This window comes from Cricetulus griseus, chromosome 4, assembly GCF_003668045.3.
Source record: "Cricetulus griseus strain 17A/GY chromosome 4, alternate assembly CriGri-PICRH-1.0, whole genome shotgun sequence".
In the NCBI taxonomy this organism is placed as follows: domain Eukaryota; kingdom Metazoa; phylum Chordata; class Mammalia; order Rodentia; family Cricetidae; genus Cricetulus; species Cricetulus griseus.
In genome coordinates this window covers 41813842-42041427 of record NC_048597.1, presented here as the reverse complement: position 1 = coordinate 42041427, position 227586 = coordinate 41813842, and the positions used below count along the sequence as shown (strand labels likewise).

At 39.3% G+C, this 227586-nt stretch overlaps 1 protein-coding gene across 1 annotated transcript; it reads left to right on the top strand.

Moving 5' to 3' along the window:
• The first annotated feature begins 32019 nt into the window (after positions 1-32019).
• On the top strand, positions 32020-152973 carry Myh15 (myosin heavy chain 15). Its single transcript, XM_027413358.2, has 41 exons — positions 32020-32104; positions 35937-36043; positions 37658-37801; positions 39963-40119; positions 40748-40775; positions 41711-41804; positions 45201-45293; positions 47508-47571; positions 47664-47759; positions 54225-54328; positions 55779-55917; positions 60156-60274; positions 63444-63593; positions 64414-64584; positions 74473-74649; positions 75352-75484; positions 77872-77939; positions 78831-78918; positions 81001-81118; positions 81908-82031; positions 84864-85000; positions 90317-90572; positions 94462-94704; positions 95603-95779; positions 97473-97618; positions 98589-98679; positions 100513-100902; positions 106381-106507; positions 112885-113003; positions 115326-115522; positions 118300-118649; positions 121811-121935; positions 124916-125031; positions 130387-130579; positions 131420-131623; positions 134935-135060; positions 138286-138456; positions 142328-142432; positions 148902-148997; positions 151134-151268; positions 152959-152973. Exons 1-41 carry the CDS (start codon positions 32020-32022, stop codon positions 152971-152973), a joined length of 5778 nt encoding a protein of 1925 aa, XP_027269159.1.
• Positions 152974-227586: the final 74613 nt, after the last annotated feature.

The window sequence follows — 227586 nt, the reverse complement described above, 5'->3', positions numbered from 1 at the left end:
CTGTATCATTCCTTCCTCATTCACTCTCACAAACTTCTCTCATGCTTTTTCATCTTCATCTCCCACACTTCTCTCACACCGCAGCCTTCTCCCAACCCCACTGCTCCTGCTCTGCTGCCTCTACACTTTATTATTGCTGCCCTCTGTTCGTCTGTCTCACATAGCCAAACTCTGAACAATAAGTTACATTTTTAGGGCCCGACCCATATTCAAAACACATAAGCCATGTAGTTTCTCTTAGGCTAGAAATGTCACAATGACCGGCCAGTGAGTGACCATGAGAGACCCACTTGTTTAATACTCGGGTATCTCACAAAAACACTAAACTTGAAGCTACAATATGTAGGCAAAAGCATGTAAAGAAAAAGAAGTAAACTGTAAATAAAATAAAAATAAATTTTGAGGAACAAAAAGTCCTGATGTGGCATTATGAGACAAGGACCATATGAAAATGCCATTGAGTTTGTTTTCTGTTGACCTACTGCTGGGCCTATAGTCTATCCTGAAGAGTAGTTTGTTTTCCCAAGAAGACTTCCTTGGAGAAAACTAAATTTTCATTTGCAAGTAGTTATTAATTTAAAATGACTTGGGTTAGGCATGGGGGCATGTACCCACTTTTCATTTCATCTCTAGGATTCCATCTGTTGGTATCCTACATCCCCTCTGGCTCTTACACTATTTCTGCCTCCTCTACCACAAGGTATGCAGGTGGGACTTTCAGACAGCTGCCCCAGCTTGCACTCTTCGTCACACCCTCATGAATTTTGGGCTTTTCTTAGTGCCCTTCTCCTTGGGCTTCCACACTCTGCTCATGGCCATGAGCTAGCTCTTTGATTTAGACATGCTATGCCTCAGTTCACTGACATTGTTGGCAGATTTGGCCACACAATTGGGAATTCTTTTTTTTTTTAAAGATTTATTTATTTATTATGAATACAACATTCTGCCTCCTTGTATGCCTGCACTGCAACTCAGAAGAGGGCACCAGATCCCATTATAGATAGGTGTGAGCCACCATGTGATTGCTGGGAATTGAACTCAGGTCCTCTGGAAAAGCAGCCAGGGCTCTTAACCTCTGAGCCATCTCTCCAGTCTGACAATTGGGAATTCTTAAAGGAAGGAATTAGTTACAAAAAAAAAAAAAGGAGGTTTTTTTTTTTTTTCCCCCACATTTAAAAATGGGAAACCCTATTACAATGGAGAGAGTTAGGTTTCTGTGTGGTTATATAATGGATAATTTAAACATAGAACAATTAAATGAAGGGATGATTAACCAGGATTGACACACTGTTAATTATCATTTTGATAATCTTTGTTGTGGGTATGATAATTCTTGGTTTATCTCCTAAAAAGTTGGTTGATATGAATGCCATGGTGCAGGCTTGGAAAGACTCATTAAAGCAGATTATAGAGATTTTCAGATCCATACAGAGAAATTTAATGGGGAACCAAATTCATCATTGCATTTTTAAAGTTAAAAGGGAATTTAAGGTCTTAAGAGAACCAACCTTAATATATTCAGTAACCTTACAGAAAGTGCCAAATGACAGAGGTTCTATAAGAGCTACTAGGAAGCCTGTGACAATGTTAGATTTAGGGAAATCCAAGGAAGCAGTAGTCTCATATGGCATGCACTCACCATTTGTGAAGCAAATGATAAAAACGTGGTCAGTTTGTAATAGAGTTATCCCTATAGACTGGATAGGCTTGATTAAAATTGTTTTAGAGCCTGGACCAACTGGACTTCCTGGTTCATAGAAGAGTGTAAGAATATTGAACATCGGGCTAAAGCCAAAGGTATGGATATCTTCCAAGATCAAATGGAGAAGGGGATTATGCTACTTTAGAAAGGCAATGTCTATATGATGACTACCTCTTGGCTTTATGCCATTCAGCAGCTTTGAATGCTTAGGACAGAATTGGAGAAGTATCTCTGGGTTTTTACTATTTGTGTTACAATCATTTCAGACCCAGAAAGACAAATATAGTATATGTTTGCTTATATGTGGATATTAACTTTTAAGTCAATGATAACCAAACTATAATCTGTAGAATCAAAGAGATTAGATAAAAAGGGATTATGGCAGCCAGATATCCATAAGAAGGGGAAGTAGAACAGAGAGTTTGGATGGGTTGGGGAACAATGTGCTGGAACAGGAGGATCAAGTAGAAAGGCAGAAAATGGGTACAGGGCAAAGAAATACAGGCAAAGACAGCTAAAATTAGGGAGTATTTGAGGGGTAGCATGGAAACAATACAATAGAATCTTACTAAAGTAAATACATATATGATGGCAACCTACATGAAATTGCCAAATAATGGGGAAGACTGCTCCAACTGGACATCCCATGTCACCAACTGAAGCTTCTAATGTTATAATTCGGTTACATCTAATTGAGTTATTAGTCAAGAGAGTACTGTGGAAATCAGACAACAACCCAGGCTGTTGCCAAGACTACAAACTGATGGCAAAGTCCCATTGCTGAAGACAGTGCCTACATAACTCATTGAACAAACAAGAAGAAGTCAATCTGGTGCCTATTTAGAGCCTATAACACTGTGCTATCATCTTTGCTATAGGAAGGTACTCTGCATGATACCAAAAGAGAAACAATAACCAACCAAGTCACAAGCCCTTTGACCTATAAAGGTGTCTTGCCTGAAATGTATGCTAGGACAAGTGGCACAACTTGTGGGAGTAACCAACCAATATCTGATTTGACCGAAGGCTCAGTCCATGAGATAGAACCCATACTCAACATGATGTAGGTATCCAAGAATCTGAGACTAGCTAGCCTGGGTACCTAGGGTAAACCCAAATACTTGAGAAATCATAAATACATATTGCTAATGAAAAAGTATGTGAAGAATATGCAATGTAGGACTCAAATCTATAGAAAATTGATGGGGTGTGAGCAGGTGGAAAGTGGATAGTCAACTGTCCTGGGCAGTAATATTGTATATACCTGACATTCTCTTGGCAATGTATACCTTTACGTGCAATTAGTTGTTAGTTAACAGCTGAAAATTATAAGAAATGCTTTAAGTCATTGTAGAGGGTATATAAACACTGATATAGGTCAGTTACTTAGCATGATCTTGATGTGATCAGGAAACAAAACAAGATTTGTAAGACTATTTCTAGCGTAACAAAGGAAAAGTGAAGTACTCACCAAAATAACCACAGTATAGTTTTGTCTGACTTTCAGTGCAGTAGGTTAATTTGCATGAACATCGCCACAAAGAATATATTGTACAAAGCTATGCGGTTGCTGATCTCACTAAGCAATAGAAGTTTTCACCTATTGTGGGGCCCCAAGATAAATGGACCCTGTTACTAACTGGATTGTGATATGACATATCTACACTGTGGAACATGGTTAGTGGTAATATATCAATATAGGTTCACTAATTATAACAGGCCACACTCATGCAGAGTAGAGAATTAGCTATATAGAGCTCTAGCTACTCAGTTTTATAAAATTGTTTTCTATTGTAAACATACGGTATTTGTGTAGGCATACCAGTTAACAGATCCACCACTATGTCAGGGTTGTTGATAATGGAAGAGTCTAGGTAAGTGTTGCAAGGAGGAACCTGAAGAATCTTTATACCTTCTTCTCAACTTTTATACAGTCCTAAAACTGTTCTAAACTTTAAAGTCTTTCAAACTCTTACTAGGTATTCAAAGAACCAGAAAAATACACCATAAAATCAACTAACCCAATGGTTCTCAACCTTCCTAATGCTGTGACCCTTTAAAACACACCTCATGTTGAGGGTTGTAGTCAACTCCAACCATAAAATTACTTCTTTGCTACTTCACAACTATAATTTTACCATTGTTATTAATTACAATGTAAATATCTGATATTTGACCTCCAAAGGGGTCAAGATGTACAGGTTGAAAATAGATAAACTAATCAAAACAGATTTAGAAGTGTCAAAGATAACAGAGGAAACAGCACAGTGGTTACAACTGTACTCTATGTATTAAAATGAAATAATGTTATAGATTCAATACTCTATGTATTAAAAAGATATAATGGAGCCACAGTGCCTGAGGTCACTGTTCTAATTCAAGAAATGTTGACTAAGGAACAAAAATCACAGAGTTCCGTGGGAGTTCAGCTGAGTTGTTACTGCTGTAGGTTACTGGAAACAGTTGAAGGCTTTCAGCAAGATGTAATGTGAAAATTCCAATATTTTTAGAAAGGTTGAAAGATAATAAGTACAAGATAAAATTGAGGTAGTGACCAAGAGCAGCTGCAGGGACAAGTTAATCAATGCAACAAGGAAATGAGTCTTTAAAAAAAAACAAAAAACAACAAAACAAAGCAAACCCCCTCTAAGGTAGATTGTGAAAATACAGAGATGTTTTTAATTGGTGCTTTATTATTAACAGCACCTGTTAGTAACAATTTCATATTAAGAACTAATCCTTGGCACCGAGGGAGTTAAATATCCCAAGAGTACAATAGCATAGTAGAAAACTAGAATAATGAGAAACTGTCACAATTGATAGGGGAGCTTCATTTTCACAAGAAACTCAAAAACACTCAAAGGAATAAAGTATATGGAAAGAGTCCTTGAACTTTTCTCATGAAAAGTAAAATGCCTGAGGAAACAGAACATTTGACTAGCATGTGCAGAGCCTAAGGGTTTTATCACTACCACAGGGGATGAGGGGTAGAGCAGCTAGAGATTATTTGCTCCATTTGTTCTAATCAAGAAGGTATAGTGTTACGTTTAGTATTTTTAATTGACTGGGTTCCTGTGTGCCTAGATATTAGGGCAAAGATTCTGAATGTGCTTGTGAGGTCTTATAAAGTATATTTACCAACCACAAGGGAACAGAAATGTGATGATTAATAATGGTTGTCAATTTAACCTAGGAAATTAGCCTCTGAGTATGATTGAGGAATTTTCTCAATTGGGTTAATTGAGATGAGAAGGTGCACCCTAAATTTGAGAAGTACTATTCCAAGTGCTGGAGTCTCAGACTGAATAAATAGGAGAAAGCCAGATGAGTACCAGCATTTATCTCTCTGCTTCCTGAGTGAAGATATGATGTCACTCTTGTCACCATGCTTTCTTTGCCTTGACTGGAGGCAGAGTTTTCCAATCCTGGGAGCTGCTTCCAAACTACCACTCACAGGCTTATATTAATTGTAAATGCTTGGCCAATAGCTCAGGCTTATTACTAACTAGCTTTTACATTTTAAGTTAACCCATATTCCTTATTTACTGTCTGCCACATGGTGGTACATTTATTAGCATTGCATGTTCATCTCCTGTTCCCAGTGCAACTGGCCCCTGACTCCACCCTTATTCTTCCCAGCATTCTCAATTTGGCTTTCCTGGCTAACTTTATCCTATTTAGCTATTGACCAGTCAACTTTTTTATTAACCCAATCACACCAACAAATCTTCACAGTGTACAAAAGGATTGTTCCACAGCATGTGGTAGAACATGTGATCTCAAATTGTAAGCTAAAGTAAAGCACTTCCTTCCTTAAATTACTTGTCAGGTGTTTGATCACAAAAAAAGTAAATAATATAAAAGTTTCATGTTATTGTTTTTGCCTGTTTGTAGAATCTTACAACATAGCAGAGGCTAGCATGGAACTTGTATTCCTTTCTGTTTCAGCCTTATGAATGGTGGGATTATAGGTGTGTGCCATTGCACTTGACTCAGATATGTGAAGTTTTAAATAAGATTTTTATCATGCTATTTTGATTTAAGCAAAAATTGAGCACATTTTTAGGCAACACAAAACATTTTAATCCATGTATACATTTTGCAATGTTTAAATCCAGGTATATATGTCTCCTCAAAATTACTTCTTATGATGAAAGCATTCAAAATTCTTTCTTCTGGGTTTTTACAAATATACAATACTTTATCATTATCTATAATAACCCTGCTATTAAGTAGTTACCCCAGTTTCATTCCCATTGCTTTGAAAAAGTCTGCCCAAAAGTAACTTGGGAGAGGAAAGTGTTTATTTCAGGTTTCACTTCCAAGTCACAATCCATCATTGACAAAAGTCAGGACAGGAACTCAAAACAGAATCTTGAAACAGAAGCCATAGAAGAATGCTATTTACTGCCTTGTCATGTGGCTGGGCTCTCCCACATTAGTCAGCAATCAAGATACATGGCCACAGGCAAATATGATCTGGGCAACTCTTTTCTGAGCTGCCTTCAAGTTGTGCAGGGAGTCCCAGGTTTTCAGATTCTGAGTCATCATCACCCATATTGGGGTGGATGTTTGGAGGTGCAGCTGCCTTTGAGTCATCTGTGCTCCTGTAAGTAACTCTTTTACCATACTCCTGTGAATAACCCCAATAAAGTAATTGGTTAACCAAGCTGGAATTTGGTGACACAATTGTTACTTTAGTCTTTCCTATACTGGTATCTGAAGTAAGAGACTTTTGTTCATTTTCCCAGAACACATCAGGATTGCATTTACTATAATGTGGTAATCCATACAATTTAGAATGTAATTGAAAATAAAAACATATAGTAGAATCTATATGTACAATTAGGAATGAATCATTGGTGAATTACACAAAGAGAAAACACTACCATATTTAACCCCAGAGTGTTGGGAGCCATACAGCTTGGCATGAACCTTTAGGTCAAACTTGGCAAGTCACATAGTTATAGAATTCTCTTTTGATTATAAATGGCTTCTAGAAGCATGAGCACCCAGAAGGAACAACATGACCCAGACGTCAATCCTTTGTTCCAACCACAAGCTCACTTACCTAAGCACCCTCCCTTGTCCCACCACTTACCTAGGTAACCCTCCCTCTCCCCATCACCCATGAACTTTGTACCCTGCCAATATCCTCCTTCTATAGTTGTCTGACATCCTGCTTAAACTAACACCTGGCTCTTGGCCTCTTCACCCCTCTCCTTTACCCCATACTACTAACTATATAAGCTAGCCTAAAAAAATAAAATTTGCCACTTGATCAGAATCCTGTCTTGTGGTCATTCTCTCGAGTCTCTTGTTCCCATTCCCCTCCCTGGACTTCTTGCTCTAGGTTGCTGTCCTGTGGGTCGGGACAACTACAACTTGTCCCGCGCTATCGCCTCGCCAGCAAGAACCACACAGGACATTCGGATCCTTCTGCAGGAAAGCTTTAATGCGTCTTGAGAGGAGAGCATAAGCTTACCAGAGCGGAGACCCCGAGCCAAGAATCCCGTCCCCTAATAAAGGCTGGCAGCTGCCGCCTGGGACGTGTCACCCTATGATTGGCTTCAGCTCATCAGGCCATATGACGCCACGGAATAGGCAGAGATCAAGGAAATGGAAAATTACCCAGCGCCTGTGCAATAATTTACATTCAGTGCCTGCAGGCGCCATCATTGTAATGGAGAATGCAGGGACGGCTCCCTACAACAACTGGCTCCCAAAAGGCTGCTCAAAAACCTTTAAGTAAAATTTCAAAAATTGTTTGGGACATATGCTAAATTCTAAAGAATTTAAGGCTTAAAGATAAAAAAAATATGTTACTTATGTCAAGCAACAAGTTGATTGGTTAATACTAAATAATGATTCATTGGACAATTGTTTTTGCTAAATTTTCAGGAAACACTGATAATCAATTACAGCTCATAGGCTGTTACAATTTATACTAATACATTTTTCCCAAAAATAATAAGAAACATTATCATAAAATATTATGTCAATTTTTACTGATGGTTCTTCTAAGAACAGCTTATATTATAAATGGTAAAAAATATACAAAACAGACTGCTCCAACCACAGCTCAGGTCATCAAGTTACAAGCTGTTACAATAGTCTTTCAGCACCTAATAAAATGATTCATTAAATTTGTATACTAATAATTATGGTCTTAAGGCTCTTTAAGTACTAGAGACAATTCTATACATAAAACTATAATTATCAGGCTAAAAATGTTATTTAAACAAATTCAAAAATACTATTCACCTACAAAAATTGCCATGTTTCATGGGTCACATTAGGGAGCCCATTCAGGCCTTACCCTACCTATTGGCTAAAGAAAACTTATCAACAGATCAATTAATAAAATTGGTCATTTTGCCTTAGATAAAAAAAAAAACTCTACAGTTTCATAACTTTCATCATTAAATAACAAAAGCTCTAAGTGAAAGAACCCCGTGGAGGTACTTTCGTAGAAGGAGACCCATACCCAGGAATCAGCGAGACCACGAACTTGGATGCAAACTGCAAGAGGCTTTATTGGAGACACCGGTACCCGGGGCGACTTAGCTTCTGTGAGGCCAAGCGCGCCGAGCCAAGGGAGAGGGGTCCTTATATAGCAAAAAGCGCAAGCCAGAAGCAGGGATTCTATTGGATAATTCAAATGAGGCGCAGTACAGAGCTATTCCCATTGGTCAATGTAAATGAGGCGCTACACAGGGTTATTCAAATGAGGCGAAGTACAGAGTCATTTCTATTGGACGGTTCAAGTGAGGCACAGAGCCATTCCAGACCAGCATACTCTCAAGGTCTGGTGTCTGGTACAACAGACTCAATTCCCCCCCTCCGAGTCCAGATGGATGACCTTGGGGGCGAGGGCCTTGGGACGCAGTGTTCCCCATCGGGCGGGGGCGCGGGGGTGGGGCCCTGGGCCGGCCCACTTGATGCTCGCCCTCGGGCCAGCCCACCTGGTGCTTGCCCTCGGGGCTCCTCGCTTGGCCCCAGCCCCGGGGCGCGGTGCCAGGTGGATGGGCCGGGGTGGACCAGCTTTGGAGGGAACAGGCGGCCGGACGTGCGGCGGCGGGGAAAGTGGAGGCTGGCGGGGGTGGAGATCGGGGAGGCGCAGGAGCGAGGCATCCGCCGCGCGCCCCATCAGCTGCCGACCGGAGGAGGAGGCAAACTTAAGAGCTAAGGGGCAGGGGTCTTTCATAAGAAAACAATTTGGTTTAACTAAAGAGACTACTCGTCAAAATTGCCAAACAATAAGGTGTACCCACAATGTTTATCTGTAACTAATTTAGGAATAAACCCTAGATAGAGGTCCAATTCCTAATCATTCATGGAAAATACATGTTACTCATATTACAAAATTTAACAAATTGCAAAATACACACATAACAATTGATAGATATTTAAATTTCTAAACATATAACAACTAACTATTCAATGATGTTTTCTTTACATGGGAATTACAAAAGTAATAAAAAACAACCTATACACTAAACAGTAAAAAAGACCCAATTTGGGGTAGAGGAAATATTTATGCTTTCTTATAAGAAAACAAGATGGCTACTGGACCGTTTAGAGATATACATGGAGAAGAAAAGAACTGGCATGCTGAGATAAAATAGCCACCCTTCTCCTCCTTCTGAAAACCCCACCTCCAAACTCACCCTTATCCAGCTCATGGGTTCTACACTCTGTGTGGGAAACCCCACTTTCAATTCCCTTAACCCATTCTTATCTCTACAACCTTACCCTGTCTCCTGCTGATTCCTCCTAAAAATGCCTGGTGGGCCTGCCTCGATGGCCTCACTCCCTGCCTTTCCACCTATACCTTTGAGGAGGTGGCATTCTGCATTCTTGTGCAGGTTGTTCTTGTCTCGATTATCACCAGCCTGGCAAATTCTTTCACTTCTGGGAACAATCCCAAGGGACTTCCGCCCTTTCCCATCCTCCCAGACACAAGGAACCTATATCAACAGTTACAATTACAATCCTCCAAGACTTGGGAGCTGTAGGAACTGGTACTGGGATCTCTTCCCTCATCATTGGCCGATCCAACTATACAAAGCTCAGTGCCATTATAGACAGAGATGTTAAGGAACTTCAAAACCAGATAGCCTACTTGAAAGAATCCCTACAATCTCTAGCTGAGGTAGTCCTACAAAACAAAAGAGGCCTAGATCTACTCCTCCAACAAGGGGACCTCTGTGCCGCCCTCAGAGAGGAATGTTGTTTTTATGTTAACTGTTCAGGAGTCATTAATGATAGCATGGCCAGAGTCAAAGAGGGTGTAAAAAAGAAAGCCAAAAGACAAAAAAAAAAAAAAAAAAAAAAGAAAAAAAAAAAAGAAAAAAAACCAACAAAAAGCCTGGTACTAAAACTGGTTCTCCACTTCCCCATGGCTTAGCACCCTCCTAGTTTTTTCCCTCCTGGGACCCCTCGTGGGACTTCTGCTATTGGTATCCTTTGGCCCTTGGGCCTTCAATCTAATGGCCTTTATCAAACAGCAGATACAGTCTGCCACTAGGCCTATTCAAGTTCATTATCATAAACTCTCCTCCAAGGAGGATGACCTTGGCTGCCCAAACCCCACCACTCGCCTTGGGCTTTCCCCCCCCAAAAAAAGGAACTAGTCTCATGACCCCCATGGCCAGCTTCAGAGGTACAGACCCTATGGTACTACAGAAAGATTAAGATCACATCTTTCGAGGAAAATGCCTGCTTACAACGGAGTCGATGTTCTATCTCCCCGCCCCCACAAAAGAACATCAGGCTATCAATCCCCCCCCCAGATGGATCCAAGTATCTGTCCTGAGGGACACAAGAGTCTACTCTTCCCATCTGGTAAGGGGCCAGGCCTCTATCCCCCTCTGCTGCAAAACTTGGCCTTTTCCTTTAATACAAGGAAGGGGGAGTATGTTGGGAGCCATACAGCTTGGAATGAACCTTTAGGCCAAACTTGGCAAGCCACATAGTTATAGAACTGTCTTTTGATTATAAATGGCTTCTAGAAGCATGAGCACCCAGAAGGAACAACATGGCCCAGACGTCAATCCTTTGTTCCAACCACAAGCCCACTTACCTAAGCAAACCTCCCACATCCCACTACTCACCTAGGTAACCCTCCCTCTCCCCATAACCCATTGTAAGACCCCCCCACCCCAAGCTAAGGCCTCCAGGATTTTTTCCCAGGACCTCGGCCACCCCAATCACCATGCGGAGGCAGAAGCTTAATGCAAACAGCAAGAGGATTTAATGAAAGGTGGACATTTGTACAAATAGGCTCTCTCAGCATGCAGGCTAGAGAGCAGCCCCATCCCCCAGGCACAGGCATTTTTAAAGGCAAAAACCATAAGCTTAGGGAGGGGCCTCGACTCTCTGTCCATTGAATCCTGGACCAGAGTCATGGGTTCCTAGGAGGCCCTTTGTCTTGAGGGGAGGCCTGGGAATCAGATGGCCTCCTGACCCTACCAGTTGTAAAACCTGCAGACCTCAGGATGTGCTAACTAATGGTAGCTATCTCTTTGTTTCATAGGGACCCTTAATTGTTAATTATTGACACATTGGCTGGTGGGGCTATCCGTTTCCTCCATGAGCCCCTCGGGGAGGGTGGCCATCTGGGAATTCTTGGTACCCAGTTATCTTATCGCCTTGTAAGGGAGTAATTGCTGGCGGCTGGTAAATTCCAGGCACTAAGTCATAGTAGTAGCCTTGGTCAGTTTCTGGGCTATATTTCTGTCGAGTCTATCTCGACCAGCAAGAGAAACACGACCATGACTCTTCTTCAAGCAGTTTATTCAGGAATCTTGTACATTAGCTTCTCCCCCTCTCCCAGCCCCCGAAAGCCCTTAAGTAGATGCTCAGTGCCCAATCAGCTCATGCCATCTGGCAATCCTGGATAGGCCACAGAAGGAGGAAGCACACCAGATGACTCAAGCACTTCCAAATAAGGGATTGTTTACAGCTAAACTCGGATTACCTGGCATCCAGCCATGCGCCATCTTAGGGCTGTGGCTCCCCACATATTTCTTTGCTAATTTTAAAGTCTTTCATTATGAACTTTTTACCCTGCCAATATCCTCCTATAGTTTTCTGACATCCTGCTTAAACTAACACCTGGCTCTTGGCCTCTTCACCCCTCTCCTTTACCCCATACTACAAACTATATAAGCTAGCCTAAAAAAAATAAAATTTGCCACTTGATCAGAATCCTGTCACATTCTGTCACATCTCTTGTTCCCATTCCCCTCCCTGGACTTCTTGCTCTAGGTTGCTGTCCTGCGGGTCGGGACAACTACACCAGAGGACATTAAATGCCTCCTGCTCCAAGTCAGGGTTGCCTTGAAATCTTGAAAGAGATGAGAAAAAAAGCAATCCATCCCCTGTTTTGGAAGTAAAGAGAAATTTCAGAATAAGAAGTAAGTAGTTCTTTAATACAAGAATTTTTCTATAAAAGATAAGCATGTAAATTTGAAGAACTTTTTATTTATATCATGAGCATTTAGGGAGTCCATTGAAATACATTGTTTTCCAGCTGCTGCACAAAGCATCATATGACTCACTAAAAGATTACTAGTGAGAAAACTAGATTACAAAAAAAATGAATGATAATCACCAAAGTTCATGTCAGAGAATTCCAAACGTAGATGACATTCATTCACTTTAACATTCATTTACTTTGAAAATAGAGAGACTCCACTATTATACATTCATGCATCATTTAACAAGGATTCATCAAGAGTATGTTCTGTAACACAGAGATGCATTGTTAGGTGAATTTTTACTAATATGCACATTAGTTACTTTAAAGTTGCTGTGATAAGACACTATGGCCAAATCAACTTATAGATGAGATCATTTGTTAGGTGCTGACAGTTTTAGTCTATGACCATCATAGTGGGGGGGGGCATGACAACAGTCAGGCTGGCATTGCACTGGGACAGTAACTGATAGATTAAATCTTGATCCACAAGCACAAGGCAAACAGTTAACTGGAAATCGTGAGGACTTTGTAAACTTCAAAACCTGCCACTTCCTCCAGCAAGCCATACTTCTGAATCTTTCCCCAAAAATTCCACCAACAGGGGACCAAGTATTCCAACATATAAGCCTTATGGGAGTTATTGTTACCCAAACCAACAAATTCCACTCCTGGCCCCGTAGGCTTGTAGCCCTATTACAATGAAGTCCATTGTAATTTCAATGGTCCCCTTAGTCTTTCATAGTTTCAACATGGTTTAAAAGTCTGAAGTCTCTTTTGAGATTTGAGGTAATCTCTTAATTGTAACCCTGCTGTAAAATCAAAATCAAATTACATTATTCGAACATACAATGGGACAGAATACATTACCATTCCAAAAAGGAGAAAAGGGGACAGAGTGAGAAAATATTAAAGCAGCGAGAGTGAAACCCAGCTGGGCAAATTCCAAATACTGTAGTTCTACATCTGGTGTCAACACATAGGTACCTCTGCCCATCCAGCTCTGCCAACTGCAGCATAGTTCTCTCTGTGGGATGGTTCTACACTCTGTCTGCAGCTCTCCTTCATAGGCATCCATATCCCTGGTACCCCTAACACTTTGAGTTCTTCAAGACAGTCCAGGACTCACTTTCACAGCTTCACACAATGGCCTCTCAAGACTTCTATACAAGAACTCCCTGCCACATGCCTGGCTTTAGCAGCTTTCATTAACTAAAAAGAAAGATTCTACAACCTCTTTACTACTGTATCCTTCATGACTCTAAAGCCAGAACCATATGGATGCCGCTGCTAAGTTTGGCTGCTCACTTTTGATGGAGCCCAGCCCACTCCTTGCGTTACATTTACATAAGCTTTCCTTCATTGCTTTCTTTTGTTGTAGGAGCAGAAAATTTCCTTAAGGCATTTCCTTTTTACAAGTTGGAAGCTTAGTTGGGTGGGTTTTGCCCTGTGAGCAGCATTTAGCCTCTCTTTATCTCTTAACAAAAGCCTTGGCTCCAACATTAAATTTCCTGTGTTCTTTTTCTCTTGAAATTGTACATGGTTTTGTTTGTTTGTTTGTTTGTTTGTTTTGCTCCCTTGCTCTTTTCAATGTAGATCCATGTAAGAGTGATTACTAATAGCCATTTGAAAGTGAAGGGACCAGCTCCCCTTTCGGCAGCCATAACAGCCGAACACGTGCTTGCCATAAACTTGCCTTGGTCACTTAGAGCTCAGATGCCTGCCTTGTGACAAGGAACCAATTAGAAGTTAGCTGGTGGTGCTATGCTTTACGACCCTGGGTGTGCTTTAAGGACAAGTGCACAGCAATGACATAGAGAGCATAGCAACCACCCTGGGAGGGCCTATGGGTCATAACAACCAGTTGACCAATCGACACAGGGCAAGCCCTCCAAGCCTGGAGGCACACCAATCGTGAGCCTGTGCGTACCCCTAGACACTCCACTTACGCTGTCCTATAAGATCTCTTGGGAGGCCCTAGGAGCCGTCTTTTGCTAGCCATCCGCCATTACGGGTGGGTGAAAGACCCGAGCTAACATGGAGTTAGCTTGTTAAATTACAATAAAGCCTCGAGCAGTTTGCAGCAAGCTCTCGAATCCACCTGGTGATTGGGGTGACCGAGGTCGTGGCCTGGGATCCCGGATACCTGAGTTTTCTGGGGTCTAACAAAAGAATCAACATTAGTTTGTCTTGACATCTCCTCAGCCAAGAAAATAAATCCATTATTTATCTTTTTTTTTTGCCTCAGGCAAAATTTTGGGACAAGGGCAGAAAACAGCCACATTCTTTGTCAAAATACCACAAGAATAGTTTCTAGCCCAGTTGCTTATTTTATTCTATTTTGAAACTTCTTGAGTTGGGCCTCCATAGTCCATATTGCTGTCAGTACCATTGTTTCTGAAGCTCTTCCTAGGATTAAGCCCCTCATACAGCCTTCCACCACTTCCTTAGTTCAAAGTACCAAAATTTTCTTCATTCCTTCAAAAAAAAAAAAAATAGTATGGTCAGTGTAAGAACAATACACCTGGATGACCCTGCCCTCCCTAACAACAGGCGGGGCACACACAGGAAAACTTGCTAAGTCATCGCCATGTCACCTGCCATGCATTGCAGCCTGTGTGAGGACTCCGCACATGTGCGAACCCCCAGTGCGCATGTGCAGCCTTCCCTTTAAAAGGTCCAGCCTTCCATCTTTCTCTCTCTCTTTGGCTTCTCTTGGGTTGGCTGAAAACCCAGTTCCATCTCCTCCCCCCTCTTCAGGTAAATAAACTCCACGTGGGTTCATCTGTTGTTCCTTTCTTTATATTAGCAGCTGCAGCTTAAACAAAAGAGTAACAGTCAGGCCTATCACAGCAATATCCCACTTCCTGCTACCAGCTTTTACCTTAGTTACTTTCAAATTGCTTTTAGAAGGTACCATGACCATGGCAACTTAAAGAAGAAAGACTTTATTGGGACTTACATTTTCAGAGGCTGAGTCCATAATCATTATGGTCAAGAGCATGCCAGCAGGCTGTCAGGCATGGCATTGAAGCAGAAGCTAAGACCTTACATCTTGATGTACAACCACTAGGCGGAGAGAACTAACTGGAAATAGCATGGGCTTCTAATACCACAAAGTCTGTCCCCAGTGACACACCTTCTCCAAAAGCCACAGGTTGTAATCCTTTCCCAAGCAGCTCCACCAACTGAGTACCAATTATTTGAACATATGAGCCTATTTGACCTTTCTCATTCAAACCACCGCAGTGTGAATATCTACACAAATATAAACAGTGTAGTTCCTATACACCTAGACTGTATGGTAGCTTGCTGCTCCTAGGCTTTACATCTGAACAACATGGTACTATATTGAATTCTTTAGGCTACTATAATGCAATGAGAAGTACTTTGTAGAGAAGATCTAAATATAGACAAGATTCAGTAAAAACAAGATATAACATAAAAATGACACACTGTACAGGACACTTTTCATGGATGAAACTAAGAGGATGAGAATTTGCCCTGGCTGAGTCTGAGTGAATATAAAGGCCTAGAACTTTAGTATCTATAGTAAATTTTAATACACAGAACATGCCAAAATTATTTTTAAATTTTCTTCAACAGTTACATCATCTTGCATTTCTTTATAAACTTGAAAAAACCTCTTATCTCTTGTAATAATGCTTACCATAAAACACCTAATACTTTGTATTCTTATAGTTATTCTGTAAGCTTTATCCTATTTTAAGATTTTTTCTTTTTAAATATCTGTGTTTAAAAACTAAGTCAGAGCCAGGAGTGGTGGTGTAAACCTTTAATTCCAGTAATCAGGGAGTAGAGGCAGGTGGATATCTGTGAGTTTGATGCCAGCCTTGGTTACACGGTGAGTGCTAGGACACCCTCTCTATATAGAGAGGCCCTATCTTAAAAATGAGAGAAACAATAAAAATGGAAGACAAGGACATACACAGAAGTATAATTCTATATTGGATGAAGAACCTGTCTTCCACCCTCACATTTGCCTCTCTGGGAAGTCTTCAAGGGTAATAACATATACTAGCCCTTGTCTATGTAAGGCTTTCTAGAACACCTCGCAAAAATTCCTCCTCAGGCTCTTGAGGAAGTGTGAGTCTTCAGAAGTGTGTCTGTGTTGTTCGTTCAGTTTGTGATTTCTGGTTTTTATTGCAGATAAGATTTGCACCAAGATCATTCCATTAATGAAAATCTTTCAGTGCCTTTCTTTCTTTTCTTTTTTTTTTTTTTTTTTTTTTTTTTTTTTTTTTTTTTTGCGAGGGGTGTCCCTGTCTTCTATGGAAGTTTTGTTTTCTGGTGCCTATTCAACTGTGCTTTCCAGTTTCAGCTCTTGAGGATGTGCCTCTAGGAACTCCCGTGTGTCAGTCTCATTCTCATCCAGGTGAACATTGTTTTCTTTCTCAGCCTCAGCGCTGTTGATTTTTGTAGTTTTCGTGCAATTTGAAGTTAGAATGAAAACTGTTCAGTTCTTTCTTCCAGCTACCCCCATTACCCCATGCCCGATCATGGCTCTCCATGGACTCATAGATGTGACAATACTCCCAGAATTGCAGCAGTATCTTTTCAGAGTCTCCTCAGCTGCAGCAATTGCCTGAAAAACATGTTCTTATCCAATCATAGGTCTTGAACTCTGCTCAAACTCCTTGATCTATTTACTAAATCAAAGAGGATCTTTGGAGGAGGTGCTACACTGGTGTTGTGATGAAGACTGGCTTGTAAAAGGAAGATGTATCTCATTTCCCACATCACCTAAATCCTGCTATCCCCCTCCTATGCTATCCCCTCCCCATGGTCCCTTTACATTTTCCTGTTCTCTGCAGATCCTCACATCTGAGGATTTGGAACTAGGAACTGCAAATGAGAGAGAACATGTGGCATTTTTTTTTCTGGGTCTTGGTTTATATAATCGACATAATAAATATATTCTTTTCTAGGTCCATCCATTCACCTTCAGATTACATTACTTTTTTATGGATGAGTAGTATTTATTGTGTAAATGTATTATATCTTCATTATCTTTTGAATATGTTAAAGGATAATTAGGTTGTTTCCATTCCTTGGCTATTGGGAATTTCTAAACAAATAACTCCAGGCAACTAATGACAGCTGAGAGGAGAATTAGCCTCTGCCAGGGCTGAGTCCTCTTATTGGTTTCAAAGTCCTCTTATGGCCATTTCAAAGTGGCCATAATTCCTTTATGTTAGTTTATTCTTGTTCCTCAATATTATAACTGGTGGTAGTTGGAACCTGATTGAAAACACATTAATTATCACTGATTGTGGAATTTTATCCAGGGAATGAAAGCCATGATTATAGATCATCAAGATAGAAGATACTTGATCTCTCATACCCTTATGAGCCCTGGATTAGCTCCTTCCAGATTGCATAAAATAAGCTTCTGTCCCATTTCAGTCATTGTTATTTTCGTAATTTCAGTTCTTGTGCACTGCCATTCCACTTGGTGACTAATACTGCGGCTATCCACAACCACTGACTAAATATAACCATATATAATCCTCCAAAGCTAAAGAAGAGAAGATACATGTGCTTAACTTTATTAAGGCATAAAACAAAACATAGATAAATTCAGGTAGTAAATGATAGAGTTGGTAAGTTAAATAATAAATAATGACAGACATAGGATTAGAATACAAAATGGTGACTGGAGAGATGGTTCAGCAGTTAAGAGCACTTACTGCTCTTGCAGAGGACCTGAATTGATTCCACTTGCCTATAACTTCATCTTCAGGAGGTCTGTTGCCTGTTCTGGCATCTGTAGGCACTGCATCCATGTGCCAGTACACACACACACACACACACACACACACACACACACACACACACACACTTAAATGAATAAAATAATAACATTTTTATAAAAAATACCAAATTATCAAGGAACAATTGCATTTAAAAAAAAAGAATATCCTAATAGAAAAATGGATAAAATAAACAGGTGACTCAAACAACAGAGATCAAAGGCAATCCTCATGACTGATAAGTATTTTAAAAAGGATTAACATTAGTAAGAAGATCAAATTAATTAGTAGGAAAATGAAATTAAAGTAGTAATGAGATATTCCTATGTGAAATGCAAAAAACCTTTAAACAATATCACCTCAGAGCCTTTGGCTCAGATACAGATCCTAGATCTATTCATCTCAGCCTCCCAGAAATGGAACAAATAACTTTCTGATCTTTATAAACTACTCCTATGGGCTATTTTGTTACAGAAGTATGAAGGAGACTAGCCCAGAGATATGATATGGATGAGAAAACTACATCACAGAGACAACAAAGAACACTGTCAAGTATTTATACTTAAGCCATCTAATTTCAGAGGCTATATTCTTTTTCCTAAGTTATGATAAGATTTATCTACAGTGATGTACATATGACCCCCCCAAATAGTATATTGTACAGATTGAGAAATTCTGAGATAGGCTCAACCCAAAAGTATAATAGTATATTATACTATTATACTTATATATACTATATATAAGTTATATATATAGTATACTATATATAAGTTATGAAATAATCCCATACATTGCATAGTTACGGGACAGGGAACAAATGAATGCTATTTTGAACAATACAAAATCATAATATTTCTCAATAAAACTGACTCAACAGCTGAATTGTTTTTGCAAGGTGAGGCTTTAGATGTGTTCTCATGGAGACCTAGCCTGAGGAAAGATGTGTACAAGGGGCAAGCTTAGCATCTTCTGGGATGTGATGAAGTACCGGGAAGTATCAGTGCCTAGGTCACCAGTAAAAGACTAGGCAGGGCTGCTTTGTGGGGCTACCTTGGTAGACAGATCTAGTGAGAACTTAGTAGTAGCCACTGTTGACTTAGTGGGATTTCTTTGCTTCCTCATTGTAGGAAACACTTCTACTCTGGCCTAGTTCAGAATGCATTCACTGAGCAGAAATGTAAACTAATTTTGATTCATGGCATTTAATCTCTTTTCTAAATCTTGTTGATGAAATCAGGAAACCAGAACCGCAGCCCTCACCTTTTCTTCAGTTGCATAATTATGTTCATTGACATCAAAGCAAAGCACTTTGGGATAGATCAGATGGGCTCAAGTTTTGGACTAGGTGTCAACAAATTCCTTCCACTAGAGAAAACATTTAAATAAGGAGGTTAAGTGCTATGCTGATGCATGAGTAATTCAAACTCTGTTCTAATATTTTTTCTAATTAGCTGGAAAATGTGAGCCCTGAAATTATTGGCCTGTTTCAAGTCATTTGTAGAGAGGTTGCCATATTAGTCGAGGTGTTTCTGATCTAGTGGGTGATTTTCCTAAGGATAAGTCCTGTGTTAGAATTCTGTTTCTGAGACAAAATACTCAAGAAACTCAAGAACTTGATGCCTAGTAACAGAAAAGTCAGTCTATGGTTAGGTATCTCAGTGCCTTTTAGGTCTATGATAAGGTAGCCCATCATGGCAGAAGTGTGTAATAGAAAAAAACTCACCTCATAGCAGCCAGAAAGCAAAAAGAAAAGAAGGGGCTGGGGACAAAATGTACCTTTCTGAGGAACACCACAATGAGCGGCTTCTTCCAACAAGGGCCTACCTCCCAAATTTTCTATCATTACCCAGTACCAGTGAGTTATGAGTTCATAAATGGATTAACCCTTTCACTGATGTCAGAGCCTACATGATCTAGTCACCTTCCTAAGGCCCACCTCTGAACACTGCTGCTGACCTAGGTCCAGGTCTCCAACACATAGCTTCTGGAGTATTAAAGATCTAAAGCACAACAGATACTTGCCTTATTCTCTGCTGTTCATCCTGTGACAAGAGCCAGCTACGAAATAAGTGGATCATGAGTTAAGCTCAGAGATCAAAACATATTAACTCTACAAGAGAATAGAAATAGGAAAAGGAAACAAAAGAAAACTGTGGAAGAGGAAATTTAATTCCAGACTTGAAAAGGTTACCTTGTTGCTTAGTATGTAGTATGCATTAAATACAAATGCAAATACTGCATAGGGCTATATGCTTCACAGCATATATTGGGTACCTGATTTGCATCTGTTAAAATGTAAATGTGCTTGTTAGTGGCACACATTGATTAGTAAAGTGCTTCGTAGAGAGTTGATTCATCAAAGGGATGTCTGCATGAGTCTAGCTTTAATGGCCTAGTTCATCCACTAATGTACAGCTTCGTCATGAGAGAAGTCATCTTGCTGAATGACATTTTTGAGAGATGCTCACATTGTAAATGAGAAGTTTATAACTGATATTTGCTTCTGTTTTTAAAAGTCACTATTAGACATGATAAAAGGCTAATATGAAAAGAGACATGTTTAGCGGTCATTTGCCTTTAATTCTAAATAGAGCATTTTAATAACTTAAAATTTGTGGTATGACTTGCTTTAAAAAAATCTGTATACCTTTTTTTATTATGCAGCAGACATTGGTGAAATCTATTTTGAAAATCATCTTTTACATCCACAGATAGACAGATAATAGCCCTCACTATAACCTACAGCATGTGTTTCCTGTATCTTCAACAGTTAAAGATAAAATTAACTGTATTGATTTTTTAATTTATAAATGTATAGTATGTAAATGAAAACATTTAACAGAAATTCTTCTTTTACACTATACCACTCATTAAAAAAACATCGAGCAATATCAACCCTTTTAGCTGGAAAGTGGATTTGTTTGCTGTTGTTTTGTTTTCTCCCAGCAAACCCTTTCTTTGGTAATTCTGCCAGATTCAAATAGAAGTTTCTCAGTTGCTGAGAGCACTTAGTGTGAAGTGTGGACAATTGGTATCTGCTGTCTACAAAGAAGTAGGTAGCGATAGGGCTTCTTCTGTTTATAATGATTCTGGTTTACTTCTGGTTGATACTTTTTTAAGTAAGCAAGCATCATCTGTGAAAACATTGGTTCCTATCTGACTACATAAAACTGTGATAATTGGGAATTCTTGTGTTGTCAAAAAAAGAGGCTAGAGAAATAAATAAAGGAGAATATTGTAAGTGAATCCAAAGATTCATCATTTATATATATATATATATATAACCACAAAGTTTTCATAAAGTTATGTTTTACAACAAATCACTAGTCTGAAAATACCTTAGCTAATTATCACTTTGAAATTATTTTGCTATGACCCAATTAACTTTTCCTCATGTTCTAAACTATTTCCTCAGATTAATGTAGGTTCAAGGTTACTTGGGATTAGGCCCACCTCCAGTGGCCAAAGGCATATAAGTATCCTTTTTGCTTATATGATGTAAATGCAAATGATAGACAGTTGCTGGGAATAGCCTTGGAAGGCCTGGTTCTTTTTAATCTCTTGTTTTTCTAAGTGTAAGTAGAGAAAATGGCTGGATCTCCAACAGAATTTGAAATGTAACTTTATCCAGGGAATGGAAGCCATGATTATAGATCATCAAGATAGAAGATACTTGATCTCTCATACACTTAAGAGCCCTGGATTAGCTCCTTCCAGATTGCATAAAATAAATAAACTTACTTCAGTCCCATTTAAGTCATTGTTATTTTGGTGATTTCAGTTCTTGTGCACTGGCAAAGAGCAATTCTGTTGTTGTTGCCATTCCCCTGGGTGACTAATACTGGGGCTATCCACAACCACTGACTAAATATAACCATATATAATCCTCCAAAGTTAAAGAAGAAAAAAAATATGTTATGAAAAGATACATGTACTTAACTTTATTAAAGTATAAAACAAAACAAAGATAAATTCAGATGATAGATAATAGAGTTGGTAACTTAAAATCATAATAACAACAGACATAGGATTAGGATACAAAATGGGGACTGGAGAGATGGTTCAGCAGTTAAGAGCACTGTTGCTCTTGCAGAAGACCAGAGCTGATTCCAAGTGCCCACATCAGGCAGTTACACCTGCCAATAATTCCAGAAGCTCTGATGCCTGTTCGGGCCTCTGTCGGCACTGAAGGCATGTATACATACACATGGGTACACATACACTTAAATAAATAATAATATTTTAGAAAAAATACAAAACAAAGGACAACTACATTTGACAAAAAGAATACCCTAATAAAAAATGAATAAAATAAACAGGCAAGTCAAGTAACAGAGATAAAAGACAATCCACATGATTGATAAGCACTTGACAAAATGCTCAAAAATTTTAATAGGAAATTGAAATTAAAGTAACAATGAGAAATTACTATTGAAGGGCCCCAAACAAGTAAACAATGTCATCTCTTAGCCTTTTGGAGTGCAATCTTTGTTATTGTTTATAACAGTACTTGGCTAGGGTGGAGGCTTAGTGGGTAAAGGCACCTGCTACTAAGCTGCCTGATAATGACTTGAGTCCCTGGAGCCAGCATGACTGAAGGTGTAAGTGAACTGACTCCTTCGAATTTTCCTTTCATTTCCACACAAGGGCAATGGTACATGAGTACCCCAACACACACACACACACACACACACACACACACACACACACACACACACACACTCAACCACTAATATATGCATACTCCCACATAAAATATAGAATTCCAAAATTAATGAGAATGCCTACCACTGTCAAAAAATAGAAGAGTAATTTAATGTGGTATGCTACCAACACATAGAAGTGTGGATAAAAATATTGAGGAATTCACTCTAAATTAGTAACTAGAGGCTAGGAATGTAGATCAGTAGTGGAATACTTGCCTGGTAGACACAAGACCCTAGGTTCTGTTCTCATCAACACAAACTAAAGTGTTTCACTGGGTTCCTGTATGGGAGGGAATAATGTAGGACAACCTTCATGGAAGGCTAGGAGAATGCAAGGTCTGATTTGGGATGTACCAAGGGAACAAAGACAAATCAAGAAACCCGGAGCTTTAGAGTGTGTCTAACTTATTTCCATGTAAAATTGTAAAATTTCCATGTAAATTTTAAGTGGAATGATTTGTGCTCATCAATATATAAAACACTCTAAAGGGGGCTTCTATATTAGAAACAGATATTAAAATTTTACTGTCAAATTGTATCTGGGGATTTGACCATTTGAATATGGCAACTCTCCAGAGAATTGAGTTCTCAGAAGATTTTTAAAAAAGACATTATACTTGATAGGCAAGCCCTTGTTTTAACTCTTATTCTCTACTCTACCCATCCTTACACACTCCTGGGGTTGCCATAATAACCTCATGAGCCAAATATGAATCTCCAGTTTGTTACATGACAACCTATCCCATACATTTAGCAATTACCAAATACCAACTATACACAGCACCATCTCTCACAGATTTCGTCTTGCTGGATATATATATATATATATATATATATATATATATATATATATATATTTTTTTTTTTTTACTAGTCAAAGCCACCATCTTTATGTACTCTTCCCCTTGTGGCCTCAGACTTCTGGCTGATAGCTCTCCTGACTGGTTAAAATGGAAACAGGCGTATAACCTTTAACAGCTGTCTCTCATCCATTCATGTTAAGCCCTTCTGAAAACCAGTCTGGTTAGTTTCCTCTGCATTTGGAATCCTCAGCTCATGGAGGATTGCTGTTAAGTCAAGTTGTTTTGTCTGTTTTTATCTGGATTAGTTCTTTTTTTAAAACATCCAAAGGCACCACACCCATTTTTATTTCCAGCCTTAAAGCATAGGGCACAATGGCTTATGATCTCCCAAAGGTCAAATGGAGAGCTTTAATGTCCCTATCTTCCAAAGCAGCAGCCAGCCAGGATGGGTTTTCTCTTGCTTCATCCTGTCTAACCTGGGTTTCTGTGAGGTTACTGCTGCCAGCTTACCCAGTCTAATTAAATCACATTCCAGTTAGAAGCAACAAAGATCATCACAACTAGAATACCGTGTTGGCACATTTTCAGTCTAACTGATCATTTACAGTCATCCAGTACTTCATTCAGCATTTATTACTAGCTTGTTTTTGCCCTCAAAGCTGTCATATTAAGGAGGCTTTGGTCAAGTGTCTCTATATTACTTCCCTTTCCCCCTCAATGGGAAATGGTTAATTCATTGCTTTGGAGAACTGAATACTTTTGTAGAACTTGCCCACCATTAGTAAGAACTGATTACATGAGCTATTGTCTATTACTTGGCATTTCCCTTTTCAATGTCATTTCTACAAAGTTATTTTAAATATAATTCAGAAAATCTTTGGCTCCAGAGATCATTTCAGATTGCACAAAATGCTTTCAAATCTAGTAAGAATAACTCAAAGTCAAGGCTCTTGACTGCTTAATTTATTATTATTATTATTATTATTATTATTATTATTATTAATCATAATCACTAGCTAGAAGCTTTGCCTAGAGACTGAGAAAGTGTTCTACGTGTTGAAAGAGATAAATAGCAATAAATATCCTTGACTAGATGAAGGCTTTTTAAAAACTGCAATTTTGGGTGGGGAAGAAGAAATAAGAAAATGTTATTTGATCTCTGAGTTGATAATTATATGTCATACTGGTTACAAAAGAGAAAGTTTGACTTCTAACATTTTAGGTTCAAATCTTGCCTCACTGGCTCAGCTGAACATGCTGGCACCTACCAGCAATCTGAACTACTTCAGATTCAGGTAGGAGGATCACAGGTTACAGGACAGGCTGTGCACCTTATTGGCAATTTGTCTCAAAATTTACAAGTAAAAAAAGATTGTGTGTGTATCTCGGGGTGGAGCACTTGCCGAGTGTGTATGAGGCCCTAGTTTCAGTCAGTTGTCCCACTGAAGAATTGAGGCAAGAGTTACTAGTTTATTACTTTTACCTGTTTCTTTATTTGTAAACTAGGAATAACAAAACCTTCTTTATACTGTTGCTATGGGGTTTAACTGAGGTCACACATGTAGTATAGAGTAAGGATTGGAACGTGATGTACTCTTAATAAACTTTATTTCCTAATATCCCAAATATGACCTAAATAAGTAGTAGAAATTGCTAGTGAGTATTTTCTTGCAAGGATTAAAAATTGTTAAGGCCACTAACTGTTGGACTTACTAGGAGAGAAGGATCTAGAGCCAGGGACTCTGCTGTTGCTTCTCTTATTAATATTGCCTAATCTCATTATGCAGCAAACATTTGGAGAATGGGTCAAATTAGCCTGTGGATTTCAGTTCTCGAAATGGAACTGTTTTCTGGCATCTCACAGACTTATCTTAGAGACATTTTGGGTGCCAAATTCATATCCATGGGTTCAACTTCTCAAAAACCAGCAGACAAATTTAGAAACAATGTCAGAATTGACTGAGGTTGTCACGGTTGACCTTGACAGGAAGGTATAAAGTCTGGCTTAGCTTGGGTCTATGTACTTCTTTTGCTTTCTGAAAGGTAGGTTTTTGTCTCTCTATACCAACAGACTAAGTACCAGGTATGAAAGTTTGCTATTACTATTTTTACTAGTCTTTTACCCATGGTGTTAGTCATTATATGCAACGTAACATATTAATACAATTTGTTTACAAAGTGGTACGATAACTCTAAGGTAAGACTTTCAACAACACAATTTATTTTCAATTATTCCAATGTGAAGAAGGCACATCCACTATTGTATGTCTACTAAAGACCATCTGTTGACAAGTTTTATATTTTACTAGACTTAAACATGGAAGACAGAAGTCAAATCTTGATAGTTCTGGTACCCTAAGTGTTTTTTCAACTATTACATTTACTAGATATTTTAAAAGGTGGTTGTTAAATTTAATTGAGGTTGATTATGTAATATCCTGCTTTACTTGAAGTAAGTGTATTATTGAATATCTGTGAATATATGGATTGCAGTCATGCTCAACAAAATTTCCATAATCTTCTTGAGGTGGAGCCATAGCATTCAGAAAACGTAAAAGCAAAGAAAATGATACAAACAATAGCATAGGTTTACACAGGCCTTTAAATTCACTAAATATATTTAATGTGTATCTTGTTGAGCTAAATAGTAACATCAGCAGTTGTACTGTGCAGATTATGGGTTCTTGACATTTATGAATATCCTCATATTCTATTATAGCTAATATTTACCATCTGCTAATTTTATTTTGTGGGAGAGTATATTTGGCTGTTTTAAAGAATGGGCATTTTAAAAAACCCTGTCTACTATTCCTTAGTTTTTCTTTTTAGTATATATGTTTTAAAAATTCTGAAAACTATGGATACTTTCAGCCTGGCTCTACTTCTGTTGGATGGTGAATTTGATGCAATGATTTATTTTATTTTATTTTATTTGTGGTTTTTTGAGACAGGGTTTCTCTGTGTAGCATTGAAGCCTATCCTGGCACTCACTCTGGAGACCAGGCTGGCCTTGAACTCACCGAGATCCGCCTGCCTCCGCCTCCTGAGTGCTGGGATTAAAGGCGTGCGCCACCAATGCCCGGCCGATGCAATGATTTATTTGCTAGTTTTTGTTTCCTACCTAGTAAATTGTAGAGCACCCAGCTAGCTGTTATTAAAATCAAACCATGAAAAATCCTGAAATAAAACCAACTTTGGGCTAGATTCCTGATATATTTGTACTTGTGAGGCTGGAACAAGAAGATGTTGGGCTCTAGAATTGCTTGAATATGTAGTGAAACTGTCTGGAAAGGAAAAAAAAGCATCTGGGGATAATTCAATACACATTTCTTGTATAATTTTAAAATGAAGTTACATGCTTAAATATGTCTTTCCAATACAGTTTTCTTGATGCAGTCAGTTGATTTCAGCCTTATACTTTGAATAACTGAATCATAGATCTAAAATACATTTTTTCATATAATCTATAAAAATAGTGATGTTTCAAAATGTATTTATTTGTGTGTGTGTGTTGGGGGCATGGTTGAGAAGGCACATATGTGAGAGTCAGACACCCCTGGGCGTTGGTCCTTGCTGTCTACCATGTTTGAGTCAGGGTCTGTTTTTATTGTTTTCTACTGTGTGAGCTAGCTGGGCTTGAAGAGTCTAAGCATTCTCTTGCTTCTGCTTCCCAGGTCCCTGTAGGGGTGTTAGTATTGCAGAAGTTCATGCTATGATTCTGGCTTTTCTGAGAGCTTTCGTTTTATACAGATTCTGGGGACTCAAACTCAGGTTCTCACACTTGTTAAAAGAAAGCTTTTAACCAATGAGTCATCTCCCTGCCCCTCCCCACTTTAAACTAAGCCCATTTTGTCTATACATACAGGTTAGATCTTGTTTAAAATCTTTGGAACCAATAGCATTACTACTCCTTGCCATGGCCAGTGCATCTGTGGTCATCACAGGGACCTGAAAATGAGGGTAATTGTAGACAGAGAAATAAGGACACTGGGTTCATTGCAGGCATGGACAATTTTCAGTTTTTCCTCTGCTGTTTGTGCATCATACAGCTAGCTACTAAATACATACCTGCAAGCAGAGCTTGAGCAGATAGTCTTTTTGACCCTTTAAGTTCCTTCTTCAGTACTTCCCTGTTTGGGTGGTCTTGCCCTCCATCCCCCAGGACATTCCTCCTTAGACAATATCTCATGCTCACAGTTTTCTGCAGTGATATAGCCAAATTCAATCAAGGTTTATACCTAAAAATGGAACAGCAGATCATTGGACCCCAAAACCTTCTGAACTGTACCTCAGCTAGGAGGCACACTGGTGTTATTCTGTAGTCTTGGGAGATGGATTAGTCTTTATTAGTTAGCTAATTGTCTATATCTTTATTAAGGTCCTATCCTGTGTCAAAGACTGCAGTTCTCTCTAAAAGTGTCTCACTATTGAGTTCACAAGCTTCAGGCCAGGCTAGGCAATTTCAATTTAACATATGACAGAATTTAATCAGGATTGTTTTCTTTACATAAATAGTAAGCTAGCACAATGCAGAGACAGCATCATCTGACGGAAGATGGAGAAACGAGGGAGTGTTCGGAGAGGGGGCGCTGCACTGCATGGTAGACCCAGCAGAAGCTGCAAGAGGGAACCAGAAGGAAGGTGCTGATCAGAATTGACCACATGGTAGTCCGGGTGGGTCCTGAATGTACTAGACAGCTTTGTGTTACTGTGACAGAATACCTGAGAAAAATAATATAAGAAAGGAAGAACTTTTGATTCATGGTTCTAAGGCTTCAGTCCATGCTAACTGGCTCCATTGCCTACTAGACTGTAGTGAGGGAGTACAGCATAGTAGAACAGCGTGAGACAGCCAAGCTGCTCCCTTCATGGGAGCCTGGAAGCAAGGAGAGAGGGGAACAAGGCATGTCCTGCAAGACATCCTTGAATCCATTCAGTTAATTGATATTGAATTTATCAATGGACTCGTCAATGGGTAGTTATATCCTTCATATGTAATCACTGCTCAATGACACTGCCAACTGGAACCAAGCCTTCAGCGCATAAGCCTTTAAGGATATTTTAAAACGCAAAACCATTATACTTAATTAGTAGCCCAATTATTTTTTCAGTGTGTCTGATTTATAATTCAATTAAACACTTTCACATTTCTCCTTAAGGAGGTAACCTGGCAGAGGTATCTGCTTTTATTGAGATTCAAATAGCATATGAGTAAATACAATGCAGGTACTATATCTGCGTGGAGCGTGGTAGATTTCTTCATAAAGACTGGGTACTTATGGGTTTTCTACAAAGTAAATCTTTCCAAGAGAAGGCAAAAATGGGATTATCCAACAGCATGCACATTAGCAGGCATCAGCATTATTGTTTTACACTCTAGTGCCCCTAATTACGAGCACTCCCCAGGTTTGTAGCATTCACTGGGGCTTGTGTTTCAAACGGGTTTTATTTACTGCCTTGGGACATATGTCCCAGCTTGTCTAGATCATTTACATGTCTGGTAATTCCATTCTTCCTTTGTCAACTTCTGGAGAAATCCATTCTCATTCTTTTTGACATGTTGTCTTCACCTTGAACAATCAAAGCAACTTTGCTAAAGAATACTTAGTGTTTATTTACTGGATAAATATTTGTATTTTCTGCATAATTTACAGCATGGCTTCTTGGCAATGGAAAGCTTTAAGAGGAAACCCACACAGAAGAACTCAAGGGAATCTAATAAATTATGATAAAACTAACATGGAGAACTATCAAGGCTGCTGATCTGAAAATCATTCAGCTATTTTATCAATCTCTTAAGAGGTATCAATTAAGTTTCTGCTTATAGTTAGGCACTGAAAACCACCACCGAATACAGTTTGGCATAGCTTTCTCAAGAAACTTACTGCCCAGCTCCAATCCAGGTAGATAAGAGCAATAAGGGGGGGTGGGGGGTAAAAGGAACGTAATCTTCCAGGGAAGGTTACAATCCAAGCAGATTTTTGCTTTGTTGTGTTTACATCTACTCAACTGAAGCTGTCATCTTGAAGATTTTCCTCTTTACCTCCTGGTATTTGAAAATTGATTTTCAAATTTATGATGATAGCCCTCATGAATAGACTAACCCTTTCATGGATTGTGGAGAGAGGCTTATTTATTTATTTTTAATCATAAAAGCAGGCACTCTCTGGCATTCTTGGTCTATCACGTGATGAGATTTGCTGTTTCATCACCCAGCAAGAAGACCCTTGCCAGATGCTAATGATGCTGACATTATGCATTTGAATTTCCAGATCTCCAGAGCTGCTGTCTAAATAAATATGTATTTATTCTTTATGGGTTTGTGGTATGCAGTTACAATAACAGAAAAGAAACTGAAACACCAGTCTTTGCTGCTCTTCTCTGATAATGGTTTTGTGAATCTGAGATTCACAAAATAATTTAGAAAGTAAAGATACTGTCCTACATATTTACCAGGGCAATCAAAAATATACAAATGTCTATTAAGCAAGATTAATTAAAACTTTAATCATTTATTACATTTACTTGTTAGTATATGTGTGTCTGTGTAGACATGAGGGTAGACATTCATGCCATGGTGTATGTGGAGGTCAGAGAACAACTTTCAAAAGTAGAGTCTCTCCTTCCACCATGTGTGTCCCAGGGATCAAACTCAAGTTGTTAATTGTCAGGGTTGGCAACAGGTACCTTTATCAAACACTGAGCCATCTTGATGTCTGCAAAAGAATTGTTAGTAAAAATGATTGAGATTTTATATGTATCAATCCGTGTGTTGATTCTTATAAACACCCTACATTATCCAGGATAAATAAGTATGAGGGACTCAAGGTCACTTAAATAGGGGCTTAGTTAGGAGGAGTTGGTTCAGAGTTTGTTGAATTTACAGGAACCAAAACCAAGAACTGGATCGAAGTCTCACTGTGTACCATTGCTAGGAAAGCTACCTCTTGATTTCCTTCCTTGCTTTCCTATGTTGCTTCTTTTCACTCTTTCGACTTCCTCTTTACTGATACCTTTGCTGATTAGGACACATGTGACACCAGTAGTCACACTGGTGTGCCAGTCTCACCCTTCCAGTTTCGATCACTCAATTCAGGCAGTATTCATAATGAGAGTGGTCACTAAGTTCCAAATCCACACCCTAGGACACAATCTGATTGTCTGTTTGGAACACGTATTCAAGGATGATCTAATCATTTGGGTCTAGACACACAGGCCTCAATACAGACATAGCTATCTATGTCTGGTTTGTGATTAGGAATGAGGCCAGACACTTGTCAGAGAAAGGGCAGGCTTCATGGCAATCTAAGCTGTGCCAAATCAAAGTAGCACATGGCAGGGAAGGAAGAATTAGAGATGATGTGATGCCAATGGTGATATCTTTGGGAAATCAGAAAATCAAGGTCAAGGAAGGGACTCTTCAGTTCAAGCACTAGGAAACGATGGCGAGAAGGAGTCTGTGTTAGAAAGTAGAGAGCAAAAGTATTTCCCAGGATAAAGCCACCACATCAAAAGCAGATGCTCAGGACATGAGTTGGGGGTTTTGGCTCTATGATTACACCTCTCCCTTACTTCTTAGTCTCCTTCCAGCCTCCCTCCTTCTGACCTAACTGTAATAGTACTTCATTCAAAAGTGGGTGGAGATTTCTTTATAAAAATTGCCTAGCAATGTAGTCTCTCCAAGCATTTCTTGATCCAGTCAACATTTTCACTCAGGCCTGCTTCACCCCCTCACCTCAACCTGCTTTCCACTCCCAGTGTTTGCTTTCTCTCTACTGCTTTTGGCATTCCCTTGGAGTTCACCTGCCTCTGTAAACCATCTGATCTAGACAGTCATCACGGAAAGGACAGTCACAGTTTTATCATTTAATACTCACATTGAAAAACGTATCTGAATACCTTCTCTCCTTTGTCACCTAAATCTAGGTATGATATTTGGAATGCCTAGAGGGAGCTGGAATCCATTCTCCATTCATAGCAAAGGTCCTAGTAGTGCCTGCAACTTGACATTTGTCAATTTTGCCCATTATGCCACGTGCCAAGGTCATAACTTTGTGGCTCAAGGTTGTGGTTTGACTTCTCTCAGCCTTAGGGACTTTGTTGTTTGAGAGGCATTTCCTCCACAAAATTATTAAAATTTAGCTTTGAAATTTTGTTGGTATAAAGACAAATTAAAAGCTGGGCTAAGATCATTATTATATATCCTCAAAATTTTATTTATTTTTTTCTTCCGATATTTAAAGGAATTGATACATTGCACAGGTTCCTGAAAGCATCATTGACCCTAGGCACTGAGCCTTCAATGTTTAATGGGTGTCCTGGATTTGTTGAAGTTATGTGGTCTTGAGTGCAGTTGTACCATGACACAGACATAGAAGAAACATTCTTTGGTCTATCTATTATGAACAATTTATCAATTTTAGAACAAGAGCCTCAATTCCCCCTTTTCTCCCCACTCCTATCTTTTTGTAGAAGGAATCCTTTCACATTACCTATAGTCCTACAACCCAACCCTCCCCCCCCCACGACTCCCGTGGATATTTTAAGAATAATGGATCTGTCTGAGTTTGGAGATGCTGCAGCCTTCCTCAGAAGAAATACGGATGACTCTCTATTACAGTCCCCAGCCTTTGATGGTAAGACTTTGTGGAAACTGCTGGCTTGAGTTCATATTATTACTTCAAGGTGGTATAACAGCTTACTTGATTGCAATGAACCGTCAGTTCTGGAGACTAACTTATTTGAATGGTGTGCAAGCAAATGCTATGAATCTTTGAACAATTGAAGACAAACAAAGTATCCAGGCCAGGAATAGAAATTCCCAAGAAAAAAGAGGGTGGCTGTGATGAATCACAATCCTATACCCCATTTATGAAGCTCTCAGACTAGTATTCTCTTCCAGGAGTTGCCATAGGTCAAGCCTTTCTTAGAAACCTCTTAATTGTCAGTGAATACATAATTTTAGCAGGGAGAGGACTGTGACTTGCCTGAAGGTTGGCCAAGGAAGGAATGATGCTGGAAGGTTGGGAGGTTGGGAGGCTGAAGCTAAGAGTTGGTCTTTGAGGGTCTTCAGACATTCCTTTTGCTGGAATCTGGCCGCCTGGCATAGGTCAGCAGGGTTTCTCTTGCAAACTAAAAGAAAGATCATTAGGTGACTGATACTGGGATTCACAACTTCGTTGTGCTCCAGGCAAGGCCAAAGGTTAATGAGGATTTAGCTTCAAGAAAAAAAAAAAAAGCCAAGTTCTACATTAAAATTTCCAAGTAAATGTAATCTTCACCATGACTCTTTTTATAGATCTGGGCTGCATGACCATTCTCTACATTTTAGCTAATTGGAGATTGAAAGTCAGATTCACGGTGTGGTTTGGCATCAAGTCACCTACATGTCGTAATTTCAAAATTATTTAACAGTAAAAACTGAACATTGTTCTGGTACCCAGAAGTAGTCAATGTTAAATTTTAATGTGACCAATTATAATTCAAGCCAATTATGGAGGAAATTGTATTCCCGTTACAGACCCACCAGTCCTGGATCAGCTCCCAGTTTCCCATCCTTGTATTTCATTAGTGTGATTGTATTTCAAAGTAGCTAATTATAATCCTTCAAATCAAATACAATAACAGAACAATCTCAGAAGTAAGACGTGGTCATGCAGAGGCCTATCATAGGCAGTTAGGTAACTAAGACAAGGTGGTGATAGTGATACATGGGAGAAATGTCAAAATTGGACCAACACAGTAGAGATAATTGAATCATTCATTTCATAGAGTCAACACTATAAATGATTGCTTAAAATAGAGCAATTAGTATAATCTTAATTAATTTTCTTAATGTATAATCCTTCTTTATGGATATTCACTGGCAGCAAAAAGATGGAAAAATCACCAAAAGTTGTCTGTCTCCCTGGGCTAGGTGACAGCCAAGTTTGTGTTTAGAATTCAGGCCAAATGGAAACATTTTGACAATAAGTGTATGGCCAACAGTTTTGGCTTCCAAGTCCCTGTTCTTGATCATCTGTTGCTTTATAATTAGATTAAAACATCTCACCTTACTGAACCTTATTTTACTCACCTGCCAAAGTTAGATGAACAAAAAACATTTGCCCTGCCTACCTCCCTTCATTGCTACTAGGACCAAATAAAGCTATCAGTTTGAAAATAAGTTTAGTGTGGTATAGTGATACCCAGAAAAGAAACCTAGACCTGCTGGTTGTCAGGGAGGAAGACCAGTAGTGTTAGAGGTAAATATAAGAAGAAAAACACTCAAAAACCAATTGAATAATTTTATACAAAAAGAGATTGTCTATTTAATAAGACTACAAGTTCGAAATAGTTTAACCCCGATTTTATCTCATACCATGGAACAGAGCCTCATAAAAAAGATACGGAGAAACAACACTGGTCACTTTTAAGCTGATGTGTGATTGGTTTTAATGTTTTAAAATTTTTTTCTAGTACTCAGATTTTCTCTAATAAATGAGAACCATCTTCATATTATATAGGATATTTAATTTGAGTTGGTCAGCCCACAGGAAATAATATAGGAAAATACCCTTCACTTAGATGTTTGAGAACCAAGACCCAATAAGATGAAATGATTGCTTGACAACTCCCTACTAGTCAGGCCAGTACTAAATTCAAGATGACCTGATTCCAATGCAGTGCTAGCTGCATCTGCAGCCCTATGTTATTGATGACCAAAAGGAATGAAAGGTTGACGTATTTCATCTACTTTTTCTTTTCAAGAAAAGTTGCTGGCATGGACTAGGTCTCAGGTAAAGACTTCTGAAAAAATTTCATTCCCTCTGTTTCCAGGGATGCTGAAACAAAGAGCTCATCACAGGGCAGGAGGTGAGCCCTCCCTGAGACAAACACCAGAAAAAGAAAAGTAGCTAAGCACTTGTTAAAGGAAGCATGAGATAATGGAGGAAAACTAATTTAGGAGGAGGGTGATTTGATTTCTAGAATCATTATTCTAATTAGTACTAATAATTAGCTATGGGACTGTTGGCACTGTGGGCAAGTCTTAATCCTCTTGAGAGAGAGAGAGAGAGAAAAACAGAGAGAGAGAGAGAGAGAGAGAGAGAGAGAGAGAGGGAGAATCATCAAATTTCTTTCAAGTGATAATATATCTTGAAATGCATAGCCTTTAATATGCTAAACAGGTACTTTCAAAATCAAATGTATTTTCATACCCTAACATAAAACATCATTGTTTGCTTAAAAGGGACCAAAATAATAAGTACAACACAAAACCAGCATTAAAAAGCATAAACAAGTAGAAAGGCAATGAAAACGGAGCTACAAAGGATTATTACATCTGCTTACAAAGCAATTTTCAGGGGAAATTGTTTGTAATTAGGAAAAGGAAGAAAGCAGTGCATTGTAGATTGTCAGAGCAAGGAAATAGTGAGCAGCACAGTTCTATGCAGATAAGAAAGGTGGGATTAGAGAATGGCAGCCCATTCATTGCCTCTTTCTGTACACATTCATCTCTCTGACCCACAGTGCACCTTTAGGGAAAGCATCTGGTGAGGGCCACGTGTCTGAAGAAATGAAATATCTGAAAGTTTCATAACTAATCTATTAGAGATGGTGGTGGTAACCTATTGTCATTCCCATTAGTGTCATAGTTGACTGGTGTTTTCATCAAGGTCCTCACCCTTTTTCTTATTTGCTGAGGAACTCTTGTACCATGCTAAGACTCAGTTTCTTTGAAGAGCATGCTTCCTATTCATCTTAAATGGTTACTTGCCTTGGCTGGAAGAGAATTTGATATGTATTTAAATGAACTAGAGAAGCTTTCTCATGTATTCACAGGACTTCTAACTTATTTTACCTTAAGGTATTTTATGGGTTAGTTACTTTTGTGGAAGACTTCTTTACTTAGGCATAAAGCAATGAGTGACGAAACATAAGAAGGGAAAATAACATATGATGGTAAATGTGAGTCAATTTTATTATATAACAAAATAACTGATAGTCTCTTTCTTCAATCCCTTCCCAATTTAGTATGCCCTTCTCTTACTAGACTTTCATTCTCGGATTAAAATATGATATAAGAAACCCTGAAAGAGAAGTCCATTAACATACAGATTTACATATATAACCAGATCATTTTTGAGTGAGTGTTTTGAGGGGAATTGGGAAGGAGTGGAATGACAAGAATATCCAAGGGTTCTTGTGTTGTGGAGTATAGGATGGTGTAGGTGAATTACGTGGACAGTTTTCTTATAACATAATGATGCTGGCAGACTCTGCATGCTGAGAATTTTCTTGTTCCTTTACAATTGTGCATGGACAAACAGTCATGATTAGCATTCATTTTTTATGTAACTTTCTGACTTCTTATATTAATTATATTAATGGCTCCAAGACTTAGTAGAAACAAGATTGCATCAGTATGAAAATGCACAGTGGAGATTCCTTTAAGTACTGTAGTTATAACTTATATTTTCTCTCTAGGGAGGAAGAAATGCTGGGTTCATGATGGAAAGAATGCTTATATTGAGGCTGAGGTTAAAGAAAGTGTTGGCGATGGAAAAGTAATTGTAGAGACACGAGATGGAGAGGTAAAGAATGCCTTATTCCTTGTGGGGTCGTCTGTGGTTTCTACCTAGTCAAGTCACTAAGTACATACTTTCTCTAACACTGAGAACCTGGGGTAGGGTGCCACTGATAAACTTTGGAGACCTTATTCATGTTGCTCTTATCCTTCTACCCTGGCACATCAAAGATCTAATGAAGTAGTTCCAAATAGGATGGTTACAGTAAAAAATAAAAACTCTGGACTTAAAACTGTTTCCCCTTCTTTTGTCAATGTTTCAAGTTCTTCCTTTTCCCTCCCTATCTTTGTTGTCTTTCCTTCTCCTCCTTCCTTCCAGCAACTTCTGCTGCTTAGTTTTTCTTGGTACACAGTCTCAATCTATGTCTTCTAGGAGGAACTCAAGCTCATGATACTTCTGCCTTGGTATCCCAAGTGCTGAATCTAGCTGTGTGTAGGATCAAGAAAAAGACAGAGTGGGGATAGAGCTCTTGCCTACCATGCCCACAAACCTAAGCTCAATCTCCAGCACCTTCAAAAATGTTTTTTTTTTTCATTAGAAAAAAAAGATATGCAATTTGAATAAAATCATTTTGTATCACAATAACCAAGTACTGGGGCCCCGTAATAGGTTCAATACCCACAACCTCACAATGACATGCCCTCAGTCATTCAAGGACCTCTCTGTAGGACACAATTTTCAAAGGTTCTACAACCTCTCAGTAGTATCAGGCCTTTGACACCCAAGTCTTTGGGGGAAACACTAAAGATTAAAGCTATAACAGCCTTGGATTCCCCTATGGTGTATGGAAGTTTGTTTAGTTTGATTAGTCTTCCCAATTGCATATGAAAATGATATGCATAGAGGAAATAGAAAAACAGATATTTGTATGTGTGTGTGTGAGATTGGGGGCGGGGGTCTCTATGTGGTACTGACTGTCATCCTGGAACTTGCTATGTAGAAGAGGCTGGCCTTGAACTCTCAGAGAATCCTTTTGCTTTTGCCCGTCATGTATCTGTCCCATGCTACCGAGACTATCTATTCTGTATTCCGGACTGAAGTTTCTGGGGCTGAGATCAAAGCCAGTCAAATGGCCCTCGGGTCCATCTTTGAGTTGAGGGGGTGGTGCTGGACTGGGAAACTCCTAGCTACCCAACAGCGATAAAGACCAGACACAGACATCTTGTCATTTCAGGAGGGCTCTCAGTCCATGCTGGAAACTGGTGTTTCTTGTTTATTCTAGCATCCTCCTAAATAGCTTTCCAACAGTGTGGGTGACCTCAGAAGGCATAGACTATCATGTATATCACTGATACTAAATAATTCTTTTAATTCAAGAGGCACCTAAATAGTCTCTAGGCATGTAAGCAAGTTCTCTGAATACGAGCGGGCACTCCTAGGGCCCAGGTCTGTAGTTTTGCAAACTAGGAGATATTCTCCACTGAGGCCAAGCCATCTGGTGGCAATTTAGTCAGCATCTGAAAGACAAAGGGAGATTTAGGCTCCTGGAAAATGGAGTGGAGGTTTGGACCCCAAGAAACTTTATAATTGAAAATTTTTGGTCCCTGACATCTACAGTGCTGGGATTAAAACATGTGCCACCAAACTCGGCTAGGAATTTTCTTTTCCTGTTCTTTGCAGAGTCTGAGAATTAAGGAGGACAAAATCCAACAGATGAACCCTGCAGAGTTTGAGATGGTTGAAGATCTGTCAATGCTGCTTCATCTCAATGAACCATCTGTGCTTCACACCCTGAGGACACGTTATGACCATTGGATGATCTACGTGTGTAGATAGGCCTTACTAGGAAAATCTTAGTCTGGAACTCAGATTGGCAATGCCCCCACCTTTTCTGGTGATGTTTTACGTTTAGTTCAGATATCCTCATATGAACATCTACCGGGAAGTAAACTATCTCAACATTTCTTTCACTTTATCTTGTCACCATGCATGTCGTTTCCCACAGAATGTCATACTACATTAAAAGCATGAAGCTTAGAATCTGATAGGGAAGAGTCCAAATGCCAGCTCACTTATTAGTTAAGGTTATCTATTCCATTTAAAATGTTTCTGGAGAAAAATGTATTTGAGATGTTGCACTTCCAACGCAGTTTTTTATAAAGATAAAACCAGGACATGCTTGTATTCATATATAACACACTTATGTGCATATACACAAATGGGCTGGCATTAGAAATGGATAAACATATATTCACATGCTTACCTTCCTGTCTGTGTAGAGAGAAATAAGCAGTCATTGGGCATCTTCCATGGCATTCTGTGTCAGCATTTTCAGGAAAGAACAGCTAAGGTTCTCATGTCTGTGTGTTTACAGTCACAATTGTCAGATAATTTATGTATTATTTTAGCACTAGACTTGTGTTCTTTGAAGAAATGCTTGATTTTCCTATCAAGTGCTCAATGAATACTTAGTCAGTGTATCAGTTAATGAAAAAGGTAAAAACTGGGTAAAGTAGGTGGATGTCTACATAGTGGATTCCTAGACAGGCAGGGCTGTGTAGAAATACCTTTTCTCAACAAATGAACAAAAGATAAAAATACTCCATGTATGGGTCAGGAACAACGCAAAGCCCAGATGTTGACAGAAATTTGCTAAACATGGACTTGAATCTGTGTTCCTGTGTGTATATACCTAATGCCTTATGCATAGAGGTCTAAGAGTAGCATTAAGGCTTGTCCTGACACTGTGAAAAACACTTTAGTTTGGAGGCCAGCATAGCAAGCCCTTAGGAGAAGATGGGGACTATCTGCTTTTATGACACATAGTCCAAGTTGCTGAGAAGCAGACCATGCAGTCCTAGGTGAAGATGGCTTTCTCCTTTCACTGCATTTCCCCTGTTTTGTTGAACTCCCTGATGTTACCTTTCTATAAAATGGGATAGTAATGTCTGACTCTACTTATAGGCTAGAGGATTAGACTAAAACCAAAAATTATGTAGAACAGGTAATTCAGTGCCTGTCACCAAACTACTGTTCAAGAAACCAATTGATTTCTCCACAGTCGTCAGGTGCCTGATGATTGGTTCCTTTGCTCTTTATTCTAAACTTATGTATTAGAAGCAGAACTGAGATTAGGCTAAAATAGTGGCAGTATGGATCCATTATCATCAAGAATGTGACATGCAACCAACCTAGTCTTCACCTATTTGGCTTGCTAGGTAATTGCTTTAGTTTCTCTAAAGATTTGCTTCTCCAGAAAATTGCTGCTGAATGGGTAGTTTAAAAGGATACTATTCAAGTACAGTGCTGAAGGACATTAGTCTCAAAGTAAAACCAGTGGGGTTTTACTTCTTGTAGAGGCTCTGGAGGAAAAGGCTTCCTCTACTCTGTTCTGGCTTCTCAGGGCTACTGCTATTCCATATTTTTACCTTAATCTCTTTTCAAGAGTTACGTGTGGGGCCTACAGAAGTGACTCGGTGCTTTAGAACAGTTGCAGATTTTGAAGAGAAGCCAGGTTCAGTTCCCAGTAACAATATGAAGGTTTGCCACCATCTGTAACTCCAGCTTCCGGGAATCCAATGTCCTCTTCTGGCCTCTGCTGACACCAGGCACATATGTGTGTACATGCATGCATGTACAAAGGCAAATGCTGATACACATAAAAAATAAATTTTAAACATAAAAATAAAAATATAAACATAAAAATAAATCTTATTTTTAAAACAGAGACTTACATGTGTCAGATATTTTAGCAGTTAGTATATTTCTCAGAGATGGAGAGGTAGTCAGGTCTTAATGCTGGCCTAACCCAGATCTGTCTGCTTCTCTTAGAAGTCCTTTCTTCACAGGAATTCATATCTCTCCCCTTCCATGCTTCCTTACAAGTAAATATTCAAGCTACCATTGTGTGACAGGGAAAGAAGCCCTGACAATCCTGGGAGTGCAGCTAGTCTATTTTCTGAAATCCACTCTGATCTCTCCTCAGACATATTCAGGTCTCTTCTGTGTGGCTATAAACCCTTACAAGTGGCTTCCAGTGTATGAGAAAGAGGTCATGGCTGCCTATCAAAGGAAGAAGCGATCCAAGGTCCCCCCTCACATCTTTGCTGTTGCTAATAGTGCCCTTCAAGATATGCTTCGCAGTAAGTAGCTGCCCTACAAAATGAAAAATGAAAATCTCTGGTCAACGTTTTCTCTGTCACCAAAGGACACTCAGTCATTGTAAGGAGAGCATGGCTTCACAGCTATCTCATTGCTTGAAGCCTGATTCCTTCCAGATAAAATGCAGACAGTGTAGTAGGGGCCTCCTATGGTTAAGGGGACAATTAACTTGCCCTTCAGAGTGAGATAATCCATTTGTAGTGCTGGGGCTGGAGGTTGGCCCAGATAATGCCCCCTGCAGATATCTGCTCTTATTACTCAAGCATATGCTGTACTGTCTGACACATCGAAGCTATTCTACAGCTGTTTCAATGCAATGATTCTTAAAAGATTGAAACTGTCAACCATTAGTTGGTTACTCTTTATCTTTAAAGTCAGGAGATAGGCCGAGAGTTTATATGTTCATGTGACTGGTAAAATAAGGACATCTCTTTTATACTGTATCTTTGAATGAGGGGTTTGCAAGTGTAGATAAAACAAATCCTTCTCCCTGTTTCTAAGTTGAAACTGTAGATAATAAAATTGTGAATAAATTCATTCAGTACATAAGCTTCAAGCACGAGAATATCCTAACATTTTGGTTTTTTTTCTTTCTTTTTTATTTTGTAGGTGGAAAGAATCAATCCATACTCTTCACGTAAGTGTGTTTGTCTCATTTTTTTTTTTACCCTATGTGAAGTTTCAGTGGAAAATAGACACCTATATTTCACTGAGAGTAAAAATTAAATTTTCCAACTTTGACTTTTTAATCTTTTGATACAAAAAACATTCCATGTGTAGGCAAAGATACTCTGCAAGTAGTCATAGTACTTTAGTAAGCTCTGCAAATATAGCTTAAGGAAGTCTACCTTCATCATTTAAAGAGACTCCTTAAATCTATATTGTACAAGCAAGTTTAATTCCTTCACAGGGAAGTGGCCTCCAGTCTTGCAAGTGATCAACTTCAAAGGTCTCCATGCTGGCTAATTAAGCAGAGAGGCTCTATTAACATCCATAGAATGTGCCCATGAAACAGACAACTTGATGCTTTGAGTAGCCATGGCACAGTACATAACATATAGCAATACACAGTGTGCCTTTGGAGGATACCAAAAGAGGGCAAAGAGGACCTCAGCATGCCTTATTATAGGTTCATTTTGATGGAAAGAGCACCCGGTGAGCATACTAGTATGAACAGGTGGCTGAGACCCAAGGGGTTATGACATGCTCAAGTCTGTGGTCTTCTTTTGCAATGATGATGACATGTCATGTAATTGACCCTCTTTTAGTTTTTGGTACCTTAAGTGGGACTTAGGTTTTAGAATTGTAGAGCTAAGTGGCTAGTTCAAATTCATATCTATGCTGTTTGCAAATAACATGGACTGGCTTCTAAATTTCATGTACCTAAAGGCAGGCTGGAGCAAATGTATTTGGTTATCAGAGAGGAAAGGAGAAAACCAAAGCGCACCTTCCTGGTGCAAAGATTAGCAGGTCATTTTCTAAGATAAGAGTTGGATGTGATCAGAATGAGCTATCTTTTATTACATTGATCATCAGAGCCAGTTAACTGCTTTTCTCAATTTCAAATCACAGAGGAGAATCTGGTGCTGGGAAGACCATCAACACCAAACTGACTATTCAGTATTTTGCCACCATGGCAGCCATAACTGAGCCCAAGAAAAAGCTGGTGAGTGTCCATAACATGAATGGTGAGACATGGAGGCTCTTCCCTTTATAGGGAATAAGGAAGAGGAAGAACCATAGAATGGTTAGAAAAACTGAAGCAGTTACTTCCTTCTGATAAACATCTGATACAAAATTTAAGAAAGGAAGGGTTTATTCTGGCATACCATTTGAGGAGCTATACAGTTCAGCATGATACAGAAGCAATAGAGGCAGGAACAGGAGACTGGCTAGTCATATTATGTCATTGTATCCACACTCAGAAACCAGGAAGCCAACAGAAGTGGAGCCAAGCTCAGGCTATCAAACATTAAGGTCACCAGTGGTTCAGGTTGATCAGGAAAGAGCTACCCGCTGAAGGATCCACAACCATCCTAAAGGGCACTACTACCAGTTTGAGATCAAGTTTTAAAAAACGTGAGCCTATGGAGACATTTTACAGTTTTTTAAAAAGTACATTTTTCTTAATTTAAATCAGAAACAAGCTTGTTTTACATGTCAATCCCAGGTCCCTCTCCCTCTTCGCCTCCCCTGATCCCACCAACTCCCATCCCATCCACTTTCTACTCCCCAGGGAGGGTGAGGCCTTCCATGGGGGAATCTTCAAAGTCTGTCATATCATCTGGAGCAGGGCCTAGACCCTCCCCTATGTGTCTAGGCTGAGAGAGCATCCCTCTATGTGGAGTGTGCTCCCAAAGTCCATTCATGCACTAGGGATAAATACTAATCCTCTACCAGAGACCCCATAGACCAGACCTCCAAACTGACATCCTCTTTCAGGGGGTCTGAAACAGTCCTATGCTGGTTTTCCAGCTATCAGTCTGGAGTCCATGAGCTCTCCCTTGTTCAGGTCAGCTGTTTCTGTGGGTTTCTCCAGCCTAATCTTGACTTCTTTGCTCATAACTCTTCCCTCTCTACAACTGGATTCCAGAGTTCAGCTCAGTGTTTAGCTGTGGGTGTCTGCTTCTGCTTCCATCGCTACTGGATGAAGGCTCTAGGATGGCATATAAGGTAGTCATCAATCTCATTATCAGAGAAGGGGATTAAAGGTAGGTTCTTGACTATTGCTTAGATTGTTAGTGGGGGTTAACCTTGTAGATCTCTGGACATTTCCCTACTGCCAGATTTCTCTTTTGGGTATATACCTAAGAGTGGAATTGCTGGATCTTTTGATAGACTGATTCCCGTTTTCCTGAGGAACTGCCATACTGATTTCCAAAGTGGCTGTATGAGTTGGCACTCCCACCAGCAGTGGAGAAGTGTTCCCCTTTCTCCACATCTTCTCTGGCATAAGCTATCATTGGTGTTTTTGATTTTAGTCATTCTGACAGGAGTAAGATGGTATCTCAGAGTTGTTTTGATTTGCATTTCCCTGATGGCTAAGGATGTTGAGCACTTTCTTATGTGTCTTTCAGCCATTTTAGATTCCTTTATTGAGAATTGTCTATTTAGTTCTGTACCCCACTTTTTAATTGGATTAGTTTATGTTTTGGTGACTAGCTTCTTGAGTTCTTTGCATATTTTGGAAATCAGCCCTCTGTCAGATGTGGGGTTGGTGATCTTTTCCCATTCTTTCAGCTGCCATCTGTCTTGTTGACAATACATTTGCACCATCACAAAAATATTGAAATGTCTTGTTTTTCTTCTTTTCTTTACTGAGAGGATCATCTGAGCATTCTGTATAAAGCTGAAAGCATGCATTTCATACTTTTAGATTTCCTTCCAAGAACATTTACTGGCCAAGTTTCATTTGGTTTGTCCCTCTGGTCAATATACCTTCAGGATCCAAATCTTCTTGGACCAAGTCATCACAACCTTCAGTGTCCTCTTCTGATATTTCTAAATCTCTTTAGCTATAACTTTAACCATTCAACATTTTCTGTAAATGCTACCTTCTCTATTTTTTTTTAACCTTGGTCTCTTAAGTTTCATTTCTTGTTTTTGTGATAAAATTCTTCATTAAAGTCACTTAAGGGAGAAAGGATTTATTTGGATCCTAATTATAGTTTATAGTTATTTCAAAGATGTCAAGGTGTCAGGCACTTGAAATGGCTAGTCACATGACCTTTATAGTTAAGAAAACAATGAATTATTCTATGTATGCTAGTGTTCTGCTCATGCCACCTTTTCATGTAGTCCATGCTTCTGCTTCTGCTGGGTCTTCCCACTTCAATAACTCAGCTTGGTAAAATCTAACTAATCTAGACAATCACCCATCAAGACTCTCTTTCCAGGTAATTCTAGGTTGTATTAGGTGAACAATTAAAATTGGCCATCACACTTGGTAACTTTTAGTTCAGCTTTAGCTGAAAAGTGAGAATTTATAATAATTTGGAAGTAATTCTTCCAAGTAAAGTAAGATTAGGTAGTGTTAAGTGGTACTCAGAATCATTTATAACCATGAAAAGCTGTTACACTTCTCATCAGTCTGCATCTGACATTGTCACTTTGTATTTTTAATTCAATGCTGGCTATCACCAGCTGCTTCTGCTGTAACAAGTAAGAAGTATACCAAAACATAGACTAACTTTGAAGACATATCCTCATCTGTTTTATAGTTTAAACTGTAAAATGGTTTCTTTCCTATTACTTCATTCCTGAATTTACTTGATATCTGTAAACATCCTTGAACTCTTTTTTCCTACATAAAACTTTGTTTAGTGTGCATTTTAGTTTTGTTGTTGTTTGGTGTGGATTAGTTGGTTTTATGAACATGTGCAACAGGTCTTTGGAAATCCTTGCTTATATGGCCTTTTATAATTCTTTGTAAGACAATAAATATATATTATTCAGGGTGAAATAGTATATATACATTATAGATTGTTAAACACCATATACTATATAATTTATCCTGTGAAACAGGTCTTTGAGAATGAATTTATAAAAACAATACAGGTCTGAATTGATGTGGAAGTAGCTTATTTTTCAGGATCATTCTGTGTAGACAGCCCATATTCTTGAATATGCAAAATTCAAGTTCGAGACGATTGCCATGACTAGTCACTGCTTGGTATAACCTTCTAGATTACCTAGAAATAGTATAAGGAAAATATAAATTAATAATGGCAAGAAACTCATGTATTATCCCAAGACAGATTTCTAGTTCCTTTTTTGTTTGCTAGTAAACATTTTCCTTATTCACTTAGACTCAAACAAAAACATTACAAACTAATGACTACCTAAACATTTTCTTAGGAGAAAATATACAAAACTACTAACTTTCATCCTTCCATTTTTTTCCTGAATCTCAATTCCCAAAGTAATGTTTTATCACATTTGGGAAGCATAAGCCACTAGTTTTTGTGGCAGCCATGAGGCTAGATCTGCACTTGGGGAGCTTGCTTCAGTGTAAAATCCTGGTAAAATTTAATCAGCTTTGCTCCTCTTCCATGCTTTTTAGGGAATTTCAGAAGATCAAATTGTACAAATGAATCCTGTGTTAGAAGCATTTGGAAATGCCAAAACTCTAAGAAACGATAACTCTTCTCGTTTTGTAAGTAGCATGAAAGCATCTCAGAACCTATAATTTTTAGGCTATCATAAAATTCATGTCTGAGGACATTGGTACAATTCTAGAACAAGATTTTAACTAAATTTTATTATATTGTTACATTTTTCATAAAGGTTTTATCAGACATGGCTGAGACAATTAAACCTTCTCATGTCTTTGTGTCACTATTTGGAAGAATCTATTCAGGAGGGATGTAGTTCTCTTAACATACATTTGTTTACCTGCATTGTAGGGAAGCACATCTAGCAAGGTATGAATAATGCTTCATATATCTTTATATTTTGGAAATTTGAAATTGTTTCTCAATTTCCTCTATACTGAAGTCAGTTTAGTAGTCATTTCCTAATTCTCTTAATTATTCTTTCTATTCTTGCTTATGAACTCTCTTTTCTGCATATCTAACAGGGATTTAAAAATATTGAACAGGGTGCTTCAGTGTGGTTTTTTGATAATTTCAAATTCCATGATGGAGAAAACCACTTGGATTTAAATGTCAAGTTTTATAAATCCAGGGAGCCACTGAACAAGTTGAGGAAACCTGAAGATAGCTTCGTGTTTGAATATCTGAGCATAACTAAATAATAGACTCAGGCCTAGTTTCTGACTAAAGACTAGTGATGCAATATTCTTGTTTATATAGATTTGCATATACTTGTACATTAAACAATTGCCATTTTGCTAAAATACTGTTGCATGTTTTATGAAATATGAAAGACAGGAATATATAATAGAGAAGAAAAGAGAAAAATTAAAAAAGAGTAAGATCTATGGACATAGCTACATGGTGGGCACTTGTCTGGCATGTGTGAGATCCTAGGATGAATCTCTAAGGGAGAGAGACAGAGATATACAGAGAGACAGTGAGACAGGGAGATTGAGAGGGAGAATAAGAAATAATATCAAACAAAATGAAAGAAAGAGAAGGGGGAGGGAAGGAAATTAAAGAAAGAACAAGGAACAGTTGGAGAAGGAAAACAAAGATAAAGTTGGAAGGATAGACAGGAAGAGGCAGAGAAAAACAAAAGATTTTGAAAAATGGAAGGAAAAAGACAAAAAGTCATCCAATAAAAATGAAAAAATCCAGACAGGTTTTCAAAATTAGTAGTAGGTATGCATGTATCCATATTGGTTTTCCACATGTATGTGTGCATATAGGAATGATGTTTTGCTGCGGTGCTTCCTGGCCTGGAAGGATCTGAGCCAAACCCATTTTTTACTTCCACATTCTCATTTCATAAACTGTGGCTGCCACTGTATCTGGCATTCTGACGTAGATACTGTCAGCACCGGGCAGCCTTTATGCCTTGCTGAATTCTCCTTTTAGGTTTTAATTAAGAAAGGAGAAAGTGGAAAATCAAGGTGTATTTTTGAGACATAAGCCAGACATAAACCCCTTGGTCTACTGAGCACACATGAAACAAACCCCTAGCCTTTTGTCTATCTCTCAGTCTTGGTTTATGTTCCCTTTTGTCTTACTTCCTAAACTACAGCAAAAGTGGTGTTTCTTTTGATTTCAAAATACTTCAAATGTGCCTTTGTTAGAGCTTTTGAGTAGCCATGTACCTTCTAGAACATTTCATAATTACCAGGACTTCTTATAACTTGTCTAATTCCTCGGGAGTTTCTTAGATCACGGCAGATAGTCACTGAATACTGAATAAGTGAGTGAGCATGCTGAGAAGATTCTACATTCTTCCTTTTCAATTAAGAACACTGAGGTTCATATAGTTTCTCCAGTGCACATGAAAACACACAGTCAGGAACTGGCAGATGTGGGACTGGATACAGTCAGGACTGCTGTATTCTTACTAATCAGTGTAGCTCTCTGAAGACCAGTGCTTCTCAACCTTCCTAATACTGTGACCCTTTAATACAGTTCCCAACCATAAAATTATTATTTTCACTGCTATATCATAACTGTCATGTTTCTACTGTAATGAATCAGAATGTAAATATCTGATATACAGGATATCTGATATGTGAACTCTGTAAAAGGGTTGTTCAACCCCCAAAGGGTTGTGACCCACAGACTGAGAACACCTGCTCTAGACATTATCTTATCCTCATCTCAACACCATCTTGAAGTTTATTTTTCAATCTTTGGAGTACATAGTCACTTTGAGGATGTTGTACACAATAAGCCGTTACACATGTTCAGCAAGTTTGGATGGGACACTGTGTTCTGTTTCTACGCAGGGAAAACTTATTAGGATGCATTTTGATGCAAGAGGCACACTGTCATCTGCAGATATCCAGATCTGTAAGTAGCCATTGCACTATCTGGTTGTTTTTCTTCTAAATTTTTTTAAAAATGTCGATGTATGAATCTTTATTTGTTTTCAACCCTCCTAGATTTTCTAGAAAAATCTCGGGTGGTTTATCAGCAGCCTGGAGAGAGGAACTACCATATCTTTTATCAGATTCTGTCTGGAAAACAAGAACTTCAGGGTAAGTGTTAGACTGGTGCCCACACTTATTCTAGAAAAAGACAAACAGATTCCAAGAGATGGAGAGTACTGTTTTAGTAAGTCTCTTAGTAGTTGTTGACCACAGTTGATTCATCCTACAGTAGTAAATTTGGGCACTTATATAACTAATGGGGTAGAATAAATGGCAACATTGTTTTTTGATTAGGTAGTGAATAAAATGCCTTGACAAGATTAAGTGTGTGTGTGTGTGTGTGTGTGTGTGTGTGTGTGTGTGTGTGTGTGTGTGTGCATGCATTGTGAGACAAAGGGAGGGAGAGGGAAGAGGGAGGAGGAAAGGGCCAGAGAGATAATTTTAGGTAAGAGGACAGAAAAGAACTGTTGTGACCAATGGGAATTTTATTAAGAAAATTACGAAGGTACATGACTTTGAATATGAAGAACAGATAGGAAAACCACATAGAGTCAAGAATCAAGGGTGTCTTCTAAAGCAAGAACCATATATACAAGGTCAAGAGAGGACAGATGAAGGGCAGGAGTAGAGTACAAGCTGACTGGATTAGATCTGCTTAGAGGAACATGGCAAAGTTATTGTGGTAGTTTCTACACATAAGGAGGTGAGTAAATGCAGGGTTGGTTTTGTTCTGTAGAGGGAAGATGGGATAATAGGGCATTAGTTTTGTTGAGGTCAGTGTATAGAATGATTTAGCCTAGTATGTTGCTATGGTATGTTTGTAGAAAGATTTAGCCTAGTATGGTGTTATGGAGGCACTAATATTAGAGAGGGGAGATTGCAACAGTACTGTACTGAAATAAGACAATTACCCAAGATAGTGTCTATGGGAAGTGGAGAATGAAGCCCTGTAAGAACAGATAGGTCTTAACTATAATAGACTGACTGTAGGAGTGAAGGAGGATGATTGAATGTCTTCAGTTCATATGATTGGATTTGGAGAATTGAGCAGAAATAGAAAAACAAATTATGGCTGGGAGGTGGTGGTGCACTCTGTTAATCCCAGCACTCAGGAGGTAGAGGCAGGTGGATGTCTGTGAGTTTGAGGCCAGCCTGGTCTACGGAGCGAGTACCAGGACAGCCAAGACTATTACACTAAGAAACCCTGTATCAAAAAAAGGAAAGAAAAACAAATTATGGACTAATGAATCAAGCTTCATATATTCAGTTCATTGATATTTATTGTATGATTGCTAGGCAACAGACAGTGCTATTTAAGTACAAGGGCTAAAGTGAGTATACAACTCTTTGACTTCTTTATCTTACATTCTAGATGATTAGATAGGCACAAATAAACATACAAAGAAATATACAGTTTAAGATTAGTGGCAAGTCTAAAAGCAAAATAAAGACTAGTGGAGGGTGAGAGAATAAGATTTGGTGGTCTGTAGGTGGTAGACTAGGATTTAGATGAAATAACTCTGCAATTCAGGTCTGGGAAAACACTTTCTTCAGCTATGTAAACTAGTGAGAGACTGAGTATCCAGAGCTTTCCAGGAACTACTGTCTCAGAGGAGAGAATAGTGAGTGCAAAGGCCCTGAAGGCTGGGAATATTTGATTATTACAATAGGAAATGGTAGGGTTGTTAGAAGAGTGGAAAGGCTGATGTAAGGGGAAGCTGGCAGTGCCCAGATCATGTGGCATTTATAGTTCACTTCTCAAAGAGTTTGAATGCCATTTTAAAGGCTATGGGAAGTCATTGTAAGGGAAGGATGATCAGCTGGTTTTGTTGCATTTGAGGAAACCACTGAGGACAGCCATGCACCCATAGGAATGGATATGGGTTGAGGTGACTGATCCAGGTCAGCAAATTTATGGGAACGGTTCCTCCATATATCATTTTAGGTCAAGAATGGCATAAATCTGGCAGTGGTTCAGCTACTTAGTCTTCAGCTTCTATATGCCTTCACAATGTGGGAAAAGTTGTGCAAACTAGACAATTACATTCGTTATGTGTTTACTGGTGATAGGCAAGCAGCACCTGTTTGCCACACCTAAACCTAAAACAAAATCGTGTGTGTGTGTGTGTGTGTGTGTGTGTGTGTGTGTGTGTGTGTGTGTGTGTGTGTGTGTATTTGTGTGTTGATGAGGATCAGATGTGGATCCCATACATGCTAGGCAAGAGCTCTACCACTGACTTCCATCTCTAGCTGTAAGGGACATGAAATTCTGTCCTGTGGCAGGCACCTGACACATAATGTAGGAAGCAGCTATGGCCTCAGATGTGTTAGGGCCAGCCATGATTATTATATGCAGAACCACTGGACGTCTTTGGACAGCTCTGGAAAACTCATGCTGATCCTTAATTCAATTATCTTAATTATCAATTAGCTGAGTTTTGGGGGCCACTCAGATAGACTACTGTACAATGGTTGATTGACCTCTAGTAATCCAAGTTGGGTATGGTTGATCTTAGTTTTGCTCCCACTATCATTAGGGAACAGTTTTGAAAATATTTGAGTATTGTTTCATACCATGCTTACAAAAGCAGAAGTTTAGGGCATCCTGAGTATTGACATAAGAAGGAACATCCCAATAACTCTCCTAAATTCTGAATATTTGCTTGCATTGCCAAAAATTAAGCACGAAAACTCACAACAGAAGCTGAAGGAGCCTGGAAGTGAGGTGTATATTAGTCCTGGGTGAGCCTCATCTAACTCTTACATAATCATTGAGGCCCTTCCCCCCGATTCCAGTTCAAGTGTATTGTATCTTCAGCAGTAGGGTCTTATTATCAAGTTCCAGTGAGTCACCAAGAGGAATGACAAGAGCCTGTATCACTTTGGGGGACCCCGAGGCTTCCTCACCAACTCCTAAGGAGGTATCCCACCCCTTGCCTTCAGTTTCTGCTTCTAAGGTAATGCGGATATCTATCTCTCCTTAAACACATTTTAAAAATTATGAACTGTGCTTTTTAAATTTGGTTATGAGATAGTAGGTTTCCATGTTTTTCTCATAGCTCCCTCATTTAAGTTAACCATTTCCTACTCTCTTCTCTCCCCCAGACATTTCATGGCCTTTCTGTGTTCCACCACCTGTATAGTCCCTTTCTATTTTTATCTTACCTATACTCTATCACCACCTCTCTTAAGCTACCCACCTCTTTCTATTTTCCTGACTTCTTTCTATACTACAATTTGAACAAAGTTAGCCATCTAAAGCTAGGATCCCCATATGTGAGAGAACATGCAGCATTTGTTTTTCTGTGCATGGATTACCTCACTCTATATACCTTTCCAGTTCTACCCATTTGCTTGCAGGTTTCATTTGTAATGGAGCTGAACAAAAAAACCCGTTGTGTAAGTATATCACATTTTCATTACCCATCCATCAGTTAATAGACATCTAGGCTGATTCTATTTCTTAGCTACTCCTAATAGAGAAACAGTGAACACAGATGAGCAAGTATCTCTGCAGTAGGCTATACATTCCTTTGGTATGTGCCCAGGTGTGATCGATCTGTGAATCTGTCTTCATCTTTCTAAAAATTTGCATGCTGATTTCCATAGTGTGTACCAGTTTACATTCCCACCAGCAGTGCATGAGGGTTCCCTTATCCCCACATCCTCACCAGTGTATGCTGCCATTTCTCTCCTTTGTTATGTAGTCAGCCACCCTGACTATGGTAAGATCAGTTCTCAAAGGGGTTTTAATTTGCACTTCATAGATGCCTGAGGATGTTGAGCACCCTTTAAAATGCTCTTAGGTTTCTGAATTTCTTTGGTATCTTTTGTGATGGATCCTTACCAATCTCTAATTCTATTTATTTGTGTCTTCTCTTTCCATTTCTTAGTTAATGCAGCTAAGAATTTGTCAATCTTGTTTATCTTTTAAAAAAATCAACTCTTCATTTCATTGACTTTTTTAATATTGTTTTTTATTTGTTTGTTTCAATTTTATTAATTTCTGCCCTGGTTTTGATTATTTCTCCCCATGTACTATTTTTGAGTTTTGATGTTTATTGCTTTACCAAACTCTTGATGTACAGCTTTAAGTTATTTATTTGTGATTTTATAGTTTTTATTATTTGTTTGTATGCACTTAAAGCTATACATTTCCTGGATAAGCCTGGCTTTTTGTAGTAGAGGGATTTTGATATATATTGTGCTTTCATTTTCATTTAATTCCAAGATTTTTAAAGTTTCCTTCTTGACCTTTTGAATGACCCATTTAACATTCAGTAGTATTTTCTTTAATCTCCATGAGTTTGTGCATTTCCTAGAATTTCTTTTGGTATTGATTGCAGTAAGTAAGAATATATAGATTTTATTTAAATTTTCCTAAATTTGTTAAAATGTTATTTGTGTTCCATTTTGTTTCCATTTTAGAGAAACTCTGATGGACTGCTGAGAAAAAAAAAAAACGTATATTTTGTAGTGATAGGGAAGGATATTCTGTAAATATCTGTTACTTTTATTTGCTCCATGTCATTTCACTTTCCATTGGTGAAAGTTTGGCACTAAACTTACTATTACTGTGTTAGGGTTAATTTGTCACTTAATGCCTACTAGTATGGGTTCTATTTCTTTATTTCCTTTTTATTAAATTGATCTCACTTAAGTTTGTTGTGCATAGGCTTAGAATTATGATGTCTTCCTTTGATCAGAAGTAAGTGACATTCATTATCTTTTTTTATTTGATTTGGTTGAAGTCTATTTTATAAGATATTAGAATAGTGACATCTGTTGGTTTCTTGATCTTATTTGCTTAGAATTTCCATCCTTTCATTCTGAAGCAGTCTTTACCTTTGAAGATGAGGTTTGTTTCCTGGAGATAACAAAGAGATCCATCCTGTTTTGTTTTTTTCTTCTCCAATCTGATTGTTATCTTTTGTCTTTTTATTGTGTAATTGAGACCACTAATAGTCAGAGTTAATATTGAAATGTGTGCTTTAATTGCTATCATTTTGTTGATTTTGTAGTGTTTGTTACCTTTGTCATGCTTAGTCAAACTAAGTCATACTTTGCAAAAATGCTATCCTGGCATCAGAGCCTCTTGTGTGTGCTTATCATTTTCTTCAGTCTGAAATATTCTTCTTCTATTCTCTGTGGAGCTGATTTTGTGGTCAGAAACTTTTTTACCCTATTTTTTTTTTCATGGAAAATTTTCTTTCTTCTTTAATTATGATGGGTAGTTTGGGTGGTTGTAGTAGTAATCTTGTAAAAGGCCAGGCTTATCACAAAAGTGGCTTTAAAGGAGAATCATGGACCTACAGTTAACTGAATGTTTGAAATACACAGTTGCTATATATATATATATATAATATATATATATATATATATATATAGTGTGTGTGTGTGTGTGTGTGTGTGTGTGTGTGTGTGTGTGTGTGTGTGTACCTATATATGTTTGTATGTATATTTAAGGAGTCATTACCACAAGCACCACATACATCCTTTGAAAACTATCCCCCAGGCTCTTTTATAATTTCTCTTTCCTTTCCACTTCCATTGTTGGAACCCTTCTACCACTATCCATATGTAAACATGATAACTAGGTTGCATTTTCTATAATTGTATAATACATAATCATCATACACTACATGTACTTTTGGTTTGGCTGAATTCAGCCAGCTTGGTTATTTTGACATTCTTTAGTGCTTCAATTTAGTTCTTTATTTGATGAATAATAACTTATTCTATGGATAAGCAGCAGTTTTATTAACACAGCCAGCATACTTGCAAATAGAGTTACTGTGAGCATTCCTGTAAGCCAATTTCTTTGTCTCTGAGATTTGTATTTCCATAAAGCAGATCTTCACTTCAATGGGTAATAAACACAGAAAGATAAGACCAGATTTAAAAAATAAAAGTAAAAAAATTCACTGAGATCAAGTGTGAGGCAGCATTCTGCCAAGTTAGTTGATCTGTTGACACTGTTTTAGCTTTGTCCTGCATTATGTTTACTGATAAAATAAAAAATGTCAAGACTCATAAACCCTACAGCAGTACAGTGGTTACACTGTGTCTGATTAATGGATTCCCTTGAATGAAGGACTTAGCCTCGAGTGAGTGAGGATGTGAAGTGACAGGACCACATTGCTAATGTTGTCTGGGTGCTGACCCCAGAGAATTGACTGTTTCCTAGCCATGAAACTCGGGTATGTTATCATTTTACAGAGCATTTTTACCCTCTGGCCCTCTGTCATGAATCCAGGCCAAGTGCCTGTTATCAAAGTTTTGCCAACACACATTATCTACAATCCCCTGCCAACTACCACCACTTTGTGCTACTGCAATTGAATCCGCATTTGGATTTGGCCAACCTGGTGTTCTCTTGGGAGGCCTTGACATATGACAGACAAGTTAACAGGAAAATATTGATTACAGAGGTTTGAGTCTAGAATATAGTGTTGGTTATGGTGTGTTTGCAACTATCCCATAAACTGCAAGAGTAACCTGAATTTTGGCTCATTGCTTCCTCAGGTGTGGTGCATTTCTCTAAGCTATTTAACCAAAAGTTTTCCATTACAGATATGCTCCTGGTGTCCACAAATCCCTCCGACTTCCACATTTGCTCCTGTGGAGTGGTTGCTGTGGAGAGCGTGGATGATGCCAAAGAATTTCTGGCCACAGAAGTAAGGCTTGGTAGTTGTAGAAGTTAAGTTTTGTGAAGGCAATGAACCATGAAAACTAACATCATAACAGCTCATTTTGAGGTCTGGAGACCTGGCCTTGCTCCCCTTGATGGGGAAGGCTGCTTCTTCCCAAAATTTAATAGCAGTAGGAGCACATATTTTCAATAGAGGGATATTATAGCTATAGAAAAGTAGACATAATTTTCAACTTAATAGCAATCTCTTTTAGTTGGTGTATATCTATAAAGTATTTATTCTGCTTTCTATCTATATGGAATTGTTTTGGTATTGTTGTTTATTTATAATTATACTGCAAGAACATGTGTTCCACAGAGTTTGATTTTTCTTTTTTCTTTTTGGTTTTTCGAGACAGTGCTTCTCTGTGTAGCTTTGTAGACCAGGCTGGCCTTGAACTCACAGAGATCCACTTGCCTCTGCCTCCTGAGTGATTGGATTAAAGGCATGTGCTACCACTGCCAGTTTGAGTTTTCAATTTTATCTTATTAGTATTTTAGGTGAATACTCAAAAATTTTTTTGTCAGGCATTTGTCCTATTGCTTATCAAACCATTCTGTTGTTAAATCCCAAGATTTTTGTCTCTTTTTACCCTGTGAATATTTTAGAAGGTTAATACTGTTTTTTGTATGTTATATTCACTCAATCTTACATTCCTATAAGTGAGTTATTGAAAAAGAATATAAACTGCTCAACCCTTGTCTTTCTACACATTCTAAATTAGTTATAATGACTACATTCTTCTGGGACCCCCATACAGTGTTTTCCTAGGATGCAGTGATGTGGTGACATTGTTACAGTGTTAGAAAACACCTAGAGACTACTTGAACTCCATCCAGTTGTAATTAGCTGAATTTTATTTGAGCTGCAGCTGTCCTCAGTTCCCATGGTTGTATTTGGGACTGAGGGCCAGCTTGAAGGGGAGGAAGACTTTTAAAGGCAAAAGTCATTTCTTAAGAATTTACAGATATGTAAGGAACTGCCTCACTCCCCCACAAGTGTACACAGAGATAATCAAGTTTACATAAGCCAGAGAAAGTGCTTAATCATTTCACAACAGTCATACAATTCTGGGGAGGGGCAAGGAGTCAGGGTTGCCAAATTAATCATGTTAGGGTTAGTGGACTTGTTACTGGTGAAAAGAGAGGAACAGGTGCTAAAGGAAACTTCTGAAGCCACTAGGCACTAGACAACTCAAGTCACCACCCTAATTCCCTTCTAACGGACTGAGCAGACTGCTGGTGGCCAAGTGTCCACAAGGCCTATTAGTATTTCTTTGAATCCAGCAGTCGCTCTAGGCCCACACTGCTCTGTCTCTTATTTATGCAACCCACAGCCTGTTGTGATTTGTGACATAGAGCAGGGTGAGTGCTGAGCCTACTGCAGCCACCAGGAAAAAGAAGACATAGCTAGCCACATGTTTCTCTTCTTACAGAAAGCCATCGACATCTTAGGGTTTCTTCCTGATGAGAAGTTTGGATGTTATAAGATCATTGGAGCCATCATGCACATTGGGAACCTGAAATTTAGACAGAACCCCAGAGAAGAGCAACTGGAGGCTGATGGTACAGAAAGTAAGACTAACTTTACAACGACACAGCTTTTATAATTATTTCCCTTTAAATCACTGTTTCCAAGCCCACCTTCTTTTCTTTGCATACACTTGATGTCTCATGGGATTTTGTTTCTTTGTTTGTTTTTTAGGGAATATTGAAAATAGTCAGCACCATTTTCCTTAATTACTATTATGTATTTGATTTTTCATGTTGTGCTGCTGGGAATTGAATTTAGGGCTTCATCCCTGTTAGACAAGCCCTGTATACCCTGCCTTTTATTATTATTGCTGGAAAGTGTTATCTCAGTCATCATCCTAGGATCCTAGAGAACCTTCCTCTCACAGGGTAAGAAGAATTTCTAGGTTAATTTCTGCTAGTGTAAGTGGAGTTTTGGGGCTTTTATGAAATATACTTTTAGCTCATGGACTAAAGAAAACAAATGGAGCAAATTTTCATAAAAATGTATTAAGTGGTGTAAGTGGGGAGGGTCTAAACAAAGACCCTTGAAGTTCCAAAGGCAAACTGACTCCATCCTGCCAAAACTATCAGGCTTCAAGTTATGTTTTTTTTTGTTTGTTTGTTTTTCATGAACATCCAAGTCACAATTCCAGCATGAATGGGAAGGGGGCTATGGAGTCCTGCACTTTTAGTAAGGGCCATTGGCAGTTGATGGTTGCAGAGGGACTTACTTTTCTTTGTGGATGTGTCTCCGAGTCAGTAGTAAGTGGACTTAGGGTATTTTAATAGTAATAAAAATAAAAAAAGAAGGAGATGGATTGTTGAGTCTCAATGGACTTGGATGTATATATGTATGAAAATTCCAAAGAATAAATAAAAATTCTGTGGAAACTATGTTTTAAATTGATTATAAAAACATCTCAGACATTATTACAATCCATAATCTCTCTATTAAAGGGGAAAATCACAATTAAAATAAAAATGTAGCCACTCGGGAGGCAGAGGCAGGCTGATCTCTATGAGTTCAAGGCCAGACTGGTCGACAGGGTGAGTTCCAGGACAGGATCCAAAGCCACAGAGAAATCTGTCGTAAAAAAAAAAAAAAACCCAAAATATAGCATAGCTATTGCAATGATTACATATAATTTAAACATTCCATGTAAAAGAGAAACTATATCCATTTAATTCTTTCAATGGAGAGTAGTTTTAGTTTTATCTTTTTTTAAAAAAAGATTTTATTTATTTATTATGTATGCAACATTCTGCTTCCATGTATATCTGCACACCAGAAGAGGGCACCAGAGCTCATAACAGATCGTTGTGAGCCACCATGTGGTTGCTGGGAATTGAACTCAGGGCCTCTGGAAGAGCAGCCAGTGCTCTTAACCTCTCTATCCCCTAGTTTTATCTTTTAATTGTGATACTATTTATATAACAAAATTGAGCACTTTAGCTATGAGTATACTTGTCTCTGAAATGACATACATTCACATTGTTATTATTGTCTGGCTCCAGAACTTTTTCATTATTGAAAACTGAATCATGTTAAGCTTTTTCTTCCTTTATCCTCAGCATCTGAAACCATAGTTGTATTTCCTGGTTCCATGAGTTTGACTCGTCTAAGTACTTCATGTAAATGGAACCACTCAATATTTATATTTTTCGTATATATTTTATTTCACTAAGCACCACCTCATCAAGGTTGACCTGTATTATAGTATGTATCAGAATTTCATTCCTTTTAAAAGTCAATTAATATTTAGTTGTATGTGTTTATATTGTCTTGTTTATCCCTTCATCAGTTGATGTACATCCAGGTTGCTTCCACTATTTAGCTGTTCTGGATGAATGCTAGTGTAAGAGTATCAATTTCTTTTTTAAAATTTAAATTAGAAACCAGCTTGTTTTACATGTAAATCCCAGTTCCCTCTCCCTTCTCTCCTCCCCTGCCCCCACCAACCTCTTATTCCATTCCCTTTCTGTTCTACAGGGAGGGTGAGGCTCTCCATGGGGGATCTTCAAAGTCTGTCATATCATTTGGAGCAGGACTGAGGCCTTCCCATGTTCATCTAGGCTGAGAGAGGATCCCTCAGTGTGTAATGGGCTCCCAAAGTCCTTTCGTATACTAGGACTAAATAGTGATCCACTGCCAGAGGCCCCATAGATTGGCAAAGAGTATCAATTTCACTCCCTGCATTTAGTGTGCATCTATCCATAAGTGGAATTATTGGATTAAATGGCAATTCTATGCTGTAATTTTAAGGAACAGTCCAATGGTTTCCACAGTGGCTGTACCATTTTACAGTGTCACACACAATACACAAAAGTTCCGATTCAAATCTGTGCCAGCACTTGTTTTGCTTTTGTTTTATAGTGACTATTCTTCCTTCCTGATTTATGATGTCGAGCATCATTTTGTATGTGTATCTTTTTCCCAGAAATGTCTGTTTAGGATCTCTCTCATTCTGTGACTGGGTTGGGTGTCCTTTTATTGTTTAACCCAGTACCAAGGCTATTTTTATTATCGAGGATACATATGAACAAGATATCATCCAGATGATAGATGATAGGTCAAGCAAGGAGATGTAGGTCAAGCAAATATGTATCAACTGGTAATTCAGTGAAAATAAGACATAATGAAAGAATAAGGTGCATGAAAATATGAATGGGTTTGGTATAAATATACTGATCAGGTGGGCCCTTTTGAACACAGGTATAGATGAAACAGGGAAAATGATATGAAGATCTGTAATCGTCATATATTGAGCACATGTACTTTTATGTCAACTTCTGTTCTGTTGCTTTTTCCATGTTTTGAGACAAAATGATTGTTATTGTTATGGTTGTTCTGTTATTAGTTTCTGAGGTTGGGCTTTTACCACAAAACTCTGGTTAAACTTTAACTCATGGCTCAAGTGTCCTTTTGTTTGAGCCTTCCAAGAAATTGGAACTGTGTGCCATAGAGCCTAGTAAGGGAAAGGCTGCTTTTGTCTCTTATTTTAAGCATCTTTATTTATCAGCAAAGATTAAATGATAAGATTCTAGGTTTTATTATGACATTTTCATGTTTCTGAAGAGTTTTTTTAAATTATAGAAGCCAGGATTTACTAATAAATCAGAAAATGGTGATATTGGAAATAAATAATCCCATCCACTGTTTCTGGTAATACATTTTTAAATTCTTGCCAAGTGTCTTCATCCTCCCTACCTGTTCCTGCTTTAGGACTGCAAAAATACTTCATATGTGAAGATAAGCTTTGTTGATGTTTTCTTCAGTGTTAAGAACTATCCCTAAACCTAGTTTTATTCACAGAAGGTTAATATGCCACCTTACCTTAAAAGTTAAAAACAAAATAACATACATTATGCTAGTGTTACTTCTTACCCATTTCAGGGAGCACTGAGTATCCAAAGAGGCACCTTGGATTTATCCCCAAAACTTACACTATACGTCACATGTATACTCTACTCTTTGAGTGGGGAGGAAGAGTACACAGCACAAAAAGAAAATTACAGCAGTAACACACACTGAACTAGAGATGATTCCACTTATATTAAAATTTCAAACCAAAATTAGAAGTATGTGTCTATGAATAAGTGTCCATCTGATCTTTATAAAATTCTGTAAATATAGTATTATTTGTAAAAAAACAATTTCATCATTTTCCATGGTAGGCTCATGAAGGTCTTACAACTCCCAATCTTCTTCTTCAAGTCCTTGTGAATGAAGCCCTGTCACAGACTACATATATCTTTGTTTCTTTTTCACTTCCTTTCCAGTATATAAGCATATCCTATCTTGTTTTTTTATCAGTTGATGGGCATTTTTTTTTTTTACATTTTGACTACTCTAATAATATTACTAGAAATTCTGTGTACATTTTTGTATAAATGTCTTTATTTCTCCTAGATTCATATGCAAGAATGAAATTACTGGGTCCTACAGTGACTCTGTGTTTAACTTCTAAGAAATTGTCAACATTGTTTTCTGTAATGGCCATGCCACATGTGAATGTCCACATCTGCACAAATGCCTGTTACTACCTTCTAGTGAGAGCCATTCGAAGCACCATTAGGCGGTGCTTCAATGTGGTTTGATTTGTATCTGCAACAAGTAGATTCATCCAACCATTTATTTCAAAGCTTCAATCTAATATATTTACCTTGATCTAAACACACAGCCCTTCTGTCCTCTAGGCAGTACTTGGCTGCAATGAAATGGTTTCCACAGTGTTTTCCATCCTCTTTTACTCTTTTCCTCCTCCATTCTTGACATTCTTCCTTTCTTATGTGATCAGATGCTGACAAAGCTGCTTCCCTCATGGGCATTAATTCTTCTGAGTTGGTAAAGGGCCTGATCTATCCTCGAATCAAAGTTGGTAATGAGTATGTTACCAGAAGTCAAAATATACAACAGGTAAGGTAACATTTGAGGGCATTGTAATTGGGTGATCATGTAATTATTTTATTCATGTCATACTTACATATTTTCAACACCTGACAATGTTAATAATTTTCTGTGAAAACAATAAGAAGAGCTACTGTGGTGAGTATTTAAATGTTCTTATGAAAGATATTACAGTCGTGAGGGAATATGCTGAATATTTTGACAATGTTCCCTTAGGTAAAATTTCACTTGTGATCTACATCTTGGCTGTCCAGCTAAGAAACTTTCAGAATTGTAGAGGATTGAAGTGTATTACCTTGGAGAACTGACATCCCTTTATATACTAGCTTCCTTAGTGTAATCAGCGTGTGGTTACATTAGTGGGGAACAGGTTTCAGTATGTATGCTGAAGACAGGATTCAAAGGAACAAGAAATTGAGAGCAGACATAAAATACAGAAGGCTATGCTGATTTAGTTTGATATAAATGGAAAATGTTTGGGATGGCTGACCTTCAGACTTTTCCTTATGGGCTGCTTGGTACTAAGATAATTTAGGTATACCAGTACATTTCAGAATAATTTATATCTGTTATGTATATTAGTCAGTGTGATACAGGCCACATTGCAGTAACACATATACACCAAAATCTCAGTGGTAACAAAACATTTGTTCTCTTAAACAAAATCCAGTACTTATTGTACTGTATTCTTGCATTGTCTGCTTATGCTATCTGGGGTACACAGCATGTGACTCTGTGGACAGGGAGATAAAATCATTTGTAAAGGGAAATTCCCCTTCTCCACTTGGGACAGTGGTACTAGAACTTTCGTTTATATCTATTGATGAGAACTTGTCATATTTTCTCTTTATGATGGGAAAAGTGATGGACATAGTTTTTCTAGAAAGAAAAAATGGTATAGTGAAGTTATAACCTTGTCTCTCTCATCCATAACACACACACACACACACACACACACACACACACACACACACACATCCCTAAGACTAGATATTGGTTACACATGAGAGGAATTCAGGTGGCAGGGGCTGGAGAATCAGGATCCAAGGTCATCTTTGGATGAATTTGAGGTTAGCCTGGGCTATATGAAACTCTGTCAGACTCCCCCCCCCCCCCCCGCAAAAAGCAATAAAAAAGCAACAACAAAAACCCACTATATATAATTAATGGACTGGTTATGTGAAGACCATAACAGGCTTGACCATCATGGATTTATCTTCAGCCTCATTGAGAAAATTAGCATAATTGCATAGTTTACAAGGGGCAAGGCAAATGTCTCATCTACTTTAAACTACCAGTGCCTTCTTTAAGTATAAATCTAGTAGTGAAAAGGATGTTTTTGTAAACGTCTCTGCATCTGTGGATGTACCTCAGTGGTAGAACACTTGCCTAGCATAGATTTGTCAATTCCAACTCATTCTCTCTCTCTCACTCTCTCTCTCTCTCTCCTTGCAACCCTCAGAAGTAAGTGGACTAGGAATATTTATGATACTTTATTGGAGGAAACATTTAAGGTAACCTTGGTGACTTTTAAGGCTATGGATTATACTGAGTTATTCTGGGACATCAGCATCTAGAATAGTGCTCTACAACTAGCAGGTGCTTTATAAGTATTAAAATAGTACAACTTGGTGAAGTCAAGTCATATCATAAGTACTTGTCAGTGTCATTGTTTCTTAGACATTCACTGTAACTTGGGTGTGTGATATGCTGTGACTATTGAATAGGGTTTTTCTTCTTATGAAACCAACATGCCTGCATGAAGACTGTCATTAAATCCACCTCTTAAATTAGTGCATTACACGGGATTAAGTTGCAACTCCAGACTTTAACAGAACTAGTTAAGAAAGCTAATGTGTTATTTTTCAACATTCAAAAACAAACCACCTCATCCTCTTGGGAAGAGTAAAAAAGAATTTTCTTAGCTTCCCTTTGACAGGGAAGTCTGTAACAGAATGATTTTCCCTGAGGCCATTCTTCATTCAGGAAAGGTAAAGCGCACACTGAGAACAAAAATAATAATGAGTTGGAAGTCAAGACTCGACAGAGCCTCCAAGAACACTATTGGGATGGAACTACTGTATCCCAGGGAAGGTGAGTTAGCTGCTAAGGGTCATGCAGCTTATCGATCAGCAGCATCAGCAAGAGCACAGCATGTTGTAGGGATTATAGATTTTAATATTCAATATTAACAGTACTAAAACCTCATTGGACACAGAGCATTAAAAGAAAAATATCCTGACACTTATTAAACGGTGATGGAGACTTTATTCAGGACTGTTGTAATAGAGATATTGCAACAGGGAAGAGATTTTGCACTGAACTCCACATACAGCCATGACAAATGGGAATTTATAGGCCAAGAACAGAGAAAGGGAGTGAGTGATGACACATTTCTAAGAGAAGACATCAAGAAAAGGGGACCATTGGCGAACTGGATTAATAGATTTCTTGCTAAGGACAGGTTAAGAATTTATACATTAAATGGGGAATGAGATACATTATCAGGTACTAAAGGCAGGAGAGTCCTCATAAAATGACATAAGAGGGCTTTTCTTGCAACTGGCCTGGATGAATGGGAATAGTATTACTATACGGATTTGGGGCTCAGCCTGAGTCTTGACATCTTTTAAAAGTTACAGATGATTCTGATACTGGAAGAAGGTCTTTTGGCCACAATGTTCAGAACAAGGCTCTAGAGCATCAAACAATATCCTGGGACATCAATAGGAACATGATTTCTTTCTTATACTTTTGATAAGCAGGCACTGTGTTAACTTTCTTCAACCCTGCTTTCCTCCTTTACCCAACCTTTTCTTGCTTCCTTTCCTCTTCTTTTTCTCATTATATTCAGCATAATTTTAAAACCATAAAAGATTAATAAACACATACTGGTTTGACTTGACTTGTTTGCAGATAGACAATGCCCGGGATTAAAAACAAATTTTTAAAAAGGAATATTTTAAAGATTTACCTTTATTGTTTATGTGAATGAGTATATATGTGGGTGTGAGCATGGCATGTGTGAAACTAGAAGAGGTCATTGGATCCCCTGGAACTAGAGTGACAAGAGGTTGTGAGCTGCCTGAACTGAGCACTGGAGAGCAGCAAGTAATCTTAAAACACTGAGATATCTCACTACACACTTATGAAGAAAATATTTAAATATGATTCCTAGGTAACCTATGCTGTTGGCGCACTGTCTAAGTCAATATATGAACGGATGTTTAAGTGGCTAGTGGCACGCATGAACCAGGTCCTGGATACCAAGCTGTCAAGCCACTTTTTCATTGCTCTTCTTGACATTACTGGTTTTGAAATACTTGATGTAAGTATACATGGGAAGAGTAAAATTAACGAATATTTCAAGGAGAGTTGAAAATTTGAGTTGTGAAATGTAACCATGGGAAAACATGATCAAAGCATGCTAATATAAATGAATGTGGAAGGGGGAATACCTCCTAGGGTCCCATTCCTAGACATGAACTATAAGCAACTAATGACTGCATGGAGAAAGAGAATTAGTCTCTCCTAGGGATGAGTCATTTATGGGTTGTTCAATTCAGAGTGGTCACCACAAACACACAAACAACAAAAATAGACTCGGCAGTTTGTATTTATACATTTATGCATACATATACACACATATGTATATATGTAACAATAACAAAGAAAAAGGTTATCAACTGGAGAGTAGGGGTGCATGGGAAGGGTTGGAGGGAGGAAAGGGAGGGGAAAAGTTGATATAATTCTATTTCAATTTATAAAAGGAAACAAAGAATAGAAGGAAACAAAGACAAACAAAGAGAATCATTATACCTAAACCCTAAGGTTTGATTAGAAAAGAGTTACAATAAGTAATAATAATTATTGCTACAATTAGTATTAAGTATTTAATTTCTTAATCCATATTTAAATAAAAGTAAATAGAGTCCTTTGTGATTTTTGAATCATAATTCCACTGAGTATTATTTTATCACAATAATCATTAGTTCGTAGATCTATCTGGAGAAGACAAGAATTGAGCTGAGCACCATTGCTGCTTGTGTACATTTGCTATGTGTGATGGTGATTATGATTTCTCATTACTATGTATTCTTGCAAGTAGACTTCTATCTTATTTGTACTTTTCTTTCTACTATTCATAGTACAATAGTCTTGAGCAACTATGCATCAATCTTACCAATGAAAAGTTGCAACAGTTCTTCAATCAGCACATGTTTATTCTGGAGCAAGAAGAATACAGGAAAGAAGGCCTTGGGTGGATAGCCATTGACTATGGTCTGGATTTGCAAGCCTTCATAGATCTCATTGAGAAGGTATGGTTGTTTTATTAATTTTATTTTCTTATTCATGTTACATGTCAACCACAACTCCCCCTCCCTCCCCTCCTCCATCTTCTCCTAACCCTAACCCCATCCACTCTTCAGGAAGGGTAAGGTCTCCCATGGGGAGTCAACAAAGCTGGCACCTTCAGCTCCTCCACCCCAAAGACTGAGCAAGCATGTCACCATATGGAATGGGCTTCAAAAAGCCAGCTGATGCACTAGGGATAAATCCTGGTCCCACTGCCAGGGGTCCCACAAACAGACCAGGCTACAAATGTTGCCCACATGCAGAGCATCTGATTTGGTCTCATGCAGGCTCCTAGCTGTTGGTCTAGAGTTTGTGAGCTCCCACAAGTTCAGGTCAACTGTCTCTGGATTTCCCCATCATGATATTGACCCCTCCTTGCTTATATAATTCCTTCTCCCTGTCTTTGACTGGACTCCCATAGCTCTGCCTGGTGCTTGGATGTGGATCTCTGCATCTGATTCCCTCAGTTACTGGATGAAGGTTCTATGATGACAGTAATAGTAGGGAGGGTGCCTAAAGTGGCCTCCTTGTCCATTTTTGCTTATAAACTATCACAGCTTACCATGCTGATCCATCTCAGGTAGCGGCCTCTGTCAGAGGATGGAGAATGGATCTGGAAGGCTCTTTCCATCTTCTCCTGATGGTCTTTGTGTGCAGGATCTGACTGTCCTGTCAGCTTCCCTACTCAATCATGTGCAATACAGTCTGTCTGCACATTTGCAGCATGTGCATGGTCTCCACTGTTAGAATGTAAGGCTCTTGTTGAAAATCAAATGGCCAAGCTCTGTGTTTCTCAAGGGAAACACAGAGCTAAAGAAGTGACATCTGCAGCACTTATCTCATTAGCAATGAGCAAAGCCTCAATTGAATATGCCAAGCTTGTTGACTCCCCATGGGAGGCCTAACCCTTTCTGAAGAGTAGATGGGAGTGAGTTGGGAGGAGATGGTGGGAGGGGAAGGAGTCTGGAGGAAGAAATGTGGTTGGTATGTAAAATGAATTATATATATATATATATATATATATATATATATATATATATATTATAAGCATCACCAGCCCTCCCAAACAAACAAACAAAAAATAATGAGCATAGCCATACCAGGAGAAGCCTAAGAAAATATGGCAAATTAGTATTAGATAAACAACTGGTCTCAGGGCTGTTATCTAGCAGAATATTATTTGTTCATTTAATTCAACTGGTACTGGTTATTTTAAATAATTTTTGATAGTGTTCCATGGTTTATTAGCAAATTAGCTGAACTATACAGTTTCTGAATTTTGTGAGGCCCCCCTACTCTGTTCTGTGTTCTAGAATGGATTAATAGGGTTTGGTAGAAGGGCTCATGTTCTCTTTTCTGCAAGAGCAAGTGTTGTTGAATAGTAATAATTCCAAGTCTTTTCTTGGTTTTATCAGGAATTGAAGTATCTTTTAGAGACATGTCTGAGCAGGCCAAAGTCTTTGCCTTTCTGAAAGTTCTTTTCATGCTCCAACATTTGATTGCCACCAACCCTGTCAGGAAGAATGTAGGGTAACTAACCTTTCACTGTTTTATGCAGGCTTTTTTATTTTACATAAAAATAAAGCCTAGTATTCTTAAAAGGAACCAACATCACATTGATTTCATTTTGGTCAGTGAACTTCCCGATGGGGGGGGGGCAGCTGAATAAAAGAACAGATTCCCTATATCACTATAAACTTGGTAAAATAATAGTAATAAACCAACCATGGTGTGGTAAATTGTGTGTGTGTGTGTGTGTGTGTGTGTGTGTGTGTGTGTGTGTGTGTGTGTGTATTTTCTGATTAGAAATACAATAGAGCTTCAGATCAGCAAAGAGAAAGGTTTAACTTTTAGCAACTGTCACTTCTAACACCTGCTTACCCTGTTTATACTAAGACACTATTTTTAAATAGAAAGAGGAATATAGAGATTGTTCACCCCATAGTAGGTCAATGTTATTGACTTTTATTTGACCTAAGGTTATTGCCTCATTTATTCCAGCCTTGAGTTTTCCATGTTATACACTAGCAATGTGGATGTAATTTCCTGTTATATTTTCTACTGGTTTGATAAAATGTGAAAAAGTATTGACCAGGTGATAGAAAGCAAAGATAAGTCTTCAACTACTTCAAAGAACTCAAGTCAGATTAATAGCAAGAACTCTCTTGAAAAATGAATTATTTTTGAAAAGATCCAGTATATTGATTTGGGTTCTATAGAGAAAATTGTTTATTTTAATGGCAAAACTTAATTCTTGATACAGAATGAATCATGGAAAGTTTTAAATTAAAAGTAACTATAATACTTCAATATATACAAAACACATTGTGTCATACATACTCGGAGTATTTATAGAGGGAAAAAGAATTTTCTTTTTTTTTCTCCCCATTTCATTCCCCTATGTTCTCAGAGACAGGTAAACCATGGTCCTCCATCTACACAAATTTGAGTCTTTCATCTGTGAACCTGAAATAATGAGTTTTGTACTGTGAGGGTCAAGCAACACAACATGGAGACAGACAGGATCTTTCTTTGTCCTTGCCACTGGGAGTTTAGCTTCAACATCAGCTGAGTAGTCTGTGATGTTGAACCTCAGGCCCAGCTTTAGTTCCTCAGAACCGTCATGAGATCCTCTGTCAATTCTGGGCACAGCATGGATATTTCCTTATTTCTTTGTGACTGTTGTCTGGCCTCCCCTTCCTAGAAGGTTTCCAGACCCCATGTTTTCCAACACAATACAAAACAACCATGCTATCCACAGGGTGTTGCTCAATATTGGTTTATTAAGTAAATGGATGACATTACAGTTATTTTAAAGTTAGTCAAGATATCTTTTAAAATATGAATTTCTGACTTACCCTTTCCTGTTTTTTATTACTGGTCAAGCAATTGCTGGACTTGAAAAAGTGATTTTCATAATAAAAATGTAATGCTTTTAAGTTTACAAAAATGTTTATCTCCTACTGATTTTATAATATATTTTTAACATCAAGCTTAACCTTTAATTTTGTTCTCTAAGCTAATTTTTGCTATTTTAGTATAAAATGATTGACCTGAGTATCTAGATATATCTTATATGCTTGAAAAATTTTGTAAATGTATAGCTTCATGTTTTTTTTATAGTTTGTCTATTGTTCCCCAGACAAGTGTCTTAGTTTTCAGAATTTAAACATTTACATATTGCAATATGTATCAATGTTCCCCTATCAATTAATTACTTTCTAGAAATTTCTTGAGGACTTACACTGAGGGTAATAAGGAATAAATTCTCAAGGAACTTCTCTTATAATTGGAAAGATGTCTTGAAACCAAGATTGTTTTTTATTAAATAGATAAATCTGAGTTCACTTCTTTGTCTTGATTCTGTCCTCCTCACCCTGTTACTGAGACAAGGACCTCTGACCTAGGTTATGTGGATGGATGGACATGTGGTTTCTAATACTGAGCAGAGGAGTTCAGCAACTTATTTGTCTTGGTGTTCATATTTTGCTCATATTTCTGAAATTTGATGCCCTATACCACTTGAGGTTCCTCTCTGAACAGAATGAGTAAGTAGGAGCTAAAGGAGGCAGGCTCTGAAGCAATAGGGTGACATTCAATATCTGCAGGAGGATGAGATGGGTGTGTCTAAATTATTTTACTGCTAATAAAGGATAGAAACCCAGCTACTGTACCTGGTCCATCTCCTATGGGGTGGGGATAGCCTGCCAGGGTATCTAATCAGAATGGACAGTGGGGGAGGAACTTATGATTTGTGTATCAAAGCTCCTCTTGGTTTTCCCCACATGCCAAGGCACACAATAAGTATTTATTCTAAATTATGACACAGTAATGTACAGATGATCAATCTAAACCCAGTAGAAATCTCAAGCATTGGGCAAAAGCAAAGGGATTATAAGTCTAACAAGTGTAAAATGTCTTTTAAAAATTGCTGAGTGTAAAATAACCATAATGAGAGACAGACAAAAGAAGGTTCAGAGTGACCAGAAAGTCAGAGGTTGACTGTGTCTGTATGGATCTATAATGTCCTGCTAGGAAAGGAATAATGTTTTAGTTTAGATCTTTAGAAATGGAAGTGATTTCTGCAATTAAAGATAGCTAGTGAGATGACAGGAGGATATACAAGCACACACACACACACACACACACACACACACACACACACACACACACACACACAGAGAGAGAGAGAGAGAGAGAGAGAGAGAGAGAGAGAGAGAGAGAGAGAGAGAGAGAGAGAGAGAGAGGAAATGTCATGTCCCTACTCAGAGCCTCCAATATTCATAAACAAATACCTAAGGAGGAAGGAGGAACAGGCTGTGAAGGGCTTTGAATGTATTTATTCCTATTTAAAGCAATAGGAGCAAGTTGGGTTCTGAGCTAGGCAACGGGGGTATGAGAGCAGCGGATATTTAATATGCTGTGAGATGAGGCTGCTAGATAGGCACCAGAGAAATCAAGAGGTGCTGAACCAGGGCTGCACACATGCCAGCAATAAGAAATGATTGCGAAAGGAAAGAAAACAGGGTTCATGATTTTTAGAAGGATAGTTAATGGCGCAGATGTTATGGTCAGAGCATCTGATTCAAACCATGTACAGTGAAATATAGGTGTAATAGAATTTATTGTCAGTTTGAGGCCTCAAAGCAGACCTGTGTGGGATTATCTAGATTAACGTTAATCTTTGAGAATGTTTGTAAGGGATTCTCTTGACTAGGTTAATTGACCTGGAAAGATCCATCTTAATCATGGTGGGAGCATTCCCTGAGCAGGAAATTCTGGTTTGTATGAAATGGAAAGAGTAAACTGAGAGCTAGCATGCATTCAATGCTCTTTCCTTCTTGACTGTGTGAGTCATGTTAAAAGCTGTCTTGAGCTCCTGCTGTAAGGATTCAGCATTACACTGGCCTGCCCATGTCACCTGGCAGAATGCACTCAGGCAGTACGATGGTCAGCTCAGGGTTCCACGGTTGCATAATCTGCACGCAGGTGCAAAGGACCCCTTTAAAAGAAAGACCCTCCCACTTATGCTCTCTTTCCCACTCTCTTGCTGTTCTCCTGGGACAGACCAGACATTTCCTGTCTCCTTCTTCTCTTTTGTCCTCTCTCTGTCTCTGTGTCTCTTTACCTCTTTTCTCTTTCCTTCCGCCTCCCTCTCCTTTCTAATAAAACTCCTCACTTAAGCTCTGTCTGCCTGGCATGTTTGTCCCACAGCTTGGTCATCCTTGCCTGCCATGGAATCCACCAAGAAACCCCATGTGCTTTATTCCTAACACCTGCTGCTGTAACTTCTCTACAATGATGGCCTGGAAACTGGAACCCCTTCTCCCCTCAGTTGCTTTTATCGGGGTATTTTATTACAGCAACAGGAAAAAAAAACCTAAGACAATAGTGCAAGATGTTATGGGACAGCAAATAATTACCCCTTTCCAACCTATTTGGAAGTTAATTTGTTGTAGAGCTCCATATTCACTAGAAGTTTACACCTCTAGAACAATTAGGAAATAAAGGAGACCCTGAAGACAGTGATCTTCCCGCATTAATGTTCCAACTGTCACATTTTAAGGTGTGATGTCTACCTGGTTTATATCAAATGGAAGCACACACCTCAGAGTTGATATTGATTTCAATGGGGACCAGGGACGAGGGACCAGAGGCTCTTCAGGTGTGAGTGCAGCTCTGTGTGAACGAGCACCATCTCCTTGTGAGGCTTTGCCACTGTCCTTTTGCTAACAGGCTTCCTCCTAGGAGATGCTTATGTTTTTAGACAATTCATTCCAGATTTCTATAAGTGTTGGCTGTTGGTATATGGGCAAATACATGGTATGAGATGGAGTTCGTTCTTCCAAGCTTCAATGAGTTTACAGCTATTTAAGTTATGGCATTCCACTCCCCCCTTTTAATAGTCCCAATTTTTCATTTTGCGATGAACTTAACAAAGCCAGTGTTTTATGTACAAGATGGGTATCTTTTTTACATGGGCTGCTTTGTGCTGACAACACCTCTTTACTCACTGCATCTTGAGTCTTGGGATGCAGGGAGGTGCCAAGAATCACTTTTGGAATATTGTCCAAAATATTGTCCAAATATTGTCCAATATTTGTCCAATATTGTCCAATATTTGGAATATTGTCCAAAACTTTCTATGCAGGGTCCAGGTCAATGAGCATTTTTTAAAGGATAGGAACCCTGAGATCTGTGAGATGGCTCAGTGGGTAAGAGTGCTTGTCACAAAAGCCTGACAACCTGAGTTTCAACCACAGAACCCACATAAAGGTGGAAAGAAAGAATCTACTCTATGAAGTTGTCCTGTGGCCTCTGCATATGCCATGTGACACACATATACACAATGATTATATATATAATGATTGAAACCTTTATCTTCAAATATCTGATGAATTATTATGTGGAATAAGAATCATTTCTGTAGCTTCAGTGAGATATTTAGAACTAGGAATTTTAAGTCTAAATAAATTTTGTTTTAATACATTAGATATCTACTGCCTTGACTCTGATATGATCTCTCTGTATGGAAACGTAGGTGGCTGCCCTTAGGAAGCAGTTCTGATGGGAACTGTAAGGATCTGTTAGGAAAGTAAGAGTAGATATTTATGGTATTTTGAATGTAATTGTTCCCCATGAACTGAGGGAATGGCACTATCAGAAGGTGTGACTTTGATGGAGGAGGAATGGCCTTGTTGGAGGAAAGTGTGTCACTGTGGAGGTGGGCTTTGTGGCCTCGTATATGCTCAAGCCACACTCAGTTTCTCAGATCACTTCCTGTTGCCTGTGAGATCAAGATGTATTCCTTTCTCACTCTCAGCTCCTTCTCTAGCACATGTTTGTCTGGATACAACCTGTCCCACCATGATGGTAATGGACTAAGCCTCTGAAACTGTAAGCCACCTAATTAAATGTTTTCCTTTTAAGAGTTGCTATGGTCATGTTGTATCTTCTCCTAAGTAAGACAATCTTCAATGTTTCCTCCCGGCTATAAATTGAAAAGGGTTGAAGGGAATCATGAGGGCGGTGTTCTTGCAACAAGCAGCCATGTTCTATCTTAATTGCTATAACTGGAACTCATTTCATCTGTCATATCTTTAATTATCTGAAATAGTGAGTTGCTCTTAGAAGGCATTTCAAAGTTATTCATAGAGTGGATAGGTAAATAATGTTAATTTAAAAGAAATATATATATATATATATATATATATATATATATATATATATTTCATAAGCATCCCTGATTTTTCCTTGTTTGCCAAATGTGTTTTTCCTGTGCATGTTGTATAGTGAAAGGAGCCATTTAGGGAAATGCAAATCAAAACAACTCCAAGATACCATCTTTCGCCTGCTAGAATGGCTAAAATCAAAACCTGGAGAGGATGTGGAGAAAGGGGAACACTCCTCCACTGCTGGTGGGAGTGCAAACTTGTACAGCCACTTTGGAAATTAGTATGGCAGTTTCTCAGGAAAATGGGAACCAGTCTACATCAAGATCCAGCAATTCCACTCTTAGGCATATACCCAAAGGATACACAATTTACAATAAGGACATCTGTTGAGCTATGTTCATATCAGCATTATTTGTAAACGCTAGAACCTGGAAGCGAGCTAGATGCTCGTCAACTGAAGAATGGACACAGAAAATGTGGTACATTTACACAATGGAGTATTACTCAGTGAAAAAAATTAGAATCTTGAAATTCACAAAATTAGCAAATGGATGGAACTAGAAGAAACCATCCTAAGTGAGGTAACCCAGTCACAGAAAGACAAACATGGTATGAAAATCATTCATCTATGGATATTAGACATAGAGCAAAGGATTACCAGCCTACAATCCACACCACTAGAGAAGCAAGGAAACAAGGAGGACCATAAGAGAGACATACATTGTCCCCCAGTGAAGCAGAAAAGACAAAAGCCCCTGAACAAATTGGGAGCATGGGGGAGGGGGAGGTAGGGAGGAGAAAGAGGATGGGGAAAAGGAAAGGGGAGGAGAACATGAGGGATCAGGAAGATTGAGTGGGGAGAGGAATAGAGGAGAACAAGAAAAGAAACACATCAATAGAGGGAGCCACTATAGGTTTAAAGAGAAATCTGGCACTAGGGCATTGTACAGAGATCCACAAAGATGACCCCAACTAGGAACCTAAGCAATAGTGGAAAGGCTACCTTAAATGCTCATCCCCTATAATGAGAATGAAGACTACCTTAAATGTCATCCTAGAGCCTTCATCCAATAGCTGGAAGCAGAAGGAAGCAGAAGCAGAGATCCACAGCTAAGCATTGAGCTATACTCCTGGAATCCCATTGTAGAGAGGGAAGAGGGATGAGAAAAGCAGTCAAGACTGTGCTGGAGAAACCTACAGAACCAGCTGACCTGACCTTGTGAGAGCACACGGACCCCAGTCATAAAACTGGGGAACCAGCATTGGACCAAACCCTCTGAATGTGGGTGCCAGTTAGGAGGCCTGGGCAGGCTATGGGACCTCTAACAGTGGAACCAGTATTTATCTCTAGTGCACAAATGGACTTCGGAAGTCCATTCCCTATGGAGTGATACTATTTCAGTCCAGATACACAGAGGAGGGCCTAGGTCCTCCTCCAAATGATGTGACAGACTTTGATGATCCCCCATGGAAGGCCTCGCTGTCCTTGGGCGCAGGTGGGGGTGGGTTGGGGGGTTGGTAGGGGGTGTGGGAGGATGGGAGGGAGAGGGAACAGGGCATTGATATGTAAATGAATGTTTCTAAATACAAAAAAAGGAAAATAAAAGAAATCACTAAGGTTGAAAACTTGTCTTACACTCCATATTGTCTTCATTAGGAGGTGTGACATAGCTCTACTTTCAACTGCATCACAGTTCAAACGACGTCTCACAATCTCTGACCCCATTTCTAGGCAGTCTAGGGATCAGCCAACTTTGATGCTATGGGCCAAATCCAGCCTGCAGTCTGCTATTACTGAAACATTGCCACTTCTTTTGGTTGCATGTGCCACAGCAAATGATCAGGTAGCAAACAAGTCGCCAGGACTATGAGCATTTAGAGAAAATTTGCTTAAGGAAGTAATAACATTTTCTGTCCCATCTCCTTGTATATTTCTAAAGCCCTTTGACATGTAAAGAATATTGTTAGCTCATAACTTTCTGATTGGCTGACTCCTACCCTAAAACATGTTTTCATTCAAGCACACATCAATTCACAGCACATTCAAAATCCAGCCGTCTTACCACAGCCTGGAAGTATTTTGGGATCCAGCTGCATTTAACTTTGTAATTTTTTCCCCATTATACTATGTGTCCTGCCTGGCTTTGCTTGTGTCACACTTGCTTCCTTCAGATAGGATCTCATACTCACATGAGTCTTCTACCTTGGGGGTCCCTGCTATCTTTATTTTCCCCTTTATCTGCCAGAATACTTTAACAAGATGTTTCTGTTTTTTTTTTTGTTTTGTTTTGTTTTGTTTTTCTTTTTCCCGTTGAGGGCAAAGAGGTCTCATGGTAAAATTACTTGTGCCCCTTCATTCTTAGTTTTTATACTTTACACAATTTCTTCAGGGCTTTTACATTACTAAATTATTTTCCAATTATTTATTTGCCTACTATCTCTGTTCCACTTCAATGTCATTAGTATGCAGCTCACTGCTGCCCCTGCTGGTCTTTGTGTGACACTGCAAGTAACACATATTTACAGGACACATGCATGGTATGACTGGATATAGTTCTGTGCAGGGAAGAGCTTCCCTTTGTCAACTAAGTTCCTACTGAAAGATTTATATTGATGTAGTACTGAAACTACTCTTTTCTGGTGTCCTTAGAATTCATTCTCATCTTTCTCCCACAGCCCATGGGCATTTTTTCCATCCTTGAAGAAGAATGTATGTTTTCTAAAGCTACTGACAAGACTTTTGAGACCAAACTGTTTGATAGCCATTTTGGAAAGTCACCTTACTTCCAGAAACCCACATCTGCTGAGAAGAGCTATGCAGTTCACTTTGAACTTGCTCATTATGCTGGAGTGGTGAGTTAGCCCTAGACGCCCAGGCCCACGTCTTCCGGTCTTTGTATCAAATGAAATTGCCCAGAATCCTCAGGTAATATTTTAGCACTGTTTATATTAAATGATGAGATGAACAAGTGCATCTCAGTGCCAGAGGAGAGGTGGTGTCGTCTTTCGGTGCTCAGGAAGTGAAATGTCCACACTACAGTAGCGTAGGCAGAGAGGAATCTCAAAAGAAACTCTGTCACCCAACCTCAAAACAGGGTTGTTGCAGAAAGCCCTGGTGATCATCTGTGTCACAGGACACCTCCTCTTGTTTGTCTTTTTTTTTTAATTGATGTTGTATATGTGATTTCAAATCACACAGTTTTAAAAACGTGGCTCGATGTAGTAGTCTCTAAATTTTGGCCAAAAATTTTCCAATGACCCTATTGCCTCCCCAGTCCCTTTCTCCGTCCCTTCTCTTAAATTTTTTTCTCACCCATTACTTTTTTTTTTCTCTGTAAATTCTTTTTATTTTACTTTCCTCTGAAAATGTAAAATTTAAAAATCTCCCTGGGCTACAAGATGGCCTTCTGGAATGTTACTCAGCATTGTTGCCAAATTAATACTAAAGTATACAACTTGGGGTTTTTTTTCAAGCAATGCATACTTTTCCTTTTTGAATGGATGAATGTATATCTTTTCTCATTTTTGTTACCTGAAACACATGCCTTTCCAAAGGTCCCTTATAATATCAGTGGTTGGCTTGGAAAGAACAAAGACATTCTTAATGAAACAGTGGTGGCTGTCCTTCAGAAGTCTTCCAACAAAGTCCTGGCAAGTCTCTTTACAAATGACATCATTTCTGGCAGTGGTGAGTCGGTCTCCATTGAAGTTTTACCTCCACCTGGGGATTGATGGGTCATATGGCTTTTACAAAAGCTGTTTCTGTTTAATGTGATAAGAACTTGTGCTTTCTGTGATGTCCTTCAAGAGTGCTTGTGGCCAATTCATGCTTTCTTCTAGACTGACCTACAAAGAGAAAAGTGCCAACACTGTTTGGTGATTGTTTGGAGAAAATACTAATCCTCAAATTGATATCAAGAGACTAATATATGTTTTGCAAATCTTAATTAGCTTTATTTGCAATTCTAAATTGCAAATAAATTGGCAGTCTGAAACAGCAAAACAAAACATAATATATCAAACCACCATACAAGTAAGAGGTGCCATTCATACCTAGAGACAAGAAAATAGTGTATAAAACTGGAAGCTACTGAAGCAACCTTGTTGATTATTGCATCTATTTTAGGTGAACTTGATTTGAATAGTTAGCAGACTATGTTTGACTAGGACCTGGCAACTTACTAAAGGTTGTCTATAATTTGCCAACCAGAGAAACATTTGAGCTCAACTTAAGATGACCTAAGGCAGCTTTGAGCCCAAAATTATCTATCTCTCTATCTTCTATTTGTCTATCATCTTCCTTTGATTCATACAAGTTGAAAAATCAAAATATTTCCCCCATATCTATGGATTTTCTTTTCCTTTTCAAAATGGAAATTCTTGGTAAATATTAAATCTGTCAAATTCAGTTTACCCCAGCACAGGTGGAACGGGGTGTACTAGCTGTTCTTTCAGCAGGACATACACTCTCACTCCCTAATATTCTCACTTTTCTATGATTTTATACCCACTTCACATTCATTTCCAGTCTCTCTTAGCCTGTTTTAGGCCTTCTGATGAACATGGTCAAGAAGTAGATGAAGAATTTAATATTTCCTGGTTTTTCAGCACATGATGAAATAATAAAGGAGAAAACCTGGCATACTCTGGGCCTGTGTCAAGAGGAGATAGAGAAATAAAAGTGACTGTGTTTAATTTTGATAACTTGGGGACAGTATGCCTGATTGTACTCTTTTTTTTTTGAGACTGTCTTGCCAGTGGCTGGCCTCAAGTTTCTTATTCTCTACCTAAGTCTCCTAAGCAACCAGGATGACTGTCGCAGAGTACTGTGCCCACCATTTGTCTGGGTCTTCTGCTGTGCCTATAAGTTGTTGAGGAAGTATCTGTAAAGCTTACAGTTCTTGATTGGATAATTATCTGACCTCACATAGGAGAATCAGAGCAGGGGATGGCCAGACAATTGGGAAGGAAGTTGAAGTCTCTCTCTTCAACGTATACCACATTCTTTGCATACAGAAGGGAAGAAATTTATTCTAGCACTTCTTGGAAATAAGTGCTTCTACAATTCTAACTCATCCTCACATTAAATTGTCCATAATAACCATACTTTCTCTTGGCAAATTGATGTATTTTAGATCAGAGTTATAGCTTAACAAATGCAATGTCAGGTAATTGTATTCCCTATTCAAAGATAGGGAAAATGAAGTGCACAGAATCATGTGATCCATTTAGAGGAACGTGGCTTCCCAAAAGGACATTCATGATTAAATTTCATGACATCTGCCTCTCTGCAGTTACTATTCATGTTCAAAAATCATTTATTTTAGTTTTCTGTACTGATAGGTGTCCCGCAGTCTCCCAATTGCGTGTGGCTTTTGTCCCTTCTCCTGTTGTACATTTGAATGAATTAGGACTGCATACCTGTTTGCAAGATATTTTGACTTAGTATAGATCCTTTTGCTTCAATAATAAGGAACAGGGAATACATTTGTCTGTTTCATAAACCTTGAAACCGTGAAGGTGTTGCCATAAATAGTCAATGTAGGGAAACTAAAATGATAAGCATATCACACCATAGGTAACTACTAGAAATATTTTGTTTTCCAAGTTTCCCAAGATGTTTCATTGGTAGTCACTTATAACATAACTGTACTTAAAACTAGGCATACACAATCAGGAGAATGATATCGAAATAGACATTCTGTAACTTTGTCTCTTAAAATAAAACTGAAATATTTCTACATAATCATTTTAAAGCATGGAGTATTCTACTGTATGCATATTTATTCATAATTTAATGTGTCTTAATGCACATTTCTTAATTTCTCTTTTGCTCAAATTTTTCCACAGGGCCTAGATAATGTTTGAGTGAATATCTTTATATAGCTTTCTGATTATTTCTTTAGGGAGAAGCACCATAGGCATTTTGGAAGGATGTACATATTCTCAATGCTTTTTGGTACATTATATCATGTTTAAAAAACTTGGATGAATTTGTTTTTGTCAACACTATGACAACATTATATATTATGGATGAAGGAATTTTTAAACCATTTTCTTCTTTTGCTTTTTAAGCTACTCAGTTTGGTGAGAAGACACGAAGAAAAGGAACATCATTCCAATTGATTTCATCTCTGCATAAAGTAATTTTCACTTTAAATTAATTAGTCATTATAATTCTGTGTGTGTCTGATGTGTGAGCATGCATTCCATAGCATACATGTGGAAGTCAGAGGACCATTTTGTGAACTCCGTTCTCTTTGACCTTTATGTAGGCTCTGGGGATCAAATTCAGGTAACGAGGGTTTCAGGTCAAGCATGTTCACACACAGAGCCATTTCATCAGCCTTACATAAAGCCACGAAGGTAGATAATGCCATCTTGTTATTATGACGGGCTTTAGAAATCACTAGTGGTGCCCTAACTAGGTTCCATTTGTCAGCCTTATACTAGTCCTCTGGCTGATGCAACTATTGGCTCATAACCCTCCCAGTGAGTAGAATTGCCCTTAGGCAATGGGAAGCGAAGGCACCTCATTGTCCACCTCTCCAGACTTTGGCTCTGCTCTGCTTCAAGAGAGGACCACTGTGGTGTGACTGGGGGTGTGGAATCAAGCCTAAGGCTGATTCAGCACCGTTGCCTTTTCTTCTGTTCTCTATCCTGCTTCCTTCACTCTTAAAATAAATGTTTTAAGCAAACTCAGATTATTCTGTACAATCTGATCTAAAATAAAGGCTTTCAAAATAGAAAACAGAAGAAATGATAAGCAACCTTGTTGCTTGCCTTCAAAAGTTACTGAATTCAAATTCAGAGCAGGTGGAAATGATTCACAATGGAACTATGGCTGTCAGGTAAGTATTGACTTGCCATAGGAAAGAAAAGAATGTGTTTGGTAAGCATGTAATAATGTTGAATTCATTGTCTCCCTGTTTGTGCTCATGTCAGATTTCAGATTCAGCTGACAGATTGAAACTTTCTGGGGTTCTTTTGAAGCTTGCAAAGTGATTTTGTGTTCATTGTGGCTTTTATTTTAGGAAAACATAAATAAATTGATGACAGATTTGAAATCAACAGCACCTCATTTTGTGAGATGTATAAATCCAAATATGAACAAAATGCCAGGTAAGAACTAGACATCTTTACAATTTACAGTAGGGAATATATTTTAGTTCAGCCTTGTTGAATGCACCTTAAAGAATTATTTACTATTTCCTCTATAGATGGGTAGATTTTCACATAGAAAAATGAAAGGAAGTCAAATTGGAGGTTTCAGGAACCTCCCCAGGCTTCTTTGAATTCAGTTTCAGATGGCCATACAAAAAGACTTCTCAGAGTAGGCTCCAAATGGAATTGGTCTTTGAATATTAGGTTAAAACATGGGTGCTGAACTTCTATTCATTTATTAGAAAGAGAAAATATTATTAAAGCGATTGAATAATGAATCAGGATGATACTCTAGCACAAGAATGGTATTTAGTCTCCATAAACTAAATTGACCATGAAGATCATTTCAGAAAATGTTAAACATCTTCTCTAGTAATCTCCCCAAAATTAGCATTTTCCCTTCATATGCCTATTTCCTTAGTTACGTGCTTCTAGACAGTAGACACTTTTGCAGTGAATTAATGGGGGTAAGGTGGTGATGAGAGGACAGTGGTGAGTTTCCCATTTGCAATTCTCAAAACTTCTCTGCCAAATTTAATTCTCTGGATCACATTCCTTAGATCACAATTCAAAGATTCCCAGCAGACTCCTTGGAATATTCGTATTCTTAGAGCTTTCATTCAAGGTGCTCGGACTTAAAGAACCCATACAACAAGAACTGTTTTCAGACCATTGGAATTCATACCCTGATAGTGCTGTTATGATCTGTGTGGGTCTGTACTATTTTGTATTTTTCTTTATGGAGTGTAATTAAGAACCCAACCTTGACAGAACTGTGACCTAATTAGAGAGAGTGTGATGCCAAGTAATGTTGTTATTGAAATTTTTATAAGGGAGACATTTCCACATTACATGTTTATTTAAGTGTGTATGTATGTATGTGTGTATGTATGTATGTATGTACGTACATACGTATGTATGTATGTATGTATGTATGTATGTATGTATGCATGTCAAGGTATTAGGAATAACATAACACAAGACTTCACACAAGCTAGGCAAATATGCCATATAAGCTACAGTCCCAGACCTCAGCTGGGCTTCTGAGTATATCTAAGTGTCCTGTTTTAGTCTAGCAAAGAATGCAGTCAACTGCCTCTGAATTTTGGAACAATTCTGCTACTATAGATGGCTTCTGTGGAATCAGAGTGAATTTCAGCAAGTTTTCAACAAATGCTTCATGCTTTAAAACAATCCTTCATATGTAATAAAGGGGATGAATGGATTTCATCTTAAAGTGTCAGAAGCTTCTAATCCCCCTTGTTATGAAAGATCTGGTCCTGTGCATAGGAGGATTGGAGTACAGACATAGGGTTTAGCTTACATCTGTGATCTGAGACATAGTTAGAGACACGGCAGGCCTTTGTGAAAGGGGTGGTCTTTGGCTTTGTCCAGAGTACTGGATGAAGGCTGGATGAAGGTCAGATACACTGGATCTGTGGATGGCTTTCAAAGGCTTCCACCAGAGAGTCCAGCTAACAACTGAAGAAGGGTTCTTTTGTTCAACAAAGTGGTGATAGAAGAATGCTCACACTATATAATAAATGTAGACACTGGCAACAGAATAGGGGAAAAAGAAGGCCTGAATGTGGGCAAATCCATTCTAAGCATAAATGCAAACAGAATTGTGTGGTTGATCCACCTTTGCCTTTCTTTCCCCCCTGCCCCCACCATATAGTCTGTCCCACCCCCTACTGGAAATGGCAGCCCACTTTCTCTTGCTGCTTTTTGTTAGCAAATGTATATGATGTCAGCCTTTGCACATAACAAAATATGTGATCTTTTTCATTTTCCAGTAGAATGTGCCTATAAAGTTTGATTCTATATTAAAAAAAATTCTAGGTAAGTTGTATCTGTAGAATCTTTCCTGGTAGGACAAGGACTGTAAGTATCGTCAGGCTGGGAGCTAGTGAACTGTGAAGACTCATGTGCATCACATTGAATTCAGACTTTCTTTTAAACCCAAGATGCATCAATGAAGATGATATCTTCTGTGATAGATGTTTGAGAATGTTGAGTCTGTGTGTCCCTCTCTTTCAGGTGTATTGGATCCTTTCTTGGTTCTCCAGCAGCTGCGTTGTAATGGTGTCTTGGAAGGGATTAGAGTATGCTGTGAAGGGTTTCCAATTCGGATGCTATATGATGACTTTAAGCAAAGGTAGACACATGTTGGAGGTCGAGGTTTCAAAAGTCTGAAGCAGTCTGCTCTGTTTCCTCTGTGTTCTTTATGCATGCTCTGTTTGTTTATTTGGTGTGCTCCACTCTATAAATTGATATGTTTTTGTTGGTGATTAGATACATGCTGACAGAGTTCTATATTATTTGTTCTTAAATTCAATATCTATATAGATGGGAAGGACCTTAAATCTCTGTTAGATATTAGACTTATGTATAGAAGAAATATATGTGGAAGGAAGATTGAGAGCCTGAAGTGCATCTCTGAAGTCTACGTGCTCTATGGTAGCTACCATCCAATCAAACCGCTGCATATTTAGCAATAGAGAAAAGAAGGGCGCAGCAGTGTGTAGATGGTAGGAGGCAGGGGAGGCGTCTTTGCTTTCCATGTCCTGAATTTGAAAAGTTAAAATTACAGTTATCAAGACAGTTTGAGCAAAATGTGATAGAGCAAGACCACCTGTCTAAGAACGGAAAGGCACGTGTCTACACTTTGCCATCAGTTTCCCTGTCCATATAGATACTTACACTTGCCCATTTTTCTTTTCCTTCTCAGTCCCCACTTCCCCAGTAAAATTAATCTTACAGTCACAACACTGTAGAGAATATAAACTGATCGGTTGGACTGGTTGCTGATAGCATCTTCACTATTGCTGCCAGGACTTGTGTTGGAGTTGAGCAGATTGGAAGGAGAGCTATGTATCTGCCCTAGCTTTCCCTCACTTGTTTTGAAGTACTCTTTGTTTGATCCCCTGGTCCCATTTCAAAATAGGTACTGTATCCTGAACCCAAGGATATTTTCAAAGACTGAATTTGTGAGTAGCAGAAAAGCAACTGAAGGAGTACTTGGCTTCTTGGAGGTAGACAATTCCCAGTACCAGTGTGGAGTCACCAAGGTAACCCAGAAATGTCAAAGAATGCATTTGGGAGGGAAGAGGGAGGGAAAAGCATACATTTTAAAATACTGGTAAATGCCCAATTATTAAATAAGTTCTTCAGTTCTTGTGACCAGAAATAATACAAATAGAGTCCAAGTCATAGTGAAAAGTTTAACTCTGCTTGAGAAAGAAAATTTATTGTAACTTAAACAATTCTAGGTTTTATTAACATTATTTATTTTGATATTGAGGGTTAAATATAGGGCCTTGCATCTAGTCAAGCACTCCCTTGCTGAATTACACTCTGTCTTGCATGTAAATCTTTATAACTAATTGCCTAGCCAAATTTGTGTCACTATATAAAATACATAATTGACCTTTCTGTGAGAGAAAACAGAGTAAGAAAATGTGAGCCAGGTTCCCAGAGATAACTGCTTGCACATGTGAAATGTTTTATGTAGTGTGCTGAATTGGAAAATAATTATTTCTTGAGTAATTTAGTAATTTAAAAATTCAATTACAAACCAAAACCAACTTTCTTAAATATGATTATTTAAATTCTACTTTACCCAAGAAACCCACATGTTTTTGGAAATTTGTGGTTACTAAAGTTTGATTCTACCTGGTAGTTAATACCATGTTTTTCTTAAAGACATCCACATAAGACCAACCTTCTGAAAGAGTGTGAGAATGCAGGGTAAAGATCTGTCTGTCTCCTTTCTGTCTATACAGCCTTCCTGAGCTTGCCTCACTATTCTTCTGCCTCAGCTTTTTGAGTTGCTAAGATTATAGGTGTGTAACCAAACCTAGCCCTGTAGGATAGTTATATGAATGTTACTTGATTCTTACACTTTGAGTGCCTAGAAATCAGTGTTTATCATTTGTGTTTTTTCCTTATATCTCATTATTTTTGCCATATAACGCTCATCAGGGCTAAAGCTCACATGAGCTAGTGGGAATCTCAAATCACATATATTAAGGAAACTTTCACTGGTGGACGGGCAAATGGAAGTGAGAGGGACTCACTGATGAGACTGGACATATTTTAAGCAGAGATTCATTTTCGCAGTTGTTCAAGATGCCTTTAAGAAGAGCCACATGTGTTCTTCTATGAGATTTGTGTCACAGGTAGCTATTTACCTCACCGTGGCTCTTACTGATTATTCTTGGGAAATTCCGAGTCTCTCATATGTAGAGCAAAAGTATCTTCTAGAGCATGGTTCAGTAAAGTAAGATGGAACAACCATATGGACTATTTAAAAATCACTGCCAGTATCTTGCTATTCCTCTTTTACCCATTACCAGGGTCCCTCTCTGCTTTCCTGGTTTCTGTGATTACTCCATGTTATAAATCCACACCTGAGATTATGGAGCTAGGAACTGCAGATGAGGGAGAACATGCAGCTTTTGTCTTTCTGAGTCTGGGTTACTTCACTCTATATAATCTTTACTAGGTCTACTCATTCACTTAAAAATTTCATGACTTTATTTTTTCTTTACAGTAGAAGCATATTCCATTGTGTACAGGTACTACACTTTCACTATTCCCTCATCTGTTGAAGGAAATTATGGTTCCATTTTCTGGCCATGGCAATATCAATGGGCATGTTAACATGGAAGGAATAAATTTGTTGGGTTCCACTCCTACCCAATGAACCACAGGCAAATAATTACTGAATATATATATATATATATATATAATATATATATATATATATCCTCTCTTTGGGATGAGCACTCTTTTTTTTAAATTTTTTATTTGAATTAGAAACAAGATTGCTCTACATGTCAATTCCAATTCCCTCACCCTCCCCTCCTCTCCTGCCCCCCAACTAACACCCTACCTATTCCATACCCTTTCTGCTCCCCAGGGAGTGTGAGACCTTCCATAGGGGGTCGGCTGAGTCTGTCATATCATTTGGGGTAGGGCCTAGGCCCATCCTGTGTGTCTAGGCTCAGGGAGTATCCCTCTATGTGGGATGGACTTCTGAAGTCCATTCCTATGCTGGGGATAAGTACTGAGGGATGAGCACGCTTATTATAGAGTAAGGTCTGCTTTGAAACAATATACACACAAACAAGAAAAATGAATTCAGTACACAATATATATATATATATATATATATATATATATATGTTGTGTGTGTGTGTGTGTGTGTGTGTGTGTGTGTGTGTGTGTATGTGTGTGTGTGTGTGTGCACGCACATGTGCGCATGCATATACACAGAAGAGAGAGAGAAAGAGGGTGAGGGAGAGAGAGGTGGGAGAGAGAGAGAATAACGAAAGGAAAATATGCTATTGACTTGAAGGGGAAACATGGGAAGGATTCAAAGGATGATAGCTAACAGGAGAGGGAGGTGAGAAGCAATCTCATTTTATTTCTACTTAAAACATATTGAAAATAAAAATAAAACCATTGCCAGCTAGCTAAAATCATTTTACATTAAAAACTTTATTTAGAAAAACAAATAGTATTCAGCACAACTGTTTATGACCAACCATACCCAGAAACGTTTCTTGCCATGTCCTTTGCAGAGATAGCTGTGAACCATGCTAAGGGAATTCTGTGTACCCGAGCTCATTTTAAAACTTAGATCATAGTCTAAGTTATTATTAATCAAGGAGGAATACAAAGTAAATGGTAAGGCTGCCAATATGTCCACTATAAAGTGTCCTTTATAACCTTTATATTTGGAAAGTTAGATTCCCTGGGATGTAAATTTTATGCAATGAATAAAACTTGTACAAAGACATAGGATTGATAAAGTTGTCCCATAGACTACTTCAGTTGTTCATAAGACTGCTGAATTCATTTGATGAGCGAAACTGTACCTGGCTTACTTCCTTTAGGTATTTTTGAAAACTAACATTCTGGACCAGTTGGAAGAAAGAAGAGATGAGAAAATATCTAAAGTCTTCACCTTATTCCAAGCCAGAGCACGGGGAAGGCTGATGCGTATTACATTCCAGAAGATTCTAGACGAAAGGTATTAACTCTCTTTAGCACTCTCCCACCACTAGACCAATTTATACCTCAACATGTGTGTCTTTATTTCATTTCCCTGCAATAGACTATGGTTCAGAGACTAGTCTGCTTAGTCTGAGTCTTGAAAACATCTTACTATCTGTATACAAAAGGGCAGTGTAAATGGCCTTGCTGTCTTCCCCAATGAAGTGTCATAATCCAGATATTATTTATGTTTCTTCTGATTTAGAGTTTAGAATTATAGACATTAGAAGGTGGTTTGTTCATGGTTATGGCAGTAGCATACCTGAAATGATTGACACACACCTAAATAAGACTTGAGCAATTGTAATTATCGACAGATATATTGACATAGAAAGGGAAAATCTCCTGAGGTCCCACCCTAGCTGAAGAATTACAGGCAACAAATTAGTGCTGAGAGAGAGAGAGAGAATTAGCCCCTCCCAGGGAGAGGCCCTGGGTATCCAATGCAAAGTAGTCAGCTCTGAAATCATATGTACACAAATGGTCTCAGCAGGCTTTATATATATATATATATATAATATATATATTATATATATATAAAACAATCAAAGAAAAAGAGACACCCAACTTGAGAGTGTGTGTGTGGGGAGATCTGAGAGAGGCTGGAGGGAGAAAAGAGAAGATGAGAAAGTGATGTAATTGTATTTTAATTAAAAATGTGTTTAGAAAAGATTGGCACACATATCCTGAAGATGGAGATTGCTGTCCTGCCTGGTGCCACAGCCACTTTGCTCCAAATAAACACACAAAGACATATTAAGTATAAAATGTTTGGCTGATGGCTCAGGCTTCTTATTGGCTAGCTCTGTCTTAATCATTGACACATTTCTATTAATCTATATATTGCCACGAGGTTGTGGTTTACCCGTAATCCAGCATGTTACTCCTTGAGCAGCATAATGTCTCTTCAGGCCTCCCTCTGCTTTCCTCTCCCCAGCCTTCTCCTGGTCTGGTAGCCCCTCCTATCTTCCTGCCAGGCTACTGGCCAATCAGTGTTTTATTCATCAACCAATAAGAGAAACATATATACAAAAGGACATCCCCCATCAATATCCCAAAGGTAACTCTGAAGAGGTAGAGTCTGTGTGTGTGTGTGTGTGTGTGTGTGTGTGTGTGTGTGTGTGTACACATGTGTGTACGTGCACACTCTGGCCACTGTTATTCCACTCAACAACTGTGGGTCTTGATGACTTATAACTATCTTATTTCATTTCAGGTAAGTTCAATAGGAACATTTATAAATATATTTGGACAATTTGGTGATGTGATTTTTTTTCCTTAATTTTTAGTAAAACTATGGAAAGCAAGCTAATAAAATCCTTAAATAAGCAGACAGGAACAAGAAATTTTGTATTGGTAATAATTTTTCTTTGCCATAGTTTACCTTCTGGAGGGAATCCCACATGGTTTGGATAAGTTCCTTGATTGACATTTTGTTAACTCTGTCCAAAGATGATCAAGATCATGAAAATTATTAATGAGACAACTCCTGAGGACCTTTTGTGACTCTCTTATAGCAATCAGTGTAGCACGGGAGCTTAGGTAGCAAGGAACATGTCTTCTGGGTTTTGTTTATTTTCTGTTATTGTTGTTTGAGAGAGGTTGCTGTGTAACCCAAGTTGACCTAGACTTCACCATGTAGACGAGGCTGGTCATGAACTCCTAGTGATCTCCTATCTCTGCCTCTTGGGAATACTGGGATTGCAAATGTGTACTACACCACCTGGTTCCAGTTGTATATACTTAAGTAAAGTTTTAATTTTTTTATATTTACTTCCTTTATTTCTAAAATAAGGCCATTAAATCTATTGTTTTTAAATCATTTATCAAAAATTATTATAAACTCCATAAAATGTAGATAATAACGTGCATTCTCATGGCACCATCATCAAAGAATATTAATTCTTAACTTTTTTAATATCATTGGTGACAATTTAAAAATTACTAATTGATGCCATTGAAGTCCTGTGTATTTCCCCCCTTGATGAAAATCTAATTTCTCTCAGATCCTTTATGTCAATAAAGGATTGATATTAATTGTAATGTCAATTACAATCACAATATTGATATTAATTGATAATAATTGTAAACAAATATTAGTTATTTGTTTACACATGTATAAATGTAAAATTAATATAAAAATATGTTCTCATTGTTTAATAAAAATACAGACATCCTTTTTTTGAGACAGGGTTTCTCTATGTAGCTCTAGGCTGTCCATCTTGGAACTTCCTCTGTAGACCAGGCTGGTCTCAAACTTAGAGATCCACCTATCTCTGCCTTACAAGTGCTGGGATTAAAGGTGGGTGCCGCTATGCCTGTCTTAATAAAGATTTTTCTTTTATTTTTGGTCTTTCAAGACAGGGTTTCTCTGCATAGCCTTAGGTGACATACAGATGCCCTTAAGCATTTGCATGGCTTCTCATGCTTACTTTGTATGAATAATATTCTTTATGAGGTTTTCTATCAATGCTTAGAAGTCTTCTTTAAAGTATCTCAGTGTTGATGAGCGTTGGGCTAGATTGTTGAGTTTAATTGCTGTTCATTAGCCCATTGCTTAAATATACCACCACGTATTCCTTTTCCCCATAAATAAATTTGTGCTATTTAAAATATCAGGTGCTTTTCTAATATGTTACAGTTTTCTAGTGGCATTTTAATAATATTTCCCCTATTCTTACATATGTAAGAGTTTCTTGAAGATGACATAACTTAAAATGTTCCATTCTCTGATAAATTAGTGACAAAACACAGACACGATGGCTGTTTTCATGGTTTTATGTTGTGCACAATTTGATGGATTTCATAATTTTTAATGTGTCTAGATACATTACATTTTCCTTCAAGCCAGTTTATGAATTATTTACTAAATAAAAATTATGTAATATTACAGATTATTTGTTTATGCTATGGATTACTCATTATAAATGTTAATGTATTTACTATGTCTACAATTTTACTCACAGAAAATAATCCTCATTAATTCCTAGGCTGTTATTCCTAGTATTGTTTATTTTGCCTTCTCTCCTTTTCTTTATGCTACGTGTATAATTATTTAGTGTACCAACTGGATAACTTTTATTCCATTTTCATTTCCCCTCAACTTCGTTAATTTGCTATCTCATTTTTGTTCTTTCAGTTTTTCTCTTTATTCTTTCCCTTTTCCAGTGTTTTTGAAGTTTAATTGACAAAATTATATGTTTATGGTATACAATCTGATGTTTTCATATATATGCACTTTGTGCAATGATTGCTGCAATCAGGCTAATTACTATATCACCTTATATAGATATATTTTGTGTGTGTTGAGAGCATTTAAGATCAACTATATTTAACTAGGCATCATGTTGCATGCCTGTAATCCAGCACTTGGGAAATGGAGGCAGGAGGATCAGGAGTTTAAAACTGCCTGAATTACAGGGTGTGTGTGTGTGTGTGTGTGTGTGTGTGTGTGTGTGTGTGTGCTGTGATTAAATATCTGAGATGAGAAAAACAATTTAATGAAGGAAAGGATCTATTTGGGCTTGTTTCTAGAGAGTATAACTGGGGAGGTAAGATCCACCATGAATATGGGTAGCAGATCTATAGGTACTGAAGCCCTAGACCCAATGCTTCCTGCCTGCAAAGCCAATGTGACCACCCACCCACCTCATACATCTGCTTCCATGCCTTCCATTGTTATAGACTGTAAATCCCCAAACAAAAATGATGCTATAACAGTTTTTCAATTTATAAACATGGTGTCTTCTCCATGTATTTGGATCTTGTTCAGTTCTTTTTATTAATATTTTAATTTTCTACATACAGACATTTTTACCTCCAGGTCTTATTTATTGTGAGGTAAATTATTTTATTATGCAATTATGAATGATATTGTTTTCTTATTTTTCTTTCCTGTGTTTCATTAATATAACTGTGTAACTGTGCTGCTTGTGTTTGTTTAAACTCTCATTATTTTTATATATAAGGTGGAATAACCTCAAATTTAGTCTTAATTAAGTTCTGTTTCTAAGGATATTTTTCAGTCCATGGTGTCTAAGTTTTTTAAGATAAACCTCTCTGTCAGAGGTTACATTCATTTGTAGTAGAAGTAGAATTAAATTATCAAATACTTCTGTTCATTATTTTGCATACATTGGTAGAAACAATGTAATTTTTAGGGCTAAGATACGGTTATTTCCCCTTTTCCCTATTGTGATGAGACTAGATTAAAAAAAAAAATCTAAGTTTGCCCTGCAAACCATACTAATACAGGACTGTAACTCTTTGTAGGATCTTTTGCAAGCTTGAGTTTTAAGAAAGTTTGCAAACATCTGGTTGAAAACTTTCTGGTTGCAGATCATGTATTTCCAATCTGCATGGTTCTGATGGTTCTCTCCATCCCCCTGTGATACTGGAGCAGTTATGATTATGAGAGTACCTTCTGTAGTTGAGGTTGCTTCAAGCTTCCTGAATCTGAGTGTTCTTCACTTAGTGACATGTCATAGATTTCTTTAGCTTCCTTTATTCTCTTTTCATTGTTTTAAATAAATTCATGATGGTCTTACTTCAAAAGACCTGCCTTCAATTTTTCAAGGCTTTCCTTCTCTTTAGCTTAGTGTGTGGCTGAAGCTAATCAGTTTTGATTTTTGCTTTATTGAAAAATTTCTCCAGTTCCAAGACTTCTTTTTAGTGACTTCTTTCTCTCTATGGAAATTATCAGCCAGCTTATGAATTACTGTCTTAATTTTACTAAATCCTCCTGTATCTCACTTACTTTCCTGGAATAATTATTTTTAATTCCTCTTGGGGAATTTAATAGAGTCCCTTCATGTTGCATTTCTGGCTATGCCACACATTTTCCATATGTGTGACGTGTGTCAAAATACTTGAGCTGGTTAACTTATAAAGAGGAAAGATTTATTATAGGACACGATTTCAGATGTTTCAGTCCATAATAAACTTTGTTGTCTCCGATCTTAAAGCTAGGTAATAAAATCATGGTAAGCAGCTTATTGTAAAAGGTGCTGCTCTCACCTTGGAAACAGAGAGGGAGATGTAGGAGTTGCAGCATCCGCATTTAGTAGCATACTCCAATGACCTAACTTTAGTGATTATGTGTCTAGAAATAAATACAGTTCTTCTAGGCTATCATATTCTTGGTTTATAAATGGCCATAACAACATTTTGTAGCCTTTTATGATACTTTGGCATCATTTACTATGGTTTTGTTTTATTTATAATTGTATTGCCATTCTTTCTTAGTTTTTAATAGTTGGTCTTAACATCTTTCTCTTTTTCACTCATACTTTAGGGATGCCCTTGTTTTGATCCAAGAGAACATAAGAGCTTTTATGGCTGTGAAGAACTGGCCCTGGATGAGGCTCTTCTTCAAGATTAAGCCTCTTGCTAAGTCTGTAGGATTTGGAAAAGAGATAACTGGACTGAAGGAAGAATGTGCACAACTACAAAAAGCTTTGGAGAGTTCAGAATCTCAGAGGGACGAACTGACAACAAAGCAAGTCTCCCTTGTCCAAGAAAAGCATGATCTACTTCTAAAGCTGCAGGCTGTGAGTGTGCCCACCACCAACTGTTCTTTATAGTTAGCTTTACATTTGACTAACTAGTTACAAAGACATGGCTGACCTGTGAAAAATAAGCATGCACTAGCTTTTTTAAAATACTGTACATTTTTTTTGAAACTGAGACTGTGGAAACATGTAAAAAGAAACCTTGTGTTAAAATGAAGTAATTTCATTGGCAGGATGTCTTACAAAAAGACATAAACCTGAGCTGGGAAGATGCTCAGTAGATAAAGCACTTGCCTGTGAGAACAGGGGTCTACCTACAACCTATGAAAAAGCCTGGCAAGTGGAAGAACCCCAGCATTCAGATGGGAACACTGAGATGGGAAATCCCTGGGGCACAATGGCTAGTTAGTTTAGCTGGTCCATGATCTCTGGGTTCAACTGAGAGACCCTGCCTTAATTGATAGAGACCCACCCAGGAAGACAGGTGATATCAATTTTGGATCACCACACACATGTGCATACATGTGTATGCATACATGGGTGCCTACATGTATACATGAAAGACAAGAAGAAGGGAGAAGAAAAAAAGGACAAATTATCATTGGATGTTTAGTGTATAATATCATTAGACTCTCAGAGGGAGAAACTGACATACTATATAATATAACAATAAAAACTATATAATAGCATAAGCTATTATGGGGCCAGGAAGGTATAGATTTAATGCTTTTAGACAGAATCTTACTCTGTGGCTCAGGTTTGCCTGTAACTTATTGTGTAAAACAAGCTGGCCTTGAACTCATGGCAGTCCTCCTACATCATCCTCCTGAGTCCAAGGATTACAGATATGAGCCACCATACCTGACTGAAGTTCTAGATCTTAACTGATTGGCAGCCAATAGCAAGTCAGCATATGGGATTTTAGTAGGTCCCACATAAGCTTGACAGATCTTCATAGTTTTAGCTGTATGTTACAACCCCTATCTTTTGAATTTTGTTTTCCTGTTTCTACTCCTATAGTCCAAATCATTTCTAATTATTTGAGTTTTTAAAAGATCATTTCTCAACCTTGGCATTGCAGCAAACATACCTGTGAAGAATAAATGACAAAAAGGTGTCAATGCCCTTACTTTCAGATATTTTAACTAAGTAGAGGAAATGGGGATGTGAAGACCTGCATATATGATTGATTTTGCCAGGCTAAGAACCACTATTTTAAAGGAGCCATGCTACTTTCCTTCTGAAGTTCCTCCCATTCCTGTAACACGCACATTTTAGATTCTGAAATCTCATTCCGTGCCACCAGACTTCATCTCCAATATGATGCCTATATACAATTTCCAGTTCCCTCTCAATTCCTTCTATATAGTCCCCTAGATTACTGTGACCCCCAGTATCCTCAAGGGCAGGGATGCAATTTTATCTTTATTAAATTCCTTGCAAAGCACAGTGCTAGGTTGAATAATGCTGGGTTCGAATGCAATTATTTGTTGTTGGTTTTGATGCTCTTGGTACTAAATCTACCAAAAACAATAGCTCACTGAAAACAAGTGTATGTTAATACTTTTATGAAGGGAGAATTTATTAGTTTGTTTTGGGATGTGATTTGCCAGTGTGCTAAATAGGCTGTATCGTAAGTGACACTTTGTACCCAAACAGACATTTCTGAGCTGTATTTAGCAGGGTACTTATCCTAGAACTTTAGTGTATGTCACCCACAGTTATTAAAGATAGGAATTCCTATTTGAATTCTACTTGAAGATCCATACTCTTTATTATTATTATTATTATTATTATTATTATTATTTATTATTATTTTGTATTAGTTCAAATTAGAAACATGCCTGCTTCACATGTCAATCCCTGCTCCCTCTCCCTCCCCTCCTCCCTACCCCCCCACTAGCCCCCCACCCATCCCCCTTCTGCTCCCCAGGGAGGGTAAGGCCCTCCATGGGGGATCCCCAAAGTCTGTCATATCATCCTGGGCAGGGCTTAGGCCCTCCCCCATGTGTCCAGGCTGAGAAAGCATCCCTCCATGTGGGATGGGCTGCTACCTGAAGCCGCATAGAGTGCCGAGGCCTCCTCACTGACATCCATATTCAGGGGTCTGGATCAGTCCCATGCTGGCCTCGAGCCATCAGTCTGGGGTCCATGCGCTCCTCCTTGTTCAGGTCAGTTGTTTCTGTGGGTTTTATCAGCCAGGTCTTGACTTCTTTGCTCATTACTCCTCCCTCTCTGCAACTGGGTTCCAGAGTTCAGTTCAGTGTTTAGCTGTGGATGTCTGCCTTTGCTTCCATCAGCCACTGGATAAAGGCTCTAGGATGGCATATAAGGTAGTCATCAATCTCATTATCAGGGAAGGGCATTTAAGGTAGCCTGTCCACTGTTGCTTAGATGGTTAGTTTGTGTCATCTTGTAGATCTCTGGACATTTCCCTAGTGCCTGATTTCTCTTTAAACTGTCTCCCTCTCTGATGGTATCTCTTATTTTGCTCTCCTCTATTCTTCCCCCACACAACCTTCCTGCTCCCTTATGTCCTCCTCACCCCTCCCCTTCTCATTCTCCTAGCTCCCTCCCCCCTCCCCCCATGCTCCCAATTTGCTCAGGAGATCTTGTCCTGTCCCCTCGTTACATAATAATTAAAACACCAAACATACAGAATAAAGAAAGAATATTAAGAGCAGCAAAGGAAAAAGGCCAAGTAACATATAAAGGCAAACCTATCAGAATTACACAGGACTTCTCCATAGAAACTCTGAAAGCCAGAAGGACCTGGACCTGGATAGATATTCTACCAACTCTAAGAGAACACTGATGCCAGTCCAGACTACTATACCCAGCAAAGCTTTCAATCACTATAAAGTCTTTTGTCTTTACTCTGCTCCGCATCTTTACTGACACAACTTGAGTATTTTAAAAGGATAGTTAATGAATTTCCCAAACTTTCATTTCAGTTAGGATGGATAGTGAGGTCTGAAGATGAAAATGATGGTAGTGATTTACTTTCACTACAATGAAATACCTGGGATAATCAATGTATGAATAGGAAAGGTTTCTTTTAGCTCACAGTTTTAGAGGTTGGTTATTCCCACAACGTTTGTGCCACTGTTGTTGGCATAGCAAGTCATTTTTGTAGCTTTTACTAGTCACAGCTGGGCAAGACTGTTAATGACTCCTCCTGCCCATTAGTATCCATAAAACTTCCAGCAGCTTCTTCAGCTACACTTCACTTGATCTACAACATGAGAATAATGGGAAACAGTGGTATCTGGAGACAGTACATCTGAGAGAGTAAAAAATAAGCAGGACTTATGTTTTATGTGCATAACTTATGGAAAATTGCTCCTGGCAGAATCACGGAAGCAAATTTTTTAGTTGGAATTAATAGTGAAAGTTAATGACTCATAAATTTGTGAGTTCTAAATTCAACCCATGCATAAAAATGTACCACTTAGCTCAGTTTAGAGAAATATATACTTAACAGAATACATCAGTGCATTTATAACAATGTTATAAATATTATATTGTACAAGAGAACTCTATTAGATAATATTCTAAGCAGTTGTCAATCTATGTGTCCACATCAGTTCTTCTAGGTGCTTTGATTCACATACGGCACACTTTTTGTTTCTGGAAGCATACTAATTCTCTTAGGCCACTGAGTTTCTATTAAGTGACATAGAAGAGGTCACTTATTCTACTAAATGGGCTTGAAATATAGAAGGCTCTTCCAAACACAAGCAACATCTTTACTTTCCAACACCAGGGTTAGGAACCTGGAAATGCTGTTTCAGCTGCCTATGAAAGGTAGGTAAAAGTCCTGGGCAGAGGGCAGGTATTATCTCTTTACTATGTGGTAAGCAGGCCCATTGCCCAGCTGATAAATTCATTCCAGTTGTTGGCAACAATCTTCTCATTCTTATGGCAGGAACAAGAGACCCTGGCAAATGCTGAAGAGCAGTGTGAGTCGCTGATTAAATCCAGGATGGAACTGGAGGCCAGAGTCAAGGAGCTGTCTGGGCGGGTGGAAGAAGAAGAGGCGATAAATTCTGAGCTGACTGCCAGGGGGCGGAAACTGGAAGATGAATGTTCTGAGTTGAAGAAGGAAATCTATGACCTGGAAACAATCTTGGCGAAGTCAGAGAAGGAAAAGTGTGCAGCAGAGCACAAGGTACTGTTTCTGTTCGGAAAACTTGATTCTTGGGTACCCAAAGTGCCCTATTAATTAACACAGTAGCCCGAAAATTTAATGAGGGGATCAAGAATCAACAAAAAAGTGAAGGGTCTGATAAACTGTGTTTTCCTCCTCAGATTTCTAGTTTGAATATATGGGGCCATTTTAAGGTACCAAATAAACTACTATTGCACCTAAAATCTAATAGAGCAAAATGGTTTCATTGAGCCTCCAACCATCCCTTTTGGACTGGGAATGAGCATGATGTCCCTTGTTAAGAGGGAATTTGGGATGTGTCTAAATCCCCAGCTTTAGCAGTGATTCTGAGTCTGACTTTGAAGCTATCTCCTTAATTCTCCTTAAAGACTTTGGCTTCTTGCTTTAGCAGTAGGATTTAATTTGTGCTTCTACGTGTGGATTGACTAGTGAGGAATCTGAGTGAAACCTTTGGGAAGCAATTAATCCAATCCATCTGTACTTGACAGATGATTCAACAATGGATTTTGTGTTGCTTCCGGGGGGGGGGGGACAGATAGCCAACCTCCACCTGCACATGTGTTGTCTGCTCAAACCCTCTTGAACTGCTACACTGTGGGGACACTGGAGTATTATATGATAGCACATGTTCCCCAGGCCCTCAACAGAAGTTAACTCACCACTAATGATATTGTTATTATACAGTAATAAGCTCTGAAAGTAGTCTGCACATTGGGATCTAGTGACCATAGTTGATTAAGGACCCTCCTCCCTTTTGTGGGAAAAATTGAATTTAGAGATTTGTAAATGGCTCTTGATGACAGTTGATGCCTTATGAGTATATTGGACTATGAAAAGGAAATGCCCTTGGTGTTGTCCCCAACTTTCCAGTGATGGCTCTAATGTTGCCTCCCCACAGGTCAGGATTCTAACTGAGGAAGTGCATTCCCTAAATGAGGAAGTCAGCAAACTTACCAGAGCAGTGAAGGCGGCACAGGAGGCCCAGCACCAGACCCAAGAACATCTGCACATGGAGGAGGAGAAACTCAGCAACATGAGCAAAGCAAGCCTGAAGCTGGGACAGCAAGTTGATGTGGTGAGCAGCAGGGGGCCAACTGGTTGGCAGGCTGTCTTCATACATGTCTCTACATTTTACTTAGCTGATTTATCCTAACAGTTCCATGAAAACCCAGTAGCATAGTGAGTTCCCTTTATTATTCAAATATAGGTGTTGTATTCTTAACATACATAAAGACCACTACAGTATGAGTGTAAGAAGTATAAGAATACTTAAATGTATCTTTTGCACAACTCTGGAAAATGGAGACAACATTGAGGTGGATAAAAAAGTGATATCTTTGGTTCTTCCTTACATTTTGTGTTCATCTACTCTTTTTCTCCTATTATTTTTCTCTCTGTGTTACTCATTTCCTTTTTCTATTTTTATGGTTTGCCTGTCTCGTACAACCTCAATGAAAGACATTACAAACATATGCACACTCTTTGGTGATCTGGTCCATTTCAGTTGCTCTAGCAACAGAGATTAACTTCTCACAATTCTGGAGACTAGGAAACCTCAATCAAAACACAAGCACACTTGGCATCTGGTGAAGATGTACTTTATTGTTCAGTAATGTACTTTATTGTTCAGTTGCCTTGTCCTTAAATGGGGGCAGTGATGAGGAGCTATACTTGGATTTTTCCTATCAGAGCTCTGTCCTCTTGATCTATGTACCCCAAAGGGACCTGCCTCCTAATACTATCACTTTGGAATTTAGGATTTCATCGTATTCTAGGGGACAAATGCCTCTACTTATAATATCTGTATTTCATCTACTTCTAGTTTTTATACATACCTTTGAGATTTCTTTAAATATCCCTTTAAATGTAACTTGAATTTTATATATTTTACTATTTATGCAAAATTGTTAAAAAACTGAACCTACTAATAAACAAGGAGTAGTATTTGAATTGTTTCCTAGCTTCCTACTAAACCAACTTCTCTGTCACTGTTACCAACAAGAACTCAGAGACAGTTGGAATGTTCTGAGTAGTTTTGTAGAATATAAGAGTATGAAAAATGTTATGGACTAGAGAAAGGGTGGGAAGTTTAAAAGGGGGGCAAAACATCATGCCATACGAGTCCCAGGTAGGCTGTGGATATTCATGGATGATTACACAGAGTCTGATTACTGTAGTTCTAGGAAGCAGAACACTTGTGTTTTGAAGAAACACCCATGAGTAAATGGGACTTATCCACTCCAGAAATGAGCTGCCAGATGAAAAAGTGAGCTACCTTTCCCAGGAAGCAATCAAATAGAAAACTGGTCACTCTCTATTGGTTGCCAGTCTAAGACAGATCTTATCACTTATAATCTGCAAAACTTTCACCCATCATTATTTATAGATTTTTTTGTAACCTACTGATGCATCTAATTTTTATTTAACACTTTAAACTTTAGTTTAAAGTTTAGTTTGCTGTTTGATTTATTTGGTTTGTATGTGTGGTGATGGTTCATATTTTTCATTCATGGGCACATGCAGAGGTCAGATTATAACTTAATGGGAGTTGATTGTTTCCTTCCAGCACATGGTTCCTGGGGATCAAACTCAGGTCTTCAGATTTGTCAGCAATACTTTCACCTGCTGAGCCCTGTTGTGGGCTTCTGTGAACCATTTACAGACTTTGTTTTTAGACTTTCTTTTTCTTGAAAGTGGTTAATGTAAACACCTTCAATAAGGTGACTTTTATTTGGGTAAGCAGTGTTTCTTTCTTATTTTTTTTTCAGTTGGAAGGTGCCCTTGAACGGGAGAGGAAAGCCAGAATGAAGTGTGAGAGGGAGAAGCTCAAGTTGGAGGGCGAGTTAAAGGTGAACCAGGAGGGTGCAGAGAACCTGGAGAGTAGCCGGTGGCAGCTGGTAGAACAGCTGAGGAAGTAAGCACCCTCCACCTGCCAAGGAATTCTGGGAAAGTCTTAACATTGGGAGGAGCAGTGTTTTTGTTCATTTAGCATCAGGTTTCTAGGTCAGAACCAGATATTTCAAGTGACTGGAACATAGGGAAAGGGATATTTTAAATTTGGTGGACTCTACACACAGTTGGAAAAATAAAAGCACAATCTAGAGTTTATACCAGAAAGCATCCACCTAGAAGGTGAAAATTTTGGAAGTAGTAAGGCAGATGAGAGGTGAGTTATGGAAATCTGAGTCTACAAAAAGTGGGCTTCTTCTTGTACTTGTGATAAGAGCAATGGCAACATGAACAGAGCAAAAGCCTGACTCCGATATGAAGCCTGGAAAGATATATGATTACTTAAATAATATTGTTTTCTTTGTCAGGTACAGCTGCATTAGGATTTATGTTGGGTATCTTAAAAATATATTTTTTCTTTTAAATTTCATTTTACATTCCAACCACAGTTCTACCTCCCATCCTTCCTTCTTCCCCTCTTTGACCTCCGTCAGCCCACCCCCAGTCCACTCCTCCTCATGGGTAAGGGTTCCCATGAAGAGTCAACAAAGTGACACATTAGGTTGGGGCAGGACCTAGCCCCTCTCCCATTTATTAAGGGTGAGCATGGCATTCCACCATAGGGAATGTGCTCCAACAAGGAAGCTCATGTACCAGGTTTGTATTGTTTTCCTACTGCCAGGAGCCTCACTGATGGTGCAAGCTTCACAGTTGTCTCCCACATATGGAGGGCCTAGTTTGGCCCCTTGGAGTCTCAACTACTGTTGTTCTAGAGTTCATGAGTTTCCATGAGTTTGGTTCAGCTATCTCTGTAGATTTCTTCATCATGATCTTGACCTCCCTTGTTCATATATTCCCTCCTCACTGTCTTCAACTGAATTCCCAGAGCTTGGCCTGGTTCTGACAAATTATCTTTGTCACATTTTCCTAAACAGGAAAGAATTTGAAATTGGTCAAATGAATTCAAAAGTAGAGAGTGAGAAGAACCTGGTATCTCAGCTTCAGGTGATGGTGAAAGAGCTTCAGGTAACCAATTATCAGATAACTCTGTGTACCAATGTTTAGGTCCATGAATAATGGTTGGCACTCCCCTAGCTCATACCCTTAGCCAGCTTTAGACAGAGGGAGTAAAGAGCAGCAGTTAAGAAGGTAAATGGTCTCCCACAAATGTGTGACCCTGGAGGGATAATTACCTATTAAGCTTATATTTCTTTCTCATGAGAATAATAACAAGTAACTTGTTCTTTGAACCTTTGCTATGGACTAGGCCTTGTGCTAAATCCTGAGCACATAATTTTTAACACATTAATCTTGACAGCTTTGAGCTCAAATTATTAAATTCAACGATATGTTTATGTGGGAAGAACAGTACATGACCCGCTGTGTCATTAGTTTAGTGTTTAACTTTTATGGTTAGAAAGCAATTAATTTAAAATCCAGCTGATTCTATGGCTATTCATAAACTCAAAGCATTATTTATTTGATAATGGAAAGCAATTTGGAGGTTTCAGACTAAGTGGTTATTTTACACTACATCACCATGTTTTAAGACAATTAAAGCACTGTTATGGCTATACACATAGGCATACATTGTGTTTGCATAGATTTTTTATGTCACATTAACATCTCAATAATGCCTCCTTTTGGTGCTTGTCTTCTGGGATATTTTAAGCTCAATAAGAAAGCCAGTCTCATTTCTTGTGAAAGTGCTTTATTTTCAGAAACAACAGGAAACACCAAGCATTATACTTTCTAGGTATATCTGCACATGACACTTGACTTTACCCAAAATAATACATAAAATTTGAGTTTTAATGACTCTCTAAAAATTCAAAATTTGAGAATATTGAGCCAAGCACAGTATTATTTGATATTCAATAACCAGTTGTCAGGGACCACATTTATTTGTGGTAGAAATTAAATTTTAGAAGCACTTTCCCAGGGACACCTTGTTTACAAAATTGGCTGATGACTTATCTGGCATGACCTGGAGGAATAGCTTTTTATAAGCCATTTTATTTAACATAAAGGAAAACATTTGCTACATAGTCTTTCCTTCCTTCCCTTCTCTCCTAGCCTGTGTCTATTTTTATTTAAGATGCTTGTGAATATCACTGGCCTCACTGCACTGAATACAATGACTCTATGAAGGTTTTTAGCAGTTTTTTACCCCTGCATTGCAGTGTCTGGAGCACTGCAGTGTCTCTGAGTGTTCCATAAAAACTTTTCCTTTGCTAATATTCCTTCCTGTACAGCATCCCAGATGACTGTTCACTTTAGTAGTTCCCATTGTCACACCAATTCTAATTCACCACTGGAAATCTACTACTTGGAATCTGAAGGTTAAGAAGCCAGTTAACCAGTTTTGCTTGCTATGTGTGTAGGGTTGAATAGATGTTGCTTCTTAAGTGCAAGTTGCTTGAATGTGTGTTGATTCTATTGTCAGTTTTTCAAAGTCTAATTATTAAGACAGTTAACAAATTCCAAAAAATTGCATATGTAGTCACTATTCTATATTTTATAAGCTCTATAAAATTTTTTCTTGGCATATGAAAGAGGTCCTTTTTCTAAAGGGGGCAATCTTTACTAAGAATCTCCCTCTATGTATAATTTAATGATATTATCTATAGTGCAGGGCTAGGGATCTGGAAGAACTGAAAATTGTAATTATGCTTCTTGGTATTGCTTTGGAGAAAAAATGCTTAATTTCTTGTTGTTCAATTTCCTTTACTTATAAAGTAGGAATGAAAACTATCATGTTTGCCTTCTAAGTTGAGGCAAAATTAATGTAATTACCTTGTTGCATATGAAAATATATCACAAGTAATTATTACAAGTCAAAATTATTTATTCCTCCAGGCTCATATACTAAATTTGAAAGAGGAACTGGAAAATGAAAGGGCTACCAGAGCCAAGGTGGAAAGAGAAAGAGCTGACCTCACCCAAGACTTAGAAGATTTGAAGGAGAGGCTGGAGGAGGCAGGGGGTACCAGTTTGGCTCAGATGGAGATAACCAAGCATCAGGAAGAAAGATTTCAGAAGCTTCGACATGACATGGAAGAGACCACAAGACAATTTGAGGCAACCTCTGCCTCTTTGAAAAAGAGACATGCAGAGAACCTGGCTGAGCTTGAGGGTCAGGTAGAACATTTACAGCAGGCCAGGCAGGTGCTAGAACAAGAAAAGAGTGACCTGCATCTACAAGTGGATGACCTCCTGACTCAAGTTGACCAGATGGCCAGAACAAAGGTAGACATTTCCAAACCTTCCTTATAGACATCTGAACATGGAAGTAGCAGGGGAGGGGAAGGCAAAGAAAATTCAGAATGATAACTAGAAATTTTTGCTATTGGATGGGACAGGGTTTTCCTGTATAAACATCATAGGGATTTAACCTTGTCTTTTACATGTGGTACTAATACTCTACTGCTGAGTTATAGTCCCAGCCATCTTGGCATTTTCTACATTTTGAGACAGGATCTCATCAAAGTTGCCCAGGGTGTACTGAACAAACTCTGTAGCTCAGAAAGGCTTTGGAATTGCAAAAGGTCTGAAGTCATGTAGGTTGCCCTGCCCAGTGACTCTCCTAGGCATTACAACAGTGGAGAATTGAAAATCACAGCTGCAGCAAACCCTCTGTAGTTCTGTCTGAACTCCAAAGCTCTTCAAAACATATTTTAAATTTAAGGTGGATATAACTACATCCCTGTACTTCTTGGACTTTACGGATCTATATAGTTAATCATGTGTGGATGTCATCAAAGAGTGCCTGTTGAACTGCTGGCTTGAGCCACATATGGGCTGGCAGTCGAGAAAAGCATTGACATGAAAACAGCAGACACTTGGAATATCCCTGAGCAGTGAGTCTTGAAGTCCACCAAGCAACACTGGCTTCTTATTGAACTTCCTGACACTCGAGGCCTTCACATTCTAGCCTATTCTAGATAAAGCAACAAATATTCATGAGCACAGATGGTTACTGAAAACTAGCAAATATGTAAACAAAAGAAGCATTTCTTTGCTCATCTTTGGAAGTTGCTGAGAAATTAAATAACTATTTTGAAGACTCAACTTGAAATAAAGCATCTATGCCACCCTCTCTCCACTGCCCCTGTGGGGTCTGTCTATAGCTCATCTCCTGCTCTTCCTTTTCATCCCTGTGACCTGTCTTTACTTCCTATGACTTTCTTGAAAGTGTTCCCTTAAGTTGTTCTCTCAGAGATCAGTAATGGCTTCACTTTCAACAAGTCAGCATATATAAAAGAAAAGCCACCAGGGTCACCTGCAGCAGGGTATTCCCTTTGTGCATCTCTGTCCCTGGCACCAGTTCTCCAAACCAGCCAGGCCCTAAGCCTCAATCTCTTACATCTTTTTCTATTCTTTGCTTTCCATTTCCTCATTGCAGCAGGTCAGTTCTTTGTCTTCCTGCTTTCCTCCCCCATTCTCTGGTTGGCCTCCTATCACTTTGCAACTGAACTGTTATGGTTTCCCAAATTATCTTTTTTTTTTGTTCCTAATCTTTCATTATTGCAATCCATCCCATATAATACCTATATCATACTTTTCTGAAGTATGAATTTATGGAATCATGAACTCCAAATATCTGCTTTCAAGTTAACCTATGGACTATCATCAAGTTCAATCTCTGTTGCTACCAGTTTTACACTCCATTACTTTGATTCATTTTCATTCAAACTTGCTTATACTTAAACCAAATACCCATTTTCCTACCAGCAGTTTTCCTTTCTTCCTCCCTTCCTTTTCTTCTTTAATTTGTTCATTCATTTTTTTTCTTGAGATAGGGCTCATCATGTAACTTTGGTCAGCCTGAAACTCACTAATACACTATGTAGACCAGACAGGCCTTGAAATCATAGAGAACCACCTGCCTCTGCCTCCCAACTACAGGGAGTAAAGGTGTGTGCCACTATACCCTGCCATCCATATGCTAATTCTCTTCTCTGGAATATTCAAGATGTCTTTTCTGTATTAAAATTTTACCTGTTCTAGAATTCTTGTAGCACTTTTGGGATATTTCTTGTTGAATTTCATAGTCTTTCAGTGTTCCTTAGAGGAAACATTCTCGAAAGCAGAAACTAAAACTTATTTTGTTCATATTTGTAGTGCTTTGTGTTGTCTGTGCAGTTGCTGGCATTAGTATTTGAATATGCCTTTTGCCCAAAGTGCCACTTTTGGACAGCAGAAACTGGCTTCATTTCCCAAATTCACGCATGTGTGTACATGATCACATTCTTTTGCTGCTTTAAATAGGTTTGACAATATAAATTGACTCTGTGGGCTGACAAAATGGCTCAGTAGGTAAAGGTGCTTGCTGCCAACCCTGTTGACCCAATGTCAATCTCTGGGGCCCACATTCTGGATTAAGAGAACTGACTCCAACAAGTTGTCTTCTGATTTCCACATATGTTCTGTGGCAGTTGTGCTTATGTGTGCTCAATGTGCCTGTGTGCATATGTATGTGCATGTGTGTGCCAGAGCGTGTGCATGCGCACACACACACACACACACACACACACACACACACACACACACACACACACGGCATAAACATGCTGAACTTTCATCTGAGTTTCTGACTGTATCTTTTCCCAAGTTATAATGGGAAGAATTTCAGTGCTCAATGAAAGTTAAAGCATTTTCAAATGAAAAGTGTTCTGATAGAGAGCCACAGGGCAATTTAGAAGTGACAGAAATTCTCACAATTGTTTTTTCTTTGCATTTTTGGGATGCATCATATTTAGTCATCTTAAGAAGGAGAATTAAGATGAATGTGCATCTTGTTAACTTCTTCTCCCATATCAAAATTTATTCTTTGAAGCTACAATTATTTTGCAAGCTGTATTCCTGTATAGACAACTTTTAAATAAATATCTATAAGATCTATTGCAAATCCTGAATATAAAGTGTTTTATTAATTAAAAATACTATACTAGTTGCTAGCACTTCTTGTAGATACACACCATGTGAAGCTATGCTTAAAGGGAACATCACTTTTCTGTCTCCCCAGGTAGCTTGATAATGTGCAAGTATATACAGCTCAGCAAGCTGTCATCACATGGATGTCTCCTTAAATCCTGCCACTTTGTGGCTCATTTTCTCACTTTTTTTTTTCCAGTGAGAGGTCTTATAGATACCGATCATCTTTCATTATTTTCAGACAGGTATGTGACATAATATACTCTGAGCTACGAACATAAGTGCATCTTACCACCTTCTATGCTCTTCTTAAAAGCAAGCTTAGTAATATCTTACTTTCTACAAATCAGCACATACAAACCAAACCCACAACCTTCTCCTGGAGCAGGTGTTTCCTTTGGCATTCCTGTCTCTGGCACCCACTTTTTCCTGGTTCTTCATTTGTAAACAGAGACATTAACCAACAAGCCCATGGGTTAGAGCCATTTCTCATCACAGATTTGGATAATGATAGTTTATATAGTAATATAACATATTAATATATTTATCCAGTCTTCCAAGTGACCCAGGGCTTGAAAAGTGTGTGTCAGTCAGTCAGTCAGTCATTTATCAGTTACTCTTTAACTCCTTTGTGACCACTTCTTCATGTGATAGATATCTAAGAATTTAATATTTTATGTTTTCTTTCATATTTTTATTTCTAATTACATCCACACAGGCAATTTAAGTTCAAATCACAAATCTGACACTTACTGTCATTCTGAATGTGGTCAGGATAATAAGTCTCTTAGTTTTCTTTTAGAAAACAAAGCTACCTTCAACTTCTAAGGAATAGTTTGAGGAAAGAAACAAATGTGCCAACTGTAATTGTCAAAATCATTTTTGGCAATTCATTTTGGAAAAATCATATGTGACCAAGCATATTCAACATTCAAATATGATTTGCATTTGTGGGTGACCTAAATATGGTTACATTGATAATGGTTGCATGATTCTTTCATTGTGTATAGAGGGCTTGTTAGTTAATTAAGCACACCTGGCAGTTAACATGAATGCCATGGCCTCCATTATGCTGGTGGTATTGTATGACAATCTGGTCATTGATTCTCTGCCAGGTTTGGCTTTTCAACTACCCACAAGCCTGTGTACTGTAGAGCATCTGTAAGCTGGAATTTCATGTGTTTTTGTCAGCCTCCCAACATACATCTGCTAGAACCGTTCTCCTTCTTCACTTATCTTGGGCAATACCCTATCCAAGTAATAAGATGAATACTTGAGTTGTATTTTATGAGGAAAGTTTGAGTATAACAGTCAATTTCTACATCAGCCAACCTTTTGCTACAGTCTACAATCATTTGAATGTTGTAGTCATTTATTAAGTGTCCAATGTGTGACAGGTATTCATTTTGAGATGTAAGAAAGTACAAGTTAGTAATTGGTGGTGGAAAGTTTGGAATACTCACTCACATAAGCTTAAAGAGAGCTCTAATATGACAATCTCCAACACAGCACACACTCCAAGTAGCGATGGCTCAGAAGTTTCCCACTGGTCTTACCCTGGATTGCCTCTAAATTTGCCGGACCTTGACTGTTAGTGTTTTATAACAATTAAGGTAACATTGCAATGATCAGATTTGCCACCATATTTCACCATTTCACAAGCTCAGTGTTTCTTCAAACACCAGAGCATATGATCTCTAATCTCCTTATTTAATTTCTACAGTCTCCTCTCTTTACAGAGATACTGCATTTATGTGGTTTTTTTTTCAGAAATTGAAATTTAACACATAATAAAGATCCTAGGAAAATGTTAATTAACTTCTGTTGTAGTGATTTTTACAACTATTGTCATTAGTAGGGAAGACAGAAGGCACCCAAAGATTATTAATAGATGGGTCTCACAAAAAACAGAATTTAGAGTATATAGAACCACAGAGCACACCGATGCCATTTATCATTTCTGTTCATATAGATAGTGAGAAGGTTCATACAGTGAATTCCAATCTTGCATTTTCTACTCTCTGAGGACCTTGGGAGTCAAATTACTTGCATGAGTTTCCAAAGTGTGACAAGAACCTGGTGATTAGACTAGTTACTGAAATCAGTGAGAAGTAGGAAGGCTAATATATCCCTTCCAACAAGCATGAAAAGCCAATTCAGAGAAGCTGAAGTTCGAAACTGAAATGTTAGCAGGATTTCTCTTGACCAGAGAGTGAGTTTCTTAGGCAGAGTTTGTGCTAAGCTATTGGGAGCTCAGATCTCTCTAGTTTCTCCTGTTAGCCCTTCTCATCCTTCTAGATTTCCTTCAATGCCCTTCTCCTCCCTATCCATCTTTTTTGTTTTTTTTTCCTCTGATATATTTAAACTTTGTTTAATTTAGTCTAAGTACCATGGGTCTGTGATCAAGCAGGGCATTTACTCCCAAGAAACATATTTTAGTGGAAGGAAAAGGTAAATAATATAGTAACATGAAATGATTATATTTGGCACTACATTGGTATTTGACATGCTTCCTTTTCTAGAAACTGTAGATTCTAGAGAGGCTCATAAAAGTTAGGGTATTAGATTTGAGTCTGAAAAGTTTTGGCTTTTTCTTCTCAAGGTGCTAGCCTTAGAATTTGTTGTGCTTGCTTAATTGAAAAGATATACTTTCCTAGTGCTGGTGTAGCCTTTACTCCAGAAGCAGAAGAATTCATACAGGTCCCAGAGCAAAGCATCACTACCCTCCCAATGTAGATAATTTATTGTGCACTTTTGTGCCAAGACTAAGCCTTCTTTTGCGACTCACAGGCAAATGCGGAGAAACTCTGTAGTGGATATGAACGGCGCCTGAACGAAGCAAACACAAAACTGGATGAGGCGACTCGGTTAGCAAATGACCTGACCACACAAAATATGAAACTACAGAGTGAGAGTGGTGAGTAGATGTGCTGCCTCCCCTGTGAGTAAACTAAGAGACGCATGAGGCACAGCTGAGATGATAAGTTCCCCTAGACCAGTGGGCACTAAAAGATTCTAGGGGCACAGAATAAAACCCAGGGGTTACCTTGCAGATGTTTCCAATCTTTAGGCACTGTGACACAACAGTGACTTTTTCCAAGGTCATGCTGAAGAACTGTGCAGTCTAGATACAAAAGATATTACCCCCCAAAATCTTACCTAACAGTTTAGGTAAGTTCATAGTTTCGTGTTGAGTCATATTCGTAGATATCCTGAGGGAGGTTGGACATGTCTGAATGACATACTTCTTGCTTGGGTAAGGTCATCACTCTGCTGCTTGGGAGATCCTGTCAGGAAGAAAAGCAATGTGAAGTTGTCAGAGTACATCTCAAGATCAAAAGATAGCAGGACTGTCCATCCTGCCTATTAGACATGATCCCTGGTATGACTCCTATTTCATTGAATCATTTTTAATCATGAACCTATGTCACAGTTATACTCAACAAAATCCATAACTAATATAATACTATGTTTGTTCTTCTGTCATCTCTGGCATTTTCTACCTGTTGCTTCTCTCAGTCTGCTTTAGCAGCACAGACCTCTATGATGCATTTTAAACTCAAGGAACATTCCTAACCTCAAGGCATAGACCAGTTGTTCTGTCTGCCTGGAACACTTTATTCATTTCCCAGAGGCTTGGAGATGACAGTTAACCAAGTGCCTCCGGTGGGCAAGTTAAGACACTTCTTAGATGGTGTTTGGACACTGTGAACCCACTCCCTCAATGCCCTTCTGTACTACTCTTTTTCCATCATACAGACTTCCTGCTTGACATAATGACTGTCCTCATCTGCCAGAATATGAATTCTAAGAGGGCAGGGGACTCTATTTTGTTCATTGACATATGTCAATCACTTGGAACACTGCTTTTAAAAATGGTGCTTTTAAAAACAGAAAATTGTCCAATGGCCATTATTGATTATTTGAATCATTATTGACTATATAAAATTTGTAAGTTTTCATATTGTAATAATCTATTTGGTATTTAAAAAATCTAACATAAAGTTTTTTTGTGTCTTATATGCTCAGTCATTTGTAATGCCTGTTCATAATCCATCAACTAGATGGACAATAGTCTAATTAGCCTTATCTTCATTTATTAATGTGATTAGCATGTGTGTAGATGTCTGTCTATAATTACTTTTAGTAGTATGCTTTCAGAGATAGAATTCTTTTTTCTTCTTTTTCTTTTTTATTAATAAATTTTATTTAAATTAGAAACAATTTTATTTTACATATCAATCCCAGTTCCCTGTCCCTCCCATCCTCCCATGTCCATCTCCCATCCACTCCCCAGGGAGGGTGAGGCCTTCCATGAGGGATCATCAAAGTCTGTCAGGTCATTTGGGGCAGGGCCTAGTCCCTCTCCCATGTATCTAGGCTAAGAGAGTATCCCTCCATGGGGAATGGACTCCTGAAGTCCGTTCATGCACTAGGAATAAATACTGGTTCCACTGACAGAGGCCCTAAAGACTGCCCAGGCCTCCTAGTTGACACCCACATGCAGGGGGCCTGGTTTGGTCTTATGATGGTTCCCCAGTTGTCAGTCTGGAGTAAGTAAACACCCACTTGCTCAGGTCAGCTGTTTCTGTGGGTTTTCCCAGCATGGTCTTGACCCCTTTTCTCATCACTCCTCCCTCTCTACAACTGGATTACAGGAGTTCAGTTCAGTGTTTAGCTGTGGGTGTCTGCTTATGTTTCTATCAGCTACTAGATGAAGGCTTTAGGATGACATTTAATGTAGTCATCATTCTCATTACAGGGGAAGGGCATTTAAGGTAGCCTCTCCACTATTGCTTAGATTCTTAGTTAGGGTTATCCTTGTGGATCTCTGGACATTTCCCTAGTGCCAGATTTCAGAGGTAGAATTCTCTTTTTTTTTTTCCAACTTTTTTATTTGAATTAGAAACAGGATTGTTTTACATGACAATCCCAGTTCCCTTCTCCCACCTGTCCTCCCCTACCCCCCCCAACTAAAACCTTATCTGTCACATATCTTTTTTCTCCCCCTGGATGTTGAAGCTTTCCACAAGGTGTCATCAGAGTCCTTCGTATCCTTTGGGATAGGGCCTAGGTCCACCCCTGTGATTCTTGGTTCGGGGAGTATTCCTCTATATGGAATGGGCTCCCAAAGTCCACACCTATGCTAGCGATAAATACTGGGTTTCTACAAGAGGTCCCATAGATTTCTGAGGTTTCCTCACAGAAACCCGTGTTCCTGGGGTCTGGATCAGTCCCATGCTGTTATTCCAGCTATCAGACTGGGGAGCAAGAGTTCCCGATGTTCAGGTCAGCTGTTTCTGTGGGTTTCACCAGCTTGGTCTGGACCTCTGTGCTCTTCACTCTTCCTTCTCTGCATCTGGGTTCCAGTTCAGATCGGTGATTAGTTCTGGGTGTCTGCGTCTACTTCCACTAGCTGCTGGATGAAGGCATATAAGTCAGTCATCAATCTCATTATCAGGGGAGGGCATTTAAGGTAGCCTCTCCTCTGTTGCTGAGATAGTTAGCTGGTGTCATCTTTGTAGATCTCCAGACATTTCCCTAGTGCCTGATTTCTCTGTAAACCAAAAATGTCTCCCTCTATTATGATATCTCCATTCTTGTTAGTGTGTATTCTTCCCCTGACTCATATTGTCTGCCCCCTCATGTCCTCGGCATCCCTCTTCCTCTCCCCTTCTCATTCTCCTAGCTCCCTTCCCCCTCTTCCCATGCTCCCAATTTGCTCAGCAGATCTTGAGCCTCTCCCCTTCTCCAGGGGACCTTGTATGTCTCTCTTAGGGACCTCCTTGTTTATTAGCTTCTTTGGCAGTGTGGATTGTAGGCTGGTAATCCTTACTCTATGTCTAAAATCCAAATATAAGTGAGTACATATCATGTTTGTCTTTTATCGATTGGGTTACCTCACTCAGAATGGTTTCTTCTAGATCCATCCATTTTCCTGCAAATTTCACAGTTCATATTGGAGAGGATGTGGAGAAAGGGGAACCTTCTCCACTGCTGGTGGGAGTGCCAACTTGTACAGCCACTTTGGAAATCAGTATGGCAACTCCTCAAAAAAATGGGAATCAGTCTACCACAAGATCCAGCAATTCCACTCTTAGGCATATACCCAAAAAGAAACACGTTCATACAACAAGGACATCTGTTCAATGATGTTCATAGCAGGACTATTTGTAATAGCCAGAAACTGGAAGCAGCCTAGATTCCCCTCAACCAAAGAATGGATAGAGAAAATGTGGTACATTTATACAATGGAGTACTGCTCAGCGGAAAAAAACAATGGAAGTTTGAAATTTTCAGAAGTAGAATTCTTAGGTCACAAAAATGTATAATATATTTTTAAAGCCCAGTGGCAGATGATTTTAAATATTGAGGATTATAGGCTTAATGAGACTATTCTGGAAATGCTTCTCTTTATATTCCAGATCTAGAGTATTAAAATAAAATTTTAGAGATCAAGAGATCTGAACTGTAGGTTTTTGTTGAGATGTTGCAGATACTAATCAAAAATAAAATGGCACGGGTCATGGGATAAATTCCTTACACTACCAGCAACATGGCCAGATCAAACTTGGAAAAAATGTCTGCAAGATCTCAAGGCAGGGTATATATAAAGAAAACCTGTGGAGAAAAGGGAAAAGGGTTGCTTACACTGAATTACTACTTCTTATACTGACTGTGGACAATAGGGGCAGGCTAACAGAAAGGGAGAAAGTGAAGTACTGGGCAGCAAGGATAGTCTATGAGAGGCACCTCTTGCACTTCTTGATCAGTTCTACAAGGCTAGGGATGTGCTGTCTCCATGGCCAATGCTACACATAGAGAAAAGAAATGTGGAACAGTATTTCATTGTATACACACACACACACACACACACACACACACACACACTTACACAATTAGCCAGAAGCTATCAATTAAGCCAAACCCCTCTTTTATTCTCTTCCATTATCCTACCTGTGTATAAATTTGGAACATTTCGGTATTCTTTATTTATCAAAGAACAGTGTTAAAAGAAATGAGTTAGAAAAATGGAAAGCCTAGAAATCTAGAAAAGGGAATAATTTTTGGTTCTTGTAAGGACACCAAATAGGATCCTTTTCCTATGCCAATGGGACATATACCCATTGGTCTTGTTACATACACATCCTGCTGTTTAATAATTCTTCTTAGAAGTTACCATTTTGCTCCAATCTCCCCTCCCCACCCTTTCTGGGCCCAGGCTCCAGACCTTATGCTGTTTCTGTTGTTGTTTGTTAACTTGTTTTTGCTGCTACTATACAAGGTCCTTATCCCTCTTCTTTGAGCATCTCATGTCTGCTTTCAGATGAGACCCATACTGCATGTGGTCACTTTTTCTATCAATGGGCATGGCTTCTGTGATGAAAGTGATTTCTTAGCCTCCACCCCCTCCACTTGAGTTTCAAGGATCCTTTGAAAATGGTGTTTTACCCAGGTTTGATTCACATATCCACAGTGAGCCTCAAGACTCTTTGGTGGGATGGGGGGCAGGGGTGTCTATGAGATTAAAATAACCTCATTAGGATACATAAAACCTTTTTGCTCTTTCAATTCTGTTTCCATTCACATTGATAGTGCATAAGCCATGACAATGAAAAGAGCTGGGGCCTTCCCCAAGCCCCGTCAGCAGCATTCTGATGTACTAGTGGTCACATTCACTAATATGGACTTGCAGTTTAAAACCTTCAATTAAGAATGTGCTTAATGAAACAAAAGAATTAAGCTGTATCATAATCTCAATTCGAAGTATGTATCTTTAATATTTTGTGTGATCAAACAAGAAATATGTTTAAAGAACTGTTCCGGGCTGGAAATAATTGATTATCTCAAGTTCTGGCCTGAGGTAGTATCTTAATATTTTTAACACATGGTTTTGCTGTCTATCCAGGCTAACCTTGAATTTGAGGTCCCTGAGTCTTGGAATTGTAGTGTGTGCCATTCCTTTATCAGTGGCTTCATCAGGGAACAGCATCTTAACTTGAAAGGACAATTGGGAATCAAACTATGCTTATTCAGATCAATATATCTGGTAGATACTTTTTCAAAAATTAGCAATGGAAGCTTGCCACATTAAGCTTTTAGTCAAACTGAGATATTTTGAAAATATGTGTTTGGTGCCATCACAACCTTAATAGTTTTCAGTTGTTAGAGACATTTTTGCAAAAATTATTTTTGTTTCATTCGTGATTCATTACACATGTATGTATGCATGTATGTATGTATGTATGTATGTATGTATGTATGTATGTAGATATATTCCTTCGTCCTGGGTTTCTTGGTACATGGCTCTTAATACATTTAGGATCTCTGGTGTGATGAGTGTTTTTATGCCAATGAAGAGGATGATATGCTAATGAGGAGGCTGGTGTCTGGACCTCTTAGACAACCCCACAAAAGGGCCTGGTCTCCAGAAAGACCAAAACATCCAAAGAATGTGGTACTTTTAGATCTAACTTGACCTCTCTGTAGAAGAGAAAGGGCAGTGGGAAATGATTTAATTGGCATACCTGTTTTTAAAAGTCTTAAGGTAGCATAAAAGCATAACAGAATAAACAAACCCAAATGACTAGAATCTAGGACTTCATTGCTGAAGAAATGGAGGTTGCTGGAATGTGGCAGAATGAAGAGGGCCCGCATGGAAACTCTGTGCACCTTCTCCACACTTGGTCCTATATGTTTCTTTCTTCTGTCTGGCTATTCAGTTTTATTCCTTATAGTGTCCTTTTTAGTAAATGGCTAAACAGTGTTCGTGTAAGGGAACCTGAGGACAGTGCTGTGGGAATCCTGACTCACAGCTTGTGGGTCAGAATGTATATATGACAGTTTAAGACTGGCATGTGGATGGGGCATCCAAATGATTGGCATCTGGAAGGGGGACAGTTGGGACTAAGTCCCGATATGCTGAGCTGTCTTTTCCTTTGCAGAAGGAGTGACATAATAATCCAGTACTGAACTATGAGATATGAGAGTAAAACTACTTCTATGTCTATATTAGTCCTTTGTCTGTATCTAGAGCACAGAAGGTTCTAAATAAAGCAGCTGTTATTATTACCTGTTATTAACTCATAATTACTGCTAAAAATGGTTCCCTTCTGTGTCTAGGAAAGGCTTGCTGCCCTGGTTTTGCCAGTATGGGACCACTCAGGCCTTGTCTAAATATAAAGCAGTATTTGGGTAGGAGTCCTTGTGATGGGTGATCTGAAAGTCAATAAGGAGGAATGACAGTCACTGAGAAGAACTGTGATTAACTTATTTTATTAAATCTTTCCCCAGGTGAGTTCTTAAAAAGACTGGAAGAAAAGGAGACTCTGATAAGTCAACTGTCCAGGGAAAAGAGCAACTTGACTCAGCAAATTGAAGAACTGAGAGGGCAACTAGAGGAGGAGACCAGGGTAATTCTTCAGTCATTTCTCATCAGTCATGTGGTATATGTTTAAGAAACAAAACCAGAAACAATGCTTGGCAGTGAGCCTCAGGGTCTTCTCCTGAAAAGGAGAAAAGGGAAGCTCTCTAGTGGGATACTAGTGGGGAAGTCACACCAGTGACTAGGAACTAGTTGGTCCTTTAGTGTAACATAAAGAACTCTGGTAACTAAATACTTTTATTATTAAAATTCCATCTGTAGTTTGTCAGACTTAGGGCAAGAAAGGTGTGTATCTCTACCATGCTTCATGCTTGAACTGAAGGTCATCAAAGGTCAACCATTTAATCATCCACCAAGAAGTGGTATATTACCAGTGATGGATGTGTAAGAAGTTACTGTTTGTTGTTTTCTGATTGTTTTTTATTCTTTCTTGTTTTCCATCTCTCTTCTGGTTTATTTTTGTAGTTTGGTTGTTTTATGTTGTGATAAAGTTTGATTCTTTTTGTTACTTGTACACTTGCATTGCCATTGAGTTTTATTACACATATGTGCCACATCATTTTCCCCCTGGGGAGAAGTAAAGAAACATCTATTCACCACAGATAGAGAAGGTGCCAACATATTAAAGAGAAGACCTCTTCCAGGTCCAGTATGGTAGGCCAATGAGTTTATTGGGGTTACCCTCAGGAACAGGGGTGACTGGAAAATACCACCAGGAAGATCCCTAGGAGACTTTTGGGCAGCTACACCAGAAGAGTCCCATAGCATGAAACACTCACAAAAAGCTGCACCATTGAAAGGTCCTAAGTGATATACTGGCAGCTATATTACCCCAAACTCCTTGTCCCTTGTCAACTTTCCATCTTCTTTACACTTGAGAGAGACCTTGTTAGGTTGTCACAAAGAGATTTGTGACCCCCATCAGTTCCCTAGGCCTTGTGAGCCTTCCTCTTCAACCCAATGTTAAAAGCCCCAGTCTCTGGAGAAACTCCTGAAAGTGATCACAGCTGTTCTGCTCCAATATGGCAACAGTCATGTCCTCTCCAGAGCAAGCAGCATACAACAGTGTATGGGTGTTTTCACAATGGTACTTACGATTCTTTTGTGTGGAGATGGATTTCTCCTTCAGTTCTCTGTGCTTCTTATAAAACAAGTCTCACAATAGTGAGTCCTTTCCCCCTTTGCATACTGTGGATCACCTTTATTTCCCTTTCATTGTTCAAGCATACTTACCCCTCAGAACTTGATTATGTAATTCTATTTCTTCCTGGCTTATAAAGTTTCTTCTGGGAGTCTGCCATCAGTCTAATTGGAGTTCCCATACATGTTTGTTAGTACAGCTTTTCTAGTTTAAAAATTCCCTCTTCGACTTGGATTTCTAACTTAGTTGCATATAATATCATGGTGTGGACTTTTATTGGTCCAAACCATTTGGGGGTCTTTTCAGAACTCTTAGAACCTGGTGCTTGTTATCTTTTCCAAGACTGTTGAGATTCCACAGGTAATCTCAGTCTCATAGCAATTCACACCCCACCCCCACCCCGCTCATGAAATCCCCACAATTCATAAATCTTGGGAGTTTTCTTCCTACTCCTATCATCATTCTTCCAACATTATTGGGTATTGCTGATTCTCACTCACCAGCTGGGGACATGTGGCTAAGGATGCCATTAGTTCATGATGTGCTCACAGACAGGCTCCTGCCCAAGGTGGTGCTTTTTGGTTTGGTTTTGTTTTTCAACTTTGTCAAAAAAGAACCATGACAACTAACAGAAACCTTAGTCTCTTCATGAGGCTATCTCCCAGGGATGATACCATTTGGTTAGCCAGACCACCAGTTAAGACACAGAAAGTTCCATTAAGATCAGTTGTTGTCCAACAATTATAGAAAGTACTATAACACTACAGTTATCTAAGTGCAAACATAGGGATTTTCTTTTTCTGATGAGTAGAGTGAAATTGGATAGATTAAATCTTCCTCTTTCTGACTTAAACAAAATCTGACTGACATACTGTTTAATATAAATCATAGTACCTAAATGATAATTAATGCTGCTTTCATGTTTCCCACTATCTATATATGCCACACCTTTATGATATTGAAATTCATGCAGACAGGCTTCCCTTTCATTAAATATAAGTTTCTTTCCTGTTTTAATGATGACAGTTTAAAAACTCTGTCCCTTTTGTCATTTACCAAAGTCTTGTCTTAGTGTTACTTGATTTTAAGTTCAATTTGAATTTTGCAGGTGGTGTTAGCTTTACTTGAAAAAAGTATGTCATTTCCAAGGATTTTATTACTAATAGTAAAACATGTCTGTGTTGTTTTTAAAAAGTATGTCTTTTACAGTGTCAGAGTGCACTGGCCCATGCCCTGCAATCAGCCAAGCATGACTATGACCTTCTACGAGAGCAGTATGAGGAAGAACAAGAGGTCAAGACTGGGCTGCACCGGGCTCTATCCAAAGGCAACAAGGAAACAGTGCAGTGGAGAATGAAGTATGAACATGATGCCATCCAGAGAACTGAAGACTTAGAGGAGGCCAAGTGAGTAGGTCAAGGCTATTCTCTACCTGGAGTTGTTCCCATGCAGGAGAATGAGTGTAATGACAGTGTCTCCTCATGGTGTGTGTTTAACAAATGTTTCATGAGTTTTTTTTTTTTTTAAATAACCCCAAGACAAAAGCTAAAACAGTTACTGCTGGCAAGTAGCACATACTCAGGAGGAGCTAAAATATTATAATATAGGTGATTGAGACTATTAGTCCTAGAGAAAAAAAGGCTCTTCCTAGGGACATAATAAAAATCTTTCTAGAAGATGGGACTTGGGGTTATGTTTTAAGAATTGGGCCACTGGCATTTGAAACCCTACATTTTACTTAGTACAACAAATAATTGATTTCATATGTGTATGCGTATGTGTGTCCATCAGTAGAGTCACTGAGTCTTTGGTATAGGACTTAGAAACTCTCAAGCATTCTGTGGAGATGGGACAGCTGGAAACATGTTAATATTTATTATCATGTCTTATGGGGGAAAGACTCCTTTTAAAGATCTCATCCTTGGGCCATTCCTAAAGTTAGACTGTCAGGCCTATAGCTAACAACAAGCAATAGTTCGGAAAGCTATTTGAAAACAACTTAAGGAGTTGGGAGACTAGCTCATTGAAGACCCAGCACAGAAAGGAGAACTAAAGTGCTTATTGGCTTATAGATCCAGTGACTGTGTATTTTCGAGAGAAAGCATAAAACTAATTCTCCAGCTTACAACCATTAAAGGTTCACTTAACAGAATATGATTTGATAGCGTGTCCAAGATCCATGGACGATCAATACAATTCTTTTTGGCTTCAGTCAGAAATAATGTTATTTCAGTTCCTCACCTGAATTGTGAGTGGGATTGCTCTGCACTTGCAGAACATCTGCTGTACTGTGTTCCAGAAGGGAACCAAGTGATCCATCTCTATCCACAGTAGCTCAGGAAGGGCTTAGGAATGACAGTTACTAAAAATAACTGCAGTGAGTGTTCACAAATCTCAGGACCCCAGAAAAGTGGAGCATTGACCAGAAACACCTCTTTATATCGGATTTTGTCATTCACTGCTAAGTACACTTTTTGCTCATTTGTTTGTTTTCTGTTTAAAGATTCAAGATTTCAAGAGTAAGTTTCTACGTTTTATTCTAGTTGATACTTGATTCTTTGGGGGTTGGAAGGAAAGGAAGGAAAAAATATGGAGACTACATATTGATCACATATATTTGTTATAATTGGTTCTGTAGTAGGTGATGGTCAAATAAAAATATTGGGTAACATGGTAATATTTGAATGGTTTTGTTTTTATATTGTATAAATAAGCTTCTACTGTATCATATATTTTCTCTTAATCACCCTGGGAAGCCAAGCAGCCACAGAGAAGAGGAAGGTCTTGTTATTTTCAGTTGGAGAGTGAAAGATCCTCTCCCCTGAGCCTTTATATCTGCTCTGGAGATAATAACATTTTCAGCTTCTTAATCTCTCACACCCCTTTTTATAAGCTAAGTGATTAAGTAAGTATGTGCTATTGGCAAGTTAAGGTGTAAACAGTAGTAAGTGTATTAAATGTAGGGCAAGTTATCAATGAAATGAAAGGGATAAATTTGCAATGGAATTTCCCAGTCATATGTTTAGTCTCCAGTCTTAGGGAAAACTCAGTCCCCGGGGAAATCAGCATAGTTAGTTAGTCAAACCAGGGCGATTTTCTGGTGCCAATCACCGTAGGCATAGTTAAAATATATGTGATGATTTTAGCAGACTACTCTTTTAGGCTGGTGTAAGTGCAAGTCTCCTGTTAAGGAAGTGCATTGAAGTGTGACATTATAAAGCCAGTGAACAAAGAAGGCCCAGGGCCTTCTAGATAACAAGCACAGACTGGATTGTTTTAGGATCCCACACACAGGGAGCCTTATCACACTGCTTTGGGGACTAGTTGTGTGGTACTTATGAATTACTCAAGTCCTTTCTCATATAGTCATAGTGGAGCAAAAGCTTTGGCACCATACAGTTCATTTCATGGAAGAAAGCTTGTTCATTTTAAAGGAGTACAAATGGTGCAGCTGCATTTCTGCAGGACTTGTAGGCAAGAAAACACACTTCATGCATTAGAATTGCCAAGAGTTCTGTTCTGCATGACAGAGGAAGTATGCTGGACCATCACTCTAACATAGAAGGTGCTGGGTGGCAGAGAGGCTAAAACAGTGAGACCTGCTAAAGGAGCACTGTGGTGGGTGGGTCTGCGATGAATGTAAGCCTGGGGGTTGGAGCTGGGGAGGGAAAGACACTGAGAAGAGAGAGATGGGGAGGGAAAGCCACTGAGAAGAGAGAGCTGTCAGGGTTGGGAGGCACATGAGAACTGGAAGAGGATGAACAGGAGAGCATGAGAGAGGGAAACCATATCCAAGGAACTCTTTGGGAGTACATCAACAAACCTAAGTGTTTTTAAGCAGCTAACGGTTGGTAAGATGTTCAAAACGAACTCATTTCTCCTATTTCTAATGAAATGTCAGTAAAATCTGTGTTAGTTATGAAAGTGTTAGGAAATATTAGAAATAAGCAAATATTTCTTTACAGAAATTCAAAGCCTGAGTTCCAGATCCAGGCTGGTAAAGGCAGGGGGTGGAGGAGTGTGTCTGGGGTGGACGTGTAAAATCTGTGTGGACACAGAAGCCAGAGACTGGGGGTTAGTAGTCAGCTGGCTCTGCGGACCAGGTACTGCCTTTGCTTTGATGGTTAGGCCAGCTGCACAGGCTGCCCTGGGTTGGTCTCAATCTCTTTGGCTTTCTCCACAGGAAGAAGCTGGCGATTAGACTGCAGGAGGCTGCAGAAGCAATGGAGGTGGCCAATGCCAGGAACGCCTCCCTGGAGAGGGCCAGGAACAGGCTCCAGGTGGAGCTGGGGGACGCCCTTTCTGACCTGGGCAAGGCCCGCTCTGTGGTAGCAACGCTGGAGCAGAAGCAGCAACACTCTGAAAAGGCCCTGGCTGCCTGGAAGCAGAAGCAGGAGGAGGCCCAGGCGCTGCTGCAGGCCTCTCAGAAGGAGGCCCGGGCCCTCAGCACTGAGGTTCTCATGCTCAGGCATGCCTGTGAGGAAAGCACTGAGGCCCAGGAGACACTGAGGAGGCAGAACCAAGTCTTTCAGGGTACTACCAGCTGGGCTTGCAACCAAAGCAAGACAAGGGGCTGGGGGAGGGCGTGGTTTATGTGAAACCGTCTTCCCTGAATGGAGACCTTGGAATTTTCAAGTCCCCATCGGTGTTTGACTTTCAAAGTTTTAATACTTCATTCTGAAAATATTTGCTGCAGATATTATTTGTATTGAATTAATTCTAAGGGTAAAATTAGGGGCACATCTTTGACCTCATTCCATACTATAAGGAAACCACTCTCAAGAATTTCTTATTTCACAGTATTTTTGAGATTTTCCACATACATATTCATAGGTATATATTACCCAAATTATACATTGCTCTATACCATTTATTTTCCATTTATCAACATATTTTGAATGTAATAAAATTTCAGTGATATATATATTAGGCACTTTTCTACATTCATCTATTTGTGGCTTAGCCCTGAGATTAATCTTTGAGTTAATTTCTTTGTCTACAAAATACAAGGTTAGGTGACTTGTCTGAATTTACAGTTCATATGTTATAGATCTGGGATTGGAGCCCGACCATCTGGGCTTCTGTCTGTGCATGAGTTACTGAGATATGCTACTACCATCCTAGTCCTATGTACCTTGTGGTTCTTATTATGCCAAGCCACGGAGACAAGCGATAGATATTCTTAAAAAAGAAACTACATAATACTTCATGATAAGATTAACTAACACCTATCTCACTAGATCTCATTAATTTTAAACCTGATTATATACAATTCTGAGTAATTATACACTATACATTCATACACATGTATTTATGCATATGTAAAAATATCTCAGTAGGATAGATCTCTAGAAATGGAATTGCCGAGTTAAAGAAATAGACTTAAAAATTTTGGCATACTACCAAAGAGCAACTAAAAGAGGCCACCCACCAAGTTATTCCAGAGCCTACAGTAATGTGCATGAAAACCCCAAAGTGTAGGAAGCAAGTCTGTTACTATTGGAGGTGTGGGTGAGTCTTGTCTGTGGCCCTGGGTAGTCCATAACCAACTTACTGACTGGGCAGTGAGATGTGCTAGATTGGTGGCCACAGCACTCAGCTATGCATCACCTGGGAACAGTCAGCCACATCCACCACAGAGTTTCTGATTCAGTGGATCTGAGGCGGAGCTTTGAATCTTCAATTTTAGTAAGCTCCCTGGTGAGGCTAATGCCATAGGTCTGGGTTCCATGTGTGGCCTGGGATGGGCCTTAGTCTTGGACTTTCAAAGCTCTTTTAGATGACCATATGGTATATGGTATAGCCAGAGGTGAGAAAAGCCTGTGTTTTTTTTTTTTTCCCTCAGCAGAAAAACATTATAATTCACATGACCTCTTATCTGATTTTTGTAAGAATTTTGGAATTCTTTTTAAATTTTTCTTTTACAATGTAATATATGTATATGATATATTTTAGTCAGATACATCCACCATAATTCCTTTTCTTATCTCTCTCCTTCTGTTGAACCATCTCTTTTCTGCAGCAAGTTTGCCTCTTGCATTCCCATCTTTGTTGTTGTTAATCCACTGAATTTAATTAGTGAAGCTTGAGAGCATGGATTGGATGCTTACTGAACTGTGGGAAATGATTCCTGGTCTCCAAGTAGCCATTAACTGTCTACAGATAGCCAGAGGAGGGTGAGACTTCATCAATCCCTCCCCCTCCATGACAGGCCTGGTCTCACGCATGTCTTGTCATTACAGACACTTTGATTTCATGAGTGTGACTTCTGTGTGTGTCCAAGAGACAGTATTTACAACACCCACTCCATCCTCTCTTTGCACCCTCTTTTGCCATGTTCCCTGAGACTTGGAAGAAACAATATAGTTATCTAGTGCAGGTTGGAACACTCAACAGTCACTCTAGCATTTAGAGCAGTTAATCTCTATATAAAACTGCAAAGAGATGCTTCTCTGACCAAGGCTGTGAGCAGCACTATTTTGTGAGTGTAAACATAAATATCAATAAGGCAACTTGACAGCATGTCCTTTCAGCAGAGTAGCAGCAGTGGACTTCTGGCCAGGTTTATAGTATCAGGTATGAATTTTGTGTTGTGACGTGGGCCTTAAATCAAACCAGCAAATGGTGGGTTAGGTTATCCCTGTAACAGTCATGTCTCTGTTGCACCCCTGAGCATGTCTTGAATTGAAAGTCAGTATTGTATCATGCAGGGTCCACAGTGAGAATATCGATACAATTCTGCCAACCCCACAGTCTATATAGCATCTTCTGGAAGTTTCCAGCTCAGTTCCAGTTTGCTTTCTCTATTTCCTGCAACCAAAGCTTGTAGTATCTCAAGAAATAGGGTCTTGCCATTCAGTTGTGGCAGTTAACCAAGACATGTGTCAATAGTCTTTGTTTTGTCGGGGGGGGGGCACTAGGGTCTCCCCAACAACAACTCATAGGCATATATCCCACACTTGGCACTGAGGTTGACTTATTTTATCTTAGACCATGACTGAGAACCAAAGGAATGGGTGAGATGTTGAGTTCTCTTCTTTCCTGTGCTAGGTAATTCCCCAAGTTTCTTGTCTGTACAGCATAGCTTTTAGGTACTAGAGCCTCCTTCATGACGTGTCAAACATGCCACAACAATAGTGTCATGTAGCTCATGAGTTCATCATTGTATCAAAGGCTTTGTGTTCATAAAAGACTAGCCAGAACAGTCATTATCTTTCCAGAGCCCTCTGTGCGTTCCTAGCCTATCTAGGGTCATTCTTTGTCGGCTAGCAGATGGTAACCTGGCTCATGCTTAAGTTTTCTATCCCAGTGTTGAGTTGTGGCTGGCATAATGGCAGTTAGTGGTGTTTACATTAAAACTTGTTCACTGAAGTGGACTGAAGGGATTTGTGATGTGTTTGTGAGACAGGATCTCCAGATGGAATCTACCATGGCCCCAGCCAGAGAACTGCCATTCGATTTACACAGGCTGTCCAATGCACAAGATCCCAAGGTGCCCCATTCTCACTAATTATTGAGGTCACCGTCTGGCAGATGTCAAAGGAATACATTGAAGAAGGGATTCCTTTTCCCCCTAATTCCAAGTAGGGTTCTCTATGGATAAGGGTTAGCCTTTATGTGAAGTTGCTGAGAGCTACATGGTCCCTGGAAAAACTTTATTTTTCCGCTAACATACCTGGTCTCCCCTCTTTCAGAACAGATTTGCAGTCTCACAAACCAGGTAAGAGAAGGAATCAAGAATTTAGCCGAAGTGGAAAAGGCCAAGAAATTGATTGAACAAGAGAAGACTGAAGCCCAAGTGACACTGGAAGAAACAGAGGTAGAACAACAGAGAGGGAGAAGTTCTTAGAGGGCAAAGCATCTCTGCCATCATTAGAAACAACAGCCACCACACCTTTGCACTTACACAGGTGTTTGCTATATGCTGTCTACCATGCCTGATGCTTTAATCACTCCAGAAAACCCCTGATGCCATTTTACAGAGGAAACTGAGGCTCCAAAAGCAAGATAATTACTAGTAAATGCAAGTTCCCCAATTATAATTAAGACATCCATGATATGTTTATTTACTTTATCCCTTGTCTAAACCCTCACAGACCACATGCTCTAGCATGCGGCATTTTGTTAGACCTCTAGAATATCCACCCTGTCTCCAACTTTATTGAACCAGAATCTGCACTTAAAATAGGTCCTTTGAGCTTCCTGGGGTATTAACATGGAGATTCATTTGCTGGAATACTGCTGACCATAGGGTATCCAGTAAATAGTTCCCCAAAGTTGGAAACACGGATTTGTATCTCTGCCTTCTTAAAAACAGCCTGTTAACTACCCCCGTATCCAAATCTGTTGGTGAGATGAGATTCAGTGAAATTCTCAGATATCCTGTCCTAAAAGGTCATTTATATGCAGACTCTTTGACAGGGGTGGTTAGGGTGTTCCAGAAAAAAAAACGTGTGCTTCATCCCAGGATGTGTATTAGGTAATTGATATGACCACGGAGAAGATCTGATGCCAAAGAAGACGATGTCCCCAAAAGGAAGTTTCCCTTACAGAGTCACCAGGTGGTTTTTGGTCATTGGCTCTATGGAGACTCTTTGGTTTCAACTGAGTTTCATCTTGAAGCAGTCACTGAACATCTGTCTGGACACATTGAAATACTTCACCCTTCCAATGGAGGAAATGAGTTTTGAAAGATGTGGTAGACTACTTTAGATAGAGCCTCTTGAGAAATATGGTAATAGAAAATTTACACTGCAAGAGCTCCTCTGTCCAAGCACTAACTGTTAGAGCTGCTTCACCACTCCCATGCCACCATACTCTGTGTGCAGTTTTGAAGTAAAGTGCTCTTAGCTCAGTTATTGCTCTTTCTTGCATAAACATTTCTTGAGAATCTCCTCAGTTTTTGAAACCCCCTTCAATTGGTAGCATACCCCTTAGGAAGGCTTGTTTGTGCAAAGTTGGTGAACTTTGTTTAATTTATTTCTCCGTGGGTCTCTGGTCACTCTAGCTTGGAACTTTCCAAAGCCACAATATTAAATAAAAGAAGTAAATTTTATTATATATTTAAACATTATAGCAATAAACTATGATTTTAGGGACAGCTTTAGTGAACAAGCAGCTATGTCAAAAATGTACTAAGGCCATAAGGTTTGTACCACTTAATACCACTAGATGGAAGCATACATCGAGTTGCAAATTCAGCCTCACAAATGCTTTCTCACTTTGCACATGTATTTGTTAATGTGGGATTATTTCTTTTTTGGAGTGTGACTTTATAAAAAACTTAATCAGATCCCTGAATCTATAAGACTCAAATAATCTCAGGTCACCTCTGAAAATTCACTTTCTCAGTACATTGTAAAGGACGAGTTTCTCCTCTAAGAAACTATCATCCCCTCTGAGGAGATTGGTATCGGAGCTTTTCATTTATGTCTGTCAGGATTGAGACAAGAACTAAGGAGGCCTTCTTAAAATTCATGACATCTTATTTTTGTCATTGTCGCTGTTTGACATTTGCTAAGCAGTTTTATTCTTTGTGGTAGATAAAAACACTCCTTATAGAAGATATGGCATTATTCCTTCTTGTCTCTCAGGACTTCCCAGAGTTAGATGGCCAACAACTTGCTCTGCATATGCATGCTGTTATATTATCACCATTCTCCATGTATTTTGTTGTTTGCTTGTTTGGACTTCTTTTACACACATTTTCTTTGGAAATGGGTATATGTATATATACATATATGTACACACACACACATATATATATATGTATATATATACATATATATATATATATATATATATATAAAATCATAGTTCTACTTTTAAAATTGAATGACACTATAAGAGCATCCCTGGGGACTAATCCAGACCCCAGGAACGTGTATTTCAACGAGGAGACCTTGGAAATCTATGGGACCTCCTGTAGTAGTTCAATACTTATCCCTAGCATAGGTGTGGACTTTGGGAGCCCAATCCACATAGAGGGATTCTCCTTGAGCCAAGACACACAGGGGTGGGCCTAGGCCCTATCTCAAAGGAAATGATAGACTCTGATGACTCCCTATTGAAGGCCTCACCCTCCCTGGGGAGCAGAAAGGATATGTGAGAGGTAGGGTTTTAGTTGGGGGTCGGTGGTAGGGGAGGAGGGAGGGTGTGGGAACTGGGAGTGACATGTAAAACAATCTTGTTTCTAATTCAAATAAAAAAGATGGAAAAAATAAATAATTAAAGAGTAAAAATAAAAAAAGAGAATCCCTGGAAATAAAGCTCCTGGCCCTTATTATTTGAATACTCATTCCCAGGAGATATTCCTACCCATTAAATCCCCTTTGTAGTAATAATAATAATTAAGAGGCTCACTTTGAGAGTGCTATGTGATAAGTACTCCAGGCAGGTATTAGCACCTTCCATATTCTAGTATTGGATACTTTTATTGATTTACCCCAAAGAGGTGAATTATACATACATACATACATACATACATACATACATACATACATATATTCTGTATTGGTACTGAGAATTGAACACTGGACTTTATCTAAAGCCACACAAGAGCTCTACAATTGTATTGTATCTCTGGTCCAGCCTTAGGCTACTAATCAAGAAGCAAAGGATCTCAGAGCTAGATATGTGATGAATAAAAGCTCTTGTCCTAGTTTAAATTCAGGGACCTGTCTTGAACCTACATCTCAGCCAGCAACTCTAAATAGAACTGCATTCATGATTCAGGTTTTAAGGGAAGAAAATACAACTTAGGTTCTAAAAGAGACTTCATTTTTTTTTTTTTTCTGCAGGGAGCCCTGGAGAGGAATGAAAGCAAGATCCTTCATTTCCAGCTTGAACTCTCGGAAGCTAAGGCAGAGCTGGAAAGAAAGCTGTTGGAGAAAGAGGAAGAAACAGAGAAGTTGAGGTACTCAGGATTATGTTGTTGAACAATAGCCATGAATGACAGAGTCCCAGAATGAACAGAACCCACTCTGGGGCTGCCTTCATGACCCTGCCAGAACATGGCCAAAGACACTTGGTCTAACACTAGGATTTCCCACCAAGTGCAGCACTGTTTATAGGAGATACTTCCATACCTCCATTGCCCACTCTTGTGGTTTTCTCCTGCCACCATGGGGAGGACTACATTGGGTAAAGATGACCTGTGGTATGTGGCTCTGTTTCTGTGGAGTACCATTCAGGGGTAGTCAGGAAACAGACACTAAACCATGGAAGAGAGGACAAAAAGTTTGGCTGGGTGCTTTCAATCTAATGTTGGATCAGAGAGAGGGATTCCTTAGCCCCTGTCTGCCCCTTGGGAGAAAGCAGAGCCAATAACAAGGCTGTTCAAACAGTGGAGTCTGACCTGCCAGGTCACTGTGTGAGACAGGATTCCCAGTTGCTGGACCCTTTCTTTACTTCCTTGTACCAAGCTGGTGACTCTAGACACTTTACTGGTTAGATTTTCAGGTGAGGAACAAAGCAGACCTACATGCCACAGCAGCTGATGAGGGTCATCAGGAAGCTGATGCTGGCACGGTGCTTTGTAGTCGACAGATTTACAACTTAAACACTTAGAGTTAGGGACGACCAAATTACCTCTCCGGCTCTTCACTGCTCCCTTAACCCAGTGTTTCTCAACCTTCCAATGCTGTGACCCTTTAATACAGTTTCTCATGTTGTGGTGACTCCCCCAACCATAAAATTATTCTTGCTACTTCATAGCGTAATTTTGCTACTGTTAGGGATCATAATGTAAATATCTGTGTTTTCCGATGCTGTAGGCAACCCCATGTGAAAGGGTTACTTGATCCCCAATGGGATCTCGACCTACAGCTTGAGAACTGTGCTTTACCAAAGCCCTGATTCTGCAAAGAAGATGATATAGTAGTCTGGGATTCAACTGGCAACTTTTTTCAATGTCTTTGTTAAACAAACAAAACGAGCCAATGCCATGTTAACACATTCTGTTGAACTAAGCTTTTTTTTCCCCTCATAGATTGTTTTCTACCCAAACTTCCAGATGGTCAATATTTAGTGAGGATTCCAAGCCAAGCCTATCCTTCTGTGCTCTGAGTTAACTCAGCCCTCATTCGCAAGTATTTTCGAGGAACTGGCTCTAGTGAAGAAATCTGGTGTACTTACTAGTATCTGAAATATTTCTTTGATAAAGGGCAAACATACAAATCCCTAATATTTGTGCTATTTCTGTACACAAGGAACAAAAATGAACATCTTTTTGTAGTTAAAAAAAAAAAGCCTGATCTCAGGTAACATCAAACCTCAGCTATAAATAAACCCGGTGAGGAAAATGAATCCTCAGAGAGTCTGTGTCGTGTCAGGTACATCTGAATGTCGGAGAACAGTTCCCCAATTATAATCATCAGTGCAAAGGAAGTCAGAGATCCAAACAGCTAAGGTTAAGAGGAGAAAGCTGAAGAGAACATGAGCTCTGATGGGCTGGAAAAGGAAGGGGTGGCTGAGGCTCAGGCGCCAGCTCAGTGTAAGCTTTAGCTGATGACTCACAGTGGCTATAATCGGGACATCCAGAAGGGACAGATGAGCATCTCACAAAACATCGCACACACTGTCCCCTCCCAGCTCTCTGTGAGCACAGATTGTAGCAAATGCCTTGCTCTAGTCTAGTGGTTCAAGCTGAATAGAATGAAAAGGAGTAGAATAGGAGGGGAAATGTATCCCAAGCAGAAAATTCCAAGCAACCAAGAATAATAAGGTAATTATAAATCTCAAAAAAAGTATCACCTGAGGCAGGATGAGGTTGAAGACCCAATGTTCACATAAACCTTGTGCATTATCACAGAAACTGAAGCTCTCTATTAGGACAGTCCCTGGAAAGTTGAAGGGGCCAAGAGGTGGCAGAGAAGGTCAAGCTTTTATAGCATAGCACCTGTGGGACTCTCTCCATGTATTCTCTGTTGCTGAGCATTCTCTCAGCCTATCGTGGAATGCTGAGTGAGCCCAGGAGAGAAACCCCCAGTGGGGGAAAAGTTCAAGTTCTGGCGTGAGAGATATTTACTTCCTAACAATATATGAGCTCTCCATGTTGGCAGGATGCTTTGTGTAGTATTGGAGCAGTCAGGACTTCTAAGCTCAGGGATGGTTTGGATCTTTTATGTCTTTATTTTTTAGGTAGAAATAACTCATCTTTTTTTGTTTTTAAAGTTCCATTTGCTTGGTAGCATTATCAGAATAGATAGCCTTTAAGAAATCTGTGATACTCTGAACACAGAAACAACAACCCAGTCATTAAGGACACTGGTTTTCTTCAAAGATGCTGCTTTTTATTTATTTTTAACCAAAAATTCTTTTGGGAATTTTATATACCAGTACTGTGTTCATATAGCATCTATTCCCTTCCCCCTCCAATTCTTCCAGTTTACCCCAAACTCCCTCTTAAATTCATAACCACCAACACCGTCTCCTACTCTTCATTATCATCAGAATTATCATCATCATTCCTGCCAGAGGAAGGTGTTGGGTCCTCTGGAGCTGGAGGTATAGGAAGTTGTGAGCTGCCTGATGTTGGGTGCTAGGAAGGAAACTTGGATCCTCTGCAGGAGAAGCAAGTGCCCGTAAACCACTGGGCCATCTGCAGCCTTCAGTGTTTCATTTGTCTTCAAAAGACATGCTTGAGGGAGCTTTGATTTGAAAGTCTTTTGATCCCATGTGAATGGTGTTGACTGGGTTGCAGTCATCACTTAGGTCATTATCATTGATTGTCTTTGCTGCTCCTTAGTTTACATTTATGAACTTTCTCAGCTAGCTATAGGAAAGCTAGCATTTGAAACACTCGGTTTGCTGAAATAGAATGCATTTATGGATAGAGAATAGATGGCAGGGGGAGTTACCTGAAGAAAAACAAGGAGTTGCCCCATTGGGATCAGGGCAGCTTCTTCAGAATGTAGGTGATGTAGAGTATGCCTCTTCCTTTATTAGTTTGCAAGGGATGCTGTCAAACAAAACAAATAAACAAACCCCACAGACTGGATGGCATGGACAATACAAATTCATAGATCTGAGATCATGATGAGGACAGGCATGTTCTCTCTAAGGCCTCTGTCTTCATCTTGAAGGCAGGGGGCAGCTCTCCCTCAGTTTCCAAATGATCTTTCTATTGTGAGGATATATTTCCGCTGTCTTCTTCTTCTGAAGATTCTGCTATTGGATTAGGGTCCTTCCTAACACCTTCATTTTATCCTCGTTGCTTCTTTAGATACATCTCTATAGGTCTTAAAGTCCCATCTTCAAGTACAATACTGTGTTTCTGGGGCTTAAGGCTTCAGCATTTGGAGGCTACATCATTTGATTCATAACAGCCTCATTCTCTTTACATGCCTGCAAGTTTAGGGGATTCTAATCTGTGAGATGAATGCACAGTACCTAGGATATGCACTAAATGTAAAACAGAAGACCAGTTTTAACACCAGGTTAAAAGTAAGTATGGAGTAAAAGTTACAATGAAATATGAAAGTTACTTCCCATATTTTTCTCTAACTATTTCTGTGGCCCTTCCGTCCATAATAAAATGTGGTCATGGAAAGTGGAGGCCCCTACCTGTGAACCAAAGAAAACTCTGGCCGTAACTCTACTAGCAGTTAGTGGTGCTCCTCTGATCAGCATGAGAGGTCAGGACACACTCTGTGGCAATTCAGTGTGGAATCTAATTCTGACCCATGACAAATACACTTTTGCTGTTTGTTGTTATAACCTCTATAAGGACAAAAAAGATAAAAGAATTCTTTCTTTTACTTATCTATCTAGGACTAGGGCAATGAACTTAAGAGGACATATATTTTTGATAGCAGTTAAAGTTTCTTGATGAACAACCACCAAATACTGAGGAGTTAAAAGAGAAGTTAACGTTTTTTTTTTTTTTTTTCTTTCTTGAAATCAGCGTCTGAACTATGGTAGAGTGGAAAGTAAGTCACTAATCAAAGTGTTCCAGAAACTAAAGTTTTCCTACCTTTTGATAGCACAGGTAAGGAAGAGAGCTCAGAGATTCACACAATTTGTCTCATTCACTATCTAATGGGAAAGGCTTGTAATGGTCCATTGCACTACAATTCTAATTAACAAATTAGTACTTAGTTCCATGGTACCCAACTATTTGCAAATGTGGCCAAGTAAAGAGTCCCATGATTTGCTCAAATTCTTGCATATTAGGATATTAACCGAGCTGGTAGAACTTTACAATTAGGTTTTGTCCAGAGCTTTTGTTCTTATAACAGAATATTGAAGAATTTCTATACTACGTAGGATTCAGTTTGCTCAACTAGCCATTGTTCTTCAAACTCCTAGAGAGCGAATGTAAAACAAACAAACAAATAAAACCCCAAACCCTTGTTAGTATTGAAGACTGCCTGTAGATCATTTGTGCAGTATGGCTGGATCTCAGGCTTGTTTTAAACTCACCCTCAGTAGCTCTCTCCTGCTGTATTCAGACTTTCTTTTTTTAAACATGTGGAAGTAGTTTAAATGTTATGGTTGTCTAAAAGACCACCCATTCTTCATCTTTAGACACTCTAGGAAATCTAGAATTTATCATCCTTGTCTTGGTTGGGATTTTTGTGCTGTGCTAGAACACCATGACCAAAAGCAACTCGGAGAGGATTTATTTCACCTTACATCTTCTAAGATCATCACTGATGGAAACCAGGGCAGGAACTCGAGGCAGGAACCAGGAGGCAGGGATTGGAGTAGAAGTCATGGAGGAACAGTGCATATGGGCTTTCTCCTCATGGCTGTCTCAGCCTGTTTTCTTATGCCACCCAGAACCATGAGTCCAGAGATGGCACCACCAACAGGGAGCTCTGCCCTCTCATATTAGCAACAACAACAACAACAATGTCTCACAAGCTTACCCACAGGCCAGTCTGGTGGGGACATTTTCTCAACTGAGGGTCTCACTTCCAAAATGACTCTAGCTGTGTCAAGTTGACATCAAAGTACCCAGAATAACCTTTTAATGAGTCTTAGGCAAAGCTAACACAGGAACCTTGGAATGATTCTAGTGCTTTCATGGTTCTGTGCAGAATCTGACCTATAAGCCATTCTTAGTCTCTTATAATGATAAAAGACTCATTAATCTAATGCCAACCCCCCTCCCCCCTCTGTTTAGAAAATGGAAACCCTTTAGACTCATTTTGTTAATCACTGAGAATGTTTTTATTTTAATATGTTTTCCATAACTTGAAAATAAGAGATAGCTCTTTTTAATTTGGGTGTGTGATGTTCTTCCCAAATGCTACTCTGAAATCAGGGAGAAGCATGAACAGGCCTTGGGTTCCCTGCAGTCTAGTCTGGATTCTGAAGCTTCGAGCAGAATTGAGGCCACCAGGCTGAGAAAGAAGATGGAAGGTGACCTAAAGGAGGTGGAGATACAGCTTTGTGCTGCCAACCGGCAGGTGTCACAAACAGCTAGAGCCTTGGGCCAGCTTCAGAGTCAATTGAAGGTACTTTCAAAATACACTAAGGGGCAGAGATAGACATAGATCAAGTGACAGAATCTGTTGGGCAGTAAAGAAGAAAAACCTCAACTCTCACTCTTCAAGAAGGCAGGAACATGCTTACCTTAAAATCGGTGGAGCTCTGCCAGGGTCATACATGCTCAGGGATATATCCCATTTTGTGAATGGGATATTGAACAGGAAGAAGGAATAGACAGAGTCTGGGCAACCATCTGCTTCCAAGACACTATTTGGGCCATGTTTTGATCAGCATGTCAGAATGACAGCTCCATTTATAGCCTCCTCCTGGTGCAAATGGTAGGTGGGTACCATTACTTGAGGCCAGCAGCAAGGATTTTCTTGTCAATTGGGGACTTCCTTGGAAGTAAATTCTCTCCTGCATTAAAGAAAATAGTGTTTCCTAACCTAAAGTCCAGCCGAAGCCAATAGGCTGGCAAGAATATAACAGAAACTAAGAACAAGGTAGGGAAGGAGAAGAAATAACTGACTCTTTAATGAGCCATCACCACATACCTCTGAGGACAGTTGCTGGTCCTGCCTTCTGTCTCATTTCTAATGCAGAGAGTCTAACTTTGTGGCTTCCTCTCTGTCCCCTTTCTCCTGGCAGCTGCTGAGATCAACAACTTCCTGTCCTGTTGCTCAAGACACTTTCTCTCTTTGGCTTCAGTAAACTGTCCTTGAGCCACCTCTCAGAGTGTCCTTGGGAAGCCTTTTATCTGTGAGATCAGGAACTGGGAAACTTGTCTTTGAATGGTGGTGCTTCCCACTTCCCCTGCTAACAGGGGGATCCATGCCCCAGCCCACTTTTTTTTTTTTCTTTTGCAGGACCTCCAACAGCAACTGGATGACAGCACGTACCAGAACAAGGACCTGAAGCAACAGGTGGCTGTGGCTGAGCAGCGCAACACTCTTCTTCAGTCTGAACTAGAAGAACTGAGGTCCTTGCAAGAGCAGACAGAGCGAGGGCGCAAGCTGGCAGAGAAAGAGCTGCTGGAAGCCACAGAAAGAATCCATCTTTTCCATTCCCAGGTAGGACACATTCATCTTCTCTGTTAGCTGGGTCAGTTGCTTGAAGGAAGCAGTTCCCATGCCTGCATCAGCTAAGGGTTTGTATGGTGGCCACGTCAAGTCTTAGATGTGGCAGGAAATGCAGAGGAAAATGTGCAGCCAAGCTGGTCACACCTTTCATTGCAAGCATTAGGTTCCCAGAGCAGCTGTAACAAAGCACCATCAGCTATGTCTTTAAACAAGTTTATTCTTTCACAGTCCTGGGTGCTAGTCATCCAAACCAAGGTATCGTAGGAGCTGTCCTACCTCTGGAACCCACAGAAGACTCACTTCTCTCTGCTTGTGATGGTTTCTTGGCACTCTTTCTATCAATGCCTTGTTTCAATACCTTGTCCTCACATGCATTCTGCTTTTGTCCTTTGCTCCTTTGAGTGTGTCTCTGTCCAGATTTCTCATTTTTTTATAAGGATACATTATATGGAAATTATGGTCCACCTTAATGAAGAAGTATTAACTTGATTAACTATTTTAGAACTTTATTTCCAAATAAGGTTATATTCTGCAAAACTAGGGCTTAGGGCTTCAATATATGCTTTTGTGGGCATGGTGGGGGTGTGCAGTGCAACTGTAACACTAAGCTTTCTGCTTGAAGAATGGACTGTCAGGACATTCACAGCCAAGATGGCAGAGGAGAGATAAACATTTCTTACTGGTCTAAAATTATTTGCTTGCTGCCTGTCCTCTTGTTTTCCCTCAGCAACTTGATTATCAGCATCTTGATTGGTTTCTCTCCATCTTCTGGCTTCTCCTGTAAGGTTGTGTAAGTGGGAATTAGCAGAATTCTTAGATCATTCCTAGATCATTTTTTTCTGAAAGAAGAAGAAGCTAAAATGACAGAGACAAATGCCTATAGAAAGTGTGTCAAGCACTGAGCATTTTTAGGGCACATGCTATAATTTAGATGATTACACCTACTATGTCAAATAATGTCCTCACTGTCCCCAAATAGTGAAGACACAAGACATATGGTACTGTTAGGAGTACCATAGAGGACATACAACTCAATAGAATGCCCAAATAATCCTAATGAGGTCAGGTGGGGACATAAGACAAGGAAGAAATGGGACAAGGTGGTAGAAAGAAAAATGAAGGAAGCAGATGAAGATGGAGAAGTTGGAATTCCAGGTAAACTCATATAGTAGAAAACAATAGAGTTACGAGAGATGAGACCAAATGATGTCAGGAGACTGGTAGGCTAAAGCTACCAGGACCTTCAGTCTAAGATCAGCGCAGCTTGACTTTGATAGGCAGATAATGGGAGCCACTGAAGAACTGTGAGCAGTGAAATTATCAGATGCACACTTTGGAAAGTTTACTTTGGTGACTGTTGAGAAGGATAAATTAGAGCCACCAAGAACAGCTTAGTCTTTCTCAACTTGACACAAACTAAAGCTACCAGGAAAGAGGAAACCCTGGTTAATAAGTTGCCTCCATTAGATTAGCATGTAGGCAAGTCTGTGGGGATGTTACCTTGATTACTAACTGATAAATTAGGGCCCATCCCACTGTGGGTCTGTGCAGGTGGTCCTGATTGTATAAGAAAGCAGAGTGAACAAGCCACAGCCTGTAACCACCACTCATGAATTGCCTCTGCATCTGTTCCTGCCTCTAGGCTGCCTGGACTTTTCTTGATGATTGTCAGTATAAGCTGAAATAAAATCTTACCTCCCCAAGTTGGCTTTGGTTAGTGTTTCTTCACATCAACAGAGAAGTAAACTAGGACACTTAGGTAATGATGCCGTGGTCTGTAGGGCAGTTTCTGAAACTTAAGGGTCATTAACATGAGAGTTCCAATCCTTGGGTCTCATACTTACCTAAAAGATCCTCATCTCTGCCATAGATGGAGACTCAACGAACTCTCAGGTGCTGTCCCTAGTCCCAAGATGCTGTGTCCAGCATTCATTCAGGAGACATGCTCTCTTTGTAAAGACCTCTTCCTTAGAACAGACATCTGAGTACCACTCATACAAATGATCTTATGCACATAGTACCTTAACCTTCCTCCTTCTAAATCTGGGGGCAGGGAATTGGGGAGGCATTAAACTTGCAGAAGTGTTAATTGTCCTCCCCCTAGGCAAGTTGAGGCGATTGCTATGCAGTCAAGTCAGTGTTTAGATGTGTGCCATCCTTCACACTGAGAGAGCTCCTATGGAGTTATGGGCAGTGAGCACCTATAGGCCTTCAGGGAAATACACTTCATTCCCCGAGGCCACACTGGAGGCACTGGAAATCCTGCAGAACACAGGGCCTGCCTCTCCAGAGGACAGAGAGAGGTATTCTTGATGGTGCTGGTGAGAGGCAGGCATAACCTGTGAGCCTGGGGTCCCTTCTTTCTCTGTTCAAGGATTAATCTGCCCTGAGAAAGGCAATAACTAGAGGGCAGTGAAAGGATGGTGTGAAAGGATGAAATGAAAGGAGAAATGAAAAGTGGGAAGCCCACACTTCTCGCACACGCTCTTTGTGCTAAGGTTTCACAAAAGCCACACTTCAAACACAGGGCAGATGCAGCAAAGGGGGCCTTGGCCTCCAGTGCAACAATCAGAACAGAATTGGGGCAGCATGGCTGCAGAGCACAAAGCCTCTCTTTAATGGCATCCTAGGGGCCAGAGCTGAGCTTTTTGTCATCTTCTTTACCACCACCACCGCCTCCTCCTCCTCCTCACTGCAGAGTAAGGAAGGAAGGCAGGTGGGCAACGAGCGGGAATCCATTTTCTTCCTGCAGTAGCATGCTGGAATCCTCCAGGTGGCTTCAGGTGACTCTACTTCTGCTCCAAGACACTTTCACATCACACTGAAAAAGCATTCCTTGATATTCAGGCTTTGGATTTTTTGGAATCACCTCTTCTGATTCAACATTCCATATATTTTCTCCTGGCAGTGGTTCTCAACCCTTCTAATGCTGCATCCCTTTAATCCAGCACCCCATGTCGTGGTGAGCCCCTAACCATCAGATTATTCTCGTTGCTGCTTCATAACTGTAATTTTGCTACTGTTATGATTGTAATGTAAATATCTGATAGTTAGGATGTTCTTAGGCAACCCCTGTGAAAGCATCCTTTGTCCCCAAAAGGGTTGAGCCCCACAGCTTGAGAATCATGGTTCTAAATGAAACCCGCTCATTTGATCTGCCTTTTGTGACCAAACCACCACCTGGGGCTGGAATTCTTGCTTAACTGCAAAACGCTGACTATGATAAATTGCTCCTACCTAGAGGTGCTTGCCAGTGCATTGCCGGTGTCAGGCTGTCTAACTGGAGTGCTGTCCATCCTTAGAACAAAGGCCTCCTCAGCCAGAAGAAGAAGCTGGAGGCTGATGTTGCTCAGATGCAGAAGGAAGCTGAAGAGCTGTTGCAGGGATGTCAGAAGGCAGAAGAAAAGGCCAAGAAGGCAGCTGCTGAGGTGGGCCCATTGACTGTCTGCTCATTTCTGTCCCCCAGAGTTCACTAGAGCTATAGCTCAGAGGCAGGGCCTGCTGCAGCCTAGATGGGTTCCATTGATCCCCCATACAATTAGGGAGGTTAGCTGACCTTGTGGCTTCTTGGTTAGCCAGAACACTTGGGCCAATTGGCTATTGTCCTCCAACCCACAATGACAATGAGAAGGAGTCTAAAAGCAAAATAAATCCTGTGAAAATAAGAGTCTTTCTCTTCTGATTTGCTATTTTTCAGTTGTGAATCAATATAGCTGGTGCCTAGAAAGAATTCTTCCAGTGCTTCCTTACAAATGTTCATTTTTCTTGGGTATGTAATGGTTTTATGATGGTGATCTGAGAAGAGCGGTTAAACCACCTATGGTTTACAATCCATACTACTACTGGGGTAGCAGAACCAGATAGAAAAGCAATGTTTGGGACTATGAACCTTATTTACTCCTAAACTAAAACTGTTAATGGTAATATTTTCCTAGATGGCACTAAGTTCAGGGTTAGTTGTCAATCTCATGTACCTCCTATGGGCAGGTGCCATGCTTCTATCAAAAGGATAGCACGGGAACAGCACTGTCCCGCGCGCTCTGTATTTCTCGCCAGCAAGAAATACACGCAGGACACTCGGATCCTTCTGCAGACAAGCTTTAATGCATCTTACCAGAGTGGAGACATTGAACCAAGAAAACCATCCCTTATAAAGGCTGGCCAGCCGCCTGGGACGTGTTACCCTATGAATGGCTTCAGCTCCTCAGGCCAAAATGAGCCACGGGATAGGCAGAGATCAAAGGAATGGAGATTACCCAGCGCCTGTTGAAGTAATTTACATCTTGGTGTCTTCAGGCACCTATTATTGTAATGGATAATGCAGGAACCGGCTTCCTACACAGCACTACTGGGGAAAGGGTATTAATGGAGAGAAAGTAAAGTTTGTATGTTCAGGGCTCAGGACTGGAAGTTTTATGGCCTATTAAATGGGGCTGAGCATGATTTCAGCCTCTGCTTACCCTTTGAGGGCTTTTCTGGAATCTATCAAATGTGTGGCTCTATGCAGCATCACAGCCCTGATTTATGAAAGGAAGCTAATCCCCTTGCGGAGAAAGTTGTGAGAACCAAGGAGACAGGACTTTCAGCTAGATTTTACATAAACAGTGATATTAGTGATACTACTTCTCAATAACGTTAATGTTTGAATGCCATCCAGGGGGAAGGGAGTGGAGGATAAATGGAAACAAGCCATGCCACTTAAGCTGGCATGGAGGTCAGACTCAGACAGACAAATAGCCATGCAGCAGGGAGGGAGGCATTAGAGCAAGAGTAATCTTCCACGTTTTGGTAAGACCCAAAGTGTTAAGGAAAGCATGCTTAGAAAAAAATATAGAAAGAAGTAAAGGGGAAAAATGACATTTTTCTGAATAATTCAGAAAAAAATGAGCAGAAGCATGAAGTTACGTGTCAATGGTGTGCTTAGCTACTGCCTAGGAGCAGGAAGTCTGAGAAGAAAATGCATAGTATCTCATTAAAGAGGAAATTCTCTTACCCATCTCTTCATCATAGTTTAAGGTAAGCCTTATTTCCCAGGGGTTCTTCCTTTGGCCAAGTGACTGATGCCTCCACCCAGATGGAATGTTAAGTCTCCACCCAGGCCAGAGAGTCTATTTTCTTGATCAGAAAGGCTTTCCCCGAGTCTAACAGTCTCGAAACTACATGCTGGTCCTGTCACCATGTCTTCCCACCATGTGGCTCTGTTTCCCCTGAGCAAAGAGCAATGATAAATTCTTCACACCTTAACAATTGTTTCTGTCAAATATTCACAGCATTAAGAAAGTAACTAATACACATGTCAATTTCCTATTTTAGTCATGAATTTTTGTTGTTGTAGAAAATTTCTGAAACTGGATAACTTTGTGAAGCAAAGAGATTGGTTTAGCCTATGTCTTGTGAGTTTTAAAAGGCATGGTGCTAACCATCTATGGTGAGAGCTTCATGGTGGATGGCACTGCACTGGACAGAACACAAGTGGGGGGAAGCTATAATGTTATCAGAAAGTCGGAGAGCCTGAGTTCCAACAATTCCTTTTGAGACATCCCCTGTGTATCTAAGGCTCTCCCATTAGTTGCCAATTCTTAAAGATCTTAGCTCTCAATATCACCATTCCAAAACCACATGGAGTAGTAACCAGTTAGACAGAAAAGGTTTACTCTTTAATTAAGCACACCAAGAGTGGAAACATTTTGAATTGTATTGAGCAGCCAAGACATTCTACATAGAGCTAAAGCCCAAAGCAGGATTCACAGTTTACCTTCTTTGTGTCAGATTATTTGTACAGAGAATGTCTGATGCTATCAAATTCTTAGAACCTGAATGTGTTTGCAGTGCTAAATCAGAAGGTACATACTTTTGTAGGTATTTTACTACATTTTCCCTGGTACCTTATATGACAGCAGTTATTTTACTCAGTTACAGATGTTTTCCCGCACTTTATTTAGTTAAAAGCCATTGCTTCACTTAGTCATCTTGCTTTCAAGGTGTGTTCTGTCTGATATACATGACACATCATTCTAGGATTTTCCCCATCAATATTCATCCCATTCTCTCATGTGACTGCCTCAATGTCTCCTGGCTGATTTGATCAAAACCCAAGGGTATCAGGGATTAGAGAGAGCAGGGTGGAAAGAGATTAAATATGCAGAGGCCAAGTACACACCCCCTTCCCTCATGAGCTCAGGGACTAAAGCTCCCTGGAATAGGATCAGCTGCCTACAGGATTATATAGTCACTTTTCTTCCATATTTCTTCTTCCTTTTAAAGGATTTCTATATCTTTTTTTTTTTTTTTTTTGTTTTGTTTTGTTTTTCGAGACAGGTTTTCTCTGTGTAGCTTTGGAGCCTATCCTGGTACTCACTCTGGAGACCAGTCTGGCTTCGAACTCACAGAGATCCGCCTGCCTCTGCCTCTTGAGTGCTGGGATTAAAGGTGTGTGCCACCCACGCCAGACGATTTCTATATCTTTATTATGTGTTTAGATCTTTGCCTTCATGTATGTGATCCACACGTGTGTCTGGTGCTCATAGAGGCCAGAAAGGTCACTGAATCTGCTGAAGCTGGAACTCCAGCATGGGTTCTAGGAACCAAGCCTGGGTCAGATAAAGATCAGCAAGTACCCTAACCACTGAGCAATCTCTTGCCTCTTTTCTTAGGCATCCAACACGTTGGAAGAACTGAAGAAAGAACAAGACACAAATGCTCACTTGCAGAAAATGAGGAAGAATATGGAGCAGACAATTAAAGACTTGCAAAAAAGACTGGATGAAGCAGAACAGACAACTGTGCTGGGAAGCAAAAAGCAAATCCAGAAACTGGAATCCAGGGTAGGGGTGTGCTTGGGTAATTGTGGGGGCCTAACAATCTCCGTTCAAGGCCTTAATGTCCTGGAACATCACACCTCATCACGTTGTTTAATGGCACATGCAGATTCCAAAAGTGTCTGATCTGAATACATTATTGTTTGACCTTGGGCCAGCCAATAGGACTTTTCTGGCTCTGGGTGAAAGTTGTCTTCCCTCTTACTGATGGATGAGAAAACATCTTCTCCCACTCACCACGCCAGTTCCTGGCTCTATGCAGAGAGGGCAGCCTACTCTATCCACACACATCCTTGCAATCTTTTTTCTGTGCCAATGTTCCTGTCATTTTCTTAGAAGTGAAAGCCTGTTTCCTCACAGCTAAAGAAAGGAGAGACGAAACACATCCATGACCCAGAAAGACCCAGTGCAGATAATGACAAAGGCAGGCACAAATGATGTGGAATCTGCCTGATGGGAACTTAACATTTACTAAAACTTCCTTTAAAAATGGGATTTTTTAAAATTCCTGGGTCAATTTCAATGACTATGTATATGCATATAGTAAACTTCACAAAAGTTGAAAGAATATTCTGCTGTGATTTTATGATTCACAGGGCCTCTGAAAAGTGGTGCATATACTTTTGCACATTTCTGGTACATCCATACAGTGAAATACCAATACAGATACATCATCTATCCAAGCAGTTGTGTTGATTAAAAAGAAATGAGGAAGATCTCATGAATATGTTCTGGAGATCATGGGTAATAATATAAAGATAATGAAAGTAAAAGTGTTATGAAGTGTTTATAATCTTCTGCTCGTGAAAGATTATTTTGTCAAAAAATAGTAATAGGATAAAGATGAATAAAAAATTACTAGCCCAAGGAAGAGAACAAAGAGATGAAAGTTATATCTTTGAAATGCACCCTTTTAGGTGTTTTGATGGAAAAATACTGTAACTTTTTATAAGTTTCAAATCAAAGAAAAACCAAGTTTAATTCAAGTAGAAAAAAATCCATCCATCCTTAAAAATTTAATACTAAATGGGAAACAGCTAGATATATATCAAGCATAAAACATATACAAAGATTTATTCCCTGTGACCTTTAGCATAATGCCTTTTAGTACAACACCTATGGAAAATGTCTTAAAGACAAGCAAGCAAAACTCATTAAACCAAACAAGGCAAAAAGGCAAACTGCATGTTTTGTCCCAAAATAAAAACTTTATTTTTTTGCATTTACTATTCATGCATGCGTATAATAATGTGTCTTCATCAAATCCACCCCATTTCCCTCCTTCCAGTTCCTTCCCTATCTGCCCACCACTTTCCCTTTCAACTTCATATGGGCGTTCTCTCTCCCTCTTTTTATTACCCACTGAATCCATTTAGTGTTGCTTGAATGTACATGAGTGTGAGCCATGCTTTGGAGTATGGGTCTCCTCTCAGGATCTGCATCCCTGAAGAACCAAAATAACAACTTCAAACAGTAACAAGATGAATATGATATTTATTCAATAGCATATGTAGGAAGCAAGGGTTTAAGAGGAAAAGCACTTAAATGTGTTGTTCCCTTAAAAAGGTACATGAATTATGCTGGTATATCCATTACCCATTTTTAATATTGCAGGATATTATTTTATCTCATTGTCTTAGTTAGGGTTTTATTGCTGTTAATAGATTCCAAGACCATCAGGGCAGCTCTAGTAAAGGAAAACATCTCATTGGGGATGGCTTACAGTTCAGAAGTTTAGTCTACTACTGTCATGTTGGGAAGCAGGGCAGTGTGCAGGCAGACATGTTGCTAAAGAAAGAACCAAGAGTTTTACATCTAGATTAGCAGGCCACAGTGACACTGCTCCTGGTTTGAGCATCTGAAACCTCAAACCCACCCCCAGTGACACACTTCCTCCAATAAGGCCTCACCTACTCCAACAAAGCCTCACCGCCTAATAGTGCCAGTCCTTATGAGCCTATGGGGGCCATTTTCATTCAAACCACCATACTCATAATTACCATTTGTTCATTATTATGACCTAGATCCAATGACAACTAGCAGTGAGCTGGTATCAGGTGACACTAGAATATCATTGTTTTCATCATTTTTCTGTTCTATAGCAAAGTATCTGAGATGATTTCTGAAGAATAGGATTTTATGTGGCACATACTCTTAGTATCCAATAGCATGGTGCTGGGATCTAGTTAGCTTCTCAGCAAGGCTTTCTTGCTACAGCATCGCATGGTAGGGGGCATCATATGGCAAGACACAGCAAGCAAGGACTCTTACTAAAGCCGTTAATCATGCTGGTGGGGTCTGACCTTTGTGACCCCATCTGAACCTAGTTACATTCAAAAGGCTCGCCCTCCTAAATACACGTGAAAATCGCGGATTTAAGTTTCAAACACACCAGAGGGACACACTCAAACAGTAATCATCATCATTACTCCTTAGAAGTGCATTGCAATTCCTTACGAGTGAAAGGAATTGCAAGGTCCTTACGAGTGAAAATATATGGCAACTGGGATTCCCTTCAGTGAGGCACCTTTTACCATGAGGTGCTCTAATCACGTTTCAAAACAAAACACAACACCTTAAACATATCCTTTTAAAATTGAAGTTCTGTTGGCCTGTATCTTTACAATTGCAACTATGCAAATCCCTAGTGGATGAATGTCCAGAGAGGCTGTAGTGATGGTTTATCCACAAGGAAATTGCACACCTGCTAACCTACTTGCCCTGTTGTACCTTCCATGGGAGGAACAAAGAGGGTAGTTTAGCTTAAGAGCTGCACGAGGTGATGGCAGCATGGGGGATTAGCCTGAAGAAGCCCACCCATGTCTCAGGGTACCAGCCATCAGTTTTAAAATGGTGACCAGACCTTAAGGAGAGGTGGCATCTTGGTCACGAAGACAGGGAGTGATGGATATCTGGGAGAATGTCCCATCAGCAGAAGCAGCCGCTCACAGCCTCCCAAACCAAGGCTCTGGCCCCTTTCCTGCCTATTTCCTCTCTATTGTAGTTGACATCATTCCACAGACTCTATTTCACTTTATTTAGCTTGCTTCCCCTCATGAGAAAGTACACTTATTCACGGGAGAGATTTGGGTTTTTTCTTCATTGTTCTGGCACTAGGATGTGGTGAATGATGGGCGCATCTCTCAGTGGATATTATGATGGTTTTGCTCGTAAGACTCTATACACAGGAAGCTCCCTCTTGTACTTCTCCTGCAAAGCAGAGTTGTAGGCCTACATGTCATATGCATGTGACAGAGACTCGGGGTAAGATCCAGAGTCTGAGAGGAACACAGAGAAAGAAGCTTGAGATCCTCAACGCTGCTGCATACAGCTTGCTGTCTGTCACAGACAGCTGTTACACACACACACACACACACACACACACACACACACACACACACACCATACACATAGGACATGCATACACATACACAGAGTGCACACACAAACACACAGAGACACATACACAAAGAGAACATGTACACACATACACAGAGCACACATGTACACACAGACACACAGACACAGACACAGACACAGACACAGACACACACACACACACACACACACACACACACACACACACACACCAGTTTTGCCGTGTTTCAGTGTAAGAAGAGAGGCTTGCATCCTCTCTTTGATTTACTCTCTCACATTGCCCACAGTCTTGACCATGCTCTTACGAGCTCACTACTATAACAGCCTTGGTTTGAGTGACAGATTTTTTTTCCAGAAAGATTGTCCTATTTAGTCACTACCAGACAGAAAATGGACATAGCTTCCCTTAACTATTTCACTCCTTGAGTAAATTCTCCATTGGGTAACTGTATGGTAGCTTACTTACCAGCATTTGGGCTGAGGTCATGGTTTGTTACAGGTGCGGGACCTGGAAGGGGAGCTGGAGGGCGAACTCAGGCGCAGTGCAGAGGCCCAGCGGGAAGCTCGAAGACTGGAGAGATGCATCAAAGAGCTGACCTATCAGGTACTCCAGGTGGACGTTCTCTGAGCCATGGTTAGGTTCCTCCTGCAGCAGTGTATACCTTCCAGACTGAAATGATCTTCTGGGACACTGCAGATGTCTCTGAGCAGTGGACATTTTCTCGCCCTGTCTGGGCTTTCCATGCTTGTGTCTGTCCATCTCCAGAGCTCATAGTGAGCGCTGGCAAGGTGCAATTGAAGTGAAAAATTATTTATGCTGTCTTTGTTTTTCCACTGTGTAATGTTAGCATTTCCAGAAAGATGCTTTCGCGTGAGAGGCAGAGTGAGAACAGCATACAAGTGAAGTGGTTGGTAGACACTAAGGGTGGCCCCCTCACCAGCCTGACTGCATGGAATGCTAACTGGGATTGGAGACATGTCCACTCTTTTGAGAACTTTGTTCCTGGGCCCAGATGGGAACGTCATCACTAAAATGTGGTTTTCTTTGAGAAGGTTTTCTGGAGCTAACCTGTAAACTAACATTCACATTGGCTTGAAGCAAATAATTGAAAGCAGGTAGACAAGTTCCCCACACATGAGCAATGTACATCTGAATGAATAGCTTATTTCATCATGTACATGCTTGTTTTCCTTTCTCCCACCATGCTGTTGTGCAGTTGGAACCTTGCTATGCTAACCAGGCTGGCCTTCAGCTTGTATACTCTAGCAATATCCTACCTTGGCCTCCCAAGTGCTAGGACTATGGGACTGCATCACCATATTCAGCTTTTCTTGCTTTGTCTTTTTAATGGAACAGAGTCACTGATAGCAGGGGTCATTGACTGTTCTCCACTACAGTGCACAGCATCCTCCTAGAACACAGTTGGGATGTGTATATTGATGCATTGCTTAAGGGCGTGTATCTCTTCTGAGATGTGCCATAAGGAAACATGACAATTTAGTGGTGATGGGAATACCAACCGTGTACTGCAGACCCAGATCCTGCAGCCTAATTCACAGTGAAGTTGCTTTCAGACTGAAACCATGAAGCATATCACTGTGCTTATCTGTAGACAGTGTGTCATAGTGCCAAATATTTGTTTATAAGCACATATAAAGCTAGACAAGGCAAAGAAAAATGTTTTTCAAATGATACACCTTAAAAATGGCATGCCTTACACACAGGGCATTATTGTTTATGGCTCTTAAAAAATTAAAAAGTGACATAGGTCAGAGAATGTATAGGTTCAGGACATAACTACACAGTACTGTAGACTTTATCAGTATACTGGTTACTATAGTGTATTGGTTATGCTGCACTGCAGATATTGAATATTGGCTACCATAAATTTATGAAACAATATTTTTAACTTTCCATTGCTCAACTTTAGAGAAGTATAATGTTTTAGCTTATTTAACTCATAGTAATTCCCAATCTTTAAGCAGATGTATAGCTGTATATTTCCCTTTTATATTGTTTTTAAGTTTATTTTTTAATTAGCATATACAATAACCAGTTTCCTTATGGCATTTTCATACGTAGTTTTTGTTGGTTCTCCCTATCTTTTTCTTCCCTCAACCATTGCCCAGCTCCACTCAGCCCTTGCAGTCCACATATTCCCCCTTTGACTTTCAGATCACACATGTTCTATTGTTCTGTCCACCTGCTCATTATGTCTCTTTGTTCCCACTCCTACTTTCCTGGTCTTTATCCACTTAATGTCCATTTACTCCATACAGATTTATAGATAGACTCTAATATATGGATCTCAGAAGCTTGCATCTGTGTATGAGGGGATATATGGTGTTTGTCTTTCTGAGGCTGGGTTTCCTTACACTTCCTTAACACTGCTGGTTCCATTCATCTTCCTGAAAATTTCATTTTCTTTATATCTCAACACAGTTCCACTATAAATATATACTACATTTTTATTATCAGTTATTTTTGTTCTCGTTTTACAAAGTCTTTTCTATTTTGAATGTTCTTTATGAGCATATATATTAATTATACAGAATAATGGGTCTCATTATGATATTTTCATTCATGAACATAAAGATGTTTTTTTCTTGTTTATAGCTATTTTGTTGTTTAACACGCACACATTAAGTCCTGGAGAGATGACACAGAGGTTAAGAACACTGGATGCTGTTCTAGAGGACCTGGGTTTGATTCCCAGCATCCACATGGCACTCACACCTGTCCGTAACTTGATTTCTAAGGCTTCTAAAATACACACATACATGCAGGCAAAACACCAAAACCATAAAATAAAAACAAATTATATGAGAGAGAGAGAGAGAGAGAGAGAGAGAGACAGAGACAGAGACAGAGACAGAGACTTAGAGAGAGAAGTATCTCAGCCTTCCACCTGTATATAATCTAATGCCTTTAGAGGCTACATATATGGAGTTTCATCTCATATGACAGTAACCCCTTCTGGAATACTCTCCTGAAGGATCTTTCTGATTCTCTACCTGAGGAAGGGGCACTATTTTTAGGAATTTGCCTATGGAGTTTTGCTTGGTTTCTTTTTATAGATATTTTATATGAAGATAATGCTCATGATCATTCTTCAGTGTTCATACAAACCTTTTAGTGTTTCAAACTTTCTAAGGAGCTTGTTGAGGTCTCAAAAGCTTTGGCTAAATCCTCAATGCTCTGGGAATTGTCTTAGGGTTCCTCTGCAATGGCCTTTTGTCTTGTCTTTTCTTCAGTCACACACTCAGTGGGAAATAATTTTTCAGCTCTGTTATTACCGCATTGAACACTACCATACCCATGGGATGTCGGTGACCAAATGGTTCTTTAGTGTTTGACTATTTCAGTGTTGCACACACATTTGCCAAATTTTCTTCTAGCCCTCTCACATTGCACACTATACTTACTCTGATTAAAGGCAAACTCATTTTAGGCATATTATTACAGCTCCTTTGACATTGCTAGTGCAGGGGATTGGGGTCCTGACTCTAATTCTAGAAGCCATTAGAAATGTCAACACCTTTTCCCCTACAGCAGGAGGCATAGTGTTGGTAAGAAGGCACACCATGGTTGTACCATGGAGCTAATTAAGCTAAAACAAACTACTTGGACTCTTGTTCAAAATACTTATTTTATGTGTTTTAGGTGTTGTATATATCATGTATGCCTGGTGCTTGACGATTTTTGAATAGGGTGATGGGTCCTCTGCAAGAGCAATGAGAGCTTGTAACTGCTTGCTGAGTCATCTCTCCAGCCTCTTGGACAGACTAAATACCTGGTTATTTTTCTAATATGAGCTTGACACTTTTTAAAACAATGTACTCTGAAAGCCAAAGTTGATGTGGCTATAAAAAAAAAGTAACCACCTTGAAGAAATGATATGTGACCCTACACTACATTTGGGAAACTATAATGAGACATTTGTTGATAATGTATTTTTTCTTATTTGTTCATGGATTGTTTTAATTGCTTTTTTCTGCAAAGTTTCCTTATAGATTTAAGCATCAAACCTAGAAGTGTTTTATTTTCATTGTCGTGAAGATTGCATTTTTGATCTATTGTGGCTTAATTTTGCTTTGTCCTTAACAATATTGACATTTCTCACATTCTAATTTAGAGTTGTGCTTCTTTTCCTTCTTTTTTCTTTTCTTTTTTCTTTCTTTCTTTCTTTTTTTTTGATTCATGTTCTCATGAAGTGGCCTTCAGGCTGTGCTGTTCACACATGTCCTTTGGTCCTAGGGATTCTATGGGATGCATTTCTTATTTATTCCAAGTGCCTCTGCAGTGCATTGAGTGTACCCATTCAGTTGCAAAAAGACTTCCCCCATGAAGTCAGAGGATACCCACTGAGCAGTACTTTATGTGTTAGGTTAGAACCTGGTAAGGTGAAAATGGCTCCAAAAAGCTCCCCACATTGATTGATATTAGTGTCTATTTTAGTAATATTCAAGTCGATTCTGAGTCAGCTAGTCCATTTTTCTCTAACATCAAGATGCACTTTGTACTATAAGGCAGTATTTTTGTAATAGACCATTCACAGGTGTCATTTGAAAAATGTCATTTTTTGAAGAACACAACTTTGGTTCTCTTTTTCTTCTAAACTCCTCTGGGAAGATTCTGTAACCATGCACTGAAAAAAGCAATCAAGTGTGCTCCTACTCTAAAATAATTTTATGGATTATCTTCACTGTCAATATATCTTCTTTATGTTCCTGGGACTTGGAAACAACCTATAAAAATATTCCAGAAATGCAAGACGTAAGATCAGTAGCCTTTCATTGTCTCAAAGGTAAAGATTGTCCCTGTACTCTTCATTCTGCTACTTCACTTTGCTTTTGAAGCTCTCCTACATTGAGGAATCTGGGCATGGGCATTATTCACACTTCACACATTAGTGGGAATGTGGCATCATCATTTTTAGGGACAGGGAAGCAAAAGTTGATAAAGTAACCATGTAGGGCCTTTGTTCAGGACCCTGATGTCAGGGTGGTGTTGCAAGTACAAAAAGGGTCACTGACAGTTACAGATCTGAAAGGCAAGATGGACTCTTGAGCATTGTGACAGATAGGATCCCCATCTGCAGGCTGACACCCACAAAGTGTGAAAGGAGTGGTGGGATAGAAAGATCCCCAGGTAGCTCCTGGAGACTCTGGGTAAATGCTATGGGTAAATGCTGAGAAAATCTCTAGCACAGAAATTGCCTACGTAGGAAAATTCTGTCAGGCAGAAATGGCCAGACAGCAGTAGTCACACTTAGCCCAGCTAGCCTTCTGAGTCCAGTTATTGCCTACAACTCTTTGGCCTTGGTGCCAAAGTCCCTATTGATAAAAAGCTGTCATGTGACTGCACTTCTCACAGCCGAAGTTCTTTTCTGGAAGGGACATCCAAGACACAGTCACGGCTACTACAGTCAATGTCTGAAAGGGGAGATGTGAACTCAGGCCTCACATCTAAGGCTCTGTCTTCCCAGTGGAATGAACATCATCAGCATCAGCACCTACTTGTAGCTTTTTTTTTTTTTTTCAGTTTTCTTCTGTTTAGTCTTCTATATGGTATCTCTCTGCTCAGCAAACTATTAGGAATTAACTCTGTGTTAGTTTTAAGAGTTCACTGGAAACAGATAGTTTTATAGAATTTTAAATGTCATCAGCCTTCTAAAGTAGGATAAATGGATGAAAGCAGAAGAGGGACTTTATTTAAAACCCAGGCTATCCTCAGCTCCCCAACCAGGTTGAGCCCTACGTGTTCACCATACAGGGCTGAGTAATGTTAAGAATAGTAGCAAATTGGGTAGCGTCAGATGGTGATTTGGTAGGGAGGCTACTTTCAGGTGTTGAAAGTAGCTTCACTAAACCAATACAACAGGGAGTAGGCAGGATGCTGTGAGATACAGGGGAGATGACGCTGGTTACAGTGGGATTTTTATCAGCTGTAGAAGGATCGATGTCACACTGTAAAGTCAGTTTTCCACCACCATGACAAAGGATCTTGGGCAATCTACATATACCTAGAAAAGGGTTGTTTTGGTCATGTTTTCACCATGATGTTGTTCCTGTTGCTTTGGGGGACATAGGGTAACAAAATTGCTAATCTTATGGCCAGGAAAGGGAAGGGGAGGGGTCTGCCATCTACTGTCTCCTTCAAGGATTACACCTCCAGTGACCTGGAGACTTTCTCCTGGCCACCATCTTTTATAGGTCTTACCACCATCTTTTGCCAACCTGTGACTGAGCCCTTAACACGTGACTGTAATGTCTCTGGGGGAGATATTTGATAGAAGAGATAAACTGGAACTAGTAGAGAGATGAGCATAGAAGTAGATCTTGATTAAATCAGTTTTTCATTCTCTGGAAGGAAGAGGCATTTGATTTCTTTGGAGGTCCAACAGCTTTGAATGGAAAATGCTTCAGTGTTTTCAGGGGTGTGGGAAGAGGGCCAGGAGCATGAAGAGTCTCTTCAACATGCTTGTGTCTTAGAATGTCAAAGACTCCCTGAAGAAGTGTTGAGGAACCCCACCTCCCCATCTCCCCTTTCCCCAGATCACACATAGACAATGACAGAACTGAGGATGATGGCCGCAGCACTGAGATCCACACAGCTTGCAGGCCTTCCCTTGACATCTTTACTGACGCCCATGACGGAATTCTGAGAAACTTGGTTTTTCTAGTTAATTACATGAAGCCAAAGGCCAGTTCAGAAGCTCAGTGCTGAATTGTTTTGACTGACAGAGTTTGGCCTTCCATTTCCTACGGCTTTTGTAATAATAAATTTTATTCCTAGTAAGCAATCTCAGGCAAGTGTAGCTTATCTGGAATGAAAAGACCTAATGGCCTTGACTTCCATTTAAGTGAAAGCTGGTGGGGTGATGTGAAAATCAAGGAACAAGTCTGTCTCAGAGCCATTCATTACTTTCTCAAAACTTAGGATGAATAGAGTTAAACGTATTTTTAAAAGCACCATAATCAGAAAATATTACTTTCTCACATGAGAGTACTTTCAGTGTGCACGGCTGGACCCTTCGAGTGACTTTCCCATGCATGCCTATGCATTTCAGGCAGAAGAAGATAAGAAATATCTGAGCAGGATGCAGGCTCTGTCAGATAAACTTCAGCTCAAAGTGCAGAGTTACAAACAGCAAGTGGAAGCAGCGGTAAGTGCCAATTGCAGCATCATGGATTTCCCAGCCACTGCTTTTGGTTAATACTCTGAGCTCAGGGAACAGCTCAGCAGAGACAACCATCTGGACATCTCATCTGCCCACTTTCTACTTTTATGTAAGTTAGCACTATGGCTTATAGGAAGGAGGGGGAAGAAGGAAAATTATGTTGTTTTTCCCTGCCAGAAGCCAGACTTTTCTCCCTTGACCTGATGGCTATACACAAACATAAGTAGAGCCAGAAATGAGGCAGGTATAAATCAGGGTGTCATGCAGGGCTGGCAAGTTTTGTAGGGTTTCATTGTGGTCTCTTTCAGCTCTAGACTTTGAGTGAAAGCAATCACAATTTGTTGTACATTTTTTTTTCTGATAACTCTGGACATGATGTGAAGAGAACCATGACTGAGATGTTTTTCTTCTCCTTTGCTTATTATTTACTGGCCTCAGTTTGCCTTTTCCATAAAGTATCAAATCCCACAGAGTCCTTAAATTAATATATTAAAGACTAGATACCATATGTATGTATTTGTTTACACCTAATAATATTTTGTTATTATATATGAGGGATTTTGAATTGATTGGTTTGGTACTGTGTCCAAGAATTACTCATTGGTTCATAGTTTGAAAGGACAACCACTTATACCTGGGGGTAGGTTAGGATTTGAGTGTGATTTTTAACCCAATAATTGTGATTGCTCTAGTAAACAAGTTTATGGAAGTGATACGACCTGAACTTGGTGGAAAGGAACACCGTTCTGAATTTCCAGGGGACAACAGCTGTAAAATGGGTCTGCATTCCTACTCTTTTTAAAAAAAAGTTTCTAACTTCATTTTTCTTTATATGTATGAGCATTTGTATCTTTATATAAAGATTTTATATAAATCTTTACATGATTTCTTGGTGCCTACATAGGCCAGAAGAGGGCATCAGATCCTCTGAAACTGTAGGTGATTGTGAGCTACTCTGTGTGTATTCAGAAATTTCCAATTGCAGCTGTCCTCCTTGTTAACTTTATTCATTTGTGCGAAAGCTGCCCCTCTGCCTGGACATCCCCAACCCAGAAATTCACCCCTCACCTTTCCCACTGCTGGAAATTCTTGGTAACAACATCCTTAAGTAGGCTTTCTATTTCTTGAGACACCAGTAACTATTACAATCTCCAGGGGTTCTCCTAAGTGATAATGGAGTTATGGTTTCACAGGCTGACCACTTCATAATAAAGCAAGCAGAAGTCAAGTCCTCAAACCTCAAGAACGCACAAAGCCTAAGTGCTGACAGGAAAGTTTGGGGCAAATGAACAGACATCTGACTTGGGTTCCAGCATACAACCCTGACCACAAGCAGAACTGCACACAGTCGCTGTCTTTTTTTATTTAACATCATTATTTGATAGAACAGTGAGATGCTTTCATTTGAATGGTCAGAAGCCCAAGATGCTTTGTTCTCCCAAATCCTTTTCTTTCTTTTTTTTTTTTTTATCTAAACACGTCTGTCCTTATGGGAGATAATTGATATTTACTGCCTCAAGTTGCTTCAAAACATTTCATTGATTGAAAATTCAAACGTTCTGTGATACAATTACAATCTACATATTACACATTATTTCAAAAGTAATTCACACACATTCTCACTTTTACCAAGTATTTGAGCAGACTTTAATACCTTACTAGCACTTAATCTCTGAATTAAGCTTCTGAATTTTAATCAGGAGTCAAGAGCATCCCTTGACTGTGAGTTAGAGTGATGTTTGAGAGTTGGAAGAGGGAAGAGAAATATTGTCTATCACAGATGAATCCCCACACCTAATATTGTGGCAATACAACCTAATACACACCAGTATGTATAAATTGTCAAAAATACCAATAAATAAATGAATGAATAAAAAGAAGAAACAAAGAAACAAAGAAACAAACCTGCTTCTTTGGGAAGAGCTGTAAGAGCTCTGAATTGCTGAGTCAACTCTCCAGTCTCCATTGCTACTCTTAAATCCTATCTGTACTTCTTACACCAAAACAATATATTCTATTCAGGGCTGAGTTTATATCCTTCTGTTTTCAGTCTCTCATTTCAGAGCAAAAAATACAATGGAATGGCAACATTCTTACTTTTTGTGTTTTCCTTTTTTACAGGAGGCTCAAGCTAATCAATACCTTTCCAAGTATAGGAAGCAGCAACATGAGCTGAACGAAGTCAAGGAAAGGGCAGAGGTAGCCGAAACTCAGGTCAATAAACTCAAAGCTAAAGTAAAGGAGTTTGAAAGAAAGGTACAGTTCACTCTGAAATGCCTTATGGCCTGTTGTTTTAGGGCTCATGGCATTGCATGGATTACTATAGCAAGAAATGTCTTGCTTTTCTCTTCAAATCTTTTTTTAAAAACAGCCCAACAAACCAAAATAAAATTCTTTCCCTATTTATTAAACTCTATTTGTCCAGGTAGTATAGCACTGCTAAGCATTTGAGTTGGAGAAACATTTTTCAGATGTTTCATCTCAGGTTAACTTGTAAGCTCTGCGCCTCGGCCCTTTAATTCATTTGTGCAGAATACTCAGGAATTTACTGAGCAAAAGTGATTTTAAAAGCACAAATGGACCTTGAAATTCCGAGTGACTCTTTTCACAGTAGACAGGCTCATGTCTTCTTATCAGGTCACAACTGAGACCTAGGGGGAAGGTGGTCAAAAGTGAACCTGGGAATGACAACAAATTGTGAAGTTCTGCTTTCTAGGTCTCAGCATTCACCTTCCGGTTCCTTGCCAAAGCACAGAAACATCTTCTCATGTCTCTGTGATTAGTTGGCTGGCCATTGGGACACAGTAGTGGCAGCCAGTGCTTCAGTGTAATGAGAAACTGGAAGAATGAGTGACAGTGAACCAGAAATGGGTACTGGGCAGGGCCACAGAGTCTCAGCTTCCTTGCTGAGGTTTTCCTTGAAAAGCATTTTTAAAATTACATCTGGCTTTAGGAGAAGGGAATTAAAAGAAATTGGATAATATAGTGGCTACCTTTTCTAAACTGTCTGAAAAGCAGTTAGCACAGTCTCCAGCACAGATGGCACCCACCATTCATTTCAACAATTGGTACATGCCTAGCCTTCTGACTTGTGGTAAATGAATTACTAGTAGTCCCTCGAGGTAAGCTGATAGGATTGCCAATAATAAATATCGACCTTGTTGAAGGAGTATAAAAGTTGGCTGCAAGGAAGATATGGAAATATAAGGATGAGAAGCCTGAGTCATTGGCAGCTTCAGAGAGTTCTCACACTGCCTGAACAGCTGTCTCAAGTTTAGCCCTGACTGGAGAGCTCTAGGGGAGTGGCTTGAATGCTGGCCTCAGTTGGAGAAGTTCTACCACACTGACTCATGGGCTCCTGTGCAGAGCCTGCCCAGCAAGGCCAGATAAAGGATTTGCTTTATCTGGGGTGGGGGGCACTTTCTGTGTGCTCCCATTGTACTCAGCTGCAGGAGGTCATGGGGGCCAAACTACACTCATGCATTTCACCTTGCCATGTTTGTGTCCAAGGATGAATAAAACAAGTGAGGTAGAAATTGCTTCTGGCAGGAGATGAACAGAGAAACCTTGCTGGGCAGTGTGGTGACTAATTGCTCCCATTCACAGAAGAAAAGCCTAAAATCCCTCAACTGTCATAACACAGGGAAAGGGTTTCCTGGTGCAATTGTGTGTCAGGAGCAAACTGGTGATGTGGTTGCAGAATCTTTTCCCCATGTGGGGAGGGGGACAGAGATAAAGGGTGGCAGAGCATGTCCTTGGGGTGAGTCACCAAGGCCTGCTCTGCTAGACAGATAATTGCCTCAATTTCCTGCCTCCCTTTGAAGTCCATGGAGAGCTGCTAAGGCCAGCTTTCCTCTGGAAGGGGCTCACATGGGTCTGCGTGTGCTCCACTCCTCAAAGTCACTGGGATTGAACAGAACACACTGACATACATTCTGTTTTCCAGGTTCGAGAAGAATAAGGAGTTTCTTTTTATAAAATGACAACAGCTGGAAGAAAGCCCTTAAGAAATAAACATTTATGTGGAGTGTACTTATCCAAGGGAATAGCATCGCTGCCTGGATTAATGGATGGATTTTTGATTCTCAATGTCATGAGACTTTTCTTTTAAAATTTCACACACAAAGACTAAACAGGCACAAGAATAAATTTTGATGTTAGAAAAGAAGGCATGTTTATTTCTTCTGTATTTTCATGCACAGGCTGCTCATAGAAAAAGGCCCTAAGACTATGATCCATGGAGTCTGATACATGATGGGAATGATGTTTGAAGTTGTTTAACTTTTCTTGAGCCATCCCTATGACTTGATGACAATTGACAAAATTTCTCTTAGCACTTGGAAACAGGCATTGCCGTAGTTAGGCCCTTTGAACCTGTAGGTAAACTGTCCTAATCAAGACACATGTAGGCTACATGCCTGTGTAGACTATAGCCACAGAGGCAATGCTTCATATCACTGAGACAGGCTGTACAGGTTCTGTGTTGTAGCTGAGGAGCTAAGCAGGAGGGGCATGTTCCAGAATTTTTTTCCTTGAATGGTTCTAGACTAAAGTTGGGCACAAGCAAATATCTATAGCAGATTTAGTAGGTAAAAATGGGTGAGTTTCTCTTTTGTGTGCCTAAGGTCAGTATACAGGCTCAAGCACTATGACAGTTCAAAAAAATACTACCCCAGACCCAAGGCAAACTATCAGTAATCAGCTTCCCTGGACCTTTGGTCTTACCTCCTGCCAGTCTCCTTCGGCTTTGCAGCTTTGCAGGCATGTGGGCCGTTTTAAGGAAACCAACACCAGCTTCACCTGTGGGACACCCAGCCTTGCCATATAAGCCAGGATGAAGACAGTTTGGAAACAGTTTGTCCCTTACAGATTTGCTCCATTCTCATGAGCGTGGAACTCTCCCTCATCCCTGAGCAGTTCACTACAGCCCCTTCAGGCCCCTGACTCACAGCCTTGTGAAAAGCTGACTCCGGACAATAAATGCTGTTCTCTGCCATTTTCATTGGCTCTTCATCTCTCCCCACCACACTCACATGGGATGCTTTAAGATCAATTCTGGGTTCCAGTGCTGCCAAAGGAGCAAGGTCTGGTAGTGTGGCATCCTCTGTATATGGGCTTTGGTGTCTATATTTGACTCTCATTGTTGAGAGAAAATCTCAGAAGTTGTCAGAGTTCTCTCTTTATGTCCATCATCCTCTGTCTTTTTGAAATCAACATTCTCCCAGAATCCCCCAGAAACACTTCCTCCTATCCAACCAATCTTCTCATTCCTTCTGAGATTCACCCTGAGTTTGAGGCAGCAGGATGTCAAGGGTCCTGGCTGGCTGATCCTTCTGAATGTCAAGGTCATTCAAAGCATGACACACCAAATTAGAGTGCTGGGATATGAGAGAGAGGGGTCTGAGGAGTCATTGGGTGAGCTGCTGGGAAGCCTATTGTGCTGAATCTAAAGCAGTGGGCTCCTCAGTGTTGATCACAACCTTGTCAGAAAACACTACACAGTTAACACATGATGGCAATATTCTGGAATAATTTTAAACACTTCTGTAAAAATATATTTTGAATTATTCCATACTTAGCTAATATTCCCACTTAAGGAACATTTCTATGTCTTAAAGCGGACAATGGAGATTTTCTGTTTTCACCCTGCCAATCCTAAAATCTGGTGACTGTCCACACTTTACACATTATTCAGGAAAATGTCTCTCCACACTGTATACCCCATTTAGGAAAATTGGAGTATCAGAGTCTTCAGCTAGAGACTACACATCCATTTTTTTTTTAAACATGGGTGCTGGGGACCAGACTCCAGTCCTCCAGAAGAGCAACAAGTGCTGTTAACTGCTGATCCATCTCTCCAACCTCAAAGACACTCAATTTTAATTCACCATTAATTATTCATTTATTAAAATTTCTCTCATTTGGGAAAAATTAAGTAAAAGGAGCCAAGAATACTAAGAAACTTAAACATTATCTCACTGGAGTTTTTCTTTACGCAGGGGCTTTATTTCATTTTATTTTTTTAGTTTTTAATTTTACTGTTTATGAACACTTGTTACACATTGTAGTATAAGCACTTTGGAATGAACAAACCAGGTACAAGGTATGAGACTTTAAAACTCAAGTCAGCTGACAAGAAAAAAAATATTGGACCAGTTGGCAATCATATAACATTTCAGCGTTTGCTGTTTTCTCACCAACTACACAATTAAAATCTTGACTAGGTCACAGTGATCCTGGTTTCAGTGGTGAGTTAACAAGCATTCACTTTAGACATTTGCTTCCAAATAAATTGTGTGTATATATATGTGTATACACACATATATGCACGAGTACAACATTAATTAATGAAAAAGTGTTCATGAATTTGAGAGAGAGAGAGAGAGAAAAGGTTATATGGGAAAGAGGGAGGAAAGAGAAGGAAGAAATGGTGTAATCACATTATAATCTCAAAAAAAGAAAGAAAAATTTAAAATTTAGGGGAATGGGACATTGCCAGCAGCTTGCCTATCATTTGTCCCTACATAAAATATATATGTAAACCTAGGACCATAAGAGGGCTAATCACCAATATGTCCATAAGACAGGCATTTATCATGGCCATGGTCATCAGCTTTGCTGGCCTGGTCTTTCCAGGTATAATTCAACCCCCAGATGAGTCAGTCCTAAGGTGATAAAGCCATTCCAAGAGTAGTCTTGGAGATGCTGACATTGATACTGTCTGGGAGCTTCAATTGTAACCACCCTAAATCTAATTGGTTAAGCTAAAGTAACCATGTGCATCCAGGAAGAGTGACATATCCTATTAAATCAACATTTTCAGTCTTGGGCTATGGCCTGTCACCTTTTCCCTAGTGTAACTTCCAATTGTTCTCACCAATTGTTGGGTTTTATTTATTTATTTATTTTAATTAGAAAGAAGATTATTTTACATGTCAATCCCAGGTTCCTATCCCTCCCCTCCTCCCCTGCCCCACCCCAACTAACAACCTACCTATCCCATACTCTTTCTGCTCCCCAGGGAGGGTGAGGCCTTCCATAGGGGGGGGTCTTCAAAGTCTGTCATAGCCTTTGAGATAGGGCATGGGCTCACCCCCTTGACTCTAGGCTCAGGTAGTATGCCTCCATGTGATGGGCTCCCAAAGTCCATTCCTATGCTAGGGATAACTACTGACCCACTACAAGGGGTCCCATAGATTTCCAAGGTCTCCTCACAGAAACCCATATTCAGGGGGTCTGGATAAGTCCCATGCTGGTTTCCCAGCTATCAGTCTGGGGACCAAGAGCTCTCCCTTGTTCAGGTCAGCTGCTTCTGTGGGTTTCACCAGCCTGGTATGGACCCCAGATGCAGAGTCCTCCTTCTCTGCATCTGGATTTCAGTTCAGTTCAAGGTTTAGCTGTGGGTGTCTGCTTCTACTGCCACCAGATGCTGGATGAAGGCTATATGATGGCATATGAATTAGTCATCAGTCTCATTATCAATGGAGGGCATTTAAGGTAGCCTCTCCTCTGTTGATTAGATTGTTAGTTGGTGTCATCTTTGTAGCTCTCCAGACATTTCCCTAGTGCCTGATTTCTCTCTAAAGCTATAATGTCTCCCTTTATTATAGTATCTCTTATCTTGCTCTCTTCTGTTCTTCCCCCAGCTCAACCTCCCTGCCCCATCATGTCCTCCTCACCTCTCTTCTTCTCCCCTTCTCATTCTCCTAGTTCCCTCTCCCTTCCCCCCATGCTCCCAATTTGCTCAGGAGATCTTATCCCTTTCCCGTTCTCCAGGGGACCATGCATGTCTCTCTTAGGGTCCTCTTTGTTTACTAGCTTATCTGGCAGTGTGGATTGTAGGCTGGTAATCCTTTATGTCTAAAATCCACATATGAGTGAGTATATACCATGTTTGGCTTTTTGTGACTGGCTTACCTTGCTCAGTATGGTTTCTTCTACTTCCATCCATTTGCCTTCGAGTTTCAAGATTCCATTGCCTTTCCCCCCCCCACTGAGTAGTACTCCATTGTGTAAATGTACCACATTTCCTCTATCCATTCTTCAGTTGAGGGGCATGTAGGTTGCTTCCAGGTTCTGGCTATTAAAAATAATGCTGCTATGAACATGGTTGAACAGATGTCCTTGTATGAATGTGCTTCTTTTGGGTATGTGTCTAAGAGTGTAATTGCTGGATCTTGTGGTCGACTGATTCCCGTTTTCCTGAGGAATCGCCATACTGATTTCCAAAGTGGCTGTATGAGTTGGCACTCCCACCAGCAGTGGAGGAGTGTTCCCCTTTCTCCACATCATCTCCAGCATAAACTGTCATTGGTGTTTTTGACTTTAGCCATTCTGACAGGAGTAAGATGGTATCTCAGAGTTGTTTTGATTTGCATTTCCCTGATGGCTAAGGATATTGAACACTTTCTTATGTGTCTTTCAGCCATTTTAGATTCCTCTATTGAGAATTGTCTATTTAGTTCTGTACGCCATTTTTTAATTGGATTGTTTGGTGTTTTGGAGACTAGTTTCTTGAGTTCTTTGTAAATTTGGGAGATCAGCCCTCTGTCGGATGTGGGGTTGGTGAATATCTCTTCCCAGTCGGTGGGCTGTCATTTTGTCTTGTTGATGGTGTCCTTTGCCTTACAGAAGCTTCTCAGTTTCAGGAGGTCCCATTTGTTAATTGTTGATCTCAGTGTCTGTGCTACTGGTGTAATGTTCAGGAAGCAGTCTCCTGTACCAATTCATTCAAGGGTATTTCCTACTTTCTCTTCTAATAAGTTCAGTGTGGCTGGATTCATGTTGAGGTCTTTGATCCATTTGGACTTAAGTTTTGTGAATGGTGATAGACATGAATCTATCTGCAGTCTTCTACTTGTTAGCATCCAGTTATGCCAGCACCATTTATTGAAGATGCTTTCTTTATTCCATTGTATAGCTTTAGCTTCTTCATCAAAAATCAGGTGTTAGTATGTGTGTGGGTTAATAACGGGGTTTTCAACTCTATTCCATTGGTCTACCTGCCTATTTTTGTGCCAATAACAAGCTGTTTTCAGGACTATAGCTATATAATAGAGCTTGAAATCAGGGATGGTGATACCTCTGGAAGTTCTTTTATTGTACAGGGTTGTTTGGGCTATCCTGGGTCTTTTCTTTCTCCATTTAAAGTTGAGAATTGTTTTGTCAATGTCTGTGAAGGATTGTGCTAGGATTTTGATGGCGATTGCACTGAATCTGTAGATTGCTTTTGACAGGATTGCCATTTTTACTCTGTTGATCCTACCTATCCAAGAACATGGGAGATCTTTCCATTTTCTGGTATCTTCTTTAATGTCTTTCTTTAAAGAATCAAAATTCTTATGATACAGGTCTTTCACTTTTTTGGTTAGCATTACCCCAAGGTATTTTATGTTGTTTGTGGCAATTTTAAAGAGTGATGTTTCTCTGATTTCTTTCTCAGCATATTTATCATCCATATATAGTAGGGCTACTGATTTTTTTTTTTTAGTTAATCTTGTATTCTGCCACTTTGCTGAAGGTGTTTATCAGCTGTAGGAGTTCTCTGGTAGAGTTTTTCAGGTCACTTATGTAGACTATCATATCATCTGCAAACAGTGAAAGCTTGACTTCTTCCTTTCCAACTTGTATCTCCTTGATCTATATTTGTTGTCTTATTGCTCTAGCTAGCACTTGAAGTACAATATTGAAGAGATATGGAGAGAGTAGACAGCCTTGTGTTGTTCCTGATTTTAGAGGAATAGCTTTGAGTTTCTCTCCATTTAGCTTGATGTTGGCTTTTGGTTTACTTTATATTGTTTTTATTATATTCAGGTATGTTCCTATTATCCCTGATCTCTTCAGGACCATTATCATGAAGGAGTGCTGGATTTTGTCAAAGGCTTTTTCTGCATCTAGTGAGATGATCTTGTGGTTTTTCTTTTTCAGTTGGTTTGTATGGTGGATTATATTGATGGATTTTTATATGTTGAACCAACCCTGCATCCTGGGGATGAAACCTACTTGATCATGGTGGATGATTTTTCTAATATGTTCTTGGATTCGGTTTGCCAGTATTTTATTGAGTATTTTTGTATCAATGTCCATGAGGGATATTGGTCTATATTTTGTGTGGCTTGGGTACCAAGGTAAAATGGTAACCTCTTAAAAAAGTTTGGCAATGTCCCTTCTGCTTCTATTGTGTGGAACAATTTGAGGAGTATTGGTATTAGCTCTTCCTTGAATTTCTGGTAGAATTCTGCACTGAAGCCATCTGGTCCTGGGCTTTTTTTGGTTAGACTTTTGATGACTGCTTCTATTTCCTTTATTTCCTTAGGGTTTATAGGTCTGTTTAAGTTGCTTATCTGTTCTTGATTCAATTTTGGTAAGTGATATCTGTCCAGAAAATTGTCCGTTTCCTTTAAATTTTCCTGTTTTGTGGAGTACAGGTTTTCAAAGTATGACCTAAAGATTCTCTGGATTTCCCCAGTGACCGTTGTTATGTCCCCCCTTTTCATTTCTGATTTTGTTAATTTGCATGTTCTCTCTGCTTTTTGGTTAGTTTGGATAAAGGTTATTCTATCTTGTTGATTTTCTCGAAGAACCAACTCTTTGTTACATTGCTTCTTTGAATTGTTTTCTTTGTCCTGACTTTATTGATTTCTGCCCTCTCTTTGATTATTTTCTGGCATCTACTCCTTCAGGGTGAATTTGCTTCCATTTGTTCTCGAGCTTTCAGCTGTGGTGTCAACTCTCTGGTGAGACTATTCTCTAGTTTCTTCATGTGAGCACTTAGAGCTATGAACTTTCCTCTTAGTACTGCTTTCAAATTGTCCCATAAGTTTGGGTATGTTATGTCTTCATTTTCTAGGAAGTCTTTAATTTATTTCTTTGTTGACCCAGGAGTGGTGCAATTATGCATTGTTCAGTTTCCATGAGTGGGTAGGTTTTCTGCAATTGTGTTGGTTTTGAATTCAAACTTTAAAGTGTGGTGGTCTGATAAGACACAGGGAATTATTCCAATTTTTTTGTACCTGCTGAGGTTTGCTATGTTGTCGAGTATGTGGTCGATTTTAGAGAAGGTTCCATATGATGCTGAAAAGAAGGTATATTCTTTTGTGCTTGGATGGAATGTTCTATAGATGTCTGTCAATCCAAATTGGGTCATAAGTTCTGTTAGGTCCTTTGTCTCTTTGTTAAATTTCTGTCTGATGGTCCTGTCCAGTGGTGAGAGTTCGGTGTGAGATATTATCTGTGATTTGAGTTTTAATGAGGTTTTGTTTATGAATGTTGGTGCCTTTGTATTTGGGGCATGGATGTTTAGAATTGAGACTTCTTGCTGATTTTTTTTTTCTTGTGATGAGTATGAAATGACCTTCTCCATCTCTTTTCATTGATTTTAGTGTGAAGTCTAATTTGCTAGATACTAGGATAGCTACCCTAGCTTGTTTCTTTGGTCCATTTGATTGGAATATCTTATCCCAACCATTCACTCTGAGGTAATGTCTGTCTTTTAATTTGAGGTGTGTTTCTTGTATGTAGCAGAAGGATGGGTTCTGTCTTTGTATCCACTCTGCTAGCCAATTGTTGGGTTTTAAATTGACTCAGAGCAATATATTTATTCTGAGTTCTTGGTCGAAGACTCAACATCATTTCTCAAGGGAATCTCTGCTTCTTCTCCTTGAGATGAGGGAGAAGAAGCCAGAATCTCTGCTTCTTCACCTTGCATATGCCCTCAGTAAGGGGCTTTTAAAAACAGTGATAGAAAAGGAACAAAAAGAAAACCACAAAACACATGAGGCATTGCATAGGAAACTACAACCAGGGTCCCCAATAGGCTACACTCCTTGTAGGACTTAGGAAAATAGATCCAAATATAGGCAGAAGTATACAATATTGCTCTATTAATAATAGTAATAGTTATTAAATTAATAATTTTAACATTATTACTATCTGGGAAATACCCTTCCATAGTTTTTTTTACCTATGTCTCCAGACTGCTCCCTCAGAACCAAAATCCATTCTGCTCACTGACAGAGTCTTACTGATTTGGACTCTGATGGAGTATCTGTTCCTTTTGCCCTCTGCCTGGAGTTCCATTGGGTGTTTATTTTTCCAGCTCCTTCCCTTTAAAGTTATCTTGGTCTGGTTGATTCCTCACATGGAAGGCCACTGGCCTACCAGGCAGTGACTTTTATATGACCCCCCTCATTCTATATTTTGGGAACTGTTTGCAATGTCCTGTGATTTTATGTCTCAGTTTGCCCCTAGTTCAGGTACTCTAGTCTTGAGATGGGTGCTCTTCCTTCTGGTCTCATATTGTCATTTTGAATGATCCATGTGTTTCCTGTGGGACCCTGCCACACAGAGTTCTAATATAATAAACTATCCTTCTTAAGCTGCATTTGATACCACACCCCATTAAATTAGGCAAGAGGATTCATTTGAAGACAAGTTAGAGTACAAGGGAGCAACTATCTCTTACTGCTCTGCCCAGCTAAGGGATAGAAGTAACAAGCAAGGGAACTAGCCTCGCTATTGTGTAAACCACAGGGTCAGAACTGGTGAAATGCCTCCTCTAGGTGCCACTCTAACCATAATCCCATTCTTCATGGGTAGTGGGTGTGTGTGTGAGTGTTGCTGACAGGTGAATATCAATGAAGAACCCATGGAAGGGGCATGGGATGTAGGTTAACCCCAGGACACCTCAGGCCTTCTCAGGGAAGTGATGGAATGAGGAAAAGCTCCCAAGAGCTGACAACAGTCATCAGCCTGGATGTACTACCAGGTGTACACAGAGCTTCATGTTCTTTCTCAGCACTTGAGCCTCCTGGCACTTAGATTCCTGTATCCTGAACGAAGGAGATCTCATTTTTGTATAAGTCACTTTCAGTTCAAATTCGGTTACTAATGTCAAAACTGTTTCAAGTTGTATTTTTGTTTTTTTTTTACTCTTTATTCTTTGGGATCTTTGGTCTTTGGGAGTTTGCCACCCACTTCCAAATATAACACACAGAAGAGGCTTATTCTTTCTTATGAATGCCCAACCTTAGCTTGGCTTGTTTCTAGACAGCTTTTCTTAACTTAATTATTCCATTTACCTTTTGCCTCTGGGCTTTTACCTTTCTTTATTCCTGTGTAGCTTTTCTTTCCTTCATATTCCATGTCTGGCTGTGTTGCTGGGTGGCTTGCCCCTTCTTTTCTCGCTCCTTGATTTTTTCCTCCCAGATTTTTCCTCCTATTTATTCTCTCGGACTGCTAGCCCTGCCTGTCCTTTCTCCTGCCTAGCCATTGACCGTTCAGCTCCTTATTAGACCAATCAGGTGTTTTAGACAGGCGAAGTAATACAGCTTCACAGAGTTAAACAAATGTAACATAAAAGAATGAAACACATCTTAAAATAATATTCTACAACAAAGTCGGCTCATGACTATAGCATTTTAAGTTACCCTTTTATGTTAGTAAAAATCCCTAACGAGCAGTTGAAATTATATTTTGAAATTATGGATGATTGGAATAAAATAACCCACAAAGACACTGCAGCTTTAAGCAGAACCAAGCAGACTAAGCTTGGAGAAGGTCCTGGGCCAGTAGGTGTGGGGGTAAAGGAGAGATCCTGGAAGCCCAGAGCAGCTGTTTCAAGTCTCCTTTCTTTCCAGCTCTTTGTCAGTGTGGAGTGATTGGATCCTTCTGTTATTCACTGTGATGCCTAATAATGTTTGCGGTAGGAGCACATGCGATTTTTAAAATCATTTACATTTAAAATCATTTAAAATTCATTCCTTCATATGCTGGCTATGGTAAAAACAAAAACAAAAACAAAAACAAAAAACAAAAAAACCTATAAATAGTAGCTTGTGCTTCCATGACTGTGCTTGTACATGGCTTAGAGAGTCTGATCGCTTACTCCTCCTGGTCAGTTTTTGGAAGTCGGTTAGCTGGCAATGAACGACATCTGAAAAGATTTGATAAAGTTTGCAGATAACTCTTCAGGATATCAAGCTCATCTGTGTTCCCAGCAGCTTCATGTGAGTTGTCACATGTCATCTTTAATATGCAGGACATGATGCACCTTGGGATAAAGCTCAAACCCAATATTAATCACATAAACCTGTTGTATCTTCTCAATTTAAATGGAAAGTCTATCCTTAAAATCAGAAAGACCAAATCAATAAAGCTAGGAAAACAACAACCCCCCTTCCCAAAACAGGAAGTTGTGTGCTGCTTCACTTCTGTGAAAAAGAGAATCTGAGAATTGGAAGAAAACATAAGAAAAGGTGTGGGTGGGGAGTTGGGGCATCATTTTTTAAACTTAGTTTTGTGTTTCAGATTGATGGCAAAATTCACCAAAAAAAAAAAAAAAGTCAAAACAAAACAAAACATCCACTTTCCTTAATGGAAAGGCCCTTCTAAAATAAATCCAAGACTCCAGGCTGGACAGAAGTCTTTGCTGTGGATATAAATGTCTCCCTGTCTTAGTAAATAACCAACTGGATTCAGGGTTAAGGTGAGGGTCAGGAGGGAAAAGAGCTGCAATGAGCCTATTGTGGATTTTCAAGTTTCTATTGTTTTCTGTTACAATCAAGGAATTAGCATTTTTTTACAAAGTAATAATTAAGACTGAAAACTAGTCTTGGACCAGCATTATAGTTGGAACTTGAAGGAACACCAAAGTCCACACTGGCTTGGGGAAAACAGTGTCCTTGGAGAACAAGATGATCCCAGCGATGAGAAAAGCAACAGGTGACACAATGGCACTTGGAATAATGCAAACGTCTGACATCCTGGTCTGGACCAGAACTGTTGGATTTAGGATTCCTAAATGCAGAAGTTTGGAAATCTTGAGTTACTACAGATCAGCTTTCACTCATCTTGTGATCTATATTCTGCCGATTAGTGAGAAATACACAACACAGAGCTAATTCAGGATGAAAGCTCTTTCTGGGGTAATCTTTAAATTGAGTATCTCTATCTGCATAAAGACATCAGCTTTATGAACATATTCTTATTAACTATAAAACAGTATTTAATAGTACTTATAATGTTTATTTATAATATGATATTTCATATGCAATGACAATTTAATCTGTTTACCTTTTGAATCATTCTGAAATTCTATACTCTTGTAAAGGAGTGACTAAGATGTTATGCTGGCTTTCTAACATTTACATACCTTTCTCTTTAGGGAAACAAAAAGACTGGCAAGGTTATAGCTGCTTCTCAATTTCCCTTCATACTAAGAAATATCCCCACTATGGCAGCCCAGATACGGGAAGGAGGGCCTCAGCCCTCCGCCAAATGATGTGTCTGACTTTGATGATCCTCAGTGGAGGGCCTCACTATCCCTAGGGAGTGAGTGGTGGGTGGGTTGGGAGGTTGGTGGGGAGCATGGGAGGGTGAGGGAATGGGGGGATGTGCTTCTAAAATAAATAAAAATATAAAAATAAAAATATCCCCAAGAAAGAGGAAGGATTATTTAATTCCATTTAGTGTGCCACCACTTTGGGTGAGCAGATCTCTAGGCTGTAGGCTACTCACCCTGGTCTCTGTACTGCTGGTTAATCCCAAGGATTTGGGGAGAAAGACCACTGACTCAAATCATCATGGCCAAATTAATTAAAGCAAGATTTTTTATTCATGGATATGGCCTGCCTCCTCTTAATGTGGGGCTCAAGACATCAGCATTGGATATGGGGAAGACAAGGTTCTTATAGCTCAGGGGTTTCCAACTGGAGGATTTGGGAGGCAAATAGGCAGGGTTCCAAAATCAGAACATAAACAGAACAAGTTAGTCAAAGCTACCTTCTGAAACAAAGACATGATTGTTAAGTGTTCATAAGGTAGTCATAACAATAGGTGGTCATAACAGCAGGTCATAAGAACCTTTTGAAAGAAAGGTATGGTTTCCTATAACAGGTGGTATAGAATCACTTGTAGTTAAGGTTATAGGTAGGGCATAGCTCTATTCTTGCAAAATAGATTTAATCATAAACAGGAAGGAACCTAGTTTGTCTTTACTATAAGATGACTTTCAAGCCTAAGAGGGCAGCAGGCGGGTTCATCAGGTGCTCCTGCTACAGGCTTCTTCTTGGAGGGTGTGGGAAGACCCTCCTTGTCTGCACTGGCCTGGGTTTGAGAATGAGAGGCTGTGAAAAAACCCCTTTCTTTGCCTGATAAAAATTGAGGCTTAGGTCTCTGGTCAGGAGATGAGATGACTTTCAACTAGTTTCCTCATGATACTTTCACCATTATAAACTCTAAATAGTTTTTTTTTTAATCACATTTCTTTGTTCTACATGTTCGTGTACCCACTCATGCATGCATGTACATACCACAGCATGTGTGTGGATATCAGAGGACAACTTGTGAAAGTTGATTTTTTTTTCTTCCACAGTGTGGAGCCTGGGAATTGAATTCAGGTCCTCAGATTTGGTAGTGATTTCCTTTACTTATTGTGCTAGATCACAAGTGTGAGCCTTGTAACTCAGTGGGCCTGTGTGTGTGTGTGTGTGTGTGTGTGTGTGTGTGTGTGTGTGTGTGTATTTGAGACAGAGTCTCACTATGTAGCCTGGCTGATCTGGAACTCACCATTTAGACCTGGCCTCAAACTCAAAGATTTACCTGTTACTGCCTCTGTAGTGCTGGGACTAAAGTTATGCACACTTTAGCTGACCTCAAATGGCAGTGTTCTTCATAGACCACTTTCTTGTTATACTGCCTACTCCCCAGTGATCTCTTTCCTGTATGAACTCAGCTACTTGTCTATCTACTTGGACACATTCTCTTTTCTTGCATGGGAATCACATCATTTGGGTGCAGATGACACTGATGGACTCTAGGTCTTTTATATGATGGACTCTGTAGGGTGTTCTCAGCTTGTTCATCTTATTTCTCAAGAAATTCCTTTTTCCAAAGACTGCATTTAGAGAAAAGCCAGCATTCCCTCAGAACTTAAGATAGTTCATCCTTGCTAAAAAGACTCATTTTCCTTATCTCTGGCAAAAGGAGCATATGGCTCCTCTATTAACCTATGCCTGAGGTGCTTATTTAACATATCAAAGCAGATATTGGCTGCCCCACAGGCAGGGCAGAGTCCTGACTCCTCTGCCCCTTGTCCTGAAATCTCCAGCACCTCAGCTTTCAAGTCCCTTCCCCCGGGTTTTCTGATCCCTATGTGACTTTATCCATTTTAACTATGTGTCTGTGTCATCTTGCTCTTAGGGTCTCTTGGTCCTCTTGGTTCCTGGCTGGCTCTGCCCCTGGACCTCTCTCTGGCCCTCACTCCACTTCTCTTCTATACTCTTTCCTCTTTTGCTGTCTGCCCACCTCCTCACTAACATGGCCAGGTTAGTGTGCTGGCTGTGTTCAGTCTGCCTCTGCTTGTGCTCTTCCTCATATCCACAATAAACTTTCTCTTCCACCCAAACCTAGGGACATTCAGTTCTCAGACTCCACCTGCCCTTTATTATTGCTGCCTGAGGGGCCAGCCTCCAGCAGTGCAGGGCTCAGGGATCCAAGAAGTCCATGTATTAAGTTTTTTTTTTTTTTTTTTTTTTTTTTTTTTTTTTTTTATCTAAGGGGTTAAGGGAAAATACACACACTCTTTTGATGGTTTTCTTCAGACTTTTTCTTTATTCTTCTTCTGTATTCTCTATTCTCTGACTTTATTTTTCCTCTATAGCTTATATACCCCAACAAAATCTTTCAGGCAATATGGAAATTACAATGTAGCTACATTCTATCTTTCAAGTGAGTGATTATAATGAATACAGCTAAAAATGTGTTTGTCACCTCCCTTACATGATTAACACAAAGTCATCCCAAGAACCAACCTACATTTACATCTAAGTAACGTGCTATAGATTAACAGGGTGTGAGCAAACAAGGTATATTTTTCGGCCAGTTCTTTTTTTTTTTTTTTTTCAGATTTCTTTTATTTGAATTAGAAACAGGATTGTTTTACATGACAATCCCAGTTCCCTTCTCCTGTCCTCAGTCTTTTGCTGGCAGGCTGCATATTCTAGCTACAAAGAAAGGACCAATTGTTTTATTTACTTATCTCAAAAGGTAATTTTATAAAAAATCTTAGAAGAATCACAAATCTAAAGTTTCATCTATAAAAAAAAAGAACCAGCCAGCTCCATTTTAAATCCTCAGGGTGCCTACCCAACCATCAACAGTTTTTTATATCAGGAAGATGAGGGAGAAATGGGCACAAGGAATTAATCATCACCTTTGGTCACCAACCCATCCTAGCAAGAAAGGCTCATCAGCTAATAATAATTGGGCTGCTTTGTTCTTATTCTCTGACCTTAAAAAGATCCTCATTCGACTACATGCCTTTCTAAAACTTTGGATTGCCTTCTTGGGTTTTTCACCTCAAAGCTATTTGACAAAACACATCTTAGTCTAACCTTAAGTTATTTCCAAAGTTTTTCTTTAGATATGATGAACTCCAAAACCTGTGAACACATCTCCCAACATTAAGATTAAAAGAATTTAAGCTAGCTGGGCTACTGGGACTCAGTTGGTTTTCTTAATCATTAACCTAAGCCACAGTCTATATGGCTTCTCGGTAGAAACTCATGTGTTACATAGCTGTGTGACATTTCCTTGTTTTATTTTTTATCCTCTGCAGTCTCTGCTTTATCATATGCAGAGGCAACATTTTATCCTACCTTTACCTATGTTAATTTTTACACTAAACTAACCTCTAACATAATCCCTTACTGTATTTATTAAAGACCCCTAGTCATCAAAATCTTATTTGAATTAACACTATTATTGAATAAAACCATTGCTTCAGTTAAACAGGACAGCCTAGGAGGAAATCATCTTCATAATAATCCACGGGTAAACGTGCCATGTAGAGTGGGGGGTATTTCCAAGAGATGACCATACTGCAATAAGGGCAGTGGGGATCTCCCCACACCCATTCACACTATGCAGGAGGAAGATGGCAGTGGCAAACATGTGAAAACGTAGCAGAACACACTACAGGGACGATGGTCACGGGCCTTGCCTATCTGATATTTACCCATCAGAGCTTTGTTTCCTGGCGGACCAATGGCCTGAAGTCAATTGCCATCTGCTGCTCCTCTAACATGGTCACCTGCCCATGGGGTTTTTTGGGCTAAACTCTGTGCTGCAGATTACTCTCCCTGGCTTAGTTTGCTCAGGAAGATGTGGGATGCCATCTGATTTTTGTCTTCTTCTGTCAGGTCCAAAGGACACTCCAATTCCCCAAACTCCAAAAGGCAGTCCAAATATTCAGAAAGGAGGAGGATTTCTGGTGGCTAGGTAAAAATCAGCACTCCTCAGGAACTTGTGAAGCCAGTTCCCACCTGACAAAGGGAGTCATTTCCCTTACCTCTGGCAGATGGAGACATGGTTCTCCACTGACATATACCTGTGGCTGCATATTAAAGACCATTCTAGCATCCAGACTTCCTTAATATCACAAGTACCTATTATACATCTTAGAGTCTCCACCCTAGCATAACGGCTTCTCACCTGGCGAGGCTACCCTCAGCCCAGATACCCTCTGGTCTCTTTAGAAAGGCAAGTATTTCCCCTGCCATGGCTATTCTTACTATGCTTTTGCCCCTGTTCTCCAACTCCTGCTATTCTCTTCTCTCTCACAGATAGCCCTTGTTATATCCAAAGTCCAGTATTCTTGCCATGTTCAGCCTACTACTTTTTCTCTCTGTTTTAGACTCCTCCAGATGCCTTTGGCTGTTCTCTTTCTCATATCTACAGGAAAACCTTTCCTTTAGCCATACTGTGGAGTCATTAGTTTCTTTACTGTACCACCAACACATCTTTGTGTTAGTATCTTCTAATAGCATTCCCCTCTGCCTTCTATTGCAAACCCTGGCATTTTATTCCTCTATACTATTGCAATGCATAGTTCATGGTACTGGAAGCTGCCTTCATGTTTTCCCTTGATATTTTTTTTTGGTGAAATTTTATTTATTTTTATGTGTATGAGTGTTTGCCTGGATATGTGTGCATGTGCACCAAATTTGTGCAGTGCCCATGGAGGACACAAGAAATCATCAGACAGTACCCTCCCAGTCCTGGGATGACAGTTAAAGGTGGTTTTGAGCCACCACCATGTGGGTACTGGGTATTAAACCTGGGACTTCTGGAAGAGCAGCAAGTGCTCTTTACTGCTGAGCTAACTCTCCAGCCCCATCCTGATTTTTGTTTTTAAAATCTGGTGTCAGGGCGAGTAACTTAGACATCTGTTCTTGTAAAGGATCCCAGAGTTCAGATGGCAGCACCCTCCTCAGATGGGCCATCTATAACTCCGGCTCGGAGGGGGACTGACACTCTCTTAGGAATGCATGGGCATCAGAACATACACCTTTTTTCACACAGAGACACATAAATACAAGAAAACCTTTTCTATTCCCTTTAAAAATAATATACAATGAAATTACCTTGAAAGCCACCAAGATAACGTGTGATAATGAGGATGAAAGACAACACTGCCCTGTGCGGTGCCTTGGTGTCTTATAGAAATCCTATCAGTGGGTCTGTCAAAGAGAAGCAAAAAGGCATGCAGGAATTGGGAGTTAGCATAGTGTCTGACTCTAAGAGATGAAATTATTGTACTTTTGTATAAATCATTTCTCTTGTAAACATTAAACCTGATGCTATCAAAGTACAGCAGTATGGGAACCTTAATATGACATGGAAGAAAAATTAGACCGCAATACAACTTTTAAATGCCATGGTCTTTCTTTTAAAGCACACACACTTTTGCACATAGCCCTTCACAGGTCCATTACTACATGTACACTAGAATTTAAGCTTTAAGGGCAGACCTCACATCTGGAGCAGTGCACACTGTATGACAGCTGCTATAAATGGCTGCTCATGAATATACATGTGGCATTGATTACATAATACTTCTCCAAGTAATAGCTTTCTTGTTTATTGATCTTGCTACACATGACACATGTTGTTTTTGTAGTAAAATATGCTAAAGCCAATTCATGTGCTGATGATATTAATTATGGCTTTAATTATACTCAGTACTCATAAAATACAGTCTAAGGCAGCCATTGAGATCACAATTTCAAAGAACTTCCCAACACTTAAGGACGTGATAAATATGGATGGCAAAATTCCTGCATGCACAAAATAGTGAGTGTATGTAAGATATATCTGTTTTTCTTTAGGCTGAGATTATATGTTTTACTCTTTCAGACATAGCTCCTTGAAGGGAATGTTTATAACTGGTTTAAATCCTCTACAAGAAAACTTATAGGGAACCAGCTTGGAGATATACTGTCAGCAGAATATATTCTAAATCTGGGGTGGGCTAGGAGAGTTTAGAATGATTAACACTATCCTCAAAAGCAGGATCAGATTCTTTTAGTTTATTCTTTCAAAATAAGACTTAATAGGTTAATCATTTATCATTTTGTTTTTATAGTTTAAATATTAGAAAAAAACGATTGAAGAGATTCAATATACAACCTTGGAAGAGGATCTTCTCAACATTAAAGCCTCCAATATTAAAATATAACAAATAGAGCAAATGTGTACAGTTTGACAAAGTTATTGTCTTAATAGCTTCCCTCTGTCCCAGATAAGCTACTAGTATTCTAGGTAAAGGGAAAACATGTTGTAAAACAGTACTCATTTTCAAAATAAGGTCTTCATTTGTAATTATACATATATTTGTAAGCAATATACAAGGATAGATGGCACATTCATTTTTTCTGAAGACTGCAGACAATTCCTAGATTAGTTTTTACTCTAACAGTAGGTCAATATATAAAACATCTTTGCTTCTGTAGGCCATTAGACAAAGCTTAAAATTTAAGCACTACATTGAAAAAATTAACAGATTCATGATGCTTAAATGTAACATCATGATATCCTATTTCCATTTTCCCAAATTGGGATATATTATTACCAACTTCCCACTCTCATAAGGAATCCAACTTGGTACCTTCTGTTGAAAGTTCTAACATCCCCCTTTCCAATCTCCAGTTGAGCTGAGATTCTTACTTTATTTGTAATTATGATTAGTTTTTGATATTACTTAATTTTCTGACCACCAATTCCTCCAATTCACTAATAGAGGTATTCCCTGTTCTCTTTTTCTTCTGTGGCTCTTATGCAGGCCTTTCTGCATCCATGCTTTTCTAATTCAAGGAATTACAATTATATTATATTATTACAATCATATCCCTTCTCAACAGTCTCATCATGTTTGCTCTCTTGCTGCCATATCATCTCCACAAGAACAAATGACAAGCTTTTTAAAATAAAAACCCAACACCACTAAAATTTGCTAGGGTAAACAAACTCAGTAACAGTGCAGGATACAAAACCCACATAAAACCCTGTAACCATTTTATACAGCAATAGTTTTTCTCAAAAAAACAAAACATAAATACCAATCATACAAACAAAAAAGAAAGTAGTGTCAATGGTAGTATGTTCAGAAAATAAAATGTCTAAGAAATAAGTATAAATCAAGAAATGAAAGAGTTCTTCATTGAAAGTTATAATACACTAGAGAAAAATAGTGAAGGCCCCATACACAAATAGGAAGACCACTCCATGTTCATGAATCGAAACCATCATTATTATCAAAGGTTCGTATTACACAAAATGATATGTAAATTTAATACATTCCCACCAAAATTCTAAAGTCTCTTCATAGATATAGAAAAGAATGTCACCAAAATCCATTTTGAACCACAGAATATCTCAAATACCCCAAGCAACACTGAGCAGTACAATAACTTGCATCAAAATACGTTTTAACACCATAAACTTGTGTCTGAATGATAAGGGACATAGACACCTCAACACGGTAGTAAAGAAAGAGAGCATACCATACCCTTTGGTCCAATAATCCTACTACTAAAGGAGCTGAAGTTATAACAGTCATGCTGATAGAATATCTGGACCCACATGTTCATTGCAAATATTCCCATAGCCATGGCATCTATATTTCTTTATCTCTAAACTGGAAGAAACAACTCAGGCATACTCCATTATAGAGCTGAAATTTTTGGCAGAGGATAACAACACCAACAAAAAGAGTGAGGGGTGACTTACCCAGCCATTTCATGTAAATTAGTCCGAGTAATTCTACAAGAGTTATTATGACCAAACCTAAAATTAGAAGGGGGCCATATTTTGGTGCACACTCTGCAAAAACAAAGAAATTATATATTATAAACTGATTAAAGAAATAAATAATATTAAATTTTAAAGAGAGTATTTTTGAGATAAAATTAATTATATATGCTATCATTAATTCAATCAAAAAAATTATTCCAAATTGTTTTAAGAAAAAGCACGCATGTTTTCATAACATACATGTTAGGACTAATGGAAAATTCTGTCCTTAAACAATTTGAGTCTGATTACTCTTAAAGTTCTGTGGATCTAGCCATGATAATTTGGATAGCTGGAAAATAGCCATGAAATACATGTAGGCAATATTTTCATACTGGCATTGGAAGCCTAATTCCCACTGGAGGAAATATGATAAGTAAAAGGATGAAAATCTTCAACCAGCCTGTGTAGAAATGTCATTCATTGGTGCTGCTGATGCAAAATGCTGCAGCTATTTTTATACAAACAATTACAAAACTAAGTATGTCCTTAGTTTACAATCCAGTATTTAATCAAATGGAATTGATAATGTACATCCATAGAAAAATGTATGTTTATGGAAATTCTATTTATAGTTACAACAAATCTGAAAGCAACCAGGGTATCCTTCATTAGATGAACACAGTAAAAAATACTGTCGAGTATCCTCTCAAATATTCTGCCCTCAAAAATAGTGAACTATGAAACCATGGAAAGACATGGGGGAAAGAAGCCTACACACACACACACACAAAAACGTGACACACCATGTGTTTCCAAATAAAAGACACTCTTAAAATTGAAAAACTATTAGTGTTGCCAGGGATTTGTGGGGGATAGAGAAATGAACAGGCAGGGTCAAGGGATTTTTACCAGTGAAGGTAGGCTATATCACAAACATAGTGAGTAATGCATCTCATATGTGTTTTCTTCAGATGAAAAGGGAACCATAATGGTTTTAAAACAGTGATTCATCAGTTAGAAGAAAAGTGCCTCCCGGTTGAGTTTAGTGGGGAAGATGCCGCCATAAAGAGCATATGAAAGTCCATGAAGAGTGTATGATGCAACTCACAGAAACTCTGTAATGCCCATTGAACTCTGTTGTGAACTGAAGGCATCTTTAAAAAAAGACAGAGTTTATGAATAAAGAAAAAGAAAAGTAAGATCTCTGTCCAAGAGAAATCTAAATCAAGACTCCAGAAAAAGGTGACTCTTACCATTTGCAGTAAGATACATTCCTGCCATAATGAGTATAAAGCCCAGTGCCTGAACGATTGTAAATATAATCATGGCATGCAGGGTCCTCCCAATAGCTAAGAGAAAGAAAAGGACAAAGCAGAAGCGTGATGGGAATGTTGATGAAGCTGTAACATCTACTCGCATTTGGCTCAGTCAGCAACAAGGCACTATGACCAAAGACTGGCTGCAGTAAGTTTTCAAATGGCAGACATTTTTCCCAGTGAGCTTACCCTTTCCAATAAATGTTGGTTTCAGATTACCCATGCAGCAGAATTTTCCTGTCATTGTCTTTTGAAGAGGATGGAAAGTTTTAACTTCAAACATGGCAACAGTGCTGCTTTGACTGGAGTTGTGTATCTTACATCACGAACAGCTGTTGTGTATGGCTTCTTTACATGCACACAAAATTGCCTTGGGGGCGCCTAGGTGATTACACATGTGGTACCCTCTATTGTGCTTTTCAAGGATCTATGCTTTTTAAAATGGAAAGTTTCTAGTGTCTAGAAATCCAAGAAAGACCTTGAGACCCACAAAAGTGACATCATAAACAAGTATTTACTTCTTTTTTGTTGGGGGAAGCAGGTATGTGTGTGGAGATCAGAGGACAATTTGTGGGAGTCTTTTCTCTCTTTCCACTGTGTAAGTTCTGGGAATTGAACTCAGGTTGTCATGCTTGGTGGTGAGCACTTTTACCAGCTGAGCCATCTCATTGGCCCAGGTGTGACATTTTTGTTTTGTTTTGTTGTTTTTTGAGACAGGGTTTCTCTGTAGCTTTGGAGTCTATCCTGGAACTCACTCTGTAGACCAGGCTGTCCTGGAACTCCACCTATCTCTGCCTTCTGAGTGCTGGGATTAAAGATGTGTGCCACCACAACCCAGCATGAGTTTTTAATAACAACAAAAATGTTAGTGATTTACTTTTAAACTGTAAGAAATAATAATTGTTTTCCTCAAATACATAGTACCATCTTAAGATATGCTAAGTTTTCCTAACAGCAACAACAATAATAACAACCAATCCAAAACCAAAGCAAACCAAAAACCCCAAAACTAACACACACACACACACACACACACACACACACACACACACACACACACACACCTGTGTTTAGTGTTATTGGTTGGTAACCTCATCTTATGAAAATAGTCTTCTTAATGAAGAACATGGTGGGAAAATGATGTACTTATAATCTGCTTGTAAATTTACTACACTGAAATTCAGAATGTAAAAGTAATCTCAAGGTATTGCAGGCCAAACATTCCTAACGCAAAATCCTGAAATGTTATAGTAAAAATTTTCCCATTTTGGAGCATATTGAATGCTGGATCTCCTAAGTAAGGCTGTTCAAATAATACATCTTATGCAAATGTCTCAAACTCTGAAAAACAGAAATTTAAAATACTTCTGGACTCAAGTATATTAGATGAGAGGTCTTAAGCTGCATGTATAAAACTCACCTTTTACAAAATAAAAATGCCTTCAAGATTAAGAAGACTTTAGAATTCATCCTTTAAAAAAGTTTCATTAAGAATAGCATGGGAAATATTTTACATAAGGCAAATTTTATGAAAATCAGTATTAAAATGAATGGAAAACATCATTTTTGCTGGCTAGTTTTCATAGTGACAGAAGGTTCTATGTAGGGTTCTGGGGTACAAAAGTCATCAACAATTTTACCAATTTAGACCCTGCATGCTATAATACCATCCTTAGTTATACAACTGTTATGGGGTGACCACTTTCTGATAGGACTTGAAACTTCTTCAACAGGAGGACATTTCATGCCTGGTATTAAAACCCTGGTCAAAAATTGCTATGGAGTTCATAGGCCTTAGGGTAGAACCTGTTATTGCTATTTTACTAAATGATCATATTGCCCAATTGCCTTCTAAAGGTTTATTTTTTAAAATTTTTATTTAAATTAAAAACAGTCTTATTTTACATATCAATCCCAGGTCCCTCTTTCTCCTATTCTTCCCCTCCCCCTCCATCTCCACATCCCACCCACCATCCATTTCTCAGAAATGCTGAGGCCTCCCATGGGGGATCATCAAAGTCCACCACATCATTTGGGGGTAGGAATGAGGCACTCCCTGTGTATCTAGGCCGAGAGAGTATCCCTCCATAGGGAATGGGCTCCAAAAAGCCAGTTCATTCACTAGGGATAAATACTGGTTCCACTGTCAGCGGCCCCATGGACTGCCCAAGCTCCCTGACTGACACACCCACATTCAGGGCACCCAGTTCAGTCCTGTGCTGGTTCCCCGGCTGTCTGTCAGTCTCGGTTCTGTGAGCTCCCACTTGCTCAGGTATGCTGTTTCTGTGGGTTTCCCCAGCATGGTCTTGACCCCTTTGCCCATCAGATCTCCCTCTCCACAACTGGACTCCAGGAGTAAAGATTTGTTTTTATAGCCAATATACCTGTGCTGCCTTCTACCTTTGTCGGGAAGCTTCTTTCTTGCTCAAGAAAAGAGGGGAGAATAAGATACAGAGTACTCAGTTGTCTTTATCACACCATTACCACCAAGTAGGGTCATAGAACATTTTGGAAGAGATAGAAACAGTGTTGGAGTCTGGTGACAGGAAGGACTGCCATGAATTGCTGTCTACTGGACATGATATTGCTATCACTTTCATGAACTCACGGCTACTCTGCTTACCTGTGCAAGACCAGCAGAAGATGAAGCCGGTCAAAATTCTGGCATAGATGGCAGCGTTCTCTAGGCTCCCCCCTCATTAAGGAGATATTGGCAATTGATTACTGCTGGGGGAAGGGACAATCATTCTCTTTTGAGGATATGACCCCTGGGTTTCCTACACTCGGTTGGATGGCCTCACATTCATGAACACACGATTAGCACTAACTGGACTTAGTGTTCTAGCATACTGAAAAATAAAGCATGAAGTTGAGATGGGGACCTGCTGGTGAGATATTGGAGCAATGAGAAGAGGGACGGAGGGAGTATAATCATACTCCATTGCATCTGCAGGTAAAATTCTCAAGAATAAGGAAGTTAATTTTTAAACATAGAATAGAATGTGTTTCCCAAAGTGCTCTCTTTTAAATATCTTTTTAATTATCAAATGCTTACCTGGCTTAAACTTATAGTACTGAAGAAATACGGGCATCAATGTAGGACTAACAATGAAAATGAGGCCATAGCTTTTCGTTTTTGAATAATTACCTGTTAACAAAGAAAAACCTGTTTTTCTGTGTGTTTCTGCCTTTTGGGAAGTTCATGTACTGAATTTACTAAGCATATTACCCTGAATACTGCACTCACAAAGTATGAGATGTTTAACATATTTTCTTGCAAATTTACAAGAAGTCGACATTTTTCAATTACTTCAGACCCAAATGGATGATATAAATTTTAATGTCAGAGTCTCCTCTTTAACTTTTTAGCTTTAACTCTTTAGCTGCCTTGCATAGTTACAAATGATAAACTTGCCCTCACCATCCACCATCCCTTCATTCTCAGCCTCTCCACAAGGCAAATCAAGTGCTCTCCCATTTCATCACCTCCCCAGACCCTCACCAGCCGTGGATGCAAACACAGCTGCCAAGTCTGTGTTCTAATGATTTGCCTGTGCGGCAGTCTCCCTAAGAGCCAGCAATGGGGTTGTGCGGTCTGTCACTGCGTCCCAGCCTTTGCTCCCCTGCATCTGCTTCCTGCTTCCCGCCTTATTCCCCATTCACACTTCCTTTCCTCAGCTGCAATGACCACTTCCCATAGACATGACTCCCATCTTCATGCCCATTTCCCCATCTCTGCCAGTGAAGTCTTGCCTCCATAGTGACTTGAAGGGTGGCCCTATTTACATTCTTACCTTCCTGTCCCCTAGGTGTGACAAAAGATATAATTAAGGACGTAGAAGGGGGAAATCTTAGACTGAGTTAGACAACTGTCTTCGAATTCAGTGGCACCGCCTTCGTGAGGGAGGAAGGGAACATAAACAGAATGTAGAGAACCGGATGACTCCGACGATGGAAGAGTCGAGATGGGAGCTACTCGACCACACACCAAGGAAGCAGAGCATTGCCTACAAACACGGGAAGTTACCAGAGGCAAGAGTGGAACACCCCTCCCCCTGCTGTCCCATCCCCACCATAACTTCATGAGAGAGCACGATGATGGGCACACAGCAATTTCAGGCATCAGGGGTCCAGATCCTTGAGAAGTTTTCTGTTCTTTGAGGCCACATCATTTGCCGCCATCTGTTCCAATGGCTCTGGGGATCAGTACGCTCCCCTTTGAGGGTTGTTCCTCACATCCGCCACACACACTGTAGCCCAGGACCTGTGCATCTTACCTGGGATAAAAAGAATGGCTCCAACAATGATGATCATGGTGAGCAATATTCCAGAAGTTGATAAAACAACAGTTTTCTTGTTTATAGGGTTGGACTTATATTTTCGTACTTAAATAAATTACAAAAAAAGAGAGACAGACATGATTACGTGAACTTAATCAGAAGTGAAGACATTTCTACAACATATAAGGTGCGAAGGCAAAATTGACAGTACAGTGAAACTGGGTAACTCTAAAATAAAGCTCTTATCAAATGACTCACACCTTTCTTAAGGATTTGATAGACAGGGTCGCGGCGATACATATGGATAGCAATGTGAATGTGAAGGTGAGATTTAGTTCTTATCTATTTTACACAGGGAGTTGTGACAGCCTTCTTCACCGGGACATTTAAGTTTCCATATTAATCTTTTTCGGTGTGTGTGTGGGTGACTCTATGCATGATTACATTAGAACTTTGAGAAGAACCCCTAGATTCCACACAGTAATACCCCCTCCCAGTTATATGGCATTCTAAGTATCTTTAGATATTGTTAGTGTTCCCTACAACCCAAGTCATGCTAGACTGACCACAGAGTAGTGATTCACACAAGACTGACTCATGGGCAGTAACTACTTACTTAGCAATATAAGGAACAGAGAAAAAGCCCCTAGTAAATATAAAATTAGTGAAGCACCTAGAAATTTAGGCAATTTGTTTTGAAAAAGAATACTAAGTATTGAGCAAATCACATCCTGGTGAAATTCTGATAGAGGAAAATGCCCTGAACTTACAACTAAGATGTTGAAATAAAAGCACACTGCCAGGATTCAAGAAGAGTGAGTCATCATACAAATTACTGCACCTAACACAGACTCATCCTCATGTTCCTCTCCCATTCCTGAAACAACAGGGTTAGCAGCATCTTTTCGTATCCTCTATTGGATTTTTTTTTGATAAATGTGAATTTAATTACACACACACACACACACACACACACACACACAGACACACACAGACACACAAAGAGAGAGAGACAAAAAGAAAGAGAGACAGAGAGAGAGAGAGAGAGAGAGAGAGAGAGAGAGAGAGAGAGAGAGAGGTAGAGGGAGAGCCTTGCTTAAGTTTATATGCACCAAATGCATGCAGGAGCCAAGAAAGACCAGAAGAGGGCATTTCATTTCCTGTAACTGGAGTTACAGATGGTGGTGAGCCAGCAAGTGGGTTCTGGAAACAGATCTGTAAGAGTTCTTCACTGTTGAGACTTTTCTCATCCTTCTTCATAAATGTCAATATTTCTGTATGTTCTCCAGCCTCTTTCAGCCTTCCCCTTAGTGGGAGCCTCCCTTGCATTGTCAAGCTTCTCTTCATAATTAGTGGGTCCCCGTTTGTGAGGATCTAGAATAGTAATGACTGTACCTACTCTTTTATGTCCATTTCCAGGACTTGAACTCTCAATCTCTCTCTCTCTCTCTTTCTCTCTCTCTCTCTCTTTCTCTCTCTCTCTCTCTCTCTCTCTCTCTCTCTCTCACACACACACACACACACACACACACAAACAAACACACACATGAAAAAAGTTAAAAATAGATATATAGAAAAACTGATTATAACTTAGAGTACTGAGCAAAGGTGCTGTGGAAGACAGGAGATTCCCTTTCCCATGCTCTCAGACAGTCTGAAAGTAAAAGGAAAAATTAAAATTTCCCAAAGACAGTAAAATGAAATTCTGAACTACAGACTCACAAACTACATGAAGCAGTTACCCATGACAAATACCCAGTCTCTGTATGCCACCCTGTGCCACTGCCAATTAAGCTGGGAAAGGAAGGGAGCAGATCAAACTCTTCTGCTGGGAAGAACAGAAAATTGCACAGCCACTATTCCCAAATCCAAAGCACCTCCTCGGCCCCCTAAGAGTGCAATCCCCATAGACCCACAGAGTCATGGAAACAGCTGGCACTGCTGGCCTGAACTGAACCTCAGTAGAGCAAGTGCTTTTAAGCCCAAACCACTGACACAGGCTTCCCAAGTCCTGGTGTGATGAGAATTTATATCTGCACACAAAAAAAAATACACACTTGGGTCTTGCCACATCAGAAGCTCAAGCACTGAGGTTGACAATAGAGAAAGTTGGAGTGCATAGAACAAGCTGAAGATCAGAGATAGCTGGATGACAATTGTTTGAAGTGACACCCCATGCTAAGAGATGGGAAACTCTTAAGGGAGCATTTATCCCTGCTGACACTAGGATAGTGGCAACTTGTCCAAATACCACTGAGATACTGAACACCATCCTATCTGGTCAAACAGGTTTGAATAGGAGACAAAGTGGTTAGCTGTCACACCACCAGTGTTAAATCTAAGACAACTCAGGGAGGAGAATACATATTAACTAATGTTACAGTTACATAACAAATAGATATTAACTAATGTTACAATATTTTTGTTTTTATTTCATGTGAGTATTCTTTTAAATCTTCATGTCTGCATGCTGTCTTAGTTTGCTTTCTATTGCTAGAATAAACCCCATGACCACAGCAGCTTGGAATGGAAAGCGTTTGTTTCAGTTATAGCTTATAGTTCATCACAAAGACAGGTTAGGACAGAACATCAAGGCAGTAACTCAAGCAGAAGCCTTGATAGAATGTTGCTTACTGACTTTTCTCCTTATGCCTTGATCAGCCTGTTTTCTTGAACAACCCAGGATGAGCTGTCCAGGGTGGATGAGCTGTCCAGGGTAGACCCACCCTCAGAAGCCCCGTCCACCACATCAATGACTAACCAAGAAAATGTCCCACAGAGTTGTTTGCCTCCCAATCTGAAAGAGGAACTCTCTCAACTGACATTTTTCTCTTCCTAGATGAGGCTGGACTACATAGAGTTGACAAAAACTATCCAACATACATATGTAAGAATTTTGCTCTAGTTTTTTTTTTTTTAATGTTGCTTCGTTAGGTTTTATGATGATTCTGGTCTTGCACCTATTCTATTATGTTTTCTCTACTACATTTTTTTCTACAACCCATATACTTTGTGTCTTTACCTCATTCTTTTTCTTTCTTTCCCATATCCTCTTTACATACTTCTTGATTATAACTCTCCATTAGATTTTATAGTCTTCAAACTCACCTCTCCTCACAATTTCCCAACTCCTCTGTGCTGCTTACGTTTTTATCAGTTCAACACAAGCTAGGATCATCTGGGAAGAAGGATGTTTAATTAAGAAAAAGCCTCCATCAGATTGGCTTGTGGGCTAGTCTATGGGTACATTTTTTTAAAAAAAGTAATGATTAATGTGGAAGGGCTCAGCTCTCTGTAGAGAGTGGCCCTAGCCTGTATAAGAAAGCAGTCTGAACAAGCCAAGGGAAGCAAGCCAGCAGGTAGCACTCCTACATGGTCACTTCAGTTCTTGCCTCCAGGTTCCTTCCTCCAGTTCCTGCCCTGATTTTCTTTCCTGATGGACTGTAAGCTATAAGCTGAAATAAACCCTTTTCTCCTCAAGTTCCTTTTGGTGAGAGTGCTTTATCATAGCAATAGAAGGCAAACTAGGACATCCCCTTCTCCTACTAAGTTTTCCATTATCCACTTTTACTACTGTTTTTATAATAATTTCCAGTCTTACTCAGATTATTTTCTGTCTAGTCTTGCATCTAGTAATAATATTCTGCATACCCCCTTACAATCCTGTTCCTTATTCTCTAAAAGTTACTGGAGTTGAAGGAATGATTGTTTTAAATTTACTATTTAAAATTTTAAATTTACTAATAAAATTTACTATTTTATTAGAGGGTTTAATAAAAATTATAGTTAATTCTGGAGTTAATATTCTACTTTCAAAGTGGTTCTCAAAACTTCATTTAGTATCCCAAGATTCTGGCTACAAAACTATATCCTGGGCTGGAAATCAACTCCGATAGGACCTAACTCCATTTGAACATTGCAAATACTTCAATACTGAAAAGCTATGTGCTATTTTTATTTTATTATTCAATTAATTACCTAATCTAAGATATGTAAGTCCCAATGTAAACACACAGTAACAAGAAAAAACAATTAAAACATGCTTATCTGTACTAACATTTGACAAGTATACTTTAAGCCACAATTAGTAAAAAAAAAAAAAAAAAAAAAGACACTTCATGTTGAATAAGGGAACAACCCATCAAGGAAATACTGAAATTCTAAATTTGTGCTAAACATCCACATGATTGGTTTCATAAAGCAAACACTGTAGAAAAGTAGAGATAATAATGGATGATGACAGTAACCTACTTTCATCAGTAGACTGGCCATTATCAAAGAAAACATCATACTTAAATGGCATTATAGATCAAATGAACCTATCAGACGTCTACAGAATATTTTACCCCCAAACTAGAATAATTATTATTCTCAGGAGCTCAAATAATGCTCTATAAAATAGAGCATATTTCACGACACAAAGCAACTCTTAACAAGTAAAAGAAAATTAAACATTATATTCTATCTAATCACAGTGCAGTAAAACTAAAAATCGTCAGCAAGGAAAATTACAGAAGATGTAAAAGCTCATGGAGACAGAATAACACACAATTGAATAATGAATAGGCTACTGTGGAAATAGGGGGAGAAATTCAGAAGTTCTTTGAAATGAATGATAAAGACAATGCAGCATAGTAGAGCCTGAATGAAAGCAGTCCTAAGAGGAAGCCATATAAGTACAAAAATCTTAGAGTAAGGGGAATGTAAATAAGTAACTAATGAATCACTGGGTGGGGCTTATAAAAATAAGAACAAGCTTAGCTCAAATTAGAAGATGGAATGAACTTAATGCAATGGAAAATGAAAAACAAGACAAAGAATCATTTGAAAAAACATCTGGTTTTGAAAAAATATTAAACGGATACAGCCTTGGTCAAACTAATGAAAAGAAAGAGAAGATGAAAGTTCATTAAATTAAAGATGAAAGGGGAACATTGTAACAGATACCAATGAAATTTAGAAGTGTACTTTGAAAATCTATATTTAAAAAATTATAAAACCTCAAAGAATAGATAAATTTCTAGATACACAGGACTTAACCACAAATAATTTGACTAGATACAAATGAGAACTGGTGATAAAAGGGAAAGGTTTTTAAAAAGATGCTACAAACAGCTTAAACAGATCTATAACTAACTGGGGTATGTTGGTGCATGTTTTCAAACTCAGACCTTTGGAGATAGAGGCTAATGATCTCTGTGAGTTCAAAGAAAGCCTAGTCTACATAGTATCAGACCAGTCAAGTTTACACAGAGGGAACAAAAATTCCCTCTTGAGTTCTGATAGACCTTTAAAGAAATCACATCAGTGCTGCTTATATTACTCAACTCAATAGACAGGGAGGGGAACACTAAACTCACTTTATGGAGCCAGTTTTATCCTGATACCAGAACCAGATAAGGAAACATTTATAGACCAATCACAATGATGAACAAAACCAGTTTCTCAATAATATATAAGCAAAAGAAACTCAACAACACATCAAAAAGATTATTCACAATGATCAAATCTCCAGATCTCCAGGGTTGCAAGTATGGTTTAACAAACCCAAGTCTACAGAATCAAGTACTACATTGCATGAAAATATCAATAGATCAGAAAAACTTTGATAAAATGACCAACATTCCCTTCACGAAAAAAGAAAAGACAAAGCTAAAAGGAAGAAACTAAAAGAAACATACTTCATCACAATAAAGGTTATTGTTTGTCAAACATGTAGCAAACGTCATACTGACTGGAAAACTCAAAGCATTTCCCATAAAATCAGGAACAAGGTAGGGATGGCTACTTTCTCCACTCTTATTTATTCTTGAAGTCTTAGCTAGAGATAAAGGGCAAAAGAAAGGAGCTAAAGTGATTCAAATCGGAAAGAAATCAAATTGTCCAATTGCAGATGACAAAATTCTGTACATATGGTAGACTCCATCCTACAGAATATATTTAGAGCAAATATACACTTTTAACAAAGTAACAAGATGAAAAACCATCATATAAAAATCAGTAGCCTTCATAAATGTTAGTAAATTACTTGCTGATAAAGAAATCAGAAAACAAATCCACCAACAGCAGCTTAAAGAATCCTGGAGAACAAACCTAAAAAGGGGAAGTGAAATACCTCTATAATGAAAATATCAAAACTTTGAAGAAATGATGTGATGGAAAGGCCTTCTACGCTCATTAAACAGGAGAATTTATTCATTTCAAAATGATAGTCTAAGATTCAGTGCAATTCTCACCAAAATTCCAATGATTTTTCCCATAGAAGCATTTTTTTTTAATTCACAGGAAACACAAAAGACCCCAGACATACAAAGCAGTCTTGACCAAAAAGAACACTGCTGATTTCAACTTATACTTAAGATTCACTTGTTAAAAAAAATAACATGGTAGTTGGATAAAACTGACTTGTAGATGAATGAAATAGAAAACAGGATTAAGAAATAAAAACACACAGCTGCAGCAACCTGAGTTTTTGACAACTATGTCAGAAACATACATTGGAAAAAAGATACTTTACAATGAATGGTGCTGGGGAAACCGGATATCCTTGTGTAGAAGCTCGAAACAGTCTGCATCTCACATTCAGTACAAAAATCAATACAGACCAGAGACCTCAATATCAAATCTGGAACTCTGGAACTTGTAAGGGAAAATATTTCAAGACATAGGCATGAGTGAAGGTTTTCTGGAAAGAACTCCAATAACTGAGGCAATAAAACCAAGAGTTAAAAAAAATAAAACAGGACTGTGTAAAATGGAAATTCCTTTTGCATAGCAAATGAAACAAAGGAGTGAGATGGCAGTCTACCATGTGGGAGAGAGACTTTGCTAAATGATATTTACAATATGTAAGGAACTCAATCATAGAACACCAAGAAGCCAAACATCCCAATTTCTAAATGGGTCAGTGAAATAAATGGTTTTCGAAAGATGAAATACAAATGGCCACAAACATATGGCATTATCTTCAACATCTTTGAAGAGCAGAGAAATTCAAGTGAAATCAACATGAAAATCCTATTGTGCCCCAGTTAGAAAGGCTGTTCCTAAGAAAACAAGGGAGACCGGGAGGACACACAGAGGAAAACTGCTGGTGGATTCTAACTTAGAGCAGCCAGGATGGAACTCAGCTTTGAGGCTCCTCACGAAAGTGGCAGCATACACCATACACACATGTCCCAGCTGCACCTCTCTTGAATACACACTTAAAGGACCCTAAATCAACACACCACAGAGGTACTTGCCTGTCTGTTTATCACAGTGTTGCTTACAAATGGTCATGTCCACTAATAGATGAATGGCTAAAGAAAGGTGGTCTATGTATACAATAGAGCCCTTTTGCAACCACAAAGAGGAATGGAATTACATCATCTTCAGGAAAATGAATGCAACCAGAGATTATCGTACTAAATGAGTCAGTTTTAGAAAAATCTCATGCATTTTAAATTCACCTATGGATAAATAAAATCACTTTTATATATGACGTGAAACTAGAAATGAAATGGCTTGTTATGAAATGGCATAGAAGAATGCGGGAGGAGAAAGGAAAGAGTGAAAGGGACAAATATGTTCGAATTCATGACACAGTTGGATAAAAATATCCTTACAAGTTTCATCACTACATACATGTAATATGTAACCATATGTTTCTCATTAAAAATAAACAAAAATGTAACGTTGTTAAAGATAGTGTCATACATAACCAACAATCTTCTACCATTCACTCAATAAATCATACTATTGTACAATCATTTAATGATCTTAAAAGACTGTTTCCTGCCTGGGTCACGTGACTACGCCCTGAAAGCCTGGCTCTGCTAATGTGGCTGAAAGCTCTCCTTAATGCCAGTGATTATGGGGTCAGGGCCTGAGGCCGTATCAGCTCCTTCTTTAAAATAAGAGACTTTCTGGAATTCTGAGATAACTTTCAACAGCACGGGACTGTCTTGGAGGTAAGGGCTACAGTGTCTCAACCGTTGCCACTGTAGGCCCTTGTTCTCCTCTTTTACCTTTGAGATACAACCCAGGGATATTTCTGAAGTCACTAAGCAATTCCAGAGCCCAGAGCATTGGGCAAATAAACTATCAGTCACATCTCTTCTGTTTTTCCACCTCATTGAGGATACACACAGCCTCACCTTCCTAGGGAAGAACTTCAGGAACTATCCAGCAGGCGTCCTCTGCAGTGACTCCCTAGTGTTCACCTCTTAAAGACTGGGGAGCAAATTTAGTGTGCACCATTTGCTCTTTATCTCAAGTGGTGTTTCCTGGTCTTCAATGGCTATGCCAGGGGGGCTCAGAAGGGGAGTAGATCTTACATTTTACAAGTCTGACAGTCTGTCACTTCAGAACTTCAGTAAGTTAACAATTTTCTTTTACCAAATTTGAACTGAAATAATGGTTGAAATAATCCCTATCCCCAACTGAAATACACCTAAGCAATCGATCACTTTGTATACTTTTCTTCTTTCTAAGACCAAATGCCTGAGAGGCAGCAGTTTACAGGAGGGAAGACTCATTTTGGCTCATGACTGGAAAGGACACTCCATCCTGTCAGGGAAGCGTGGCTGTGGGAGCAGCTCTCAGTGGCTCCAAGTGGAGCATGAGGCCACTTCCTCATGTTTAGACAGATCAGGAAGCAAAGAGTAACCAGAAAGTTGGACTGGCCTGTGAACCTCAATGACCATCTGCCCCTGTTCACTTCGTCCAGGTAAGTCCCACATCACAAATGAATGTGCCACAATCTACAAAAAAAAAAAAAAAAAAAAAAAAAAAAAAAGGCACCTTAACTGGGACAGGGTACTCAAACACACAAGTCTATGGTGATGGGGAGGTCCTTCTGAATAAAGTACTGTTGGCCAATGAAGAAGCAAGTTTGGCGGGACTAGGAATCAAGGAGGATTCTGGGAAAAGTAGTAGTGATACAGGCAGGAAGTGACATAGCAGGCAGACTCATCCTGCTCTCTGCTCTCACCATGTGAGCCCGGGAAGACAGGACATTTCCGCTGGTGTCCGATAAGTCTTATAAAATATATAGATTTATGATAATTGAGACTGAGCTATCACATAAGCAATCCTAGTCATTGGCCAAACAGCAATTGTACCTAATATAAGTCTCTGTGTATTACTTGGGACCTTAACGTGGCGATGGGCAGAACTCAGGCAGCCTGGAGCAAAGCGCCCATGTGTTGACAGGGCTCAGGTGGCTTTGGAGTAAAGACTTACTGTTACATTATAGAGTAGATTTCACATTCAAACTCTATCTCCTTGTGTTGACAAATTCTAAACCACACACACACACGCACACTACAGCATAGAGTTTGGCCCTCAGAGGTTTGGTAACATGGCTGCCAAAGCAAGATCACAATTCATAATCCCCGCTGGCTACTGTATGAGATACAGGGCTACAGGATGATACAAATAGCAAACTGGAGAAAGGAAGAGGGGGAAATCCCAGGCCGTCAGAGCTTAGGATTCTGTCTTCACACTAATTTAGCTTATGACTATCTGTTCACCAAATACAATTGTGTTTGTTAATATGGCAGTGCTACAGGAGTTTTATATGTTCTAAACAGTATTTACAGTATTCTTCTTAAAAAACATTTAAAAAAATCACAACAAAACATTTTCTTACAAATTCAACAGTAGCAATATGTCAGGGACAGTATCTAATTCATGAAGACTATTACTATTCAAACCATGTACTTATTCTTATTCATCAAAACATGACTCTTCCTAATGTAGCTGAATTACACAGTATTTCACTTCAGTACCCGTGGAAATAACAGTTTTATCACTAAATTATAAATGAAAACTAGAAGTAAACACTTACGTAAAATAGCAAACTGTACCCAGAAGAGAAGTAAGGTCAGAAATGGGAAGACAGTAATGAAAATAGTTTCATTTAAAGAAAACCATGAATCTGAGGAGAAAAAAAAAAAGGGCACCAAAAACCATAGTTAGTATTTACTGCAACTAAATACTATTAACAGTCTCAAATATATTTTTATTATACTTTAATAATTAAAAGCTGTAGCCACCATCTCTATACATTTATATTCAAAATAAATTTGACATATGATTTGCTCATATAACAACAAATTAATTTAGGATGCCCAATGCTCTGGTTATTGGAGTATATCTCCTCATTCTCCTGACCCTCATTCTGTGGGATGGCAGTCTAGCTGCTGAGACTGTGCTCTCACCACACATCCAGGCCTAAAAACCTATTCTGACTCACAATCTGTGTGATGATAAGACAGTGTTTGAGTACCTCTACTTGTCACTGTACTTAACTGCTGCCAGGAAAGACACTGGATATACCAACCCATTAAGCAGATGGTTCTTACTGTTAACAAGTATAATATGTGTAAAGGGTTGAAGGTAGAGGTTGATCTTTTTAATTATTGAGAATAGATTCTTTTCTCATACAACATATACTGACTACATACAGTTCCCTTCTCTGCTCCTCCCAGTTCCTCCTCCACCCCTCCTCTCCAGATCCACTCCCTGTCTCTCAATTGAAAAGAACAGGCTTCTGAGAGACAGCAACCAAAAACATGACAGAATAAAATATGAAAAGATGAAGCATATTGAAGTTGAATGTGGAAGCCGAACAGGGGGAAAAAGAGTCCCAAGAGCAGGCAAATGAATCAGAATCACTTTCATCATCAGGATTCCCATAAACATTCTAACTGAAAACTGTAATATAAACGCAGAGGACCTGGTGCAGACCTATGTAGGCCCTGTGCTTGTGGTTTCAGTCTCTGTCAGCTCATATGTGCCTTGGGTAGTTAATTCAGAGGGCCATGTTCTGGTGTCATCCATTCTCTCTGGCTCTCACAATTTGCTGGCCTTCTCTTTCACAGGATTCCTTGAACTCTGAGAGGAGGGATTTGGTAGAGACCTCCAATTTAGATTCTTTCCATATAATGTTGGGTAGAGGTTCTCTACTTCTTTTCTGCTGCTAAAGAAAGTCTCTCTGATGATGATTGGGAAAGGCACTGATTAATGAGTATAGCAGAATATCATTTAGGAATCATTTTAATGGTTTTGTGGTTGTTGTTTTGACAGTTGTATTTGGGTTTTTACCAAAGGCCTATGGGTTATCTAGTTCTTGTTTATCCAAGCAGTGCTGGATATGGGTTACTTTTCATGGAGTAGGCCTTAAGTCAAATTGGACATTCATTAGATAATCCAATGAGTTCTGTGCCACCGTTGTCCTAGCATATTTTATAGGCAGGACATACTGTAGGTCAAAGGTTTTGTGGCTGGGTTGGTTCCATGTTTCTCTTTTGATAGCCTGAAGAGTGCCTTCCAATACTAGAATACAGGGATGAAGGCTCCAAGTAGTCACCAGCTTGACTCCTCCATATTCAATGAGTTGTGTGGATGTTGTCCTCAGCAATGGGGCCCCACTGCCAGTTTTCAGAGAGCAATCCTTTGTCTTAGCATCAGCCTGGGGTATTTGTAGATTTCAATGGGACCCTTCCCCCTTGGTCACCAACTTAAAATGAATTCAACCCAGACCTGCTACTGGAAGCCTTGCCTGACTGTAAGAGATGTCCAGATGATACCCCATTTTCCCCCATTTCTAGGAGTCCTCATTAGAATCACCCTCAAAGATCCAGGAAGTTTCTACTACTCTAGGATTCTATACCACCTCCTAAATTCCCCCTAATTCTAGCTGTCTTCCCCTGCATTCTTTCCCTCTATTCCATCTCCCCCACTTTCACTTGATCCTTCCTGCTCCACCCCAACTGTTCCCAGTCCACCTGTAAAGTCTATTATATTTCCCATTCTTAGAAAGAGCCATGTGTGCTTAGACCTTTCCTCTTTACCTAACTTCTCTTTGTCTACAGATTTTAGCTTGGTTATGATTTACTTAATAGTTAATATCCATTTATAAGTGAATAATACTATATTTCTATTTCTGGGTCTGGGTTACCTCACTCAGGCTGATTTTTTTCTAGTTCCATCCATTTGCCTGCAAATTTCATTATGTAATTTTTTAACAGCTGAATAATACTCTATTGTGTAAACATATCACAATTTCTTTATCTGTTCGTCTGTTGAGGGGCATCTATGTTGTTTCCAGTTTCTGGATATTATGAATAAAGCTGCTATGAACATGGTTGAGCAAATGCCCTTGTGGTAGTAGAACACAGTGTTCTTTGGGTATATGCCCAAAAAGTGGTATAGCTGGGTCTTGAGGTAGATTGATTCCCAATTTCCTGAGTAACTGCCATATTGATTTCCACAGTGACTGTACAAGTCTGCACGCCCTCCAGCAATGGATAACTGTTCCGCTTGTTCCACATCCTCACCAACAAGCACTATCACTTGCGTTATTGTCCTTATCCATTCAGATAAGTATAAGATGTACTCTCAAACTAGTTTTGATTTGCATTTTCCTGATGGCTAAGGATGTTAAACATTTCTATAACATTTCACAGCCATTTGAGATTCTTCTACTGAGAAGTATCTATTTAGATCTGTACCCTGGTTCTAAGTGGATTATTTGGTTTTTGACATCTAGTTTTTTGAGTTCTTTATATAGTTTGGATATTAGTCCTCTATTGGATGTGGAGTAAAAAGTTAAAAACCCTTTCTTAAAAACCTTATTCTTATAGGCACTTTTGTCCTATAGTGTCTTTTGCCTCATAGAAACTTTTCAGTTGATCTTAGTTCAGAATCTTCCATGCAGCCAAACCTCCCTGGAGATGTAATCACAGTTGGACCCATTAGTCTGATAGGATTAGCCATTACAGCTATGAAAGAAGTTATAAAGGTTTATATATACAGCAGTGGCATTGGTGTGTAATATGGTAAATCTATTTGTAATGTTTTTGGAAATCTGCATTGCTTTCTACAATGGATGTACTAATTTACACTTACACTAACAGTTTGTAAGGGTTCCCTTTATGCCATAGCCTTGATAACAGTTGTTGTTTCGATGACAGATATCCTAACAAGATTGAGGTAGTGATTCATAATGTTTTTTATTTGGATTTCCCTGATGGTTGTACTAAGCATTTTTCATATGCCCATAGCTTATTTGAATGTCTTTTTAAATAAACTCATACAACTACAACCACCTTTGTTTTGGCAAAGTGTTGTGTAGACAAGGATAACCACAGTGGAAATCAATGTGGAGGTCTCTCAACAAGATATACACTGAAGAAAAGATAGCTTCTTCAGCAGATGGTGCTGGAAAACAGACAGATATGTTCAGATAGGGTTGAAATAGGAATTCTCTTTCATTGTGAATAAAACTGACTCCAAATAGTTTAAGGATATCAACACAAACCTTAGAATTGTTCGAGGAAAGTGGAATACACTACAAAATAGAGGCATACATTAGGACTTTCTAATAACACTCAGGAAGCTCACCAAATAAGGAGCAATAAGTGACAAATAGGACTCCATGATGCTAAGTTCTGTGTAGAAAGTGAAACAACTGTCAATCAAGTGATGCTGCAGACTATAGAGTGAGAGAAAATTCCAACCGCATACACTTCTGATAGAGGATAAAAATATAGAATATAGTGAGAACAACAACAACAAATAAAACCACCCAAGAGACCCAAACAAGTTAAAAAGCAATGGATTTTGACACTGAACAGAGAGTTCTCAGAACAAGATACATTGGTGGCCAATGGATACTTGGAAATTGCTCAATATCCTTAGACATCAGGGAAATGAAAATTTAAACTCCTTCAAGACTTCATCTCACTCTAGTCAGAGGGCTATTATCAAAGAGTCATAAGACATTAGAAGTTGATGAGGTTGTAGACAAAGGGGACCTTTATTCACTGTTGGTGGGAGTGTGGACTAGTACATCCACTATGGGAAGCAATACAGAGATTCCCCCAAAAGATACAAATACAACTCCCATATGTTGATGCATATACCCAAAGAACTCTGTAAGTCACTGCAGAGATGCTGACGATCTATTTTTGTTACTCCTCTGGTCACAATAGCTAGAAGGTAAGATCAGCTTAGGTGTTCATCACCAGGTGACTGCTAATGAATAGATGGCACATGCATGCAACAGAATTCTAGTCAGCTGTAAAGAACAATCAAATTGTGAAATCTGAAGGTAAATAGGTAGAACTGGAAAGTATTATACTGAGTGAAGTAACCCAGGCTCAGAAGGACAAATACTGCACATGCATTATCATGCATAGGTCCTAGCTGCAGACCTTTAGATGTAACTTGGAGTGCCAGAGGAAGCCAGAAAACTATATAAACTATAAACCTGTCATTAGAGGGAGATGCATTAAGATTTATCATATCTACTATATCATCTAGTAGAATATAGACGACATAAAGACAAAAAGAGGAAATGCTTGGGGTAGAAATGTTTAAGTAGTGATGAGTATTTGGGTAAAGACTAGGGGAAAAGGGAACTAAAGTGAAGGAGCTATGAAGCATCATTTGGAAACCTGAGGTCTTGTAAGCTCACTACAAATAAGAAAGTAGAAATGAGATTATCTGCATGGCTGCACAATGTTCCTCCCGGAAGCCAATGTTTAGCAAACAAACAAACAAACAAACAAACAAAAAACAGAGTGCTGGGTTAAATGATCCTTTCTTAGGAGTTATTGGATAGGGGAACCCACAGGCTACAAAACCAACAAATGCTATTGTTTCTACTGTTGGTTGCCCACCAGAGTCAGATGATGAGATCTTATTCCTAAAGACACCACATACCTTGAAGGAAAACACAGCTGGAGCTGAGTAGGACACTTCCATTTTTTAACTTGGGTGGGGCTGTTACTGGGGTACAGACTGTTGAGGGAAATAAGGCATCAGTGGTCTTGCCCATCTCTAACCCTACAAGGTACAATGCCAATCTGTCAGGCAAGTGACCACTGGTGCAATATGGTATGACTATTATTGGGGTAACTAAATATTTCCAATTGGATTAAAGGACCTCTATACAGAAGGAAATATGTGCCCAGTACTGTAAATCTGGTAAAAACTCCATGATTAGAAAGATCATAGGTTTTAGGGTGGAAGCACACTCCTATTGCTTAGTTAAAGTGACATGGTACTAAAACACATTTTAAATATTTATTTTCATTCTCATAGACAATTGCTACTCTCATCCTCAACCAGAGGAGCTTCTTTTTGCAGTGAATATTAATGAATGCAGAGACTCAGTAGCTGTTCATGGTGCTTAGAAGTGAAAGCTGAGTGGCAGCCCTGAATAGGACATTTATACATGCCCCATACCTCAAGGCTCAGAAAACAGCACATCAGAATAAGCAGAAAGGATGCAACAACTGGAAGACAGCAAGAAGGACTGTGAAATGCTATCTTCAAGAATGACACAAATGACCCACTCTGGGAAATCTTGCCCTGGGGTCTGCAGGCTGACTGAATCGGTCCCTGAAGACCCAGGACCCTGTCTCTGCTGAGATCACTGGGCTACTCCACCCCCAGGAAGTGCAGAGTGCAGAGTGCAGAGAGTGCAGAGGTGAGCTGATTTGGTCCCTGACTTGGGTCCAACATCTGCCTGCCCACTCTGGGAACTCCTGCCCAGGGGTCTATATGCAGGGCAACTCGGGCCCTGAGAACCAAGCAACCTAGAATCTGCTGACATCTCTGGGCCAGTCCTGCTCTCATCGGTTTGGAGAGTGAGTGCCTCAGACCTGCCTACACCTGAGACCCATCAGAGTATCGGAGCCAATTGCACCCACCTGAAGAGAACCCTGGACCCATACACACCAGGAAAGTGACACCACCTGCACCCACTGGAAGAAGAGATGGGAAGACGACAATATAAGAACACATCCAACAATAGGAACAAGGAAAACAAATATGACACCACCAGAGTCTAGGGACTCTACACCAGCAAGACATGAACATCCCAACACAGAAGAAGCAGAAGAGAGCAACCTTAAAAACAACTTCATACAGATGATAGAAACCCTAAGAGAGGAAATCAGAAAATCCTTCAGAGAAATGGAAGAAAAGACAAACCAAAAGATGCAAGAAATCAAGGAAAACCAAGAAAGCCAACAAAATACAACTAAACAGTTGAAGGAAACAGTTCAGGACCTGAAAACTGAAATAGAGACAATAAAGAAAACACAAACTGAGGGAATGCTGGAAGTGGAAAAGCTGAGTAAACAACCAGGAACCACAGATGCAAGCATAACCAACAGAATACAAGAGATGGAAGATAGAATCTCAGACACTGAAGATAAACTAGAGTAAATAAATTCATCAAGCAAAGAAAATCTTAAGTCCAAGATATCCTTAACACAAAACATCCAGGAAATATAGGACACCGTGAAAAGACCAAACCTAAGGATAAAGGGTATAGAAGAAGGTGAAGAAACCCAACTAAAGGTGCAGAAAACATATTCAACAAAATCATAGAAGAAAACTTTCCCAGCCATAAGAAAGACATGCCAATGAAAGTACAAGAAGCCTACAGAACACCAAACAGAATGGACCATAAAGAAAGTCCCCTCATCATATAATAATTAAAACACCAAATGTACAGAATAAAGAAAGAATATTAAGAACAACAAAGGAAAAAGGCCAAGTAACATATAAAGGCAAACCTATCAAAATTCCACTGGACTTTTCCATGGAAACTCTGAAAGCCAGAAGGACCTGGATAGATATTCTACCAACTCTGAGAGAGCATAGATGCCAGCCCAGACTACTATACCCAGCAAAGCTTTCAATCACCATAAATGGAGAAAACAAGATATTCCATGACAAAACCAGATTTGAACAATATGTAACCACTAATCCAGTCCTACAGAAAGTACTGGAAGGAAAACGCCAACCTAAAGAAATTAACTACACTGACAAAAACATAGGCAATAGATAATCCCACTTTACAAAAACCCAAAAGTAAAAGCAGGGTAAATCCACATACAAAACCACTACCAACAACAAATCAAAAACAAGCAAGAATAAACACTCAATGGACCTTAATTTTCCACAATATTAATGGTCTTAACTCACCTATAAAAAGACACAGACTAACAGATTGGATACAAATACAGAATCCATCCTTCTGCTGCATACAGGAAACACTTCTCGAATTCAAAGACAGACAATAACTCAGAGTAAAGGTATTCCAATCAAATGGACCTAAAAAACGAGCTGGGGTAGCTATCCTAGTATCTAACAAGTTAGACTTCAAACTAAAATCAGTCAAAAGAGATGAAGAAGGTCATTTCATATTCATCACAGGAAAAATCCATCAGGAAGAAGTCTCAATTCTAAACATCTATGCTCCAAATACAAAGGCACCAACATTTGTAAAAGAAACATTATTAAAAATCAAATCACAAGCCCTTTTCGCCGACCCATCAGAGACTAGGTGAGTGACCCCCTGCTTTTACCCAACTCCTGTCCTAAGCGCCATTCACCCAGATCTCCCCGGGCTTGTGCTTTCTTGAAATAGACATGCCCAGGCAGGGAGGAGCTCCCTGAATCTGGGTAAAGGGCACTCTTCCTTCCGTTCCCAGCGACCGATCTGCCAGGAGGTGAGTGATCCACCACTCTTACCCAATTCCCTATCAAAGCCCCATCCACTCCAATCTCCCCAGGCCTGCTCCTGCTTGGGGTAGACCTGCCCAGGCAGCTAGGAACCCCCAGAGCCTGGAAACACCCCACTCTTACTTCCTGTCCTGCCCCCACACACCCGATCCCTATGGAGGCCTAACTCCTTCAGAGTGAGGAGACTACGAGGAGAGGCAAGACCATCCAGAGCTTCGGACACTACTGTGTAACAAGAGGATATAGAGAGACCCTACCTGCACTCACTGGAAAAAGATATGGGAAGAAGACATAATAAGAACTCGCTCAACAACAGAAAGACCAATATGACACCACCATAATCTAGGGACTCCACTCCAGCAAGACCTGAAAAGCCCAACATAGTGCATGAAGAAGAAAATCTAATGGAAATGGACAGTTTCCTCCCGGAAGCCAATGTTTAGCAAACAAACAAACAAACAAACAAAAAACAGAGTGCTGGGTTAAATGATCCTTTCTTAGGAGTTATTGGATAGGGGAACCCACAGGCTACAAAACCAACAAATGCTATTGTTTCTACTGTTGGTTGCCCACCAGAGTCAGATGATGAGATCTTATTCCTAAAGACACCACATACCTTGAAGGAAAACACAGCTGGAGCTGAGTAGGACACTTCCATTTTTTAACTTGGGTGGGGCTGTTACTGGGGTACAGACTGTTGAGGGAAATAAGGCATCAGTGGTCTTGCCCATCTCTAACCCTACAAGGTACAATGCCAATCTGTCAGGAACATATCTAAACATGATCAACGCAATATACACCAAACCAATAGCCAACATCAAAGTAAATGGAGAGAAACTCGAAGCGTTTCCTCTAAAATCAGGAACAAGACAAGGCTGTCTACTCTCTCCATACCTCTTCAATATTGTACTTGAAGTTCTAGCTAGAGCAATAAGACAAGAACAGGGGATCAAAGGGATACAAATTGGAAAGGACGAAGTCAAACTTTCACTATTTGCAGATGACATGATAGTCTACATAAGTGACCCGAAAAACTCTACCAGGAAACTCCTACAGCTGATAAACACCTTCAGCAAGGTAGCAGGATACAAAATTAACTCAAAAAAATCTGTAGCCCTACTGTATACAGATGATAAACTCAATGAGAAAGAAATCATGGAAACATCACCTTTCACAATATCCACAAGCAACATAAAATATCTTGGGGTAACACTAACCAAAAAAGTGAAAGACCTGTACAATAAGAACTTTGAGACTTTAAAGAAAGAAATTAAAGAAGATACCAGAAAATGGAATGATCTCCCATGCTCTTGGAGAGGCAGAATTAACATAGTAAAAATGGCAATCCTACCAAAAGCAATCTACAGATTCAACGCAATCCCCATCAAAATCCCAACACAGTTTTTCACAGACATTGAAAGAACAATACTCAACTTTATATGGAAAAATAAAAAACCCAGGATAGCCAAAACAACTCTTTACAATAAAAGATCTTCTGGAGGCATCACCATCCCTGACTTCAAGCTCTACTATAGAGCCATAGTTCTGAAAACAGCTTGGTATTGGCACAAGAATAGACAGATAGACCAATGGAATCAAATTGAAGACCCAGATATTAACCCACGCACTTACGAACACCTTATTTTTGACAAAGGTGCTAAATCTATACAATGGAAAAAAGATAGCATCTTCAACAAATGGTGCTGCACAATTGGATTCGGACATGCAGAAGATTGCAGATTGATCCATACCTGTCACCATGCACGAAACTTAAGTGCAAATGAATCAAAGATCTCTCCATAAATCCAGCCACACCAAATCTTCTAGAAGAGAAAGTGGGAATAACCCTTGAACAAATTGGCACAGGAGAACGATTCCTGAACATCACGCCAGAAGCACAGACACTGAGGTCTGCAATCAATAAATGCGACCTCCTGAAACTGAGAAGCTTCTGTAAGGCAAAGGACACAGTCAGTAAGACAAAACGACCACCCACAGAATGGGAAAAGATCTTCACCAGCCCCACATCTGACAGAGGACTGATTTCCAAAATATACAAGGAGCTCAAGAAGCTAGCCACCAAAACACCATACAATGAAATTAAAAAGTGGGGTGCAGAACTAAACAGAGATTTTTCAACAGAGGAATCTGAAATGGCTGAAAGACACTTAAGAAAGTGCTCAAAATCCTTGGCCATCAGAGAAATGCAACTCAAAACAACTCTGAGATACCACCTCACACCTGTCAGAATGGCTAAAATCAAAAATACCAATGACAACCTATGCTGGAGAGGATGCGGAGAAGAAGGAACACTCCTCCATTGCTGGTGGGAGTGTGAACTTGTAAGACCATTCTGGAAATCAGTATGGCGGTTGCTCAGAAAAATGGGAATCAATCTACCTCAAGATCCAGCCATTCCTCTCTTGGGTATATACCCAAATAGTGCATGTTCATACAACAAGGACATATGTTCAACCATGTTCATAGCAGCATTGTTTGTAATAGCCAGAACCTGGAAGCAACCTAGATGCCCCTCAACTGAAGAATGGAAAGAGAAAATGTGGTACATTTATACAATGGAGTACTACTCAGCAGAAAAAAGCAATGGAATCTTGAAATTCGCAGGCAAATGGATGGAACTAGAAGAAACCATCCTGAGTGAGGTAACCCAATCACAAAAAGACAAACATGGTATGTACTCACTCATATATAATTTTTAGACATAGAGCAAAGGTTTACCAGCCTATAATCCTCTTCACCAAAGAAACTAGAAATCATGAAGGACTCTAAGGGATAAATAGACCCCAGGAATGGGAAGTGGCATAAACTCCCGAGCTAATTGGGAGCATGAGGGTAGGGGAGAGGGTGCTGCCACAATAAGAGCACAAGAAGAAGAGTAGAGGAGAAGAAATGGAGGAGCAGAGATATTGAGTTGGGGGAAGAATAGAGGAGAGAGAGCAGGATGAGAGATACCATATCAGAGGGAGCCACTATAGGTCCGAGAAGAGATCTGGAACTAGGGAGATCTCCAGAGACCTACAAGGATGACAGGATCTGACAGTCCGGGCAGTGGAGGAGAGGATGGCCTAGAAGCCCTTCCCCTAGAATGAGATTGATGACTACTCTCTATGCTATCCTAGAGCCCTCATCCAGTGGCTGATGGAAGCAGAGACAGACATCCACAGAAATACACTGAGCTGAAATCTGGAACCTAGTTGAAGAGAGGGAGGAATGAAGAACGAAGGGGTCTGTACCAGGTTGGAGAAACCCACAGAAACAGTTGGCCTGAAAAAGGGAAAGAATATCGACCCCAGACGCTCTTTGGGAGGCCAGTACGGGACTGATCCAGCCCCCTGATCATGGATGCCAATGGGGAGGCCCCTGCACTCTGGGGAGCCTCCAGAGGTGGACTGGCATTTTGCCCTGGTGTATGTGTGGGACTTTGAGAGCCCATCCCACTTGAAGGGATGGGCTCTGTCTCTGGACACATGGGGAGGGGCCTAGGCCCAGCATAGGAAGATTTGGTGGACTTTGTGGAGCCCCTGTTGGGGGCCCTACCCTGCCTGGGGAGTGGTGGGTGGATGGGGTGGGGGGTAGGTTGGAGGTGGGGGAGAAGGAATGGGGGTGAGGGGAGGGAGAGGGAGAGGGGACTTACATGTGAAACAAGCCTGTTCCCTAACTTGAATTAATAATAATAATAATAATAATAATAATAATAATAATAATAATAATAATAAGAAGAAGAAGAAGAAGAAAAATCAAATCACAAACGAGACCTCACATAGTTACAGTGGAAGACTTCAACACCCCACTCTCACCACTGGACAGGACCACCAGACAGAAACTTAACAAAGAGACAAAGGAACTAACAGAACTTATGACTCATTTGGAATTAACAGACATCTATAGAAGTTTCCATCCAAAAACAAAAGAATATACCTTTTTTTCAGCATCACAGGGAACCTTCTCTAAAATCAACCACATACCCGGCAACATAGCAAACCTCAACAGATACAAAAAAATTGGAATAACCCCCTGTGTCTTATTAGACCACCATGCTTTAAAGTTAGAATTCAAAAACAAAACAAAGTGCAGAAAACCCACCAACTCATGGAAATAGAACAACACGAAATTGCACCATTCCTGGGTCAAGGAAGAAATAAAGAAATTAAAGACTTCCTAGAATTCAATGAAAATGTTGACACAACATACCCAAACTTATGGGACACTTTTAAAGCAGTACTAAGAGGAAAGTTCATAGCTCTAAGTGCACACATGAAGAAACTAGAGAATAGTCACACCAGAGAGTTGACATCACAGCTGAAAGCTCTAGAACAAATGGAAGAAAATCCCCCCTCCCCCCCAGGAGTAGAAGCCAGGAAATAAAGTGAGGGCAGAAATCAATAAAGTCGAAACAAAGAAAACAATTCAAAGAATCAATTTAACAAAGAGTTGGTTCTTTGAGAAAATCAACAAGATAGACAAACCTTTATCTAATCTAACCAAAAGACAGAGAACACGCAAATTAACAAAATCAGAAATGAAAAGGGGGACACAACATTGGACACTGAGGAAATCCAGAGAATCTTTAGGTCAAACTTTGAAAGCCTGTACTCCACAAAACAGGAAAATTTAAAGGAAATGGACAATTTTCTGGACAGATATCACTTACCAAAATTGAATCAAGAACAGATAAGCATCTTAAAAAGATCTATAACCTCTAAGGAAATAGAAGCACTCATCAAAATCTGTCAACCACCAAAAGCCCAGGGCCAGATGGCTTCAGTGCAGAATTCTACCAGAAATTCAAAGAAGTGCTAATATCAATACTCCTCAAATTGTTCCATACAATAGAAGCAGAAGCTTCATTGCCAAACGAGGCTACAATTACCTTGGTACCCAAGCCACACAAACACACAACTAAGAATGAGAAATACAAACCAATATCCCTCATAAACATTGATGCAAAATTACTCAATAAAATACTGGCAAACTGAATCCAAGAACATATCAGGAAAATCATCCACCATGATTAAGTAGGCTTCATCCCCAGAATGCAGGGTTGGTTCAATATTCCAAAATCTGTCAATATAATTAACCATATAAACCAACTGGAAAAGAAAAACCACATGATCATCTCAATAGATGCTGAAAAAGCCTTTGACAAAATCCAACATCCCATATGTACTCACTCATATGTAGATTTTAGATATAGAGTAAAGGATTACTAGCTTATAGTCCACACTTCGAGAGAGGCTAGTAAACAAGGAGGACCCTAAGAGAGACATACATCGTCCCCTGGAGAAGGGGAAAGGGTCATGATCCCCTGCACAAATTGAGAGCACTGGAAGAGGGGGGAGGGAGCTGCAAGAATGAGAAGGGAAGAAAAGGAAGGATGCAGAGGTCAAGAGGGAGCAGAAAGGTTGAGTCAGGGGAAGAATAGAAGAAAGGATATGTGATAGGTAGGGTTTTAGTTGGGGGGTGGTAGGGGAGGACTGGAGGGAGAAGGGACCTGGGATTGTCATGTAAAACAATCTTGTTTCTAATTCAAATGAAAAAAAATCTGAAAAAAGAGAAAGGCAACCAACTTCACACACTAAAGAGGTTTTAATTTCTTAATTTATATAGTTCAGTCTTCATACAGGTTAAGTATCTGATTCAAAAAATACCTGAAACCCAAAGTGCTCCAAAACTGACCTCTTTGAACACAGATGTGATGCTACAAGTGGGACATTCCACTTGAAATGCTTGTGACTGTGGATGATGGATACTCTATTTGTGCACAGACGCAAAGCTCATCTAAAATAACAAAGAAAGCAGAGCCTAGAGACCATGGTTAACAGCAATTGGGACCCAAATCAAAGACCCCTGGAGTGCACTCTGCTTCTAGACTTCTCAGGTATAAGGGGAAATACATCTTCATTACTTATGCCAATTTAGGTTGGACTTCCTTTCGGCTACAATAAAGAAAATACACTCTCTTAAAAAAGGCTAAACAAAGGAGATTAGATCAAGGTTCTTGTTTTGAAAAGAAAAAAATGTGGATACAGATATAATAGGATAAAAGGGCAGATTATTTAATCTACTCTGAAGGAAACAGGGAAGAAATTCAAATAAAATAAAATGGAAGATTATTGAATATACTTTTAAAGAACAACTACTTGTTTTAAATGTTTTACATTGGATTTTACTTTTGTATATTCTATACAAATTTTGTGTATTGATACAAATTTGAGATTCATTGTGCTAAAGCATACTGTATATATGTTTCTAATCTTCAAGGTATTGTGCCTATGTAGCTCATTTAATAACGTAGTGAAAACTTCTAGCCCTTGAAAGTCATGATTATGAACTATATAGGATAAAAAGGAAATGCAAGTTAGTAATTGGTCACCATTTATAATTGAATTTGAAGTCATATTAGGTATGTTTACAAAGTTAAAAAGAGATATATTTTGTAAAGACAGATGAACTTCAAACATTTCAGAGATCTACAGAATATGGCATTTAAGATATTTTAATAACGTAGGTTCTTTTTTATAATAATGAGGCATGTCTGCTCCTGGCACATCAATCTACTTCAGAGAAAATAATGGGCATTGAAGAAACTCCATATGGAGTTTACTTTCTTTGTGGCAAAATTAAGTCAGTGATCAAGAAAGTACCCTTGCCTGCTGCTGACAATATGCTGTTAATGGGACAACCAGCACACAAAAGTGAGTGACTGCCAAAACTTGCAAAAATAAGGTTGGACAGTCCTTCAGAATATACTGCTTCACAGAAAAGTCTATCAGATATGTTGGTCTATGGGATAAAGATGGATGCACAAATGTTGCAGAAGAAACTTAGGTGACTGTCCAGTCAGCCAGCAGTTTTTGTCATATCAAATATTTTTTGAAAGTCGCTTGCTCTCACTTTCTGCTTAGTCAGTTAATATTATTTCCTTGATGGGTCTGAGGGAGTTGAAGACTAGAAAGTTATAGTTTTCCTTATTTACCAGACTCTGAAAAGAAATTCACTAAAGAGGTGTAAAGTGTATAAGATTGAGAGATATCAAAAGATAGTTTTGGATGGTAATGGAAGTTATGATAGAAAGTTTGCAGATGATATGATAGTCTACATAAGTGACCCAAAAAACTCTAACAGGGAACTCCTACAGCTGACAAACACCTTCAGCAAAGTGGTAGGATACAAGATAAACTCAAAAAAAAATTCAGTAGCCCTACAATAGATGGATGATAAATGTGCTGAGAATGAAATCAGAGAAACATCACCCATTACAATTGCCACAAACAACACAAAATACCTTTGGTGAACCCTAACCAAAAAAGTGAAAGACTTGTAGCATAAGAATTTTGAGTCTTTAAAGAAAGATATTAAAGAAGATACCAGAAAATGGAAGGATCTCCCATGTTCTTGGATAGGTAGGATCAACAGAGTAAAAATGGCAATCTTGCCAAAAGCAGTCTACAGATTCAATGCAATCCCCATCAAAATCCCACCACAATTCTTCACAGACCTTGAAAAAAAATTCTCAAATTTATATAGAAAAACAACAACAACAACAACAACAAAAAAAAAACAGGATAGCCAAAACAACCCTGTACAATAAAAGAACTTCCAGAGGTATCACCATCCCTGATTTCAAGCTCTATTATAGAGCTATAGTCCTGAAAACAGCTTGGTATCAGCACAAAAATAGATAGGTAGACCAATGGAATTGAGTTGAAAAACACTGATATTAACCAGCCCACCAACAAATGCCCGATTTTTGAGAAAGAAGCCAAAGCTATACATGGAATAAAGAAAGCATCTTCATCAAATTGTGCTGGCATAACTGGATGCTGGCATGTAGAAGACTGCAGATAGATCCATGTTTATTGGCATGCACCAAACTTAAGTCCAAATGGATCAAAGACCTTAACACAAACCCAGCCACACTGAACTTATTAGAAGAGAAAGTAGGAAATACCCTTGAATGAATTGGTACAGGAGACTGCTTCCTGAACATTACACCAGTAGCACAGACACTGAGATCCACAATTAATAAATGGGACCTCCTGAAACTGAGAAGCTTCTGTAAGGCAAAGGACACAGTCAACAAGACAAAACAACAGCCCACAGATTGGGAAAATATATTCACCAATTGCACATCTGACAGAGGGTTGATCTCCCAAATATACAAAGAACTCAAGAAACTAGTCTCCAAAACACCAAACAATCCAATTAAAAAGTGGGCTACAGAACTAAATAGACAGTTCTCAATAGAGGAATCTAAAATGGCTGAAAGACACATAAGAAAGTGTTCAACATTCTTAGCCATCAGGGAAATGCAAATCAAAACAACTCTGAGATACCATCTTACACCTGCCGGAATGGCTAAAATAAAAAAAAACAAAAAAACAAAAAAAAAAAACACTAATGACAGCTTATGCCAGAGAGGATGTGGAGAAAGGGGAGCACCCCTCCACTGCTGGTGGGAGTGCCAACTCATACAGCCACTTTGGAAATCAGTATGGCGATTCCTCAGGAAAATGGAAATCAGTCGACCACAAGATCCAGCAATTTCACTCTTAGACATATACCCAAAAGAAGCACATTCCTACAATAAGGACATCTGTTCAACTATGTTTATAGCAGCATTATTTTTAATAGCCAGAACCTGGAAGCAACCTAGATGCCCCTCAGCTAAAAAATGGATAGAAAAATGTGGTACATTTACACAATGGAGTACTACTCAGTGGAAAAATAAAGGCAATGGGATCTTGAAATTTGCAGGCAAATGGATGGAACTAGAAGAAACCATTCTGATCGATTTAACCCAGTCACAAAAAGACAGGCATTGTATGTACTCACTCATATGTGGATTTTAGATATAAAGGATTGCCAGCCTGCAGCCCAGGTTGCCAGAGAGGCTGGTAATCAAGAGGACCCTAAGACAGACATACATGGTCCCCTGTAGAAGGGGAAAGGAACAAGATCTCCTGAGAAAATTGGGAGCATGTGGGGATGGGGGAGGGAACTAGGAGACTGAGAAGGGGAGAAGAAGAGGGGTGAGGAGGACTTGATGGGGCAGGGAGGTTGAGGTGGGGGAAGAACAGAAGAGAGCAAGATGACAGATACCATAATAGAGGATGGCATTATAGGTTTAAGGAGAAATCAGGCACTAGGGAAATGTCTGAAGAGCTACAAAGATGACACCAACTAACAATCTAAGCAACAGAGGAGAGGCTACCTACCCTAAATGCCCTCCACTGATAATGAGATTGATGACTAATTCATATGCCATCATATAGCCTTCATCCAGCATCTGGTGGAAGTAAAAGCAGACACCCACAGCTAAACCTTGAACTGAACTGAAATCCAGATGCAGAGAAGGAGGACTGATGAGCAAAGGGGTCCATACCAGGCTGGTGAAACCCACAGAAACAGCTGACCTGAACAAGGGAGAGCTCTTGGTCCCCAGACTGATAGCTGGGAAACCAGCATGGGAGTGATCCAGATGCCCTGAATGTGGGTGTCAGTAAGGAGACCTTGGAAATCTTTGGGGCCTCTAGTAGTGGATCAGTACTTATCGATACCATAGGAATGGATTTTAGGAGCCCATCCCACATAACAGGGGTGGGAAAGAGGGTAGGTGGGGGCTAGGTTAAATAGAATGCACTCTATAAATGTGTGAAATTGTCAAAGAATAAAATTTATCAATAAGAGAAGAATCTATTTAGAAGCTCTGTTTATGTCTGTCACCTGCTTTGTTTTGAAGCAAGGATTTCTTTTACATTACAAAATCTAAAGAGAAAAAAGTCTCTGACCTATGACCCATGGTCCACTCCAAGTGACTGTGCTTCATTTCTCCCTCACTGGTAAGGTCCACAGCAGCCTCGCACTCCCTTTTAGGGAGAGTGACTGCTTTCCACTGGATTATTTGGTTTTTGGTTTTCTTTTTATTTGATGTTATTGGGTGTTATTGAATAAACTTTTCACATATTATGGATATTAACCGTTTTTTGCCACAGATAGAGTCTGAAAATATTTTCTATCATTGTTCTTGCTGTCTTTCCATTTGGGGTTTTATAAACAAAAAAAAATAAAAGAAAGAAAAAAGAAAATTCTTGCCCATCCCAATGCCCTTAAATATTTCCTACATGTTTTTCCTCTGTTTCATAGTTTCATATCTACATTTAAATCTTTAATCTATTTCTACTTTATTTTCCATATGGTGAGTTTTAGTGTATAGGTCTAGTATAAAATAGACAGAGACCAATGGAATATGTTTCCTTATTTCAGTAGCAGTAACTCAATTGCTCCCACATTACTCAAAGTAAACAAAACAAAACAAACCAATAACAACTTTGTATTTCTGCTTAAATTCTTTGGTTGGGGATAGAAAATCCTGCTTGCTCTTATATCCAAATACAGCCAGTATGTGATCTCATGTTCAATGTAAGCTGACCATGAAATGTCCCAATTCTTGAATGAACAGCAACTTTAAGATATACTAACAGGAACTCGTTAATAAGAATTTTCAGCAGTGGTCAACCTTTCTTTTTTTTTTTTTTCCCTTTTTAAAAAATTGTCCTACTAGTGTTCACTGGAAGCCCTGTGTCAGCAGGTTCTCCTCCAGACACTATCGGTCAGACTATAATAGTCCAAGACTTGAAGAAGGAGCAGGGGTAGTAGAACAGACTGAGCCTTGGGTAGAAAAGAAGAAGAGAAGACAGAGAAGACAAATGACAGTCACTGTGGGTGGAATCTAGTGACACAGACCACGTGGGTAGGGTTCCTGTTGGTTCCTAACAGCTTGTTAATGTAGTTCAGATTTACCAAGTTTGATGACAGGTGACTGAAAGGCTCCAAATGGGAAAGAAAATCACCCAGTCTGTCAGTCCTGCATGATGGAGCACAGAGAAGTAGACCAGTCAGAAAGCTACAGCTTCAATGACAATGAACAAAAGAAGCATGGGGCTGACAAAGCGTCACCCTGGGTTCAGTTTTACTTGTCACATTTGAAGTTGAAACAGAGAAATGACCAAAAGGAAGGTGACAAGAGTGAGGACCTAACAGCATTGGCAATGGCTGAGTGAAATGGACTGCACCACAGACAAGAAGAAGTTGGGAGAACAGCTACAGCCCTCCCAGCAGGGAGAAATCACAGTGCAGCAAGTCCCAGCTGGACTGAAGGAAGGCTTGAACTGCGACCCCAGCAGATCCCTGGGAAGTAAGGTGTCTCTGCACACCAAGCAGTTAGGGAGCAAGCTGGAAGGAATGTCACAAGCAAGCTGCCTGGCACAAGAGAAATTGGGAATGAGTTGCTGTGACAGAGTCAATGACTACTCAAGGACTAGAAGATTCTATGAAGAAATAATGAGGACAGCTATTGGATAACCAATTAGGGTGCTCATTCCTGGGAGAGGCTATTTCTTTAGGTGTTTATGGTTCTTTGTCTAGGGGTGGGGTTCCCAGAATTTCCACCCCTAGCACATTAGCATGTCTATTGAAATTGTCATTGATCTTGTTTATTCAGCTATTTCCTTTTTTAAAAATTTTATTTTATTAGAAACAAAATTCTTTTACATGTCAATCCCAGTTCCCTCTCCCTCCCCTCCTCCCCTGCCTTCCCCCACTCCACATCCCAATCCCTTCTGCAACAGACTGTTTCACAGCAGACTTCCTGGTATTCTAGTACTCTTGCCATTTTTGGTATTGGAAGTTAGCAAGTGATATAATTTTATTTTAATTAAAAATATGTAAGAATAAAAAAAGAGGACAGTTCAATGATTGAAAGGAAGTGAGATATACAACAAAAATTTTACTGTCAAATGGATTCTTTTTCTTTTTTTTTTCCAGCCAGGGTTTCTCTGTGGCTTTGGAGGCTGTCCTGGAACTAACTCTTGTAGACCAGGCTGGTCTCGAACTCACAGAGATCCACCTGCCTCTGCCTCCCGAGTGTTGGGATTAAAGGCCTGCGCCATCACTGCCTGGCATCAAATGGATTCTTAACTGGAGATTTTTAGATCATTAAGGCTTTGATGCAAGTGCCATATACTCTTTCCTCTCCCTACCACACAAGGGCATGATTATATTCGCTGGTGGTAAGTGGAGGAGAGGTTATGAAGGGGAGGGATGTCCATGACTACTTAAAATTACTGCTGCAAATATCTGCTAAGTCTAGCTCCTGTCACTGATGTGGATGTGTTCCCTTTCTAACCCTGTTATGGTGGGAAATATTGAGAACCACTGAGCTGGACATGTAAGAATCAATGAAGCTGGCTAGGTATAGAGAAACATGTCTTAATCCCAACACTAAAGGATGAACCAGGAGGATGGTGAGTTTAAGGTTAGCCTAAATTACATAGCAAGAACTTGTCCCACAAGAAACTTGCTGGTGGGAAAACATCAGTCATTCAGATAAAACCATGACGCTGTCCAATAAGCTATTGATTTATCGTGGGTATGTTGTCAAATGAGATTAACTCTTTCTTCTCAAGGGAAACACGAGGCAAGACACTCCTCTGAGATCCCTTTGAGCTCTTCCCACAACATGAAGACAATTAAGCATAACACAATCTAAGAATGGCAGCTGGTACCTTTCCATCCCTGGATTGTAAAAGACACTACAAGAGCATTATGCCTTTATACCATCCAAAATATGGCTAGTAACTCTCCTATGCTTCCCCAAGCTTTTAAGTGTTAGATCTCAAACCAGGGATGAATGACTAACTGAGGAATCCATTAACACTGTAAAATGGATGCTGGGCACCAGGTTCTTTAGGCATTCCTGAGTCCCTACCTGTTACAGGATTTGGCTGACATACTCTAACCCTTACCTTAAACTTCCCAGCCCAGGGACCTGGTCACCCTTCCCCCAGCTGCTCTTTCCTATATAATCCCCTTTTGGTCTACACATTCTTGGCCCATGCCAGCAGCCCACTTTCCTCATATGGGCCAGCTCAGTCTGATGGTATTCATCGTATACTCTTCTCATGTTCAGGAGTACTTGACCAACATATAATGGGCTCCACAATTTGTTTATTTGTTTTTTGTTTGTTTTGTGGTGTGTGTATATATGTGCGTGTATTTGACTACAGTTTGGTGTTTTGTTTTATTTTTTTATTGGGTATGGTTTTATTTTCTTGTCTTTGTTTTGAGGGGTTTTGTTGTATTGGGTTTTTATTTTTATTTTATTTTTTGAGAAAGAACTTAAAATTGGATGGGTAGAGAGGGGAGAGAGGATCTGGAAGGACTTAGAGGAAGGGAAGAATATGATTAATATTTAGATTTAAAAATCGTTTTAAATGCTAAAAAGTATAATAAAAATCAAAAAATAAGAGAAAATAAGAGGAAAATGGGAAAAAATAAAGAGCAAAATGAACTTATATGAAAGAAAGTAGTTTTGATGGTGGTAAAACAAAATAATAAGGACTATTGCCCAGACAGGAGAGTATTTAGACCAAAACTCTGACAATCATGCAAAAAATACACAGAGTGAATTTCAAATGTGCAAAAAGTAAAAGGGGGAAATCAGATAGAAAGAAATGTTTTAATGATGAAAATGTTGCATTATTTACTTTTTTCTATGGCAAATGAACTGGCAGAAATAACTTAAGGGATGGGGGGAGACTTTCCTTTGGTTCAGTTTCATGGGAAGGCAGTCCATGGAGCAGGTATAGTTGGGTTTTTAAATGGCAGCCAAGAAGAAGGCAGAGTGCAGGGTCAGAACCAAAGACAGGTACAACTTTTGAGACTGCCCTCTTTAATGAGTTAGGCTGTACTTCCCTGAGGTTCTGCAACCAACTAAAATATTCTACCAGCTGGGGACCAAATGGTCAAATACATAAGCATCTAGGGGTCATTTCACACTGAACCACCACACATATTATATCAATACTTGGTTGTATCAAGTGATTATGTTTTTAAGTGTAGTTTCTCAGCCCATTTGTCATCTTTCCAGTAAGACCAGTTGTAACAGGACGTACATAAAGGAAGTGTGTACAGGAATCTAATTTTCTTAGTCTGTTTTCCCTTGCTATAACAGAATACCTGAGATAAGGGGGATTATAAATCAGAGGGCTTTATTTTGGTACATGGTTATGGAAATAGAGAATGCCACAGTCGTGGCATTGGCATTCTCCTAGCTGCTGAATCATCTTCCCTTTCTCCTCTTCTTGTTTTTTGTACATTTGTGCATGTCCAGTCTATGAGGGCATATCTATGTGTGCACACATGTACAAACTATGGGTCAATGTGTGTCTTTCTCAGTTTTCAATTTATTTTTTGAGACCAGGTCTTTCAGTAAACCTTGATTCCCCCCACCCCCAAATGAGCCGGAATACCTGGCTACAAGCTCTAGAGTGAGGGCTGTCTCCACCCTGACTCCTGGGCTGCCTCTGATGATACACAGGCGCATGCTACAGAATCTGATTTTTATTTGGGCATCTGAACTAGAGATCTGAAACCAAGTGCTCATACTTGTGCTGTAGACACTTCAGTTGAGCTGCCTCGTCAGCCTGGCATCCACACAGGTTCTGAGGACATCACCTGTGGGCCCTCATATATTGCATGGCATTAACTCAAAGAGAAAACAGCACATTCCACAGATCCAAAGAATAAAGGGTGAATCTGCTTCCCAATAGTCTTCACTGCTGATAAATAATCCACTCCTTTAGGGATTAACCCACTCCTCAAAATAGCATCAAGGTATCTTGAAGACTACTGCCAAGCATGGCCACAAGGTCCATCAAGATTCCAGATGTATATACCAAGGGTCAAACCATATTTAAAGTGTGCCACTTACCTTTGTATTTTAGTTCCACAGTTTGTCTACCTTCTCTGCTTAATTCTGTGACTTCACATGTGTAGTTTCCTGCTTTCGCCTCATTCTTACTCAAATTCAAAGAAGCATTTCCTTTTAAAAAGTCTGGGATGGAAATCTTTGCACTGGTAAACCCAGGATATCTATAGTATTTCTTTCCATATCCTTCAAACCTCAAAACAAATGTGTTTCCAAATTTCCAAATCAAATACAACTCGCTGATGTCTTCTGCCTCCATATTGGTAGCGTAGCATGGAATGACAACAAAGCTATCACAATTTCTGGCTGTCACAGAGTTAATATTTTTAAATAATAGCTGTGCTGAACCTGGGAAGGGATAATACAAATGATTTCATACAACTATGCAATTCTGTAGTAGCAAATCTTAGATCTATTACACATACTTAAGTAACGATGCAATTATTCATGGAAGATAGCAGCATAATAATGGTAGACAGTAAGAAGGTGAAAACAGTATCAAGTATTTTCAAAGTTAACGTTAATGGTGGGTAGAAAACAAACTACAAAGTTTCTTCATTCTTTTCCAGCATTATTAAGAACACATCACTGTGTATCTTAGTAATAAATGCAATAACTGTATTGGAACATACAGGTATGTCAATATCCTTGGAGACTTGGAAGTAATTATTTCTGTCAAGTAATAAATATGTTGTCATCAACATGGGAATGTTTTTAAGCAAAAATTACCCAAATATCATGCTCAGCTTCAACATGCTTCTAGATAGAACTCGCTGAACTGATGTGAAGTATATCTCTTCCAATATTGCATCTCTATAATAAGTGGCCCGTTCTTCTGTATTTAATATACAGTAAGTCTGGTTAATCTGGTCCTATCTTCCCACTAGGATGAAATTGGCTAGTTATCATTGCAGAAAAGAGACATTTAGTATGCAAATGTCACTAAGGATTACACACAATTGACTGACATTTTCCTATTCTGACATTTCATTGAATCTACAGAGCAACTGCCAGATGTAGACTCTTCCTGGTATTTCTGCCTCCAATAAACCATTAGTTACTCAAAAGGCCAAGAAAGAAGAAACCAAGAGCAGATGCTGCTAATGAGTAAGGACCATCCCTTTGGTTCTTCTCAATGGCATAAAACACCCCTGACTTCCCTACCATACTCAAGGCTCACCATTTTCCTCAAACAGCAAAGATGTGGAGAACCCTGTTGTCTTCCATGTCATTCATTTATCAAGACTGTTACATAAATAGTTTGCTAACCTTCCCCCCCACCACACAAAAAAGTACTAAGGAATACAAGACATTAACTTTGCTAATCTTTAATGCTTCTTCCTTCTATATAAACTAAAAATAAAATCAAGGGCATAGGATATTACTCATCAAGTTGAGTATAAACACCATGAGTTGAATACAATCTGGACTGTGTTAAAAAAAAAAAAAAAACAGGCACAAGTCCCTGCCAGCACACTCACATTTATTCTTAAGCAATTTGCTTTTCTATAGCATGGTTTAATAAGGAGGATTAGAGAAAACAGTGAGTAACCTTTCTAGAATACCAGGGGAGGGGGAAATTACAGGAGAAAACATCTAAGAAACACTCCCTAAGCAACCCCAGAGAGTGATACTGGAAATCTGGACATTGCAGCATCTACTGTAATGATCTGGAACCTTTTTCACACTCCTGGAAATGTGCTACCCTAAGTAAGCCTGGGGTTTTCCATTGCTTACCTTTCCCAGTTCTCTACCTTCTCAGGCACCCAAATATTAGGGAACCCCAGATGAAACATAGATATCCAACTACATTCTCCAAAACCTTCAAGTTTTGAGTTATTTCGTTGAAGAAAAACCCATAAGTAAGCAAGCAAAAAAAAAAAGTGGATGGCATAACATCAGAGGAACAATAGCCAAGGGGGAGGTTAACCTCTGACCTCTACTCACAGCCATAAGCAAACACAGACATGCATTTGCCATAGACACATAAAAGAAACTTGGGCACAGTAAGAAAGTCCCACAAGCAAATGCTGCAGTAGGGACAAAGGGAAGGTTTATTTTAAATCGTCTTAGACTTCTGTTTTCTTCTTTATTATGAGGTAAAAACTTGATAATGGCTACAAGCTAAGGGGAAGGAGTCAATGGCAAGGGCGAGATCTAGGACACCCGGCTGAGGATTAAGGAACCGGGTTATGTATGTAAAAAGTGGTAGGCAGTCTGTTATTCCCTTGAACACTTGAGCAGGGTTCTTCTGAAGTGAGCTGAAGCAGGGAGTGAAAAGAAGACTATCTGTGACATCCAGGTTTACTGTGTCTGGAGGGTAGCTGGGAATACTAACTACTCATCATCATTATTATTATTTTTGCAGCAGAATTAAAAGAAAATGTCCCTCTAAGAATGGGCTAGGCTGTATAACAAGACTGTCAGGTTCATTTCTGTTGCTGTGATGAAATAACCTGGCAAAAGTACATTGATGGAGGAAAGGTTTGATTTGGTTTTTCAGTTCGAGAGGGCCACAGTCCATCATGGCAGGAAAGGCAAGGCAGCAGGAGCATGAGGTCAGCCAATCCCATTTGACTGGCAATCCAGAAGCAGGAAGCAAACAGGAAGTTAGAGGCAGGTTATAAAACCCCAAGCTCTACACTTGTGATATTTTCCTTCAGTAATGCTTCATCTTCCAGAGGCTCTATAGGCTTACTTAACAGTGCCTCTAGCTAGGGACCAAGTATCCAACACAAGAGACTGTGGGGGACAATTCTCATTCACACAACACACTGTATCTCTAAAAGAAACCCCCATAGGCAGTTAAAAATTCAGCCCTGACATTATTTAAGGCTGCACTTATTAGGGAATCACTCCAGTTCAGAAACTGCTGTTCTTTTAAACAAAGTTTAATTGGTCATACAGGGAAAGAAGATGGCCATTTGTTTTGTATTTTGTAAACCATTACAGTAAGCTTCAGTCTGTCTTTAATTGGCTGAAATGGGCATTAGAAGTTACTTCTTTTTACAACAGAGTTCACTGAAGCAGTAAAGGTTACCAAGACATGGTTGCTGATTTCCAGTTTCATTATGTGTGAAACCAAAAATGATCAGACTTTGGCAGAAATGAGTGTCCAAAACCATGGCATTTGAACTCTGTCTAGTTTAGAAACTGAGTCCTCCAGATCCCTCAGGTTATAATGACCTGTGTTGTGAGACTATTATTAGGTCTTCCTACACATTCTTTTGAAGCCATGTATTCATTACACACAGAATCCACCTTACATTTTGACAAGCATTATCATTTATTATTTTATATTCAATAGAGAACTTAGCATAACCCAACTGCTTGTGCTGTTTCTATTTTTAGGTTAGCAATAAGTACAATAAAATACTATAAATTCTTTGCTATGTGACTCAGAAGAATTTAGTCATGTTAGTGCTCTAAGAAAATGTATGCCATGTCAGTGTGATCTATGCTGTAACTGGTAAAGGCTTTCTGGAATGTCAATCTCTCAAAGTTGTATCACAAAGTGGTTCTTTCTAACCCACTTGAAGACAGGACTCTCATCTTAAAATCAGTGCATGGTTTATAATTTTTATACACAAGAAATGCTTTGACACCAATGGTCTGCATGTGTGACATTTTTATTTCATGTTTAAGTCTAGTTCAATGTGAATATGACTGCGTGATAGCTAACAGAAAGTAGTTATTTTAGCAGCAATGGTAGCAACGGCAACCAACACTCTGAGGATGCTAACAGAAAGTGCTACCTAAACACTAAGCACTTAGATAATAGAGATCTTGATTACCAGGTTTTATCATTCCAAGCTATTAGGGAGAAAAGAAAGCAGTAATCAGGCCCATAGGGGCATCATGAAAAGCAGTGTGCAGTCATCACTCATTATGGATGGTGTGTCATAATTCAACAAAGATATAAGACAATTCTCCAGTTAGGGAGCTCTCATTTGGGAATAAACAAAGAAACAATCCATGCTTCACCTGCACAGGCTAGAGTGGCCTCTGGTAAGTTCAAAGAACAAGGGAGACATTGAGATTTCATTGGGGGAAGAAAATTTATGCGAGGTAATCTGTAAGAAAGCTCAGTGGCACTTGTGATATTACACAAGTGCTAATAAGCACTGCCTTGTGAGTGTCTACAGTTACTACGTCAAGCCAGCATTAAAATGATGGCTCACTGTCCCCTACCAGCTGGTAGGCAAAATTAGGCTTAAAGTTATGGAAAGTTGCTTCATTGCATTAGCCTTGGAAAACACTTACTTGAAAAAGTACCTGTGAGTATTCCTCCACTATGGTCACTTAGCTGCATTTTAGTGGGGCTTGATTGAAACGACTTCATTGGGCATAATGATTTTCACATCTTCCCCCAGAAGTCAAGATTTTTCTTCAAAAGTGTTGCTGACCAACCAGTTTGTGGCTGTGTTTTGATTACCCCTTAGTGTCAAACTGAACCTGGTCTTGTTTGTTCTAGCTTCACATTATAGGAAAAGGATGGGAGCCAATATCACCGGCAAGGCCACATTGGAGCAATGAAGAGGCAGAAGGAAAGCTGTCTCAGGGCAGGCCTGTGGTGCAGTCAACATAAAATTTCTGTATATTACTCCCACAGGCTGTCCCCACTTCATAGCACCAAGCTAACATTCTTTCAAAAGAGTTGGCTTTATAAAGATTAGACAGACAACAAGAAAAGTTTGAAGATCATAGCATAAAATATAATCTGCAACAATACCAACAATGCAGACTAGGTGATGAGTAGGCTACACACCTAATATTGAAAGCACTTGATTGTATAGATCATAAATTCCAGATAAACAATTTGAGACATCTTGATGCTGTGGGGATTGGTTTTCATTTTCCATTCATTTTGTTTTTTTCTTTAGATTTTCTTTTCATGTGCAGCTAATAGAGTCAACAGTTACTCGAATGTTGCTTTCATTAGCTATTAAGTACTCTAGAGCTCTTGGGCTATCTGAATCTAACACTACTAAGAAGATATATGGGCTATGGTGGGTTATCTATGGAGTGATTTCTATATCAAATGGTTAGGGATACCCAACTAATATGTTAAGTTGATAATCACAACTCAAGAATGGAAAATCTAACAACTGAGGCCTATAGAGTTAATTTTACACTTCTTGCTACAATTTTTTTTTGGACATGATGATACAATGTAGGAAGAGCCAGTCAATGTTTAGATTGGATCCAGAAATATCACAAGCTGTATTGGGCCTTTATCCATTTATCTGTCTATCTATCTATTTCTTAATTTTACTAATTGAGGCATTATGCTGCCTAAGTATGTGACCAACTGATACACTCCTCAAAACAAAACCACATCACTGTGATGTAGCAGATGATTTCATATATGATACCTTACACATTTGAAGTTACATGTAGAGAGATATGGCCAATAACATAATATTTACTGTCAGACTATTTACTAGATTATTAGAGATCATCAACAATTTATGGAACAGGATTATAAGTTTGTGAGATGTCAATCTTAATTTAACTGTAAAAGCTTTGTTTTATTTTGTTTTGTAGACTTTAGGCATAGTTATGGTCAAATGGAGAATCTCAATTTATAGGTCTCAATGCTTGAGCCCATACAAAAGTCTAAGTCAAGTTAGATCAGTTACAAGTAGATCAGTTTTTATATTAATTATTGTTAATGTACAAATAATGCTGCTACGAGCATAGTTGAACAGATGTCCTTGTGGTATGAATGTGCATCCTTTGGGTATATGCCTAAGAACTGCTGGATCTTGAGGTAGATTGATGCCCATTTTCCTGAGAAAGTGCCATACTGATTTCCAAAGAAGCTGAAACAACTTGTCTACTTATAAGGTTATACAGTCATAAGGTGATATATGGTAATATATTTATAAGGTAATAATTTATAAGGTAATATAGTTATTTGGTAAACTGTGGGTTTCTTTGAATTTTCAATAGATCAGAGGTTTTGGTTAAAAACCTAGATTTAGATCTTGACAAGCTTTCTCCTTTTGATAATAGAAAAATATACAAGAAAAGTATTATCTTTGCAAGAAAATAAGAAGAGAGCAACAGATTATGGAGCACCCATCTCATTGAAAAATCTGCAAAGCAATGCCTACACCTAAGACTAAAGAACATTGCAGAAGATGGGGGACAGGGAATGTAAGAGCCAGTGGAATAGTTACAAACACATTTAATATATATATATATATATATATATATATATATATATATAATATATAGTGTGTGTGTGTGTGTGTGTGTGTGTGTGTGTGTGTGTGTGTGTAAAATGATAATAAAAAAAGAGTCCTTAAATTTGAAGTAGGCAGACATGGGAGGAATTCAAACCAGGAAAAGGTGAAGTTCAAATGTGTGAAATGCCAAACCAATGACACACATGAATTTAATTTACTTAGGAAAAAACCTCAGACATTATGAAGCTCATTTACCTTTACATAACTTTAAAACTTTAAGTTACATGAAAAGCTTATTTAGAAATGCTTATTCCATTTACCTCATTTACTTTTAACAACTTTCCCAAGATCATCATTTCCAAATTTATTACCAAAGATAGCCTTCACATTCTTTGTCTTCAAAAAACATAAAAGACAAATGTATATGAAGCTGGAGGCACTGTTTTGTTCTCTTACCTCAAGGAAATTTACAGTCTTTAGGATCCAACAGAAATAAGTGAAAGTCCTCAAGTTTCCCCTAATGCTAGCAATATCAATTATATGCTTGCTTTAATTGGACTAATAGTACATCAACAATTATTAAACCCAAAGTCCCATGGAATTTTAAAAAAATACTATGGATTAGCTATTATGCTCTGTGATCAGTTACTTGATTTAAATGACTAATCTTTTATTTTCTTTAGTTCCTTAGAGCTCTTTCACATGTTTTGGTGGAAAAATACCATATAACATGCAAACAACATAAAGACATAAAAGGGAATAACAAAACTCAGTTTTCATTTAAAACTGAGTAAAATATAACAGTAGAAAACTTACAAGGAAGTAAATCAAGTCACCACCATATAAGAAATTATATAAGAGCCTGGTTCACAACTTTGGCAGCACAGCCAGACCATGGTTCAAGTGTGAGTGTTATGTGTGTACATAAACTCAATAGAGACACCCTACTTGATAGAAGTGGGGTGCTGGCATCACTCGACTTCCCAATAGGCCTCATCTCTAAAAAGTTTCACCCTATTAACATTGCCATGTCGGGGGACAATCTTCCATCACATAAACCCTTGGAAGACTAACCACATCCAAACAACAATCCATCTGGGGCTGGCAGGGCTCAGCCCACAAGTCTGGACTGTGAGATCAGAGCCACTCACCACAACATAGGGAACTCAATAGTAGCGCCGCCACCAAGTGCCACATCTTGGCATGTCATTTGGAGGTGGTTACCAGCAGAACCGGAAGAGAGCACGCGCACTCTGCCCAACTGTTAGCACCTCGCGGACTCCTCTCCAACATCCATGAGCCTCCAGCCCATTCTCTTCCTTCTGTCTTATTTAGTTGGGTAATGATTCCACCCTCTGCTTAGAGTGAAGCAAGCAAGTAGTCCCATACATGGTGAATAGTTTAGAATTGGGTGAAGAGAGGTAAAGGTTCTGATGTAGAAAGGTCTTAGGAGTGAGTAGAAAGATGGATGAACCTCTACCAGCACTGTTTCCGGAGCCTGGTGCAGACCTCTACGCTGTGTTAGAGCGCAGGTGCTTCGAAACTGGGTTTTAAAATGTGTCTCCAAGCCCGAGTGGGGCTGAGTGGCTGAGTCACCAAAGCCAAACCCTTCAGCTACTTTTAACTTTTGAAGTGAGGGAAGAACTGTCCCCCAAAACCCAGTCCCCAGTAGCTCCTCTGAGGAGTGCACATCCTCCAGCACCTCCTCCTACCCCCAAGTATGGGTTTCTCTCATCTGCTTTAAAAGTTTTGTTCTCACAGTACCATCCCATGCTGGTTACCTTGGATATGTCTTGCAGTAATATCATATAAAACCATCATTTTCTGGCATCCTGTCTCAGTGGATTGTGCTGTGCATTTGGTTTTTAAAATACATGTAATCTCTTCCTTACGGCACTATCATTTTGTGAAACCAGAAGGGACACTGTATCATTCCGTCAAGATCTTTCACAGAACTGGGCAAATGGAAGGTGTGGTAGATACTTTTCTGCTGCACTGATAAAAAGCCCCTATTTAGTGCACAGTCCAAGGTACAGTCCATGATGGGACGGGAGTCGTGGAAGCCAGGACCTGTGCCCCTGCATCCCGAGTTAAGAAGCAGAGTGATAAATGTCAGTTCACTTTCTTCTTTTTATACAATTCAGGATCTTAGCTCATGAAATCGTGTCACCCACAGTGGGTGGGTTTGCCCACCTTGACCAACCTAGTCAAGACACTACACCACAGACATATACAGAAGTCCTTGTTACTAAAGGTTCTTTGTCCTGGCAGGATTCCTCCACCCTTGAGAGCCCCAAATAAACATACAAACACTATGTTTATTATTAAACTGTTGGACAGTGGCTTGGGCTTCTTATTGGCTAGCTCTGTCTTAATTATTAACCCATTTCTACCAATCTATGTATCGCTATGAGGCTGTGACTTACTGGTAATGCCCTGGCACGTTGTTACTCATTCAGTAGCATCACGACTCAGTGGGGGGGCCCTGCCTGCCTGCCTTTCCCAGAATTCTTCTCCTAGTCCCACCTATCTTCCTGCCTCATTGGCCAAACAGTGTTTTATTCATCAACCAATAAGAGAAACATATACAGAAGGACATCCCCATCAAGTCCATCTCTCAGGCGAACCCAGACCTCATCAAGGTGACTATTGAGCTTAATGATCTTAGAAGGGATTTTAATAAATGCCTGGATGTAGTTAGAGAGTAGTATTGCCTTGTAAGATTTGGTTGTGTCTAGAAGCCATTGCACAGAAGAAATTATTAATAGTCATGGTGATAATGACTTGGATAGCAGCCTTCCCAAGGCTATCAAAGGAACTAATGGAGTCTCCCCCACCTGTTGCTATGACGGATGCAAAAGAGACCTCAGCACTAGATCTTGAGCTTCAGGGCCATGGATGGGAGAGCAGCTGGTTACCTAAGTCTGCCGACTGGTCATGGAAGCAGTTAACCTTCCTAAAGCTGAGGTGACTTGGAAAGGACTGTGTACAACATGCAGAGGTGGAGAGCCAGTGATGCTCTGTTATTCTAAGAACAATGGGGGTCATTTGCATAATGTCTGTTTGTACAGAAAATGCAATGGGTTTAAATCAGATGTCTGAAAGGCCACTTGGGTGATCAACTCTCTTCTTTCAGGGACCTATAGCTTCCTTGCAGCTTCTGCTGGGTCCTGGAAGCTTTGGCTTTGCATGGCTGAGCTGCAATGCTCCACTCTCTGCTCTTGTCTGCATATGCTTCCTATTTGTCTCTGTGTACTGTCTCCGTGATGTCGCCAGTCATTGGTGTTAGGGCCCCTACTACATGTGCAATGCCACGTCTACAGATGCTTCCCATCTGTTTCTGTGTCCTATCTCTATCATACTGCCAGTCATTGGTGTTAGGACCACCCTAATATGTTATCAACTGACAACCCTTAGCCATATACACCCACCAAGGTCCTATTCCTAAATAATAATTGCATTCTAAGGTGAGTGACAGAAAACACATCATCTTTCCTGATGCTACGAGCAGTGTCTAACCACAGTCTTGCCTTTCATGGTCTAGGTGGACATGACTTTTTAGAGATCCTATTCAATTCAAGATCACCAGCAATGCACACTACTTCCAAACAGAAGCTCACGACTGAGCAGTCAGTGTTCCTTTTTCTCTTTCCCTCTGACATGGCAATCAGTCAAACCTTGAGGAACCTTTAGTCTGGGTCCTAAAATGAAGGTGAAGCAAAAGTTCAAATCCCAGCTGACATGAAAAAGGATTACAAGATTGGTTGTTGCTTTCTGTAGTGGCCTCAGTCTGCTGGAAGAAGGTAATTCCTTGATGAGGGGTGAAAACTATATTTGTCTCTGAGTATTATGGACAAATATTGATAAATTGCTGTTAGTGGTTATGTTGGTTTATTAGACAGAATTATAGCACCCAGTTCCAATGAATATATCTACCAACAAAACACTCCCAAGCCTAAGGTTCAAGGAACCTTGCAAAAGAGGAGGCAGAAAGATTTTTTAAGTGCCAGAGGATCAGGAACTTTGCTGTGAGAGTGTGTCTCCTAGTAACACCATAAGGTATACCTGTAAAGTGACCAACATGGCTACACAAACATGAGCTGATCAAGAAGGACACCAAAAAACCATGCAAAATTGGAAAGGAAAATGCTCTCGAGGCCTCAACCTTACACATAGTACTACAGGAAACTGAGTAAGCCGGGAGTGGGAGAGGTGATCCTCCCCAGAGCAGGAGATCCCAATTGGTTGTTCAGTGCCAAATGGTCAGTTCTGAAAACACACACACAAGCAACATTATACAGACTTAACAGATTATATTTATATATGTATATAATAATTGACAAAAAAAGAGGCCATTAATTTGAGGCAGAGAGGGATATATAGAAGAATTAGGACAATGGAAAGGGAAGGGAGAAATATTACAATTAAAATAGAACCTCAAAATTAGCAAAAGTACCCCCCAAAGGAAATACAAGAATAGAAATAAACATGTCATCTTTCATGATGCTGAGTTGTGTTCAACCACAGTCTTTCACAGAGAGTTCCTGGTTGCATGCAACTCCCTGACTCCACCTTCTCACACACGACATCATCAAATGATTCAAAAGCACTCTTCACTGTCAAGGCTCCTCTCATTCATAACCCTTAGCAACTTTTTAGTTCACTATAGCTCCTCTTCTGGGCTAAGGTACAGAAAGAATCTGATCTTTTGACTGCTTTTTGTATCCTTAGAGGGTCAAGTTCTCCAGGGCAAGCAGCAAGAGTGTTCTTTGAAATTAGTTGCAGAGTAGCTGTCTGCAATTCCAACTTGTGGTGATATAATTTTATGAAAGTATCTTTTGCATTCAAAGAGATATAACTTTTTCTGGACCCCAAAGACCAGTTAGTAATGGACCTAGGGCTCATTTAAGACAGTGTGCTTAACCAACTATCCTACTGTGTATTCTGCATGTTTATGTCTTTAAGAGAATAAAACCAACTTTACTTCCCATGGATTTTTCCATGCAATCAGATTTTTCAAGCTTAAGCTTACATATAGCTTTAATCATAAACTATGAGCTCTTTCATGCCCCTGACCCAGAATACTGTGTCTCTCTGTGTTGTATAATCTTCTGAGAGCAGCCAACAGTTTGGAAACAACAGTCTATAACAAATATTCACCATAAATATTAGAAATAATATACAGATACATATCGCTTGAAAGTGTTTGCTATTCTGGGACAGTTGGAGTCATTTAAATAACTTTTTACTTGTAAAACTCTGTTAAAGATTTTTGCAAAGAATTCTTTATTCTTTTCCCATTCCACACTTTCCACACTGTTCAATAAATACAGTTTCTTTATTAGGGACAACATTCATCCAGACAGCAACAGGGACAGGCAGACACAGACATCGATACCCCCAAACCACAAAGTATAGACAGAAGATTCAGGAAGACAAGTGGAGAACTCAAATTTGTACTTGCTCTTGGTCAAACTACTCCAAGAGGAAGTGCTTTGCTTTCATTCCTTAACTTGACACTGATAACATTTTGGTGCCTCTGAGGCCATCTACAATGCATCACTTGACACTGGAATAGATAGTTGTGTTTCATCTGCATTCTCAACACCAGTCACCATAATGCCTACTAGGATTCTGTTCCCTGTTTATGACACAGTTCTCTGGGTGTGCTTTTCCTGGCCTGCTGTGTTCACTTGAGCAAAACCATTGGAAACATACAACTCATGGAGATCACTCTTCTGTGAGCTCTTTGGCTACATCTGCTGATCCTCTCAATAACTCTGGGCCAACTACTTTGACTGTTGTCCAGGACACACAGATTCATCAGGCAGTCATTGTGAAAGTAACAGGGATGAACTATGACCAAACTGCCAGATGAGACTCTTATGTACCTGGAAACAGGAGAAAGGGTGGTGGTTTCATGTCACTTTAGTCTCTCTTGTATGTATTGAATGACAATATGGGCTTGACCGCCAACTGCTGCTGCAATTGCTGAAGTTTCTCCCTCTGCCCACCAACCACAGGTTACTGTACCACATTTGATACAAAGAGCAAGTAAAGACACAACTTGATTTGAAAGGTGGTTCTCAAGCATGGCATTTAGACTGGTGGCAGTTGTGGCACCTGGGAGTTTCTTAGAGAGGAGATCTACCAGCCTCTATCAGTTTCCTCTTGGGCTGATGCCATCCTTATTGATCCCCAAAGCTTAAGTAACTTTAAAATATTCATCTGAATCCAATCTTGTCTTAAAAATTCCCCATCTTTCAATGTACCTTGAAAATGTCCATATTATGAAATGTGTGTATTTAAATTGCAATGCTCTGCTACTACCCGATAAACCTAATTAATCTTTAGGGAGTATAATTAGAGCCCATGGAATTCACTTGTGATTCCTATTTCAGTACTCAACTGGTAGTCTCTTCCTCTAGGGGAACAACATCCCATGCTTATCCAGTTCCTCTTCTTCCCCCAAGCAATGCTTTCAGACAGTGGGTTTGCAAACTAAATTCCTAGTTCTTAGACTGTGGGTCACTACCTTGTAGCAGGTTATGTCATTGAATGTGGGGTCAACACTAAAAGGTTCCTGATATGCAACAACTGAAACTCAGTTCAAAATCCAACATGTAATGAATTCATGTGTGTGTGGCAGGCCTCACCTGTTCTACATCACGTGGCTTCACTGCAGCCTTGGTTATGAACACATAAAATGTGTTCGTCACACTTTCCATACTGTTATATCACCCAAAATCAACACATACCTTGACTGATTCAAGACTGTTGTATGCTATGAACTTCATGGTGCTTTACTATACATACAATGATTTCTCTCTTACAGAAATAGTTTAATCTAGGAAAGAAAAGGCCTTTTAACATTTTTAAACATACTTCCTCATCATTTAAGTTCAAATTAGTGTGTCTTGAACTTGTGTTAGAATATTTAAATTTAGAATTTTCTGTTTGCAACAACTGAATTGAGTTCATGGAAAAAAAGGTTTTTAGGGCAGAATTCCTAACAATTTCTGAAATGGCCATCAGCATTATTACTTTATGTATTTATGCAATATAGCACCGGCAGTCATAAAATCAAAATATCAATTTACTCTGAAAAACTGTTGAAGATCTTCATCCTGTATTCAGCCAGGACTTAATTTTTCATGTAAAATTAAGCAAGCATATACATTAGTATATAAATTTGCTTTTATCTTTACTATCTGCTAAATTGTGTATATACCAAAGAAATGTTTTAAAATAAAATTCTTTATGATTTATTATTAGTAAATGCTTGATTTGTATGCATAGTATACATATCCAGGGTCAGGTGGGGAAAAAAAGAAGCTCTAAGCTAGACAAGTTATGGTCAGAACACCAAGGGAACGAATCCATAATATTATAAGTGCATATATATATTCCACAGGTGATGGGTTTATATCTCCAGGTTCTTCTAATAGCAACCAGCTGAGGTATGGAAGACATGCTGTGAGGGTTTAGAGAGATAGATGATGAATAGGTAGGTATTGAGGTAGATAGATATGGTTGAATTTGGTCTATACAGGCAGAGTGCAGAGTGGACAGCTTCTGGTGGATTGTGATATTTATTTATTTGCTTATTCATATTTTCATTGGTGCATTGTATTTGTACATATTTATGAAGTTCAACGTTATTTTGGTTTATGTATAGATTGTATACTGAGAGAGCAACATTACCCCAAATTTTTATTATTTCTTTGTGGTTGGTACAACAGGTTACTACCCCTTCCACCCAACACTTTGGGAACTATTTTCTTTTATAGCCTGCATTGTGTTCTGGTTAACCACAAAGGAAAATATGCCCAGAACAGACTTTTTTTTAAAAACAAAGTTATACAGGCTGTAGGATTTAAATGTGACATACATGGTCATCTTTAATTCTCTTTTAGTCTTAGCCCCCAAGTCACACTTTGGACAGTTTAAACAGAGATAGGAGCCTGCACTTTTGGCTGTGTTGGTCAAGTGGGAGGTTTACCCAGCAAAGATATTGTCACAGTTATGTTAAAGTAGGCCAGTATTGCTCTTTTCCAGTAGTTGTTACCCAGGGTTCTGCTGCCTGATAGAATTCTGATTTTTCTTGATAAGAACTAGGTCTTAGTGGTGGCTCAGGACTTAATGAGCTAAGGGCCTGTTACCCAGGTCCATCCCTTTGATATGGGAATAGGGCCTAATCAGTGGCAATCTTAGTGGAAAAACAATCCTGACAGAAATAGTCTCAATATGCCTAAGAATTAATTTTGTTAGAATTACACAATTTTCCCTATAGTTTCCAACAAACTTGTTTGCATGCTATCCCAAGCACCCCAAAAGGGAAGGCCCACTGACTATGTACAAGATGCCAGCCTGGGCTCAGATCCAGCTGGACATTTAAGATGGTAGTGGGGCTCAAAAAATTGCTGGCAGACAGATCAAAGCTTGCTCTCAGAGACCCCTGAAACTGGTTTCTGCCTGCCAGAAAGGCCACTTCCCTGTGGTTACATATCAAAGTCCATGCCAAACTGCAGACTCCTTAGTCCCCTATTCACGTGTACATATATGCATTTCAAAGTCTACTAGGCTCTTGGCCCTTCTCACCTCCGCCTCCTCCTAAACTTCCAGTCTCTTCCAGTTCACAGGTTCTCTTTCCCCTCAGCTTCTTGACCTTATAACAGGCACATTGATTTCACACGCCATGATTTTTCTACACCGTGCTTTCTCAGCGCTGATGATGAAGGCCAGTCTGCATCATTTCTCTCTGCTCTGGACTCTTCCATATGTCTCTGGCAAGACACCATGATCAAGGCAACTATTATTAGAGAAAGCATTTAACTGGGGACTTGATTACAGTTTCATAGATTTAGTTTGTTATTTTTATGATAGGGAGCATGACAGTTTGCAAACAGGCACTGGCACAGTAGCTGAGAACTACATCCATTGGCAGAGAGAGAGAGAGAGAGAGAGAGAGAGAGAGAGAGAGAGAGAGAGAGAGAGAGAGAGAGAGAGAGACTGGACTTGGCATGGGCTTTTGAAACCTCAAAGCCTACTCCCAGTCACACACCCCCTCTTAATTCTTTTAATCCTTTCAAATAGTTCCGCTCCCTAGTGAGTAATCATCCAAATATACAAACCTATGGGGACCATTCTTTCTCCTGTATTACACAAGTGCATTAAAATAACTCATTCTATTTATGAATTATTATTAATCATATTCATCCCACTGCACCATAGAACTGCAAGACACACTCTTCCCTCTATTTAGGGATAAGGCTCTACTTCTTGTTGACTGGCTTCTACCCTTTGCCCCTCCACTCCCCGCAGTGTGTGGCCACCACAATTGCACTTTGAATGTCTGTGAGATTAAGTGCTAGTTTCCACAAGTGAGTAAGATCATGTGATTTATCTTTCTGTGTCTGACTTAATTCACTTAATGTCCTCCAGGTCCATTCAATGGCAGGATTTATGCTTTCTTTATGGCTGAATAAAAAGGCATAATGTTCACTGTATACATATTCCAGATATTCTTTATCCATTTGTTCACTGGTGGAAATTGAGTTTGACTACATATCCTGTTGAGATTAGTGATACTACTGTGAACAGTACCATAATAAATAGGAGTGTAGATTTCTTCTCTTTTGGATAGGTACCAAGTCAGTGACCTTGCTGGATCATACAGTTGATCTATCTGCAGATTTTCTAGGAAACTCCACAATCCTCTCCTTGAAGATTACTAATTTATATTGCTGTCTACTTGACATGCATTCCTCTTTCTTCACACCCTTGCCAGCTTTTGCTAGTTTTTGTCCTTTGATAATACTGGGGGCTATAATTTGAGTTGGCATCAGGAAGCTCTCCACAAATGTTCCAGGTTTGGAGTCTACTCAGGATTCCCCCTCTCTTATCCCTTTGCACTCAGACACCAAAAGTTGTTTAATGCAAATTGTTTTCCTGGAGGTACAGCTCTTGTTACTCACTGCTGTCTAGGCTTCAATGCCGTTATCAGCTTAGAAGAGAATGTGCCAGGTCTTTGGGTAATAGAAGCCAAGGAGCTATGCTTTGGTAATGATGGGGAGAATGGAAGTGTGGGCTCTGAAACACTACAGAAACTGAGCCCAGGCAGGGCAGGAGACACTGGTTACAAGGTCAGAAGTGGGGGGAAGGAAGGAAACCAGAGGCAAACACTGAACAGCCTTCCAGCCTGCAGGTTGCTAATGCCTAGGGTTCTGCACTGTCTAAGCAGAACTGTTTGGAGAAACTGCTGCTTGGCTACAGATAAAATCTTCTTGTGCTGAAGCATCATAGCCTCTGGTTCATCTAAGAAGCACCCAAGACATGTACTGGGGGCTGGGAATGTGTGTGGTAATCCAGAGACAAAATAGGCAAATTCCTACCCCATGGAGCTTCATTTTTACTGGTGTTATAGAGGGTCAGCAGACACACCACAGATTTAGTACATTAAATTGTATCAGAGCTGTGGAGAAAAGGAAAGAAATGAGGCTGCTATTTTACTCTAGCACATACCTGTGTGCTTGTGTGCACTGTGGGTATAGATATATGTGTATTCCCATGTATACATGTGTGCATGTGGAGATCAGAGGACAACCTTGAGTGCTGTTCATCAGAAGTAATACACTGGTTATTTGAAATGGGGGCAAATATTTCTTACTGGGAACTGGGCTTGGCAATCAGCATAGGCTGGGTGGCCAGTGAACTTCAGGGAGCCACCTGTCTCTGTCTTCTCAGCATTGGGATTACAAGTGCAAATGCCTCACCTGGCTTCATTATAGGTTCTAGGAGCTAACTCAGGTCCTAATGCTTATGTGCAGCAAACACTACACTGACTGAACTATCTCCCCACACCCTAAAGCTGCCCCTTTTAAGTAAGGTGGCCAGAGAAGGCCCCCTAGAAGGAGATAGACAGGTGAAGAGTGAACAAGCCAGGGGGTTTAGTGGCAATGCAGTGTCTTATGGCTTTGAGGTTCTTTTAAACAAAGATAATACAGGGTCTTGATTGAACCTGCCAATCCCATGCAACTCCGGGCAAACATTTCATTGTTTATAACCTTGAATATAGTTGTACAGATAGAAGTATGCAGTTTATTGAAATATTATTTTCCCTTTTCATATAGTTAAAGTATAAGGACCAAAAAAACCCTTGTGATTATAAATAGAATATTCTGTCTGATTTTTTTCATGGAAGTGAATGGAAGGTTGCTTTAAAGTGGTTTTGTTTTTGAGACAGTGTATTTCTTGGTAGCCTAGACTGGCCTTGAATCCATGGTCTTCCTGTGTCACTACCAGTGTCAACTGTTCCAAATGCTGGTGATAAGAATGGGTGTTTAAGCCATTGTTGGATCCAGTGTTTCACAAATATCTCATTTGACC

Coding starts and splice junctions, on each gene's coding strand:
- Myh15 (XM_027413358.2), top strand. CDS start 32,020: ATGGATCTGTCTGAGTTTGGAGATGCTGCAGCCTTCCTCAGAAGAAAT. Junction 94,705..95,602: donor AGTGTGCAGCAGAGCACAAG/GTACTGTTTCTG, acceptor GCCTCCCCACAG/GTCAGGATTCTAACTGAGGA. Junction 148,998..151,133: donor AACAGCAAGTGGAAGCAGCG/GTAAGTGCCAAT, acceptor CCTTTTTTACAG/GAGGCTCAAGCTAATCAATA.